Source organism: Equus przewalskii, chromosome 1, assembly GCF_037783145.1.
Source record: "Equus przewalskii isolate Varuska chromosome 1, EquPr2, whole genome shotgun sequence".
Taxonomy (NCBI): Eukaryota; Metazoa; Chordata; class Mammalia; order Perissodactyla; family Equidae; genus Equus; species Equus przewalskii.
The window spans coordinates 130,209,154-130,497,511 of record NC_091831.1 but is presented as its reverse complement, the minus strand read 5'-3'; the positions used below and the strand labels follow the sequence as shown (position 1 = coordinate 130,497,511).

The 288,358-nt window shown below is 38.1% G+C and overlaps 2 protein-coding genes, 1 long non-coding RNA gene and 1 pseudogene across 9 annotated transcripts; 2 read left to right on the top strand and 2 right to left on the bottom strand.

The window, feature by feature from the left end:
* Nucleotides 1-97,025: 97,025 nt before the first annotated feature.
* VPS13C (vacuolar protein sorting 13 homolog C) lies at nucleotides 97,026-268,076 on the bottom strand. Of its 6 annotated transcripts, none has more exons than XR_011540992.1 (86): nucleotides 267,855-268,075; nucleotides 255,609-255,652; nucleotides 253,063-253,105; nucleotides 249,713-249,808; nucleotides 247,936-248,037; nucleotides 237,160-237,222; nucleotides 232,404-232,469; nucleotides 232,035-232,144; nucleotides 228,858-228,917; nucleotides 226,340-226,399; nucleotides 225,432-225,512; nucleotides 224,523-224,580; nucleotides 222,883-223,010; nucleotides 221,564-221,670; nucleotides 220,574-220,745; nucleotides 219,328-219,390; nucleotides 211,155-211,284; nucleotides 210,502-210,596; nucleotides 208,641-208,783; nucleotides 207,583-207,775; nucleotides 206,208-206,322; nucleotides 205,425-205,561; nucleotides 204,361-204,484; nucleotides 202,879-202,996; nucleotides 199,551-199,680; nucleotides 198,656-198,734; nucleotides 197,862-198,001; nucleotides 194,694-194,847; nucleotides 190,303-190,382; nucleotides 189,051-189,110; nucleotides 187,639-187,801; nucleotides 186,535-186,651; nucleotides 185,222-185,325; nucleotides 184,848-185,015; nucleotides 183,805-184,109; nucleotides 182,103-182,250; nucleotides 181,272-181,380; nucleotides 177,753-177,889; nucleotides 175,691-175,847; nucleotides 174,551-174,630; nucleotides 173,997-174,056; nucleotides 173,133-173,295; nucleotides 171,231-171,347; nucleotides 169,819-169,922; nucleotides 169,249-169,416; nucleotides 167,663-167,967; nucleotides 166,558-166,705; nucleotides 162,934-163,084; nucleotides 161,403-161,515; nucleotides 158,464-158,633; nucleotides 156,961-157,208; nucleotides 155,018-155,247; nucleotides 153,454-153,546; nucleotides 150,315-150,680; nucleotides 149,920-150,006; nucleotides 148,236-148,391; nucleotides 147,809-148,073; nucleotides 147,024-147,184; nucleotides 145,946-146,067; nucleotides 145,155-145,449; nucleotides 143,202-143,591; nucleotides 141,541-141,645; nucleotides 140,661-140,825; nucleotides 138,972-139,100; nucleotides 138,569-138,702; nucleotides 137,059-137,185; nucleotides 133,459-133,694; nucleotides 126,243-126,384; nucleotides 124,839-124,979; nucleotides 123,965-124,046; nucleotides 123,770-123,839; nucleotides 123,040-123,151; nucleotides 122,811-122,924; nucleotides 120,722-120,861; nucleotides 118,968-119,049; nucleotides 118,068-118,181; nucleotides 116,921-116,996; nucleotides 116,363-116,526; nucleotides 115,029-115,074; nucleotides 113,240-113,363; nucleotides 112,617-112,731; nucleotides 108,730-111,894; nucleotides 107,676-107,764; nucleotides 100,751-100,874; nucleotides 99,313-99,396; nucleotides 98,314-98,992 (listed from the first exon to the last, which is right to left on the bottom strand). XR_011540992.1 is itself a non-coding variant. In XM_070623496.1 (85 exons), exons 1-85 carry the CDS (start codon nucleotides 267,952-267,954, stop codon nucleotides 98,903-98,905), a joined length of 11,256 nt encoding a protein of 3,751 aa, XP_070479597.1. In that variant the 5' UTR covers nucleotides 267,955-268,075; the 3' UTR covers nucleotides 97,026-98,902. The 6 variants fall into 6 exon arrangements, 3 of the variants coding, with proteins under 3 accessions (XP_070479597.1, XP_070479602.1, XP_070479607.1); XR_011540995.1 differs by having other exon boundaries at nucleotides 98,537-98,992; nucleotides 110,513-111,894; XM_070623496.1 differs by lacking the exon at nucleotides 108,730-111,894 and having other exon boundaries at nucleotides 97,026-98,992.
* Nucleotides 190,664-193,073, bottom strand: LOC103567194 (DNA-directed RNA polymerase III subunit RPC5 pseudogene; annotated as a pseudogene).
* LOC103564262 (uncharacterized) lies at nucleotides 267,227-273,139 on the top strand. The gene is made up of 3 exons (XR_548025.2): nucleotides 267,227-267,384; nucleotides 271,415-271,569; nucleotides 273,024-273,139. It is a non-coding gene; the product is annotated as an uncharacterized lncRNA (long non-coding RNA).
* Nucleotides 273,140-275,510: 2,371 nt separating this feature from the next.
* On the top strand, nucleotides 275,511-278,971 carry C2CD4A (C2 calcium dependent domain containing 4A). 2 transcript variants are annotated; one of them, XM_070623469.1, is made up of 3 exons: nucleotides 275,511-275,642; nucleotides 275,773-276,008; nucleotides 276,138-278,971. In XM_070623469.1, the coding sequence occupies exon 3, from the start codon at nucleotides 276,184-276,186 to the stop codon at nucleotides 277,264-277,266; it is 1,083 nt and encodes a 360-aa protein (XP_070479570.1). In that variant the 5' UTR covers nucleotides 275,511-275,642; nucleotides 275,773-276,008; nucleotides 276,138-276,183; the 3' UTR covers nucleotides 277,267-278,971. The 2 variants fall into 2 exon arrangements, with proteins under 2 accessions (XP_070479570.1, XP_070479576.1); XM_070623475.1 differs by having other exon boundaries at nucleotides 275,523-275,642; nucleotides 275,779-276,008.
* Nucleotides 278,972-288,358: the final 9,387 nt, after the last annotated feature.

The following is a 288,358-nucleotide window of genomic DNA, read 5'->3' as shown; positions in this document are numbered from 1 at the left end:
CCCTGTTTTGGACCTCAATATTCCTTCCACACACTGGCTGCTGATATGATCTTCCTAAAGCATGAACCCAGACAGGCCCTTTCCTGTTTAAGAGCTTTAACTGATTCCCATCCCTCGTTGCCATCCTTCTCTCTAGATCAGATCCAAACTCCCAAACCAAGCTTTCCCAAAGGCCCTTTATAACGTGGTCACCAAACTGCCATTCCAGCCTCAACCCCTCACCCCTTTCCACAGGTCCTCTTCTCCTTGTCATTCTCTGATCACACTGCCACTACTTGGCACATAGTGTTCTCTCTGCCTAGAATGATTCTTGCACCTTCTCCATCTGATGAAATCCCCTATCCTCCAAAGCCCAGTTTAAATGTTACATAATTTATGAAACATTCTGCAGACGTCATGCTGATATAATCATTCTCCCTCCTGGCTCCCAGAGTACACATTGTACCTGCCTCTATTATTGCCCTTTGCCACAGCATCATGGTTGTTTGCTTGTTGTGAGCTCTTCACAAACAAGAGCCAAGTCTCATACATCTTTGTGTAGTCCAGACTCTAGCCCATAACAGCGCAATGAATGAGTGGCTGAATTAATGAAAGGTTGCTTTCCTACCCAGTTTTCTGTTTAATTCCATGCTTTCTGACCCAAGGAAGAGCCTGTTGTCCCCACCTTAGGACTGAGGGACCATTAACCATTCACTGTCTCTCCCGGGTGAAAATTCTCCCCTTAGCCCAGGGGAAAACCATGAACCAAAACTTTACAGGAGGCCTTGGTTCTGCTTTCACGTGTCTCTTACATCAGTCCAACTGGTGACACTACTCATTTCCAGCCGTGGGATGGGGATAGAGGGGAAAGATATATTTCTGGGCAAGAATTCAACATAGAAAAATTGGATGTCTCCAACCTCCCTAAAATCAAGTTTTTATAATTTGGAAATGTTATGAATGAATTCACAGGACATGAAAGCATCAAAGAACTAGAAGTCCAAGTGCGTGTGAATAGGCTTGTCTGTGCTAGGACACATCACATCTCTAATACTTATGTCAACACGATCCAGGGCTGTCTTGAAGTGAAATGTGGTGTTTCTGATATATGTCATGTCTTCCTAACCAAACTGTAAGCTCCTTGTGAGCATAAACTATGTTTTTACCTACACTGGGTTAATTTTCTGGGCCTAATGCTGTCCTTGAAATATAGGAAAATTCTAATAAATACTTAATGGTCAAGGGTTGGCTGTATACATGCGTATCTATATATACTAAGCAATATTTTTTTCTTATACTTTGCCTACAGGTTTCACTTAAAAAAATGGAAAGAGATGGAACCAATCAGGTTTTGCAAACAAAACAGACATATAGGCCTGTGCTGATACCTAAATGGGTTTTGCTTTTGGTCCTGCCGGAGGCAGGGGGCTGGATTAGTTAACTCCTCCAGGGGTCTTCCAGCCCTGTGGTTTCACTCTGCATTTTCCTCCTGAGAGAGTCTATGCAGTCAACTCTATAACCAAACGCTGAAGCATCTCTGTGGATTGGATCTGGCACCTAGAAACCGCACTGGTGAATCTTAAGTATGTTAATACGGATAATTTAAACCTTATAAATGGTTTTCCATAATGTGTTTCTTGCCTGAGGGGGTCCTTGGTTGGAGTGCAGTACAATCAGGCTTGAGTTTGCAACTTAAAAAGGAAAACAGGATATGAGAAGTATAAAATTTTATGTAGCTTTTTCTTTCACAACTTCATGTTTATTGAAAAAGCTGGTGGTAAGTCAAGGGAAAATGGAGTTGTAAAGGAGACAATCTGAGGTCGCTTAAGCTCTCTGTGGGTTCTTCCTTATTAAATTGATGTGGTTTCGAAATGAAAAGCTAATTATTCCAAATACTCTCACCTGAGATGGGCGGACTGCCTGTGCTGTGATGGTTCACGCTGAATCTTCGGTGATTAGCAAGCAGGTAAAATGTGGGTGATGACACCTAGAGAGAGAATAAAGCAGGAAAAAATACATAACTTTACTACCCTATTCCTAACTTAGAAACACACAAATGAAAGTGTAAGTTGGGCCTTAAGAACTAGCTTAATAATTATTTCCACACTGCTTGTTATTGTTTTAAGTATATATATCTTCAGATCTTCTAAAACAAGTGTCCAGATTATAAAAGAGGTTCTTATACAGATTGCTCCTTATATGTGTTTAGAGTTTTCTTTAGAGGTACCGAATTTGCTAGGGAAGTCCTTCTACAAGATGTTTGCAAGTGGTCAGCACCCTTGGAGTGTCCTCTTGAACTAACTCAGGAGGGCATCTGTCCTGGCATTACCTGGTTACCAAATTCAGATGTCCTTAGCAGAAAATATTGAGCAATGTATTATATTGTTAATTTATAGTTCACTTCATAGCTATTGGAAACGTAAGAAGTATATGAAATTCTTTTTGAAATGACTAAGTTAACCGAATAGCAATGTTTGAAAATGCAGGTTCTAGAGTGAGACCATGTTGACTTAAATCAAAACTCCACCATTTAGAGAAGGAGCAGCCTCAGCCTCCTTGTCTGTACGATGAGATCCTACCAGTGTCAGCTTCACAGGGCGCTGGAGAGAATTAAACCGGGAAAACGTCATCAAAGTGTTTGGATATGGCAAGTTCTCTCTCCGTAATTGTTATTGTTATTTTAAATATGCGAGATTTGTGGTTCCAACAGCCTTACCAACAAAGAAAATAGTTTACGATCTTAACTTCCAGTGAATTTACAAAGTATTACACAAACCTCAATACAAAAGGGTTGAAAGAAAAGAATATTGCTACATCTAGAATTAATTCAAATATTTTGATAATAAATTGTTTCTCTAAACCCCATGCTTTTAGACAAACTGTAATTATATAGTGATTTAGTTTGTATACACAATCACTGTGAGAGGGACCCGAGGTCTCCCTGGGAAGGCTTCTATGCCCACCCATGAGGTTGGGTGGTCAGGTTCACATCACTGAGACGACACCATGGTGAACGCGCCCTAGACTGACAGGCAGCGGACCTGAGTCTGCCATCAAATAGCACAAGACCTTGATGGAGTCACTTCGGTCCCCTGGGCCTTGATTTCCTCATCTTTAAAATGAAAAGACTCAACCAGATGGCTCTATTGTCCCTGTCATCGCTCAAGTTTTATACTCCCCCCCACTAACAACACAATACTTGCTGTTCTGAATAACTGAATGTTCTATTTACTTCACAAATAAGTTCCATATATAAATTATAAATGTTTAAGAAAGAGATGTTGTTCACCAGCGGTGGCTTGGTGTTACAATCAAAACCATAGTGCACAATGTATTCTTGATTTGATGACTCAGAGGGCACCTCAGGATTTGGTAGTGCCAGAGGTTTGTCACTAGAGACACAAACCATAAAACTATCCCACAAACCATAAAAGCGCACCTTCTTATGTGAGCTTTGCTGTTGGGCATAAGGAGGTCTACATAGGTTTAAGTTTGCTGCCCTTTTTGTTGGTTTTTAAAAAGTTCAAATAGCACATCTTTCAAGGTATGTGTGAAATGAAAATGCTTCACTAGACCAGGAGTCAGGACATCCATCATATAACTCCGGTTCTGCTACTAACTAGTTCCGTAACCTCAGACGAGTCAGATGAACCACTCTGAATCTCCTTTTTCCAAATATAAAATGGGAAAGTTATACCTGACCTACCTCTCTCACATCTGACAGGGTTGATGTGAGGATCAAAAGATAATAGATTTGAAAACACGTTGAAAAATAAAAACCACCATACGGATGCCATAAGCTGTTATTCTGCTCTGTCAAAGAAATGGGATGATCAGTAACACAAGCAGGATGGATTCCGCGTGCCAATTCTGAGAGGTGAAAGAGACCTGCCAAATGGACAGATTGTCAGAATTTTTCATCCAGATGCTAGCTGCCTTGTGAATTCAGCCTAAGTCAACTTGAAGGCATCGTTTATGCTACATACACTCTCCTTAACAATTAAGCTCTCATTTAGATACTTAGGTTTTAATTACACACCAAATCTTGGCCTGCTCCAAAGCAAAAACGAGGAAGAGAGAGAGAGAAAGCAATCCATCTTTAAAATCCACATGCTTAACATCCAGAACAAATGGAATAAATGGAAAGGTAGGTCAGCCTTCTCAACCAGTTTTCACCTATCAACAGTTACATGCATGAGTCTCTCTTAGGTAGATTCTAGATCACAACTAAGAGAGGATCTCATTCATTTCACTGCAAAGCTTACTACAACGACAGCTGAGTCCCTTCTTTCTGACCAGCCTGTTGCTACAACTTTATCGCATGAATGCTTCACTTTCTTGGTTTTCAACTGAAGGTGAGAAACAATGTTTTGAGAGCATTTTACACTTTCAATAAAAAGATGACAACATGAACATGTGCTGAGGGATTTTTCTCTAATCCAGGGAGCCAAAATAAAATTATAAAACCAAACACCACTGAAACAGTTGCAGTAATTAGGAAAGTCAATAGCATTTGACTAGTTATCACCTACAATCCACGAGACTGCCCTCTTAGGAACATGGGCCCCTCTTGCTCTCTTCTTAAGTTCATCGCCAGTTTCTGTGATCATTGTTAAACGTTTAACTGGATTGATTCAATTGACTGGCTATATTTTGACAGCTCGAAGTACCAAGTTATTTAATTAACTCATTTTCAATTAGCACAGTTGCTGCTAACCTGGTGTAAATTAAGTCTCCTCAGACTCAAGAAAAAGAGAGAAAGGAGGCCAATGGGACTGAGATTTCCGTTGCATATCTCATTCTGTCGGAAGTTTCCAGTTCAGGTCAGACCCATAAAATAATGTGTTTTTTGTGGTTAAGTGTTAACTGGCAGCCAGGTGCTGTGAGAGTGCTGAATCAGCCCAGAAGAAGGCGTGGAAGGAAGAAGAAAGTTTGGTTTATAGGCTGAGGTGAGCAAAGGAAACAGAACCTGGCAAGAGTTATGTATTGCTCAAGGCAGGCACAGGTGGATGGAACTGCAGGCCAGGTCAGAAAAAGAGAAAGATTTATGTTCTGTGCAAACAAAAGGGCAGAAGAAAAATCACCAATCCGGTTGGGCAGCACTGAAGTGAAGGAAACAGCTGTTCATACAGTGAGGGAATGGTCAGGTAAGACGGGCTGGAAATAGTAATCAGAAGGCCATCTGCTGACCTGGGACGGCATGCCCTCGAGGCACGGAACAAATCCTGTCCTCCAGGAGGCCACGCAGAGGGGCCAGTACCAGCCAGGCCAGCAAACAATGCCAGGACGAAGCATTAAAGTTACATGAGCCTCATGGAAGAAGTTGCCCAGCGAGTTTACTTCCGAATGTGAAGTCGAGTGGAAACACAGTGTTTTCTTATTTGAGAACTTGGCAAACCCACTCCACTGGGCCTCTCTGTGAAGCAAGAATGCGAAGAGGTAGTTCGTCAAATGTCAGTGCCCATTACCCATCACCTTATCCGGAAGCTGTTGCTCCACCTCTCCTGGCAGGTGATGGGGTAGCCATCAGACTTGCACTTGGGGAGCTACTGGCTTGAGCATATTACCATAGGACCCCAAGAACTTGCAGCCCAAGTGAGAAGAGTGGGTGGGATATGGCCTTTGACCATGGAAGGCAGCCCACTGAGCAATAGGATGGGCAAGCCAGAAGGGGCACAGAGAGGAAGGGGGAAAAAAGACTAGGAACTGGCAATGACCTTGCATTAATAGGCAGCACACCCCACTGAAATAAAGGCCCGCGTGAGTGGGGCTTTGCTCTGAGGAAGCCGGCAGCAGCTGGGTCCTACCAATACTAATGAACGTCATTATATTCCTTGTACAAATGAGCCAAATTTCAGACAAAAGGTGGAAGAGAGAAAGATTTATGTCATAACACAAAATACAAAATGTACGACCAAATGTCACTAAAGAACCAATTGATAATTGGTGGGACAGCAAAGGCAATCAGAAGAAAGCATTGACTGTCTAAAGTACTAAGATTAATAAGGGTCAGTGACTGCCACGACATTATTAGTTAGTGACCAAAATACAAAGCGAAGTCACATCCCTTGCCCACCCTCCCTTCTCTTTCCCTTACCCCATATTTCAATATCTCTGTCCTCATGATGTTGTAATTTAAAACACATGCACATGTGCACACACACATGTATATACATATATGTGGAAAGAGTGAAAGTAGTAACATTTATTGAATTCTTATTGTATGCCAGACACTCTTCTATATTCTTTATAGATTTTAATTCATTTAACCCTCACAGCATGCCTATGAGATATATAGTATTTCTATCCCCATTTCACAGATGAGGAAAATGAAGCACAGAGAGCATATGAAAGATAACACAGCTGATACGTGCCTGAGCTGACATTTGAACCAGGCATTCTGGGTCCCAAGCTAGCATCTTCAACCATAGCACTCTTTCTTCCTTTGACATAATGAAATGTCAGAGCAGGCACTTTGGTGATAAGGAGTTAATTTTCCATTCCGAGCTCCTCACAGCCAGCCCTCTCCTCTTGTTCTCCATACTCCTGTCCTCGTGCCTGCTGCTACCTGAGACATCATCCCCTCATCTCTGTGCACCCAGATCCTTCTTTTCCTTCATGCCCCAGCTAAAGACTCAAGAGGTTTGCTAGCTGTGTGCCGAACCATTTCCTCTTCTTCTTTGGTCCACAACTCAAGTACACTTCCCGACCTCTCTTGCATTTAGGGATGGCCATGTGACTACACTCCAGCCAACAAACATGAATGGGAGTGTTATGTGCCACTTCCAGGCCTGGCTTATAAAACTCTGCATGTGGAATCCTCTTTCTAGTTTGATGCAGATAAGTATGGAAACCTGGGAAGTCACATGTTGAAGACAGTGAAGCCATATGATAGAAGCGTCCTGACAGGAGGGCCACTCACTAATCAGGAATTCCCACGTGAGTCTTTACGTAAGTGGGAAACAGACTTCCAGCCATCATGTCTGAGTCTTTGTCATTGGGAGTTTGTTTACTACCACAGCCATTAACGCCCTAACTAATATGAACTTTAACGGATCCATCTCTACACTAGGCTCTATGCTTATAGTTGGTTCCTGACCTTAAAGAATTCACAAAGAAGATGGAAAAGAAAGAGAGAGAGATAAATAACATAAATAGAATACAAAACTTTTGCAGTAAAAGAATGTCTAATATTTTATTGGAACACAGTTGAAAGCACGCAGTTAGGAAAAGCCACTAGAAACACAGTGACAGTTGAGGAAGAGGGGGAATTGGCCCTCTCTCTGATAAGCCCTTGCCAGTTATTCCATCCCAGCCCTGGATTTCCACTCCCCTTCCCCCACCATACCTTGCTGGCTTGTGCCTTACTTTACGTTACATCATGAAAACTGTACTAGAAAAGTCAGTCATGGTGCCTACCACACTTACTATCCTCGTCCACAGGACATGCCCCCTTTGTGCCCCATGCTAAGGGAAGATGACCCAAGCTCTGCCTTGAGCATGTCTTTGCCCCTAATTAGACCAAAAGTGGCCCAATCTCCAGGTTGATTAGAGCCCACTGGGGTGGTCTGATGTCACATTCTGCCCAGTGGTGATTAACTAAGCTATTTGGATCCTCCCACTAGGGAGTATGAATGGAGGAACCCTGAAAGAATTAGCCTGTGGAGCAGGATGAAAAGAAGAAAGCAGACAGAGAGTACCAGAGACACAGGCTGTGCCACAGCCTCAGAATGCAGATCCTGCCACTGAGGGGCACACTGATCAGCTTCTTAGAGGCAGGCAACAGATGGACGCTGGCTGACTGAAGCAGAAAAGGGATTTATTAAAAGGATGACAGGAAGCTTACAGAAGCCCTGTGTCTTAGTCATCTCAGGCTGCTGTAACAAAATACCATAGGTTGGGTGGCTTAAACAACTGGCATTTATTTCTCAGTTCTAGAGACTAGAAAGTCCAAGACCAAGGTGCCAAGAGATTTGATTCCTGGTGAGAGCACTATCCTGGCTTGTGGACAGCTATCTTCTTGCTGTGTTCTTACATGAGAAAGAGAGAGATAGAGCAGGGGAGAGAGAGCACTCTTGTCTCTTTCTCTTCTTATAAGGGCACTGATGCCATCAGAGGGGCCTCATCCTCATGACCTCATCTAAACCTAATCACCTCCCAAAGACCCTACCTCCAAGTACTGTCACATTGGGGGTTAGGGCTTCAACACATGAATTTGGGGGTCAGAACACAAACATTCAGTCCATAACACCCCAAAAAGAAAGCTAGGCTTGGGGGCTGTCCTGCCAGGAACCATAGCCAAAATCACTCTGTAGCTCTGTCCCCCGTCCTCTGCCATTAACTACTTGATGAAGGGGCTTGTTCGCTTAGCACCACTGCACCAGACATTGTCCTCTTCATCTTCTGTGGCACTGCCTTGTGCCATGATCATTTCTGACCATGCCTGATCCTCCTACAAAAACAGCGGATTTGTCTCTCCATGCCTCTCAGGGCCTCATCAGGAGTCTTGAGCATAGTGGTTAAGTGAACCCATCAATATTTGATGAAGAAAAAAGAATTTCCCTTTAATGTGATAGCTGCCTAAAGTAATAAGCTGGAGTAATAGTAGCTACAATGTATTGGGTATTTACTAAGTGCCAGTAACTTCTTAAGTGCTTTACATGCAAGCTCTCATTTAATCTTTATGATAATCTTATAAGGAAGGCATTATTATTATCTCATTTTACAGAGGCAGAAGCATGGATTAGAGAGGTAAAAAACTTGCCTAATTTCATCCACCAAGCACACTAGGAACAGCATTCAAGCTGTTGATCATTTCTCCAAAGCTCATGCTCATTACACTTTTAGATAATCTAAAATAGACTCCACCCCCCACCACAAGCTGATGTTAAATGCCACCAAGATAAGAAAATATTCCCATAGTCCACTTCCTCCCCTGCTCAGCCTTCCCTCCTCCCCAAAAAGTTAATAATGAAAAGACACATGACACATCCACCACAGATTACTGTGTCAGTCCATTCAGCTCGTTTCAAAAAAGATGATGCTAATTATTAGAGATAATGAAAACTTGCTCTTCAACCACAACCCAAAGGGAATAGTCCAATTGATTAACAGGGATTTCAACCCACGCCTTCAATTTCTCGGCTCGTTTTGTAATGGATGGGAAAAATTGGTTTGTAGGTAGAGATTGTCGGGAGCTAAGTGTCTAAGACACTGATGGGAGCCACCTCATTATGTCCTAGGCCTGGTTAGGCAGGCTCTCGAAACCAGAGGCAAAGCCAAGGGCAGGGAAACTCACTACAGGCATTATTTAATGAAAGCTTGCACTTTATCAGAGCATTCTTCCGGAGTCCTAGATTTTGTGTGTGAGTGTGTGTGTGTGTGTGTGTGTGTGTTTTTCTCTTTCTTTCATAACTGTTCATTAGTCTTTAAAAAAAAAATGCAGCAGTGAAGCAGTTAAAAATAAATCTAGGATTTGCAGAATAGTAAGAACTTAATCATGGCAGCAAACTAAACCCCAGAGACCATTTTAGTCTCAAAGTTAAAATATGGTGTATCTGACTCCAAGTAAATTGACTTTTCACCGAATACCCTAACATAATGCAGAATAGTCACTCACTCCAAAAGAAGCTCCCGGGTATTGGTCCAGAGCCCACAACCAGCGGGAAGATCATAGTGTATGTTGAATAAAATTACGCATTCTAAAGGTCCTCAGCTATCTTGAATATTTTATTAAAAACCTTTTTGTGGTGGAGACCCACTGGGACCTCCTTCTCCGAGGGGTGAGCTGTCAATGGTGGTAGAATTGAAAACCAGACAGTCAAGCTTAATTAGATCCTCCTCCACCTCCAACCTCACATTTCTGGTATGTTCTTTCCTGACCATGAAACTCGATAAATAATAATACAGTGGGATTCGTTTCCCCCAAACCTTTCAAAAAAGAAAAGCACAACTGTGAACAGGTGGAGAAAGAAATTTAAAATGTGCCAACAGATTTCAAGACTCTAGACCAAATACTAGCTGAATGCTACTAATAATGTAATCACAATAATGTCATCAGAAAACTCACAGAGATGCCTCGAGGGTGGCACTTGGCAAAGAGCAGGTCACAATCCAGATCCATGAGGAAGCAGTTTCTAAGTCTCTCTTTCTTTTTTTTTTACTGAGGAAGACTGGCCCTGAGCTAACATCCGTGCCCATCTTCCTCTATTTTATATGTGGGATGCCTACCACAGCATGGCTTGCCAAGCTGTGCCATGTCCACACCCAGGATCCAAACCAGGGAACTCCAGGCCGCCGAAGCAGAACGTGCGCACTTAACCACTGTCTGAGTCTGTCTTTTAAGGCCAGCACTTTGCTAGGCAACACAGGAATAGTGGCCATACATTCCAGATTTTATGAGAAAACCTCGACGTCCAAGTCCCCTTCCCTCATTCCTGCACATCTACATGTTCCCACTAAAGAACATGTCCCAACTCTGGGTTCAGATAACATGGCTGCTGAAAGGAAGGCAGACCTAGCACACTGTTCGCGAGGAGTTTGTGGTTGAATTCCCATAGTCAAGGAGTGAAATCAAGGATGCAGCGTGGTTGCCAGAGTTGGGAAATCACCCTTCTTTATACCAAGCCCACTTTTACAGACTGTTATTTTCCGTTTTGTGGCTTTAAATTTTTCTAAGTCCTTAAGTATGATAACGTCCCTTCTTTCTAATTTGGCGAAGTGCAAGAGTTCATATAACATTTTGCTGGCCTCCGATTTTCAGGTGACTTTCTATTAATACATTATTTGTAAGGTAGACTCATTTTGAGGACACCCCTTCAGTGAGTCTACCCCATGCAATAATTTTTACAGTGTTGCATTTCACAAATAATTTAATATGAGTCTGGTTTCTTTTGAAAAATGTGTGCATATCCAATTTCCCCTTAGTTTCACAATACACAACACATCTGTTATTTCAATGATAACAGATGTTATACTGAAATTGTAATAACTTGTGAGTTAACTGTATTCAAAACTTTATAGTTACACTCGTTCCAATAACTTAATCTTCTACCATTATCTCTTCAAATTGATTTAGCCCTGCAGAAGTTGGGGAAAATCAAATATTCATTGTGTTTGCTTTGTGCATATATACAAAAATCACATCATGATTTATCTCTCTTGGTATTAATCCTGTCTTCTTCGGACAGATGGGGTAAAAATCATAACAGGATCAACAAGCCCTCCTCTCTTTACTCATGAAGATAAATTTCATAGCCAATTCGGGATTATTATGCATGCATCTGTGTGCAAGCTTTTTTTATGGATTTGTAGGCGCCGTATAAATCTGATCTGCATTTCTAGCCATTTACTGCTTAAATAAACAACCTTTCCTCTTATCTTGGGGGCACAAGCCTATCCCCATTTGGTCATTTTATCTTTTATTAGGGAAGCATCTCTCTTCTCCCAAAGCAAACCACCTTTTTGCTCTCAAGTTTCTCTTTTGTCTTTTTTTTTTTTTCCCCCAAATCCAGAGATTGCAAACCCCGTGCTGAAATGTGTAGATTATAATGAAACCTCCACCAGTAGACAGTGGGCCGGAAAAGTGGGGGGAGGTCTGGGGAGCATGTTAAAATCAGGACGTGGTCTCCATCTTCTAATACTGTCCGTATCGGCCCAGAACAGAAGACATGTGCAACAACGGTGAGTAAAGCTATTCCTGGGAGCTCTGTGTTTCTGACCACACGCTCAGGAGCTCGGGGATGGGCAAGGTGGGGTGGACTGGGGCACCAGGAGCGCATCATAGAGGAGCACAGCCTTGAGATGGGCCTTGGGAAATGGGTGGGATTATGGTAGGACGAAATGCAGGGAGAGGGCCCCACCAATAGTGCCAAGGCTGGAGGGGGCTGGGGAAGCCTGAGTGGGAGGGGGCATGGTGGGATGTGCATAGAGAGGACACTGGCCTCTCTTTTGGCTGCTCTGCCTCAACAAGAGAACTATATTCTTTTCAGTTTCCAATTTTTTCCTTTCACTTCTCTCTGAATAAAATGTAAGGAAACACTGGTATTTTCACATTTACGTTTCACCAAACCCACAGCCCCCAAAATCATCAGCTGGACAGGCCCAGGTGGGAGAACACTTCTGAGGGGCGGGGCTTAAGTGTCCACTATCCACTGGGTCCTGAATTTTGTTTTGGACTGTGGGCTCTGCTGATCTCAGAAAATTAGTTCTATTATGGTCGGATCATTCCCAGGCCAACTCCCCATGTCTGCCACGCATCCTCTGAGGATTTCCCCCTAACCTCAGACCAGCGAGTACTCAAACAACGCAAACTGGCATCTAGCCTTCAAAGAGCGTCACTGGATATATTTATTTATAAGTGAGAATAAGGAGCTGCTTGAAATGAGAACAGAAAATGAACTCCCAAGTCAAAAATTAAAGGCTTCAATCTCACCCTCTGTGTAGGGAGGCAATAGTACACAGCAGGCTTTGCCACCAGACTGCCTGGGTTCAAATCCCAGCTCAGCCCCTTTTAGCTGGGTAAGTCACTTGACTTCTCTGTGCCTCAGTTCCCTTCATCTATAAAATGGATATGATAATAATACGTACCTCATTGGGTTATTGTAGGGATTACAGGAAATAAAATTGGAAAGTTCTTAGGATGGTACAGAGTGTATAGCATTTATTAGGGCTTATTATTGGGGCCATATACCTATTATTGGGGCCATGTCCCTTCATTAGTGCTGGTATTAAAGGGCTCGAGTTTTGCAGCCCACTGATGGGTGAAATTGTATCTAGCTCAGCAATCCCTTCTACCCTCAACCTGAGGTTGCTCCCTAGCCTTTACCCCGATATTCCCGCTTCAATATCCTTTGATGTGAGTGATGTGTTAGGTGACAGCTTCCATTTTGCAGATTTAGTCCCTTTTACCATCTTTTGTATATTTCTCACTTCTCCAGAAAATATAACCCTTTTCCTACAAATTCAGTGCTGGGCCCAGGAAGCACGCGATGAAGGCCTGGCGAATTGAGGTCGACTGCTCTGTGTTTTCACTAGAGGGCTCTTCTCAGCCTACATCACGTCACCATTAATGACTGGCCAGTAAACATTCCCTCACTTGTTATAAAACTCCTTCACTTATTACAAAGTCTTCATGGAGTATGATCGATTTCATGCTATTCTTTTTTTTTTTTAAGATTGGCACCTGAGCTAACAACTGTTGCCAATCTTTTTTTTCCCCTGCTTTATCTCCCCAAATCCCCCCAGTACATATTTGTATATCTTAGTTGCAGGTCCCTCTAGTTGTGGGATGTGGGACACCACCTCAACGTGGCCTGAGTGGTATGAGCGGTGCCATATCCGTGCCCAGGATCCGAACCAGCGAAACTCTGTGCCGCCGGAGCGGAGTGCACGAACTTAACCACTCGGCCACAGAGCTGGCCCCCATGCTATTCTTAAAGACAGTAGAAAATAATATGAGCGGCAAGTGTTACATGACAAACAAAATATTAGGTATTTTTTTAAAAATCAGGAACAAGGGAAAACAATTATTCGATACATATTTGTAAAGAAATTCTCCTGGGGACAGAAAGTCTTAAAGAATACTAAGTTTAATTCCAAATTCAGCAGTGTTCGAAAGTGTGACTTGCTTGACTATACATGGACAAAGCGTTTATGGAGCGTGTGCCTCATCTGTGCATGCCCACCATGGTGTTCTGCTTCATCTTCGTGCCCCTGTGAAGGATGACTCATCGTTATTGATAAGAAATAACAGGGCTAAGTATGAAGGCCCAGAGAGTACCGGGGAGCGGGGTCAGGGTCACTCGAGGGAAGTTTCATTCCATAAAATGAAAATAGAGATAAAGTAATGGAACCATCTGGTAGCATGGTGTGATTGGCATTTAGAGGGGAGGAGGGCAAAGCCTGGCTGTGGAGGAGATTGGAAAGCTGACTGCAAAGGCCACCGTGGCTCCACTGAGGCAAAAGGGAGACAAGAGACAGGTTTCTCTATTGTGCTTGCAAATCTTAGAAGACTCTAACTCATCATTTGGGTGCCAGTTGCTTGGATTCAGCAGGAAGACATGGATTCTAAAGCCTTAGGCCATCTTAACCCTCAGACAAGACCAGTAAATAAGCCTGCACCATCTGCCAGGGATTCTTTTTTTTTTTTTTTAATTTTTAATTTTTATTTTTTTCGGATGTATATCATATTTCGAATTCTGATTCTGAGTAAGCTCTAGTGACAGCTAGACTTTCACATGAAGTTCCAAGGAGAGATTTTAGAAAACTTTCACCTGAGCAAACTGTCCTTTCTGTTTTTTTGGTCCACATAAACTACTTGATAAATTTCTCCTCCAATAAAGTCCAGTTTTGACTCTCCTACTTTATCAACTCTTCACTCAATCTGTGCATCGTATGGATCTGTCACCAATTTGAACCATTTCTGTTAATCTGTGGCAGAAACCAGGGACTTCCTCACACCAAAGGATCTTATGTGTGCTGATGATTCTTGGTGCTGCTCCTCCCACGGGGTGGCCGAGCCAGGACGACAGCTCTGCTCCTCCTTCATCCTGAGCCGGGCTCTGCCTCCCCTTCTCTGTCTGCTTAGAACCCAAAGTCTAATCTACTGCAACGTGAAGGGTCTTGGGGTACATTCTATACAGGCAAGGTGTTCACAGCTGCCTGTGTGGTTCAGAGCCAGCTTTCTCCAACTCAGCACCGTTGCATTGTTTGGCTCCACCTTGCCTCTCCCTCAGGTCAGCTAAGTTCTCTCTGTGTTAAAGAAAGGAAGCTTCATCCTGACTCTGTGCTGACAAAGCTCCTGTCTTAGGCCTTTGCTACTCAAGCTGGTGTTCTCTCTTCCAGGGCGTTTGCCCAGAATCTGTTTAGCTAGGTGGTCCCCCAGGCCCAGCTCATGCCTTTTGAGCTTCTATCTCTGCTCTTGCTCTAGACTTCTGGCTTCATCGCATACACACTGTTTGCCTGGTTTACACCTCCAGACCCAGAGCCTTGTCTAACCCAAGTTGTCTCTCTCACCATCATCTCTATCTCCTGCCGTCAATCCCTGGTTCTCACCACAGTATTCTCAAAGCCCACAGGCATGGATTATTTCTTCTGACTAGCAGAGAGGCAGATGATAGCACACACAGTCCTCCATGGAGAGCCTAATATATGTCAGGAACTTTTCCAAAGATGGAAAGGGCAATCATCACCCTCAAGGGGCTACAATCTAGTGGGAGAGATAGAAGATTAACAGGAAGTTATAACTCAGTGGTGAAAAATACTAAAATGGCAGTAGAAATAGAGTGCGATATTTGCATAGAGAAGGCCAGGCAAGCCAGCACTGAGGAAGTGAGGGAGATTTCTGTGAGAAGGAAGGAAGAAAGTTCTTAAGGAAGTGGGGAGTTAGCTGGGCAAAGAAAGGGGGGAAAGGAGAAGGGATTGTTCTAAGAAAATGGGTTAGCATGTGCAAGGGGCAGGGAAGGAAGAGAGCAGGCAGCATCCTGTGACCTGGAGGTATCGCAGTTAAGAACGGAGCAAAGATGACAACTGGGAGTGGCCTAAACTGAGCCCACAGACACTAGACCATGAAAAGTCTCATAACCCCTCAGGGCCTGTGCTTTCTAGATTACATTGACGGGGAGAAGAACGGTTAAAGTTTCATACTATTATGGGCTAGACCTAAAAGCGGGAAGCAGTCTCATGGCCCCACTGGACCACAAGAGGGCCAGGAATTTCAGTCTTTCAAGTGATTGGACTGAGAGGAGAGCCAGATATTGGTGAGCAGCATTAATGACCACCAAATCTACAATCCCTGGCAAATCCAAGGATTAGCCTGGTATTGGAAACCTACTATCTCCTGGGATAACCCATTTCGTTTTTGCTCCTCCTTGACGGGTGAACAATCCATCTTTACAATGAGAAACTCCCTCTGCAGCATCTGTACCTTGTTCGACACCCTTACAGAACAATGTTTTTCATCTTTCCCATGACAGACTTTCAACTATTTGAAGATAATTATCATGCCCTCCCAGGTCATCATTTTTACAAATTGAATCAAAATTTCAATTAGTAATTCAAAATTTCAAGTATCTGAAAATAGAATGACATTGAATTGCAAGTTTGGAAAAATACAGGAATTTGGATTAGCTTCAGAGAAAGAGAACCAGGCTGACATGTTGGATCAGACAAAAAGATAATAGATGGGAAAGCAAGTTCCTATCTGAAACTGAGGACAGAGAACCAAATAACATAAGATGTCTTTTCTTCCTGTGACTCAAATTAACTGTGAAATTCTCCTTCCTTGGTAGCACTTCACTTCCAGCCTGACAAAGATATTTCTGAATTTATCTTACTTAACTGCTGGGGGGTAGCACCAGTGAAAACATACAAAGAAAGCTTGATATCCCTCCAGTTCTGCTAATTGACTCATCTTGTGTTTAGACAAGTGTTATCTGAAGCTGAATTAGAGAGTCTTAATTCAGATAGAGACTCTTAGAATCTAGGACTAATGAATCTTTCTTTTTCAGAAGTGTTTCTTAATACAGACACTTAACTAAAAAGCCAGAAGAGATGGCAAATACGACTTCCCTTCTTTCTTGGATGTGCTAGTGAATTGTGGGTTAATTGCACAACAAGGCAGCCAGTTAACACCTGCCTGTGGATTTACATACTTCCAGCCATATATCATCTCCCACCTGATACAGACTTTGTCGAAACCAGAGTGTTTTACCAGGACTGGAAGGTCAGTCCCATTTGTCAAAGCAGAAACAGTCCCTTTGTCTCAGACAGCCTTATCTGGGTTATGGAGTCGCTCAAGGACATCATCTGCCATCCGATCAGCAGAGCCTTGAGAAGGTTGAGCTGTGGGAAGAGTGGGTCTTCTTACTCATTTATTTCTAGTATCTACTTTTGTCCTTGTTAGGAAGCCAGAGTCTACAGACCGATAAGACAAAGACACCTATCATTTGCAGGGACCTAAGAGTGTAGTTTTGTAAGATATTTGCTAACTGTACCAAAAACGAATTTCAATAGGTTTTCATCATGCTTATTTCCTGGAAGAGCCTTGGGAGGTCAGTGAATGGGATGTACCATCATGGATAAAGGAGAATAGTTGCTAATGTCCAAAAGGGAATAACAAATAGCAAATTCATTTATTTGGCAAGTATTTATTGGGTGCTTACTATATGGCAGGCACTGATAGGAACTAGGAACTATAATAAGGGGACAAAACTTGGCCTGTTCCCTGCTTTCCTAGGGCTCACATCCTGGAGGAGGAGCCAGGCATAAATCACATAACCACATCAATCATAACATTTAGGATGTGCTTACTATGTGCCTGATTCTGTTCCACATTCTTTACATATATTCATCAATTTAATCCTTACCACAATCCTATGTAACGATTACTATCCTTACCCCCATTTTACAGATAAGAAAACTGAGTTACCAAGAGATGAAGAAACTTGCCTTAGGTCATGCAGGCAGCAAGTGGCAGAGCTGGGAATGGAACTCAGGCGGTCTGAGTTCTAATGCCACACTGCCCCTCAGCTGACCCAAAGGCCTTTTGAAAGACTTTCCACCACACTCTTCCAGGCAGAGTAACTGTCCTTCCCTCTGGTGCCTCCCCCAGCCCATGTTCTACCAATTACTGCACTATATTCAATGGCTATGTTGCATCATCCAGAGGTGCAACATTATTACCTTCTTTTCGTAACATTTCTGAAATCAAGATGCATCCCACAATTCATTAGCCAAAGTTTAATAGGTAGAACTGTTGTGTGTTTTTTCTTAGTGGTGTGTAACATAATGGTGCAGCCTGCAATCGAAGGTGAGTTAGACTCAATGGAAGATGGTGCTTGTTGCCGATCTGCCTATCCCACTGGGAGGGCACGGGGCCAGATCAGAGCAGGGCTCGGGTGTTGGGTGAAAGAAGTTACTCTCGTGTTGGCTAGTGACAAAAGGAGAAACATGGAAAACTACAGGCACAGAGTCATTCTCTTAGAGCCAGAGGGAGCCCTGAGAAGCACCCATTATAAGAGAAGAAACTGAGGTCTGAGAGCAGAAGCTTTTGCTCACGGTCACACCCGAAAGTCCGTTCTTGGCAGAGACAAACCAGACCCAGGTCTCCTGACCTCCACCCATGTCAGGGCTCCTGCTGCCCTTTGCTATTCTAGCCAGAACTCTCCTTATAAAAAGCCAAACCACAAGAAACCCAAACCTGGGAGCAGCCAGTGAGGAATGTCCTGTTTATATTTTTGTTGTTTAAGTAGAATCCTTTGTTCTAATAAAAAAAATCTCTTGCCTTCAACAAAGGCATTCATAACAATAAATGCATTATTTCCTCCAAGAAAGGTTTGAATTTCCTTTATTTACAAGGACTCAAGTTCACTCAGCATTTTCTTTAGTTACCCTCCTAGTTAAAATTTGATGTCTCCCAATACAGCCTTCCAGAAGTGGTCATTCCTGACCAACCAACCACCACCACTAAGCCAGAGATTTGCAAATGGCTTTTTTTTTTTCCCTCCATGGAACTTAGCAGTGTTTGAACCATGCGCAATATGCACAGACACACAAAATCTTTGAACTAAGGACAATGTGATTGTAAAACTGGCCTTCTCTCCAGTCTAGGCTGGACAAAGAGCAGAGGCATTTAGGGTACTTCTGTTGTGCCTTTCATTAGAATGCTGCCTGCCAGCATTCTCCCTAAAAATAGTTGTCACGCCAGCGGAGTCCTCACTCTGGCAAACAGACTGTTCTGCACCAAGATCCTTTTTAGCTGGTTCTTAAGTTACAGGAATTTTAACTAAATTAGAAAGTTTGCCACTTTGTTCCTTGGAGAACAAAAGCTTTTCGAGCCAGAGGTCCTGAATCACAGGTTCAGCTCAGCTATGAAAAACAGGAAAATGTCGCCGTCACTTCTGGGCGTAAAAAATGTTGAAGCTTGAGGGGGTTTAGAACAAATGGAACCTCCTACTTATTAATGCTTGTGTAGTCGATTTCTTCACACAGCTATTTCCTTCACCGTGTGCCTCTCTGCTAATGTTTTATCAGCGCTGGACCACAGAATGATAAATGCTATCTTGTATAAAAAGGTAAAGATGCCTTAAAAACTCATTCGCGTGCTTCAAAGCACAGCTCCGCTTTCTAACGTGCTTTTATTTTTCCACATAGAAGGCTCTAATGCTTCTAGAACAGACAGTTGGAATGCCAAGTAAATAAACAACTCAAAATCTGCTCAGTCAGATCTGAAAAGGGTTTCCTCAGCATCGGTTCCAAGTTCCTCATCTTATTTTTAAGCTTCTCCCCTTAGCCATTAACAGAGTCTTTGATTTCCAAGAATCTAGCATCAGCTGCTGGACAGCTTTAAAGACAAATTCTGTTTGCAGCTTTTTTCAAGGGCCTTTGTGGATGGGGCTCTCTTTGTGTCCCCAGCTATGGTACCCACAATTAATTTTCCCTAACAACTGCTGTCACCATGATACCGCCTTACTCAAAAAATGTCATTTCACTCTTACAATAAAAACGATTTTAAGATATAGATATGTGTATGTAAGCACATCTTACTTTGAAAGTATATTGCCATATTCTAAAACAGTAACAAAAATATTAATTAGAAAAAGGAGGCTTACAAGTCTGAACAGAAGTTTTAATATTTTGCTGTACCTGAGTGGATTACCTAGCATACTCCTGGATGGAGTGGGTCCTATTCTGGAGATCTCAGTTTGAGAAGATCGAGCCCCAACTGTTGAGTGGCATTCAAGGCTCTCCACAAGCGAGTCCCAAACTTCCTCTCCAGAGCAGCCTACCACCGTTCCCTCATTCAGACTGAACCATTGACTGCCTGGAGGCTCCACGCTGCCCAGTAGGCTTTGGGGACAGGCTGTGAGTCCAGGCTATTCCTGGGACTAGCCGTTAGATCACAGACAAGTCGCTCATTCTCCTTCAGCTCCTTTGTCTGTGGAATAAGAAAAATAAAGACATCTATGTCAACATTCTTGCTGTGAAATCAAGTGAAAATGATCACATTTGGTAAAATGGTAAAGTATGACAGAGTCTTGTGAAGGTATTAATCCTATAAAATACAGGTACATTTACAGTCCTAAGTACAGATAAGAAAGACTAGGGGGATTGTCTTACAAATGTAAAACATCATCTTCCATCAGATCTTTTATTTAAATATTATTGAGTCCTTATTAGCTATTTATCAGTCTCATTAACACATCAAAAATCTAAGTCTCACACAGAAATAATCTACTGAATGCATAAAGTATGGCCTTAGTAAAAAATGAATTAGATTTAGGAGAAGAGAAAAGCCCTGACCAACTGGAAGAATAAAGTTCCTTCAACTGAGATGAGTAAGACCAAGCAACAAACCAGTTTGCGCTGGTAAAATCAAAAGTCTAATTATGGACACTTCAAGCATGAGATGCCTGTTTGATATCCGCGTGAGAATGTTGCCCAGGCAGTTGGGCATGAGTCAGTCCCTGGAGTCATGGTGAAAGATCCAGATAGAACTGGTCCTGTGAAGAACTGAGTGGAGCCTACTGTCCTCCCAACCTGCCAAACCCAGTTGCCCAGTGCCCACTGAATTCCCCAGGACTCTTCATCAGGGAATCCCAGTTAGGTTCACCTTCCCCAATCCTGTGCATTCTAGCCTTTCATTTCCTTCCTTGACCAATAAAAATGTGCCAGTCAAGCCGCTGCCACCTTAGAAGTCAGACTGCAAGGTGACAGCAGGCCATTTGGACCAACCAATTCATGCTGACGTGATCATGAAGCCTCCTGCCTAGATGTCTTTCCCCTCCCACACCACTGAGTTGCACTTTAATAATGGCCTTGAGAGACCCAATGCCTTAGAGCAAAAGTGATTTTAGGGCACGATATACCTGTCTTTACTGAGCCCTCAACAAGCCAGGCTTTCTTCTTCTGTCCAATCTCAACAGAAGTCCTGAAGAATGATGAAGAGGAAGCAGCTTGTTGGGAACATGGATAGTCAGCTCTGCCCTCGGAGGCTGCTCTTCTACGCAGGACGCCCGGCTCTGGCTCTGATACCAGGCAGCCCTTTGACCCTTGGCAGGTCCCTAGCTCCCTGGGTCTAAGTCACTGTGTATGAAAACCAAGACCATTGGGCTGGACTTCACAGATCCCTTCCAGTTCCATAGTTCAATCAGAAACAAAACTTAATGTTCAAAATTTCAAAGTCTCTCTATTCATTTATCAAACTGTCCTCATTTTTACGTTCCATCACATCCTTGTGTAATATAGTTACAGACCTCTATTGCTTCCTCTCCACAATGGTGATAATAATAATGCTGCTTGCCTGCCAGGGTTGTTGCAAGGATTGTATTAGAAAGACCTTTGTAAATTCTGACATGCTGTACTAAAATTAGTTATTATTTTATTATTAAAGAGTCTCCTTCTCTCTTTCTTTGCATGTGGGAAGTTAAAGATTGCTACCAATTACAGGTTGGGAATTTTTAAAAAGACTAGATAGCCTTTTGTCTGAGGCAAGAGTCCTAACAAAGCTCCACAGTAGAAAAGGGAGGCAGGGTGTATGAATACAGGAGGATTCAGGCAAATCTCAACTCCCTGTGTGATGCCAGGTCATTATGAGATCTCCAAAGGGCAAACGGGTCTGATAGGCCATATATTCCTAACTGTGGAAAATTAGAGGAATTCTCTAGTCCACCCATTCCACTGTTTTCCATACAAAGCTGTTACCAAGAGGATATCCCAGGACAGTGAATTAAGAGCACCATAAGAAAGATGGAGGCCTGAGCTTCCCATATTTGTGGATTACTCATGCCAGGGATTAGAAAACATTAAGTTCTAAAAGCAAATAAAATAAACACATTACATCAGTAGATCCTGAACATTACCTAAGAGCATTTTTTAAAGTTAATATAGCAACGTTTCTCCCCAGCTACTTTTACCAGAGAAAAAAAGCTGAGGTTGATTGAGACACTCTATTTCTTAGGCCTAAGAAATACCTGATGTTAGATGAGTGGCCAGTAAGAGGCTGAGGAAGGAGTCCTTGGCCCTGGCCAAAGGAGACTGCCCTTTGGGAGAAACAAGGTAGAACCAGAGAGCACACATAAGGATACCGGTAAGCTTTTCTGCTTCTGTTGTCTTTGGGCTCGGGCTGTCTTCAGCTCAGCTCTTGCTCCACTCAGTCGGTGCACTAATGGGAAGCCAAGCAATGCGGTTAACTCTTCAGAGCCATGTTCTGTAGCATATTGAACCTTGAATCCCTCCACGTGTCAGGGTGACCTGGCGAAAATGAGAAGGGGAGTTCTTTGCTTCCTGAAAATTCTTTGCCTCTGCTAAGAAGAAAGAACTATCTCAGGAAGATTAACTTCTGCTAGCACGTGCCTAAAGAACAACAAATCACAAATTACAGGAATCTGAATGGTCACAAAATTAACCACCTGAAGCAGGGTCTACAAAATAATAGACCCCTCTCCTCTACTTCACTCACAACGGTTAAATTTTAAAACAAAACAAGACCAAATAACCCATCACAATGTTCAGGACAACACTGTAATCAATCAATGACTCTGAGGCCTGAATCAAGATGTTCAGAGATGATAAAAAATGAAATGCAGTGGACTTGCCATCCTAAGGCAGCCATGTCAATCAGTGCCTCACATAAAAACCCATGCAGGCAAGAAATCAATGCTTCCAAATGGAGGAAAATAAAGATCTTCCAATATTCAATCTATAGAGAGCTGTGGGTTTACCTTTAAAATGCTTCCTTGGAAGAGTTTTAAAAAATTATCACGCCAAACTCAAAATTCAAGCTTAAATGCCAACTGAAGCTTTCACAGCAGCATTTATTAGCGCCGTAGTATTAATTGCATGTATTTCATGATCTTAGCCCTCGAAATTTTATTTGCTCACATATGCTATTGACTTGTTTTAAGGCAAGTGAGATGGAACAGCAGTTGGATTTAGTTAACCCCCTTTAAATAATAAGTTGAACTTACTCAAAAACAAGTAAGTGAGACTTCTGCTTCTATTCATGAGGCAGCACTTGGGACCAGACTAACCCTGCTATTGTAAACAATTCTCAAACTAGACAGAATACATAAATAAGTTATTTTCAGTCATTGTAAAACAGTCAGCACAGGACTGCCATCCCTGAAAGAAGGAAAATAAATGTAATGATGTTCACCTCCACCCTACATTTCTGCTCAAAGTTAGAGCAAAGTAGGGAGGGGCTTCCCAAGCAGAGCTCTGAGGTCTTGATGAGCTGAAGAGGTGTAGACTGGAATTCAGGGCTGATGGAGTAGTTTGAATTATAAGACAGGGTACCAGAGAAGAAGAACTTGCACAGAGAAGGCATTCCAAAAATCCATGTAGGCACCCCCTTAATTCCCTGGCAGAGTACTGAGTTGCATATGCTCAGAACATGTACTAAGCTATACGTACATGATCAGGCAGTATGAGCTAAATGGAGATTCCAGAAGTCTGATAGTGCTGCAAAACAACGGAATTTTAAACAGTCAGATTTTAGAGACCGTGCTGAATACCCCCAATCATTCAGTTGTAGTAAGGGCTCATCTAGACTCATTCTACAAGCCTTATTAATGAAGCTCAAAGGTATCAAACCAATCTGACCATAAATTCACTGCCCATCGAAACAAAATGCAATGAAACCCAATGTCTCGATATCCAAGACACAACCAAAAAATATTAGATGTGTAAAGAAGGGAAATTTAACTCATAACTTGGGAGAAAAAACTTGATAGAAATAGACCCAGCAGATGACAAAGATTTTAAAATTAGAAAAGAATGCAAAATTCAAAATAGCTATTATGTTTAATGTTTATAACTTAGAAAGATGGACATAATGAGCAAACCTACTGGGAATCTCAGTAAATTAATGGAAACTATTTTTTAAAAAACTCGAAATTCTAGACCTGAAAAATCTAATAACAGAAGGAAAAAATTCACTGGATGAGCTTACAAATAAACTTGGAATGGCAGGAGAATGTGAACTTGAAGACAGAGTAATAGAAACCATCATAACTAAAACAGAGAAATAGAAGGCTGAAAAAAAAAGAACAAAATTTCAGTGACATGTGGGAAAACATCAAGCCAAAATACATATTATTTGAGTCCCAAAAGTAGAGGAGAGAAAAATTAGGGCAAAAAAATGTTTTAGAAATAATGGCTAAAATTCATCTAAATTTGATGAAAAATATCCAACCAATCTATACAAGAAGTTCAACAAACCCAAATAGGAAAAATACAAGAAAACCCACACCTATGTATGTGAGAGTCAAATAGGTAAAACTGGAGATGGAGAAACAATTCTAAAAGCAGCCAAAGAAAACCACACATTGTTTACAGAGAATAATGATAAAAATAACTACTGAATTCCATTACAACTAGTGTAAAACAGAAGACAATGAAATTATATCTTTAAAATGCTAAAATAAAACATCTATCAACCTAGAATACCATATCCAGTAAAAGGGTATCCTTCAAAAATAAAAGTGAGAGAATTCATCACCAGCAGATCTAACTGTTAAAAGAAGTCCTTTAGATTAACAGAAAACTATGCCAGATGGAAATATGGATCTACACAAATAAATAAAAAGCAACAGAAATGTAAGCCACTGGGTAAAATAGAAAATATTTTTTAATTTATTTAAAATATAGTTGACTTTTTGAAAAGATAATAAAAATGTATTATCAGTTTATAATATAGAAGTAAAATGTGACAACAATAGCACAAAGAATGGAATGCAGTAAAAGGGAGCATAAGTTTATTACATCATAGATGAAGTGGTATAATATTAATTCATGACAGATTGCAATAGTTTAAGAATGGTGTATGGTAATCCCTAAACCAACCATGAAAAAAATAAAACAAAGCATGGTATTGATAAAAAGCCAATAGAGGAAGTCAAATGGAATACTGAAACATAGTCAAGTAATAGAAAACAAATAGCCAAATGGTAGACTTAAAGTCAATCATGTTAATAATTTATTAACTGAAAGTGGATTAAGATTCTAATTCAGAGTTAGAGAATGTCAGATGAGATAAAAAATAAAGATCAAACTATATGTTGCTTAAAAGAGATATGCTTTAAATACAAAGACACATAAAAGTTCAAAGTAAAAGATAGAAAAATATTATACATGCTAAAACCACTCATAAGTGGCTTTACAGATAACAAAATAGTCCTTAAAACAAGGACCAGAGATAAAAAGGGACATTTTATAATGATGAAGAGGTCAATTCTGGGAGAAGACACAACAGTTCTAAATATACATACATCCAATAACAGAGGTTCAAGATACATGAAGCAAAAACTAACAGAACTGATGGGGAAAATATACCAATTCGAATTCATAGTGACAGGTTTTAACACACCCCTCCAGTAATCAATAGAAGAAGTAGATAAAAATTAGTAACAATAGAAATTTGAGAAACGTCATCAAGTAATTTAATCTAATTCATATTTATAGGACACTGCACCTACCCAGCACAGAACATGCATTCTTTACAGGTCAATGTGTAAACAATTCACTGAAGTAGACTACATGCTGAGTCACAAAACGTGGCTCAATAAATTTAAGAAAATTGAAATTATACAGAGTACTGTCTCTGACCCAATGGACTTAAACTAGAAAACAATAGTAAGATATATGGTAAATTCCCAAGTACTTGGAAATTAAGCCAAAAACTGCTAAATAACCCATAGGTCAAAGAAGAAATCATGAAGGAAATTAGAAAATATTTAAAACTGAGTGATAATGGAAATACATCAGTTGAAAATTTATGAGGTATAAGTAAAGCAGTGCTTAGAGGTAAATTTATTGCTCTAAATGCTTCTATAAGGAAGGGGAAAAAAGTATAAAATCAATTATCTGAACTTCCTCCTTAAGAAGCTAAGCAAAGTAGAGCAATATGAAACCAACATAAGTAAAATGATGAAAAAGAAGTCAATGAAATAGAAAAAGACAAACAATATAACAAATAAATGTAAACAAATATTAGTTTTTTAAAATATCAAAAACGTTAAACCCCTTTAACTAGAATGATGAAAAATATAAGGATAAAGCATACATTACCAATATCTGGAATGAAAAAGACATCACTAGAGATACTACATTAAAAAAAAATAGTAATGAATATTATAACCAACTTTATGCCAATAAATCAGATGAAATGGGCAAATTCCCTGAAAGATACAAATTAGCACAACTGACACAAACAGATACAGATAATCTGAATAGCCTTTGATTTAGGAAACCAGTAATTAGAAATCCTTCCATAATGAAAAGCCCAGTCCTAGATAGCTTCTCAGGTTAATTTTATTAAACACTTAAAGAATAAATAATACCATACACAAATTCTTTTGGCAAATAGAGAAGGATTGAACATTTCCCAAACCATTTTATGAGGTTACCATAACCCCGATATCAAAATATGTTTTATATGTAAAACACAAACCAACATCCTCACAAGCATAAAGACAAAAATTCTTAGTAAAATTTTAAGAAATCTAATTAAAAAGTATATGAAAAGGTTAAAACTTCATGACTATGGGGATTTCACAAAAGGAATGCAAGGTTGGTTCAACCTTTGAAAATCAAAATGAACATACTGTAACACCTTTCTTTTTTTTATCAATTTGCTTTAATTGTTCTCAGCAATCTTTTGGAGTTTTTACTGTGGAGGTCTTTCACATTTTTCCTTAAAGTTACTCTTAGGTATCTGTTGTTTTTGATGCTCTTGTAAATTATACTGATTCTTTTAAATTTTCATTCTCCAATTGGTCATTGCCAATATTTAAAAATATGATTGGTTTTTGTATGTTGATCATGTAGCCACCTCGCTAAATTCATTAATTAGCTCTAGTATTTTTTTTAGATTTCATAAGTTTCTGTGAAGACAATTATGTTATCTGTTAATAGCAACAGTTTTGCTTGTTCTTTTCCAATTTTATCCTTTTTATTTTTTCTTTGCCTTTTGCACTGGAAATAAACAATGAAAAGGCTACCTGGAAGGTTCCAAACTTATCATCATAGTTGGGCCCGAAATTTAACTCACAGTTTCCTGGCAACCAAAATGACAGGGGAAATATGCAGTGATATGTTATATTTTTTTTCACTGTCTTTAAGCAATAACATACCAATTCCTCAAGGAAAGGAAAGCTTTCCCCTACATGTAACCAGTGGTTTGACTTAATGTTTATAAATATCTTTGAACAACAAATATGTTATCCAAAGCTCATTTTTCATATTGTCCCATAGGTTTCTGAGGCTGTTTGTCTTTTCAATTTTTTTCTCTCTGTTGTTCAGACTGAATAATTTCTATTGATCTATCACCAAGTTCACTGGCTTTTTTCTCTATCGTATCCATTCTGCTGTTGAACCCATCTAGTGAATTTTTCTTTTTAATTTTGGATATTGTATTTTTCAGTTCTTCATTTCCTTTTGGTTCCTCTTTATATCTTTTATTTCTCTGCTGAGACTTTCTTTCTATTGATTTCAAGAATGTTTGACCTTATTTCTCAAAGCATGAGTATAATGCTTTAAAGTCTGTGTCTGATATTCCCAGTATCTGTGCTTTCTTAGGTTTGGAGTCTGTTGATTATCTTTTCTCTTGAACATTGACTTTTTCCTGGTTCCTCACATGCTAAGTTTGGATTGTATCCTCGACATCTTGAACATTATGTTATGAGACTCTAGGTCTTGTACAAATCCTAAGAAGAATGATGAGTTTTGTCTGCTGTAGTAGGCAATCACCTAGGCTGCAAATTCAAATCTGCCTTCTGTGGATTATGGTTACAATATCCGTTCAAGTTGAAAGTATTTGTTGTGCTATTTTGATCTGTCCTCCACATGTGCTAGAGTAGCCAGCCTGGGAACTTGGCGATGACTAACCCTGTAACTCAGTTCTCAAAGCTGATGGTATGCTGTTTAGGGTCAGATTCATGTATGTGCAGTTCAGAAATGAACCCAGAAATTCATACACAACTTTGAGATCATTCCTCGACCTCCATTCTCCCTAAGATCTCCCCAACACTTTCTTGCTCTCCAGGGTCTCTCTTTCCAGTCCTCCAACAGGAAAGCTGGGGCTTCAGTTTCCCAGCTCCGCCATGCATTCCCACAATTGTGTCTACACGCAGGGCCAAGCAATGGTAGCACAGATAGAGAAAAGAACCAATGAGGGTTCACTCCTCACTCTTGGAACCACAGACATTCCGGTCAGAAAGGATTCCCTCCCCTGGAATTTTAGGCACCTGACTAGGAACCACTGTTTTCACTGTGCTGCTTGGGGATAGAACATGGAAGAAGGGGGAAAGCTCTGAAGATCTCTAGCACTTTCTCTGACATGAAGGAGCCCTTTTCCTGCGCCTCAGACCAGAAAACGAGGAGTCCTCTTGGGCTTTTGTTTCCACACCCAGCGTGCACTTTCAGGTTTGGGGCTGCCTTTGAGTCCAAACCAGGTGATGTTAGTGGAAAACACAAAGGGCAAGTCCCTCACTACTCATTTGGTAGAACTTCAAATTCTGGTCTCCTTTCCTAATCTGCCTGCTCCCATTTACTGTTCAGGATCTTCAGACGCTGCTTCGTGTCTTCTCTCCAAGATTTCTCTTGGAGTAGAACGTGTTTAGTCCACATTCTGTAGAACCAGAACTCTCAAATCTCATTTTTTTTAAATATTTTTATTTATCAAACTGTTGTAAAGCCCGTTGACATGCAAATGTGCCATATCCCACATTTTAATACAAAGGAAGACACCAATGTGTTCACTGGAGCTTCCAGGTAACTCCATTTTTATTCAGTGTTCAGAACAAAGCTTCTCCAGCCTTTTCTTTTAATTGAAGAGTATCCTGAGATTGTAAGGTAAGTTATTAGAAAACGTACAACTTACAATTATTGACCTATGTGAATCTGGCTTTTCTTGATACTGTGCAACCTAAATATTAAAAAAAATACAAATAAAGCAAATGCTGAAACTGATAAAAGATTGCAATTGTCACCAATCACCGGCAGCTTCAAATTTCTGTGTTCCTCAAACACTTCCCTGCTGTTATTAACTGTATATCATGTATTGAACTTATAAAAGACACTTTGCTACTAAAATACCTACCAATTTATCTGTTAAATATATTGGTTTCTTATGAGATTTTGACAACAGGTTTCTGCTACTTAAAAAAAAAGTTTGGAAAGCCATGACCCTAGAACGGGACACGGTTTTGTTCAGGCTGAGGGTGGCCATCCTCTCCTCAAGGGCACACAGTCTCTCACACAAATGCAGACAGACACACAGAGAGCGAAGATTTCTGTCAACAAAATACTTTTGCCAGTCACTAACTCTCTCTCTAAAAATCACCACCTCTGAATGGAAACCAAATAGCTGTAAGTGTTCTTCTGGAGCTGAACGGAACTCATCGCTCCTTTTGGCCAGGACCTCGGCTCCACCAACACGCCCCCCGGGGAATTCAGGGTTCACGGGATTGACAATGTTGTAAACAAACTCCCTTCAAACCTAGGTGAACAGGTCTATAAAAGATTAATCGTGTGCTTCCTACAGGAACTCCTAAGATAGGAACTTGATAGAAACTACCAGGTAGTATAGTGGGGAGAAAAATTAAAAGAAAAATGACAGTCAAGTCGCATTACCCAAAAATGTCATGAGATGCGGGTGTTGTACTTGACACAGATGAAGGTCACGGAACTGGATTTCCTTAATGCATCTCCGTTCAGGTTGTTTCCTCATCTCTGTCTAAATGCAGGGCAGTGTGCTCTGGAAATGCACTCCTGTGGATTTAGACTTGAAATATGCCTGGTAGCTCTCAGAAGGACAGGGTCAAATATCTGGGAGGTAAATGCAGGCTCTTTCTTCACGTGTCACATGGCCATGTCCCCTTTGCTGGAAAATAAACAGGTTGACTATCACTCTATTCACCTGTGTGAAGTATAGACACAGAGGGAGCATTTATCTTCCCAATCGACCTTTATCCAGGACGAAGCCCTGTTCTTGCCCAGCATCAAAGTCACCTACTTACACACACGTTTCCTCGGGAGTCTGAGCCTTTCGCCTAATAGGGGAGAAGTGAGTTGACTGAGGAAGAGAAATCTAGGATGTTACCATGCAGGGTACTCAGTTAGCATTTCCTGAAGATGTAGACACACACATTCCTGGCTGTACGCCTCTCCTTCAGGAGGGCACACAATCCCTGAAAACGTTAATGGAGGTTGCTCACAGGCAATAAGTGCTGAAAATAGACCCCTTTCTCTGCTACCTTTCAAGTTAAAATTTGGTGTTGGGCAGGCAGATAGTGAAAACTACTTTATATTTTGAATGGAATCAAATTGTTCACCACCTTCCTATCCTTCTCTGTTAAAACTTCCTGTCTATTGGGTTATTTTTCTAATAATCCTCTTCAAGGAACTTTTCACAAATGCAACAGTTCACTCCATAATTTACGGACCATTGGCCATGAAATAACTTGAGTCATAGAAAACCGCTGTGGGCCTGGCTGTAGGCAATGGTTTGAGGGTTGCTTGATAGAATAGGACTACTAGGTGGCAGAGGTGGGGAGTAGGGTTCTGGGAGCCTGTGGGAGGGGGGAGAAGTACCAAGGCCAGGGAATCTATAACTTCATGTAAGGCCCTCTCCCTCATCCTTAACAACTCCATTTCAGGACGGTTGCTTTGTGCTGTTTGTCCAGGAATTCTGTCTAGTGGACATTTCTACTGAACACTTGCCCAACAAAAATTTGGTTCAACTATGAAACAAAAAGTATTTTGAGTTCTTGGCATAAGTAAATGGCAAATATATTAGACCTGCATTCAGTAAGTTTAGGCTTACAATATACAATGCAAAGAGTTCTGTGTTCAAGGCATGCATGGGGTGCCATGGGGATACACAGAAGGGTATGTTGCCCAAATAGCGATTTCAGGAAAGCCCTTTCAGAGTGATGTCTGCTTGAATAGAATCTCTAAGGATGACAGTGTTGGCCGAATGAAGAGTGGAGTAAGGGAATTCCTGACATAGTGAAGAGCTTCTGTATAACTCATTCTGGGAACCACACATTCTTCCTGCAAGCTGAAGAAGTACTGTGAGGTTAGAATGTGCAGGGTGTTTATGGGAAGGTGATGGTAAACAGGAATGAAACAGTAAGCAAGGGGCAGATCACGAAGAGGGAGTGGTGTTAATCCTACATACAATGACTGGGGAATAGTGAACAGGTCTAAGCAGGAGAATGCCATGAGGAAGTGTGCATTTCCCATAGATCCACTCGGCAGCAGTGAAAGGGGCAGTGACAGCATCAGAGAGGCCCATCAGGGCTGTCACAACAACTCAGGCGAGCAGAGATAACAGCGTAGGCAAAAGAGAAACGGTGGGGAGGCAGAGGTGAAGAGAGATTGAGGAGTTTTAAAGGAGGAACAATCTGTTTGACTTTGCAACTGCTTATTTTTGGTATTACAGAAGAGAAAGGAGTCAATTACAACAAAGATATCAGGGTTGGGGACCTAGATGGAAGGTGGTACCAGTTCCTGAGGTAGAGAATATATTGGAGGAGAAGCCATTTAGGGGAGAGGGGGCTTGAAAAACTTTGTTTTAACTTTTAATGTGAGGTTTATTGAGGTATAATTCACATGGAGTAAATTCATCCATTTTAGGTGTACAGTTCTGAGGTCTGACCAACATATATAGTCATGTACCTTCCTCCACGTCAAGATATAGAATATTCCCATCACGCTATAAAGTTCCTTCATCTTTCTTTGAAGTCAGTCCCTTCCCTTTATCCCAGACTTGGAAAACACTAATCTGATTTCTGTCCTTAAAGTTTTTTACATTTCCAGAGTTTCACACAAACGGAATCATACAGTATGTAGCCTTTTGTGTGACCTTTTCCAACTCAACATAATGCTTTTTAGATTCACCCATGTTGTTGCTTGTATCAATGGTTTACTCCTTTTATTGCTGGGTAGCAAGGCGTTGGATGTATCATAAGCTGTTTATCCACTCACTGGTTGATGGACATTTGGATTGGTCCTAGTTTGGGGCTATTATAAATAAAGCTGCTATGAACATTCAAGTACAAACCTCTGAGTGAATATTTGTTTTCATTTCTCATGAGTAAAGCCCTAGGAGTGGGATTTCTCAGTTGTGTGGGAAGTGTACATTTAACGTTACAAGAAATTGCCAAACTTTTCCACCATGGCTGTGCCATTGCGTCATCACCAGCAATGTAAGAGAGCTCCAGTTATGCTGGATCTTCACCAGCACTTAGTATTGTCGGGTGTTTTTCATTTTAACTATTCTAATAGGTGTATAGTGATGTTTCATTGTACCTTTGGTTTGCATTTCTCTAATGAATAATGATGTTTAACATCTTTTCCTGTGCTTATAATATCACATCTCTAATAAAATGTCTATTCAAATTAATGGTCCATTTTTTATTGGGTTGTTCATCCTATTAGTGAGTTGTGAGAGTTCTTTATATATTCTGAACACACATCCTTTGTCACATATGTAATTTGCAAATACTTTCTCCCAGTCTGTGGTTTGCCTTCTTATATTTATATTGATGCTTTTAAACAGTAGAAGTACTTGGTTTTGATGAAGTCCAATTTATCAAACTACTTTTCTTTTATAGTTAGTGCTTCTTGTGTCTTAAGAAATCATTGCCTTGTCCAGGGTAATGATTTTTCATCAAAAACTTTATCCTATGTTTTCTTCTAAAAGTTTCAAAGATTTAGGTTTAATATTTTAGGTCTATGATCCACTTTGAGTTAATTTTTGTATATGGTGTGAAGTATATGTTCATTTATTTACCTATGTACGCCCCACTGCCCCAGCACCATTTGTTGAGAAGTTAAGAAGCTAGTTTTAAGAGGAACAAGATGGGTTCTTTTTGTTCATGCTAAGTTTGAGATGCCCTGGTCCATCTATCCAGGCGGTAACATGCAGTAGGCAGGGAGTGTGCAACTAAGAAAGAGGTAGATATAAAGATGTGGGACTCAAATCTTTGTGGTGTTTGAACCTGTTGAGCTCGGGCAATCCTCCAATTAAAAAGAGTCTGACCAGCAAAGGGAGAAACTAGAGATGAGCGTGGAGGAGCAGGACAGACCTGCTTTGAGTAAAAAAGGGTCAACTGAAGTGTAAGGATTTGGAATAGGATTTTAGCGTCTAAATCCTATTATCCATACCTTCTAAGAGATACACTCGTTGGAGAACAAGACATGGGAGGCAGAACTTCTATTCTTTATGATAGCCTATAGTCCACACATAAAGTTGTCACCAGCCTGCTGCATCTAACAACAGCTAACACACTTACATACAAATGTTCCAGACCTGTTTTCCCTCTCTCCTATTGTTTGGAATCTTTGGTCTCCTTACCTGCAAGATTTGATGAGAAGGGAAGAAGGATGGTGCAAGCAGAAGTGTTGGAGTGTCCTGCATTGAGTCAACTCTGTCATTTGCTAACTGTGTGACCAAGCTTATTTCCTCTGTAAAATGAAGACGCCAATGTCCACTTTTCAAGTATTAAGCAAGATAATATATGAAGAAAGCCTGGATTCTAGTAGGTGCTCAAAAATGTTTGACGAGCAAAACTGAATTGAAATAATTAAAATACCGTGACTGTGACACAGGCATAAAGTGTGTGGTGAAGTAACACAGCACTGGGAGGGAGAGAAGAGAAAACCTCCAGCTATCCTCCATTGCCCCCTCCACATTCACCCTTCCCTCTCCTCCATCGCACTGTCTGTCCTGTCATAGAGGGTGACCTCTATGAAGGTACCACAAGTCTCCCTTAACCCTGGCTTCTGGAAGGTTCTGAGAATAAGGGACTTCAACAAAGGATCAAGGGAGGAGGGGTTCAGTAGTTATTTATTCCCTGACTGGCTCCCTCCCAGAGGACACAACTTTGGTTGATATTGCATTTAGAACAAGGCTTCTTAACCTTTTATGCCCCTTGGTCCTCTTTGGCAATCTAGTGAAGTATATGGACACATTTCCAGATTAATTTTTTTAAGTGCATAAAAACACAACACATAAGACTACACAGAAACCAATCATATTAAAATATAGTTTTGTACATGTATTTAGTCGTATATATTGTGATTTATGTGTATATATATTTATATATTTGTAATATAGCAATATATGTGCTTTTTTATTAACACATTAAATTCCGAGGCAATATAATACAGGCAAGTTGAGGTTAAGTTTGTTTTTTAAAAGACACATCAACGCAAAGTCTCTTGTTGTTTGGCGTGAAAAATAACAAACTCTGAGAAGATCATTGACTGGCAACTCAGACAAAGTTGGACATCCAATTAATTTTGACTTTTTGTTTTAATGACTACAAATGTTAAAAATTCCTGTTCACAAAGACTCGATGTTAAAAGCAGAATTAAAGTTTCCATAGCTTACTTCATAAGCTCAAGATGGCCTTCACTCCAGGAACATCAAAATTTTTCAAGGTTGTTTGAAACTCCAATTGTAGTAAGTGTTTTTGTCTCAAGATCAACATGCTCCTCTTCGGCTCAGCCCACGTCTTCCATATGGTTTATATCAGGGAGAGAGAGTGATTGTGGACCCATAATTCAACTTCAGTGCCATCAAGATAGAGATAAATTTTGAAAAAGCTTTGAAGAGTTTCCAGGTGTTTTCTGATTTATCTTTTCAAAGAAATTGACAGAGAACTTTGTGTTTCAACTCCATCTTGGAAAAGCAACCCCTCCAGCAGTTGCAAGCCTGTAAGGATGGCGGCCTCTACTTTATTTTTTCTGTATCAGTAGCTAAGGCAAGAATATTCTTTAATCTTTCAGTAACATCCTTAATGGTAAGTTCAAGATCCTGAATTGAAAGATTTATCTTATTCTTATGGTTAAAAATATCTGCAAGGTAGGCCAACTCATGGATAAAATTTTTTCTTTCAGAAAGATTCAAGAGTGGGTTTCCTTTTTCTTTGAGAAAAGGTGAAATTCTGCCCTTAGTTTGCTAGCAGTAGCTAGCAGGTACTCTTGCCAGAGGCCCTCGGCGTGGTAGAAAAGCCTCTCATACTCTGCTCCTATTTCTTGACAAAATCTTTTTCAAATACTGTGACTCAGAGACATGCTCCTGATAAAGCTGATGACTTTGTGGCTATTTACCAAACTTCTTTCAGGTATGTTGAAAGAATCTAGACATGATGCGAATGCATGTCTGTGTGAAAAGAGATAAGTGACACAAATGTAAGGAGCTTCCAGTTTCACTGCCAAAAGCAGATGTATCATCCAGTATTGTAGAAGTGCCATCTCTACTGTTTGAAGCCTTTATTTCCAGGCAAAGTTTTGTTTGGGGGGAAGAGAAAACTTTTTACCATCTCCGAAATACTACAGGACTTTGTAGTTTTAAGAGGGACTCACAAAATAAGAATCCTTTAGATGTACCAGCATGCACATAAGGAGCAAAAGCAAGGAGCAGACCACAGTGAGAATTGTCTGCTTGCATCCAGCTGTATATTGACAGGGAATGGCATAGGTGCCAATTCTCAACCACAGACTTCAGACTGTTTTTTAATACTCAACCATTCCTGACCAGATCTTACCATTTAACAAGGGTGTTGCTGGTGGCTTTTTTCTTCTTCTCCAGTCCACAAACAGCCCATGTTTGTCTACTGCATGTGGCTTTACTAGCATCTCTCTAACAGCATGGGGCTTCTTTCATTTGGCAAATCCAAATTTGGAAGTATCCTATACAAAGTTAAGAATTTTCATTTGAATCATCCAGTTTTTCAAACCCTCATTAAACTCTGAAAACTACTAAACTCTGTTAATAAATTTGTCAACAAACAATTGTAGACAGGGAACAGGGAACACTGAAAGGCATCATAGGCATCTGCATTACCAAAGGGAAAACAAGGAGCGCTGCCTTCAGGGGCGCAGCTGCATTAGCACATGCATATAGGAAGACCACAGGGGCGTTTCTTCCAGCAACCTGTCTAAGAACTGCTGTATTTTCAAAGTAGTGATGCATAGATGGTATTTCAAGATATCCACAGACAATGTACTGTGTTATTAAAGATCGTGTGATTTCTATTCTATTCTATGACACTGCTGCAGGTACTACTAACACTAACGTGTTTTGTTAACTACATTCGTAATTGAGAGAAATTCCAAATTTCAGTTAGAAGTTATTGACAACAGAGATTTAATTTTTCCCATCCAAGTTTATGGACTCCCTGAAATCTATCCATATGCCAAGGTTAAGAAATGGAATCTGTAGAAAGAGAAATGGTCTGAGGTTCTACTCTGTCTTATGGTAGGTTGGCTGGTCAGAACCAAATTAGGAAACTGGGAACAGAAAGATTGAAAAAGACGGAAAGGACAAATCTCTCAGAATGGGCAAAAAATGTGAAGATCCTTGTCCATTTAAATGCCCACCTGAGGCATCCACAGGGGAGGCGGCTCTCAATAATCAGGTGGACAAGAGGATCAATCCTGTGGATGTGAGGCAGCCCCTTTCCGCATCGTCTGATACCTGCTCAATGGGTACAAAGTCTGCTCATGCACAAAGTGGCTATATTTGCATGGATGAAGGCTGTGCCTATTTTGAACAGCATTGTCTTATCTTCATCAAGGCTGTATGGTTACTTCCAATATTGAGTATCCAGTATGCTATCTGCCAGAGACCAATGCTGAGTGGCACCAGTCCCAGGGGGAACCAGCCAGCTATCAGGTGGTAGGTTGATTATACTAGATCCCTGATCATGGAGTGATTAGTGCTTTCTTATCACAAGATTAGACACACATTTCAGGTATATATTTGCCGTTCCTACCCAAACTGCTTCAGGTAAGGCAACTATTGATGGGTTTACAGAATGTCTTATCCGAGACTGCAGCATGCCATACAGTGTTGCCTCCAACCAAGGGACACATTTTATAACAAAGGAGGGACAGACATGGGCTCACACTGAAGAATTAATTGGTCTTATACTCAGAAGCAGCTAGCTTGACAGAATAGTGGAATAGCTTGCTAAGGGTTTAGTTACAGTAACAGCTGGAGAAATACCTTGTGAGGTTAGGCTACTCTCCTACAAGAAGCAGAACATACCTCGAACCAGCAGCCTCTATGTGGTTTCATCTTTCCCACAGTCAGGATGCTTAGATTGAAGAAACTAGTAGCAGAGGTAGGAGGGGTTCTCCTGACTATTATTCCTAATAACTCACTTAAAGAATTTTTCTTCCCATTCCCCTAGCTTTGGGCTCAGTGTGTTTGGAAGTCATGGTTCCAAGGAACAGGAAGATGAGATTTCCCCTGATCATGCTGAGTTTCTCACACCATTGAACAGAAAGGAACTGAAGGAAGCCATTCTAATGGCTGGTATGCATGTGCATGATCCAAATTACCAGGTGGAAAATGGATTGCTGATACCCAATAGAAATAAGAAGGATTAGGTTTGAAATCCAAAATACTCACTGGAGTGCCTTTTAGTACTCTCTTGCCCAATGGCCTTGATCAATAGAACTCAATAAAGTCAAGACTTCCAAGCCTTCTGCTCTTACAGGAATAAAGGTTTCAGTATCCTCAGCAATAAGGTAAGTTAAAGAATCCCATCCAACCCATGGGTCTAGTAAAGGGTAAGGGGAACGTGGAATTTGCGGTGAAAGAAAATAGCTGTGACTATCAAGGTGGGCCTCAAGACTAGCTACAGAAGTGAGGACTATAACAGCTATGTTTCATGTTACTTAATTATTTACTCTCCCTCCCTGCCTGCCACAACAACTACCTCACATAGAGAACATCAGTAGTGGTTATTGGGTTAGGTTTCCCATACGAGTAAAATTGAATTGATGGAATGTTTTCATTTGCTATTTGGAGAATATGAATTTTCCACACAGACAAAGGACAAGAATGGATTCTGCAGGACAAAAGAGGCAAACTGTGCTGAATATTTTCCATTTCTCCTCCAGATACACCCTACTTCCTTCTCCACCTGCCCTGTTCTTTGCCCTCAGGCTGATCCATTTGGACCTCCAACAAGACTCACATGACCTCTGGCTGCTGGTTGGATGTGGCTAATGGGGAGCACCATCAGGAGATTAGAGGAAGGGAAGAGAAGGCATCCAGAGTATTTATTTGATCAGCTGGGACTGATTTCTCTCAAGATGGCCTTTTATGCATAACTTCATCCTTCTGAGTTTGGGATTCTGGTAACTCCTTCCTTTTCTCATCCCTTTGGACTTAGGGTGTTGATGGCTCTACACCCTGTCTTCTACCTCTATTGTTTCTACAGGTAACTCGATTAAACTCGCCTGGAATTACGTTAATGTGAGTGCATCGTCTGTTTCCTTTGGAGTTTTTTCTGATACAGAGATTCCCTGAGGGGATGAATATCAAGTTGGATCTTGCAGGACACGTGAAAGATCATGAAGGCATATGACAGAGAAAAGCACCTATTTCATCAACATTTCAGGACCTGGGGGACTGAGAGAGAACAGATTGTGTTCTGGAAACTACTAGGTTAGGTGGGGCATGATCATGGCAGAAACACAATGGAAGATGAAGCTGGAAAATGCACACATCACAAAGAGCCTTCATAGCATGCCAAAGTGTGGGACAACATCCTAGGGGGTGACAGGAAACAGAATTCAAAACTGTGTACTTATTTTTGTCACTGGGAGTTATTACCTTTCCCTTCTGAAAACCGATGCCTTATCAGAAACAAATCCACATAATGATTTTGCCTCCACTGGGTAAAAAAAATAGTCACTTTAAAAAAGGCAATGATATCCCCTCTACATTTGGCTCAGAAACAACTCTCATCCCGTTAGATGCCAACATGGTACTGGGAATCACCTCAGCTCGCTCCACTCTGCACCAAAAGAACAATTTCCCCTCTTTCATTTTCCCTTCTCCATTGAGCAGCTGAGTAGGCCCCTGAGAGAGTCCCAACTCTCTCAACTTGGCAGCATCTGCGGACGTGTGTAGAATAGCTTTTTCGCTTTGTTCAGAAACATCTGTGGGAAATCGTGGGCATCAAGATGGCATATATGGCAAGAGCTGGGGTTTCTGATACAAAGCCCTCTCTTTGAGCTGAGTGGCAGCCCCTGTAATCCTCAGGATTCCTCTGGTAGATTGCTGACTATCTCCAATACCAGCTTGCTTCAAAGCGCCCAGCTGGCTTTTGCAGAGTTCCTGGGCTGATATGTCTCAAGTTCCTATTGTTCTTTCCATGTCAAGCATTCCTGGACTTTTGAAGGTCACCAATATCCTTCAAAGTATGTGGATTGTTTAGGAGACAGTCCACAAAATTGTACTAACTAAATAATCCCATCCCTTGGTAAAATATTGTTTGTTTTTCCAAATAAATAAATGACCATCTGCATTCCACTACCTTAGGCAAATCTGCAGAATCGGGGCCCACCATATCACTCACATTACTAATTAGCACAATTATTCTCTTTGAGATGCTGGACCACAGGATCGGTGTGGCTTCCACAGACATCAGAAGCCAAGGCTCTAATCGCTAATGCATCTTCAGCCTCCTCTGCTGCAGAGCGGGCTTCAGCACATTAACGGCCCTGTTCTCAGCTGTCCAAGGACTTGATTTAATTACGCTGCAAGTCTCTGTCTTCATTGGAAGTCTCCACGCATGCTGCTGGCTCCATTATTATGGATTGCATTTCCTCTCTGCTGCAATGTCTCATTCTTGTCCTTCCTTGGGCTTTAGTGGCTAATAGACATTTGCATTAATTTTCATTTCTCCTGGTGCTTAATAAACATCCTCTTAGGCCCTCATTGGAAGTAGAAAATAATTTAGCTCAACCGAAAAGCTGAACTCCAGACCCTTCCTAGGACTAGAACTTGTCTTTCTATTGATATCGCCTCCCTACTTCCCACAGCCTCCAAGTGACCACTCCAGGGACCGAGCAGAGACCTGGCTCTTGCCCAAGTTGCTTACACTTATCTGAAGTTTCCTGGTTGTCATTCTTCAGTGCATCTCATAAAAGTCACCTACACATTCGCATGTGTGCACACGTGCACATCTTACGAATAAAGTTCACCACTGCATCCAGTGATCCAGGCACGGTTAAGTAAACTATAACACTCGTTCAACAGAAGAGCGTGCAGTCACTAACATGATGTATATAAAGACCATATAAAACACTGTGAGGAAGTATTTACATTGTGCTGTTATCAGGAAACAAATTGTACACATAGCATTATCACAAATATGTTTTAAAATATACGTATTCACATGCCCATACATAAGAAAAAGACAGAAAGGAGATATACCAAGATATTTACAATGGTTAGGGTTGGGGTTAGTATGTCTTGAAGAGATTCTTTCTTTTTCTTTAATTTCAAAAAGAGAGTATTTATTTTCAGAACAGAAAATAATAACCTAAAACAATAAAAGAGAAATAACAAACATATTCTCTCATCATTGGAGACCCCAAATCATGAAGCTCAATTGAGGCAGAGGATCAAAAACAGAAAGAGAGAAATTGGGATCACTAGACAGATAGCCAGAAAATTCAGGAGCAGAATCTTGGAGTCAGCGGGATTCTAAGAACTTGAACCATCGGGTCTGTCTCTTTTGCAGACACAGCATGACTGCTGTACAACTACTGGTGGAGTTCACTGGGAGCTTCCTGACCTCATCATTTTGTAGAGGAGAATGGAGGTGAACCTACGGAGAAAACAGTCCCTTTCATAGCCACCAGGCCAGGAGAGATAGAAAGAATGGGACAGGAAACCAAAATGTGTAACAGATACCCCCTCTGTGCCTGGCTCTGGTTACAAGGTTAAGAATACAAATATAAGGGGGCTGGCCCCGTGGCCGAGTGGTTAAGTTCCCGCGCTCCACTGCAGGCGGCCCAGTGTTTCACTGGTTCGAATCCTGGGCGCGGACATGGCACTGCTCATCAAACCACGCTGAGGCAGCGTCCCACATGCCACAACTAGAAGGACCCACAACGAAGAGTATACACCTCTGTACTGGGGGGCTTTGGGGAGAAACAGGAAAAAAATAAAATCTTTAAAAAAAAAAAAAAAAAAAAGAATACAAATATAAGTACAAAAAGGAATATTTATATAAAATAAGAGAAATCACCACAAATTACAAATACTATATAAGAAGTTGACATATACAAAATCCAGAAAAATAAGAATGTTTTTCTGACTTAATTGCTCTACACACCTCTATAATACTGTTTTTCCTACATTTTTGACTGCAGGTGCTGTCATTACCACTTTATGTGGCAATTATTTTATAACATTTTCTATCTAAATATTGGAAAGATAATTCAGTTTTTCCTCCGGTGTGGTTAATTGAAAATGCACAAATTTTTATTTTGAGATAATTTTAGACTTACAGAAGAAAAACAGTGCAAAGAGTTCACCCGGGTAGGTTCCCCTAATGATAACATTTTATGTAGCTATTGCACAACCATCAATGTAAGAAACTAACTTTGATACAATACTATGAACTAACCCATGGACTTTATTTGGATTTCACTAGTTTCTCCACTTACATCCTTTCTCTGTCACAGGATTCGATCCACACTGCATTTAGCTGTTGTGTCCCTTAGTCTCCTCCAATCTGTGACAGTTCCTCAGCCTTTCCTTGTCTTTCATGATCTTGACCCTTGTGAAGAGCACTGGTCAGGTGCCTTGTAGAAGGTCCCTCAATTTGAGTTCTCTGGTGTTTTCTCATGATTATATTAAGCTTATGCATTACTAGAAAGAATTCCACAGAGGTGACGTGCCCCAGTGCATCATATCAGGGGACATGTTGTTGCTATGTCTTATTACTAGCAATGCTCACCTTGATCATTTGGTTAAGGTGGCATCTGCCAGATTTCTCCACTGTAAAGTTACTATTTTCCCCTTTCTATTCAATAAATATTTAGGAGGAGATATTTTGAGACTACTCAAAAATCCTGGTTCTCCTTACGTTTTCATCTACTGATTTTATTATCCATTAGTGGAGCTTTCTTATAGCGATTATTGTTGTAGTAATACTGTGGTTTTAATGGTGATTTTCTATTTTATTTATGGGAGAGTTGTGCTTCTCCCACATTTATTTGTTTTTCAGTTACGCTTCAGATGAGTATAGATTCGTGGCTATTTATTTTATTCTTTGGATGATAATCAAATACTAATCTAATTTACTTTGTTGCTCAAATTCTTCTAGTTTTGACCATTGGGAGTTTTTTCAGATTGGTTTCTGCACTCTTTGACATGCTCCCATCTTTTCTTTCCTTTTCTTTTTTTCACGCACTTCTTTACTTTCTGGCACCACACGATGCTCTAGGCTCATCTTGTCTTTTCCCTACCCCGGCCCAGGAATCAGCCATTTCTCCAAGAACTCTGACTCCTTTTAATGCAGAATGGTATTTAGAAACCAACATGTGGGTGCTAGGTTCGTTCATTACTCCTGGGATGTCACTGCTTCCAGCCCTTGCAGTGGACAGATGTAGAACGTATACGAATATACATTAACTCATGTATATATGCACATCTATATTTATTTCTGATCTGTGTACGTGGCATATATGTGTGTGTATATGTGCATATTATATATACACTAAGAGTTCCTACTAATTCTCTGAGTCCAGTCTAGCACTGCAAGATTCATTCTACACTTTCCTCTTTCCTTGTTTGTAACTTCTTTCTCTCACAGTGAGAAACCTGGCTCTCATTGTCTACAATACAGTTCAACCCTGCTATACATAGAAAGCAGTTTCAGAATTGCTAACCCATATCCCCATAGGAAAAGTGTGTGCACACTTCTTTTTGTCTTTAGCCTCACAATATACAGTCAAACCACAGATTTCCAAAAGTACTTAAGTCAGCTCCTTTCTTCTCCACCCACTTTAGTGTAGTTACATCACTGGTTCTCAAAAGGGGCTATTTTGCCCCCAGGGCACATGTGGCAATGTCTGGAGACATTTTAGGTTGTCATAACTGGGGAGGTAGTACTGATGTCTAGTGAGTAGAGGCTAAGGATACTGTTAACCATTCTACAATGCCCAGGATAGCTACAGAAAAGAATTACCTGGCCCTAAATGTTAGTAAATTCCAGAATGTATCTCTTTTTCTTATAGACTTTCTCCTTTTAATAGAATCTGATTTTTTTTGGTTACAATTATGATATCAAGAAGTGAAGAATTATATTGATTTAATCATTTCTCTTATTGCTTTCATTTCACAGCCTATTAATCTTTGTGAATTTTCTCTGAGTTCTTTAATAAAGATGACAAGAGTAGGTACTCTTCATATAGGTCCAAAGCAGGAATCTATAAATTCTTACTTGTTTTATTGATATGTTCCAAGTGATCTTTGCAAATTTCAGTCAAATTGGCAAATTCCCAATCAACTTCCCTTGGCCAGAATCCCCAAAATGTTTATGGCCACACCACGCCACCTGGACACAAAAAGAAATGCGATTGAGGAGAAGCTGGACTGGAAAGAGACTGTGGGCTTATCTGATTGTTGGTAAAATCTCTCACTTTTGTGAATCTTACAAAAACACGTGAACACATTGCTAGGGCTCTCCTAGGGCCTTAGATCGGATGTGAGATGAAAGAGCCTAAAAGTTGAAACTCTATTAGCTTCAGAGAATTCTTTTCCACCCAGAGGACAGAGATGTTTGCACAAAACCCAGGCGCGCCAGGAGCTTGTGTTTCAGGATAGAAGGCAAATCTGTGTTCAGAGGTATCTCAGGAGACAGCGACAGCCAGACATTTAGACTAGAACCTTGTATGGCTCCATGGACGTACACCAGGAGATGAAACACCCAGGAAGTCTTTCCACCCCTCCCCTCTCCATCCCTCCTCCTCACTGCCCGTCAGCCAACGGCCTCCTCACAATGGCCCCCAGGCGGCTCTGGAGGCCAAGGCAAGGCTGACATCTGAATTTTTCTCTGCCCTTTCATTTCTTACACAGGAGTGGGGAGTAGAGAAAGAGCTTGAAGAGGATAGAGTACATCAAAAATATCGTCATCCTAAATACTGTGATTTGAAGTCATTTTTCACTGCCAAGAAAGAAAAAAAATAGTAGTCAAGCCTCTCAAGGCAATGTTTACTCTTCTAGGGAGAGGACATATGGGAGAGCTTCTGACAAGACTGTCAAAAGTGTGTTCAGCAATTTAACTAGTAATAATAGTGAAAAACAACAAATAAAGCTTTGAATTAATCCAGCATCTTTCATCTTCATATATCAAAGAGCATTGCCAACGTTCCTGATAAAAACACATCAGCGAAACATGGACTTGGCAGGCATTGTCATTCCTCAGTGACAAATGAAAGAACAGAGAAGCTAAGAAACTCTCCTCCAGTGAATCAGCCAAGGACCTGCAAAGGCAGACGGGCCTCTCTCCAAGATATTATCACCTCCCTGGGGCAGCTGCAGCACTTGCTCTAAGGGATTTGGGTTTAAGGAGGGACTGTATGTGAGCAACACACGGCATCTGTGGAAGGCATCCAGCCTCTGTTCTCTGGAAATTTGGCGGTAAAATGCATCCGCCAAGAAAGCTCTGCGTCTATGCAGGTAAACCAGCAAGACGCTTTCTAAAGTCGGCTGTTCATAGACCCTGCAGGATGTGCTCTGGGAAAGTATTGGCCCACAGAGCCTACCTTTAAGGAGTTCACAATACATGGGGGGTAAAAAGGAAAGATACATACACGCCTCTCAAACCCCGCACTCCAACCACAGTGAGCTGCACGCATTCTACCCAAACACAAATACATGGGCCTTTCTGTGCCTTCGGCCATTCTATTCCCTCTCCTTTACTTGTCCCCTTTCATGACACTATGGAAGCAGCATCATCTACTCTACCAAGCCTCACACACATACACACACAGATTCTATATAGATTTCTGTCACAGGCCCTATAACTTTGTTGCACGTAATTGTTTATGTGTTTGTCTTCCCTACCAAACTCTGCGCCCTTTGTCAGGGGGAACATATTATAGTTATCTTTGTATGTGTAAGGCCCAGCACAGTGTCAAGCTCATATCAGATGTTCAGTAATTGTTTCTAGAAAGAAGGAGGAAGGAAGGAAGGAAGGAAGAGGTATTCCGATCTCCTGTGCAGCTGCCATTTGCCAGGTACTGTGCTGGGCACATTCCTATTGAGCAGTTAGTATGTGCTTCTCATCTGAAAGCTGTGTCTTTTCTCAATTTCAGAATCTTCTCAGCTTGTACCTTTTTGAAAACTGCTTTTCTCACACGCCTTCAATTCTCTATTTCTGGAAGCCCATGTGTTGGACACACTCAGTCTGTCCTCCACGTCTCTTAACTTTTCTTCCATGTTTTCCACCTCTTTATCTCTGTGTAACATTTGAGGTGAACTTACCAGTATTATATCCCAAACCACTGGTGTTCTCTCAGGCATATCCAGTGTGGAGTTGATGTGTCTTCTGAACACACTTTTATCCCAGTTACTTAATGTTTCATTTCCAGTGTCTAATTAGTTCATTTTCAGATACACCTGTTCTTGATTTCTACCTGTCTGTTTTTGCTTCATAATTTCTTGCTCTTTCTATGTTTTATTCCTTCCTTTATACCTTTGAGAATCTCAAACGTACTCATCTTAAGTCATTTTCAGATTGTTTTATTATTCATTTTCAATGGAATGAATTCTGCTGGGTTTTGAGCTTATTGGCACTAGTTTTCTTCATGAACTTTGGAACCTGCATTAGCGGGTTCATCAGGGGTGCTTCCTTTCTCTTTCCCTCTCGTCCCTCTCTCCGTCCTCTCACCCCTCCCCTTCTGGGAGTAGTTCAGTTTCCTCCCTTAGGACTCCCAGCCCAGAGTCAGGTCTGACAATGGTGCCTCAGGTTTCCTGTTCCAAGGTGATCTTGGGGACATCGCAGATCTAGTCACTGAGCAAGAAGGTCCTGGTGGTATGGCTTCCTCTATTCCTTCCCCTTACCTGGGCATTCAGCTCTACAACATGCTGCAGTTCCAAGCAGTGACTGAAGTTTCTTCCAGCCCTTTTGAAGAGCTGACAGTGAGCTTGGGTCCAGATCCCAATCAGGAGCTCAGAGCTTCTGGTCCCTGTCATCTCACGGCAGCCATATTTCAAGCTCCCTGCCTATTCCTGAGTCCCAGGGCCCACCAACTCTATGGCCTCAACTGCCAACTTCTACTCTGTTGTTTCTGGCCCACAAATGCGTTCATTGTCTTGAATGTAGCTGTGTTTGAATTCTCTTTGGAACATTTAATATATCATTGCAATGTATTTGAAATCAAGGGATCTTTCAAAGCAGTAACTCCTAACACCATCTATAAAGTCCCAGTCTAGGCATTTTCACAGCATCAGTCAGTCTGTGTACAAGAGTCCCCAGCTACCCAGAATATGCCCTGTCACCTGCAGGCTCAGCTCTCCAGGCCAAGATCCTGGGCCAACAAGAGCCAGACCTGGGAACATGCAGAGCCCCGGGCGTAAGCTACTAGGTCTGCAAACGTCTCTAGCTCCGATGCCTGTGCACTTCAGGGTGGAGCCAGCCCCTGAGCTCCCACAGGGTACTGGGCTGCAGTTCCCTATAAAGCAACCAGCCACCACTGGAGCCCACACTGCCCAAGTCTGCCTAGAAGTCTCACTCTTCTGGCCCTCTTAACCAAGCCTTGTCTGGATTTATTTTTTCAGACTCTCACTGAAAAAAAAGACGCAGACTCCCTCCTAATACTATCACTTCAGTCTCAAAGTATTAGCACAGAGACTCCACCTGCATTGAACTTGAATCTACCACCCTCAAACTTGGGCCAGACTCCAGGCCTCTCTCAAGCCCACGCCACAATCCTCCTGGCCTGGTCCCAGCTCACACCTTCTCCCTGGCGGAAGCTCTCACCCCCACTCAGGGTTCTGCTCCCCATTACAATGTGCATCTATGGGGGAATTCCCACACATCCAAGCACTGCTCCAGCATCAGCTGGGTGTCCTACAATTTCACTCAATTCTGACACTGTCTACCTGGAGACAGCATCAGATCCCACAGGATAGGGGCTCTGGCCTACAGGAATCCCCCTCCCACACCCCCTGCCAGCTTCAGAGGCGAGTTGTCACCTGTGCCTCTGACCAACTGGCTATAGATCAGAGGTTCCAATGACCCCTCCTCAGGTTCAATTAATTTGCTAGAGCAGTTCACAGAACTCAGAGAAGCATTTTACTTACTAGACTTCTAGTTTATTATAAAAGAATATAAGTCAGGAACAGCCAGATGGAAGAGATGCACAGGGCAGGGTACAGGAAAGGGCTCAGAGCTTCCATGTCCTCTCCAGGGGTGTCATTCTCCCCGAATCCCCACTGTTCACCAGCCCAGAAGCTCTTTGAACCCAATCCTTTGGGTTTTTATGGAGGCATCATAACATAAGCAAAGTTGATTAAATTATTGGCCTTCGGTGATTGAGCTCAATCTCTAGTCTCTCTCTCCTCCCAGAGATCAGGGGTTGGGACTGAAAGTTTCGACCCTCTAATCACTTGGCTGGTTCCCCTGGCAACCAGCCCCCCTCCTTAGGTGCTTTCCAAAAGTCACCTCATTAACATAACAAAAGACACATTTACGATTTTCATCGCTTATGAAATTCCAAGGATTTTAGGAGCTCTGTACCAGAAATGGAAAGAAGACCAAATATATATTTCTTATTATAAATCACAATATCACACCCACCCATCTGTGACTGGACAAGAGATATAGCATTCGTGCACGTTCTTATCTCATTCTTACCACAGTTTTGTAAGTAGATAGTTACCATTTTTATCTATCATAACTATAACAGTAGCACCTGTTCAGTGTGCCAGGATCTGTGCTAAGTACTTCACCTGCAATAATTCACCTAATCCTTGCAACAATCCTATGAAGCGGCTGCTATTATCATTTCCCCATTTTATAGATGCAGAAGCTGTGGTTCAGGTTAAGTGACATCACAAAGACCCAAGAGAAACTAAGTGCTGGAACCAGGTTCATCTTAACTCAAAGCCCATGCCCTTGGCCTAATGCTACATTGCCAAATCCATCTTAGCATTGACCTTGCTGAACCTCTTTGTGGCATATGACACTATCACCAGTACTTTCTTCGTAGGAAGTGCCTCCTCCTAGGCTTCCAGGAAACTGACTAGAGTGAATTCCCTCTCACCTCTGTCTCTCCTACACATTCTCCTCATTCTGCCCACGAATCCTGGTGTTACCTGGGACTTGATCCTGGGCCCTTTTCTCTCACACCATTCTCTCTGGACAACTTAACATACACCTCTACACTCAACTATCACCAAAGGCAGGTGACTGTCAAACTTATTTCTATCTTCAGCCCACATCGTTCTCCCCCAAACTCACTCCTTCCTGGATGTATCACAGACTCCTCAATTTCAACATGTTCAATCCTGAACTCGTTACTTCCTTTCTTTCAGTTCCTGGCAACACCATACACCCAGGTTTCCAAACCAGAAGCCAGAGTCATCCCTACACTACCCTGTCATTTATCCCACAGTCCATCAATAGATATAGGCAGCCGATTCTCCCTTCTGATCACTCTAACTGGAGCTGTTCCACCTTTACGTTCCCATCACCTACAGAATAAGCCCAAAATCTTCTATCAGGCTCCCAGCACCCACTTTTTCACCCTCATCAATCACTTCCACCATCCACGCCCGGAGCCCTAGGGCCCAGCCTTCACTTCCCACATGTCAGGCTCTCTGTGGCACCAGGCCTGTGCCTTGCTGTCCCCTCCGCCTAGAGCATGCTCATCCCTTGTCCACCCACTTTCAGCCCAAATATCTCCTACACTGTGAAGCCATCCACAAAGCCTTTCTCTTGGGTTCTGAGCAAGAACAAGGTGCTGACATCCTTGCCCTCCGCTCACCCTGAGACTCAACACCACGGCCTGGTTTGACTTTTCTCTGACCATCCTGCCCCAACAGCACACTGCAGGCATCAGGAACTCTCCAGGTGGCGAGTAAGCACATGGATTCCCCCTCCCTTTCCACCTCCAGCTCCAGCCCCACTCCTAGCCTTCATCAAACATTTAGGTAATTAACTGGCAACTGGAAACAGATGCAAAAAAGCAATTTCTCACCCCAACAGGGGCGTGTAATGTTCAATTCTATTTTTCCAAGGGAAGTGATCAGAAGCCTGTGCACACATAAGAGACGTTTTGACAGAGTCGCCAACATCTGAAGTCAGCAAGGAGGCTTAAATGAAAGAATTAAGAGAAACAGATCCCAGCCACAGCTCTATGTGGAAGGCTATGATGCTAAAATTTGCATGGCAGATTTACGCCACATGGCATAAATGTTCTATCATGACTTATAGCGCCACTGAATGAATTCAGTGGTGAGTCTCCAGGTCTCTTAGCTGTTCTACAGCTACTAACAAACACACACCCCCACACCTCACACCCCAACACCCACGTAACCCACAGTGAGCCAGTTCCAAACTTTTGACTGATCAGCCCCCAACAAGCTGTTAAATTGCATCTCCTGCTAATCACCAGTCTATTTCTTATCAGTTCAGATCCAAATGTTGAAAAAAGAGAAGTACAAATGGCTGATCAACATATGAAAAAAAAATTCAATCGTAGCAGTAAGGAAAGAAATACAAATCAAGACAAGATACCATTTCTTTCTTCATCTGTCAAACTGGCAAAATTAAAAGCAAGGATAAAACTTCTCCCTGCTGGAGAGGGCGCTGGCCACCTAGCTGTGCCAGGCATGGGTGTGAAGTGAGCACCCACATCCCAAGGCAGAAGAAATCTCCGCAGCCCTTCAGTGGTCTTCAAGAGTCAACTCTCCTGCATCCTTAAACATTTTACTGTTAGCAAAGCCTTATTGAGCACGAGGCAGGGTATGTGTGTGCTTGGGGAGGGTGGGGGAGGAGTGCAGGGAAATCTGACCACACACACACACACACACACACACACACACACACACACAGATCCACACTGTCCGAACATGAATGGGGCCATGCTTTATCCAGCCCTGCCATACTGATATGTCAAGGAGGGCACGGCGAAATCCTGTCTTTATAGGCTTACAGTTCAGAAGTGGAGTCAAGACTCATACCCAAATCTGTAGAAAACAGGCAAACAGAATTAGATGCTGTCAGAGAAGAAAAAGTGCTGGGTGCATTCAGAAAAGAGAAGATTACTTCCAACTAGGCCAACAGGGTGGGTAGAATTTTGTCAGAGGTGTAGGGAGAAAAGTATTCTAGGAGCAGAGGAAAGATTAAGGCCACAGACAATGACATTTCAATATGCATTAATTTAATCACTGACATCCTTTCCAGCTTTTACACTTTTCTAGTCTAATACTTCCCCTCCTGTTGGTTAGGTGAGTTCCAATGCCCCCAGGACATGAATGGATGCTGGAGAAATGTGCCAGGCACTGTCTCTACAGCCTGCACAGGTAATCTCGTTTAATCCCCAAAACACCGTTACAGTGAGGATCCTTAGGCCTGTTTTACAGATGAGGGATCCGAGGCTCAAAGAAGACTTGAGTTGCCCAAGATCAGAGCAAGTTAGTGCTAGGAGGTCAGACATGAACAGCTGTCACCTGACTCAGAAGCCTCTGTCCATCTTTCTTCTACACCATACTCCCTCACTTTAAGAACACTTTCTTCTACAAAAGTGAAGCTCCCAAATGAATCTGCAGATCTGATGCAATCCCTATCAAAATCCCAGTATGCTTTTTTCGTGAAATCGACAAGTCAATCCTAAAATTCATATAATACATCAAGGGATCTAGAAGAGCCAAAATAATCCTTAAAAAGAAAAAAGTTGGGGCCAGCCCTGTGGCTGAGTGGTTAAGTTCGCGCGCCCCACTGCGGCGGCCTAGGGTTTTGCTGGTTCGGATCCTGGGCGAGGACATGGCATCACTCGTCAGGCCACGTTGAGGCAGTGTCCCACATGCCACAACTAGAAGGACCTGCAACTAAAAAAAACATACAGTTACGTAACCATGGGGGATTTGAGGAGATAAAGCAGAAAAAAAAAAAAAGATTGGTCACAATTGTTAGCTCAGGTGCGAATCTTAAAAAAAAAAGTTAAGAACAAAATTGAAGGACTCACACTTCACACTTCAAAACTTACTACAAAGCTATAGTAATCAAAACTATGGCATAAAGTACTGGCATAAGGACAGACACATAGATCAATGGAATAGCATTGAGAGTCCTGAAATAAATCCATACCTTTAAGCACAACTGATTTTTGACAAAGGTGCCAAGACCCTTCAACAGGGAAAAGAATAGTCTTTTCAACAAATGGTGCTGGGACAACTGGATACCCCCATGCAAAAGAATGTAGTTGAAACCTTAACCTCTACCACATATCAAAATTAACTCAAAACAAATCAGAGACATAAATGTAAGAGCTGAAACTATACACTGTTCGAAGAAAACATGGGGTAAATCTTTGTGACCCTGGGTTAGGCCAAGGTTTCTTAGTACCTAAAGAACAAGCAATCAAAGAAAAATAGATAAATTGGACTCCATAAAAATTAAAAACATTTGTTCTTCAAAGGACACTGTCAAGAAGGTGAAAAGACAACCCATAGAATGTGAGAAAATATTTGCAAATCATTTTTTTTTTGAGGAAGATTAGCTCTGAGCTAACTGCTGCCAATCTCCCCTTTTTGCAGAGGAAGACTGGCCCTGAGCTAATATCTGTGCCCATCTGCCTCTACTTTATACATGGGATGCCTACCACAGCACGGCATGCCAAGCGGTGCCATGTCCGTACCTGGAATCCAAACCAGCGAACCCCAGGCCACCGAAGCAGAACGTGCAAACCTAACCACTGCACCACTCGGCTGGCCCCTGCAAATCATTTTTCTGATAAGGGTATCGTCTCCAGAATATATAAAGAACTCTTATAAGTCAACAATAGTGAGACTGATAATAAACTTTAAAAATTGGCAAAGGATTTGAATAGATGTTTCTCCAGAGAAGATACACAATGACTAATAAGCACATGAAAGGGTATTCAACATCATTAGCCATTAGGGAATTGCAAATTGAAACCACACTGAGATACCACTTCACACCCACCAGGATGGCTAGAATAAAAAAGATGCTAAGTGTAGAAAAGGATAGGGAGAAATTGGTCCCTCATCCATTGCTGGTTGGAATGTAAAGTGGTGGAGCTGCTTTGGAAAACAGTCTGGCAGTTCCTCAAAAAGTTAAACATAGTTACCATATGACCCCAGCAATTCCATTAGTAGGTATATACATCCAAGAAAATTGAAAATGTATGTTCACAAATAAACTTGTACATGAATGTTCGTAGAAGTATTATTCATAACATCCAGAATGTAGAAACAACCCAAATGTCCATCAACTAATGATGGATAAACAAATGTGGTATATCCACACCATGGAACATTACTCAGCCATAAAAAGGGATGAAGTACGAATAAATGCTATAATATGGATAAACTTTGAAAATGTGGGGGATCAGAATTGGCCACTCTGAAATGTGTCTCTTTGCCTTGATTATTTTTAAGAATGAAAGAGTCTGAAAGAAACTTTGACCTCCTCCTCTAACTGCCTAAAAGGACTTAAAATAAAAGGCCTGTCTCCAGGACAGGCCACCACCACAGAGAACTCTGGGTGTCTGGTAGACTGGGAGGATGCTTGCTAAGCCCATTCTTATCAAAGTTGTATCCACCAAACATTTGTTTTTCCATTTCCATGTGAATTGCCTTCCTCCCTTTTGAAGCCCCAAACCACTACCCCAACACCCTCCTTTGTCTTTAGCTGAAGATGGTATTTAAGGTGACAACCTCAGCCATTCTGACGAGTTGCTCAGTTTTCCTGGGTTTCTCCCATGTATACATGTTACAAAGCTTTGTTTGATTTTCTCCTGTTATTCTGTCTCATGTCAATTTAATTTGTAGACCAACCAGAAGGACCTAGAGGGTAGAGGATTTGTCTTCCTCTCCTACAAATACACAATTTCAAGAAAGAAAAGCCAGTTACAAAACATCATGTATTGTATGATTCCATTTTTATGGAATGTCCAGAATAGACAAATTTCTGGAGACAGAAAGTAGCAGTTGGGATGAATGGGAAAATGGGGAATGACTGGTAATAGGTACAGGGCTTCTTTTTAGGGTAATGAAAAATGTTCTAAAATTGTAATGATGATTGTACAACTCTGTGAATATACTAAAAAACTGATTTGTACACTTGAAGTGGGTGAACTGTATGGTAATATGAGTTATATCTCAATAAAGCTGTTTAAAAATAGACCAAAAACAAAAAGTAAATTAGCTTCAAAGATTATTTTTATCATTGAGATTATACGTTATATGTAGACTCTATTTTATTTGAATTCACCTCTTGCCTTCAAATAACTCCTGGTGCTACAGTCCCTGGACACCCGACCCACCCTTGGTCCTCACCTCCCACCATCCTCCCCTCTCACTCTCTGCCCCATCCAGTTCCAGAGGACGTGTGCCCCCACATGGATGGTGTCCTCCGACTGGAACACCCCTCCCTGATTGCCTGGCTGGAAAACCCCCGCTTTCTCCCTCAGCGTCTGCCCGGATGTGCCCTCCTCAGTGAAGCTTCCCCAGAGACTTCAGCAGTTGCTTCTACTGATGCTTCTCTCACCCATCACCTTCTGTCCCTGTGACTGGCTCCCGCTCCCAAACTGGGCTCCTTAGGTACCCATTTTGTACAGTACTTATTCCCCTTTAGCAGGAAGGGGGTGGGGGCAAGGAGAACATTTTGGGGTGGGTATGCAGTAGGGAGGTTGAAACTCCTCTCCTCAAGTGCCTGTCCTTCCTCCTGGCTGAAGTCCCTTTGGGCACATGTGAGGGTGCAGTAGCCTTAGCCTAGGACCTCCCTTTCCACCCACTAGCTCTCCCTGGACTTCTTTCCCCCACTCGCACCCCACTCCACCAGGGCGTTGCAGCCATTGGCTGACAGCCCCTCCTCCCAGTTGGCCTCCTCCTTGCCTTTACCCTCTCTCTAGGACCCTCTCTAGATGCCCACCACTGATCCCTGGTGAGGACTGGTTTGGGGGGCCTAGGAAGACCCGGGGCCCTAGGCTTGGGAACCCCACAGATCTCTCAGATTCTAGGAAAGTGTCCAGGTCAGTCTGAGATCCCTCGTGTGTCCACTTGACCACAAATCTGGGTACAGTGTCTTACGACTAACACAAAAAGATCAGTCTCTCTCTCTCTCAAAAGAGATGGACTTGTTCTCAGATTGCAGAACTCAGGAAAAGGAGTCCATCTCCTTGTTATCAATGTAAAAACTGAGCTGAGCTATTTGTGATCTAAATCAAAATAGAACTGCGTCTGGCAAAGTCATTTTTCTCAGGCCCCAGCAGCTCCCCAAGATACATTGTCTATTGATGGGGGGAATCTGGGGGGAGGAGAGAGACAATGGCAACTGCCAGGAGCCATTGATCACTTGTTATATGTGCAGAATGAATCCTTAATCACTGTCGCTTCAGAAAGAAAGGGGAAATTGAGATGGATTCTCCAGTGCCAAAGGCAGAGAGCTTGGTTATTGTAGCTCTTTCATTAAAACTTTGGAGCGTAGTAAGTTAGCCCGTGGTTGTTCATCTCCGCCGTGGCGCCCACAGATCCATCTTGGCTCATCACTAAGGGGGAGCAATGAGGAGTCCTGAGAGATAGGAGTAATCCCCTCTCAGTGTGAGCTGGGGGCTGAGGAATCCCATACACTGCCTGGAACTTGACATCTCAGACTGGCACTTGAGGACCCACCAACTGGACCCAGCTTACCCCTCCAACCCTATCACTTACTGCTCTCGCAGCCTCAGTTTCCTTATTCGTAAATGGGAGCAAAACCCTGTGCTGCCTCATTCATCTGTGCTATTTTATTCATCTGCCTTATTTTTTGCACAAGTTCTGTCTACCTGTAGCGACATTTACTTATGTATTCATTCATTTTGCAAATAATTATTAACAGCTTATTATGTGCTCAATGGTTAGTAAAAAGAGTCATGGTTTCTAACCATCCCCCACCCCACCCCCAGGAGTTTTAGCCTGGAGCATGCATTCTCAACAAGGGACAATACACATCCCTTCCTCCAAGAAACCTTCCCCAACCCCCCACTCCTCTTTGGCCTTCCTCTTTGCTCCCATGATGACCTCTACACAGTAGTTCACAGCACGAATCTTTAAGCTCCCATCCATGGCTGTCTCCCACACTGGTCTATAGGATGCTCTTAGGCAAGCCTCTTGTCTTAGTCAATTTTAAACCATTAGGGCCTAGCAGGGTAGCCAACACATAGTAGGTGTTCAATAGATATTCAGTGAATGAATGAATGAGTGGCAATACATATTTCGCTTTGCTGTTCTCAGGGTGCAGAAAGGAGGAGTGAAAGGAAGCAACATTTACTAAGACCCTCCTGTGTGCTAGGCACCATGAGAATGCATGGTGTGGCCTCCCTCACTTCCATATTTATAACAGCTCTGGAGACACCAGGGCAGAAATTATTACCTCTGGGGAAATGAGCATTAAACAGGGTTCCATGCAGTGGTGTGCTGAAGCCATTTCTTGTGGATCCCAGAGCCTACTAAATTTTCAGGAATTTTTCACGCCAGTTGTTAAACTATTGACAGCTTGAAATCAGCCATGATGGGAGTATTTACACCACGGGAACCGGCAAACATCACAAATAAGGGCTTTTTCTTCCCCCTTCTGAGAGCCAGTTTACCAGCCTATCACTGGCTCCATGCCTGGCAAGTGAGAGGGTTTTTCCATTGTACCATACTGCCTGGGGATGGAAGGTTTGCATCATAAGACTTCATCTGGGATCTCACCCGATACTGCTTTTCTTTCATTGGAATGCCTCTCCTTACCCTTTAGTTAATTATTGTGAGAAAGTGAACAAGGACGACCCTTGAAATTCACCCTCATGGAAACTTGGAGGCAGAGGTCAGAGGCAGGAGTTCAGGAACCTGCCTTATAAGTGACCCTCCAAAGCCACAGTCCAATAGGCCTTCTAGTTACTCTCACATGGAGTCTTCCAGAAGCATTACCTAGACATTGCAATCATTTCTTTACCCATCTCTCTTGAGAGTATAGGTTCATCAGGGCAGGGACCCAGGGTGTTTGACCTCTGCATCCATCTCTAGAAGTCTGCCCAGTGCCTAGCACATAGTTGGCACTCAGTTTTCAACGTTTCAATGGGATAACACTCAACAAACCCAGATGTAGCTCATCGGGGAACCGGTGCCGTACCAAACCCAGGTGTTCTGAGCAACACCCCCAGTGGATTTTAATAGCATCAACCTTGAAGCTCAAACGACTCTCCGACTTCCTTGACCCTCTTGCCCTTCCCATAAGACTCAGCTAAAATTTTAAATGCCTTGAGGATACTCTGGCTGTATGTTCTAAATGTTAAACGTCTTATTAGACAAAGAAGTTTGGGTCTGACTCGTCTAGAATACAGATCTGCTCAGAGTCGCATGAGCAATAGCTGGCGTTTCGCCACATCATAGCATCATTAGCAACCAGACAGAGGTATTCAGCACATACCTTTTAATGGTGAGTCTCCGTTTTCTGACTGCTTGACAAGCCAGGGGGGATAAATAAAGCAGGCTACTGGTGCATCTGGTTTTCTCTCCCATTAGGTTCTGTGATGGGATCTCTGATTTAAGACCAGGACCCAATTGAGAAGCTGTGCTGGTAGCACAATAAATAATAGAGAAAACATCAAGCCTGAATTGGTGTGCTGTGTTAGTCCAGGACCATGGACTGTGTCATTATTTATCATCAAGCAAATCCTTATTTTGGTTTTTAGAAAAGGGCATCATGGAGAGAACTAATTTTGAAAATGGAAACAAAAAAGGCATTCATGGGAAGAAGAGTGTTTGTCCTTGTTGGGGAATAAGAGGCAACAGGTAAAGATATTTTCAGTGGACGTGTTCAAAATAGTTAGAAGGGACAGGAAACGTTGCGTTTTTCCTGGCTGCTTTGGTTATGATCTCCACCAACCTCCTCCTGCAATTGACATTAGGCAAAAAGAGTAGAAAGGATTCTTTATCGACAGTGATCAAATAGCCTCGATTTTTTTTTTAAGCAGAATTTCAAAGTGCTGTGAGTCTTTGAAACAAAGATTATTCATTAAATTATACTAAAATAGTTTAATTCTGTCCATTTGGAAGACTTCTCATGTCAATAAATTCACAAATCAGAAAAAATATTCCATGTTAAATTAGCAACTCAAATTTTTAGAAACTATATGGCTTCAATATTTTTATTTCCCCTTCAGCCTCCTGTCCTTTATAAATCTGTAATAGTAACTGTGGGGTACACTGAGAGGCACGGATGCAGGACGCATGTGCAGAGAGGTTGAGTAAATTCCACAGTCTCACAGCCAGCAAGTCCTGGGGCTGGACTTCGATCCCAGATCCCTCCCGCTGCTGGCTGTCTCCCAGACTGGGGCTTCCGCCATCCTCATCTCCACCCCCACCCCAAGCCCCTGAGGCCTTTCAGCCCCACTTCCTGCTAACATTAGAGCTGCCCCCTCAAAAGCAGGGCCAAAGGATGCCCTGGAGAGGCCTCTCCCCTCTTTCTCCCACATGGGACTTGTTACTTCCACAAAAGCCTGGATGGAGCCCATGTTCCCTTGGGTCTCAGCCACTCCTGGCAGCCAAGGCCTGCTCTGCGGGGTCAGCCACGGGCCTCGGTGGGTAGGACAACCCCCAGGTTGGAAGCACGGTTCCAGCTGGCAAGGGGAGATGAGCTCAGCTAGTCCACCCCCGCCCCACCTTTCAAAAACTCACCACCACTGATGAGAGTGACAAGGATTAGCCTGTGTGTAGTCCCAGTGCTTCCTCACGACACATTTGTACAGTAAGTGGAATCACCTTCACTTTACTAGATGAGGCAAATGAAGCACACAGGTGTGAAGCCACTTGCCCAACGTCACACAGTAAACGGCCGAGCCACGACTCAAACCCACATCTTGGATGCCAAGCATCCTTGATTTTTCCGCAATAATAAAAAGTCCCAGTGTGGGTGACTCGTGGTGTCCGGGGGCTGATTCTCTACACCCCTGTGGCTAGAAAGACGAAGGATTCGAGTCAAAGAGCCCTAGTGTGAACGCTGGCTCAGAGACTGGGCACGTTCCTCGGCCTCTCTGGGCCTGATTCCCTCACGTCCCAAGGGAAGCAGCCCCGGTTGTCGTGAGGCGCTTCGACAGCATCGCTGACACCCCACCAGGGCGCATGGGGGCAGAAGTGAGGTGCTCACACTGAGTCCCCTCCTCCTCCAGGGATTTGGGGTCTGTTTAAAGCAGCAGCGGGTGAGCCTCAACCTGTCAGAGGCAGGAGTAGACACACTGCCCCCTTGCCCGCACAGGGCTCTTGCCGAGGGGAACCTTGTCAGCTCTGATGAGGGCCGTCCCGGCACGAAGATCACAGGCAGCAGCCCCTTCTATAATCCAGGAGAGGAAACGAGGGAGCTAGAGCCAAGATGACACGAGACAGAGGGGCTGGAGATGTCACTTGGGGCCTAATTATCCAGCAATCAAAGCCCTGGTGACATCTGAGATCCCCATCACCCTGAACTACCCCCGGAATGCTTCCAGGTCTGAGTTATCTATCCAGGTATCTGAATTCAGCAAAACACGAGGTGCCTACGGCGGCCTCCAGGGGCCATTTCTAGCAAGCGCCCAGTAAATCTCTGGCTCCTGAAGAAGCTGCGGGTTTGGGCCTGCGACAGAGAGGTACTTTAAGCGGGAAAGACCCATAAACATAAAACAGGGTTCCAGAGCACATCCAGTTAAACTTCCTAAATTAACAGGTGAAGAAACGAGGGCCGGAAGAGGGAAGTGCCTAATAAATATCCCAAGAGTCAGAGCTGGTGCCTGAGGCCTCAGCCCAGCCTTCCCACTAGGACTCCTTCCCTCCCCCACTTAGATCCTTCCTTGGTGCTTAGATTCTTCCCTTGGCAGAGGCTATCCCCCTCCACCCACCTGCAAGCCATTGCCAGATCTGCTGTCACAAAGACTCCCTTTTACCCTGTTGTCCTCTGCCCGACACTTCCAACAGCTCTTCCATGCACTGCTCAGTAAAGAACAAAATTCCTAGGCAGCGTTCAGGGATCTCCTTTAGTGCAGATTGATACAGATTTCTAGCCTTCTTCATCCTTCCTATTCATTCATTCATTCATTCCACAAATATTTATTGAGTACTGAATTGAAGCAGGCCCGAAGATAAAGCAATCAAGAAGAAAACTGTTTCTGTCCTTTAAAGCTCCAAATTTAGCACAAGAAACAGCCACATAAACAGAAAATTATCATAGAATGTATTAAGGGCAGGGAAACAGACATTCACAGATATGCAAAGCTAGAGAAGGAATCCAATCTGGAGAGCGAGGTTACACTTAGAGTCTTTCAGGAAGAAAGATGCCCAGGTTGAATTCTAAAGTGGACGATGGCCAGCTGACAGGGAAGGACCAGAGGGACACCAGCAGAAAGGTACTGAGAATGTAAAGCCCATGTCATGTTCTTTCTCACCTCTGTACTTTTGGTAACTCAGAATCTGAAGAAATAGGTTCCTAATAAATGGTCCCTGGATGCATGGATGACCCATGTGAGGAACTTCAGGACGTCCCATGTTGCTGTGACATCAAAGAGTGAGACAGATGGACATGATTACAGGCAAGGCCGGGAGAGGGGTCACAGGTCAAGCCATGTGTATCCTTCAAAAGGGCTTAACCTTGACCGTGCAGGTCAAGAATTCTCTGAAGTCTGGCCTTCAGAGTCCAGTGTCCTCTCCCCTGAAGTTGTAAGTAAAGTTTTGTACATGCATTGAGCTTTTATCAGATTCTAAAAGGAAGCTATGACCCAAAACATACAAAAGATAACTGGGATAAAGGTTGAACTGTGTTGGAAGGTAGTAAGCCAGAGAGGACGAGTGTAAGATTTATTATTTATGTGGATCACACCGAGGTGTGAGAATAGGGTCTCTGTCTTTCTCACTGCTGTATCTCTAGTACATACCACGATGCTTGGTACAAGATGGGTGTTCAATAGGGAAAAAAATGACAGCTGGGTGGAGGATGGGCTTGAGGGGACAAGGCTGGAGGCAAAAAATCTGTTAGGAGGCTGTTGGAGTAAACCTAAGTGGGGGATGGGGGAAGGGGGTGGCTGTTGGTATAGAATGAAAGTGACATATTTAGGAAATGTTTTGGAAGTAGAATTAATAGGACTTGGTGGTTTCCTGAATATAGGAGGTGAGGGAAAAAGAGAAGTCAAGGATGATTCCCACTTTGCCAGCTTGACAGACTAGCTAAATGGTGGTACCATCAAAGGAACTAAAGGAAACAGGAGGCAGAGCACGTGAGGAGTGGTTGGTGGTTAGTTCTGTTGGGAGGCGGCCAGCATGAGGAGCCTGGATGACATCAAGAGGAGATGCGAAGTAGGCAGCACACCTGAGGCTGAGTCTTAGAGGTGAGATGTGAGCTGGAGACAGAGATGTGGGGAGCAGGAATACAAAACCCTGAGAGTAAGTGAGGCCGCCTGGAGAGAGTGTGGAAGAAGCAGGGAGCAGCCCAAGGACAAATCCTCAGGAAGAACCAGCATTTGGGAAGTATGCAGAGGAATGTGGACCTGCAAAAGAAACAATTCCACAAGGAGATACAACGACATCAAGGGAAGCCAGCCCTTGATGAAGGAGGAAGCGTCCACTGCCAGCAGATGTGGCTGAGGGCTCAATAGGCTGAGGACCAAGAGCTAGTCACTGATTTGGCAATGGAGAGGTTATCACCGGTTTTAAGGAGAAGGACTTCAATGGAGCACAAGAAGCGAAAGTCACACGATATGGGATTAGATGGGCAGTGAAGAACTGGGTGCAATAAAGGGAGCCATCCTTTCACAAAGTTCCTGTGACCAGAGTTGGAAGGAATGAGATGATATCAAGAGTGGCTTCAGAAGAGAAAGGATGAACCTTTTTCAGACGAGAAAGGCTTGAGTACCGCTTCTCGCTGCCTTTCTCACTCGGGATTATAACTTCTTTGAAAGCAGGGATTATAGTTTATGCTTTTTTAAATCCCCCCCTAGTATCTAGTATAATTTGCACAGAAAATGTGAGCACTCATTCATTCATTCAAGATTTACTGAGCATCTACTACCTGCCAAATGCCAGGTGCTATTCTAGGCATTTGGACTAAATCAGAAAACGAAATAGATAGTCCTCATGGAGCTTAATTCTAAGGGAATTAGCGTGGTCTTGGTAGGAAGCAGTGGGCCTCTTTGAGGAAGCAAGATTTGAGCAAAGGCCTGATGGGAATGAAGGGGGTTGCCTGGTTGGAATGTTGGAGAAGAATGTTCCAGAGAAATGTGGGGTCATCAGCTGCCTGTTTGCCCAGGATCAAGGGGGTTCTCAGGATGTAAGACTTTCAGTACTAAAACCCCACGAGAGAGACCAGCTAAAGGTCCTGAGGCAGGAGCATGGCTGGTGTGTGCAAGGAGGCCAGTGTGGCTGAAGGAGCGTGATTAAGAGGGTGAAAAGGCAACACAGACTGCTCCACAAGCCCCAAAGTCATTCATGTGCCCAGTGCGTAGTAAGCGTGTTTGTGTGTATCAGGTATGTCTGCTGAGCACAGGGAACATATCCATTAATAAAAGAGGGAAAGAACACAAGTTCCCCAGAGCAGTGAAGGGCTGTAATGACTCTCAGGCAAACACACTCAGCTTTCACAGCCACTTCCAGTCATGGCGTCCCCCCTCGGTAGCCAGTAGCAACCCCATTCCACCCGCATGGGCTCCACACGCCAGCCACTGCCCCTTTAGTGAGACTGCTGTCCATCCTCTCATCAACTCCTTGGGGAGAAAGTCCTGAGCAGAAAGGCCAGTCCGACCCAGAGACACAGTGGGCTACTCTGTCACATACTCCTCTCCTCCCCTCCCCATCCCGCCCTGAGAGACCCCATTCTGCCATGCTACTTGGCCCTTGGGGAGAGACAATGGCTTCCTCCAAGGGATCTTCAGACACTTGGTGACCCCTTAAGATGGCAATGAGGAGCAGTTCTTCTGAGGTTTTCAAGATTTCAAGTAAGCCACAGAAATAACTTCCACGAATTCTCTTCCATTGTATAAAATAGAAAGATGCATATATGGAACGGATTCCTCATTAATTAATGAAGTTTTCTTCTTTCAGAAACACCTCATAGAACGTGGGGCTGGTAAGGAGAAAGACAGCGAGCGGGATCCCACGTGTCAGCAGATGAGTTTCTGAGTTAAAACTTCAGTGAAAATGACAGCGTGTTATCTGAGAAAAGCAAAGCACTAGGCTATCATCATTTATTAACATCTGAGTGTAAATTAGCTGGTGAGATTAGCTGTTCACAAATCAAAGATCTGAGTAGCACCGGGAAGGGAGAGGGAAGGTGTTGGGAGTCTGGGAAGAGCCAGGACAAGCCCAAGGAGGGAGCTGGACGGGGCATGGACCTAGGGGTCAGCAAACCTGAGGTCAAAACACCCTAAAAATGATCCCACAGGCCACAAAGCAGCTTTGCATTCTCTACTTCATTTGCCCCCCACCGCCCAGGACTGTGAGAATTATGATTATCCTCCAAGAGGCAGCCCAACACAGCAGACCCAGATTCCCTGGGTTCAAAGCCCAACTCTGCCACTCAACTAGCTGTGTGATTTGGGCAACTTACTTAACCTCCCTGTGTCTCCTACACCTCATCCTAAAAAATGCAGATAACTATAGTGCCAACCTGGTGGGGCTGCTGTGAGGATTAGATGAGCTAATTCATGGGACTCTCTAGAACCTGCTTGACACATGGTAAACACTCAATGAACATTAGCTGTTATCTTATAAATGAGGGTACAAGGCATAATGAGGTGCAGATATTTGGCCAAGTTAACCCATAACAAAATAGCAAAGCCTGGATTGGGAGAAAAGGAATTACCGAGAACCTAGTTACAAAAATACAAATTCCCAGGCCCCACCCCAATGTTCTGATTGGGCGGGGCAGGTGGGGCAGGTCAACTTGCCACAGGAGGGCAAGAACTGGCCCTTGGAACAGTCACTGCCGGGGGGAATCTGACAGAGGGCACAGGCAGAGGACAGTTTGGGGGACCCTGGCTTGACTTAGAGATTCCTCCCGCTGCACATGCCACCGTCCGGGAGACCAGGTGGACTTCCTCTACCCAAACCCTTGACCAACAGCCAGCCCCACTGCTCCTGACTTACTGTGCGTTTTTCTTTCTCCAGTTTCCAAGGGGAAAAGTGCCACACATCCATTGTCAGAGAGAGAGTTTTCTCCAAGACCAAGAGCTTGAAAACCAAGCTCCACTTCAGACTGGATTTTACCACCAGGTTCTGTAATGGAAATGCTGACATAATCTTAATTATGAGAGAGAATTTCTCTCGGATGGAAATGCGGTGACCTAGAAGACTCCATTTGCAAGTCCTCCTGACCTGTAAGAGAAGATGCCTGGTGGAATATTTGGGGTAATATATTATGCATCTACTTATCCTATGATTCCCATCTGTGGGCTTAGCGAGGCAGTATTTTGAAGAAAGGGAGAAAAAAATGTGAACACCAGGCTTGAGAACACTCGCCTGGATCAGAGACCGGGGTGAGCTTTCTACTCTGTGGTGTTTTGCATTTCATATGAAGTGAAATCTATTTCAGGTGCTGCTGAAAATGCAGGAAAAGTACCAGGGACTAGAGTCCTAGGAATTAAACTGGCCTCAGTTCAGAGACACCGAGTGGTCCCGCACCATCTTTTCTGCATATTCATAATTCGACAATGTGAAGAGGTCTTTGTTACCAAAAAAAAAGAAAAGAAAGGGGAAAGTTCCTCGGGAAGTATCCTCTCATACGAATGAGGTAGTTCCTTTCACCCCAGCCCCGGGAGGCGCGCGTGTCTTATCGGCGTCCGTCCTCCAGCATTTGACTTTGTGTTAATCCTGCCAGTCCCTCCCCTGCTGCCATAGGATGGTGGGGGCTCCAGGCTGAATATATCACTCAGAAAGCAAGCTTGCTTAGGCAGGTAGCCCATGGCTGGGATAAAAGGGCAGACCCCGAAGAAAGAATGAAAGCCGCTGAGACTCTATTTCTTAATAGAAAGAGTAAACCCATGAGGCAGTGCCCTCTCGGGAGAGCTGAGCGCATGTCTGGGGTGGGCTGTCATTGGCCGTCAGCCTTGATCTACATCATTCATTCTGGTAGCATTAAGTCAGCACCATTTTTGGGTTTTTTTGGAGGAAGATTAGCTTTGAGCTAACATCCACTGCCAAGCCTCCTCTTTCTTTTCTTTTCTTTTCTTTTCTTTTTTTTTTTTTTTTGCTGAGGAAGATTGGCCCTGAGCTAACATCCATGCCCATCTTCCTCTATTTTATATGTGGGATGCCTGCCACAGTATGGCTTGATAAGCAGTAGATAGGTCCACACCTGGCGTCGGAGCCAGCAAACCTGGGCCACAGACCAGAGCTCATGAACTTAACCACTGCACCACCGCCAGCCCCACCACCATGTTTTTTTTAAGCGTACAGTTCAATGAATTTTGGAAAATCTGTACATTCATGTAACAACACCCTAACCAGAATAAAGAACATTTCCATCACCCCAGAATGTTCCCTCAGGCCCCTTCTCAGTCAGTCTCCTCCTCTCCAGAGGCACCACTGTTCTGACATCTACCACTGTGGACGTGTTTTGCTTATTCTAGAACAGCGCTATCGATGGAATCATATAGCATGTGCCCTTTTGTGTTTGGCTTCTTTCACTCAACATAACCTTCTGGAGATTCACCATGCCTTTGTGTGTCTCAGTGATTCATTCCGGACTGCTTTTTAAATGTTGGGAGCTTGTTCAGTAGTCCCACTGCCCCCAGCAGCGTCATGTCCCTGAGCAAACGAACCCGTGCGGCTTCCCTGTAGCTCCAGAATCTGAGCAGCTCTTCTGGTCACAGAGCTCATAGCAGTCCGAGGGACCCTGGCTTTCAGAGAGCCCTGGGGTTAACTTGTTGCCTCTTCTCCATCCTTCCTCTCAGCTGTCCCACAGTTCTTATGGAGAGCAGGGGTTTCCTGGCAGCCCCTTCCAACCCCCAAATAGCTCATGATCTTGACCAGTGCACCGCGAGTGAGGTGGGCAGAAGTGTCTGGAGGTCCTGACAGTGACAGGTTTGATTAGCTGTGGCGAGAAGGCAGCAGAGGGGACGAGGGAGGGCACGTTTCCCGAGGCCTCTGGAGTCTGGGCTAATTTATCCTTCCTCTCAAATTGCCTCCAACTTCGGTAATAAGCATGCTCGTGGCTCGCTGATGAAATATATTCTTCCAAAGCAATTTTAAAATAATCGTAGTGTACGCTAAACCTTAAAAAAAGAAAAAGAAAAAGAAAAAGAAAAGCCTGCAGCCAAGTCATCCTAGACGGAGTGGCAACGACAGAATTTCATAATTAGGAAATGCGGTGTCATTTCTGAACATTACTGCACCTTTGAAAAACGGTATCAAACTGAGGACGGCACATTTGATACCCGATGGATTTCAGATTTCAAGTCAGCTGCAGCAAAATAATGAGCTGCCTGTGTCGTGAGCGGCTGAGCTCCAGCTCGGAGGGTCTGCGAGGGGAGGCGTGGAAGGGTACAGAGCCCCGAGGCCTCTGACATGAAGCCGAGGGGTCAGTGGGCTGGTGTGCGCGAAGGATCCCCCACTGCCTCCTGTGTTAATGTTTTTGCCTGAGGGGCTGATTTCGAGCTGAGGCTTTATTTTAAGCGCCCTTCAACTTTGCTCACCAACGCTGATGTTGGGGATCAGGAGCATCAGAGCTCTGGACTGGAATCAGCTTGCAGTTCACCCACCGCTCATGCACGGCTGACCCCAGCCCAGGGTGCACGGGAACAGCATGCACCATGTGAGTTAAAGGACCTTCAGTCTTCACCATCAGCAGCAAGCTCCTTCACCCACTCCCTGGTGCTCAAGAGTCCGTTAGAATTTCATTCATATAACTGGAGCATCTCGGACCTGGAAAGGACAGCATGTCATTCTTTTCAACATTCCCCTCAAAGCCAGAATGCCTCCACAGCGTTTCCATGATCTGGCCCTGGCTCCGCTTGTCGGGGGCACGCTGCCTTGTGAAGCCACCAATTCCTGGAGCTAGAACTATGTAAAAGGCTTCTTTCCCTTCACCGCAAATTTGCTTCCTGTAATTCTCACCCATGTCACAGCTCTTCAGCTATCTGAGGACAGCTCCGATGCCCTAGCATGTGTGCTGGGATCATGCCATGGAGCCTTCCCATCGCCAGTGTCCCATCTCTGAGTCTGGGGGCTCTCTGAAGCCTTGAATAGAGCCCTGGGCACAGCCTTCAATCAAGGGCATACAAATGCCCCAGATCCCTCCCCCCTTGGGTGGGATCACTGAAATACGCGCCCTACACGCTTTCCCAGAGTTCTTAACAGGACTGAGCCCAGTTGCCCACAGTGGGAGCTGCCTGGATAACACACCCTTTACTGGCTGCCTTCCCTTCCCTGTCTACCCTGCCCGGCCCCCTTCCAGTGTTTTTGGTGCTTCCCAAATAAAACACATGCACCCAATCCTTGTCTCAGGGCATGTTCCAGGGAACTCAATTAAGACAATGCCCTATTTCAGTTCTCTTCCCCAAGCCCGAGATTCCTGGTGCCTTCTCCTATTCTTCATATGATATTGTTCCCAGACCTATAACCCACCCCAGCCAAGCCTCTCCCTGGTCGTCTCCCTCACAAAGGTCTCTCCTAGGACGGGAGCCTGGGACAGGACATGATGCTCCCAGCACATCTATCTAATGCAGTGCAAGTCCTGTGGTTTCTCTTGATTTGAGAACACACTTCTCTTCTTAGTCTTAAGACTGCAATTACTTTTTCATGATATCACACTCTTGGTTTATAATCTCCTCGTTAATGTGAAACTCGCAGTCTTCTGACTTGAACTGCTACTGCGCCCAGCCTTATTTTACTTTGGATTGGATAAGCATGCTCTCTGTGTCTTTATGCAAACGTTTGATGTAAATGCTAGATGGGACAGGCTCAAAGACATGGCCCCACCACATATTACTAGAGGCCTCAGCTTGGGAGCAATTCATTAATGAAATCCTGCAGGTAGAGTTGCTCAGTCCACAATGCATACAGCTAATTGTTATCATCAAGTCCACGTTTTCTCTATTAGATCCACAGGCCACCACGAGAGAATTTGCAAATACCCTATGGAAAGCCAGGCCTACAGTCTAAAAGACAGAATGGGATTAAAGTAAATTCCAGAATCTTTCCCACGCTGCCTTGTCCTGTATCCACTTCACTTCCCAGCTTCTGTGGTATCACCTCAGTCAAGCTAGGCCAATATGAAAAACGGTTCTCATCTTTTTGGTTCCCAGGTTCTGACATGTTTCCATAAGCTTTCTCTGGTAGGACAGTAACAGTTAACATAGGAGCCCTAGAAGAACTAGCCAAGAAGCTGAAGAACGGGCGTCAGCAAACTTTTTCTGTAAAGGGCCAGCTAATAAATATTTTAAGTTTGCAGGTCAGACAGTCTCTGTCACAACTGTTCAATTCTGCCATTCTAGTGCAAAAGCAGCCATGTACCGAGTATAAACAAGGGGCATGGCTGTGTTCCAACGAGACTTTATTTATGGGCATCAAAATTTAAATTTCATATCATTTTCACATGTTGCAAAATATAGTTCTTGTTTTTTTTCCCAACTATTAAAAAAATCCATTCTTAGCTCACAGAATATACAAAAACAGCTGGGGGGCTGATTCAGCCCACAGGAGTGTTTGCCGGCCCTGCTGTAGAGGAGAGAAAGAGCACAGCTCTGCTAATGCCCTGAGTCCCATATTTCCAGCTGTGGGATCTTGGGCAAAGCCCTTGCCCTCAGACTCTGCTCAGTTCCCAGAAGGGATGCTATGGGGGAAGAATGACGGCGAGCCTGTGCCCAGGGCTGTGGCAAAGAGTGCATATGCACAGGTGTGCGGTGCCAGTGAGGAGTGCATATGCACAGACGCACCGTACCAAGCAGAGCGCACATGCACAGATGTTTGGTACCATGCAGGAGTGCATATGCACAAGTGCATGGTACCAGGGAGGAGCACATATGCACAGGTGCACCGTACCAGGGAGGAGTGCATATGCACAGGTGCACGGTACCAGGGAGGAGTGCATATGCACAGGTGCACGGCATCAGGGCAGAGTGCATATGCACAGGTGCGTGGTACCAGGCAGGAGTGCATATGCACAGATGCACTGTACCAAGGAGAGAGCACATGCACAGATGCTCAGTACCAGGCAGGAGTGCATATGCACGGGTGCGTGGTACCAGGCAGGAGGGCATATGCACAGGTGCGCAGTACGGGTTGTCTCAAACGTGTTCCCCCAGGCTGGCTCTCTCTCTGCCACCCTTTATTTCTAAATGCTCAGACTACTGGAATGTGATTTGTTTTAGAAATTGGCCAGCGATTTATATCCAATATGTTCCTCGTATGAAGAGCCCTCTGATTCCCTCTGGCTCTCTGTGATCTCTCTAAAAACGCAACACAAGTTCACCGATTGCACCTCCAGGAAGTCCCAGCACCCTGAGCTGCAACCGGTCTCAGCCTAGAGGCTTGTAGATTTAAAGGTGCTGGGTCTCTTCTTGTCGTCTGCCTCCGAGCTCTTTTAGACACTTAGGTTTCACCTACTCCCGGTTAGAGATATTCCTTCTTGGCATTGAGAGAAGACGAGTGATCAGTGCCCTGGTATAGTCGGTGCCCCATCCTCCTGCTGCACAGTAATCTTCAGGCTCCCCACCAGTCTCTAGATGGCTCTTCAGCCATTTCCCACCTTAGCCTTCCTGAGATTCACCTGACAGCATGGTGGTGTTCTTGCATTTGCCCTTGGCCGTATGCTCTTGTGATAGTTATTTATGTGTCAACTTGGCTAAGATGTGGGGCCCAGTTGTTTGGTCAAACACCAGTCTCAATGTTGCTGGGCAGGTATTTTTTAGACAAGATTAACATTGAAATCAGTCAACTCTGAGTAAAGCAAATTCCCCACAATAATGTACGTGGGCCTCACCTGATCAGTCGAAGGCCTTCAGGGCAAAGACTGAGGTTCCCCAAGGTAGAAGGAATTCTCCTCAAGACATAAGAGAACATCTCAACATAGGGACCCCGCCTGAGTTTCCAACCTGCTGCCCTGCAGAATTTGGACTCAAGACTACAAATCAGCTCTTACCTGGACTTCCAATCTGCCAGCCTACCCCATAGATTTTGGACTTTCCAGCCCCCAAAATCACGTGACCCAATTCCTTATAAGAGTTAGGGGGGTGTGTGTGTGTGTGTTGTCATCTCATTGGTTCTGTTTCTTTGGAGAACCCTGACTAATGCACTCCCCTTCTCTCTTGTATGGCTCTACTGGTTTCTTTTTTCTTCTCCCCAAAGCCACAGTACATGGTTGTATATCCTAGTTGTAAGTCCTTCTAGTTCTTCTATGTGAGCTGCTGCCACAGCATGGCTACTGAGACTGGTGGTGTGGTTCTGCAGCCAGGAAGTGAACCCGGGCCACTCAAGTGGTGAACACCAAACTTTAACCACTAGGCCATCAGGGCTGGCTCCATACTGTTTTCTTTACAAGCCCTCTCCACCTCTTTCTTTTTGGGTCACTTTTGATTGCGTAGGCAGAATGGCATTGTAGAGCCTCCTGTCCTGGTAACCAGCACCACCCTTTAAGGCTTTGGGAGTAAGAACCACTCCTCTTCTCTCTGACCCGTTGGACTTGGTCCTGCTCACATGTGGATGATGTGCCCACTCAACTTCTCTTCCCTCCTAGACAGATCCCAAGACTGGGGCCACCGTCTTCTGGGGTTCTTGTCATCTCCTACCCCAAATTCTGGTCCCAATTACCAGTTTTCCTCTTTGCTTTCTCTCCCTTTAGAGATGAAATTGTCAGCAAGGCAAGACAAGACGTTATCTGTTTTTAGCCGCCTGAGACTTCACTGACGCCCAGATGGTTGAGACTTCTTCACTCCTGGATCTTGCCTCCATGCCAGCTTTGTGTTAGGCCTTTAAAAAGTATTATCCATACGCTCCCAAAATAGAGCTCCTGTTGCCTTCTCCACCAGCACCCTCCCTCCAGGTTGAGATCTGCACTCCAGTGAAAGCTCGCTATACTCCTCTTCCCCTCCGATGACTTCCGGCTCTATTACTGTTAAAAGCATTGCCTGATATTCCTTCCCACTAACATATTCCGTGGCTGAGTCCCAGAATCAGACAACCTCGGGGTTAGAAGCAGGCTGACGGTCATCAGATCCTGGGACCCATCGTGTCTATAAAAACTCCATCAAGAGGTTCAAACACTCTTCAGTGACTAGAAACTCACTTTCTCCCCACTAAGTGGCCCATTCCATCCCTTTTTGACAGCTTTATCTTCCCAGGGTGTGGCAGCAGTGCACAGCTGGGGAAGGCAGCTGGTGGAGGGCAGGCTGGGTGTTCTCAGCCGGAACAGTCAAGCCATGTTTTGCAAAATTAGCCTTTTCAAACCCAAAGATGAATAGAGAAGGGAAGAAAAAAATGGAGGATTTTGTGTGCTAACTTCCCCCAGAACAGAATCCAGCCAGGCTTCCCCTTGGCAACAACTATGAAATTTATGTTCCTCCTGTGTTAAATTTTTCTCTCTTTGTCACTCAATCCCTATTTCCTGGTATCTCTGAGGTCCTACAGATTTTTCCTGGCCCTCTGCACCATTAATTTAAATGTAAGAATAAGGGCAAAGAATTTAACAAGGATGATATCATCATAAAAAGTCTAAGGAAGAGAGAGAAAACTGAAATGAATGACTAGACTTTACTAAATCAAAATTAAAACCTTATTTGAAAAGAAAAAATATATAGTAAAATAGGGTATAATGCTCAAAGTGATATGTTTACACAAAAAGAACTGTAATAAACTTATAAGAAAAATACAAATACTTTATAGAAAAACTAGGTAGAGGATATGAACAGAAGAGGAAATTTAAATGGCCAATAAACAAATGAGAAGATGCTCAAATTCATATCAAAAAGGTGATTAGTGAAATGCATATTCAACAAAATATCACTTTTCACTCATAGGTCCTGCAAATTTTTTTGAAAATAACATCCAATAATGGCAGGGCTGTGGAGAAATGGAGTTGGAAATAGAAATTGGTGCCATGCTTTTGGATGTTAATTTTGCAGTATGTATGCAGATCAAAATGTAGATGAATTCTGGTCCAGACACCCTCACTTCTAAGAATGTGTTCAAGAGAAAGATTTGTACATGTATGTAAAAATATCTAAAAAATGGCTCATGAGGCATTGTAACAGCAAAATGACAATAATAATAGTGCCTGAAACAAGTAGATTATTACCAATAAAGGAGAGTTGGAAAAATTCTGTTGCGTTCATACGCTGGAATGCTCTGCAGAAGTTCAAAGAACAAAGAAGATCAATATCCACAGATCTGGAAAGAAAGATGTCTATATATGCTGAAAACAAAACAAAAACAGTCGCAGACCAAACATACAGGTTGATTCCATTGTAAAGACATATCTGCATAGACATAGACACATTTGCATTATGTGGGAGGAAGTCGAGGACACGCCCCAAACTGCTGCCTGTGGTCCCCTTGGACCATGAGCCCGGGGGGTCCAGGTGAAGCCGGAGGATCTCTTCCATCTGACTTCATTTCATCATCTGACTTCATTTCATCACACCCGCCACCCTAGAACAGCAGTAGCATTATAGGGCATTTTAATTTTTTGCTTTTATGTATTTTTCAAATAAATGTTTTAAAAAAACTTCTTACCACAGCAGCTGGCACAAAATAAGTGTGCAAAAGAGAGTAGCCGTTCTTTTGACCACTATTATGTGCTGTGCCCAGTACAATCTCCTTCTTCTGTATCATTTGTTTTCCAAACTCTAGCAGCAGAGGGGAATTTCTCACCTGTCCCTGACGTCTCTCGGTGTCTGCCTTAAGACTTCGCATCCCCTCTCCCTCTCCCATCACCTATATAGTTGGTGGCATTTATTGTCCATGTATCAGAAGAAATAGGAAACAATTGGTGGGATCAACGGCTTTGGGCGGGTCTTCATGCCACCTCAGAGACACCCTTTAGGAAGACAGTCTCCCTCCACACGGTCTGTGCCAACACCATCCATGGCAGCTCTGGAGACTCAGAGCAACCAACCTCCCACCACTTTGGGCTTTTGCTCCTAAGGTTTCAGTGGGCACTAAGGTGACCAACACATCCTGGTTTGCCCAAGACTTTCCCCATTTGAGCACGGAAAGTTCCACATCCTGGGCACTCCTTCAGTCCTGTGCAAACTGGGACTGTTGGTCATCCTTCTGGACACCTATTATATCTGGTTCTGTGCTAAGCACGGGAGGTGGGTACAAAGATGAACAAGACGCACTGTCAAGTCACCAGGTCCCCTCACAAGGCAAATTAGGACAGACCGGTGAACAACCAACCCTGTCCTGAGGGGATGCATCCAGTGGAGGCCCACGAGACATGCCCTGCGAGGGAAACCACAGAGGGACTAACTCTGCCTTCCCAGATCTGGACCTAATGTTCTCCACGCTAGGGGAAGATTCTCGGGCTGGTGGCACAGTTCCAAAGGTTCAGTCTTTTTCCCTGGTGTCTCCTGTGCCATGCTCTTGGCCCCCTCCCACCACTATCTCTTCCTCTTCCTGGCTAAGTTCCCAGGGCCTCCTCCCACGGCACCTCAAGCCTCTTGGACAGCAGCTCCTCCAGTCAAGCCAGCCCCTGCCTGGTGGGGAGAAACACAAGGGTCAGGGCTTGGGGACCACTGGAATAGTCCCAAATTTCTGGGTCTCTCCCTGAACTAGATCCCTCTGAGAGCTACCCTAAGGATGATGGCTTAGTAAATTCATCTCTGGGCTCCAGAATTTCACCTGGCCCAGCCACAGCCTACCCGTTGTCTGGAAGCACAAATAACTTATTTGCATCACCTCCCAGGGCTAGAGACCAGCTCCTTTAGTAAGCGCTGGCACCACTCTGAGTCTCACTCCTCCCCTCTGTTCGCCGCCCCTCTCTGGCCTTACTCACCAGCAGGTTCTCAACCCTGGGTACCCACTGCAGTCACATGATGAGTGTTTTAATACCAATGCTGCTGCCCCTCCCCACCCCAAGACCAATTAAATGCAAATCTCAGGAGAGGGGCCCAGGCATCGGTATGGTTCGCAAGCCCCCCAGGTGATTCTCCCGTTCAGCCAGGGTTGAACCCACTGGTGAAAGCTGTTCTGCTCTGTGGAAGGGTGAACAGTCCCAGGTGTGGCACATGTAACGCTACAGGGTGGCTCCTCCTACCTCTTGACTAGAGGATTTTGAATGCCATGTCCCCTCGTCTGTAACGTGTAGGGCTCATGATGTCATTTGCCACAAAGGGTGGTCAGGAGTATTCAATGAAATAAAGGTGGTAAAAATACCCAGCACAGTGCTTGACACATGCTAAGCACCATAACATTACCTATCAGTCACTTACTCTTTAGTATGAACGAGTGTATCATTGTTTCCTGGCAGGTGGTCTTGAAAAGCGAAGGATAATGAGGAGGCTGTGTGTCTTCAGGAGGCAGCATCCCAGCCAGGGAGAAGGGAAGGGAAGGACTGAAGCCCAGCTTCGCTGATGTCATAGATTTGGCTCAAGGATGTCATTTGTACTGATTTGCTTTGTCACCTCTTCAGGTCACCTTGCCTCTCTGGCTGTCTCATTCTTGAGGGTGACAGTATTACTGTCCCCTCTTTAACCTGAGGTGGGGAAAATGATGAGAATCATTGCCTTTTCTAAGGAGAATCATCAGCAGGCCTATGTTGGTGGGGGCTTATCATTCCTGATTTGTGAGGTCATTCTTGGGGACAAATAGAAGAAACCAGAACTTGGCCTGCCAGAAACCTGGAGGCAGCAGGCCAGTTCTGAGCTCAGTTTAATTTTACCAGCCACCAATCTTTCTCAATGTCGTCCAACACATTACAGGCACTTGATGAATATTAAACAATAACAATAACAAGTCATTGTCTTCAACCTGCAGAGCCCCCTTTCAGCACCAGAGCCTGAGCCTGAGACTGAGCCTGAGCCCGAGCCGGTGGGGCACTTTTGGAAGGAAATCCTGCTTATCTCCGTGTCCTCCCAGCACTCCTCCCAGGGGTAGAGAGTTCCCCGGCTTCACTGAGGAGCGACCACAGCCTCAGGCCACGGTAGACAGGGTCCATGCCCTTGCAAAAGTGGTGGGGGCTCAAGAGGCAGGAGAAAGAGGCAGCAATGGCCCAGGGGCTGCTCCCTGTGACCAGAGCCTCTCACTCCTGCAGTCAGTCCTCCAACCCCACCACCATCAGCCAGAGCGCCTCCTTCTGCCCAGCCGCCATTTGGCCCTGGTTTCCCCACCACCCAGGACGGCCAGCTCGTTTCATCTCAGCTGTCAGTTCTGATCCATCAGTCGTGGCTGCCTGGAAAACTGAATCAAGAAAGACTGGAAGAAGTTGTTGGTGGTGATTTCCTTGCAGAAAGGAGCGAGGTGACTTGGGAAGCCAGGAGAGAGAAAGACCCTCTTCCTGGCATGCCCTTTTGTATCTTGTTGGACTTTGGGTCACATGTACGTATTATCTACCCAAAAAGCTAAATTTCAAACACTTTAAAGGAAGGATTGGGAATCCACCTTCAGGGAAGATGGCGCAGAGGACCATGTTCTATAAGCAAAATCAGCCATTGCAGGGGTCGCGGTGTGAGTGCAGATGTTTGCCGAATTTTGTTTTCTTTTTAAGGGTTAACGTGAAACAATCTTGGTTGAGCTGCAGATGGCAACGTGTTTTATCTTAGATCCTGCTCCTCCTGTGAGGATGTTCCAATCAAGCAGAATCGTCACCCATCAATCATGAAAGTGCCCACCTCCACTCTGTTTCTACTTCTCCCTCTGTGCTCAGGGGGATAATGGATGGAAGAAACAATCCAAGAAGGGATATTAAAAAATAAAAGGTTCAGAAGAGGCAGGAAGTGAGAGAAACCAACGTTCAGAGGATGGAAAATAGAAGAACATGTCACAAAGAAGCAGGGGAGGGGAAAAGCCCCATGCCCTAAGGCATCCGCTGTGTAGTGAATTCGCTTCTCTCTTCTGCATCTGGAATGGTCCTAGTTATGAACCATCCTTGGCAGAGCTGAGAAAATTGTCACTCAGACCATTTTCTGTGTTGTATGGGTCCCATGAGGGCTGCATAAGAACATTCAAATGAGCAAATGGGTCTCATCCACGGGAGACAAGTCTAAACTTCCCAGGGAGCAGTGGCACCCCCGTGAGCCACGGACAGAGCAAGGATAGCACTTACGAGGCTATCACCACGTGGGATATAATCAGTTATGTAGTTTTAGGTTTCCTCTCTTTCTCCATTACACCAGGAGTCCACGGGGAAAATGGCCTCATTCACGGTAAATTCCTCCAGCCCCCAGGCCAGTCCTGGGGACACAGGAAGCATTCTGCAAATACTTGTCGATGGGGAGGAACGATGGTCCAGCATCAGCAGATCTGAGGAACACCCAGGATGGTTGGTGTTGCTCAGCTGAGGGACTCAGAGAAACCCATTGTATAGATGCGAGAACGAGGCCAACAGCTAAAGCCAGTCTGTCTCCCCCAGCGAGCCTATGAGTGCTGTAAAGATGGTGATTATCTCAGTCACTCCTGGACCCCCTAAACTCAGCTAGGACCCCAGAGCAGGAGGCATCTGTCTGTGTGAGAGGGACCTGCAGGGAGGTGGGCAGCATGCGTGCTGAGGGCATGGGAGGGGGCAGAAGGCCAGGGAGAGGGGACACTGTGAGTGTCCTCACCATGAGCTCAAATGAAGGTGGCTGCAGGGGACCATGAGCAGCAAAGCCAACGCCAGGGCAAAGCCTCCTGCATAGTCCGAGGGGCTGGGAGGCATTTCTGGCCCCCTGGGCCCTGCTGTGAGACCCAAATATTCCCCTTTATTCAAACCTTAAGTTTAAGGCACTGTAGAAACGCTCTTTGGGTTGGAAGTCAGTGGGGAGAGGTACCATGTTAAGGTGTTTCTATCCGTGATGCCTACGTTGCCCGGTCAGCTGGATGGAGGGCTCGTGGAACTTGTGAGTTTGGGTGATGGGAAGGGTGTCAGGAAAGGTGAGGCATCCCACAGGGACCCCAGGGTGAGGGAGCCCTTTGGCCCCCACAGGGAGCAGGAGACACAGCGGGGAGACTGAAGAAGGGAGAAGTTTGCTGAGCTCAGAGCCCACGACTCCAAAACTGTCCTGGAGTTGGCTCCTGAAAGGCACGTCTTGGCCAAGTGATGCAGACGGACAACCTGTGGACACTGCCAGGCGCTCCTCACATGGAGAGAGACCCAGAGCCGGAGGCCAGCAAGGGACACCATGGGAACGCCTGGGCCGGCACTGTGGACTGGCGAGCCCCCGCAGAGACGCCTCTCTTCAGGGATCACAGCAGCCTGGACACACCAGCTGGGCTCACTCACATTGGCTGAGCCCAGTGAGGGAGGCAGCAACATAGTTTTTCTCCCTGTTTTACAGATTTGAAAACTGAGGCTCCACAGGGTGAAATAATCTGCTCAAGGTCACCTGTCTAACAAAGAGGGACCAAGAACTCAAGTCTCAGGTGCCCCGACCCACCCCTCCTGCGGCATCATATGGTCCTTCTGGGGCTGTGTGGTCGGGCCTCACCCTCTCTCTCCCCCTCTCTCCATCTCTCTCCCAGCAGACACCTACAGAGCACCCCCTCCTGCCTGGCACCCAGCTGCCCACAAAGTCACCCACCCGCTCGTTAACCACCATGAGCCTGAGCTTAGAGCAGCAGAAGTGCCCGATGGATCTCAGCTCACAGCCTTTCAGAGCGGCCCTTGATGGGAGCTATGCCACCCTCCACTGAGAGCTTGGGGTCACTCATTCTCAGCCCGGGGAGCTCAAGGCTTGAAGCTCCTCCTCGCACACCTGCCGCAGTAAAGTTGTTGGAATGTGGGTAAGGCCCAGCTCCAGGAAGCCCCAGCTAACACGGCAGACAGAACCTTGTCAGGGGCATCTCTGCCCCACAGGTGCCCGCATGGACCTGTGTCCTGACTGCCGGCCCTGAAAGGGCCTCCATGACCAGGGACTCTCCCAGAAACGGGAGCTTAGACCAGCTCTAAAGGAATCCGCCCATGCCTTAGAGGCGTCTTGACAGAAGCGGGGTCCTTCTGTGCTTCTGAAGGTCACACTCTCCTTGAAGGATTGCTGTTCCTGAAAAGACACAAGATGATGCCTCGAGAGGACGGCGGCTCTCAGTCAGACAGCCCACTCAGAGTCGGGGCCACAGACGCATCCCTCATCTTCCCCTCAGGCCCAGCTGGCCAGAGTGACAGGTTCATCTCTGAGCTGGTTCTCTCATCACCTTCCCCCTCCCTGGTGACGGTGAAGACACATCTCCTCTGCTTCCTGAACAGAAACAACTTTGTCCAGTTCATCTTTCGTCCCCACCCTAGCTGATCCACAAGCACGTGAGAGATGTCTGTTAAAAGAGGATTGCGGGAAGTTTCAGTTCACAAAGAGAAAGGAAGAATCATAATGGCAATGTGTTATTCTCTCCGTGTGCCTGGTGAAAAGCCCTTTATTTGAGTTCATTTGGTCCTGACAACAGTGTATTGATGTGGGTACCACTATCATCCTCGTATTGGGATGAGGAACCTGAACCAGCGACACACAGGTAGAAGAGCCGGGCCGGGATTCACCCCCAGGCAGCCTAACCAAGCCCACCCCCTCAGTCACACTGCGCAGCGCTGCGTTCCGCTCCCACATAAAGGAGCCATTCCCCGGGGTCTGTCTCTTTCTAAAAATAAGCATGACTCTCTTTCATTTTAATCTGCCTGGCACACAGTAGGTGTTGTATGAATATTTATAAAAGATTAATAAATGAATGACACAAATGTTGACACAGAAGCAAATATTGAGGGAGGGAAACGCTAGCAGCCTCTGTTCTGCAGCTTTAGCAGCAATACGGCCCCTGCTCCATGGTGTGCGTGTCTCATACACAAACACATGCAAGCGTACACACACACACACGTCTACGATCCCAAATTTGAGAAAAGGAATGTTAACCACTTCTACAAAAAGATGTTAGAGGCTCCTCTGTCTCTCAGGATATGCCTGAAAACTGTTCCCAGGTTGAAACTCAACGTTGCCTTGGCTGCTCTTGCTAAGACGACTCGAGCCAATGGCGCTAACCCACTGCTGTCTTCCGTGGCCACATCCGGGGCTGGGGCAGAACTGCAGGAGGTGAGAGCCCGGGGCTTCCCTGCGGGCATCAGTGGGGTGGGATCTGGCGGGCCTCTGCCCTCTCCACCTGCCTGAGAGAGCTCCGGGAGAGCCTGAGCTTTCCCACAGCCCCTGGCTCCCGCCTGCGCTGTGACGCAGACAGACACGAGTACCGCGCTCTCAAGCCTACGTGTGTCCAGGGTCCTGCCGTGTGTGGGTGCGGTGCCTGCACATCCCAGAGGGTCCAAATTAGTCCCCTGTGAAATATTCTCTCACCATTCCCCTAAATACAGCCACGCATGTCAGAAACATATGTCCAAATGTGGGGTCCAGAAATGGGTTGTTGCCCATTGGACTGTGCATTGTTTCCCCCCAAATTTGTACAATACTTAAACCATCCCTTCAAGAAACGAGTATAAAAATGTGGACAATCTATAAAAGTGGGGCTCCAGGAAGGAAAGTTCCGATGGGGGTGTGGGGACAACAGTTTTGAAATTTCCACAAGACGGAGCTCACTCAGCATCTGCCGGTTAAGGGGCCATGCCGGTGGATTTGACTTGGCCGCTCACAGCTCCTACCAAGAGTCTCCTCCTCTTCTTCAGAATCAAGCAGCCCCGCTCCTCACGGCCTCCCAACACTGGCGTTATGAGAACAGAGATCTTTCTGCTCCCTTTTTAAGAAGTTCCTAAATGTGAAGTACAGAGCACTCGGAGCAAACTCGCAGTTGCTCCATTTTGCTCACTTTTGACTCCAGCTGAGCTTCGGGTCCTGAGACTGAAAGGCCGCTGAGAAGCTTAAGTCACTCCGCCACCCTGTGGCCACGGAGAGAACTGCATTCTTCACGCAGGACAGAAGCCGTGCTCCGGAACAATGAGGTCTCAAGTCGGATACAATTTTTTAATCTATAATAGAGATGAGCACCTCCTAAAAGGATCCACAGTAGCTATTAATTAGGCCGGAAATTGCCTGTTTTTATACAATTATCCACAGATGTTCTTGTGTTAAAAGGTTCATCTATTTCTATTCATCTATTAGATTCATCTAATTGATAAATCGGTTCATCTACTTCTGGGTGCTTTGTTCTATAGAACAGTGCGCTTAGAAGCCACCTCCAGGGTTTGTCCAGTTCATCCTCCTGCCTCAAGGAAGGACGCCCTTCAGCCTGTCCAAGGAAAATACATCGCTGCCATTTTCTGAAGAGTATCTGGAGGGAATGTCACAATCTCCTGATAACACACACCCATGTGAAGGTCAGGGAGTCAGAAGGTTTTCTCTGCAGTCAAACCCGAATGCCTAGTGCTGCAAAGGCCTGGAAGGATATGAGCCATCCCTTTTGAATCAGATTGTGTGAGTTCAAGCCCTCACATCAGCACTTACTTGCTGTCAGCCTTGTTCCTCTCATCTGTGAAGTGGGAGGGATAAGGGTCATGCTTTGTGGTTGTGGAAGTATCACATGACATCAGGTGTGCAAAAGCATGTTGTAAGGCATCAGGTGCAGTGGAAAGGTGGCTCCTGGTCATTCCATTAAATCTGTCAGTGTGGCAGAAGAAATTCATGCAGGGGTAGGTCGCTTAAAATTATGTCCTCAGACACAGAGCCAGGAGAAACAAAGGGAGGGCGGGGGGGGGGGCACGGAATGGGCAGACATGCATCACATCCTCCTGCTTACAGAGCTTGCTGAGAGGGCACCCACCTGCTAAGTAGAATCTTAAGTCAGGAGGAATCCTCCTCACCCATAAAATGCCAGTGTGAGAGCAACACTGGCAGGGGGCAGGGAGACCAGGGGCTCTGTGACAGAGAGCTTGCCCTGATAGAGAATGCAGCTGGTCTGGGTTTTATGGAGTTCTGGTTTCAAATATTCCATTCTATTGCTCTATAAGGACATATGTGTTTGAGGGGCCTGAAAATTGGGGTTCAGAAATATAGTCCCCAAAGCCCTGGGATCCACCATAATTCATCTATGCAGCGCCCTTTTGAAACAAAGAAAGAGAAGATGGAAAATGAAAAACTCTGACTGGGGTTTCTGAAATCCCCGTCTCCCAAGCGTAGGGCTCTCACAGTCCCCACCCTCTGCAGGGAGTCGGAGGGTCACCTGTGGAGGGAACCCTGGACCCCAGAGTGGACCCAAATCCTCCCCGGTGTGCAGCTGGCCCCAACTGTCTCCTGGGACCTGAAGGAGGAAAGACCCCTTCGTGGAGCCCCGGCACAGCTGGTAGCCGGGCGCCCTCTAGTGGAAGACGAGGAAAAGACAGTCTGGAGAGAGGCAAAATGAAACCGAAGCCGACAAGCCAAATGAGTTTTTCTCCCACATTTTCTTTCCTGTGCTACAGAATTGCCAACGCACATCTGCTTCCACGTTGACTGGCGGGCGGACTCCGGTGCCTCCTACGATCCCGTCCAGGGAACGACCTTCAATTCATAACAAATCACAGAAACCTTGGAAATTTTTCTGAACAGCAGCGCTCTCCACTTCCAAGAAAAACAACAAAGTTGGGTTTTTGGGAAGGCTTACTTCCTTGATGTGTTTTGCACATGGTTCTCTGGTTCAGGGAACTTTCAAGTCTGGGCATCAAATCCAGGAACAGCCCTTTCAAATAGGAGGTCTGAAAACTGAGACAAATAGTGGCTGTTCTTTTTAAAACACACGACTTCATTTGCAGAGCATTTTGGTCTTTTTATTGGTCCCTTTAAAGTATAAAATCCATTCTGCAGCGCACACCCATGCGTATGAACTAGATTCCAGTAATGCTTCAAGCAGACGCGCTCTCCTATTTTGTGGGCATGCACGGAGGTGGGCCTGCATTTTCATTTAAATTAAAAGTTGTCCTTAAAACAGCATTACTTAAGCACTGTAGAAGGGTTATTAATATTTGTAATATACTTTTTGCAATTAATTTCTGCATGGTTTTAGATACTGATACAACCTATTAAATAGAATAACAGTATTTGAATACAGATATTTATCAGGAATATTGGGTCAAAATGATAAAATCAAAGGCCACCAGGATTTACTTATTAGCTATCTGTTACTCAGTTCCTCTGAGCAGTGAACACCATGCCAGACACTTTACACACATGATCTCCCCAACACCTCCACGGAGCAGATATTATCTTCATTTTATCGTTAGGGAAACCAAACACTGTGCGGAGGTTCACTGGCTGTTGGAGAAGCTTGTGATCGTTCCACTCTGCTTTACTGCCTCCTGAATGAATGCTACGAATGCTTACAAGAATAACCCACTTCTCAAGCGCCCCAAACCAGAGGATGCTGACTGCATGAAAAAATTTTTTTTAAGACAAATAGAGTTTCAAATCAGAAAGGTCAAATTAAAGTAAATGCTTAATAAACAGGCAGCGAAAGTTTTCATACGAAGATGTCTTCAGAAAAGAAATGTGGTCCCGAACGGTGTGTCCATCCAAATGACATGAATACACTTGGAACCTTGAAGACCAAAATGAAACTGAGCACAAAACAGTAGTGATTTCTCCCAGGAAGGCACAACATCCAAACTTACCCACAGCACAGCTTTAAAAACACGATGGAGGCTCCCTGCCAAAAGACATAGGCTCTTCTTTGGCTCCCTTACTAAAACATTATAAATAATGTAAGAAATAGCTTAAAATGATTAATTAATCTTGAACTTCACCTTTCCTAAAATTAAATGCCTCCAGTTCAAGGGCCTGGCTGCTTGGTCTGGAAGGAATTTAGTTAGCATTTATAAACTGTCAGTGTAAATATCTTTTCAAGAGACACATATGACTATTTTAATTCAAGAAGCCAATTCAGCGTTTATAAAAGGTAACTGAATCCATCAGCATGCCCATCCATTTTCTTTTTGCATTAATAAGCCTGTGCTTTGTAATTTAATTCGGAAGTGGACCACTCATGTGTGTTTAGATTAATTATAATTATGCACATATTAATATATGTTTACCCTATTGCAAGAGAATTTAAATAAGGAAACTTTATTCTCAAAATTTCAAGAGCAATGAAAATTACAAAGTTTCGTTAGACCTGATTATTTCTTCCTTGTCTTGGTGCCTCGCTAGACCAAATGGCCCAGATAAGCGGAGACTGTTATTTCTGTGTCCCCAGCTAGTGCAGCATATGGCACATGGGAGGTACTCACGAAGTGTTTCTTTAATTGACCTGTGCTAACAACTTCTGGACTGTGGCTTTGATCTCTGGAAAGGTTTCTACATTTCACCGAGGACAAACTGCCATTCTTTCAAAGAACTCCAAGCTCATTGCAACCAGGGCTTTTTACTCATGGGTCAAACTACTCAACCCACTAACGGGCTAGGAGGGCTTTCAGAACCAATCTGCTCAGTTCCCATCAAGGAGACCAGCTCAGAAAGGTGACGGCAGCCCTGAGACCCCTACGTAGCCCTTCCCACAGCGAACTGGCGCTCCTCTCTTAGACTTGTGCAGCTGGGGTTCAGGGGGTGCCCGGATCACAGAGAAGTAGCATCTTCAAGACAAATAGCAACATCTCTTCTCTGCCCACAATGGCTGGCCAGCTGTCACATTCTCGGAGCAGGGCAGTCCAGGGAAGCAACATGCAGGGCGATGGGCTTGCTTGATGCCACGGTAGGTGAGCTCAGAGTCTCTCCTACCCAGCAGCTGGCAATTAGGAAAGGGGGCAGATAAAAAAGGGAATTTGGGGGAACAGAAGGGAAAACCAAAAAGCGAAATCAAATGCAGGTGGTGGGAGATTTGTCGGAACGACTCCTTAATCACGCATCCAATATGGCCCTGTGCCGTAGCGCATCTCCCACTTAGATGATCAGCCCCGTGAAGACAGGAGCCATTCCCGAAGGAGACATTCAGTATTTCTTTCTGCTAAGGCATTCCATGGTTTTCTGACACAAAAAGGATAAAACAAATGGCAAGCTTCCTCAGAGAGCAAATGAGTGGAAGGTTATCGTTCTCTAGGAGGCCACATTATCCCTGTTTATCTTTGTTTTGACAAAGACATTGAATCAAAAGCGAATGTTTCTAGAAGCAACAAGCTAACTACCCAAAGCCCTGGTTTCTTAATTAATTAATCGGATCAACCCTAAGACATGTTTCTTTCAACTATGTGGAGTCTGCTTTAGAAGAGAGAGATTTCTAACGGAAATGTTTAATGAATGGCTAGACAAGATAGGCCTAGGGCTGGACTGTCACTATATAAATGCGAAATGAGTGCCCACAGAAGGCCAAAAGCTTTCTGAATCTGAACCAGATTCCTATCAGGCCATACTAGATCCAGAAACATTTTCTTACCCAGAAAATCTCATTAGCGTGGATTGCCAAAGTAATTCAAACCAGGCCTCTGCTCTATCAATGAAATAAAAAAGTTAGGTAGAGCTAATTAATACTGTAAAGTATCACTTAAATTACCTCTCAAGCATTCTCAATTACCTTAGAAGCAGCAATTGACAATCATTTGGCGTAAGAGATATGAATCAACTTTATCCAATTCATTAAAGCGGGTCCCCCAGAGGCCTGGCCAGACCAGACTTTGGCAGCCTAGTTTAAGTTACTGAACCATTTGTACCTGAAAGTAATAGAATTGACTTTCCTTAGAAATTCTCTTCCGCATAGTCAGACTTTGTCTATTTTCCTATACTTTATAGCGTTTCTATCTTCAAGGGAAAAATACCTGCGTTATATGAAGTCTGACTCGTGTTCGGTGGTCTCCTGGGCAGTCCTCTTCCTTCCCTGGGGGTCAGTGATTGCTCTGTAAAATGAGGGGCCTCGTCTCTCAAGTTGACCCCCACTCTGAGAGTCCGTGCTTCTCCGTTGCTGCAGCAGCCATTGCAGGTGGCAATCAAACGTGGCTACTTTGTTGGGAGACCCTCAAATGCCAAAAATCTCCAATGTCAAAAATCTCTTGTGCAAATCAGTTTCTCCAGAGGGAAAAAAATAACCATTTTCCTGTCTGGGATTCTGAGCCTAACTCAGTGTTTTGGGAGTGTGAGGGAAGAAGGGGAGCCTAGGGGCCTGCTTAATCAAAATGTTTGTTTTTTTCCTTAACTTCTCCCCATCTTCAGTGTAGTGCCGCAGACTGGCCCTTGCTGGGCCTGGTACCTCAGCGCGCAGAAACTTTCAGGGTCCACTTCTCCAGGGTTCAGACTGCCTCCCCCTAGCACACCCCCCTAGCACACTCCTGTCTCCTTTGAAGTCCAGGGAAGGGCTGTTAGCTGGCTGTGGGAGGCTGGAGAGGAGAAGTGGGGATCTAATTACTCATTTTAAGACTTTCAGTGAATCCTCCTGGTTTCACTGCCACCCAGAACACGGCCTTCTTTCTGAGGCCTGCCAGTGTTCCTCAGCATGATCAGCAGCTCACTGCTTCTTGGCATCCCCCTGTCCTCCCCAAACCCTCTATGTGTCAGCTCCGTCCCATTAGCTAAGTCAATTACAATCAAATTTGTGACACCTCTCCTCTGCTGGCCTCCCCTTGCTGGTCCTTTCCTTTGCTGTCATCTGGGTGGGGTGTGGGAAGACAGCAGATGGTGCCCGGCTTCCATCCTGCTTTGTGTAAGCAGATGTCCTCAGGGGGTCTCGGGGTGTACCGGAATCCTCCCCCGTCCCCTGTTTTCCCTCCTTGTCTTTTGCCAAGACCCGGAGTTACTTCAACATCCGCTCTCTCGGCTCTCACCAGGAGGCCCCTTATAGGTCAGTCCTTTCTTTAGAGAGTGTCCTGGGCTCTGGCCTGAGGGAAATGCAGCTCAACTCCCACAGCTGTGCTAACACAGTTCCCAGTCCCAAGAGGGTCAGGACCATGGGGTTGTGCTTTTCTTCTCTCTTTCTCTCTCTCTTTCTTTCTTTATTTCTAATACGAAATGTTTTGTGTACATAAAGTATGAAAAACATTCTTATAAACACTCATGTACTTACCACCTGGATTTAACAGATGTCAACATTTTGCCATTTTTGCTAACAATCACTCTCTTTTATTTAATTAATTATTTTTTTGAGGAAGATTAGCCCTGAGCTAACATCTGCTGCCAATCCTCCTCTTTTTGCTGAGGAAGACTGGCCCTGAGCTAACATCCGTGCCCATCTTCCTCTACTTTATATGTGGGATGCCTGCCACAGCATGGCTTGCCAAGCGGTGCCGTGTCTGCATCCGGGATCTGAACCAGCAAACCCCAGGCCTCTGAAGCGAAGTGTGTGAACTTAACCACTGTGCCACCGGGCTGGCCCTTCTCTCTTTTCTTCTTACAGCTGCTATTTTAGTATTCTTTTTGCCTGTTTTTTAAATCCACTACTGATAGTTGTTTCCATATTTTCATGTTTACTGAAAGTATTGCAGTGTACAACCTTGTATATTTACTTAATCCCTCATTGCTTGTTGGAGAGTTTCTCCGCGTTGGATGTGTAGAGTGGAGCCGCCGTTTTGTGTGCACGAGTTTGGCCGCGGCAGGCATTGCCAAACTGCTCTCTGAAGCGAGTTCGCATCCCATTGGCAGTGTTTCACTGTGCGCGTGTCTCCACATCCCGTGAAGCATCGGCTGCGTTTTGCCAACCTGGCAGACGTAAAGGGCATCTCATTGTCTCCATTTGCATGTCCCTGATTACTTTTCGTAATTCCCTTTCCTGTGAATTGTCTGGTCCCAACCTTCGCTCATTTTTCTGTTGGGTTGTTGTCTTGTTCTTACTGAGATGAGGGAGTTCACTGTATATTCTCAATAATAGTCCGTTGTCAGTTCTACTGGTTGCAAACATGCCCTCTTGGTTTGTGTCTTGTCATTTGATTTTTTGTTGGTCTTTTCTCTCACAGAAAATTCTAGCTTCTCAAGACCATAAAGGGGGCCAGCCCAGTGGCCAAATGGTTAAGTTTGCACATTCCACTTTGGCGGCCCAGGGTTTTGCCAGTTCAGATCCTGGGTGCAGACATGGCACCGCTCATCAGGCCATGCTGAGGCAGCGTCCCACACAGCACAACCAGAAGGACCCACAACTAGAATATACAACTATGTACCGGGGGGCTTTGGGGAGAAGAAGAAAAAATAAATAAGAAGAAGATTGGCAACAGATGTTAGCTCAGGTGCCAATCTTTAAAAAAAAAACAAAGATCATAAAGATATTCTTCTATATTTTCTTCCATAAGTTTTAAAGAACTGCTTCGTATTTAGGTCTTTAATATACCTGGTATTTATTTTAGTGTGTGGTGTGAAGAAGAAATCTCATTTCATTTTTTGCCATATGAATAAGTCAATTTGCCAAGCAATAGTTATTGGGTGGTCTATTTTTGCTGAGAGAAATGTTTTTATTGAAGTGAAATTCACATTAACAGACAATTAACCATTTTGAGGTGCACAATTCGTGGCATTTAGTGCATTCACGATATCGTGCAACCACAATCTCTCTCTAGCTTCACACCTCTTTCATCACCCTACAAGAACACCCCATCTGCTCTAAGTAATCACTCCCCATTTCCCCCTCCCTCAGCCCCTAGCAACCACTGATCTGCTTTCTGTCTCTGTGGATTTGCCTATTCTGGATATTTAATATAAAAAGAATCAGACAAAATGTGACCTTTTGTGTCTGGCTTCTTTCACTTATTGTAAGGCTTTTGAGGTTCATTCATCTTGTAGCATGTACAGGTATAGCCTCATTTTATTGTGCTTCATTTTATTGCACTTCACAGATATTGCCCCTTTTTCTTTTCCTGAGGAAGATTGGCCCTGAGCTAACATCTGTTCCAATCTTCCTCCACTTTGTTTGTGGGATGCTGCCACAGCATGGCTGATGAGTAGTGTAAGTCCATGCCCAGGATCCAAATCCAAGAACCTGGGCTGCTGAAGTGGAGCACCCCGAAATTAACCATAGGCCATGGGGCTGGCAGCCACAGATACTGCCTTTTTTACAAATTGAAGGTTTGCAGCAACGTTGCATTGAGCAAGTCTATTGGTGCCATTTTTCCAACAGCATTTGCTGGCTGTGTGTCTCTGTGTCACATTTTAGTAATTCTCACAATATTTCAAACTTTACCATTATTATTATTATTATATTTATTATGGTGATCTGTGATCAGTGATCTTTGATGTTACTATTGTAATTGATGGGGCACCACAAACTGCGCCTATATAATATGGCAAACTTAATCAATAAATTTTGTGTGTGTTCTGACTGCTCCACCAACCAGCCCATCCCCCCATCTCTCTCCCCCTCCTCAAGCCTCTCTGTTCCCTGAGAGACAACAATATTGGAATTAGGCCAGTTAATAACCCTACAACGGCCTCTAAGTGTTCAAGTGAAAGGAAGAGACACATGTCTCTCACTTTAAATCAAAAGCTAGAAATGATTAAGTTTAGTGAGGAAGGCATGTCGAAAGTCGAGACAGGCTGAAAGCTAGGCCTCTTGTGCCAAGTGGTTAGCCAAGTTGTGAATGCACAGGAAAAGTTCTTGAAGGAAATCAAAAGTGCTACTCCGGTGAACAGACGAATGATAGAAAAAGCGAAACTGCCTTAATACTGATATGGAGAAAGTGTCAGTGGTCTGGATAGAAGATCAAACCAGCCACAACATTCCCTTAAGCCAAAGCCTAATCCAGAGCAAGGCCCTAAGTCTCCTCAATTCTGTGAAGGCTGAGAGAGGCGAGGAAGTCACAGAAGAGAAGTTTGAAGCTAGCAGAAATTGGTTCATGAGGTTTAAGGAAACAAGCCGTCTCCATAACACAAAAGTACAAGGGGAAGCAGCAAGTGCTGATGCAGAAGCTGCAGCAAGTTCTCCAGAAGATCTAGTTCAGATAATTAATGAAGGGGGCTACACTGAACAACAGATTTTCAACGTAGACAAAACAGCCCTATTTTGGAAGAAGATGCCATCTAGGGCTTGCGTGGCTAGAGAGGAGAAGTCAATGCCTGGCTTCAAAGCTTCAAAGGACAGGCTGACTCTCTTGTTAGGGGCTCATGCAGCTGTTGACTTTAAGTTGAAGCCAATGCTAATTTAACAATCCAAAAATCCTAGGGTCCTTAAGAATTATACTAAATCTACTCTGCCTGTGCTCTATAAGTGGAACAGCAAAGCCTGGATGACAACACATCTGTTTACAACATGGTTTACTAAATATTTCAAGCCCACTGTTGAGACCTACTGCTCAGAAAAAAAGATTCCTTTCAAAATATTACTGCTCATTGACAATGCAGCTGGTCACCTGAGAGCTCTGATGGAGATGGACAACATGAATGCTGTCTTCATGCCTGCTAACACAACATCTGCTCTGCAGCCCAAGGACCAAGGACTAATTTTGACTTTCAAGTTTTATTATTAGGAAATACATTTTGTAAGTCTATAGCTGCCATAAATAGATTCCTCCGATGGACCTGGGTGAAGAAAAGTAAAACCTTCTGGGAAGGATTCACCATTCTAGATGCCAGTAAGAACTTTTGTGATTTATGGGAAGAGGTCAAAATATCAAGATTAATAGGAGTTTGGAAGAAGTCGATTCCCACACTCGTAGATGACTGAGGGCTTTAAGACTTCAGTGGAGGAAGTAACTGCAGATGTGGTAGGAACAGCAAGAGAACTAGAATTAAAAGAAGAGCCTGAAGATGTGACTGAATTGTTGCATTCTTATGATAAAACTCTAATGAATGAGGAGTTCCTTCTTATGGATGAGCAAAGAAAGTGGTTTCTTGAGATGGAATCTGCTGCTGGTGAAGATACTGTGAAGACTGCTGAAATGACAATAAAGGTTTCGCATATTACATAAATTTAGTTGATAAACAAGTGGCAGGGTTTGAGAGGATTGACTCTGATTTTGAAAGAAGTTTTACTGTGGGTAAAATGCTATCAAACTGCATCACATGCTACAGAGAAATTGTTCATGAAAGGAAAAGTCAATCGATGAAGTAAACTTCAAGTAGTCTTATTTTAAGAAATGGGCACAGCTGCCCCAGCCTTCAGCAACCACAACCCTGCTCAGTCAGCAGCCATCAACGTCAAGGCAGGACCCTCCACCAGCAAAAAGACTATGATTTGCTGAAGGCTCAGATGACGATTAGCATTTTTAGCAATAAAGTGGTTTTTTATTAGGTATGTATATTGTTTTTTGAGACATAACACTATTGCACAATTAGTAGATTACAGTGTAGGGTAAACATAACTTGCATATGCTTTGGGGAACCAAAACATCCGTGTGACTTGCATTATTGCAATATTCCTCTTATTGTGCTGGTCTGAAACCAAACCTACAATCTCTCTCTATCGGTACGCCTATAACAGTACTTCATTTCTCTTCATGGCTGAACAATATGCCACTCTATGTGTATGCCACTATTTGTTTATCTATTCATTCCTTAATAGACGTTTGGGTTGTTTCTACCTTTTGGCTATTATGAGTAAAGCTTCCGTGCTTGACTGAAATTTAATGTCACCTGTGAGGATAAATGTTAGAATACGTAGAACTCCTAGAACAGTGCCTGGGACTCATATATTAAGAATCATATAAATTTTATTTACTCTTATTATTCTTATCATTATATCACATATTTCCATATATATATATATTTGTTTGTTATTAGTCTCTTTATTTTGTTCCGTTTATCAACCTATTTCTCTGAATATGTTACATTGTTTTAACTACTACTTTTTTTTTAGTAAGCCTTAAAATTGAAAGAACAGGGCCGGCCCGGTGGTCCAGCAGTTAAGTGTGCACATTCCACTTCGGTGACTTGGGATTTGCTGGTTTGGATCCCCAGTGCAGACATGGCACTGCTTGGCACTCCATGCTGTGGCAGGCGTCCCACATATAAAGTAGAGGAAGATGGGTATGGATGTTAGCTCAGGGCCAGTCTTCCTCAGCAAAAAGAGGATGATTGGCAGCAGTTAGCTCAGGGCTAATCTTCCTCAAAAAAATAAAAAAAATAAATAAATAAATAAATAAATAAATTTAAAAAATTGAAAGAACAAAGCATGCCCTCCACTTGATCTTATTATTCAAGTTGATTTGCTAGTTCTTGGCCTTTCACTCTTCCACGTGAATTTTTGGAACAGCCTTTCCAGTTACACACGCACAAGAAGTTAATGGAATGCTGATTAAAATTGCATTAATTTTATAGATGAGTTTGAATATAACTACTCTTTAATAAGTCTTCCCACCCATGAACATTATATAACTTTCCATTTAAGAAAATTTAAATTTTATTTCAATAGGATCTTATAATTTTCTCCTTAATGTCTTGCAAAGTTTTGATAAACTACTTCTTATGCACCTTTGTTGCTATTTAAAGCTTAAAGCGGTATTTTAAAGTTTACCAATTTCTTTGTTCCCAGTGCTTCTTATATTTTATTCCTTCTTTTTTGGGTTCAATTTTCTTTTTCCTGAAGGTCATCCTTTAGTAATTTTTTAACAAAGGATCTGAAAGTAGAAAACTGTCTTTTTTTTTTTTTTAAAGAAAAGAATTATTTAATCCTCACTCTTCAATGATAATTTAGCTGGTTAAAGATAACTAGGTAGACAGTTGGTTTTCTCTCAACAACGTCTAGGCATCGGACTGTCTCCAGGAGGCTATATTGTTGAGAATTCTGCTGTCAAGCTAATTGTTTATCCTTTGTTAGTACTCTCTCTGCTTTTTCTAGTTGTTTTCCCATTTTTCTCTTTATGTTTGCACTGCTATGGTTTCAATCCAATGTATGTTTAGGTTTGGATTTGTTTTTATTTATCCTGCTCTGGGCTCACCTTGTTTCCTAATTTACCAAATCGTATCTCTCATAAATTCTGGAACATATCAACCATTTTTCTATTCTTTCCTTCTAGGACTTGGATTAGAAGTATGCTGGATACTCTCACTCTATCCTCTATGTTGTTTACCTTCTCTTTTATATTTTCCATCTGTTTATCTCTGCTGCATTCCAGGAAATGTATTGAGTCAGTTCTATTTTCCAGTTCACTAATTCTTACTTTAGATGTTTAATTTACCATTGTGGCAGTCCCTTGACTTTTTATTTCAACCATATTTTTCATTTCTAGAAGGTCTATTTAGTTCTTATTCAAATTTGCCACTTTTTAAAAATAATATCTTGTTTTAAATCTTTCTTTTAAAGCATATCTATTTAATAATTTTTATTGGACATTTCTTTCTCTAACTTCTTGGAAATCTAATCCTGGCAGTGACCTACCTATTCCTGATTTGGTAAATTAACCCATGCAAATTAATCCACATTTGCAACCATTTATCCAAAGCAAGGACTCCAACAAAATTTCAGATGACAGGGCTGGCCTGGCTAGCAGGGGAGTCTTCTGAGTGGGCGATTGTCTTAGTCCATTTGGGCTGCCATAACAAAAATACCATAAACTGGGTGGCTTACAAGCAACAAACATTTATTTCTCATAGTTCTGGAGTCTAGGAAGTCCAAGACAATGGCAGGGGCAGATTTGGTGTCCAGTGAGAGCCCACTTCATAGACAAGATGGCGCCTTCTCCCTGTGTCCTCACATGGTGGAAGGGGGTGAGGGATCTCTTGGGGTCTCTTTTATGAGGCCACTAATCTCATTCATGGGGGCCCCACCCTCATAACCTAATCATCTCCTAAAGGTCCCATCTCCTAGGATCATCACCTGGGGGGTTACAATTTCAACATAAGAATTTTAGGGGGACATAAACACTCAGTCCACTGTAGTGATATCTTATTGAGAGCCTAGCTTGGCCTGGTGTGAGCTGTGACTACATCACACAGCCTGCATCCTCAGACAACTAAAAGGCACCGCTGAGGGTGTGCCTCTGAGAAAGAAGAGCAGGATTCAAATTTCACAGCAGTAGCCTGGCTCCAGACTTGGCCATTCCTCTTCACAGGTCACCCAGGGGCTCCCTTTTGGCACCTGCACTCTCCACATCCAGACCATTTTCACGTGCAAGGACTAGCAACAATATCTCACTTCCTCTTCTTTTTCTACTAAAGGCTTTGTGGCTTTTCAAAAAACAACCTCATTGATTATTAAAAATATATATTTAATGTCTATGGGGATATTGTGAGAAAGAAAGAATAAGAACTTCTTCAAGGAACACATCTCACACTACAAAATAACCATTATAAAACTCATCATTTTGTCAATATCTGTAAAATCCAGAGGGATCACAAAAAGGCAGATCTGGTGCAAAGGTCTAATTTTCAAATGAAGAAACTAAGGCTGAGAGAGGTAAAGGGATTTTTTTTCAGAGTCTTTTGATTTTTAAATTTACAGTACCACACAAATTCACTTAGTAAAAGTGATAAAAGGGATAACTCAACAATATTCTTGCGCACACAAAAGTTACAAGAATAATAAATTATAATAATGGGTAAAGCATTATAATAATGGGGAAATTTTATTTTATATAATTACTTCAATAGGTTGGGATACTTATTACTATTAGAAAAATAGTAGAAAAATATGAAATTACCCAAGTACCACTCTGCCTCAGTTTGGTCCCTGCAACACTCATGCAGATCAGTGCACCACATCTGAGAGGGACATGGATGAACCATTGTATTTAGGGGACAGCCATTGAGATTATGGAGTGACTTGAAGCTATGTCTAAGTGGGGATGTTTCAGGTAGAAAAAGATGAGAAATTAAGACTTAAATGCTTTATAATGGTAGGGTATGAGGCCAGCCATGAACTCTAACGTAGTGCTCCCATATACAGGCTTCCACATAAAGAAAAAGTCATTCTTATTCTGATGGCCCCAAGGATTTTAGACTGAGCTCAATGGATGGAAGCCACAGGAAAAACAGATTCATGTTGGATATAAGGACCTTCCAACCATGGACTATTATAATTCTATGAATTTAAGTACAACTAAAACAAAGGCCCCCAAGTGAATTATTTTCTCCAAAAAATGAGTGCTATTAATTAAAATTAATCCATTTGACATAAAAATAAGCATGATTGGTGCTTCAAAAGAGCTGTATTATAATTCAACATTAATTGATTGAGTCATTAATTTTAGGTAGAATGAGCAATACCTTCTTATTCACCAGTCTGAGTCATGAGTAATTAGTCTTTATGGCCCTTACAAAACAGAGCTTTTCATAGTATCCATTCGCCATCTGGATTGTAATAATAAGTCATGCAAGATTTCCACTCTGTTCATCTGGGGTCAAGAGGAGCATTTTCTAGATCTCTAAACTTTAACCATAGGAATCTTTTACAGGGGCAAGCAGTTGCTTCCTGCAATGTATTTGTGGCCAATAATCCAGATATATTAAAATGTCTCATAGACAGAACTCTTCCCAAATCTCTCAGGACTGTGACTCCCTTATCTCGACTTAAAGAAAAAAAAAATCCACTACTTCCATAGCACAGTTACTGATATTCAAATGACTTCAGAGTCAGTCCGGGAAATCTTTATTGAAAAAGTTAAGAACTCTGTTACTCCTTTAATTCATGCCCGCCCCCCTCACTTTTAAACTATTTTTGAAAGTGTGAATCACCCTGAATTGAATGAAGTAGGGAAGACTTGAAGTGTCAAAGTAGGTTAAGAATCTCTAACAGCACTCCACAGGGAAGGGAAATGGGCTCTGTTCAAGTGTGGCTTCTTAATTTAAACCTTCAATAAATGCTTGCTTAACTGATTCGCAGCAGCATCCTCTAGTGAAGCTAAAATGGTATAGCTTCCATTCAAACTGCAACCTTTGAACATCTGTTCATTTGTTATATTATTACTCTACAATATGAGGTACTGTGCTTAAAAATATCATTTCCTCCTTGGTGAGCTCCTAGCTGGTTGTGACAAAGTATGTATCTTGGGCATTTTTTTTCTTCTTCTGACATCAGTAGTATTCTCTAATGGTTTGATTATGGTAGAATACCATGCATTTGATTCTTCATTCTGACAGTGCTTTAGAAATAAAAACTAAGTTTTATGTCCTATATCCGAAGTTTTAATTTCCTAATTGTTACACCTCAAAAGCTATGTTTGCTAGTAAACTGCCACAGTAATATTAGACTATATGTAAGAATTCTCTGGGGAAAAAAAAAATTTAGACGAAGGGCTGGTTTCAGATTTCAAGGGTTACAATGGGAAATGCCTGCGTCACTGTTAGGCCTAAAACACAGATGAGGAGAAAATATATAGATGATTTGGGGATAAAGGTATAAGGGTCTAAAAAAAATCCAAGAAGCCAACATCAGCCATGTTCATTCAAAACTGACACAAGTATTCCTGTTTCTAGGAAGAAAGAAAAGGAAGAGGTGGAGATAAGAGAGGGAGGTTGGTAGGTGTTGGATCCTAATTTCAGCTCCTATCTCACCATAGGGCCTTGGGTAAATCATTTGGTGACTTGTTTCTGTTCCATCTGTAAGATTAACTGTATAGTACAATGATATAGAGATTGATGAATTTTTTCTGTCAAGGGTCAGATAGTAACTATTTTACATTTTGCCGGCCAGCTTGTTGCAACTACCCAACTCTGCCATCATAGTGCAGGAAGAGCCATAACCAATGCAAATGAATGAGTGTGGCTGTGTTTAAATAAAACTTTATTTACCAGAACAGATTACCTGGTCCATGGTCTGTAGTATGCCAATCACTAGTGTAAAACCTACATAATACAGATAATTTAAATAGAGAGATACCATAAAAAGAGAAGAAATAAAATTATGTATAAAGGACAGCTTAAAAGAAGATGACAGACAAAAGAGAAAAGTGGTTTGTCTAAGAGAAAAACATACTATAAGGTAAAGGTTTCCTACAAAAATGAACAAATCCAAAGACCAAGAACTGATCCCTATTTTTGATAAAAATTATTTACCATGGAATTTAAACCACAACTGGGGAACATTACAGTCAATCTCTGGGGAAGTCACTTGGTTGTTCTCTAGGGTAAAAAGAATATTAAAGAACTAAATCCTCTTTGCGAAGTGTTCACTATTATCCTAGTGGATACTCAACCTAGAGGATCACGCTTGCTTATTGCATTACTATTCTAATAATTTTCCCTCTAGAGGTCAGTTCTAAAAACTTCTCACCCACCAAATGTTTACTTAACTAATATACAAGTGGGATAGAAAGCATGACTACGTTCTTCTGCTTTGTATTTTTGCTCGAGTTCTCATACATCTTTATGATGCACCATCATACGGCAACATTTCAGCCTCCTGTATGTCAACAGCAAATACTGTGAACCCTTTATCAAAACAATTTGCCAGCATAACTGTAAAATGGAACAATGGCATGGTCTGAAGTGGGAAGAAAATTCTGTTGTTCTTCGTGGTTTTTCCTATAGTTTATGATTTTTCTAAAATTTGGGAAGCAACTTTAATAACTTGATAATTTTGAGGATACACAGACCTGCAGTCTCTTATCTCAAACCCCTGGGCTCAGATGTGTTTCAGAATGCAGAACTTCTCAAGTTTTAGAAAGGCAATATGCTCCAGATACCATATAAATTGTACACTTCCAGTGAAGTCTGGAGCAGCACCCCCTGATCAAACATTAATTTTGTTACAGCCTAACTCATTTACACCAAAAAGAATAAAGACCATGAATAATCTCAGTCAGTTCAGTTCAGATTTTGCTGTCAAATGTCTTTGCTTCAAGCTTACGAAAAAGCTTTTGGTTTTCAGAGTTTTTTGAAATTTGGTAAGGGACTGTGGGTCTGTAATATGTAAAAACAAATTAAAAAAACAACCTCTCTGAAGCCTCTTTCAGTTCAAAGAGACCCACAATGTTGAGTATTTGAATGGTATAGCCTTATAACTGAAGATACTTTCAAGCATGAATTCAAGAATAAACCTAAATTCTTCCACTATAGGCACAAATTACCAAGAGAAATGTGTTCCCTCTGCTCCAGTGAGTTTCAATTTCTTTTGAGAGCCAACATACACATGGCACAGAACCCACTTCCATCAGTATTAGCAGACATTCTGGCAATGATTCTCAACCAAAAGGGCTTATCCCTTGAGGACAGATGATTCTGATATGAGTAATCTCCTATCCTTTAAAAGAATATTTGGTTTTCTCCTTGATAAAAAGATGGTTGTTTTGGCTCTGGCAGTAATTGAAACACTATATTTTAACTGGCATTGGTATTTGTAGAGCTCTTCAAGAGTTTAAGTCCAGAGCATTAATTTTTAGTCCTAGCTGTATTTTAGAAATACACATGGAGCACTGTTAAAAATACATATATAGGCAGCACCAGATCAATACACTTAGAGGCCCAAAGCACCTAAAAGATGATAGTGTCCTCCCTCATACATAACTCAAAACAAAAACAATACTAAATCATGAAGCACACGTAAGGAAATCCATCCTAAATCAGACATTTCTTATGAAGATTTGGTGTACCCTTCTTCCAATTTTTTTGTTATTTTGTGATTTTGATGTCCTCACAGTCCTCAGTGTATGCCTGTTCTTCCAGTTCTGGGAAAGCCTTCAAACCTGAAGTTTGATCTCCCAGTGAAGGGAAGGAGGAGAGAGACAAAGACAGAGGGATACGTTGGACGGAAGCTCCCAGACTGGCATGCAGTCTAAGAAAGGTTCTGCACGGCCACTGAAGAGCCTTCAGGACAAGGTCAGCTGTCAGAGGAGCTCCATGTCTCCCAGGAATGGGCCTGCCCTAGTATCCTTGCCATACACAGTCAGTGACTGATAGAAACCATGGAAGGTATGGCCTCAACGCAAATGCAGCCATGAGTGTGGCAGCCAGGCCCTTGGTCAAATATGTTCTCTGAATTCTCCCTCTGTGCCACTGATCTCCAATATGGTAAAGGAGTTCAGTATCCCCAGAAAAAAGCTTTCCTTGATTGACATCTTTTAAAACCCTCCATAACTATTAACCTAACTTCTCACTATTATAGGATTGGAAGAGGAAAAGGGAAAGACATAAAAATTAAAGGAAATGTTACTTGAATATTTAACAAAAACCCACAGTTTGCACACTGGTAAAGAATGCACTAAATGTTTTATTTCTCTTAGTAGTTCATACGCAAGTAATTGACTCTCAAAGAATTTTACAAAACACAAAAGACATTATTACACTTTACCAATGAACTATTTCTGTCCCAGGAGATTAAATCCAATTAAAATGCTACAACTATTTGAAAGTTTATTTTGAAGCCAACTGAGATGATGAATGTATAGGTTTCTATAAACTTCTCTTAGTTCAGTGTTTTGTACATGCAATCAGTACAATATAATTTCTTAATTATTTAGGACATAGTCAACAGCTATAATTCATATGAAAAATATAATCAAATATCTCAAATTCCTGATTAAGTCAGTTTTAAAGACACAAAGTATAGCACACTTGCTATGAAATTGTGTTTATAATGCTCCTTTTAATAAACTGCAATTAATCACTGGTATAAAAATTCTGTTTAAAGCAAGAAGTTTTATATATGATGCTTTTCTTCACAGAAAAAGAATGATGTTGAACCGGCCAAGACCAACATACTGTATCAGAGATCAAATATTCAGGGCATTAGTTATATACTATTTCCTCCTTTTGAAGCCTACAGTAAATAACGACTAGGAAAAATTTTTAAAGTTTTAAGGCTGGTCTTATAAAGCATGAATAAAGATAGTAGAAACATTACGACATGTCACACGGAGCAAACCAAGTATCTTCATTTCATCATTAATCAGTGATTTGAAATAATGCCATGTTATAAACCACGAGCATTTAAAGATTTATCTAAGGAAATTAAGCACTTTTGAGTATTTTTTTAAAAAACTTTAATGAGCAGTATATCTCTGATCAGCATAAGCGAGATGCAGAAAGGACAAAAATAATACTGTATGGAACTGATTCTCATAGGCTTGCTCCCTCAAAGACTACACCTACCAACTATCTTCCACAGTGTTGCTACTCATGCCTTATTTTACTTACATATAAAGCAACTAGAGATTTTTCATTCTTCCCAGTAAGTACTTAAAAAACATTTCTAGGTGTGCATTATGTGTTAACTTATGATGCCCTTAAAAATCTTTCAAGTGGTAAAAAACAATTTCCGGAAATATGAAAATATTTAATTTTTCATATTTTTGAGGCTTAAAAAACTTAAAGTGTAATATTTTCATGTATCAGCAAATTATAATTGTGCCATATAAGTTCATCTTGAAAGAGCATATAATTTCCAAAACTTTGTGAACGCTACATTACAGAGTACAAATATTTTAAGGTTTGCTTCTCTATGTCTTTATATTATAATGCAAGGAGGAAAAATAATCATCAAGGTAAAACAGATTTTTATTAGGAGAACAACAATGTTTTCATGAAAAGAAAATAGGAAACCTATCATTTCTCCTTTTAGTGGCTTTTCTTCAGTTAATTACCTGGTTTACCAAAAATGTTATCTCAGCTCAATTATTGAGCAAATTACCCTTAGACAAAATATTCAACATTTGTCCAAAGGTTTGTGCAAAACCTCTCAAAGAACACTAGAGATTCTAAGTTTCTTTCTTAATCTTTAGTAAGAACTTTAATTAAAAACAAGCACATTGCCTTTGCTTCACAATTTTAACATTAATGGAAATTTCACTCTGAGTTTAAAGTGATATTTCTCTGAGAGTCTGACCCATTCAGGTGGCAGTGTAGAATTAGATTGCCAACATACACATGGTTACAAAATAAAAGTCAAAACTAAAGGGAAAAAAATAGAAAATCCAATACTAGCTATTCTAGAAAAAAATTCTAAAACTAATAGATTGCTCAAAAAATTCTCTTTATCAAGATAAAGAAGAGTGACTTATTGACAGGACCGAGGGGTTTGGTCTTTCTCCCAGTAGCAGCCCCCTGTGATCTGTGATTAAAATGGTATTTAGGGCACAAGAAGTTTCAGTGATGACTGCTTCACCAATTTTTGCTGGTGTCTCACTGACTGTGCATCCTCGATGGCCTTACATGCTCTCTGTAAAATAAAAGAGTTATTATGAATGGTAAAGACAAGTACAGGCTCATTTGGTGGAGAAGAAAGATATAAAGCAGGAGTCAGAGCTCCCCACACAGGTCCCCAGCTAAAGACAAGAATAAACAGTCCACACATGTAATGTAAAAGAAGACCCTCTGCCCCGTTGAGCCCAGGGTATATGATTTCATGCTTATATATGCATCCAAAGTTGTAACTGGAAGATCTTTTGGGAGAAATAATGGGTATTGCTAATTATAACAGATTTTTTTAATCTTTGAGCTAGAAAACGGAGACGATGTCCTTTAAAATAAATTGTTTACCTCTGCTGTGGTAGTATCCAGCAGATAAATTTTCCGGAGATAGCCTTGATTGGCACTGTCTTTTTTGTGGAACAGTCCCTGCTCCTGTTTCAAAAGAAACAATAACAGAAAAGAAATAATTCTGGAGAAGAAAAAAATCATAACCTTTAATTGGATGCTTAAATGTCAACTCTATTTTATAACCAGTGGACTAACCAATACACATATTCAGGTATGATAAGAAATCAATCATTTTGGTACAAGGATGGTGGTTCCATATGTGAGTTGTTAGAATTTATGAAATTGGATGAATATACATCAACCGTATAAAATAACAACTTTCTGCAGGCTATGATAAATAGCCTATAGAAACACCACTTGATAACTCATCACATCTGACAAATCAAAAAACCCTTCCCTCATTTCCTTGGCTGATAGACAAAATTCTTATATAATGTAAAATACATTGAGTCAATTCTCACTACTGATGTGAAAGAAAAGTGATAACCAAAGAAACTTTAATATATATGCATAGTGACACAGTCTTTCCTAGTTTGAAAACTACAGTTCATATACTAAGGCACTCTTTACATTTTGACAGTCTACAACGAGGTAAGGCTGAAATGCAAAACAGTATGGTTTCATGGTAGCTGCTTTCATTTGTAAACTTCTATGAAAAGAAAAGTAAACATAAATTAAAGGATAATAGTACTTGCATCGTTATTAAATTTTACGATAAACGTTTTCCAGATAGTCTCAGTAATAGAGATAATACCAATATTGTTTAGGAAAAAATACACTACAAAAATTACCATCTTTAGAATGACAATGTGTAGGTTTTTTTAAAGAGGTAAAAATAAATTTATAATATACATAACAAAAATTATACATTTTAAAGTACAGGGAGTCTGAGAACTAAGCAAAAGATGAGGTATAATTTTTGCTAATTATTTGCTATGTAATTAAAGTTCTTCCTTAGAAAATGATGGAGAGGAAATACATGAAAGTATTATTATATACTCAAATTTTACTAGCATTTTATAAATGCCAAATATTATAAAACATGAGTGTTTTAGCTACAATATTTATAATAATCTCCTAAAAGCCTAAAAAAGGGAATCTTTCAGGAAGTATCTAAGATTATAGCAAAATAGGTATCCATATGAAGTAAAAACTCCCCTCTATTTACTAATGCTTCACTCTACCAAAAAGAAAATATCAGCATCCTAATTCTTTCAGTGGACAGACTTGATATTTCACTCAGTGCAATCAAGGACTGTGAGAAAATAAAAAATAGTACACAAATAGATTACATCTTTCTTTATATTTTCAGCATATAACAACAAGAATAATCTTTCAAACATTTTGTCTAGTTAACTGTAAAACAGAGTCAGAAAGCTTTGGTTTCCATTCATTTAGCAAATTCTTGGCTCTAAAGGTGTGATTCATGTTTTCTTACCTTAACCGAAATTTGTAGCAGATTTCCACTGACACTAGGAGGAACTACAAAATCTTCAAATGGACACTGCCAGTCTATGGACATACAGCCTAGGATTTCAACTTCCTTTATACACAACACTCGCCTATTTTGTAAAAGGAAACAAAAACACAAAGGTAGTGATAAAGACGGTTAATTATTCTAATATTTCACTCTGCAGGAAGGCACAGGTAGTTCACACTCAGTAAACAATGTAACCTGGCACTAAAAAAGAGTATGCTTCACATAAAAAAGGTCTAGATAACTGTCCAATAAAGAGCAAATATGGACAACCAACTAACAAAGCAGACTTTGAAAAATTCCCCATCTATTCACTTTGTAGAATTCGGAAAAGTGTCATTCTTTTTTTCTGAAACTGACCAAAAATCTCAAATCATCTTTGAAACACATAAGGAACAGGCTCTCCTCTCATGTGGGAAGCAATAAAGACAGAAGCCCCTGAAAAGGTTTTACCTGGAAAATTATTAATTGCTCTTTACTGTCAATCATTTATGCCTTCCAGTCAAGAAACAATGTGCAAGAAATGTCACAAACCTCAAATGTCAGCAAAGATTCACATTAGAACTACTACTCATAAATATCAGGTTTAAACACTTTAACACTAATGTATTATATCAGAGTGAGTATCCCATTTTACTCAATAGCAACAAGAAAAAAATCACGCAATTCTTAAAGGGCATCCACATTGATTTCCCAGGATGTGATTCAGATTAATTACTGATATAACTGTACTTGATTCTAAAGTTTCTATTACAGAAAGCAAAACTAGTAAAGTAGAAGAACTGGTAATTCTACAAATATCTAGGGTGCTGGAGAAACAAAGAAGATAGGGTTTCTCATAGGCTAGAAAGGCAAATAAACATGCAGATAAATACTACAGCACAGTTAGATAAGTGCAATAGCAGAGTGTGCAGGAAATTCTTTTGGAGCACAGGAGAGAGGGACCTATTATGTTGGTAAAGTAGGTGGCATAAGAGCTGATTCTTCAAAGGAAGGAATTCTCTAGATGAGAAAGGGAAGTGATAGTTCAGACAAAGGGAACAGTGCATTGACATACACAGGGGTACAAAGAAGGGAAGACTTATTTGAGGAATGTGAAGGTATGTAGCAGGAATACCAGACATATACAGAAGTAAGAAAACTAGCATAGTGCCACATCTTGAAGGGCTTTTTTTTGTGTGTGCCATTTGAAGAAACTTTTGATTTTAATCTACTGGCAATGGAAATGACATGATAACATTTCTTATTTTAGAGTCACAGCTCTGGTGGCCAAGGGAGGAGAGGTGGGGTAGACAATCAAGGTAGGAAGTTATTGTAATAGTCCAATCAGGAAACAGAGCCTCAACTAAGGCAGTGGCTGTGAGAACAAAGAGCTAGATTCCAGATATTTAGAAGGTAGAGTTGAATGAACTTGGTGACCAATGGAATGTGGGGACTGAAAGAGACTCCTGGCACTATATTTCTCAGCAGAGGTGCTACTGAAATTTGGGGCTTGTTTGGGACTGTCCTGTGCACTGTAGGAAGTTCAGTGACCCTAGCCCCAGCCTACCAAGTGCCAATAGTGCCCTCCAATCACTGTGACAACCTCCAACATCCCTACATATTCCAAGTAATCTCTAAGAAGCGAATTCCACTCCCCACACCTCCTGTCCCAGTAGAGAATCAGATGATAGAGCCAAGAGTTAAAAGTAACTATTACAAATCACTGTGTCAAATGCAATTCACCATTCTGATTTTCTAAAAACTCTGTCTTCTCTTGACCGCTCTAATAATAATGTTCTCCTCCCATCTTAAATTTCCTTCATTCTCTTCCTCTTGCTCTATGTTTACCAGAGGTCAAATCTTGGTCTTCTTCTATTCAACACACTCTCTCAGGGCAGTCTCCAGGATCTCAACCCCAGATCTTTATCCAAACTCCAATTATCTATATCTGTCTCCCTGACTACAGAGGCATCTCTACTTGGATATCTCAAAGCTATGTCAAACTCAGTAGGTTCAAAAACCAAAAAATCATCATCTTTTTCCTCGAATTACTGTAAATGGTAATAGCAACCCCTTGGTACTCAAGTCAAAAACCAGAAAGTCATCTTGTATTCCCTTCTCTCCCACATTCAGTCACCAACCCCTGGTCTCTTAAGGCTACACCCTTATATCTCATTCTCTTAGTTTATCTTCATTATCTTATATCCTCATTCTTTTAGTTTAGGATCTCACCACTTCCTATCAAGATAACTGTCACAGTCTTTGCAGCAGACAGAATTCTAAGATATTCCCCAAGATTCCTCATCCCCTGGTATATAGCCCTGTATAATCCAGGACTATGAATATGAAGGATTTCTCCTATATGGTTAGGTTTTATTATAAGGCATATGTGACTTTAAGAAAAAAGTTTATCTGAGTGGGCCTGACCTAATTGCATAGGCCGTTTAAATCTGGGTCAGAGACAGAAAAATCAGAGATTCAGAGTGCTGCTGATAGTTTGAAGAAAGAGAGACACATGGCCAGGAACGCGGGGCAGACTCTAGGAGTTGAGGGCAGCCTCCTGGCTGACAGAGATCAAGAAAAGAGGGATCTTGGTCCTACAACTGCAAGAAACTGAATTCTGCCAATAACATTAAATGAGCTTGGAAGGAAGTCCTTCTAAAGAGCTTCCAGAAAGGAAGCTAAACACCTCGACATCTGCCTTGTGAGACCTGTTCAGAGAACTCAGCCATGCCATATCTGACTCCAGACCCACAGAAACTGTGAGATAATAAGCTGCTAATTTTATGATAATTTGTTGTGCAGCAACAAAAAACTAATATAGTCTCTAACTGGTCTCCCTGCCCCCATTCTGATCCTCCTCCAATCCAGCATCCAAACTGCTGCCAGACATCTTCCTAAACTGCAAACCTCATCCCATCACTGCTTGTTTACAAGCCTTCAGTGGGAAAGAAAAAAAGAGAGAGACTTATGTGTGTACTACGCGCATACACCTTTGGTGAAAAGCTGCAATACTGAACAATAAAATAACAGTCTATACTTTAAAAAAAAATAGTGATCTTCCATCACTATGATGCCTATGTATGACAGCTCCATACTCTATAAGACTCAGCTCAAGTACCTCCTGATCCAGAAAACCTCCCTAACACCTTTCCAATGACACCTTGGTTCCCACCTCACTAGACCAAGAGTTTTTTACCTCTGTCTTCAGAGTCTCTGAACATCACTTTATCCTAGCACCTATCACACTGTGATGTCACTGATAATTTGTAGGTCTCCCCTTTAGATGGGGAGGGGACAGAAGATGTAACTTTCATCTCTGTGTCCCTGTATCTGTCATACATTGATGGTGCAATGGACTGAATGCTTACATCTCCCTAAAATCCACATTTTGAGTCCTAATCCCCAATATGATGGTATTCGGAGGTGGGGCCTTTGGGAGGTGATTAAGTCACGAGGGTAGAACCCTCATAAATGGGATTAGTGCCCTCATAAACGAGGCCTGAGAGAGCTCCCTCGCCCCTTCTGCCACGTGAAGACACAGCAAGAAGACAGCTATTTATAAACCAGGAAGTGGGCCCTCACCAGAAACACAATCTGATGGCACTTGATCCCAGATTTCCCAGCTCCAGAACTGTGAAAAATACATGTTTGTTTTTAAGCCACCCATCTATGGTATTTTTCTTATAGCAGCCCAAAGAGACTAAGACAGATGGTTAAAAAAAAAAATCTGTTCTTGGGGCCAGCCTGGTGGCGCAGCAGTTAAGTGTGCACATTCCGCTTTGGTGGCCCAGGGTTCGCAGGTTCGGATCCTGGATGCAGACATGGCACTACTTGGCAAAAGTCATGCTGCGGTAGGCGTCTCACATATAAAGTAGAGGAAGATGGGCATGGATGTTAGCTCGGGGCCAGTCTTCCTCAGCAAAAAGAGGAGGATTGGCAGCAGTTAGCTCAGGGCTAATCTTCCTCAAAAAAAAAAAAAAATCTGTTCAGAGAACAATTTCCTAACGAAGATTACTAAAATAAAATACTATGTAGGAGGAGTTAGGACTAAGTAGTGGAGCTGCAGCCTAATAAATTTAGGTCATGAGACCTCGTATTTTGCTTCTAAAAACTGGTAAGAAAAAATATTGAGACCAAATTTTTGATGAATTTCAATGTGGAAAAATTAAAAGTCCTATATATTGGAAAACTCAATAAATAATCACTAAAATGTTAATAATACATTGGGTAAAAAAGGCTAATATCATTAATTTACAAAATGCTCTTTAAGTTCAGTAAGAAAAAGACTAACATGAAAAATGAGCAAAGGATATGAACAAGCAAATTATAGACTACAAACTATAAATGGATGATGAATATATTAAAATATACTCATCAGAAATCAAATAAATGTGAATGAAAGCAGAAATTATTTTCTACCTAGTAAGTGAGCAAAAACAAAAAGTTTCAATGACAATACTTAGCAAAACACAGGAAAAAGGACACTCTCATGTACTGTTAGTGTATGTAAAAAACTGATACTACCTTTCTGACAAAACAATTTGGCAACACATAGAAAGGGCCTCAGAAATCTTCACAACTTTTAAATCAGCAATCTCCCTAATAAGAATTTATCCTAAGGAAATAATTATAGGAAAGAAAGACTTAGCTTCAAAGACATGTTTGTAATAGTACAATATTGGGAAGGAGAAAACTGAATGTCAAATAATAAGGCAAAATTTAAATAAATTATAGTGCATCCATAAATACAATATTATGGAGTCATTAAAAATCAAGTCAAAGAATATTTAATAGTTTGGGAAGATGATCACGATACATCCTTAGGTGAAAAACCTTGGTCAGTTAAATGTACATAATGCATTTTTTATACACAGTTTTTATAAAATACATATACAGTCATGAGCCACAAACTTCATTTAGGTCAACGAGACTACATATATGATGGTGGTCCCATAAAATTAGCACCATTTAGCCTAGGTATGTAGTAGGCTATATCATCTAGGTTTGTCTAAGCACACTTTATGATATTCACACAACAAAGAAATTGCCTAATGACACATTTCTCGAACATATTCCCATTATTAGGCGATGCATGACTGTACTGCAAAAATCTGATATACCAGCTAATTATCTCTGGATGGTGGGACTGGTGGTAAAGGCTATTTTTAAGGGTTACTATACAATTTGTCATTCAAACCAGGACATTTACAAGAATGAACAGGACAGCTACTAATAATTACGTTGGGATAAAAAGGGCAAACCAGCTCTATCCTATGCAAACCACAATTTATGGTTACTTTAGTTATTTTCATCTTTCTAATTATTATCTATATATTATCTATATCTGTATGTATACTATGGCGTTTGAGCCAAATCCAACCCATGGCCTGTTTTAGTAAATAAAATTTTCACTGGAACACAGCCACTCCCATTCATTTACATATTGCTCATGGCTGTTTTCCCACTACAAAGGCAGAGTTGAGTAGCTGGAAAACGCAGCATGGCCCTGGAAGCCTAAATATTTACTGTTCCTTTAAAGACATTTTGTTGACTACTAACCTATATCATCTACAGTGAATAAGCATAACTTTAGCAACAAAAGAGTTAGTTTTTAAAATGCTGATTTTGGAAGACATGCTATTTTTATGTAATCATCAGAGGTCAGACAGATCAGCATAATGATGACCACCTCAGTCAAAGAAATTCCTGTTAGAAATGCCGTCTACTAAACCTACAAGGAGAATAAGCGATTGTACTGGTCAGGAACATTATTTTACTAATTGCCTTCTGAAAAGCTCTGAAAGTGACTAGATTTAAAATTACTATGATAAAGAAAAACCAGACGTATAACGTATACAGTAATAGTCCCACAAAATGCTTAAATCAAACAAGTACTAAAGTATTAAGTATTGCCAAAAAAACCCCAAAACCCTAACTGATTTCCATTGCCTAGTATTGAATTACTTAAAGGTATACAGTTTTTAAATGAATTAACACATTGCCATTACAGCTAAGTACAATACACAACACAAATAAACATTGGTTTTAGTCTAATCTAATGGATACGATATAAAATTATGGGCATAAAAATAAATGATTACTTGTCAAATCTGTAAAAATTGCTTTTTAGATTGTTTTGTGAATATTTTTACTTCTTAATTAATGGGCAGATCAGATGACTGGTTAACTCTTTGAAAAAGATTGTAGGTTTAAGTCTGAATCGTGTAATTTTAGCTTTCCTTTTTCTCACCCAAATATATTTAAATGCATTAGTAAGGAATCTAATGCAGATTTTACCTATTTTAAGTACTTTTCCTTAATCCTACAAAATATATAACTTAGAAAGTTTTGAAAAACATTCATTTATAACTGTCATTTGGAATAAGTAATGTAGGGTACTCTCAAAAAAATAAACTCAGTAGTTTAGTCCAAGTTCTTTTATTTGGAAAAATTATCTACCACTCCCAAAATACTTAGAAAAAGCTGGAAAAAATACGAAGAAATAATACCATCCTTTAAGAAAGGTACGCTAGTCATCCAAAATAAAACCTAGAAAGCAAAAGTGATTCAGGAATTTATCCTCCATCCTGGGATTTATAATTCACTTATACAGGTATCACCACTGCACTTAAGGAGTCTATTCCAGACTCTGTCTCTCAGCAGTTGTGTAACTTGGATAAGCCCCTAAATCACGCTGCATCTCAGTTTCAGCATCTCCAAAATCAGAGGGTCAGGATAGATGATCTCAAAGGACCTGTCTAGATCTGTGTTTTTGTGATTCTACGACAATGGACATTCTGCAGCTGAAGTATAGTTCTCCAAAGCCTCTGCAACCTTGGGATTTATAATTCTTATGATCTACATAACTTGCATTTGAAAAGAAGTCACTTAAAGTTAATACCTGTTAGTAACCATAAGGATTGTCTTCTTGTTTCCAGGAATAGCACAGTGGTATCGGTAGATCTCTCCTTCTAACTTTTTGATATGATTCTGAAAAGAAAACAAAACTCAAGGTTTGGGTAGTACATGCCTCCAAATAGTATTTCCAATACTGTATATTAGCTAATTATAATAACAGTGCTAGTTAGGAAAAACATTATTAGAAACAAAAGCACAATTCTACATACTGGCACATGAAACTGAAAAAATCTTCACAGCATGTTCATACATTAACTCCCGCTCTGCCCTAAAGGCAGACATATCAAATGATTACTAAGTGACCTTCTGGTAAAAGGCATTTCATTCTGTGAGAACTCAGAAATTTAAAAGTATCTACCAGAAACAATCACACGTTTTCACTAATGGAATATGAATACATGCTAATACAAAACTGCAACATTAACATTACAGGGGTTCTTAACCTGGGGTCCAGGGAAGGACTTTGGGAGGTCTATGAACCACCTAACATAGAATATAAAATTTAGAAAATGTGGCTTTTCAACTTTTTTCAGAGGACGGTTCATATTATTCATCAGATTTTTTGAAGGGGTCTGTGATCCTTCTCAAAGGTTAAGAACCACTGATTTACACAGAGGTAGATATACACATAATAACATTCCAAGATAACTGATATTTAATGTTTTTGAATATTTGGTCTTACAGATAAAACATACATGAGAAAAACATGTATGTATCAAATTTAAATTCCTGAGAGGAAAAAAATGTAATGACAATATTAATACAAACACGAACAATTTCTAAAATTTAAAATTAACGGCACAATTTATTGCTAAAGGCAATTACAAGCATAAAATAATTCAAGTATAAATAGTAGTACATTAAAATACATTTCTTTTCTTTCTCAACTATCTCAAAACTATTGTGACTTGAATTAATCAACATACATTAAAAACCCAAAGTTATTTTTTATAATGAATGCTTATGAATATTATTATTGACATTATAATGCACGATTAAAGATGAGTTATATACGACAATACGGAACATAAACATACCTAATAAATAATACATTAACATTTTATAATCAGGAACACAACACCACTATTATGAAAAAGATAATATAATCAATAATCACAAGCAGAGAAAGCACACTTCTTATTATCTCAATGCTTAAATACACATTTTTTAAAGATCCTTAGTTCCCAGTCATTCCTTGACAATTACAAAAAGACATGAATAAGAAAGATGAATCCCCAAAGAACTGGGGTCTCATCTTCAGAATGGGTCTCAGAGAGGTGGAGTTTAATAGTCACTTGCTTCACATCTTGCCTATGTGAATTAGCTAAAATCTTTTAACATTTATACCTTAATTTCTTTAAAGAGAAAACAGGAAATGAATATAATAGCCTAGTACGTTTATTTTCATCTTTGAAATTTAAATATGGTAAAATATTTAGATCTGAGATGCAATGTACAAGACATACTACCCACTTTCCATCTTGTACGCATTTTCATTAGTTATCAGGCTATGGCGGTTTAAACCATTAAAAGCTCTTAAAGTAAAATTCATCATCATAATACACTATAGAAACCTTATTTCTATAGAAATCCACTATACTCTGAGATTTGGATTAAGATATTCAGTCACTGATGGCAGCAGGAAACGAGATTAGTTAAAATATTCACTCTCCCTTCCCAAAATACACCTTGAAGAATTTACAATATTTAGCAAAAGCATTAAATTTTTTCAAGTAGATTCTAAGAAAATAACACAAGATACAAAAAAGCAACATGTATAATGATATTTATCACAGCATTATTACTGCTAGTAAAATAACAGAAATACCTTTAATGTCAAGAACTGGGAATGGCCAAATACGTGATATAAGGTTATCTCAAAGGATGGTAATGCAAGAATTAAGAATAAAGCATTTCTATGAAAATGTAAAAATATAATTAAAATGAAAAAGCAAGGAACACCATTTCAAATACTATGATTATAATTACATGAACCAAGATGAATATTAAATAAAAACTGGCTATATATCATATACATGTGTGTTTATACACATATATATGTGTGTGTAACCTGTAATTATCCTAGGAGAATAAAGGATAAGCAGAAGAGTATATCCTATGAAAATACAGTATTTGATTTAGTAACTTTCAAAGCTTAGTGTTGAAGAATACAGAGCAATACTCAGGAAAAAAAGAAAATGGGGTAAATCAAAAGATTTCCAAATAAATTATTTAGAATACACCAATATTACAATAAGGGCTAGCAGGACATAATTTTAAACCCTAGTTCTCTTTAATATTTACATGTTTTTGTTATACTTGGTCCCTTAAGGACAGAAGTCTTATTTCTTGGGCATGTCCAGCATTATCTGGATAAGCAAAAAACATTTCAGACCCAACTGACTGATTACAGTTAAGATGGGCAAGGGACGAAAAGGCCTAAGTTTCTTAATTATCCATGCCTACCCCTGCCACACACAGAAAAAAATTACCAAGTTCTCTCATTAATGTGCAATCATTCTATTTCTTCCAGTAACTGTGATAACACATTAAAGTTTAAAGGGCTGTCTCATATCTTAACAAAAACGAATAAATCAGATAAGGTACCTATATTTAACCAAAATAAAGTTTCTTGAAGTTCTGTGCTTATGAACATGCAGTTGTAAAAAGGGAAATCACAAGAAAAAGGTTTATAACATAAAAAGCTAAAAAAAAAGTAAACAATAAGGAAAAAATTTTAACAAGTTATACGATTTCCCAAAAGTGAAGTTTCATTAAAATTGCAATATATCCAGGAAAATTAAAAATCATTACTTTTACCTAAGAAGGAAGGGTAATTATTAGTGATGATTTAAGACAGCATCTTGAATTAGGTATTGTGCTTGATTTTCACAGAAACTGTACGTGCGGTGGCATTTTTGCCAACCCTCAATTATCTAGGCACAAGAAAAGTTTGTCAGCTACAGTTTTAGGCTGGTCTTTGGATGTCCTTCTTTCTTCTTTAAAGTGCTTGTTTTAAATATGAAGCATTCAATTTATTTTTTGATAACTATAGTTTAAAAATATATATAATCCAATTGAATAGTTTGTTAACAGTTTCATCCTCTTCAAATGGATAACACATTAAATCTAAGTTTATACTTTGCTTTCAATTTTGGGGAAAAAAAGAAAGTTGCTAGATAGGACGCTGCTAAATCAAATTGAACATCTCTATCATTTATTAAAAAAGAGAAGTCAAAACATAACTTATTTTGAAATTGACTATGGGAATATTAATTTCAAAATAATTTATATTTATTTTTGTTCTCATTAAGATAATGAATCCTCTTTAAGGAATTAAAAGCAAAAAGTTTGGTCTTTAAAAATAAAGATATCTATAAATTAAGTGCCACATAAGTAATGTGCCTAAATACATGTTCAACTTCTATTTATATTAATTAAAGCTACTAATTGTGAAATAAGCATATCAACAAGAAGATTCAATTTTTGAAAAGCATAAATGCTAAAGGCTGAGAAGGTACATAATTATAAAACAACTGCCAATTATCTACCAAGAGTACTAAGAGGTTAAAAAAGGAAAAAAGAAATTAAGGAACATATTCTCAAAATTCATGTGCCAATTCTTATTTGAGGTCTAAGGACAGACCAAGAGCAACTGATACTTCAATTATTAAAACATATGCCCAAGTTAATTGTTCCAGTCTCATAACTTGAATAAATTTAGGGTGATTTGTGAAACATAGCTACGTAATTCCATCATTAGGACTCAGAAACATAAAGAACACACAATAGATAGGACATAATTGTCCTTTTCTTTTTTCAACTTTTTGTGAAATGCACATGAATACTATAAGAAAAGAGAAAATTTTCAAAGTGATAGCAAAAGTGTGTCCTTCTGAGCTCAATAAAGTCTTTCTCAACCAAATGGAGAAGAGAGTTGATTTCCTGCATCCTTTAATTTTTTATATTGATCGTTTATTCCTGTACAGTATTAACGGGAATACCACCATTTTTATTTGTCATCAAGCCACTATGATAAAAAGTTCAGACAGAGGTGAGAGTTGTAAAGAAAATTTCATTAAAATGACTCTCAATCTAAATAAATCAAAGACAGTCAATTAATACCACAGTTTGTTTTGATTTTTAAGGATGAAATCAAGTAGCAGTTTAGGAAACATTTATTCCTGTATTTCCAGTTCTTGCTGTGTAGGCAGAAAAAGAAAGAAAATAAAGTTAGAAGCATGCAGAAAGATAAAATGTAATCATATACAATAAAAACCAAAGGCTAAGAACAATGAAGAGTCTTTTTATTTTAAAGTCAAAGTAGGAAAATATTAATAAATTTATTTTGAAGGAAAGGTAGTTATGGGAGAACAGCAATTTATATATGTACATATTATTTAAATATAGTAAAGTTAAACTAAAATAAAAGCCAAAAAAAACCTTAAAACTTTTTAAGGTTTAAAAAGATTCTAATTGTACATAATCTTTTTCTCTCCTCCAGCTTCTGTTTACCTGAATAAATCTAGATTTACAGAATCGTCCAAATAAATTAATTTGGTTGGGAGAAAAGGAAACAGTAAAATTCCAATAATTAGCTACAAAGCAGGAGACCAAAGTTAACAGTATTAACTAAATGAGCTACCACACAAATAGTAATAAAGCCTATGACTTCTTTTAATATTACCCTTTCTGCACAAAAAAGCTTTGCTCCTGTGCAGAAAAAAATTACCAGTTATTCTCATTTTACATATTACACTAAAATAAAAAACAAATAATCAAGTTCTACTCTACAAACCATGTTCCCTGTGCAATCATTAAAGAAGTCCATGAATCAAGAACTTTAAGAACCACCCATGAGATCCTGTTCCTAGAAATCTTTAAAATGAAATTGCACTTAGATCATGAAAAATAGAATTTATACCTCAAATAAATCACAGCCTTCGGATTCCTGTCTGTCATATGGGCGAATGATGCCGTCTTCATGGATCAGGCGAGGCGGGCGGAGGCTGGACACTTCCTCAGTAGATTCTGCTGCTCTGTATAAGGGAGCAGAATAAGTATGAGAAAATAGGTGAGAATATTTCAAAATAATACAAATATATGTTGATTAACGACTGTACTACATTCCATATTATATCAATATTTGATAAAAACAGAGTAATTTTAAATAACTTGCCCAAAATAATGTGACAAATATTAAAACCAAGTCTGTCTCACTCCAAGCTCCTCCACCTTTTCTTAAAGAAAAGAAAATGTCAAAATAATAATAGGAGGGACTAGGTCGTCCACTCTTTGTCCCTGGTGGCTAGCACAGTGCCTCACATATTGCAGGTACCAATAAACAGTTGTGGAAAAAAAAGAGAAACGGAGTCCCCAAGTCTCTTCTTGCTCCTTTCTGGGGGCACTCTACTTTGTGAACCTCTCAGAGCTTTTAATTAGACTGTGATATCCTTAAGAGCAGGCAAAGTATTTAACCTATTTATGGATTCCCAGCCACAATCAGCACACAGATACATACTTTGCACATGATATGCTTTTAATTACCTCTGAATTCCTTGGAAGGTGCTGCTGGCCATATCTATGATTCCACCAGTTGGACGAGCCACAGCACCCACAAGTCCTTTTCCAATTCCTTTAAAGAATCCAGCAGCTCCTTCCTTTTTGGCACCTTTATAAAACCAAAGACAATGAATGCATAAAGATATTTTAAAATAAGCAAGTTTAAACTCAACAAAAGCCTGAGCCAAATATTGAACTTTTTTATTCAGGAAGCTTCTAGAATTCAGCTTTCTAAAAAAGTTAAATGTAATCCTAATGTGATAAAACAGCAGTTCTCAAAGTGCATTAACTGCACTAATGCAATTATTTGGCCCCACTCTAGACCTAGTGAATTAGAAACTCTCAGTGTTTCAACAAGTCCTCCAGATACTCCTGAGGCATGCTCAAGGTTTACAACTACTGATCCAGGAGTTCAGTCAGTACCTGCGACTGAAAGGTCTGAGAACTGACCAGAAAATACTCTTTTTTTATGCTGACCATCGGGAGATTTTTCAGTGTACTTTTTTTTTAACATAAAAATTTTATCAAAATATAATTTACATACCATATAATTCACCCATTAAAGTGTACAAATTAAATGGTTTTTAGTACATTCAGAGTTGTGCAACCATCACCACTGTCAATTTTAGAATATTCATATCATCTCGAGAAGAAGCCCCATGCCCATTAGCAATCATTCCCCATTTCCCCCTACTCCATCCCCACACAATCCTATGCAACTTACCTCCTTCCTGTCTGCCCCCCAGACCTAGGCAACAATTAACTACTTTCTATCTCTATGGATTTCCCTATTCTGGACATTTCCTACAAATGGAATCATACAATACGTGCTCTTTTGTGACTGGCTGTTTTCACTTGACATGTTTCCAAAGTTCATTCATCTTGTACTTAGATAAGTACTTGATTTCTTTTTAAAGCTGAGTAATATCCCATTGTATGAATACACCATATTTTGTTTATCCATACACTTGTTGATAGACATGTGGGTTGCTATTACATTCTGGCTATTATGAATAATGTGTCTGAATACTTATGTACAAGTTTTTGAGTGGACTTGGGTTTTCAATTCTTTTGGGTATATAACCAGGACTGGAATTGCTGGGTCATATATATAAACTCCATGCTTATATCTGGTTGTCCTAGCACCATTTGTTGAAAAGCCTACTCTTTCTTTATGGAGTTATCTTGGCACCCTTGTTGAAGACTGACCATAAACGTAAGGGATTATTTCTGGAATTTCAATTTTATTCCACGGATCTGTATATCTAACCGTATGCCAGTATCACACTGTCTTAGTTATTGTAACTTTATAGTAAGGTTTTAAATTGGATAGTGTAAGTCTGCCAACTTTCTTCTTTTTCAAGAATGTTTTGGCTATTTGGGGGTCCCTTGAATTCCCACACAAATTTTACAATCAGTTTGTCAGTTTCTGCAAAGAAGCCAACTGGGATTTTGATAGGGATTGCACTGAATAAACTAATGTGGCTCTTTTAATAAGACAAAAAAATATGAATCAATTCCTATTGAGGGCCCAAAGGAATCTAGTTTAACTATTGCCCTGCTGAAAATAGCATTCAAAGTCTGAATCACAGTCTACTACTTAACAACTCTACTTTTTGAGGAAAGTACATTCACTGAACAACAATTTAAGACTATGAACATAAAATTAGACAGAAAGTCTCTCAATCAAATACTTAGCAGCAATAACATCTATTATGTTTCCTATGTATCGACTCTTCAGACTTTGTTCAGGAAGGAGACATTCTCAACCTACCTTCTACAGGTTTTGTTATTATTCCAGTCACTCCACCAACAACACCCTGAAAGAGAAATCAATCATGAAGTCAAGCCTGAATGGAAGGTGCTTAATTTTAAACCAGCCGCCAGAGGTCTCTATAGACATACTAGAAATAACTTTTGTTTTTAATGAGGACTTATTTGATGTCAACATGCACACACAAGTGAGCACTACAATTTCTTAGACATTATTTCATATTTTAAATTTTAAATGAAAATACTTATAGAAGTAAAATTTTATAATGGAAAGAAGAGTAAAGCAGGTGAAAAGATTCTTCATCTGGTTCTGGCACCAATCAGCTATGTAACTGAGCAGTTGATTCAATCTCTTTAAGCCTCAATTTCCTTATCAGTGAAATGAGTGAGTTAAACCAAATAATCCCTAAGATCTAATTATAAATTTTAATGAGATTACTTTGCAACTTAATGAGAGTGTAGAAAATTGAAAATGAAAGGACCTTCAAATTGAAAATGAAGGATAGCAAATCACCTGACAAACAAAGCACTTTAGAGGAGAAAACACTTATTACAAATCACTGCCACAAATACAGAAATAATTATAGTTTCCTGAAATTATTTCCAAAATTAAAACAGTAAAATGTTTATACAACATTCTTATTAACTCTCAAGTAATGGCAGTAACTAAAACTACTTGTATATTATATAAATGCATAGAAAGAGAACTGAAGGATATACACTATATTGAAAAGATTAGATACCTCTGGGAGGAGGTGAGGGGTGATCAAAGAGTACTTTATAGACTTCCCTATAATGTTTTCATTACTTATTAAAAGGAGAACTTATAAGTTCTTATAATTACTTATACAGAGAATATTCATATATTGCCTGTATAAACAGTATTCATATATTATTTGTATAATTTTTAAAGTACTGAAAAGTAGGGAAAGGCAGTTCCTGGTTTATAACACTTACTTCCACACCTCCCTTCTGCAGAAAGGGTCATTGATGATGACCTGAAGAACTCCACCTCCCTCTAGTTACCCTCAGTTACCATGTTTCTCTGCTTTCCTTCCTGCCCCTTCCACAGCAGTGCTAACCTGCCATCATTATAGAGTTTTCACTCCAGCCCAAGTGCCAAACTAAGTTTGTGATTTGGGGGATAGATCTGATGTTGATAATGGGGAAGGAGAGCTAAAAAGGAAACAGAAAAGTCCACAATTTATCACTATTGCTACTCTGACAGACCCTTACTCAAGGTAGGATTCCAAGTTTCAAACAAGCAGCTAGAGTACATCTTCTAAAGTGCATATAAAAGCGGAGGATTTCTTGAAGATTCAGCAGGAGACCTACAAGCAGGAAGCCCTTTCCTCCTCTGGCCAGGCTGTCTCCAAAATCTTTAGGCTGTCGACCCATCTCTTCCCTTCTTTTTTGCTGATATTCCTTGTCCATTGTAATTGCTGCCAAACCTTTTCCAACAGAACCAGTGATTCGAGATACCACTCCTGCTGCACCACCTATCAAAAGGCCCAGAGAAATAAGTCACAATGTTTATTTAAAGAGGATCACTACCACAATACACAGCATGCAACTGCTTTAAACTAACAGGTGCGTAAAATTCTGTCTCATATACAAAAATGTAGAAATTTATTTTTCCCATTTCCCATTTATCAAGAACAGAAATAAAACTATCTAAAGTACATTGATTCAACACTTACAATAACAAAAAAAACCCAGCAAGACAGTGTAAAATCATTTTACATTTAAGAACAAGGGAAACACATCTCTTTTTTAAAAGGGATTAGTAGAGAAGTGATACTTCTTTAAAAAAATAATTGGTTTTTCATAAAAAATGCATTTCATAATAACTATAATAAAATATACACATATACACAAATATGTGATACATACCTACTGTGTGTCCAAAGAGACTTCTCACTCCAATCACTAACCCCTCAGCAAATTCTTCAGGGCCTTGAACAGCACCCTAGGCAAAAAGAAAGTATGCTATTTAAATAAGTTTAAGACTTTTAATCTAGACCCAGCTCTCATGGCCTAGTGGTTAAAGTTTGGTGCTCTCACCGCTTTGGCAGCCAGGATTCGGTTCCCAGTCATGGAACCACACCACTCATCTGTCAGTAGCCATGCTGTGGTGGTGGCTCACATAGGAGAACTAGAGGAACCTACAACTAGAATATACACCCATGTACTGGGGCTTTGGGGAGGGAAAAAAAAAGAGGAAGATTGGCAAGAGATGGTAGCTCAGGGCAAATCTTCCCAGCAAAAAAAGAGAAATTTCCTTTAAAAAAAATAAGACCTTTAATCTAGTATTTCAGGGTTTCCATGAAGAGAGAGAATCTATAAAGGTTCACAAACACTGTGATGACACAGTTTTCACCCTCTAACCCAAATACTGATGCAACACCTACTATGTTTGAAATACTTTCAACGCACATGATCTCAGAAAACCCTTGAAGATGACAAAAATTGGATTGGAGTAAATCACTGGCTTCAATCACAATGTGACATTGGCCTCCCAATACCAACTGCCATCAGATGCTAAAGCAAGCACTGGCAACAAGACTAAAAGCCCACATAGTTTTGGTTCTCTTGTTCCCTCATTTATTCTCTCTGCTTTATCCTTCTAAAACACTCACTACCTTGGGCTCCTGGATCCTTTCAAGGGAGGTGAACAGGTTGGAGGAGAGCTTGAATATGAAACGAAGTCAGCTTTTGATGCCCCATTAGTTCTTTCCACAGTGGTGAAACAGCCTTGAAACAGTCTTAATCCACCTAGCCCTCTTCCTTACAACTACATTAAATCTTGAAAAATGTGGGCACGTTTTATTGCCCAGATACTGGAAATGTCAATTAATTCTAAAATAATCCTTTAATGTCATTTCAAGGAATTTTAAATAAAAACAAAAAATTGACATATTTTTGGTATTTGATCATTATTCAGTTCCCTGATACAATTAAAATACAAATTATTTGTCAATAAAAATATAGAACATCTATTTTTCTATATCTATAGTTAAAATAAATAAAAGATCAATACCTGGAAGGGTTCATAGAATAAAGCTTCAACTCCTTCAGACAGGCCTCTAATTAATCCAAATGGGTTTCCAAGAACATCTAAGCCCAATACAAGGACATACATCTGTTTCAAGAACTAAAGGGAAAAAAAGTAAATGAAATTCTTTACAAGTGTTGTAAGAAACATCATGGTGCAACAAGAAAAGGCTGAGGGGGAAGGTGCTGATTAAATTAGGTTGTTAAAGAAAAGCTATGCAAAACTGGATATATACTTCAGTAATTGTTACTTATTTTTATTATTATGTTATTATCATTATTACTATGAAACTAGATGGGGAATAATTAGTAACCAAAACAAGAAATAAATGAAAATATATCCTTATTTGGACATGTAATAACCATAATGTCTAGACACACGATAGGAGAAAGGACTTTCCAGGAAAGGAAGGAAAAGAAGATGTCACTCTGGAGTTCCACGGTATAGCAATGGTACTCTAGTGCCCTGAAACAACCAGTATGTCTCTGTCCATACAATTCGAACCATGGAGTAACTGAGGCATGAGGAGGAACCTGGCTTAGAATTCCTCTTGAAATTCTATTAGACTATGCCTAGAAACTGTAGTCAGTGAAGAAATAAAGTGTTATGACTCCTAAATCACTATTCTTTCCCAAAGTGGTAAATATATCATTGCAAAGGTAAAAAGGCACTGGAGGAAAGTTTTAAAGCGGATATATATATATATATATATATATATAGGGGAGAGAGAGAAATTAATAATTCAAGAAAACTACTAGGTAATGAGATGGCAAATTTAGGTAAATTAGGTAAACATTATCATACACTGTACAATCACATACAAATGTATTGTTTTGATTATTTTATGAAGTATATTCTTAATGAACTACTATGATAGGAAATTACCTGTTCAGTGTAGTGTCTAAAAACACTCCACATGAGCTGATCTCTCTTGTAAAACTGATACTTAATTTCATAATAAGCAAGTCTGGGAGGAGAAAGAAAGATTCAAACCACTAAGATTATATTTTGAAAGACACAAAATTTCATTAACAAAATAATCATTGCAAATTCTTTGACAATTAGATTTGTACATCTGCCACATATAATTTATGTCTGAGATCTTAATATTTTGGTAACAAAATTATCATAAAAGACGGTGCATTCTCGTACAAGTCTTTCATAAATACATAAAGAGTAAAATGTTTAAAAAACTCAATCATAATCCCACCACACAGCAGACTTTCTTCTCTTCTTGTCATTTCCCACTTTGAATTCTTTCTTTTCTATGCAATTTAAAAATATTTAAAACATTTTGTATTCATTTTTTACACTCAACATTGTGGATAAGCATTTCTCTATGCTAGTCAAAATTCTATGTAACCACTTTTAATGGGTGCACAGCATTCCATCATGTGGAAGTTATCATAACAAATACTTCTTCCACTGTCACACATTTGCAAATTTTTGCATAATAATTAACGTTGCTATATGTATCTTGAATATAACTCACTGGATGCATTTCAAGATTACTTTTTGGACTGAAATTCCAAAGAAAGAATTACTGAGTGAAAGACTACAAAAACATTTAACACTTTTGATATATATCCCTTTCCACTCAAACAAATAGTAAAAAAAAAAAAGAAAAAACTGCCCATTTTTTGGGCCCATCCCTCTCTAGTATTAGGATTGCCCATATTTTGAAATTTTTGATAATTTGTTTTAATTTTCACATATTCTTTGATAAATAATAAAGTTGACCATTTTAAATATCTATCAGCCACCATATCTTCCCTTTTGCAAATTAACTCATTGTGTTCTGGCAATTATGGCATTAGAATCCTTAGTTTTTCTTACCAATGTTTAATATTGACTATTAATCCTCTCTCTATCATACTTGTCATTATATTTTCCCTGTTCTTTTTAAATTATTTGCATTGATTTTGTTGAAAAGTATTTAATTTTTATATAGTCAAATCTATTTTATATTTTCCATTGGGATTTACTTTTTCCATTGCTCTTAAACTTAGAAAGACTTCCTTCATTCAGAAATTTGATAGCAATTAACTTCTATTTTTTCTTAGTCTTTTCTATTTGAATTTTATATTTAATCCTTTAATTCCTATGAAATTTGATATTGTACAAGTGAGGTAGAAATGATATAAATGGACTTTTTCCCTCCAAAGTAACTACTTGTTCCAATACAATTGTTGAATATTCAATTCAATAAACATTCAATGAATTTATATGTATCTGGCACAGATAAATATCCTCATATTAAATGTAGCAAGGAGTTATTATCTAGACTTTGCCATATGATTATACTGAAATCTTATCCTACTGCTAACATATTTCTAAATATAATTCTGTTTTAAAATGTGTTCAATTTCTAACATACTACTAAAACAATTTATTTTTATTCTATATTCATGTATTATATAGATATGAACAACTGAAGAAAATATAAGACTCTATCTTACCTTTATGAGTAAAATAAGCATACCTAAAGAGCATAATTAGAAAGGGACCAAACTCTTCAAGTATAAGGAGTTAGATTATCATTTCTCTAAGCTAATGTTCTGGTGCAAATGGAGAGAATTAACATCCAAAAACATAACCTTGGTAAAAAGCCTCCCAATGTTCTTCAACATAAATCTTACTTGAATATAAGGTCATCCACGTCAGTCAGGGTAGCACCTATGCTTTTCAATAGCAGATTGACAGAATGAATTGCAATCATTTCCTGTTTTTCTTTGTCTGACTCTTCACCTCCGGAACTCAAAGACAGACTTAAATGCAACTAAAATAAAAATAATGTTCAATAAATGAAAGCTAAACACAAAAACAAAAAAATTACATACAAAGGAACTAGATCTTTTAGATACAAACAAATGTTCTATCTTTCAATTACGAGTCCTAAAGAAAGCTATTATTTTTTGCTCTACACATAACATAGAATAGCTCATTCAAATCTGATTCTATTTACTTTTTGATAAAACAAAAATTAGTCTATCCCAAAAACAGAGCCATAATGTTATTCAAAGTATACAAATACCATTGTGTTTATGTAAGGGGCCCAAAACACTTTACAAAAATAGCATAATCGTTTTAAGAAGAAAAACATGTCGACTGGCACACAAGTAGTCTACAAGTCAAAATAATGAATAGTCAATTATGTTCATTCAATTAAGGTAAATAACTTACGGCAACAATTAACAATAACAATTATATTATAATTATACAATAACAACAACAATAACATAACAATCATGGAACAATTAGCAAGTTATTAAATTAATTTCTTTAAAAGTAATCAAGTTTTTGGCTTCCACAGACACCTTCAACTCAGTACTTACACATGAGATTTTCACATTCCCATTTAGCTTCTTCTACTTTGTGTTGTATCATCATTAGTGCAATAGTGCCAGAAGACACAAGCAAAAGGTAATGTGACATATAAATAAAGCAGATGACTCTTCTTTCTCATTCTGCTATTCCCTAGGTATTTTACCTAACCAATTAAGAGCTCAAAAGAGCAGACTTGAGTTAAGGTCAGGAAAGCCTGGTTGCTGGGTTTTTTCTTTGATGTGGACTTCTGCCCATCTGTAGAGTCAGAGGGTGTTGGGATTGAGGAAAGGCAAGCTTAGGTGGACAGAGACGCAGCCCTTCTCTAGAGCACAGTTACCACGGAAAAAGAAAATAACTACAGTTCATGATCTTAATTATTCAACTCCATAGCACAATTCTCAATGAGCCTAAAAACATGAACAAGTAAATTATCAATCTTTAGTAACCCCCTACATTATAAACTCCATGAAGTCATTTTATATCTCCCACAGCAACTTTGATAGTAGGCATTCAATAAATATTTGTTGAAGGTATTATTCAATCTCATAAATAACTGATTTTAATAATGAAAAAGAAATTGTGTAAAACCTACCATATAAAACAATACCAATTTCAAACCTAACACTATGAATATGTCTGATCCCACCAAACTAATACCTCAATTTAAAATAATAATTCCATTCTATAAATGCATTCATTTAGCTGAATGGATTGGCGAATGCAATTGAAAATAATGTGCTGTAAACAGTTCTTGAGAATGTAAAGGATCATCAATATTTTAAAGAGCTACTTAATTGTAAATCTGGCCCATTACACAAGTTTAGAACACTATGGTTGATATCATTTGTGAACTTACTAAGCAGTCACCTCTCCCTATAAAACCTAAAAAGAACAACAAAAGGAGAAAAGGAAATGGGTTCATAAAGTACAAAATCAGGCAAGTGAAAGGTATCCAATTTTCCACTCCCTTAGTTACGATCAAATTTTGGAAGGGTGAAAAACACCACATCAACAGTATAATACCTACTTCAGCGTTTTCACGTTCTGGTTAGGGCACCCATTATAGCTTTCTGTTTAGACAGTGAACACAGTTACAAAGTGCAACCAAAACATTAAACACTGGTGAGCACTTCTTTGCTTAATTAAGAAACGCTTTTGTCAGCTTCTTCCTTAAATAAAGGGGTTATTAATTCAAGACTAGAGAACAAGCTCTGGTGGTTTCTCTGCGGGAATTACGGTTGTACACATGTTACAGAGAACTGTCTTCACTATTTCAATTAATCAAATTAAAATTCTCATCAAATATTTAACGCAACAAATTAAAGCCCATGCATGTAAACTGAATCTTTAAAAGTTCTACAACAATTATGCCAAATTTTCAAAATAATAATTACAACAAACCTTAACAGGAGAAATATGGAAATGTTCAAAGAAACTAAGAACTGACATATCAGTCATTGAGGTCTCCATTAATTCTGTGTTTAGAGCATCAACATCTTGCTGGATTAACTTTGTCTGAAAAAAATTAAGTCAAGAATTTCTATTTTAATTTTTTTCTCTACTACAGTTAGTTCAAAGAATGGTTAGTTTTTTAAATTTTATAATTTTCCCAAGAGATAAAAATTGTTACCCGTTTGCTTTCAGCTTCAGGGTCTGTTGCGGGGGTAAACAGTGCAGTAATAGCTCCTAGAAATCCCTGATCAACTTTTAAGGCCATTTCTTGAATGAGGACCATAAAATACCTAAGAAAAAAAATTCTTTTAAAAGATGGAAAAGGATTTCTATCAAATCTTATTATTTTCAAGGTTAAAACTTTGATTCTGGCCAAAAGCCACAGAAAGATCTTGTTCCTTCATCTCTTAAAAACTGTCATTTAACAAGAACAAAGTCTACTTAGACTGAGATTTTTTCTCATCAGAGTGAAGGTTTCAGAAGAGGTAGTAGTGCCGTATTAACACTTTGCATTTAAAGTCCCAAATCCCACATTTATTATGTTACAGAAGAGACAAAAACAACTAGATGATGTAGCATGTATTATTCAATTTTTAAAGTCCAGAGCAACTGCTTTAAAGGACACACCTCAAAAATACATACATTATTTATATTTCACTGACTATTTTATATTCTAATTGAAGTTACAAAGGGGAGATGGCAGTTGAAGAAATGTTATACTTTAAAATATACAGAGGCTTTTATTAAAATAAGTTCCAACATAGAAAATTACTTGACCAAAAGTGGATTACTATTTTCAAATGGAAAATAATCTTTATATAGAAGTCACATTCAAAATAGTAAAATTTATTTTCGAAGTAGATTCTCATTTTAAATTCCTTTAGATAAATAAGGGAATCTTTACTTACTTGAACTGTAAGACTTTACTGTACTCATTAAATCTTGTAATGACACTCACATCAATGAAAGGTTTGGGCTCTAAGAGGAAGAAAGAAAGCAAGAAAAACAGCAATCAAGCTTTATACATACTATGTCAAAATAATATCACAACTTTTATAAATAGGACATTTCTCAACTTAATTTTTGGTGTTTTTTTTTTTTACCTGAATCCAAAGCAATAGATTTTGGAGGGGCCACAGGATGAAATAAAACAGGGAACATTGTACCTGGTAACTGATTATCAACCTGGAAAAAAAAAAAAGAAAATGAACTTAGCAACATTTAAAATAAATTTAAACTTTTAGTTTCAGAGACAACATTACAGAAGATTCCACTAATTTCATCATAATTATCTGGATGTAGACATGATGCTATTAGAAGTTTCACTTTAAATCGAAAATTCTCATGTATCTCAGCAAGGGCAAGCTTTTATATAAAGGAATATATAAATATCTTCATAATTGCATTAACATTGTACAGCATGTACACCATTAGTGAAAATAACTGTACCTGTGGATCATGTGAGACTTCAACTCCCTATAAGTTAAATAAAATGTAAGTGGAGACTGGATATGAAATTAGAGTATAGGTAGAAAGAAGAAAATATAATAAAAATGTCCTAAATAGTATTTAACAGTTAAAAGGAAGAGAGGGAGGGAGGCAGAAAAGGAGCAAGCAAGTAAGCAGTCAAAAACATCACCCAATAAAGCCCTGCTCATTCCCATAAAGGATGACAAAAGAAAATCTTATTTTGGGATTCCATGACAAATTCAAGGAATATTTAAAAACAACAATTTCAGCGCAAAAAAACACTCTTGCAGGCTAACTGGTCAAATTAAATAGTTTCAACAGTCAGAAGGTCTTTAGACTTGGATGGTAAGTGTGTTGAATCCACAGGATACGTGGGAAAAGGGAAATACACAAACAAACAGAAAGATACCAATTACCATGTATGCTAGAACCTTGTAAGAACAACTTCATCCCCAAGATTCTCAAAGTGATTAGACAGATTTACCGAATTGAGGATGACAATGTTACCTGAAGCCAATACAATCTGGCCCTTAAACTTCTCTGGTGAGGAGACTGCTTAAACTCAATCTGAATTCCTGATAAAAAATCTCGCTTTATAGGGCACTGAAAAGGGAGGCGCATTTCCATTGGAACTTTATCAAAATTGACCTGGAAAAAAAGCACGTGTGTTTGTGATGAACTAGTATTAGCAGTGTAGCTCATTTTAAATATCCATTTACTCATAAATTAAAAGGGAAAAATATCTTAATCACCATGTCTTACAGAAGATCTTCCTTAAGATGATCTACAGTTGGATCTTTGAAGCACAATCATTACTTTTGTACCAAATTTATGACAAAAACAAGAAAACATTTGGAGAACTTTTCAATTATATAAACTGTACTTAAAGAAACCAAACTTTGTATTTTTTAAAAACCTCAACAGTAATGGATGATTCTAGGTAATTCTTAAATTTTGTTTTAATAAAGTTAATAAATAGTTAACAGCTTATTTATGTCTGACACTAATTGTATAGTTTGCTGCTTTTTTTCCATTTGAGCATGGCCAACATTTATAGGGGTAGGATTGAGGGTGGGGAGCATATCTGGAGAGCAATGTAAACTCAGCCATCAGATATCAAAGACAAAAAGTAAACAATACTATATGCCTGAACCAGAGCAAGCTGGAAACTGCAGTCAGGCTTCTAGGGTCTTCTTGGAGCAAAAGTGACTTTCAGTTCCAACACTGTAAGGACCTGGGTAGAGTACACCTTTGTTTGCTGACATCTACTCATGTCCAACAATCATTCACATTTAATGAATTTAACTGAGTAGGTTTTCTAAATAGGTTTCTCATCACTGAAATATGTAATTTTGCACAGCCTTTAGTTAGCAATATATATTGGTATCATTCAAAACGGGAGAAAAAGTTTCAATGAGCAATCTTAATTTCTCTATAATCTTACTGAAAACAAAACAACTTCCATGAAACTATCTGTCTATAAAAATACAGAAGAGAAACATATTTAAATCGTGTTTCATTATATAAGATTTAATAACAACATATTTTAATTAAAAATGTAGTAATAAATATTATCAGTCATGCCAATCCTACTAAGAGTTTATTTACTAATAAATAAGTTAGTTCCTGCACACACTTTTTTTTTTCTTCATCTTCTCCCCAAAGCCCCCCAGTACATAGTTATCTATTCTAGTCATGAGTGTCTCTGGTTGTGCCATGTGGGAGGCTGCCTCAGCATGGCCTAATGAGCGGTGCCATGTCTGCACCAGGATCCGAACAGGTGAACAGGGGCCACAGGGCCGGCCCCCTTACACACACATTTTTACCTGGACAGTAAATTTTACTTATTTACTGCTACCACCACCACCAAAATACATATATAAAAACCAAAACAAAAAAATTTTGGTATACCTCAAAATTATTGTCTAGTTTAATCCAGCCATGGCCTCTTGATTCTTGATATTTCTTATAGGACTGTTCCAACAAGATTATCTGCTTTTGACTAAAAGGCTTCCATTTCCGTTTTGGCTTCATTTCCCAAATAACACCAGAACTAAAATAATTCACAAAGAAAATTAAATTAGGAATATGTACTTAGGTTTGTGGAACTGTAATTCAACTCCAGATTATTGCAACTATCAATCTCCTATGAAAATTATATTTATAAGGTATAAGAGATTTTTTAAACCCAAAATATACCTGTGTTACAAAAGTACATAAGGGAAAGGAGCAGGGAAAATGTTTTTCTATCACACATTGACATCAATTAATTAAGGGATTGGCAAACATTTTTAGTGAGGGGCCATTTTGTAAATATTTTAGGCTTTGTGGGCTGAGACAAAATCGAGGTTATTATGTAGGTACTTAAAGAATAAGAGAAAAAAAGACTTTCACGGATTTTTTTTAACTGATGAAATTCAAAATACAAAAACGACAATAGAGTATAATTTTTAAAAACACAAGTTCATTAATGAGAAAAATATACTTTTTAAATTTTTTATTATGTTTTTATTGAGGTATAACTGACATTCCTTTCAGGCATACAACGTGATTTAATATTTATATATATTGTAAAATGATCACCACAATAAGTCTAGTTAAGATCTGTCACTATACATAATTACAAAAAGAAATTTTTTTTACACTTCTTTTGTGGGGGTGACAACTTTTCACTTAATTAGGGCTTAAAGTTAGTGTTCTGTATTATCAAAATCTATTGCAAATGTTCATTTGTTAATGCTGATCTGTAATGAGTATCTTTAAAAATGTCCTTTCACATAGATAGGTACTGCCAAATACTGATATCGATCTATGAGAATATTATTTTAATTGAGCATACGTATTGCTTGAAATGCATTTATAAAATTCTATTTTCTATTAGAAAGCTCTAAATTTAAAATTTGATTTCCTACTCTTTTAGATTCTTCTCTTGATAGTTGCCTATTAGCAAGTCAATGCATTAAGATCAATCACTCCCAAATTGAAGTTTAGGCAGAAGCTCTTCCATTAAGCAGTCAAATGGATTTTGAAATGTGGAAATTTCCTTTGCATTTGCATTGAGGATAGAAAAACTATCGCTGGAACTGTAGCTGTGGGTCATAAAATATATGTGCTCCAAACTTGTGTGGGGATGGAGCTCTTACTTCTTGTTTTGACTTTGGACAGTACAGAAGTATACAAAACAGCCTGACATTACTTGTGATTCAAACGTTAGTTGTCGAAATGACTTTACTGCAGTATATGTTTCACAATTAAGCACTATTTTTGTCTTCTACTTTTAGGTTGAATTCATTATCAATTCTACAGCAAAAGCAAATTTCCAAAGCCATTCAGTGTTCAATAATAGTGGTTGAGGGTGGTTCTTTTCATTCAGAAGAATTTTCATCTTGGCCAGAAACTCAAAACGAGTACAATGAAGAGTATCACTGTTTAAGTCATCAAACGGGTGTATGGTAAGACAAGTCAGGACACTGTTTCCATTTCTGACAAAAATTCACAGAACTAATGATGGTTAAGTCCGCAAGAGTGAATGAAGGTCACTATTTGACACTACTGGTTTGATAACAAACGATTGATCCAAATATTTTCCACAAAGTATCTGCTGAGAACAATAAAATGAATAACTGCAGGCTTTAAACATTACATTACGACGAGCTTTGTGAATTTGTCCAATTACGTCTTTTTCTGCTCCACACATCTTCTTCCCGTCATCAGCTGTAATGTATCTTAGAAGATTCCACTTGAGGTTGTACTGAATTAGTATTTCTTCAACTTGTTTGAAAATATTCTCACCGTAGTTGTTCTATGCCATTCATAGAGGTTAATTCTTTAGTAACTTCAAACTCAGCAGCGGCTTCTCAAATGTACAACAACTTAGTATTGGTAACATTTGTTGACTCATCAAGAGCCAAAGAAAACCACTCAAAATCATTTGCCTTGTTTTTTAATTGACTACTGATGTTGCTCTGAATGTCCTCAATTCTTCAAGCAACTGTTCTCACCAAAAGGCTAATGGTCCCAAGTTTATTATCTCTGGATACCTTTCTTTAGCTGCTACAATCAGGCATGATTCAATTAACTCACCATTGGTAAAAGACTCTCCTTGCTTGGCTAACAAATGATTCACTCAGAAACTAACTTTGGTTGAAGCTTCATTTTTGGTTTTTTATTTTTGTAAAGGCATTCTTCTGTGATGAGATATTTTGTCTTAAATTTTTTAATTTTTCTGCCCATTGCTGTCCTGTGAGTTGGGCATACTGTGATGTGTGCTTAGTTTGGAAATGTCAATATACATCTTATTCGGGGCTGGCCCTGTGGCCGAGTGGTTAAGTTGGTGCGCTCCGCTGCAGGCGGCCCAGTGTTTCGTTGGTTCGGATCCTGGGCGCGGACATGGCACTGCTCATCAAACCACGCTGAGGCAGCGTCCCACATGCCACAACTAGAAGGACCCACAACGAACAATATACAACTATGTACCGGGGGGGCTTTGGGGAGAAAAAGGAAAGAATAAAATCTTTAAAAGAAAAAAAATACATCTTATTCTTTTAGCATAGGAATAGTGTCCTTACATAATAAAATAATGCTTTGCCATTTCATTTGATAACTGTGCCCTATAAGAGACACATTCAAAGTCCACTTTTCTCTTCTTGTTTTGACAAGTATGCATTAGTAATAAAAACTAAAAGTTGCAGTATAGCTATACGTGTGGCACTCAAAGACTCTCAAGTTACAACTACATCACTGTCATCTGTTGTTCACTAAGCAATGGTGCAAAAGCAGCCACGGACATCTAAAAGAAATAGCAAGGCTGTGTTCTAATAAAACTTTACTTATGGGCAATAAACTTCGAATTTCATATAGTTTTCATGTTTTACAAAGCACTATTTTTCTTTTGATTTTTTTCAACCATTTAAAAATGTGAAAAATCATTCTTAGATCAAGGGCTGTAGAAAAACAGGCAATGGCCTAGATTTGACTCATGGGCTATACTCTGCTGATCCCTGATTAGAGAATACCGTTTCATAAGGATAGAATGTAACTCCGTAATATTTTAATTTACACAGCTTTTTGATATTAGTCAATGACCATGTTACCAATGTCCTCACTACATAATTGTTTATGTGACATCAGTCAATGAAGGTAATGAATAACATGTCTACTATAAATTATATAAATCCAACACCAATTCATGATAAAAACTCTTCAGCAAACTAGGAAGAGAGGGGAACTTCCTCAACCTGATAAAGAACATCTACAAAAAACCTATAGTTAATATCATACTTAATGGTGAGAAGCTAGATGCTTTCTTGCTAAGATCAGGAACAAAGCAAGGACGTCCACTCTTACCACTCCTATTCAACATTGTACAGGAAATATTAGATAATGCAATAAGAAAATAAAATAAAAGGTACACAGACTGGAAAAAAGAAATAAAGTTGTGTTCTCAGATAATATGAATGTCTATGTAGAAAATCCCAAAGAATCAACCAAAAAAATCCTGCAACTGGTAAGTTTCACGACACAAGGTTAATATAGAAAAGTCAATTGCTTTCTTATATACCAACCATGAACAACTGGAATTTAACATTAAAAACACAATGGGGCCGGCCCAGTGGTATAGTGATTAAGCTCACATACTCCACTTCGGCAGCCTGGGGTTCACAGGTTCAGATCCTGAGTGCAGACCTAGCACTGCTCATCAAGCCACACTGTGGCAGCACCCCACATAATAGAGGAAGACTGGCACAGATGTTAGCTCAGTGACAATCTTCCTTAAGCAAAAAGAGGAAGACTGGCAACAGATGTTAGCTCTGGGCCGAGCTTCCTCACAAAAAAACACCCAATAATATTTACATTAGCACCAAAGAAATGAAATACTTAGGTATAAACAAAACCTAACAAATTTGTACAAGATCTATATGAGGAAAACTACAAAAGTTGGATGAAAGAGATCAAAGATCTAAATAAACAGAAATATGCACGCACATAGATATGAAGACCAAACACTGTCAAGACAGCAGTTCTTCCCACGTTGATCTATACATCTGACGCAATCTCAAGTAAAATCTCAGCTAACTATTTTGTGGATATTGACAAACTGATTCTAAAGTTTATACGGAAAGGAAAAAGACTCAAAATAGCCAACACAACATTGAAGGAGAAAGAAGTTGGAGGACTGGCACTACTTTAAGATTACTATAAAACTACAGAAATCAAGATAATGTGGTATTGGTGAAAGAACAACAAACAGATCAAGAGAACAGAATTGAGAGTTCGGAAATAGACCCAAACAAATATAGTCAACTGACCTTTGAAAGGAGCAAAGGCAGTCAATGGAGAAAGGACAGTCTTTTCAACAAATGGTAATGGAACAGCTAGACAGTCACAAACAAACAAAAAAAAAAGAATCTAGACACAGAGCTTACACATTTCACAAAAATTAACTCAAAAGGGATTATAGACCTAAATATCAAACACAAAACTATAAAATCCTCAAAGATAACATAGGAGAAAATCTAAGTGACTTTGAGTTTGGTGATGACTTTTAAGATACAACCTCAAAAGCACAATACATGAAAGAAAAAATTGATACTGGACTTCATTAAAATTAAAAACTTCTCTGAGAAAGACACTGCTAAAAGAATGAAAAGACGAGTCACAGACTGGAAGAAAATATTTGCAAAGCACATATTTGACAAAAGACTGGTATTCAAAAATACACAAATAACTCTTAAAATTCAACTATAAGAAAATGAAAAATTAAAAATGGGAAAAGATCTGAACCTCACCAAAGAAGATATTCAGATGGCAAATAAACGTAAGAAAAGATGCTCAACATCATAAGTAATTAGGGAATTGCAAACTAAAACAACGATCTAACTACTACATGCCTATTAGAGTAGGCAAAATCTTGAACACTGACAACACCAAATGCTGGCAAGGATGTGGAACAGCAGGAACTCTCATTCCTTCCTGTTGGGAATACAAAACGGTGCAGCCACTTTGAAAGATAACTTGGCAGTTTCTTACAAAACTAAACAAACTCTTACCATATGATCCAATAATCACATTCCTTGATGTTTACCCAAATGAACTGAAAACTTATGTCTATACAAACCTTGTACATGGATGTTTATAGCAGCTTTATTCATAACTGCCCAAACTTGGAAGCAACCAAGATGTCCTTCAATAGGTGAACAGATAAATAAACTGTGTTACATCCAGAACATAGAATATTATTCAGTGAAAAAAAGAAGTAAGTTATCAAGCCACAAAAAGACATGAGGGACCTTAAAAGGACATTGCTAAGTGAAAGAAATCTATTTGAAAAGGCTATACGCTGCGTAATTCCAATGATATGACATGCTGGAAAAGGCAAAACTTTGGAGACAGTAAAAAGATCAATGGTGTTCAAGGGAAGGGAGGGAGGGATGAATAGGCAGAACATAGGTGATTTTTAGGGTAGTAAACTATTCTGTATGACACTGTAATGGTGGATATATGTTACTATACATTTGTCAAAAGCCATAGAATTTACAAAGAGTGAACTCTAATGTAAAGAACATAAACAATGGAGTTTAGAAAATAATAACATATCAATATTTGCTCATCAGTAGTAACAAACGTGCCACACTATTGAAAGATGCTAATAACAGGGGAAACATGGGAGGGGTATATGGAAACTGTACTTTACACTCAATTTTTCTGTAGACCTAAAACTGCTCAAAAAAATTAAAGCCTATTTTAAAAAACTATGTAACTGACTTATTTTCCTTGGGACACGTCCTTACTGAATGAGTACTGATTGTGTAGTGTGTCAGAAAAAAGGTAATCATGTTCTTTTAGATGAATTTTTTAACGTCCTAATAAATAAACGCCAATCTGATAAAATATATCATATATAATATTAAAGTAAAAATAAGTTATATCAAAGAACAAGAGAGTGGAGAAACCCGGATTTATATGACTTAAAAATGATCTTCATATTTAGTTTCAAAAATACTATACGATACTGAAATGTATAACCAAAAGAATATATTATTCATATATACATAAATGTATTAACATTATATTAATGGAATGTATAATATCATTTATAGAACCTGTAATCTGTTAGGTGTTATGCAAAGGGCATTACATACCTGATCTTTTTCTTTACTTAACTTTTTATTTTACTAAACACATGCTTATGGATAGATCTATGCTAGCTGTACATGGTAACAACCATTCCACCCATCAGCCTTCAAAAAAGAATGAGTCTTTTACCCGTTAGTGTGATTAAAAAAAACAAAATAGGGGCAAGCCTGTGGCCGAGTGGTTAAAGCTCTGCATGCTCCACTTTGGCCTCCAGGGTTTGTGGGTTCGGATCCCAGGCTTGGACCTACTCCACTCATCAGCCATGCTGTGGAGGCATCCCACATACAAAAAACAGAGGAAGACTGGAACAGATGTTAGCTCAGGGCTAAACTTCCTCAAGCAAAAAAAGAGGAAGATTGGCAATGGACGTTAGCTCAGGGAGAATCTTCTTCACCAAAAAAACCCAAAAAACAAAAATAAATAAATTCAAATATTTTTCTTACACAGATATAAGCAGAACCAGAGAAAATAACTGGTCCCATCACTATTAAAAAGTTCTAAATAAACACCCACTAAAGATTATGTAGCCATGTCAAATATTGCCTCCTCGATGAAAATTTTTTTCCCATTTATCTGACTCATTGTCAGCTTCCCGAGCCACGCCAGCTCCTCCAGTCTCTGCTGCACAGAACAGATAGCTGCTTCTACCTTTGTCTTTCCACTCACATGTAAATACTTTGTATCATTTCTCAGTGTTTTTATTACTCATTTTAAAAAATACATACAAACAACAAAGAAAGAACCAAACCTCTTTCTTCCCCACTGACTGAAAATGAGAATTGTAAGAGCAAAGACATTATATTATCTTAGTCATCTTTCTATTTTAGGGGCTTTTCAACTAGCAGTGAAAACAACTATTCAGTAAGTTGTGCTGAAAGAATGTACAGTATATCAAAATCAGAACAGCTATCTGTTTACTCTCATCAAATCTGATATTATGAACTCAACGTCTTTTAAAGATTTCTGATGCCTTATCTTCCTTCTTCCATACCTGGTTATGCCAATATATGAAACTTCCTGCTTGTTTTCATTGTTAACCAGTGAAAGTCCCAGACTGTGAAGAGAAAAGGTTATCTCATGATTGGCCTGCTCCATTTCTTCTGCTTGCAGTGCTTTGGAAACCAGGGCCACATCATCAGTGAAAAGCAAAACTCTCTGGCGCCCATCCAGGAATGATACCCAGTGTATCTGGATGTTTGCGTCATATGCAAACTGTCCACATTCATCCTGGGGAAAAGAGAGACTTTATATTAAACTCACAATCAGTAAGTTTTTATTACATAAAGTTGAACTACACCGAGAACATTTAAAAAGCATGACTATAAATTAGAAAACTCTAGCCATCAAAATGATATAAATTAAAGTTATAATCTATTTTAAAACATACTCACCAATTTTTTCAAGCAAGAACAAAGATTAATAGTGCTTAATTTTTTTTTTTTTTACCTTAGTTTGAGTTACCTAGTTAGTGCTCAAAGGGCACCCAGCAAGAACAAGAGTATCCTTTAACCACACCAATGCCATAAAATGCCTACTTGTCCAAAATGGAGAACAGAATGCTTTAGAAGTTTATTAGAAGAGTAACGTCAAGCAAAACTAACATAGTTTATTTTTATGTTCTAATAATTTATAACATTGCAAATATTTACATAAATCACATCGTTAAATAATGAAAGTATGGTGATCAGTTTGTACTAAGTTTCACTAAGAATAGCCTTTGCGGCTGAAGGTCTCAAATAGCACTTAAAAATATGAGGCTTGATTTGGTGTTTTCAGAGATGAAAATGATGATTCCTCGTTGTTCTGGGCTTAAGATAAATATAACAACAGTTCATTCCAACAGGCAGTACAAGTACCTACTATGTGCTTTTCATCTTACGCTTTCTTGAAAAAACCCCAAAAAACAAATAAAGGATTTACCATGAGCATAGGAATAGTTGAGTTTTGTCGTTGTTTAAAATTTACCTATTGCTTTTCCTTAATCTGTTGCTTTTAACATGTGTCAAAGTAGCCTATCCTTCTTTTTTTTACTCTATTAAGTGATCAAATTTAGTAAATAGTTCAGATACCTATTAACAAGGTGAATTCTCTCTTTGTAAAGCACAAAATTTGATACGTATCTTGGTTCTATCTTAGTTATTATTCAAATACTCTCTAATCCTATTTATTTTTTATCTATTTGATCTGTTAAAAATTAAATGAGGTGTGTTAAAATATCCTGAGGTAACTGTGTTTCAACTGACCTCGAGCCTTTTAAACTACATATTTTGACACAGTGTTACTCGTTGCATGAAAGTTTATGGCTATCATGCCTTCTTTGTCATATTACCATACTCTATTTAATGGTTTTTGCTTTGAATTACAGTTGTTCAGAAATTAAAATCAACAACTTTGCTTTCTTTTTACTTCTGTTTGCCTGTTAAATCTTTACCATCTCTTCATGCTTGTAACTTTCTGTGTTAGTTTGGTTAAGATAGATCTCTTGTAAGTAGCATATAGTTAGATGGTATTTTTTAAGTTAATCTGAGTGTTTTTTGTCCTTTAATTGGAGAATTTAAACCATTTTCATTTACTGACATAACTGGTGGGAAGCATGGTCCATGGACGGTAAAGTCAGACAGACCCGTTTTTGAATTCTAACGAGCAGTTCTAAGTTCAATCATAAGAACTAGTGATAATATATGAAAAGCATTAACACATGACATACACTCAATGAAAGGTACTTGTCACTTATTATATACTTCATTAGGTTTCCTTCTTTTACTGTAAGGTCAAGATTTTCTTTATTTTCATTTTCTCAATTCTTTTAAAATTCTTTTATCACTGATTTTAGTTCTACTAATTAACAGCTTTTTAAAAAATCATAATCTTTAATCTATATTTCTCTAATTAAAACTTAAGATTAAATGGTGTAAGTATCATATACAAAGAATATATCGTTCCCCCACTCCCCTGTCACTTTGTTCTCTCTTTAACCACGCTTTCTCCTATTTCATAGTTGTCACATCTTTATAACTTAGGTGAGGATGCCAGGCATACATTTTGAAAATTTTCTTCTGGTCCACCTATAGTATAAAATTTTTCAGAGGTATAATCACCCTTCTGAATCTACAGGATAAGGCTACATTTTTCTCCTGAAGTATTTTTTTCAGATACCCCATGTTGTTTTTTTCCTGTTTATTCAAACTTAATGAGGAAAGATCTGTTCAGACCTAGTGTTTGTTAGTAATATATGGATTTTCTTTGAACTCCCTTGTCAAGTCCACCTGGGTTGAGCAGAACTCCCTTCTCAGATCAACTTAGTCAACAAGGAAATGGGCAACTGCCTTACTTCTAGCTCAGTTTTCATAACCTGGCAGATCATCCCGCTGACTGAGGTGCAATTACCTACTCACCCTACTGCCTGGTTCTCTAACACTAAATGGAAGAAAAACATTAAAACCTGCAAGTCCCTGCATACACTATTAACATGATTCTTTCTGAATCTGCCTCAATATACAGACCTTAATTGCCTCCTCCAGGATGTCATTCCCACTCTCTCTCTCTCGTGTCTGTGTACTACTTTCTGGGAGCTGTGGTTGCTGAGTAGGATTAAATGTGAGGAGAGGGGAAATAATACCAGCATAGTGCAGGGACCCCCAGTAGAACTCCTGTTGCTCTGTGCCAGGGAGCTAATAGCGACAGGGAATGTAAGCCTCTTACAAACTCTGAGGGTTTCTCTATTGCAAAAAGTAAAGCACAAGTAAGCCAACAGAGCTCCATCGAATTATTATGGTGAAAATCACTCCAAGAATCTCATAACAGAGAACTATCAATCTGGTGTTTCAAAAGTGGTTAAGTCTTTATCTCTTTTATGGGTATTTCAGAGGGAATATAGGAAATGATAATTAAGTCACCGTTGGCCAATTACCATTTTAAGGCAAAAGTCAAGAAAGCTTTTTTAACAACTGGCATTATCAGACAATTGAATATCATACTGTATGAACTTCTCATGACAGAATATATTTCTATAGAAATTAGATGATCTATCACAATGCAGGAGCAATTCCTATATTAGAGGGAGGCTAGTAGATGAATTCTTAAGCCCTTCCCAAAGTCTAAGAAATAATATATCTGATTAATTTAGCTACCTAAATATTGTTTAAATAAATATTTCATTAAATTTCTTAAACTGGATAATTTGCATACTGCCAGACTCCTTTAATTAACAAAACACATGGCCTTGATGGGGAAAATGTCTAAAAACCTCACAGCCAACAGTGGTATACATATGTCCAAAATAAAGTTGTTTTTCACTTAGCCTTAAAATTCCTTCCTTTTAAAAAAAGGTAAATAAAAAAGTACTTTACTGGTCTTTATGGTCAATATGAAGCAGGTCTATATTTCACATTGTAAATATATTATTCTGACTGATCTACGATAAAATATTGGTATGAACTACCTGCAATCTAAAGGCCAAAAGTAATTTATTTTGAAAATACTTCCAATTCATTGTTAGTTCAGTGAGGACAAAGACGTCTGTGTGAAGCTGGCCTGTCTACTTCCTTTGCCATCAGGCCATCATACAACACTCATTCACATCAAATAATACCTTTAACAGATCGTGTTCCCCAACATTTGCTGCATATTTCCATGTCAATTTTCTGGTACCAGTAGGATCTGCCCAGGCAAAAAGTCGAGCTTGTCTTGGCTGCAATTCTACTTCTTCCTGTGACCCACTGAAACACAACCGACAGAGGGAAGATGAAAATATCTTGGCCTTGAGAAACCCAGACCTGTGGTTTACTGAGGAGGAGACGGGTATAAAAATATTGTAAAATTGCATTTGTTAATAAAACACAACTCTACCTAAAAATAAATACCCTAAAATGTCCAATAAGCTAATGGTTTTGAAGCTTGAGGGAACAGAATATTGTCCTTTCTGAAGTTGCAGTGTACTCTGAATTGATCCAGACAAGATCAGACCAGTGAAATTAATTAAGGGTCCACTTAATTACCACTTAAGGCTGGTAAGAGTGCACTGTAGAAACGGTTGTGAACAGTAAATTCTTTAGTAGCAGAAGAACTTCACTCAGTGCTTAAATTTAAGCTTTTTAATCAAATACAATACATAAGAAATATGAGTCTCAGAAAAAAACACCAAAAATTGGATCCATATCATTGCTACTCAAAGTGCGGTCTGTGGACCAGCAACATCAGCATTACTTAGGGGCTTGCTGGAAATGCAAAATCCTGGGCCCCACCTAAAATCTACTCAATCAGAATCTGCATTTTAACAAGATTTCCAGGAGATCTTAAAATAGATCATTAAAGTTTAAGAAGTATTGGTCCATATAATACAAAACACTTTCCAGAGAACTTAAAAAAAAAAGTAACCCAATTAGGTTTCAATCCCAATCTGTACTTTTAAAGTTATTTATATATATAGAATTATTTATTTAAAATAACATCTTACAGATTTATAATAATTCTTTGAAATATACAATATTACATATTTTAAGGGTCTAAAATTATCTGTTATATCATTAAATAATGGCATCATCCAAGCCAAATGACAGCACAGGCAAACACAACGAAATTCCTATCATCCTGTCCTATACATTCAACACCACCATCTACTCCGTGTCCTCTCATTTAATCTTCTACTATCCCTACCAAAAAAAAAAACTAGATATAGATTTATAGGAAGAGGTTCACCAAGCATTATCAGATTACAAAAGAAAGACAATGCTTAAACAGGTTCACAATTCCATATATGCAATACTGAAATTTAAAAGCTCCAAAAGTCTAAACATTTTTCTGTAAGTCTGGTGTCAAAGGTCATTTGGCAGCAAAACCTGATCTGAACTGATGTGAGACTACTAATAATTTTTATTTATCCCACCTACTATGAATATTCATGTTTTGCTACAAAAATATTAACGTGTTTGACTAGAGTATTATCTCAAAACCTGCTGAGGGTATTAGTAATAACAGCATGTGTTCCATATTATCTTTCTGAAATTGGAACGTGAAACACTTCTAGCCCCAAGTGTTTCCTAGAAGGGATTGTGGGTCAGTAAAAGCAAATCAGACTTTCCATGAACACTTTTTTTTCATACCTCTGTTTATATGTGAGGATGCCGCATGGTGTGTGGTTCATTATCAGAGCAGGTGCAGATCCCTCATGGTAATCAGAAAAGGTTATGACAGTGGAATGTTCAGCAGTGTTTACATCCACCAAGATACCCCCGTTCTATTGTAGGGGAAAAAAAGCATGTTTGAGGTACTGGTTTAACCTGACCTTACATTTGGAATTTCAATAAATTATGTAGACAGAAAAAGTTCGTTTTCTTACGTTCTTACTGAAAAGCACATGGGCTCTGATCTCTTACAAATATATACATGGCACTATATATTGATATATTAGCACCTTCAAATAAGTACCAGTAGATTTTATAGCATGTTTTAATAAAGCAAATTTTAAAAATCAAAGACATTTTATTTTAAAACATGAAAACTTACCAGATCTTCTAAGCTCAGTAAAGTGCCATTATCCTGTCGGTTATAAAAGAATGGTTTGGAAGATCCCTCACAGCCCACCACTCGCACACAAAGTTTGCCTGACAAATTTTCAGGCCAAAATGGAAGGCACTGAAAATAGAAAAGTTAACAATCAGTCTTAAAACAATACTGTAGTATAAATAAGACAGTGGCTAATTAAGTTTTCAATTCTAAAACTGATCATGAGCCATTTATTACTAGGTTTCTTAAAATATTCCCTCCACATCTCATACTAAGTTTACTGACATTATAATGACTATTTATGAAATCAAAGAAACTCAATCAGAAGAATATAGATATTAGTCTATATGTACTTATGGAATAATTACAGTGTGAGAAACTGAAGAACTTATTACGAAAGCCTCAAATATCTTGAATGTTTAAAGACTATAATCTTAATAACATTTGCTTTTATGCACATCCCATTTTAATTCCTTAATACACTATGAATTATTTCACATAGTATCTTATCCTAGGTAACCAGAAAGACAATTGAAGGCAGAGGAGAGAACACCACAGATCTTGCTGGAAGTCCTGACGCTATCTTCCTAAGCTGTTTAATCTTCAATCATATATCTCTTTGAGCCTCAGTTTTCTTATCTGTAAAACTGAGATTTTAGTTCTTAATAAAATATAAAATGTCCCTCTGTTATAGAATATTGGGTAAATTCCATTTCTGAACAAAAATACTAGTGTTATCAGACCCACATCAAAGACAAGAAGATAATGAGCATTTATTTGTTGTCAAGTCTACAGAGATCATTCTAAATGCCTTGGAAAGCCCATGACTCTTAGAACTTTAAATTTGTCTGTATTGTAATTGGAATCCTTCCTCTTAAGCATCTTGCTAAGTATTTTTAGAAATAATTTTAGAATCTTTTTTTTTTTGAGACATATAGAAGAATGATTCTATCCTTAAGGTCAGCTGGTTTGGTTGAAAACTCATGCAAAGGCAACCACTAACGCTATTTGCCTTTGCACATGTCCTCTCCCCTCCTTTCCTTCATTCTCTTCATCTTCTCAAATCTTACTGAAGTTTAGTTCAAATCCCACCACTTCTACGAAACTTTCCCTTTTAATCTAGACCACAATGATCTCAACTTCCAAGACTTTACCGACCTTAGAAAAGTATGAGATTCAATTTTCTTCTCCATAAAGTGAAGGGCTGAATTTTAATCAATTATCAAGAAAACTTCCAGCTCATCTATTCAGAAAGTCTACAACTACCTATAACGGCACACATTATCTTTTTCTCCATGTGTTAATTTATCCAAGTCTTAAGCCCTCCAAGATTATATGCTCCTTGAATACAGAGATATTATCTTGCCTACTCAGACAATACATAGCATATTATCTTTATGTACTTTTCACAGTACATATCCACATTCTATACATATATGAAGAACCAGAAAATGAGTGTTAACTGTCTAGACTGGGCTAGTGGTAAATATTTATCAACAATTTTGTTCTTTTTTTAACACATGCTTACAATGCAAAAGAAAAGTCCTTCAAAGTTGGCTGTCATATTTTAACACACAAATATGGTTGCAAAGGAAGTAGGACAAAGAGATAAGTACGTGCAACTCTTATTTATATGTCTATATTTATTTGTACATTTTAGGAGCCAGTTGTAGGAAAGGAAAATTTTACCTCTGAGGAAGCAATATAGTTCCACTTATTAGTTGGCATTGAACCATCAGATGCAATTTCACCAACTTCTAGTTCTAACGATGACTTGTTTGCAATGGTACAAAAGGGAGTCAGAGTAACTATTCGAGTAAGATTGAAACTGCTCATTTTGATGCTAACACCAACCTTTGGAAAGGAAACAAACTTATCATTTCCTAGTACTTTACACAGGCTCTCTGAAATATACACACACATACCCCATTCATAAACAGATTTCTTAAAATATTTTAAAATAAGATTTCTTAAATAAATTACTATAAGCCATATTTCACTAGTGATGATCTTCTAAGAAAAAAGTTTTGGTTATTTAGTTTGGCTGCACCAGAAATCAATTCAAGAATTATCAATCAGTAATTTAACTAATGATAACTTATAATAACAGGTTTAATTTATTTGTATTCTTTACTTTTTAACATTTCAAACATAGATTGTTTTATAATTAGTACAGAGGTTCAGGTTTTGCTGCTTTCCTATTCTCTGCTGTTAACAAAATAAGATAAAAATTTCAAAGTGGTAATAAAACAGGCAAACTGGCATCAGATTATTCACATTTTCACCATCAGATTTAAGAAACATTTGGCAGAGTCGTACGGAATGAGGATTCTAGTATACACTAATATTTATCAAGTTGCTTACTTGGATGGATTTACCTCACCATCTTAAACTTTGACAGATTCATGTTTCACTTTGCTACTAATGGCCATAGAAATTTGTAAAGAGATAACAGTCGTTCACATAATACTTTGAATTCAAATTTCTGTACCCCTTAGGATCTAGCTAGTTTACTGAACTGAAAAAAATATGAATGAAGTCAAATGTAAAGAAGCAAGCAGAATCTTACCAGGTATTCCATATTGTTGGCAGGACACTTCACACACCCATAACTTCCCACTGTATCCAATGAAAAACTACTGGACCAGGCACTAGTTGAAATTTTTAATTGTACCTACACCAGAGAACACATACCATCATATAAGAAACCTAAAAGGCTATATTAATTTTATTTGATGGAAAGTTGCTAGACAACTAGAAGTTTATTTAGTATCATGGGACAAAGAAAAATACAATCAAAGTCATATTGCAAATGGGTAACAGAACCACAGAAACTCTAGGGCCAATACAATCAAAGCAGAACTCTGATGTTTCCATTCACCCATACAATGAATACAGTGATTTTAAAGATCTATACCAATAAGATCCTCTGCTGTTTTAAAAAGATTTATATTATAAAATGATATTTTCCAGTGTTAGACTTATGATATTAAGCTAACAAATTCTTAAAGTTTTAGCATATAAATTTATGCCTTTACAATTATTCAGCAAATGTTAAATGAAAGGCATTGTGATAAGCAGAATGGAAGACAACAGAACACAGTTCCTGTCTTCAATGAGCTTCCAACTAAACACAGAGAAAGGAAATACATACTAATAATTATGATGCAAGACTCAATGTGATCTGAGCCATAGAACAGGTACAAAATGCTATGAAGGTGAGAGAGTAAAAAGTTTACTTCTGGCTATGGGATTTAGATAAAGTTTTAGAGCAGAGACCTAACTGTGCTCCTGTATTAACCTCCGCCCACCCAACTACATTATAAAAAAGCCTTAGGATAACCAGAGGTCAGACACATAAACAGGTAATTACAATACCATGTATTAATCAACACTCTAAGACAGTGGTTCTCAAAGTGTGGTTCCTGGACCAGTACCATCAGCCTCACCAGGAAAACTGTTAGAAATGCAAATTCTCAGACTCTACCCAGACCTATTGAATCAAACTATAGGGGTACAACCAACAATCTGTTTTAAAAGCCCTCTAGGTGATTCCAATGCACACTGAAATTTGAGAACCACTGCTCTAAGAGAACATGGATGTGATATCTAGCCCTACTTTAGAGGGTTGAAAATCCTTCACACGTCAGGCCTAAGCAGAATGCCAAAGGATGAACAGCAGATAACCAGAAACAATGTGGCAGACAGGGAAAGAGTAGGGGAAGAGGATGCACCATATACAAAGGCCTAGAGGTGAGTACTTGGGAAAGCGCATGGCAAGTAGTATCAAGACATGAGTCTGAAAAGGAAAGAAGGTACCAGAGTATCAAGGACTAGGCCCAAGCTTTAGGTTTCTCTCTCAAAGGCCTGGCTTAGAGCTTCAGACACAGGCGGGTTCAGTTAACATAAGCCAAATTCAACTGTTCCCTCTTTTGAAATGCCATTTAGTCACTGGCAAACCACATAAAATCAAGCTTTCAACCTAACAGTACTTCAAGAACAGAATTAATTCTAGGGGCACTGGAGGAAAGAGTAACTCAGCCTCAAGAAACTGTTGTTAGTTCCTAAGATCCCACTTGATTACATATGCCTTAAAAGTCTTCTTGGACCTAATTTATACCAATGGCACTCAGCAAATAGGTAAGCATGGTTTTAGGGAAGGCTAATGACTCTAGAGTTTCCAGATTATGAATTTCTCTACTTTAACTAGTTATATCAACAAAAACATACCTTATTTTTACTAAAAATGTTCTTCTTCTTGAAAGAGAATAAAATAATATCCCTGAAATCAGCTGGATGTTTCACATGAATATCTTCTGAACGATACTGGAGAACCCGAGAAGTCTTGTTGATTAGCCAATAGGGACTAAAGACAGACAGCACCATCCGGCTGCCAATTCGCCTGACATGTACTGACAGGTCGAGTGTCATTACTTCTGTAGAGTCAGAAGAAAAACACACAAGAAAGAACTCGGGAAGTGTGTCACATATACGGAAATGTCCATTCCAATTTTTACCCTGATATTTCATCAGAACTAATTCCATTATTTCTCCACTGATTCTCGAATGCAGAACATCAGCAGCACTGCCTTCCGCTAGCTCATGAGTTTCTGCTGTTCCCTAAAAACAAACAAACAGAAACTAAATTTGCTTAGTGATTTTTTAAAAACATCTGCAATAGCAATATGGATATTTCATATAAATGTTAAATAACCTACCAGATTCAGATTAATTGATAAGTCTTCAATGAAGTACTATGAAGCATACTACATATTATGAATGTCCAATAATCACTAAGGACTAAAAAGAAAACACTGTATCACAGCCACAGGCAGAAATTGCCTTTTGGCCATTAGTAGGCCCATGGCTGTAAGTTTTGAGAAAAAGTCAGATCTGTGCCAAGAATCAAAGGGCTGCATTCAGGGACCCTGGCTGTTGTCTATTAACAGCTATGTCATTAAATGAGCCACATAATTACCTGGGCTTCAGCTTCATCCTCTATTCACATACTATGCCTAATGGTGCCCATATATAGAATAAGGAAGTGATATTAAACTATTCCGATACACTATCTAAGTAAGTGGAATTATTTTTAAAATAAATAATAGCAACATAATAAATCAAACTTCCTTACTGAAAGCTTCCTTACATAAATACTATTTAATTCATTTAATTAATTTTCATCTCCACAAATCAGGGATGGCTCAGTGTCAGATAAAGAAAAGAATGAATTTAGGTTCCAAATGCTTTCCAGACTTTTGTATTTTAAAAGGTTGTGGCATGTGGAAATTTAAAAATATTGATTATACTTGATACTAGAAAATGTTTCCCATTATTTCTTTTTTGTTATGGATATGATTTCTTTTTTTTTTTTTTTTTGAGGAAGATTAGCCCTGAGCTAACTACTGCCAGTCCTCCTCTTTTTTTTGCTGAGGAAGCCTGGCCCTGAGCTACCATCCGTGCCCATCTTCCTCTACTTTATATGGGGGATGCCTACCACAGCTTGGCGTGCCAAGCAGTGCCATGTCCGCACCCAGGATCTGAACTGGCGAACCCCCAGCCGCTGAGAAGCGGAACGTGCGAACTTAACTGCTGCACCACTGGGCCGGCACCCCATTATTTCTTAAGATAAATAGTAATTAGTTTTAAGTTCAATAGAAACCTGGACCAAATAATAATGTTGAATTTAAAATTAACATTAGAATAAATTAAGATGAAATATTTTCTCACTGGCTTTTTTCTATCCTTTAGCTAATGGAGTTTTACTTAATTAAGAAATTATTATAGTTCTTAATCTATAGCAGATACAGCAGAGTTTGGTGGTACAGAGCAAGGAGCAAAACTGTCTCGGTTCAAAGTCCAGCTCTACAACTTATCATCTGTGTGATCTTGGATCTGTCACTTAACCCCTCTGTTACTCAGTTTCCTCATCTGTAAAATGGGTCTAACAATAGTATCTACTTCATCAGTAGGTTATTGCAAGAATTAAATGTGTTAATACATTAAAGCACAGGGTACAGTGGTTGGCACATAAATGCTGTATCAGTTTTTGCTATTATTAATATTATTAAAGCATTACAAGTATGCTACATAAAACACTGACCTCAACTAAACAGACCATTTAAAAAAACTAGAATTCACTCCATGCAGTAATAAAAGTCAAACAAAATACAACAGACATACCTCAAGTAAATATCTTAGAGAATATGGGAGAAGATTCCTCAAAGTGAGAGTAGGATAAAGATGAATAACGTAAGCTGGATCCCAGTCTTCCCCATGTGTACTTATATAGGTTAATTCATCAGGCAGAGCAACCGTATTGACCATGAGAGGTAAGAAGTTGATTTCTACTGATGGACACTGCAGCATGCATCTGACTTCTCTGCTCCTGTGAAGTTCTTCCTTCCAGGAAATATAAGTGGTGGATTCTTTGTACTGATTCTCTAAGATGCCAGCCGGCTGAATAAACAGTTGACATCTACAGAAAAAGAAAACAGAGTGGGGAAAAAAGTTTGTATTGAGAACTTAAGAAAAAGAATCTCATTAAATCTTCTTGATAATTCTACAAGGTAAGTACTACTATTACTATTTTTACAGATGAGGAAATCAAGGCCAAGAAAGGTTAAGAAAATTGTCCAAAGTCATGTAGCTAACTCATGGAGGAACTTACCGGAAAAAAACACTCTGTAAACAATGATAACTTAAAAAAGTCATTTCAAATACAAAGGCAATTTAATAAAAACAGGTCTCGGACAATTCTAAAACATTAAATATACAACAAGAAATTTTCATCTGGTAAATTTAGTAATAATATAAATGTATTTCTCTATAAATACATGTCTTAAAACTGTCTTTTACATATCTTTAGATAATAAAAATATAAGGTTATTTTTTTCTAGAATATAGGCAATCATAGAATTAAAAATATATATTATGAACTTTTTAAAGCTTAGTATATTCAAGGAAGTACCTACCTATATGAATCTAAAGGAACATGGAACTCCTCTTCAGGTCTGGCTACTCCAATGCGCTCCAACAGCTTAACATTCTTAACAAATTTATAAATGATGAATGCAACAGAGAAATGGTTTTTAATCTGTTGTATAAAAAGACGTACAAGTTGTTTAAAAAGACAGAAGGTCAAAAGGAAAATGTGAGCTGTACACATTTACTTTTAGATCTAGAAATTTTCAAGCCCAATATTGGAAGATGTTTATATTGTTTATTGAAAATTTTAAGTGGCAGTTGAAAATTATTAGGATATTCACATGCTCTACATATTAGAAGCTGATGTTTACTGTTAGGACATAATGTTATCTTTCAAATATGTATTAATCTTTGAAGATTTCAGCATAGTATTTTCTCCATTACAACCTTTTCTCAATGCACCAATGATTAAACAGAAAAGAATAGCAAAGGAAACGTGAGGAAAAGCAGTACAACGCTCGTTCTTGACTACAATGTGATATAGGCTGGAACTAATAGAAAACTGAGATAACAATGGCCAAAATTTGAAATCCTTTCATTTCTATCTGATGTTATAGGTATGTTCTTTTGCTGACCATATACTGAAACCTGTAATAATGCACAGAAAAAGAAAAATGGATAGGGGCTTAAAGGTAGAAAAGAAAATATTTATACAGATTAAGATGCTTAAACTTTTTGGGAGGGCGGTCATTCCAATATCCCTTCACTCATACTTGAAAAATACAATCCCAAGTGATACACAAAGAGAGTGGACTGTAATCCTATTTGACAACCAGCTATAATTATAATATTCCTCAATTTTGAATCTTTAAAGGTATAGACAAACATTAAGTTTAAACCCAGGAGACTAAAAAAATGGGCTTTAAACTAACGAGATTGCTTTATCAGACATTTAAAATGAAGAATAGTACAAAAGCAAAGTGGACAGGAAATAGCAGCCAGTTCAATCTTAGTATTTATTTCTGAATAATCAGTACTGACCTAACAAAGTTTTACTATATTCAGCTAAATGATTTAATATTTCTTGATATACTTAAAGGGATACAATTCACTTTAATGCATTACCTGAAGAGGAGAGCGGATGGTGATTACTTTATTCCCTTCAGTTGCATCAATTTGTACCAAGACTGAGTCAGAATGAGTAGCATTGGGATTCCGGACATTATACAATTGCCGCCCAGGTCTGGCAACAGGGATTTTCCCAACTTCTGTATATCCATGAGGTACTAAGGCAAAGCATAAGTGAGAAGCACTCCATATATTAGTTCACCTATATTTCTGTAATATAGAATAATCATCAGTGCCTTGAAATAATAACAAGAGTTCTTATTTATTTCCTTCATGGCTAGAAATGATGACTACACAAAATGCTTTTCTAAAGCACAGAAACTAACAAAGAAAGGGAACCAGTTATTACAAATTTTTTTCACCCCAAACAATTTCTCTTGGGGTTTTGAATGTATTAAAACAAACAAGATCCAACTTGTTCCTATTCTTCAACTATATAGCAATCAGCACCTTCTTTGTAATGGTGATGATAACAGTCAATATTTTAGGACTTCTGAATATAGTTATTTTCTCTCCTCATTGAACTTCCACCCTTTTTGAAGCATACTACATATTGCATTATTTCAGGGCATAGAAATAATCTAGTTTTCTAAGGTAATTCTTAATCAAGCTTAATTTTCTCAAGTTTAGAGGGTGAAAACCAGAGACAAGAGTTTATCAACTATTTAGAAATTTTATCTCCCAAGGTATCTGCAGCAAAATATCCTTTTCATATTTTATCAAAAATAAGCCCATGCCAACAATTCCAAAGATGCCCTTAAACTAAAATAAATATAGCATACCAATGGTCAGAGTGAAGAAGGAGCTTTCTTGACGGTTCAATATAGATAGTTTTCCTTGACGTGAAGGTTCCACGCTGGCATATTCCAATTCCAAATTCTGACCAGCATCAACATCATAAATACCACTTTTCTCAGGGGAGCCCATTACTCTGAGATTATGATTGGGCTGTACCTTAACGGGAACACCTAGAGCATTTTTTACTGTAAAAGGAGCCCTGTCTTTTAAAGAGTAGTCAAAAGTAGAAGCAGTGCCCTCTGAAAAACCCTGAAAAGGAACACAATATTATAATAAAATTTTTGCAAAATGCACATTTTTCAAAAGTTAAACTATAACTACACATTTTTTAGAAACTAATTTTGATTAGTTTCCATATATGTTTCAATTTAAAATTCCATTTGAAATATTCCAAGCAAAAGCCAAACATACCTTTGCTAAATTGTTGAAAACATTAAGACAACTTTTGGATATTGTTATATTCATTGTATCTCCTGAAGAAATATGAACTGCTGTTTGTGGCTCAGGAATAAAACCAAAATCATCTCCTGGCATCAAACTTTTATCCTGGACTGGGTTCTTCTTTACCTATGAGGATAAATAACGTAACAAATTTAAGTTACTAGCCAATTAAAATAGTCTCAATAGAGTTAAATTCTCCTAAACTCATCACTTTATATTAAGGATACTCAAAAAGCCTCATTTTCAAAAATATTCAGGGCTTCACTTTGATTTAGCACAGATCAGCATTCTTTCTTCCAGTGTGTAGTCAATGCCTGGGGTAACGTTTAGAATGGTGCCATGAAAGCATTCAAAGTGAGCTACAGTATTTGTCTCTGGTATCTTCCCCAGAGCAAGCTATTTACCCACTACATCGTCATTATGTGTTGATGAACAAGAAATCTAAGATGACTCCGAGGTCTACATTGATACTTATTGGAGGTAATGTGGAATTTCTTCTACTTTTTACCCAGTAACATCTATAAATAAGTAATATGATAAGCTTTCAACCAGCCATCAGATTCCATCACAGTTTTTCTTCCAAAAGTATTTCAAAAGCCTTGTAAAATATTCTTTGTTAGCCTGCCAATGCCAGAGACAGGTAGGTCAGAAACATTACTTCTACTTTACTGAGAGGAAATTGGGACAAAGGGTATATGACTTCTCATCTTTAAAATAAGAATCTGCTGAGTCAACTTCTGTGCCTCACACTTCAGTCAGGCTGCCCAAGAGAGGAGTACTGTGATACTTTGTTAAGGGTATATAATTCAGGTTCCTGTTAACCTAGAAAACTCTGCTTTGGTACCAAGGATTTTGAAGTGTTCTCAACAAGTACCATAAAGAGATAGGACAAAAGAATTCACAAACTAGAATAGGAGTTCTCAAACTTTTTGGTCTCTTAAAAACATTAAGGGGGCCAGCCCGCTGGCGCAGTGGTTAAGCGCACACTTTCCACTTTGGCGGCCTGGGGTTCGCTGGTTCAGATCCCAGGTGCGGACATGGCACCGCTTGGCAAGCCATGCTGTGGTAGGCGTCCCACATATAAAGTAGAGGAAGACAAGCACGGATGTTAGCTCAGGGTCAGTCTTCCTCAGCAAAAGTGGAGGATTGGCAGCAGTTAGCTCAGGGCTTATCTTCCTCAAAAAAAAAAAATTGAGGATCCCACATAGCTTCATTTAGGTAGATTATATTTATCAATACGTACTCTGTTAGAAACTAAAACTGAGAAAACTTAAAATATTCATTTAAAAATAACAATTACATGTTAATATAAATTTTTAATGAATAATAACTTATATAGTGAGAAGAGAAGCATTTACAAATTTCTTTAGTGCCTGTCTTAAAAGAAGACAGGTAGATTCTCATTTCTGCTTCTGCATTCAATCTGTTGCAATATCATGTAGTCTCTGGAAAATTCCACTGTATGCTCATGAGAAAAGGAGAATAAAAATGATATATTACGTCTGAGCATTACTAAGGGAAGAATTTTTATCCCATGGATCCCCTCAAAGGGCCTCAAGGATCCTAGACCACATCTTAAGAATCACTGAACCAAAAAATATAAACGAATGTGCTTTGTGTCCCTGTACACAAAGATATGTGATGGTTTCCTTACATCAAGCCTTAAATTCCATTGTTTCTTCCCCTCCACTCTCTCGATCAGTGGCTCCCAAACAGCATGGACCTCATTGTAATAGTGAACCTGCAAAGGCACAGAATTTACATAAAAGAGTCTGTCAACTTTAACTCATATTTCTATAACCAGGAAACTATTTCTATTTTCCTTTACTCACTTACTTTATCACCATAAACAAATTATTTAGCAAAAGAATCTTTAAAAAATAATGACCAAATAAATACTATAGATCAACAAATTAAATGTTAGATTGTATTATCTTTTCACATAACTATTTGCTGTGACCATGAACAAACAAGAAAAGCTCACAACTTAATTTTGCAATTGTACTTTTGAGAAGTTGGCTCTGGAAGTACCAAATGATACGGTCATACCTCTAGTGTCATGTCAGCAGCAGCACTCATCAGAGAAGTCCAATTTTTAATATTTCCTGAAAATTTAGATTCTGCCAATAATAAAGGTACAGTTCGATGCCCAAGGCCACATTCTAAGGTAACTTGAACTGACTCTACAACAACAGCACAATTTTCTTCTATGAATGGACGGTCAATGTCTTTGAAATTTTCTGTTATTTCTGTTGCCGTATCGACACCAAGAAACCAAGAATTATAATCACTAATAGATTTTACACCCCAAAGATTTTCTGTTTCCTTAGATGTATCTTTGGATTCATCTTCTTTTGTCTTTGGAGACAGAGCAGCCATGATTGTCATCACAGTATTAAGAATTATGGGTGAAATCTTTAAAAAAGAAAGCAGAAAGTTTTTAGAATAAACTCTTTCCAAGATGAGAAGAATACATAACACTAAAGTTTAAAAGTAACTAATTAAAATTTTAAATACATTAAATTCATAACTAAGGAAAACAAGAGAGAACACCCAAAATCATGTGTCAAGTCAACTAACTTCATAACAATGATTTCTGTCCAGGTTACTCTGGAATTAAGTAACTAAGGTTACATGTCAGTTGTCAAACCTAAAGTTAAACTGATCAATTCAGAGTAGATTGTATTATGTAAACAGAAAAAATGCAGAAGTGTAACTGAATTTCTCATTTTTAACCAGCTGCATTTAATTAAACCAAAGTGTGTGATGATCATCAAGATATACATCATAGTTTTCATTTGTCGTATTGAAACAGGAAGCTTAGGAATCATCATGGATCCCCGTTCACTTACCCCAAGATCTGAAAGTTCTCCTCTTATTGTCTTTGGATAGTATCTATGCTCATCTCCCGATTCCTATCACTGTGCCTTAGTTCTACACTGATGGTATCTTCAGTGTCCAGTCAGCACCCTCTCAGCCTACCCTCCACTCTTCTACCAGCACGATTTTTCTAAAACCCAAATCTGGGCATGTCATTCTTATGCTTAAAATCTTCAATAACCTACCATAACTTTCAGGATAAAATTCAAAGTCTCTTTAGCTTAGGACACAAAGCTCTTTGTGATCTGAGGCCTCATTAGTTAGCTGGCCAGGGCTTCCCAAAGTCTGAGAAATACTGGGTTAAATAAGTTAAGTGGATTCCTTTATGGTTCACTTCTCATAAACCTTACTTGTTTAGTATGCTAAAGAGATACGATTATATCAGCAAAAGAACAATCTAGTATGCATTGCTTCCCAAACTTAACTGTCAACTGAATCTTTTTTTTTAGTCCTTGCCTTATTAATGTTACCCATAATTAGTGCTCTCAATCCTACAACTCCACCACATCATTCTCTCTAGCCATATTAGATTACCCTTCTAAGTCCTTAAAGGATTTTTCACACCTCTGCCTTTGTGCATACTGTCTGTTGTGTTGGAGTAACTCTTCCCCTCTGTCTCCATCAAACCTCCATCAGATTTTCAAAATTCAGTTAAAGTAGCCCCACTTCCAGACAGCCTTCCTGGACACCTGGTCTGAGTTAGAGGCCCCTTGCCTGTGCTCTTGCACTGAAAGCTGGAATCAATGATTTTCTTCCTTCTCTCACATACATCAAGTTTTTTGAAGGCTGAGATCATGTATCCCCAATGCCTTGTACAGGACATTTTTCATATCTAGTAAGACCTCAAAAATGTTTGTTGACTAAATAAATAAACTGATATAAAAAGAAAAGGAAAGACATTCCCCTCAGCATCTTAACCTAGTGTCTTAGACAAAGCGCATGCAAACACAAGCACTTTCTCCCCCATTTACTACTTTGTCTTTAAAAAATCAAATCTATTAACAAAATACAAGCTAAGGCTCTCTTCTAAAATATTGAGAAAAAAATACATTGTTATTTACATGGTAATTCAAATGAGATTAGTTTAAGCCTTGGTTTAAAATACTGGTTATTTACCTATATTGTAAAGCTACTATCAGAAGTGGTATTAACCACCTCAATTTTGTGTCCTTTGGACAGAGAGAGAAATAGATTTTGGAGATGATTCTATCTTTCATTTCTAACTGGTCCTGAGGTCATATTTAAAGAATATGAATGCCACTGGAGAAGAAGGACTGCTTTTTCAATGCTTCAAATGTAAGATAAAAAGAAGTAAATCTTGGGGCCAGCCCCACGGCCGAGTGGTTAAGTTTGTGCATTCCGTTTCAGTGGCCCAGGGTTTCACTGGTTTGGATCCTGGGCACAGACATGGCATCACTCATCAAGCCATACTGAGGCAGGATCCCACATAGCACAATCAGAAGGACCTAAAACTAGAATATACAATTATGTACTGGGGGACTTTGCAGAGAAGAAGAAGGGGGAAAAAAAAGAGGATTGGCAACAGATGTTAGCTCAGGTGCCAATCTTAAAAAAAAAAAAAGTAAATCTTAATTTATTTCTAGCATACATCTGTCATTACAAATATTTTATAAGCCACATAAAATATTTAATCACATAATTATTAAATTCAAATTTACACCTCAAATAAAAGCCTAAAAATAACTTACTACAAATAAAATAACAGTCACCTCCTTTTTTCATCCTTCCTTCCCTTCTCTTCCTACTCCATCTCTACTCTCCCCTTAAACCCAATCTCCACAACACACATGTGCAAATATAATAGATAAAAACTATTCAGATCATTTGTAGATATTTAAAAGCACTCCTTCAAAAGAAAAGAGAAACATTTGCATTAAAGATGGTGTTGTATTTTTGGTTTTTTTTTTTTGTAAGGAAGATTGGCCCTGAGCTAACATCTGTTGCCAATCTTCCTCATTTTGCTTGAGGAAGACTGTCACTGAGCTAACACCTGTGCCAATCGTCTTCTATTTTGTATGTGGGATGCTGTCACAGCACAGCTTGATGAATGGTGTGTAGGTCCATGCCCAGGATCTGAACGTGCAAACCCCGGGCTGCTGAAGTGGAGAGCGCAGACTTAACCACTATGCCACCAGGCCAGTCCCAGAAAAATGTATTTTAATGTTAGAGGTATGTATTGATTACTGAATATGTGACTAGCATAATGTTCTAGATATGAAAGACATCAAAAGATATCACTAGAAAAATAAGAATTAATTTTCACCCAAATATTATGATAGGCACTAACCTTAATTATAAATTCTTCAACAATAATATTTATATTTTGTTTTCCTGAAGCCCATGTACATTTTTCCATAAATAAAGAACAGGGCTGTAAGACCTAGAAACAAATAAATGAAATTCACATTTTCTTAGTAATAGATCTGTTATATATATGTAATACACACTTACCAGAACATGTCTTCCTCAATCTGAGATCTTTAACTACAGCCTACCACTAAAATCAAAAAGGCAAATTAAATTAGCTGAGACCCTCTTGTGAGGGCTCTTTTTAACTAAGTCTGTGAACATTGTGAAAGGACTTTAAGCAGTTCTGATCAATTCCTTTATGCCAAATTCTTAAGTAATGATGCACATTTACTATTAGAAGTTTAAAATGTTTCCTTTGCTAAAATATCTTTTAAAGGATGCCCTCTTAAAACATACTTCTAAGATATGTATAAAAATGAAATGAAGAATATGGTTAAGGTCTTACATTTGCAAACAGGTACACAAGAAAACGAAATTGGTATTTATTATAATTTTTATGACAGCTAAATCACTTATTGTTTATTTTAAACAAACAGTTCTGTTAACACTTTAAAAAAAGACTATGGTAAGGTAGGAAAATGAACAGTTTCCAGATGACTAAACAAGTCAGTCTTGAATATCATATAAGGTCCTTATCAGAATAAATTTCAAATCTTCAAACTCAATGATTTCTTCTATGAAGCCTACATTCTTATATATTATGAAAGAAATAAAATAATCTTGCACCTGAATTGAATGGGGGAATTAGTACTGCATAACTTTTTTCAAAAATTAGGATGAGCTTTTAACAAAGTGATTAACACAAGCTTTCTGCGGCACGTCAAAAGAAGATGATCCCACTAAAGAACGCTTCATGATAAAGTACACATTAAGCCTAGCACTGCATTTCTTTATGAAAGTCATTTTGCCCACAAATTTTTTTTAATTTAAAATAACACTGCAAATGAGTCACATAAGAAAATGATCCTCTTTAAATAAACAAATATAAAATAAAATAAATGATAAAGTTATCAATTTAATATTAAAAAATAACTGGTATGTAATTAAATTAATTAAAATCATATTTTTCAACTATAATGTGGAAACATAATTGAAGTTAACTTTTAATACAGTAAAACACAATCTCTCTTGGTCACATGACTCTAACTGAATTTTTTCATTCTAAGCTTAAAGATTTTAATACTCATTCATTCATTCATTGGATATATTGTGGTGAACAAAAGAAACAGCTGAAAAGGAATGTTTATTTGTACTAAAATTCAAATACTATTCAACAGAAGATGATACAATGAAAAGAAAACCAGTCTGGAGGTAGTCCCCAGTTCTGTCTCTAACAGCAATGGCTAAATCATTTAACATCTTTGGAACTCAATATCCTTATCTGTAAAATCTCAAGTTTGTAGTAAATAATTTCTAAAGTCCTACAGAGTTCTCACATTCCAATTGCTAAAGCCCTACAGAGCTCTCACATTCTAGGATTCAATGAACAAACCATTTCTGCCATTCTTCAATCCATGCTTAGGATTTAACGTAATTCTTACTGTGGTAATGTTTTTTCCCCTCTTTTCTCTGAGAAAAGGGCAAGCGAGCACTTTAAGATCTCTCACAGAAGCTTCCATCATCTGTTCAAGTTTGGATGTTGACAGAGAGAGGTCACACTGGAATGAGGCTGTCAGAGCAGGAGCATCAGCCTTTGTCAGGCTGGCAACAAACACCACTTCCGGATCTGTAATCATGGCCTTTAAAGTCATATTTGGCTTTAAAGAGTCATCTGAAGAAACAAAAATAGGAACAAAAAAAGTTGTAGTAAAGTAAATCTTGGCACCTGAGTACATGTTATCTACACATTGCTAAGTTGTTTCTAATATTCTGCTCCAATGGACATGGTGACATTAACAATATCAATATATGACTGACATTAATGATAATTGATTATTAAACAAATGCTGATTGTGCAGGATAATGCAATCCAATCCCTGTCATAAGAAGATCATTCCCACTTTGACCTACCAGGAATAAGCTTGTTTTGAAGTTTTTTGTCAGAATTAAGGTGTGAGCACACATATACACATGAGTGTGTATTATGTTATGCTGTAGGGGCAAAGAGGGGAAACAGGAGAGTGGAATATCAGGAAGAGGATAAGAGACCCTGATAAAGAAGACAAAGCATTATCATTTGCTTACTTTTGATAAACAGATGGCAAGCAATAGGATATACTGGCGTATATGAGGAAGCCATTTAGTGTAAAACTAATTTGACCTAACCTTGTTTTTTCCAAAAGGACCTGATGTGGCCGCTGAGCATGCATTGTACATCTGCTTTAAGCATTTGCTATGTCCCAAAGACAAGGACAAATGTCCTTAAGATAAAGGTGCAACTTCCCCCACATTGGCATTTCCTTAAGGATAAGCATCTCTCCCTAGACTAGGAATTGATTGCTGTGCTCACCCTGTAACCACCCAGTGCAAGGCAACAGATCTGCTACCTGCTGTGTCCATCAATTGCTGTGCCGACAGGGTAATCTTGTGACTATCGTAAAAGGGACATTTCAATCATATGTGATACATGCTCTTTAACTGTATGTAAGTACTCTGTACACCCCCACTTCTTTAGAGTGCTCCATTCCTTTGTGGAAGGACTCTCCTGGGGTATGTTGTCCTCAAATCTGGCTCATAATAAACTCACCCCAGTTTTGATTTATAGATTGGTTATGGACTATTTTCGCCGACATTTTGATTTCACATAAAGTACACAGTCAATGTCATACAATCTGCAGTATAAATACATTAAATGTATATATGAATACAGAGATATCATATATGATTACTGTTTAAGAAAGGTAAATGGAAAAATAAAATTCTGACCTTGCCAGTAAATTGTAGTTTTCCAATCTTGCTGAGTCATACATTAGATAGAAAAATGGCCCTGGACCATTATGACTTAAAGAAAATCACTGACCTATTTGGTAATGCTTGAATAAACAATTTACAGAGCAGGGAAGTGGCTTCAGCATACACCAAGACCAAACATTTGCAAACCGTCCACTGAGTTTAATGAGTCCAAAGCAATGTTCAGGGATGTCATGCTGGGTCCTGCAATACCCTTATATTCTGCTTTTATCTGTTCAATTCTTCTTCAATATGCCATAATTCTTAAAAATATTTTCTTTGAATTAAAGATTCCCCTTCTATAAAACAGGCTGCCAACCACAGACCCAGATTAACTCTCTCTATTGCTGGATGAGTAAAGAAATGTTAATGGCAGAGTTGGAACAAGAGCAGAGGCTTCCTGGCCCCTAATTCAATATATATTTCTACTCTACTCCTTTCTTAAAAATCTATGCTTACTAAAGTTTTTCTACAGAATATGTTTAAACTTCAAAGAGTAATTTTACATTCTTCATTCTCCATTTCTCTTATTTCTTGTTTGCAATTTTTGTTAAAATGTATAAGTCGTCATCTATGACAGATAAATTCTGCTAACCTTTGTCTATCCTGAGTTTTGCTGTGGCAGTCTGTCGTAGTGGAATCTGTGCTTCTTTTGCCATATTTTCTGGACTCTGAGACACAGCTTTGATAAAGAAATCTGCCACAGTCATCAGAAATTCCACACTGGCACATATATACAGCTTGTCAAGAACAGCATCAATATGACTTCCATTTTTGCCTTGTTTGTAACTTATATCGATCATAGAACTGTTGTTATCTTGGTCATTCTTCCTATCAATCATTCTGAAAAAAATATACGCATTCATTATTTTATTCCTGCTAAAATAATTTTTAAAAATGAAAAATTTCCTATACATGTTAATAACCTTTCTTTCACCTTTCAGTTTCTAATCTGAATAGAAAACAGGTCAATGTTAACTGGAGTCTAATTAGCTATGGTCTCCTAATCTCCACAGCAAATATATATTATTAAACAATTACAGAATATTTTATAATTATAATGCAATACAAAAAAAATCAAGGACAGCTGAAAGGAATTTCAGCAATTAAAACAACACATTAATGTGGTCCTGTAAAATTTAGAAGACAACCTCTTTACGTTATTTTATGATATAAAACCTCTCTGAGAATATATCTCCAAAGATCATCTTATATAATTTGAGTCCAAAAGTATTTAATGCGATTCAAATCAGCCACTGTTTATTAAGTGTCTGCAATGATAGTTCTGACACATCATCACATGTGCTGGAAAGAGCAGGCTACCAAACATGGCCCTTATCACCCCTGCCTAGAGAGCTGTGGAGGACTACCTCAAGCACAGATTTGCAAACCAGAAAAACCGGTTGCATCATAGCACTCTTTCCTCATTTTTCATCTCTTAGAAAAACAAAAGGCTCAGAAGCATTCAGTATGTATTCAATAGAGTTCAAGTTTAGGTAGCAGCATAGTTTTTCTCCAAAAAAAAAATCAAGGATGGAAATATTACGTGTCTCATTATTTGAGAAAGGAATAAAAATACAATTAGGCTTTTGAAGTTACAGATTTCCCACTTTATAGTAGGTTGATCTAGGTTAATCTTTCCAAAAGGGGTTGATAATGTGAAAATGCTAGGGATTCCATTTCCATTAAAACTTTGAAAGAAATTTCACAGAACGTTTTAAAATATACAGACAAAATAAATAAGACAAAGGAAAGACCTACAACTTTCAGGCTATTTTTTTAAAAAATTCTGCCTATTGGGGACAATTTAGAAAAATATATTACCAACAAACCACCCCATATGGATTTAACTATTAACATTCTTACATTCTCTTAGTTCCTGCTTTTAAGAGTATTCCATTTTATTATGAAACTTCCCTTTAATTCAAACTTCAAAGTAATTGAATCTGAAATTAGCACTTCTTCTTGATGCACTGCAAACTGAAATATGACCAAAGACCTCTTTTGATAATCCCAAGCCCAGCAATCAACACCTGGCAGCAATGCCAGGTGCAATGTCGATCTTGAACAATGTACAGCAAGTTCAGAGATGACAAACCTTGATGTTGCTCTCTCAATGCCTTCTCTGAGATCATCAAGGGTGCATGTCTTAAGTTTAATGCTAACATTCATTGAGCCATCCTTAAACATCTTCCCTGCGGAGGCCATAAGATGTAGTCTGAGTTCTCCAAGCCGGAAGTTGTCATTATGAAATGCAAGTTTGGATTCCTGTGGTACATTTTTCAAGCAAAAGAATCAAGTATCTTTAAATATTAATTACTTCTAAACATACTTCTTAGCTCAGAAATTAAAGGCAAATTGCTAACACAAATTTTAAAAGCATGAGTGCTAAAACACAAAAATGAAACAGAGAATAATACATATATCTGTGAGTGTATATATACATACATATAAATACATATGTGTATGTGCTGATATTCAACAATGGTTAGTATACAAAAATTTATGTGAGGGCTGGCCCAGTGGCACAGTGGTTAAGTTTGCACATTCCGCTTCAGCGGCCTGGAGTTCGCCAGTTTGGATCCTGGATGTGGACATGGCACTGCTTGGCAAAAGACATGCTGTGGTATGGTAGGCGTCCCACATATAAAGTAGAGGAAGATGGGCACGGATGTTAGCTCAGGGCCAGTCTTCCTCAGCAAAAAGAGGAGGATTGGCAGCAGATGGTAGCTCAGGGCTAATCTTCCTCAAAAAAATAAAAATTATGTGATTTACAGTTCAATGTAAATAAAAATAATCAGGAAATATTTTTGTCAAACAATAAATATTTAATGAGCTCTTCTGTAAAAAACGCTGTGATAGGAACTACGGGGTTTATGAGAAAGGACAAGGCATGGCAGGTGATCTCAGTGAGCTTATACCCCAATTGAGAAAATAAAACAGAAATACATTACAAGGAACATCACAAGGAGATGCTATAAGTTGTAAATAATCAAAAACGACATAGTCATTTATTTATAATTCATACTTATATCCTTCCATATTCCACAAAGGATATTAGGTGATTAGGTAAAGAATATAAATAGCAAAAGCTCAGAGGGTCAGAGAGATCATTGTGCATTGGGAAAATTCATGAAGAAGGTGAGAACTTAATTCAGCCTTGGAAACTAAGTGAGATAAGATAGGCTAAGAGGCGGCAGAAAATATTATAGATGGGGAAAAACACAAGCAGACAATTCAAGATGCTCTGAGGGCTAGAGGTACAGGCTGCTTAGGCCTGAATATTCCAATTAAAGAATGGTAGGGAATGAGGGCTAGAAAGTAATAGAGAGGCCTAATCAAGGTCTCAAATTCTAAACTAAAAATTTAAACTTTTATTTATAGGAAAAAGGACGTCAATCTTTATTCCATCATAATACATAGCTCCAAATTCTATAGGTATGCCTAGACTTTAATAGAACAAACCTCAACCAATCAACAAAAAAACAAATCTTCAGGGAAGTAAAGAACATCAATCCTAATTGCTCCCCACAGACCTTAGCATTGATATAAGGGGTACTAGTGATGTGTAATTCTTGGCACACTGGTTATAACTCCACATCTTCTCTCACTCAAGAGAGTACATCACATTCCAGTGGGTCAGAATGACATTATTACTGGCAAACTTGGAATGCCTTTAATTTATAAAAATGTAAATAATTCACAAACTTATGACCTGAACTATTAATTGAAATAACCTGTGACACATCTACTGACCACAATATACTAGTGTTGGTGATATAACTACTGATATAGACTATTTGGGGCCACTAAACACTTTTTTTTAATAAGGTAAAACTCACAGAACACAATGTTCTTTAATTAGAATGGGAAGTTGCAAATGGCTACGTAAGATTCATTTAGGAAACACAACTCATGCCAATGTCTAGGACGGATGAAAGGGAAAAGAGCAACAAACAAGGAAGTCATTGCAGTACCATAAGTGTGAACTAAGAAGTTTCAAATAAAGCGGCAGTGAGAATCGACAGGAAAAACAAATGTTCACTCCAAGAAAAAACTGACAGTATTCAGCGTCTAAACGAATAAAGAAAGCCAACAAAGAAGGAAGTAAAGAAGACACTGAGATTCTAAGGCTAGGGAGAATGATGATACCTTAAGAGAAATGAACAAAACACTTAACTGTTCATTTTCCATAAGGTCATTTTCTGATCTTTTTCATTAACATGAAACATTAAAAATTAAGACAGTTCATTACATAAACGACAGATACTAGCCCAAGGCTCAACAGTAACAACGTATGAATATTGTATAATTTTTAGAAAACAATATGAAATGTAAGATAACATATAAATGGACATTAACAACAGATATAATACCCATAGTCTTCATTGATTATGGGTATTATCATATGACATGTATTATGAGTACTATGATACGACAATTAATTGATATAATCAAAAATATTTATTAAAAGATACTATCTACATAATAAAAAATGGCTTTCTAAAATAGCAGATGCATTATTTAGTTCAAATTATTATGGCACTAGACTTTGGTTCTTCAATTTATTCATCAGTATATTTAACACTTATCTACTACATATCAAATTATTCAGTAGAAACATAATTAATGCTTCTACATAATGGATAATCATGAATTTTAAAATAGTCCTCTAAGGTTCCAAAGCCACTACTAAATTATTCTCCTTAAAAAGTTCTATATGCATATATATCTAGTATGTAATAAAACTGTACATATAATTATTCATATATATAATTCTTCTAGTAGAAATGGATCTAAGTGCTCCAGTGCTGATGTTACTTGAAAAAAAGTAAAAACTTTTCCTTAGCATAGTAAGATTAGAAACACTAACAAAGTAAAGACAGAGAGCAAAGACCAATGCATATTCTGTAGGCCAAATAATTTAATAGACAAATTATTTTTTTAATGAATAGTCACATCAAAAAATGCCACTATTCTAAAACTGAATATCAAGAGCTAAGGCTTTATTTCTAAATACAGAAATTTACTACATACCTGGTTGACATCATTGTTATAAAGGACAATGGAAAGAGATTCAAAGTGAAAGTCAAATTGCAGAGTAACATTCTGGTCTACAGAAAGCTCTGAGTCTGGCAAATCTTCTTGTGCTGATGGTTCAAGCATAAATATGAAAATTAAAAAGCTTTTAAGTAGGCATATAATTTTACACATATTTAAAAAGCTGGGATAATAATTTATCATTCTAATTTATCATGCTTTCTAGGGTTCTTTAAATCATTATGAGGCAATTAATAAAAATGGCAATGATTTATTCTATATATTTAGTACAGGGCAAAGTGACAGAGGTAGACCATCTACATTTCTAAAAAGAAAAAAAAAAGAAGAGGAGGCCTTGCAACGACTATCAAGACAACTTTTTTTTTTAAAAAAAAAAAAGCCCCTTCTCCGGCCTGGTGGCACAGCGGTTAAGTTCACACGTTCCGCTTCTCGGTGGCACGGGGTTCACCGATTCGAATCCCGGGTGCGGACATGGCACCGCTTGGCAAACGCCATGCTGTGGCAGGCATCCCACATATAAAGTAGAGGAAGACGGGCATGGATGTTAGCTCAGGGCCAGTCTTCCTCAGCAAAAAGAGGAGGATTGGCAGCAGTTAGCTTAGGGCTAATCTTCCTCAAAAAGGCCATTCAGAGCAAGATTATAAAGTAGTTTATAATTATCAAGGCATTTCACCCAAATGGTTACAAGCCATTCTCAAGAGATTATGAAATTTGAGCCACAGAAATGTAGCACTTATAAAAGCACAGCAGCCTGGGGCCATTTATTGTAAGGGGAAGGAGGACTTCATCTCTTTTGAGCCATGGAAATATTAACCTATTTACAGTCTAATAAAATATATGATATTCACATCAACGACTTTGATGAAAAAGAGTGAAATTATATTCTATATAACTGTTTAGAAAAGTAAGAAGGAACCTTATATTTTAGAAAAATTATGTTTTAAAAGGCTGAATTTAAAAGGTTCAGTGCTTAACTCAATTCTAATAATCTGGAAAATTCCTTTATGTATCTGACTACATCATTGTCCAATAAGGCCAGATAAGTAAAGCTGTTACTATACAAGAATACCCTCCTTTCTCATGGGCCAGTCATCTAACCATGATACCAACGTCTTTTCTCTCTTAATTATTTTGGGACCTTAAATAATTTAATTAATTAATTAGGGACCTTAAGCTGCACGCCTAGTTTGCTTTTTCACTCAAAGTATACCACCTCAGTGCCCCCAAAATTCAGCAAATTCAGCTTTCACAAGTAAAGGGCAAACACGCAGCATGCAGGCAACAATAACCGGCCCCTCCCCTTGCAGCAGACAATGAGCATACCTCCTTCCCTGGGAGCTTCAAGCACCTCCAGCCCCAGCCCCAGCTAATTTTCTACAGTAAATAAAACAATATCCAACCAGTTCATACCGCCTTATGCTGGGAACTAAAAAAACACTAAATATAAATACAGAATTAACACTAACTTTTCTCCATAATCAAAGCAAAAATCTTCATTGATTTATACCTTTGAGGTGGTCAGGTCCACTCGAAACATCTTTTCTTACTCTTACAGCCTCCTGGGTAGACTGCGTAGGGCTTGGCTGTGAAGAAGCTTCTCCAAGATTTTCTAGCAAAATTTTCATTAAAACTGTTAAGTCATCTTCACTGAGAGCAACCTAGAAACCAACAATAAGTTGTTGTTAATATAAAGTAATAAAAAAATGCAGAATACCATATCTATGTCTTAATTTATGGTTCCTCAAATCAACTAAATGTTCATCTAACTAAAAAAAAAAAAAGAGTTGGGACCCATAAATACCAGGAGAGAAGTAGTTCGTCTTGTATATTATGAGACATTTCTCCCATGTGTAAACACTTCTGCCTCCACCCATATGCAAGCCCCTGCCGCTGCTGCTCTGTCACTGTTCCTGCCTTATCTGTTACTATCTCACTCTCTTCCTGGACCTGTGCCTCTCTCCCCTCTCCCTATCTCCTCATCTCCATTCTGCCTCTCTCTCTCCTCACTCAGTACCAGCTCTTTCCTCTACATTATTTACTCCCCTCTAAACTCAATATAGGAAGAGCGCTATTCATTTTCTGGTCTCTACCAAGAAGTAAAAAGATGCTTTCCTGCAATGCAGCTCTTATTCTCAGTACATATGCATCTGGACATAAACAAAATATTTGTTTAACTTATCAAGAAAAATGACTCTTAGAACAATAACAAATGCATCTACAAAGACTTTTTAGAAACCAAAACAAACCAGGAAAGTAATATCTTGTTCATCTCCTACCTTTATACAAGGGGATATGTGGCAAAAAGAAAAAAAAAAGCAAGAGCTTTTAAGTCAGGCAGATCTGGATCAACTCTACCACTTTTGAGCTGTGTTCAAGCTGTGTCTTAGCTTCCTTAACTCAACTTTCTTGAGTTCTAAAATAGGAATAGTATCATCTTCCTCATAGGTGGCTGCAGAACAACATGCAGCAGCTAGAACAAACAAGGCTGTTACTGCCTGCTAAGATTCATTAACTCTTTAAATCCTTCTATCTTTGTACATTTCTCCCACACATACAGTGGTCCGAAAGGCCTGCTTCAAGTACTTAAACAGAGTCACACAAGCATGCAAGCATTCACAGCACCTTCTCCTCTAAACACCACAGAACCCTTTGTCCCCCATATTAGGCCCCTACTACCAGAGAAATTGCCTGACTGCCAGCCTACAGGGAAACAGAGAGATATTTTAGCATGAGATAATGACCAGGCATTTCTTGTTTCCCCCGTCCCCAGTCCTCAGAGAACAGATATCACTTTAACTCCCTAGAATTCCTTGTGTGTTCATTCCCATTTGTGATAGCAACCAAGTATCACAGCTGCCCTAAGAGCAGCTAACTTCATCACCTCCTGGTTTGCTGCCGGAGGAAAGAGCAACTGCAGCATATACTTAGACTGAACTTCAGTAAGTCTGGAGGACAATTTGAGAGGCCACCCAACAGTTTGTTACAAACTGCCAAGCCGATCTACCCAAACAACTTGTTGATGTCACCTGCCTGATACCCTTTCTTAGCTGCACTCCAGACTCAGACAAACTATACAGACTCTGACCAATGAGGGGGTGTTTAGAGGGGCCTGGATCACTGACAAATTAGGCCGTGGAGACCGAACCCACCATGGCTGCATTCTTGATTTAACAGGGGTGCTTTTAGCTAAAGTGATGATCATGCGTTGTGCTAAACTCATGGATCTGTTATTTTTTCTTTTTTCTTTTGCAATACTTCAAGCATAAAGAAAAAGCATAGAGAATACTATAATCCTCCCGTGAATCCAGTGTCTAGCTTTGTCAAATCTTAATAAGCAGCTATATTTCCTTCAGATCCTTTCATAGATATGGTTGATGTTCCACATTTATTTCTATGAGGCCCCATTCCCTTCTTTCCAGCCCAGAGAAATACACTATGCTGAATTAGAGAATTATTCTTCATGTCAGAGAATTATTCTTCCCATGAATGCTTTCTTATGTTTACCACTACTGAATTCCCCCATAAACAATATTATCCATTCTCTTGCTTATTGTAAAATTTGAAATCATACAGATCTGTACTATCACTTTGCAACTCGTTTTTTCCATTTTTATGTTTAAGATAGGCTCATTTTGTTTTGTATAGTTCTAACTCATTCACTTTATCTGCTTTATAATGTCCAGTGTACGAATATACCATAATTTGATCCACACTCTCCTACTGATAGACATTTAGGTTTTACTTTTGCTTTCAGCAAACCTATAACCACACAATCTTTGAAAGGAAGGGGAAAGGGTCAAATATTAGTCCTGGGATCTAATCTCTCAACAGCAAGGGAGAAATTAAGAGAAGAGTCCCATACTATGGAATAGAGAAGTCTCACAAATACCCTAAACACACACTCTTCTTCATATACACACAGGAACCTTACATTCCTACAACAAACTGCAATTTTAATGTGTTCTCTTGTAGAACACTGCTCCTTTCATTCCTCCTGTTTTATCTTAGAATTAACTCTGAAATAACCAGAGTTAAATATCAAAAAGCACTAAACTACTAATTCACACACTCTATTGGGGTTTTGTTTTGTTTTGTTTTGTTTGCTGAGGAAGATTCACCCTGAGCTAACATCTGTTGCCAATTTTCCTCTTTATGTATGTGAGTCACCACATCATGGCCACTGATGAGTGGTATAGGTCTGCACCCAGGGACCAAACCTGGGCTGCCGAAGCAGAGTGTGCCAAACTTAACCACTAGGCCACAGAGGCTGGCCCCACACACTCTATCATTTAGTCACTCCTTCCCTGCCCCTATCCCTTACTGTTTGGCTTCAACAGTTTCATATACCGGCATAAGAATCATAGGATCCCTACACTTCCATGACCATTTTTGACCAGTATCATCTCTTCCCATGAGCCTACAGATGACCTGCTAATCACACTACTAAAAATACTGCTGTATTTATATGCTTACCAAATAAACATATTCACCTATTTAAAATGTCCATTTTTCATTTTTTTTTGGTGAAGAAGATTCACCCTGACCTAACATCCGTTGCCATTCTTCCTCTTTTTTTGCTTGAGGAAGATTAGCCCTGAGCGAACATCCATGTCAATCTTACTCTATTTTGTATGTGAGATGCCTCCACAGCATGGCTGATGAGTGGAGTGGGTCTGCACCAAGATCTGAACCTGCGAACCCGGGCTGCTAAAGTAAAGTGCGTAGAACTTTAACCACTCTGCCATGGGGCCAGGCCCTAAAATGTCCACTTTTTCTAATTAAAAGAGTACTTCTATACATTAAAAATACTAAGGTGTCTGAATGCAATATCTAAATATCACTTTATACTTTCATAATTACACTGCCTTAAAACTTTAATAAAATTTTCTAAAATTACTAATAATATTTTCAATAGACTCCAATAGGTTTTATCTCAGATTTTCTGATGGCTTTACCAAATATCTGACTAAAATGAAACAAAGAAAAGTGTGGGAGACTAGGATAATCTCATTTTCAGCTAGCAAAGTATTCCCTTTAACGCATCATCACTTCTGATGTACACTAGAACTGTACTGTGATCAATGATAAAAGCCTATATAACAATTTTCATATACTTTGTACATATTCTTACCTGCATAGGTTTTAGTTTTCCTTTGATCTCCATCCCTGGAATTTGCGTATACCATGTTGCTGCTAAATTTCGCTGAATGGACAAAAGCATATTGACTGGTTTTAAAATTTCAATGTCATGCTGTGGCAAGCCAGCCTGCAAAATAGTTCTGAAAGATAAACAAGAACTTATTTTACATTTTTGAAATTTACATTTTAAAATGAACACTATCATATTCTGTAATAGTTTCCACATACCATTTTCCTAAACCCTGAAAGCTGCTATCAGAATTCTTTCAGAACATGCTTCTTTTCACAAATCAACTCAAATCAGAATAAAGAAGTTTATATGTGGAGCTATCTGAAACAAAGCCTATGTAGTCCTGACTTCAAAGACAAATATTTCTTAACGTATGACTACTGCACTATTTACTATCTTTCACAAAGACGATTTAATATTAGCAACTAGTACAAGCCATACAAACAAATGTTACCTCCTCCTAAAATTGGAGGACAAAGAGAGTGATGGTCTACTTAGTCCTTAGTTTTAGGTTATTGGTACTTCTCCAAACTCAAAGGGGAAAACTCACCAAACCTAGAAGTTAAACAAACATGGTAATAGTCATTTCCAGCTTGCCTGCCAACAACCATTTGCACAGCCAAATGGTACTCTTGTCATTCAACAGAGCCAACACGTTCCCATTTGGATTGAATAATCCTTTAGATAACTCAGTGAAAATTCCCAAATATGACAAGGTTTGGAAATGAGAAATAAATCTCAAATTTTATCACATTTTAAGTTTTCTCTAATCTACAAAAGACAGCTATGTGCAAAGTAAAAAACAAATAAATAAATCTAAATGAAGTATTATTGAGCAAACTATAATTTTATCACAGGGAATTTTTAGAGAATGGAAAAAAATCACATTTAAATTTAGTAAGACAAATGCAGATTCTATGAGGTGCGTTACTATTAACCACTGACCACAAACCAAAGGTCAAGTTTTCATAACTAGAAGAATTAAGGAATGAGAACCACAAATCACTAGAGTATTTTACCCCTGGCAAAGATTCTATGAAAATTCTATTTCTAGTAAGTAATACACAATTGGATTATGTATTTATACCTGGACAGCTTCAACTGAGTGAGCTGGATGTTCATTTTGTCAATGACTGGGGGAAGAGAATAATGTCCTACAGAAACTAAGCTAAATTTGTTTTCAACTCTGATTAAACCCAGATCTGCTATAACAGCATTAGGTGACACTGAAGACTGAGGAATGATAATAACTGGTGCTTTCAAATTGATATCCATCAAAAGGCGGAAACTCTTTTGAGCCAAGTCTTTCATGCTGGAAGCAGCTCTTTCTGCAGCCTGGACTGTGGCTGCGCTCAAAGCTTCTTTGGCAGTTTGGAAATTGTTGAGGAAGTTCTGTTGAAAGAGACTGATATTCAGAATTCCAAAAAAACAAGATTTATTTAAAAAAGGAGAAACTTTTAAAAGCATTTACTTTAAAATGAAAAACTAAATAAAACAGGTAATATAAAAGAGATGTGATTTATGATTGTGTACATGGAGAGAGTAAAGTCTAGAAAGATACACTTTGAGAAATTAACAATAGTTCCCTCTAGGAAGGAAGAGTCCTTTAATTTTCATTTATATATTTCAGAATTACTTGGTTTTTATGACAAATATTGGTAACAATTCTTTTTTATACCTCCTTTTTGCTCATGAATGTTGGTTATTTTTAATTCGAATTTAAGTAAAAGAGATGGTGGAGAGCACTTTACTTCTCCAGAAGTGGGTTCAATTCTGTACCTCTAGGTCACAGGAAAAAAGTTTATTCTTAGAAACTAAGATTTTGTCAGGTTATTTCTGAAGATTCTTTTTTGTGTGTACTCAAGCATAAGAAAGATGCTTAAAGCATCTACAATCTTGCAATCATTAATAAGAATCAAAACTTCTTTAGTTAGAGTAAGATGCATTTCATCTCAATTTCAACTAAAAACAGAAAAGACTTTTCCCCAATGAAGATCGTTCTTAGAAGCAATATTCTTGATGTTCATCTGTTAATAATACAAAGCGACTTAAACTTCCCCCCTCCAAATAAGATGCTTTCCAGAAAAATGAAACATGATGGTTTAGGTAGAAATCCATGACCTGTAAGCTTTGATTAACAGCTCTGCTAAGAGGCATAGGCATATTTAAACTCTTCAGTTGGATACTTACGTGGGAAAAAAACCTTAAGTTTTACACTTACATGGAAATAAATAATTAGAAGAAAAGAATTTTTTGGCCTTGCTGATCACAATTATAATCAGAAGCTGTGTAAGTTCCAGTATTAGTCTTTCAAATGCCTGATGAGCTCCTTAAAAATTTCTTTTAGCTAAATACCTTTAAGAGTATTTCATAGAACACATAACACTGAAAAGCCCTAACTTAAAACATCAAAAAGTACTTTTAAAATACATAACTATGGAAGTGTTAAAGAATGATAGTTTATATGTTCAAAATAATTATAACCAAATGAAAAAATTCATTTGGTTACCCATCATGTAAAGGATTTCCTTAACAATATATAATATTCTGTTTAGCATTTGGGTATTTATCACACAGCCCTGTTAGTAAAGAGTTAGACTATCTAGATTAGATGTATAGGCAAAGATATTTAGGCCTCAGTGAGAAATAAATATATTTTAAAAATAAACTTACCAAAAGAGACATGAAGAATTTATGAACATAAACAATTTGAATACAACCCACTTTGAGACTAAGTTTGCCATCTACTTTAGACATATCAGCATAGGCCTTTCCTTCTGTAGCGTCTGGAAAAAGAGTCATTTGGAACCTAAAGACTTCATCTCCCAAAATAGAGACAGCCTAAAAGTATGAAATTAGCTGGTTGTTACATCAGAAGAACTGTATCCATGTATTATAAATAAGTTTCCTAATTACAGAAACCTTTCTATATAAAGAAGTACCATTTAATTCAATCTTCAACAAATTATTAAAAACATTTTACTTGACAATAACTTTTTCCTATTTCTATAAAAATCATTTTACCATGGAAATATCAATTACCTAATTGGTCAGAAATAACTTTTACAAATCACCTAGTGTACATACAATGTGAAAGCAGACAATGACCACATTCATGCCCAATCCCTAACAAAGTGCCTGACGCACAACAATTAATAAACACATACTGAACAAATGAATAAAGGCATCTCAAACCCAAAGAACAAAAATAAATTTCAATATAGAAGCCTATCTTTTAATTACCTTTTTGTGAATAGACAGCAAATCAACATTTGTAACTATGATATCCTTAAGTCTGGCAAACATGTCAGTCTGCTTTGGCTTCACAGAAATAGAGGCATCCATTCCTATGGGAAACATAAAAGTTACAAACTTTCTACCCAATGCAAGTGAACAAATTCAGTGGTATTTAAGTTCAATAATACACTACCAAGATATAGAATGAATAAAAATTCTATTAGACATATTAAAGATATCAATCTCTCTGTATGAGATATCTAAGAAAGATTACAATATCTTTAAGTGCTACTGGCATCTTATACATGAAAGCTGTAAAAACTGTCAAACAAAAGAAACCGGATTTCAAAGGAAATTAATCACAAGTCTGTAAACACAAATATCCTGTGCGCTGGCAAGATCAGAAGTGGTCGTTTAGGAAGACAGATAATGTTTGTTAAACAGCCATCTACAAACAGTTATTATATTATGAAAACTACTGCTCCAATAACTAAGCATAAATGAATATAATCTGATGAATAAGTACTATTCTTTCTACAATAAATTGTATCTAAAATACAATCTTATAAGATTTCCCTCCAAAACACTTTTTGGCATTCCCATGATTTCTAAAGGCCGGGTGATTTCTAAAACTGTTCTCAGTAGAGAGAATGCCTGTGGCTAAGACCCGGTAATAAGCCCAAACCATTATCATGCCACCCATAAAATAGATACTTAGTAAAATTTGTTGAATGAAACTGATTTCTTAACCTTTTTAAACTGATTACTATGTACCAGGCACTTTTCTAAATATATGTAAATGTGTAAACTTAATCCTCACAACAACCCTATGAATAATTATCATAACTATCTCCATTTTACAGACCGGGAACTAAGGCACAGAAGAGTAAATTAATTTGCTCAAGCTTAGCCAGTAAGTATTAGAGCCAAAACCTGAACCTTGGCAGGCTGGGTCCAGAACCCACAGTATAATCTGAACTCATCCTTATATTGACTAATGATGAGTAAAACATAAAAATTTCTCTTAGAAACTTCTTTTCCTGATGCTATGTATACACAAAAGACAAGGGAAATAAGGATAATGACATTTTCTTTACCCAGTGAGATGGTATCATGATATTCATTTCTCAGTTTCAATTAAAGTTATATTATTCTGAAAACGCAAACAGAATGTAAGATATTAAGCCTTAGACTTATTCTGAAAATTTTTAAATACATAAGGAATGTCTCATGTCAGTCATGAACCATAACAAATTTACTTCTACCATTTCAAAATACATCTCTGAAAAGTTTTCAGGAGACTTTAAAATAAGTAAACCAAAAGATGACTCATGAGAAATCTACCATGCACAAGCTCATTCTTCCTGGAGGTCTATGTAAAAAACCAGAAATACCTACACTAAGGAATAACTACTTACCGTGTATTCTAATATCTGCAATGTTACACTTCTGATCACAGACAAAGACATTAAATGCATTCAATTCAGCTATGATCTTTAAATCAAACACATCATCTTGAGAAGTGCTGCTGGATACTAAAACGTAATAGAAACCTTGTGATTAGCAAAGTGCAAAAATGACACAACACAAAATAATCTCAAATTCACTAAAATAAAAGTACATTATGAACTATGAAGAACCAAAAAGGCTTCCATTAAGATTACATACAATTAATACGGATTTTGAATCAATTTTCAAATGCCAATCGGACAGAAACTAGTATATTCCCCTCCAAATTAAGAATAAAGGCAACTTTTAATAGCACCTTGAAAGCACAATTTGCTAGATGGAAAGTTTATTATAATTTTTCTTCTGGGAAAAAAGAAAATCCTCCGTATTAGAATTCTAGAATTCTATTGGTCCCAAATTTTAATTCTGAACTCCTTTTCATATCATATATTAGATCACAAAGAATATTTCATGAAAAACTGGAATAGTGATGAATAGTTAATAAAGTAGATAGTTAATTATGATACATAATACATTAGTAGAACCAATTTCTATAGATTGTACTCTGTTTCTGCATGAAAAATTCTAAAATAAATTCTATGAGACATAAACATAAAGGGCTAAAGTTAAAAAAGTACAAAAAAATCTTTTTGTGTGTTTGTGTGCGTGTGCACGTGTATAAGCATCATAATCAAGTGATTCCCTTAATCTACTTTAGTCCATTTCCTGATTGATACATTTAGGAGATTTTTCTTGTGTGAGGGAAACAGACCTTTTCCTATTAAACTGTAAAAACATGGGAACGCCAGTCCTTAATCACTAAGATGATAATAGGATTTTTTCCCTTAAGATTTAAAGTAGCATAATGAAACCATAAAAACCAAGTATACAGCATAACTAGAAGACTGTTTCTTTGGATTAATATTTTTTGTAGTTTATCATGAGCTTCAACATTGCTTCTTCATTTATTCAATTGTGTGTGTGTATGTATGTATGTATATGGTATATAGAAAAGAATGTCCATGGATATTAATGTAACAAGTACATTAAAGACAAAGAAGGTAAAACTCCTTTACTCTAGTTTATAGCAAAAGTATTGCTCTGCTCTTTGGTTAAAAAAAAAATCTGATCCTTGTATCAGATCTAATATTACTATCAGTTTTACATTTTAAAGATGCCAGTAATAAGATATAACTCAAACAGGTAATGGTCTGAAAATTAAATTACTAGATGTTAGTAATTTTACATCATATGATATGAAAGAAAAATAATTAAAATGATATTTGACTTAAACACAAGCCCATGTTCACTCAGGATACATCATATCTAATATTTCACAGCACAAGTCATATACTTGAGGCACATGTGCCCATATATGTATGTGATTTAAATTCAATTGTGGTTAGAAACCAAAGTGAGTCTGTCTCTTCCATGAGATTCTTCCTTGTGTGTCCTGCACTTAAAATTGCTGAGCACCAGGTAGGTTTACTTGACTTATTTTATTGAAATGGGCCTTTGTTACGCATGATCATATTCATATTTTAATTTCTTCTTCTCTCACTTTCATTGGCGTGAAGGCTGCAGAGACATTGATGCAAAGTATATACAAGTTAATTTTATGTAAAAGCTAGACAGTGAAATCAAATATAAATACATGATTAATATTAAACATTTATTTTAAATGCTTCACTAAATTACTCTATAATACCATAGGGATAAATTTTGCTTTCTTTTGAAACTAATCTAATCTTTCAGAGCAGCTGTAGCATTAAGGTGCTAAAAAATATTTACCTTAGCTTGAAAATACAAGTTATTATATAATTATTAAAGTTCAGAGAGAAAGTATTAGACCATGACTTAAAAGTTAATACCACCTTTGACAACAATACTTCTGGACTCCCCCATAAGTGGTTTCAGCTCAGATTCCTTCTCAGAATAGGAAGGTTCAGAGGATGGAATAGCAGATGATACAAAATCCATGAAGGAGAGTAAAGCTTCCAAATGAAGTACTAAGTCTAAGGATGAAAATGAAACCTAAGATAATGAACAATTAGAGAAGCAGATTTCAGATATGCTGACATTTTTATATTAAGTTTCAACATTTAGAAGTAGCACAAGAATAGTTCAATTAAGTCCTTTTTTTATTTTTTAAGAATGAATAATTACAATTCACTATTACAATGTCAGTCCTTACACTCTGCCCTCTCCCACACCCAATCGTAATTTTAACTGCAACAGAACATGATGGGTTTTAAGTAAAGAGATAGGAAGTATTATCAGGCCTTAGGTCAATCACATTTCAGAGGGTTCCAAGGCAGACTATACAAGCTCAAATGGACTACGAGTAATGTCTGTACTGAGCTGTGCTTTCAGCTTTGTCCTTAATTTTATTCTTATCCTAAAGTCAGTATATAATTCAAACATTTAATGTTTCCATCAACATTAGGCCAAATAACCATAGTGAATAAAATTCCCTAAAAACTGTATTATTTGTGTACTCATCAAGGAATCATTAATTCATATCTGGGAAATAATCTCTTAGGAAATCAAACCAATTTTTCTAAGAATTTTATTTCAACTCCATATCCATTTCTTTTATCAACAAGATTAGATCTATTATTATGGCCACCCTTATTCTAATTTTAGAACTCACAATCTCAAAACTGAAGATGGCTATGAAGCTAGATTTAATAATTAATATACGCTAGCCTTATAATGAATTAGAAAAGATTTACCTTTAGTCTCTGTTTGGTATTTTCATGAATGGTTTTAAATTCTGGTCCATCACTGTCTGCCTAAAAATAGTGAAGGATTAAACCACTGCGTTGCAAATATTAAAAATTCACATATTGAAAAAAAAATATATATATATACTTTACTTTTCAAAGTACGCTATGAAAACACTATAAACATATTTCTTAAAGGCAAAGAAGAACACGCCAGAAAAACTGACCATATAAGCATTTCTCACATTTATAGAAGCAAAAACTCAAATTCCTTATCCTACTTAATGCTAACAGTAGCGAAAAATGCTAGTATATCTAGATCACAACGAACTTTGCTTCGGATACAATGGAACTTTGTATACTCCCACTTATTCAACAACTTAGGGTTAACTCAGAAGGTTACTGAAATTATCCAGGATTTTCAGACGCTTGCATAATTCACTATAATCAACCAGTTTTAGAATGAAAAACTTTAGGGGAGAAAACTGAAATATTAAATATGGAGAAATTACGTAATTTCACATATTCAAATATTAAAGAGTTCTAGATATACAACCAGGTACCTTTGTCAACAGCATTTTCAGAAGGGGTTCGTCAGTTACATTAGAAGAGTTAATAATGTGAAGAGGTTCTCCTTTAGAGTCTAAAAGAGAAAAAGACAGGGTAGCTCCAGTAAGTCTTTTAAACATTTCAAATGTATTTTAAAATAGACTAGTTACACAAATGCATGTTTGTCAAAACTCCCAGAATTGTATACTAAAAAGGGTGAATTTGACTGTATATAAATCATACCTCAATAAAACTGGCTTTGAAAAAAAAAGAAGGAAAGAACTCTATAAAAAAAAAAAACAAAAAACCAGCACCAGCCAATTACAACTCTTGTAACATTTCGTACTACTGGTATCAGTCATTTAAACAAATCAGAATACATTAAAGAATAATGTCATAAAATACATAAACTAGGGATTACTCTCAATACAAGTCTGCTTTACTTTAAAGTTACCTCATAGAGTTCCTGTAAACTTTAAACATCCATAGCAACTTTAAAAGTTAGCTTGATGCAGTTTTTAGAAAGTGCATTTGAAAGGTTGAGGATACCTGCTAAAGAATAACTCAATAACTTAGTGTTGATTTGGGGGTAAGGGAGTGTGACTACAAGGCGATGTTAAATTTTTTCTCTATATATTTCTGTATTGTATAACTTTTCTTTTTCATAAGGACATATTAATGTCATTAAAAACAAATAATAAAACACTGATGTAATTTAAAAATAAATAAAAACCACATAAAAAGTTACTTCCTAGTAAATTAACTCATCTTTTCAAAAAGGGTCCTTGGGTTCTACACCTGGGTATTGTACTTGGGTTCTGATTTCCTAATATACCAGTTCTCGTAGAATAGTTATAATGAAATGTTACCTTTTACAAGTACTGAAGTGTTATGTATGGACATTGGAGATAGAGGCTTCATTTTTCTTTAAGATACATTTTACTTCACACTAAATATAGATATATATTTAGATATATTCTTACTTTGTGATAAATAACTACATAAATAATAAATTTTAAAATATAAAATTCCTTTGTATCGATGTAAGAAATTTAAATAATTATGGTGACTAATAAATATGCTTAATGTTGATAAAAAGGTAGGGACCATCTGTCTATTACACAGATAATTTACAGACTATACTTCACACTTACCAGCAAACTCAAAGCATCGCATGCTAATTTTTTTTAGATAAGCTTGAGCAGTCAGGTCATAAGTTTTAACTCTAGCTTCCATTCCAAGCTGCAGGACATTTAGTTCATGTATAGGCCTTCCTTTCTTTTCTGCTTTTTTCATCAAAGTAATCACAACCTAGACAAAAGTACCAGTATTACCACAAACTATTTCCCTAATATACAATGAGGATAAGTCAACAATTTAATAACCACTCAGGGTGATATAACCAAAGAACTTGTACAATGTAAAGATATTTACTTCTATTTGTGTCTGGAAATTGCCTAGTGTTATTTACTTTGGAAGACACATTTACTTGTTCAGGCTTTTGAAACACTGCCACTATATTCTAGTAGTTTTCAAGGTAAAGTTTAAAAAAAAAAAAAAGTAGTTCTGCCTAATTCCCAGAAGTCCTAGTCTGATGGATGGCTTTTCATCTGAAAATCTGTGAGATAAATGGTCAATTTTTATACTATAGTCATGTGTTGCTTAATAACATGGGTATGTTTTGAGAAATGTATCATTAGGAGATTTTGTCATAGTGTGAACATCACAGAGTGTACTTACACAAACATAGATGGTATAGCCTACCACACACTCAAGCTATATGGTACTAATCTGCTGGGACCACTCTTGTATATGCAGTCCGTCGTTGACTAAAATATCATTATGCAATGCATAACTGTACTCCTAAAGCAAGATTTCTCAACCTTGGCACCACTGACATTTTGGGCGGGATAATTATTTGTGCTGATGAGCAGTCCTGTGTACTGCAGGATGTTTAGTAGCATTACTGGTCTCTACCCACTGGTTGCCAGTGGCCCCCTCTCCCCAGATAGTGACAACCAAAAATGTCTTCAGACAGTGCCAAATGTTGGCCTGAGGGAAGGAGGCAAATTGTTTCCCCCCATTCCAATCACTGTTTTAACGGAAGGGAACTTTAATAATATGTATTGCAAATGATATTATAAGAACTTATGAGTTTTCTATGTACATATGTTAATGAAGCCCATTAGCAAATAGAAAAATTCATCTATTAACGTTTCATTTATCAAAGCTTAAAAATGTTCAATAACTCTAATATTAACCAGAAAAATAGCAGAGGTTTAACACGAAAGAAGTTAGTTTCAAAGTACGTATTTCAGATCAAAAAATAGAATTCATTTATTTAAAAATTTATTATTTTTAACTCAGAGAAAGAACATAACTTCTATACAACTAGTTAATGATGAAGAGATTCTGAAGGCAGTCCTGCAAGTCCCTGTATCTACTACGCTTTCTCACATATTCACATCTTTATGCCTGTTCCTCTTTCTACCTTGCCCCAGCCCCTTTCCTGATCTCCTTTTCTCAGACTACATCTCACTCTTCTTTAAAACTCAACTCAAATGTCACTTCCTCCAAGAAATCTTCCCTGTCCCTCTCAGGTGGCTTAGACTTACCCCCGCCCCCCATCACTGCCACAAGCACCCTGGGCACGTTTTAACGGGAGCACTTACAAAAATTTTGTTTGATTCCTTGTTTGAGTTCAGAGTCTATGCCTTTTACTTCTGTATCCTCAGCACTTAGCACATGCAATGAATATTTGCTGAATGTGTGAATACAGAAGAGGAAAATCCATTTAACCTTTCCTCAAGAATCTACAGATGGAAAGCAGATAGTGGTAACATGACATTTAAAAAATGCAGACATATTGTGTTTTATTCTATAAGGGTTTCTAAAGTTTGCAAAGGATTTCTCTGTCACTGTTTCCCTTTCCACCCTTTCCTACATGAAATCCAAAGCAAGCCACATTCCAACTGTCCTAAAATCATTTGAAAAGCATGTCATAGGACATGCTACCATTTTCTCTGTGAAGTATCAGATCCCTCAAATATAACTCATACTCTCAAATTTTAAAACATTACTGCTACATACAAATCATAGTCTATGTAAGATTTCTTTTCATCCATATCAATAATCTACAAGTTTATTCTAGTAGAGATAATTCCAAATATCCATTATTTATTCATCTCTTTATAAAAATAGATGAAAATTACACACCTCTTTGATTTCAAAATTGAGCACCATATTAATGATGTCTACAGATTTAATTTCTTCCACTCCAGCTGTTAAAGTACTTTGTAAAGCACGTACATCTTGTTGTGACACAGAGGTTTCAAGTGGCTCTTTAGGTTCACCTAAAGACATTTAAAAGAAATTCATTCACTTCTATTCACACATTTCTCCACAAATACTCATTGAGGACTTAAATACCAGTACTCTAGACCTGGTACCAGCACTGAAAGTCCACAAATCTGTAATACGCAGCTCCAGCCCTTAGAAAACTCAGAGTTTAGCAGAAGAGACATACACATTTAAAATACAAGGAACCAAAATAAGGAGGCTACACCTAGTCAGATTAAGTCGACAAATGCTAATAGATTCTATATAAAATGTTCAAAAAGCACAGAACTAGGCATGACATTGTTATGGGAGGTCAAGAAAGGCTTAATAGGGGAATTATCATTCAAGTAGAGCTGAAGGACTCCCTCACACAGCGGCGACTTCAAGAATAAGTTAAGAGATTGTGGAAAACCACATATAGATAACACACCATGATAGGTTTTGGAAACAGAATGGAGTTTAATCTAACTAAATCATGAGGAGGATAATAAGAATTAAGGCTAGAAAAGAAAAAAAGGCGGGGGGGGAAATGTTTAGAGCCTCTTATGCCATACCAAGAAGCAAATGTAAAGCTATATGAGTATGATGATGATGTGCTGAAATTCACACTCTGAAATGCAATAAAATCGCTTTCCAAGCTGTAATAAACAAAACCAGTAACAGCTATCGCTGCTAAGTGCTTACCTCTGTGCAGACACTGTGCTAAGGGCTGTACATGGATTGTCTCGTTTAATTCTTACAACAACCTTTTGGGATAAAAACTTTACTGTGCTCATTTCACAGATGAGAAAATTAAGGTTCAGACAGATTCAGTACATTTCTCAGAGTCACAGAGATGGCAAATGGTAGAGCCCAAACTCATCAGTCTGACTTTATAGCCTTTACCCTCAACTAACCCTCAATATCATTACATTATTTATTAATATTATTCCAGTTAACATTATCTATGATCACTAACATAACACAAAGGAATTCTGTAGCATGAACTATATCAGAAACCCATAAGGAAAACCACTCCTGTCAATTATTTTTGAGAAAGCAAAAATAGGGCCAGACTTCTTAACTATCCCCTTATTCCAGCACTATTGCAAACATAATGTGATCCAGGGGAAGTAATTCTAGCAAATATTTTGCTTTTACAAAACAATTCTTGGAATAGGTGAAGATTTCTTTAATAAAAAGCACTGATCATTTTAAAAGATGGTAAATTGGAATTCATTACAGTTAACTATTTCTATTCACAAAGACCAATTAAGATAGAGAAAAGGTAAATCAAAGACAGGGAGAAGACATTTCTCCACACATACCAACACATATAACACATATAACCAGAAAGGGCTCATATCCAGAATAAATAAAGAATTCCTATACATCAATAAGAAAAAAGACAAACATCTCAATAAAAATAATGCTCAATAGACTTGAATAGTCATGTCAAAAAAGTGGATATTCAAATGGCCAATAATCATACGAAAAGGTTTCCAATTTCATTAGTAATCAGGGTACATATAAAAACCATGGAGGTACCACTGCATATTCGCCAGGATGGCTAAATTTAAAAATACTGACAATACCAAGTACTAGTGAAAATGTGACACAACTGGAACTCTCATACATTGCTGATAGGAAAGTAAATTGGTACAACCACTTGGAAAACTATTTGGTATAACTTGGCATGAGTTTCTGAAAGTAAACATGCGCCTAACACATGATGCAGTAATTCTACGTCTGGCTATATAACCAAAAGAAAACAGTATGTAAGCATGCAAAAGACACATACAGTAACATTCACAGCAACTTTATGCATGAAAGTCAAAAAGAGGAAACAACCCAAAGGATCATCAAAGATAGAATGGATCAAATAAATACTGATACATTCAAATAATGAATACCACACAGAAACAAAAAGAACAAAATACTGCTGCATACAACAACATGGATGAATCTCACAAACAATGATGAATGAAAGAAGCCAAAAATCAAAGAGTAAATTCTGTATTACTCTATTTACATGAAATTCAAGAAGAAGCAAAACTAATCTATCTATGGTATTACAAAATGGAATGGCAGTTCATTCTAGGTGGATCTGTGGGCAGAGCAGGCATTTGGTACTGACTGGGAAGGGCATAGGGAGGCCTCCTGGGGCACTGTGCTAGAATGTTCTGTATCTTATCACGGTGATAACACAGGTGTAGCCAGATGTAAAAATTCACTGAATTATACACTTAAGATTTGTGCACTTTACTACATATACTAACATATGGTAAAAAAAATTTCTTCAGTGATAAAATAGAGTGAGACACCATTTTTCACTTAGCAAAGTGGCAAAAATTTAAAAGTCTGATGATCTGCTGTGTTAGAAAAGGTATAGAAAAACAATCTGATGGGAGCGCAAAATTAACACAAGTTCTATGGGAGGCAAATGGCAAGATCTGTCAAAATTGTCAATGAAATCAATTTTAATTAATTATTAATTTGAATTAAATTAGTAAAAGTTAAATACTCTTTAATCCAGTAGTCCTGGTATTTCTCCTACAGATACACATGCACTTGTAAAAGTATATGTACAAGAATATTTAATGCAACATGGTAAGAGTGAAAGATTGAAAACAACCTGAAATGTCCATCAATAGAGACTTCCTAAATAAATTATGATACTTCAACAGAATTTAATACCAGGCAGCTATTAAAAAGAAAGAGGCAGATCTATACATAGTATAGATATAGATATGGAATGAACACCAAGATAAACTGTTAATTAAAAAAAAAAGTAAAGTGCAGAAATACACACATACACACATATAGGATGGTACCATTTGAATAAAGATTATATATGTCTGTATGTGTATATATACACATTTAAAATAGCTTAAAAAAATAAATCTGGTAGTTATTTTACCTTTAACTCGAAAGGACCATTGTAGATAATAATTCAAATTCTCTTTGCATTTTTACTGCAGTACAATTTTTTCAGTATTTTTGCTGAGTAGTAATTTTTCAGATGTTTCTTACAGATATTTCACTACTAAGCCTTATTTAAAACCAGATGAAGTATGCTACCATAGCCTAGTGCCAACTTTAAACATTTTTTTCCATACGTGCAAATTCAGTAATTATTCCAGGAATCCACCACTGGTTTGAAACTCTTCTTTATGGCTTCCTCCTAACTTAACGCAACTTAGAAAAAAGTCTGCACCTATAACTGACTGTTTGCTTAACCAAAAAGAGTCAATCATCTCAAACTATGGTTTTATTCAACAGCATCTTTCTTGTTTTCTTGGTAATACAAATCACAACTTGTAAAAATATATTTGTTTACTTCATATTTACTGTCTCCCCTACTAAATTGTAAAATAAATAGACACATGTATTATGCCACTACTGTCAGTCTCTTACCTGTCTTTTGTATTCCTGGTTTCACTTTATTCAAGTCTTCAGTAGCCTCACCAAGATTTTCTGCTAGTATTCTAAACAAAAGGTTAAGATCTTCTTGATTTAGACTAACCTGTAAAAGATTATATTAAAAGAAAAGACAGATACTTCATTTTAAAGTGAAACAATTTTAATATAGAAAATAAATTCCTAGTAACAAAATACAAAGGACAAAATAATCTTAACATTGACTGAAAAATTATATAATCACTACATATTCAATTATTTTACTACTTATTTCATGTTAAAATTTTTATTTTCAAAGATGAGAAAGTGGAGAAAAATAATGAGATTTATGAGTGTATCTACTTAACTTATACTATCTTTAGTGAAAGTTAATAATGATTAAAGAAATATGATCACTTAAAAAAAAGTGAGAAATTCAAAGAACACATAAATTCCACTTTTTAAACAATAACATTCCAATGAAATTAAAAAGCTATCTTCAGATAAAAAAATAGGTATTTCCCTCAGTGCTATAATTATCTTAGGGGTACTTAGACATGCCTAAAAATAAGAGTAGGTGTATATAATATACAGAAGATGTAATATAATATGCTAATAAGCAATGTACATACAGATCTCCGCTAATGTGTACATGTAGCACATTTAAAAGTTAAGCAATGCTTAATTAAAGATTAAATTCTACTAAAAATAATATAGATCTTGTTGGACATCTTACTGAATTTTTTCTTACTCTCATTAGTAAAAAATTCCACGTTATATGGATTTATATTGAGAAAGTCTTCAGACTCTAAAATTTCAGTAACAAGTTCTTTTCACTCATATACTTACATTCATTGACTCAAGATGTCCTTTAATTTCCACAACAGGTACCTTGTGGTACCAAGAGGAAGCTAGATTCCGATTTACAGAAAACTCCAAGTTAATTGGGTACAATAGCTGAATATCAGGATGGGAGATGCCTGGCTGGATCACTGTCCTAATGAAAAATATAATTGATATATATGCACAAATATAAGGGGAAATGCAACATATCATTAAAAGAACACAAAGTCAAAAGTTGCTGCTCTAAACTCTGATTTGAAATAGTGCAGTTTGAGTGTTTTCTAATCTCAATCTGTAATTAATTTAATCTATAATACACTAGCAGGGACAGATTAAAATATATGATATACAATCAGCCATTAAGAAAACTTTTTCTTTAAACAGTAGACAGGTGAAAAATTGAACACAATTTGAAAAGAAACTCATATTGTTGAAGACATGGGGAAATCATTCAATACTGTTGTTCAAGGTCTGATAATGTACATTGGTACAGAGAATCAAAGAAATAGCAAGAAGGACAGTTATCATTTTCTAAGGAATTTCATAAAACTCTTCTCCAGGATTATTTTCTGGACTTGACTTATAATGATCCCTTTTTTATTCAGGATAATTAAATGTCCTTGGATGGAGGGTAAAATGATTTTAAAATGAATTATGTACAGACTTTCATGTGTTATCTGACGTGGGCCCAACAGATACATCATGACTTACAAGGTATTCCTGCCAAAAATGTCTAAGCTCAATTAAATCATGAGGAATCACTCACACAAAACCAAACAGAGAGACGTTCCATGGAACAATTAGACTGTACTCTCCAAAACTGTCATCATCAAGAAAGGAAGGCTAAAGAACTATTCCAGAATAAGTATCTACCAGTACAGAAATCCTCCTCAATAGTATAGGATATAATTAAATGCCTTACGTAATCCTGGACCGAGGAAAAAATCACTATAATGGACATTATTGAAACAACTGGTAAAATCTGAATATTGACTGCAAGTTAGATAATAGTATTATATCAGTGTCAAATTTCCAGAATTTGATAATTGCATTGTGGTTATATAAAAGAACAAACATTCTTGCTCTTAGGAGACACGTGCCAGAGTATTTAGGGGTGGGGTTAAGACGTCTATTCTCAAATGGTTTAGGAAGAAGTGTTTTAACTTCCAGTTATACAATAAGTCAGTCCTGGGATGTGATGCACAGCACGGTGACCACAGTCAACAATACTGTATTGTATATTTGAAAGTTGCTAAGAGAGTAGATCTTAAAGCTTCTCATCACAAGAAAAAAAATTTTGTAACTATGTACGCTGATGGATGTTAACTAGACTTATTGTGGTGATCATTTCACAATACAGACATATATCGAATCATTATGTTGTACACCTGAAACTAATATAATGTTATACGTCAATTATACCTCAATTAAAATTAAATTAAAAAGATGTCTTAAATGATAATATGCATATACATAAAGTTTAAGCAAATGTAAACAATTGGTGAATCCAGGTGAAAGATTATAAGCACATTCATGGTACTATTTTTGCAATTTTTCTGTAGGTTTGAAATTTTTCAAAATAGAAAGTTGATTAAAAAATAAACTGTTTTGTGCAACAGAAATATGTTGGGTATGAATTCCAGTGGACATAAAATTTCATCAAAAACATTAACTAATACTTAGATCCATAATTACTGAAAGAGCATACCTAGAAAGCTTAAGCTTTGTTAGCTGCACATCCATTCTATCAATTACTGGAGGGTTTAAGTAGTCTTCACCAGACACCAGACTGAACTGATTTTGAACTCTGATTAATCCAAGATCTACCACGACTGCATTGGTGGAAATGGAAGACTGCGGGATGACTATAACTGGTGCTTTCAAATCAATATTGATAGAAACACGAAAACTCCTCTGGGCAAGATCTTTCACACTTGTGGCAGCCTTTTCTGCAGCCTGGGCAGTGGCAGCACTCAGAGCCTCTTTGGCTGTCTGGAAATTGTTCAGGAAGTTCTGTGGACACAAAGTATAAAAGGCGACACTCAAGCAGAGAACAAATACATCATTAATAACACCATTTTCTTTTTATGTATGTGCTAATTTTTTCCCAATAGATAATTTTCAGTTGAGTCCTATTTTTCTAGAGTTAAGAATGAATTACTGATTATCCATCCATAATTATGAGCTACCTAATAAAGGCCTCAGGTTATATGACTGAGGAACAGAGACAAAAAACCATTTTCAATAGTTTTTGTACTTGAGAATTTGGTTTCATTATGTTCCAGCAAAAATAATTTTAGACAAAAATCATTCAATGATTCAGTTTTCAACTGTTAAAGAAAGGTTCTGATCTCTACATTAATACATAAATACCATCTACAATCAAAACAATGCACACCCTAAAATCCAATATTTGTAAGATTTGCAATCATAATTATCAGACTTATTGAAGAATTTCTAAGTTGAAAAATTAATATATAGGGGCTGGCCCAGTGGGGGAGCAGTTAAGTTCGTGCGCTCCACTTGAGTGGCCCAGGGTTCGCCAATTCCTGGCAAACCCAGGGGCAGACCTACGCACTGCCCATCAAGCCATCCTGTGGCAGGTGTCCCACATACAAAATAAGAGGAAGATGGGCACAGATGTTAGCTCAGGACCAATTTTCCTTAGCAAGAAGAGGAGGATTGGTGGTGGATGTCAGCTCAGGGCCAATCTTCCTCAAAAAAAAAATTAATTATAAATAGTGATTTTACCAGAAGTGACATGAGGAATTTATGAAGATAGACAATCTGAATGCAGCCAACGTTCAGTGATACCACACCATCCACTTTGGACATGTCAGTATAGGCATCCCCCTCAGTAGCATGTGGATACAAATCCAAGTTAAAACGAAAAACTTCATTTCCCATTATTGACACGGCCTGAAAAGCAGAGATTTGAATGTACTCCATCCATGAGGGTAACAACAAAATTAAGTCCCATTTAAATGGGGCTTATATTTATAATCATTATAGAAACAAACATTTTCTATAAAAATATATTTCATTAATAATATAAAATATATTTAATAATAAAATCTCATATTCAATCATCAAAAAATATTAGTGATCTATTTACCACCACCTACTTTTTTATGAACTGTATTAGGATCAATATCTGTGACAACAATATTTTCCAGTCTGGCAAATAGTGACTGTTTTCTCGACTGAAGAGAAAGAGAGGAATCGAGGCCTGAAAAAAAATTATATTATAATTTCTATAGATTACCATAATAAGATCTTTTTTCCATTTCAGACAGACTTTTATTATTTTTTTACAGATGTACATCATTATATTTCCATTTCTATGTAGACTACATCATGTTTGCCACCCAAAGACTAATTACCATCTGTCACGTACATATGTGCCCTATTACCCCTTTCACTCTCCTCCCCTTTGGTAACCACTAATCTAATCTCTGTATCTATGTGTGTGTTTGTTGTTGTTGTTTTCCTGTTCCACTTATGAGTGAAATCACAGGGTATTTGACTTTCTCCATCTGACCTATTTCGCTTAGCATAATTTCTATAGATCTACAATAATAAGATCTTAAGATGTTTCTTTCCATTTGATAATTTTATTTGGGGGATGATATTTTTAAAAATTTAGCAATGCTTGAACTCCCAATTGATAAATAAGTTGTGATATTAGATATTTTTAGTTTTATAAACAATGAAATCTATAAATTCATTAAAAAATAATTACCTGAACTTTCAACCTTCTGAAAAAACTACACCTGGTGCAAACAGATTATCCTGGGATTTTAGTAAATCCTTTATACCTTATATCCAGTCATTTACATAGAAGCTATAAAAGTTTCATGAATCAAATTCAGACTAATAGATGAAATGCCAGTTTGGAAAGAACAAAGAAAAAACTTAGTTTTCTAGTTTTTAAGTTCTTCAAGAATTTCATTAAACATATTCTTTACCTTTACCAGAAATGAGCTGGTAAAGATGGAGTCAGAAAAAAACTAGATCGGTTTTAGCAGCTTTTGCCTAAAAGAACATAATGGGCTTATAGGTTTTGTTCTTCATGATAAGGGTGCTTTGCACTTGTACTAAGACAAAGCATATTCATAAACCTTAATCTGAATTCTGGATTGACACTTATCCCAGCCCATCAACAAGATCCCTATATTGACATTATTATCACTTTTCACCTCCGGGATAATTCTCAAAATGGTCCAAAACACCAGCATGAATGGTTCAATTTGACGATCAGATTCTGACCAACATCTACATCCCAAAGAGTTAAGAAAGCATGCAGTCCAAGTATGTCATAAAATAAAATTATCCAGTTTTCACAGCTCAGAGCCCTCCATTTGTATATTCTTTAGCATTGCAGAAAAAATAAAAAGCTAATCTGTCAAACAACTTTTAATACTGTGAGAAATTTTACCTTGAATCTTGATTTCAGCAATATTGTTCTTCTCATCGCAAATGATGACACAGAAAGCATTCAACTTGGCAAATAGCCTGAAGTCAATAATGTCACTATCTTTAGAGGATACAATCACTACAAATAAAACAAAGCATTCTATCACAGTGGGATTCTAGTAATCTAGACTCTACTAAGGTTTCTTCCCTATATTAAGTGAACCACAGTTCTGTTAAAAAAAAATTATAAAAGTCTCAAGTTCTTAAAGATTTCAATTACTTTTCTTTTGCTTTATATATTCTGTAGAGTTTGCATTTTTCATAGTGAGATGTGTTACTTGTATAATTTAAAAGCAAGAAAAAATGTAAAATAAATAAGATAAGGACACTGAAACTCAGAGAAGTTAATGTGTCTACAGTGACATAGTTTAAGATGAAAAATCAGGATCTGAAGAGTTCTTTCTGAAAATCTGGGCTCTTGACCAATTAGATGCTACCCCTGTACCCCTAGCCTCATGTCTTTGTGTCTTGCTTTCCTTATTTGTAAAATGAAAGGGCAGACTAACCCTCTATGGAGCCCCTCAAGAGGCACTGAGAGCGAAGAGCTCAGAGTAAATACAGGTCTTCTTCCCCTATCACTCACCTAAAGGCATCCCCTCACCACCACCAAAACAAGAACAAAAACAGACGATTTTTAAAACAACAGTATTTATTACATTTGCCTTAGATATCTGGCACCTGCGTATGATTTAGTTTAAAGAAAAGGACAGAACTGGGGGAAATGGCAGGTAAATGACTGAACTAGATAATCTCTAAGATTCTCCATTTAGCTCTAGAATCCTAAAACCTTTGCTAACAAGAAACAAAAAGTGTTTTTTGTTTTTTTTTTTAAAGATTTTATTTTTTCCTTTTTCTCCCCAAAGCCCCCCGATACATAGTTGTGTATTCTTCGTTGTGGGTTCTTCTAGTTGTGGCATGTGGGACGCTGCCTCAGTGTGGTCTGATGAGCAGTGCCATGTCCGCGCCCAGGATCTGAACCAACGAAACACTGGGCCGCCTGCAGCGGAGCGCGCGAACTTAACCACTCGGCCACGCGGCCAGCCCCAACAAAAAGTGTTTTTCATACCTTTCTGCAGAGCCGAATTTTTTTGTTGATTTTCAGTTGAAATTTGTACTTCCTTAGTATCACCTATGTTTTGGCCATCTGATGGAATAATGGTTGTCAGGTAATTAATAGAAGAGAGAAGAGCTTGTGTCTGCATCAACAGATTTAAAGATGAAAAAGCCACCTAGAAACGTTTAAAAAGGAAAATCAGTTTCTCAGGCCTACTACACTAGTAGTCCCCATGATGGACCCAAAAGCCTCCCAGCTAGGCTTACATCACTGCCTTCCACAGCTTGGAAGGAAAAGAGAAGGGAGGAAGATTCACAACCCAGACTCCTTAAACAGGTCATAAATGGAGAGTAAATTACACTTACACACTTCAGCGGTTCATTTGAGTATCAAAGTAACCTAATTACTCCATTTCCCAAGCATAATTATCGTGGAGCCTCTAACCTGCTTGTCATGGCCATCCTGATATTCAATATATATATGGTTTTTTGGATGTTCAATGGACTATTTATCATGATATATAAGTTAGAACATGAAACTTCAGAATCACTATGTGTTACGACTATGTCAAGAAATGATTTCAAAAGTGACATTCATGAGATTTAAATGTAAAAACTACAATTACGAGCGAGTTCTTAGTTACTAAATAATCTTCAAAACCACAATAATGGTCCTATCATTTAAAAACAAAGAATATAAAACTTACAGGAAAAAAGTATTACATTTTTTAAAACAATGACTGCAGAAAGCTAAAATAGAAACACAAGTTGCTTTCAAGAATATGTGGTTTTCTAATAGTGAATTAAAATTTTAAAAAGATCTTTCTTTATAGAAAAGAATTTCTTTTCATTGCCTGAAAACACTAAGTGGACACAAAATTACAAAAAGGAAGGGTCACAATATTCAACAGATTCTCCCATCTCTCAAAGTCTAACCTAAAACTCATTTCTCTCTCTCTTTTTTTTTTAATGTAACCCACAACGACATTTTGCCTCTTCTTCCTCTACACGACTACCTTAGTACGGCTCCAGAAGAAATCAACATCTCTCCTCACATTTCATATACTTTTCATATACATTTTTTCATATACATTTCATAGACTTTCTCAGTCCTGCATTCAACCACAGCATTGAGTTTGGTTTGTTTAGAAATCTGTTGGTTCTTTGTAAATCAAGGTTCTCTCATCTATAGCATTCTTTTCTTTAGAAATAAATTGGACGTGCTACACTAAGTCAAAACAACAGCTTTATGATGTCAAATCATAAACATAGAACATGGCAGGGATCTGTGAGGGTCATTTATAACTTTCATTGGTTCTTGATTATTTCATCAAATTACTCAGTCAATATTCCTCAAAGGATACTGGAGACTTCCAGAGTAGGTTATTTTCACATATGAGATATTCTTTTAATAGAATTTCTTACCTTAAATGTTTGTTCAGTTTTTTCAAAAGTAGTTTGGAAACTAGGTCCATTCTTATCAGCCTAAAAAAAAGAAACAAAAGTTCTAAAGAAAGAATTAAGACCAAAGTAAATAAATCACTTATTTATGATCTCATTAATTTATTTATATTGTTAGAATTCTATTGTATATACATCATATATTAAATTTTATTATCTTATTTTAAAGTTACATTCAAATTATTTATTTATCATAATAGTGCAAATTTGTTCTTCTCTTCAAATACAGGAGACCATGGCAACATTCATTTCTGGGAAACTGCAGCTAGAGATCAGAACTATAAGCTCTGATGGGAAATTTTAAAGATTGGAAAATTTAAAGGTCATCTAGCCCTAACCTTGAATCTGTTTATAAAGTCTTTGATAAGTCTATTTTAAGATATCCCCAGTGAAAGAAACCACATTTTCTTACAAATTCAATCTTTAGAGAACTTTGATTTAATGAGTTCTTCACACTGAGTCAAAAATCTCTCTCTCATCATAATTACCCATTGGTTCAAGTTCTGTTCCTTGGGAATGTACAGAATAAATTCAGTTTTACCTCTTGTGAGAAGATTTCTAGCTAGGCTAGTTTCCCTGCCTCCCTGATCCCATAATGTTGTGCTCTTCTTTATTAGAGAATCAATCACATTAAATTTTAATTGTTGTTTACTTGCCTATCTTCCTACTAGTCTATAATTTCCTTGAAAAAAAGGGAATATTTTTCATCTCTGTATCCCAAGTGCCTAACAGAACCTTACAATAAATAGTTTTTGAATGATTAAACAAATCAACTAGTCTTGAATCAAGCTAAACACCATCAGTTCCCTCAGAGTTTCTCATATGATATATTTTTCAGTCCCTTCCCAATCCTGGCAGTTCTCCTCTGAACCCAATCCAATTTGACTTTATCCCTTTTGATGTATATGTATCCCTTCTGACTCATAAACAATGAGTGTAGGTAGGTGCATATGCCCCAGAAGATAGGAGTAGGTCTTACTTCATCCCAGACTTCCATCTTTGGGGACAAGAAGCTTGGTGGCTTTGTAATAGTCCTAGTCCTGTACTTAAGTCAAAGGAAAAGAAGGTGTACAAATGGAAAGAGAAACAGTAGACATCACTAAGATTAAGACCTATGATACACATCCAGAGCCTTTAGTAATCTACTATCATCTTTTTCCTTCAAGAGGATAGTCCAGAGTATACAATACGTATATAAACATTCTATGGCCCTTACCTTAATATACTCCACTTTTAAGAGATCTAATCCAGGTTTGTCAGAAGAGCTAATCAAGTGAAGGGGCTTCTTTTTGGATCCTAGATTAAATAAAAAGAAAAAAAGTATTTCAAATACATTGCTCTTTTTTTAAGTTTGGAATCTTCTGGATGTCTTTTTCTTTTTATTTATTTATTTTTTTTATTTTTATTTTTTTTCAGTATACACTCTATTATGAGAATGAAACCAAATAGTAAGCAAAATACAGCAGGAATTTTCAAATTGTATTGAAAGAAGGTCCCAGCTGGTCTCTTCTGAGAGCAATGTAACTTAAGGTGATCCTGTCACTGGCTGAGTATGATCCCCTCTGTCCACTGGACAGTGCAATGCCCCGGGCCACGAGACTGTCAGTTCCTCTTGCTCCATATCTTCTGAAGCAATCACGAATTTAGTTCCACCTCTGCTGCCTCTGCCTTCTTTCCTTGGGCTTGGATTTGTTGGGTTAGTGGTTTGCAACTATTGTCAAGACTGCACCGTCCCTTTAAGGTACCACATGCCACCACAGCTTACACAGCAGCCCTGTAGCACTTTATCCACCTCCTGTTTACTTAGATCTTCTCCACACTCTTGAGTCAACCAAGACTGGATCATGTTCCGGAGTACCCGGTAGTTTTTGGAAAAAATTTCAAGCAAAACCTGTCGATGCTGACCACTCACGTCTCCAGACTCCCAGAGGGCGAACACCTTCTGCTCATCCGAAGAAGCAGCAGTCTGTGGGGGAAAAGGCAACAGTATCTGCTTGCAACCGGCGGCCAGCATCGTATCCTGCAGCATGCCGTCCAAGATGCCACTGAAGACCATGTGGCCATGGGGCAGGCTGACCAAGTGCAGGTTGAAGAGACGCTTGAGTTTGCTCAGTGTGAGCACAAACTATCTCTGAAAGGTGGCCTCCACGAAGGCCCTCAGTTCCTGGGCCACAGGGGTGTTGGCACAGCCTGGGGGCGGGTGCCCGCTGAAGCTGTCCCCGCCTGCTGCCTGCCCGCAGGCAGCCCACTGGCCAGCCTATTGTGGAGGCCATGACTGGGTGAGGTGTCCATGGGCTCCTCGTCTTCCTCCACTTCCCGCTCTTCCTCTTCCTCTCCTTCCTCGCTCATGGGCTCCTCCTTGATCCGAATACCAGGCAGGACCGTGGATGCCTGGATCTGTTCCTTCCTCCGCTGCAGCTCCTGTTCCAGCAATGCGTGGTTCTGCTGGGCCTTGCTCTTGGCTACTTGGACCCGCTGGTCCCCAGAGAACAGCCCAGCAGGCCCTGATTGTCCATCTGGTTTCTTTGGCATAGTTTCCTTCACAAAATTATAAACTTTTTCTGGCTTGGCCTGGATGCCCATCCACAGCATGTGCTGCCACTGGACCACATCCGGATGCTTCTTGACGAACTCTCCATCGTAAGGCAGTATGAACTCCCAGCCTTTGCTGATCCTCACTACCGCCACGTGCTCCAGAAAGTCCTTCACATCCTCTGCACTGAGTTTAGTCACCATTGCCACCTCTTTCCTTACCACCCACCAGCTCTGCGTGAACTTCCACATAACAAAGTCTCGGCCCCTGCAGAGCACCTCGGCAGGCACGCCACTGTGAGGGCTGGAGGAGTCCTTGGGGTACAGGATGCCACTCTTCACCACCCAGTTTCCTTGGACTAACATAGCCACCTTCTGGATGCCACGCAGAACAGCCACAGAGTCGAGGGAGGGGCCTAGGAGATTCATCAAGTTGGCAAAAGGCATGACCTTCACATTCTTCATCAGGACCTTGATCTGATCAGCCAGAGGCAGGGTGCATAGCTGGGCCCTGGACAGGACATTGCTGGGGGCCACAGGTTTGTCTTTCTCCTGCTCCTGGCTGGGGGGGCATCAGCATTATGAGGTACTCACTCGGTAACTTGACGAGCTCCATGTTCTCAACCCCGCTGGAGCCCTGGCACAGCAGGTACTGGCGCTCGTGCTCAGAGCGGTTGTCCCTCAGGCCATAGTAGTGCAGGTGGACCCAGGGTTCTCTGACATGCTTCTTCTGCAGGAACTTGTAGGACTGCACACGACGCTGGCAGGCCTGTTCCGACTCGGGCAGGGAGAACCGGACCGTGATCTGCTTCACATCTTCTTCTGCCTTGGCCTGTGAAGAGTCTCTCGCCTCACTGGCTGCCTCCCTCTCTCGGTGCTTGGCATCTGCCTTGTCCAGGTAGGAGAAGCTGGGCTGCAGCTGCAGGATGCCATGTAAAGGTGTCAGGTGGAGCTCACCTTGCCTGTAGAGCGCAGCAGCGTAACAGGACGTGTTACTGGTGGTCTGGGAGGAGCCGAACGTCTGCTGTCCATCAGCTTCTAGGAACATGTGCTGGTCTCATTGGCACAGGCGCCACCCACATTCAGTGCAATCTGCTCCCCTTTGCTGCGACAATAGTTGTGATTCAGGATGTCGACGGCCATCTCAAGCTCTACCTTCTGCTGCTTGGGCTTGATCTTGGCTGAGAGGTACAGAATGTCATCTTAGGTCATCAAGGCTGGGTGCACAGGGTACTGAAACAGATAGAGCTTCTCTGCCAGACTTTTGGCCAAGTACACGTCGATCTCCTGTACGACTGGGTCATCCTCTTCATTTGCCATCCTAGGGGGGAGCCAGCCGCACAGTTCTCGGACCTGATCTCTCTGCAAGGCCTGCGAGGAGGCGGCAGCAACGACCCAGGTAGCTGCGGGCTGCAGAGGCGGCGGCAGCCCGGTTCTCCTCTCAGGCAGCGGCCATGTTGCTGGTGGAGAAACTCAGGCGGACATGTCGGGGGAGTGTCTTTTTCTTTTTAAAAAATTTTGTTATTTAAGCTTTAAAAGACTACCGGAATATATTTCCATGGCTATTAAATACTAAGGGCATCACTGGTGAAGAAACAAACCAATCCAAATCCTTAACTTACCTTTGGCATCCAAGTTATTTAAAAACATGCATATTTATTTTCATTTGATTTTATATCTGTGTTCAAAAATAATCAAAACTTCTCTAGATACTTTTAAGGCCATATGTGCATTTGTAGGACAGCAGACAGCTACAGGTGTAAGAATTAGGAAATATGAATTCTAGCTTATCTCTACCCTTACCAAAAGCTATTTAACTTCAGCTTTCTCAACTATATAACAAGGAGACTGGACCATAAAAATATGAAATATCTTGCTGAGCCATAAAATTCTATGAACAAATCTTTCATTCACATTAAAGAAATTTAAATAATTTTCCTTTGTGTAGACTAACAGAGAAGGCTTACACGGAAGAGGAAAGATTTTTCTTAAAAGAGGGAGAACTAATTTCTTTTTAATTTAAAACCAACAGCTCCTACCAGAAGTCCTCTATATCCTTATGTAGAGGTACCAAGGAACTGCTTTGAGAAGCTGTGGAGACAGAAGCGATTTACCCACCGTTTTATCCATAGTTTATTATTTGCTGTTCTCTAACTCCTGCTTCTGAGACATCTCAGAATTTTCCCTTCACCTTCAAGGTCAAAACCTTCCCCACAGGAAAAAAAAAAGCCTAGCAAATTTATTATTTATTTTTCCCCCTCAATACACTGATGTAAATTCCATCTTAACCCAGTACTTACAGAAACTTACTAACACAAAATATTTTTGTTCTAAACTGAAGTTTATTTTAGTTTCAACTATTAAAAAAAAACCCAAAAACTAGATCTTTATATTTGACTAAAATATTAGGCAATTTTAATTACTGTAGATTTACTCATTCCTTCATTCCTCAAATATCTAATGAGCACACAAGATGTACACTGAAACAAATAAACTATAAGAGCTCTAAAAGAATGAATTTTATGTCCCACTATTTTTATTTTTACAAGCTGGTGCTGCTTCTGATATATGAACACTATTCAATAGAAAGAACAAGAACTTCAACATTATAAGACCAGAGATAAATTCTAGGTTTTGCCACTCCTAAGATGAATGGTCTTGAGTAAGTCACTTAATCTTTCTTATTTAACCTTTCTCTGTTTGTAAAATGAGAATAATACTCCCTATGTAAAGGAGATTTATATGGATTCTCCGAGGCAGCAGATCACAGTAGTTAAGAATGCAGACCCTACGACCACACTTCCAGTGTTAATCATGGTTCGGCCACTAACCAGCAGTGTGACCTTGGGTAAGTTACATACCAATTCATGCCTTAGTTTCTTCATATGTAAACTGGAGACAAGAACATGGCCCATTTCATATCATTGTGATAAGGATTAAAAGAGTTATTTGTAAAATGCTTAGTACAGTGCTATTATTTATTATAAACATTATTACACAAATGAAAGTGTTTCTGATACTCAAAGTAATATTATATTTATTATTAGCTATTATTTCTATTTTTATGGCTATTACCTTGAATTTCATGGTAATCCAAGCTGATTTTCTTTAAATAAGATACAGCAGTTAAATCAAATGTTCTCACTGTAGCCTCTGTTCCTAACTGAGTAACATTAAACACTAGAATTGTATTTTCTTCTTTCTCTTGTTTCGTAAATTCCAAAACCACCTAAAAGAATTAGAACAGCCAATGAAAGGTTGATAAGTAGTTTGAATCATACTCACTATTAAAAAAAATCTTCATACACATCATCATGAGAATAGTACAAATTTTGCTCATACTTCTCTACTATCATTAAGTTATTTACTATGATTGGAAAGTATCTCAAATTCTATTATTGAGAACATTACATCTAAATAAAAATCACAATGAAATTTTACAACTTTATTGATTTACTTTTTTTAATTTAGTAAAAACAGGAATGTATGGATTCTTCCTTAATATGATTTTCTTAAACCTATATCTCAAAACAAAAATCACGTTTGGTGATAAAAGAAGCATTCTCATGAAAGTAAAAAGTAAGACAAGGACGTTCACTATTATACTACTATTTAAATTTATTGTGGAAATGATAACCAGTATATTTAGCCAATGAAAAATAAAACACATACGTGGCAATTTTTTAAACATGCAAGTTCTTTGATACTGCATCAAGAGATGGAGGTCTTTGCCTCCTCCCTTTGAATTTGGACAGGTTTGTGACTACTTCAATCAATAGACTACAGAGGAAGTGATCTTATAATGACTTCTAATGCCAAAGAAGGCCATAAAACTTCCACCTGGGAATGCTCACTCTCGGGCAAGCTAGTTGCCATGTAGAAAGCTCAACTACCCTGAGACTGCCATGCTCAGGAAGCCATGAGCAGGTATTTCAGTCAACAGTCCCAACTGAGCTTCCAGCCATCAGCAAGAATCAACTGTCAGCCTTAAGAGTGAGTCACTTCTAAGCCCCTCTGAGACTTCAGGTCACTGTAGCTCCAGTCAAACCTGACTGCAACCACGTGAAAGACTATACACAAAAATTACCAAGTTGGGCCCTTCCAGAAATCCCAACCTACAAAACTCCAAGCAAAATAAAATTGTTGTTTTGAGCTACTACATTTTGGGGTAACCTCTTAGGCAGCAGTAGTAACCAGAACAATATAAATGCTGGAAAAAAAACAAAAATTAATATTATTAGCAGTGACATAATTATGTAATTCAGAAACCAGGAGTGTCAACTGGAAAACAGAAACAATAAAAGAGTGCAGCAAGATACTCAGTACAGAATTGATAGACAAAAAAATTTCAGATGAATAATGATTTAAGTGAAAGCAATGAAATCATAAAATAATATATAAACTTGTGTATAAATAGCTTTGTAATGGAGGAGAATTTTCTAAACATACACTAAAATTAGGATAAAGAAAAACTGATAAATTTCACTACAAAAGCATTTAAAATTTCACTGCAAAAACACTTAAAACTTTGGAATGACAAAAAGTCAAATTAGGAAAAATATTTCAAACAGTACTACTATTTTTTTTCTCAGATGATTCTGATTATCACTTTAGTTCATTCTTTCAATATTTAATAAAATATTTATTGGGCATCATCTACCTTGTATGAAGCTCTGCCAGCCACTAAGGACATCAAAGTGACCAGGACAAAGTCCTCGCCTTCATAGAACTTACATTCTAGGAAGAGTGGGGGAAAGTGAAAGTTGCTATCTTGTAATAAGATGGCATTTGAGCAAACATCTGAAGGAAGTAAAGAATCAAGTCATGCGGGAAGAGTGCTCAAGGCAAAGGAAACAGCAAGCACAAAGACTGTGCTTTGGTACATACAAGGAAGAACAAAAGGTAAGTGAAAACTCCGTGAGGCAAGAACTGTGCTCACTGCTGTGGCTCCAGTATCTAAAAGAACGCCTGGTGCACAATGGCACTTGATAAATATTTACTGAAGAAATCAATGAAATATGGCTAGAACAGAATGAGCAACATTGAGAAGTGAATTGAAGATGAAAGATGAATTGAATTGAACTGAAGATAAAGCCAAAGAAGTCACATGGGGTGACCTGTAGGCCATGGGAAGGACTCAGCCTTTTATCCTGAGTGAGATGGGATGCCAGTGGAGGGTTGTGAACAGAGCAACAACATGATCTGACTTTGACTTTAAAAAGATCACCCTGGCTACTATGTGAATAACAGAGTACCTCATGGAAGCAGAGAGACAGTTAAGAGGATACTGCAATAGTCCAGGCAAGAGATGATGGTGACTTAGTGCAGTAGCAGTGGAAGGGAAGAGCAACCATTTGAATATATTTTGAAGTTAGAGTCAAGGTATTTTCTGATATTTTAGAGGAGTGTGTGAGAGAAAGAGAGAACTCAAAGCAGACTAAATGTAGAGAACCTATCTGTTTTAAAACAAACACCAACAATACCTAGATCTGTACACACAACTAAAATCTGGTATTTCTGACATTGTATTTTAGGACATGATCTCACATTGGGATCTGCAGTAGTCAATAAGAAACATCTCCCTTTTATACCTTTTGTGCTTTATTATCAAAGCAATGCATATTCATTATCAAAAAATTTACAATATATGGAAAAGCAAACAAGCAAAAATAAAAAACTTTATAATCCCACTAGAGATGAACACTGTCAGTTATCAAAGAAAAAAAATAAGTGTGTGTTTAATTTTAAATGGACTCATAATGTTCTTGATATTGTAATCTTTTTTTCCAAATAATGATATATTGTGAACATCTTTCCATGTCAATTTTTCCTTTTATTACATTTTAATGACCACAAACACATGTTGGAAATTTAGTTGCCTATATTTTTCCAAATTATAAACATGACAATGAGCAATATTATTTAGCTTAAAAGTAAAAAACAACAAAACATTAAAGTAAACACATCATAGAAATTTTCTACAGAAAAGAAAATTCTAATTAAGAGTCTTGAGCTTTTCCAGAATAGATTAGATATGCTATAGATCACTCATGTCAATTTTTACAAAATAAAGTTTCATTTTCTTGGAACTGATATGTGTCTGTATGTGTGTATACTGGGCAGTAGGGAAGATAAGAGTACGATATTTTTAATGTATTTAAAGTTTGGGTCTAGCATGAGATAGTTTACAAAGATAGTGGTAACAAGAATATATTTACTTACCTGCAAAACAAGTACACATACCTCTTTAATTTCAAACTTTAGTAGAAGATTAATGAGCTCCTCATTTGGTGCCTCTGCAGCTTTTTTTAGTTCAGATCCTTTCTTACTTTTACCGGGCTGGGTGTCTCCATCTTCAGCATCAAAATATTCATCATCAGACTCTAAAGAAATTCATTTGACATGAGACAACATCCAATGAAAACTGCATAACCACTCAAATCTCTCAAAAGTAAACTTCATTTATTAGATATAATGTTCATATTTATAATCAGAATATAGTTTCAATGTTTTTCTAAGTCCACAGTGACTCAACCTGGTACGTGATGATCATATACAAAATCAAACCACCTACTATTTTTTTTAATAGCTCTGATTGTTTTTCACTTTAGTTCATTCATTCAGTATTCAATAAAATACTTATTGAGCATCATCTATCATATATCAGTCTGTACCAGCCACTAAGGACACCAGAGTGACCAGGACAGATGTGATCCTTGTCCTCATGAAGCTTACATTCTAGTTCAAAATTAAAAGAGATCAGTTAGGCCAGAACTAGAAAAAAAAGATCAGATAGACATAGTAGCTTATTTACAATCTTAAGCACTGTCAATCACAAAAATCTTTTCATTCAAATGAAGAAACTAAGCTCAAAAAAAATAAGTGACTCAAAGTCACACTACTGGTTAGTAGCACAATTAGAACTAAAATCAGTATATTACTAAAATATTTTAAAAATTCCTTTATATTCTGAAAATTTTATCTCTATATACCAATTTATAGGCTTTGTTTAATAAAGAACATTTTACTTTCCTTACCTGATTCCACTCCATCTAGCAACAGTGAAGTGCCAAGTAGGCCTTTAGTCCTATCTGAAATAATAGGAATTGAGGACACCTAGCGAAGAATACAAAAGTTTGCTTAACATACTGATTTACCAGGATTAAATGTACATAATTGAGAGAAATAAAGTAACAGAGGATACAGACAGACAGAAAGACACATATACACACAACAGACAAATCTTCCATCGAAGCACATTATGTAATCAGTTAACCAATGGTTGGTTGTAGTTTACTAATTATTACGACTACCACCTGCATTTACAAGGGCAGAAATATGTACTACTCTAGTAGGTAAGTCTATTTATCATTGTGTGTCATTTGGTTGCTATCTCTGACAACATTAACTGTGCATCTTTATTACAGGTTCCTGAAAAACGGTAACAGCATTAGTTGGCTCTCTCAAATTTCATTTCAAAGTAAGTGGAAATCTAACATTTATTTTATGTTCTAAAGATCAATTTCAATTAAAGTGATCTAGAACTTTTAAGTCTAACGTACAAGAAAATTTTATACCATTTTATTTTGCAACATTTTAAAGATTTCGATACCAAATTTTATTTAAAATACATTTCATAAATTTGAAAGACATTTTTTCCTTTCATTTATGTATTTTTGTTCCCTTCGTTCCCTGAAACTGACTTTCTACCACCACTCTAAAACAGTAGTGAAAATAGGCTACAATCCTTATTTACTCAATGCCATATGCAGTTTTGTACAGAATCAACAACATTAAACTTCAAAAGTGTATCAAATAAATGAAACTGGCCCTTAAAAATACTGAAAAACAAAACAGCTCAAAAAAAGATGAAAAAGAACTCACTATACATACAAATGTACAGAGATTTAGCATTTTATTATACTCATTTACCTGTCTCTCTGGAGACGGTGCTGATGATATCTGTGGCAAGGGTATGCTGTTAATCAAACATAGCACATCTCTCATCTTCTTGTCAGAAATTCTCACATGCATCAAAGGAAGCCCTCCTGATACTTTAAATCTAAAAATACAATTCACTGTAAGGTTTTAAGGTCCAACTTCTCTATATTAAGGGAGGGGGAATGCATGGATTGGAGAAGAGACTACACTGAAGAGTCAAAGTTACTCTGGACATGTTTTAATCTAATTACATTAATGCCTCATTTAGTCAACACTATCAGGGAATGGGAAGTTCTATGTAAGCCAAGTTTCCAGATAACTTAAATATATCCTTCTTAGGCCGCAAAACCTTTTAAAGTTAAGCAACTTTTATGAAAATATTTTCAAACATAATTGTTTACTTTTTAAAATCAAAAACACTACATATACCTTAACTATTTCCTGGTATCAAAGATTTCTGATCATAAACATCAGAGACTATCTACCCCATTACTCTCTATCCTCTCCCCTTGCTTTGTTTCCTTTTACAGCACTTTGTCAGCACCTGATACATCATATGTATATTTGTTTCCTTTATGTCTCCTCTGATGAAAATACAAGCTCCACGAGGACATTTGTTTTACTGCTGAATCACTGTTGTGCTTTCATTGCTGCTTGCTTTTCGGCAGCTGCTTCCATTCTGCTTCCCTACTCAATATAACTGCCTAGGTTTGCTTGTCTTTTTTTTTTTTTTTTAAAAGATTGGCACCTGGGCTAACAACTGTTGCCAATCTTTTTTTTTCTGCTTTATCTCCCCAAACCCCCCATGTACATAGTTGTATATCCTAGTTGCAGGTCCTTCTAGTTGTGGGATGTGGGACGCCACCTCAACGTGGCCTGACGAGCGGTGCCATGTCCGCGCCCAGGGAACCCTGGGCCCTCGCAGTGGAGTGCCAGAACTTAACCACTAGGCCATGGAGCCGGCCCCGGTTTGCTTGTCTTAACAGCTTTGTGACAGCTGTTTGCTGCTCATAAAGCTCTTTTAGGTTGTTGTTTATCTTTGACTTCCTAAGTTGTGAAGAACTCCAAGTTGACAGATCCTAACAACGAGATGAAGAATGGTTTCTGTATAATGCACAAACCACTAATATCCAAAAGAGGCCAACTGGCTTTTCGTACCTCAAAAGATTGAACTTTCTATAAAAGTACTTTGTAAATTGAAAAGCACCATAAAAATCTAAGATGCTTCCTTACTACTTCTGAAATGTTACATAAAACTAAAAGCATCACAGAGGGACTAGATTAACCCTGCCACTCGAAATAACTAAAAAAACCAGACAAAATACATGAAAAAATGATTTCAAAGACACTAGATATCAGTCAACTAAGGTGAGTTGAAAGATAAGAAACAAATGAGGAAAATCCCACAAATACAAATAAGCTTATTGCCTTAATAGTTTCAAAATGTGTGGGGTATGGTAAAGCAGTATTTCAAGGGAAATTTATAACACTAAATGCCTATACAGAAAAGAAGAAAGGTCTCAAAATCAATGGTCTCAGCTTCCACCTTAAGAAACTGGGAAAGAGGGGCTGGCCCGGCGGCATAGTGGCTAAGTTCACATGCTCTGCTTCCATGGCCCAGGGTCTGCAGGTTTGGATCCTGGGCACAAACCTATACACCACTCATCAAGCCATGCTGTGGGGGTGACCCACATACAAAATAGAGGAACTCTAGTACAGATGTTAGTTCAGTGACAATCTTCCTCAAGGAGAAGAGGAAGATTGGCAACAGATGTTAGTTCAGAGCTAATCTTCCTCACAAAAAAAAAGAAAGAAACTAGGAAAGTAAAGCAAGAAAAACCCAAAGTAAGTAGAAGAAAAAAAGCAGTGATAAACATGAGAGTGGAAATCATTGAAATAAAAAATGGAAAACAATAGAGAAAATAATTGAAATCAAAAGCTGATTGTTTCAGAAAAAGACTGATAAAATGGATAAGTCTCTAGCCAGACTGATCAGAAAAGGCATAAATTTCAAATATCAAGAGTGAGAGAGAGAGCATCATTACAGATTCTATATGTATTAGAAAGGTAATATGGAGATATTATGAACAATTTTATGACAATAAACTCAACAACTAAGATGGACAAATTCCTTCCTTGAAAGACAAACTACCAAAGATCACTCAAAAAAACCAGATAATCTGAATAGCCCCATATCTATTTAAGAAATTAAATTTAAGTTAAAGAAATTGAATTTGTAGTTAAAAACTCTTCCCCCAAAAAACTCCAGGCTCAGATGGCTTCACTGGTGAATTCTACTAAACATATAAAGAAGCAATGATACCAATTCTATACAACTTCCTCCAGAAAACTCATTCCATGAGGTGAACACTACCCTGATACTCTGATAACAAAACACGAAAATAAAAGCACAAATATCCCCCATAAATTACAGAGATATAAAACTTCAGAATAAAATTTTAGCAAACCAAATACAACAATAATTTTAAAAAATAAAACATCATTACCAAATGAGGTTTACCCAGTAATGCAAAGTTGGGTTAACATCCATCTGACAAAGAGTATCAATGAACTACTGATATACACAACATGAATAAATCTCAAATTAATTATGCTAAATCAAAGAAGCCAAATAAAAAAGAGTTGAAACTATCTGATTCTATTTATAGAAAATTCTAACAAATCTCTAGAGTTAGAAAGAAGATCAATGTTGTCCAGGGACTGAGGGGACAGAAGTTAGCAAGCAGGGATGGGAAGGAGAGAAGACAAAAGGACTTTCGGGGATGATTCATTTAGGGATGTGTTCATTATCTTGACTATGGTGATGGTTTCATATATATACACATATAGCAAAAGTTATCAAGTTGTGCGCTTTAAATAGATGTAGCTTACTGAATGTCAATAATACTTCCATAAGGCTGTTTCTAAGAATGCAGTATATTTCATAATTATCTACTTAAATTTAAAATTCAGTTTCTACATTTCATTCCTTTAGATTATTCTCAAGACTTTATATTGTTTCATAATCAAAAGAGCCTCTAATTTTTGAAGATTTTATTTTACCAACATTGAACTTTAGATTTGATCCATTCAAAAACACAGATAATCAACTCTACAGAATGTAAAAGTTTAAATACTTCTGAAATAAGAGAGGTAATATAATTCAAATAAATATTTTCTTAAAAATGTGTTTCCACTATCAGATACTCATTTTTTTCTGTCCTTCAGAAATATAGCTTTGCTTACTCAAAATCCAGTAACTGGTACAGATATATTTTACTTTGTTGATTTTATAATATAAAGGAAACTCATACATTACCTGGCCATTCTAATGTCTTTTTCTACCATTGCCTTGGACAACTCAACATGAATATCCATGGGTTGCAATATATGCATAGTTGATGGATGCTGAAATCGACACTTTTTCCAGTTTTCCTCTGAAAAAAAATGTTTTTAATTAAATGACTAGTTTTATTTATTAAATAATCTTTTTTAGATTATCAGATGTTCTGTGGAAAACTACTCAGAAAATAGTTAAACATATTCAATGAATACCAATTTTTACTTCTTTCAGCATACAAGTTAAATGATCAACATCTTTTTAATACAGATTGACAGAAGTCAATGACTGTGATATAAAAGTAATTCTAAATATTTGGAGGATGTTTATATAATATCTTGCACTTTAAAGTAAACAGAAAAAACCTAGCAATTTATTGCCTTGATTCCAGAATTAACAACCGAGGTGGGTGGTTGCAGTGAAAAAAGGAAAAAAATGACAGAGGGAAAAAAGAGGTTTCTGGGGTTCCAGATGCAATTACACTAGTTTAACACATAATTCTAAAGCAAAAATGAGTTTTATCATGGAAGATTTTATGACAAAAAAGTATAATAATAACTGTCCTCCAAATAAAAAGGTCCCAAAGACAGACTTTCCAATGACTAAAAGAATCCTACACAGATCTTAATGGATGACAATGAATAAACATCTTTTACCACTTATAATTCAAACTATTATTAAGTATATAGAAAAGAAAAAGCAGTTTTAATGATCTGTGTAAGTACTTCCCTTCAAGGAATTAATAGGCTCCTAATATATGAAAACTAAATAGAGCATTACATATTTACATTTTAATAAATCTCATCACTCCTACTAGAGTATACACTCTGCAGACAGAGATTACGTCTTTCCTTAACGAACTACCACAAAGTGATATACTCAAGGATATTTAGCAAATATTTATTGCTTCTGGAAACCAAAATATAGAGAACTACCGATCTTTACTTAAGCAGTAGAAAACAACAATGCTTTTGGAAAAAAATTAATTACCTTTAGGGCTTTAAGACTATATTTATACTTCTCAGATATCTATAAAAGTAGAAGACGTAATACTACTGAAATAAAGATTATGCTAATACAGTAAAATATTTAAAAATAAAGGCAGCAATGGAAAACAACAGTGAGACATCCCAAAAGTATTAGGAGAGAGGAACTTGAGCCAACTGCAACTTCTATTTTATGTTCTGAGCAGTTTGACAGTCACCTTAAAAAAATATAGACAACGACTGGACTTAGATTCAAATGGTGCTAAGTACCCTAAGATAAATAGCGAAATTTTTCTCTCTATTTTTACCTGTAGCAACGATCTGCACTGATAGGCTCCTATTTGGCTGTATTAAGTGACCAACAGGATATGTGTTCAAAATGTTGTCTGCACTGATATACATACACACATACACATTTATTTACCAAAGCTAGTCAACGTAATTTCAGGATCCTAAAAATTGAGCAACAGTTTACCTGCTCTTGCAAAAAGTAGTTGCACACTTTTTATTTCAACATCAAACTTGTCATATGCTTTATCCATTATTTCTTCCAGAGATGAATTACTAGTCTTCTGCAAACCTTGATCTTTACTATTAAGCTAAAGTAGAGAAAAAAATTTCAATTTTTTAAACAGAAAGTATATACCTCAACTACTTCAGTTGTGTTTTCTTAAAATCTAAATAAAATGAGAACATTGCCCTTAATGAATTCACATCTTGCTTAATTTTCTGATAATTATTTGCAAATATTTTATTAGGAATATAGTATTTCAGCATACATCTCTAATATGTTTGGGTAATAGGTGCTCAGTACATTTGCATTAATTAGGAAATCAGTTACACAGCCTTTTACCTCAAATAAACTGTCTACACACGCAACTCTTCCTGACTCTCAAGAGTTACCACCATTTATGGCTCAGATCCCCTACTACTATCCTAAACTCTCCCGGCTACATCACCAGAATAATTAGACCATTAGAATTCAGCTTCTACTTCCTTTTCCCTCTTCACAAAGAAAGCAAGGATCAACTCAGAACCATATTTTTTGATATCTTCACTTTTTCTCAGAGGCTTGGATTTCTAAGAGGTACAACACCCAAAACTTTAAAGTTCTCTTAGTCTACTTAGTTGCTGACAGTGGTTTAACAAACATATATTCACATGTGTATAATTTCCTATTGTCAAAATATATAAATTAACAAATAACACTGTAGTTAAAGTCTGGAAACTTCATAGTACTTGAAAACAAGGAGTCCTTCTTTCCAATTAGGAAAATACAGCAGTAATCCAGTCCTCAACATCAAATTATCTACTATTACAGAAAATTTCAGGGTTTTGTTTGTTTTTTCAATAGCCATAAAATACATATAAAATACTCAATCTAGGCTAGGTTTGACCAAATACTTAATTCTTAATATTTCTTAAGAAGAAATAAGTCTAGGTTTAGTTTAAGTGAACTCTGAGGGAAAAACAGCAAACTATCAGATAACTAGCCCAAGCTGAGCAAAATTTTGCAGACAAAAGTGCATATATACCTACCTGAAATGTACCAAAATCTAAAATGAGAAGATTTGACTTTTTGTGGTGAAAACCTGTCTGTGGAACTATTAGATAAGAAGGCTTCAGATTTATCCTTAAATCAAGGACTTTTCGTGTTTCAATAATATGTGTAAGTCCTAAAGAAGAAAGAAATAATCAAACATTCAACAGTCAAGTTGAAATATGTAACCATATCATTAACAACGAGAGTAAGAATATCACTTGAGAAGTATTATGGAGGAGCGCCAGTTCTTCTCACAGATTAGATTCTCAATTCTGCATGTAAAGTGAAGTTGCACACAGTCAATGGGAAACAATCATATCATCACACAGTACATTAAACTCGACATAGCTAGTATTTTATCCAAAGAGAGAATCCATTATTTCTTTAGTTAAGAAATGAGATAAAGTAGTTGGCTTGAGTTCAGAGGCCACGTTGAACAAAAGTATATATCTTAAAACTAGATTCACATGCAGTATGGTGAACAGTTTCTTAAGATCTGAGACAGAGGGATGTTTTCCATCTCAAGCTCACCCTGAGGCACAGGTTCTTGAAGGTAATGGCAAAAAGAATCAATTGTGCCCCCATATAATTCTCTCACCAAGTCTAGCAGGTATATTTGATATCAGGTAACCCATGTACACACAATGCAACTCCACTGTATAATAGAGTCTGAATTTAAAACAATGGAAAAAAGAGATCTATACTATTTTAAATACAATATTTACTTTAGAATAGACAAAATTTTGAGAGTTTAGTTGATGCTTATGCAAATTATTTACCTGTAGCTGTTCTCTCTTTAATTTCTTCCAGCTTCATCAATGTAGCTGATTTTATTTGCTCAAGATCTAATCCCTTATCTGACTGAAAGAATTCAACCACTGCATTGATGGTTTTCTGTAAAATAATTTAAAATATAAGCAAGTTATACACAGTACTGTCTATATTATAAATTTTAAAGTTTTAGTCAAGTTCTAAATAACTATGGCTTTGAACTGAGGAGATACCTCCAAAAGTATTCTGCCCTACTGCATCTCCGGCTGGAGTGAAAGAGAACCTGAAAAAAGGAATAGTCCAAGGAAGCTTACTGGAGAGGGAACAAACGTGTGCAGATCATTAAGATGAACTTAATACGTTCTATGGTATCACGTTCATGTATGGATGCTACTTCTAGTTTTAGCCTGATTACCCAGAAGTGGTACTCGACTTCTCTATACTCCAATTGGATTCCCCTGCACTTTGAGGTTTAGAGAGGAAAGAGGAAAGCTCTTCAGCTTTTACCTACATCCAAAACTTAGACTCAAAAAACCAGACATTTTGCAAGATGGGATGAGTTCTGGAGAATGGACGTACAACAGTGTGAATGTACCTGATACTACTGAACTATACACTTAAAAATGGCTAAGATGGTAAATTATGTTATACGTATTTCCACAACTTAAAATTTTTTAACAATCAGAATACAATGAGCTCTGGAATCTATATAATGCCTCCCACCCACACTGTGAATCCAGTTCTAAACTGCAAAGCAAAAATAAATCACAGATCTCAACAACAAGGTAGGCCAACCCAAGAGTGATTCAATAAGTAGTGAACCTGGCCCACCCTGCTGGCCAGCTTGAGATGAGTTAAGAGAATCTGAATAAAAGACAGAACCATAGATACAGAACTTCAGCCAGCATTTTCAATAACACCCTAATGCCAATACTTTTTTCTCATGTAAACAGTATTTAAAATTATTTTAATTACTCCTAAAGCTCTTTACGTTTGGAATTCCAACGTTTGGAATTGGTTCCAAACAGTAAGGGGAAAAAGGAGAATAAGCAAAAAAGAACAGAAGCAAGAGGTCAGTGTGTAACTATTTGGGAGTAGTTGGTACAATAAACACAGACTTTTTTAATAGTATATTAGATTATTTTTTAATTTAGCATAAGCACAGATAAATACGCTTTAACTTTACAGTAGAAAAAAATTGGTAGCATATGAAAAATCGAAATTGACTGCTAAACATGTACTGTTTTTAAAACAAGAAAAAAGTATTAGTAAACTTAGCTTCTAAGCAAATAAATATTAAATATGAAAGAGGAAAAATAAGAAAACCCTATGTCGACAGTCTAAAATGGGTTTAATAAAGATTCACTTTCTCCTTGCACTTACAGCATCATAGATGACTTCCACAGGCTGAGACTGAACAATCAGAGTCTGGTCAGCAGTACTATTCTCTGGATTGGTTTCAAATTCAATTTTAAGCAAGGATGATGCAGTATCACCAATTGAAGCCACAAGTGATGGTACAATATCCTGCTGTCTCAGACCTGTTATATACCAGTGTTCTAATTTTGCTTCTACCCTACAATCCAATGAGGAAAAAAGAAGTTATATAACTAAGATCTTCTGTAATGGAATGCGTTAAAATACAAGTTTTCCTTTTAAAAAACTCCTTTGAGAGTGAGGACCATGCCCATTACCCTGAGCTGAAGCCCAAACTCCTTACCCCAGGATTCAATTACCTGCACAATCTGGTGTTTTCCATTTTGTTTTGTTCTTTTATTCTTAACTCCTCCTCATCTACATGAAAAACCCACTTTGGCCAACTCCAGAACACTGCAGAAGTCCTGATCATTGTGGCATGAATACAAGCTATACTTAACTCATGGAACTCATCTCCCTATTTCATGCCACCCTGAACACTCTCCTAGCTCATCCCTGCTTCTCCTAGTCCTTTCCATTCAGCTAGCCTAAGCCCCCATTCTCCCAGCCCAAGTCATTCTCTTCCACAACTGAGCTTGTGTAGCATTAACCATAGGGATTTAACTTACAGGACCTTCTCACCCATGAGCTCTCTAACATGTTATACAGTTCTTAAATTACTAACTTTTTGTGTGTCCTCTTATCAACTACAGCATAAACTTTTTGAAAATAGAAACTTATTGTTCCTATGTACAGCCTTCATAGTATCAAATTTATCAATGAAACAGTATCCAGTAAGTATTTGTGATGGAAAGAAGGGAGGGTAGAACAAATGATGAGCTCCTCATACAGCTCCATAACAAAACAAATTCAAATATAAAAAGATTATCTTGACACACATAAGAAAAAGAAATCAGAAAAGGACTACTATTAATCAGTTATTTTATCCCAAATAACACTACTTTTTTTGGCCTAAAGTTATATCTAGAAATAAAAATTAAAATAATAAGTGTTTTAAAACTTACTTAAGTGCTTGTGCTCCTGGTCGCTGAGATACTTGGGTGCCCAGGCCAATTATCTGAATTTTTAGTATTTCTGGAATATTTTTGTTCTCTCTTATTGTAACAGAGGTGCTTACTAACTTCAGTGTCATTATATGTGCAACATACTGAACAAAAAGAATAAATGAAAAATTTTAACATAATTAATACTTTCTTTAATAATTTCTTATTTAAATTTCTTGAATTATAAAGTGATCCAAAAAACAATATGGTAGGTTTTGACATCAATATGCTCACTGTAAAAAAGAAGATTAGAAAATTCAATATAAAATTTGTTGCTCAAATAGAACATTTACAAAGCATTGAAAATTCATTTTTCTTTGTTATAAAGGTAATAAAAATGAAACAATAAAATATTTTGTGGCATAAAGATTCAAGTCAGCCACTTTCACTAATGCAAACTAATTGAGACCAATTCTCTGGCTCAAAAAATGGACAAAATACAAAGAACATCCGCTTGATGACCTTGGAGAGTTAACAAGACACTGAGAAAAAAAATCTTGACCCAAAAATTGATAGGTCAAGACTGGAGGTAGGACAGAGTACGAGGGAGATGATTCTTATCAAACCACACAGGAAGACAGCAGGAGAGGAAGCAAGAAACAAAGGATCTAGAAAACAACGAAATGGCAATAGTAAGTCCTTATTTATCATTAATTACTTTAAATGTGAATGGATTAAACTCTCCAATCAAAAGACACAGAATGGCAAAATGGATTAAAAAAAATAAGGTCCAATGATATGCTGCCTACAAGAGACTCACTTTAGCTTTAAAGACACACATAGACTGAGAGTGAAGGAATGGAAAAAGATATTTCAAGCAAACAGTAACCAAAAAAACAGAGGTAGCGATATCTATATCAGACAAAAATAAACTTTAAGTTAAAAATGGTCAAAAGAGGCAAATACAATCTTTAAAAAAAAATAACTCCTATCCTATGACACAGCACCACCACTCCTGAGAATATACTGAGCAGAAAATCTTACATATGCACACTAAAAGACATTTACAAGAAGTTAACTGCAATGTAACAACCAAAAAACAGAAACAATCCAAATGCCCATCAACAAAGTATGAATAAATAAGTTGTGGTATTTTCAAATGATCAAATCCTACACAGCCATGAAAATGAGCAAAACACATCCAGTGAAAGAACAGGATGGATCTCACAACAATGCCATATCTATAGCAAGGTCTATATTTTAACCTTGATAGTAATTATATCGCTGTTCACTTTGTGAGAAATCAAATTAGCAATACATTTTCGTTTTGTTCACTCTTTTATATAAGTTACATTTCACAATAAAAACACTTATTTTAAAGATAAAATTTTTAGAGATTTAATTTAATTCTATTATAAGCAGTTTTTATCAGGTTATTCCAGCACTCACTAAAGTGACTAAATCTAAAGTTGAAGAGAGTTTTTTTAACTGGTAAGCTCTAACTGGAAACACATAAGAAATAGTAAAGCAGAAATAAATGATAACATATTTTTATTAGCCCACTCTAAAAATCAATAAGTTGCTTAACCCAGTTCAAGATAATACAGTACAGTCATGCGTCACTTAACGACGGGGATAGGTTCTGAGAAATGCGTCACTAGGCGATTTTATCATTGTGTGAATATCACAGAGTACACTTACACCAACCTAGATGGTATAGCCTACTAGGCTAGGCTATATGATATATACACACCTAGGCTATATGATATAATTCTTATGGGACCACCGTCAGATGTGCAGTCCATCACTGACCAAAATGTTGTTAGGCGGTACATGACTGTAAAATGAAACAAAATACCTCTTAGACCACCTAAATAATTACCTGCTTGGGTAAAGTTAGGTCGTGGGTGCTCTCACTATAACCAATAGCAGTGAAGAGCTTATCTTTTTCCTCTGGAGTCATAAGGTCATCAATAGCTACAAAGAAAAGACAATATTTTAATAAATCAATTCCTCCAGTTTTACAGATACAATCAAAAAATCAAAGCAAACTAGCAAGTGCCCTAAAATCAATAGACACAAATGCGAAAGCAAAAGCAGCTAGGGAATTTTCACTAATAATCTACTTTGACTAGTTAAAAAAAACATCGTGTATTTGCTTGCTTAGGTCAAGAAAAGGCAAGGAGACACCATCAAGGAAATTAGGTCTCTATAAGGATTTCAGAATTCCCTACGTATTTTAAAAATTAAGTGACGTGTAATTAAATATCCGTGTAAAAATAACAGTAAGGAGTGTTAAATGTTGAGACTTCCAACTTTTTAAATTTCACACAAATAATTTTTCTCAAAAATATCAGTTTTATTTTACTTAGACAAACACAGAAATATCCCAGCCTGATGTATTTGCTTACGTATATGTTTACTACTCTGAGCCACTTTTATTTCAAAAGTATTATGAAATAAAATCCAACTAACTGGCTGAAATACAATTTATATATTTTTTCTTATCAATAAATTATCTGACTTGGAACTTACTTTCAGGGATCAAAGATTCTTCATCCTTTTTCCTAGATTCCTTCTTACCCCAAAACCCACTAAACCAGCCTCCACGTTTCTCGCCTGTGTCAGCAGACTTTTTCCTTAATTTTTGCCCTGATCGAATCACCTAAAAAATAAAAATTTAAAAATTTAATTAAAGAATAAATGCGCTCTTCATTTTCAGGTGTAACCAGGTAAGAATACTGGTTAAATTTTTTTAACACTGCATTAGGTCAGAAACAGTCAAGAAAGCCAGTTCCTTCTGAAATGATGCTCAGCATGATTTGGTTAATGTAGTCCCACCATAAAATTACTTTCCACACTTACTGGAAAATTTATTTCCATTTTGATGGGGCTCCATTCTGTTAGGAATATAGTAAAGGTTTCAAGTAACATTTTTCTGAGCAATATGTCTTGCAAATTTTTAAGTTAGGAGCCACTGGACCTACAGACGTATAAAATGAAAAGTTCCCTGAAAGGAAGATGCTTCCACCACTCAAAAGTATTAGTTTAAAACAATCATATTTCAGAATTCATATACATTGCTGGCTTGCTAAGAGTGGACGTCGGGAGCGGGTAGAACATAAGTAAAAATAGATAGTCCTCGAATCTCATTTCATCCTCTTTTCTCAACAAATCCTGACTTGATTTTCTCCTGTCCCTTGTATTTGTCCAATTTTCAGTGAAATATAGATAAATAACCAAAAAGCAGAAAACAGAAGGACAAATAGAATAAAGGGGATAAGTAATTTAGTTTCTATCTTCTCACTCCGTGAATAAGTAAACTTTAATAGTTTTCCCACTTAAAATTTAAAATATTGTGAATTGGTAGTAAATACTGTAAGCCTCTCAGCATAACAAAAACTGAAATAATCTAAAAGAGAAATTAAAAGAGTTGAATTTTATAGTAAAAAGAACTGGTTTGATTAACAACAACTCAGTTCAAACTAAGTTATATAAGTTCCCTTTAACAACTAGATATTAAATAAACAGTAAGGGAATAGGTCTACATTTGCCCACAAAACTATCAAAGGTCTCAGTTATACCTCAGCCATAACTATCTTTTATCAAGCTTACCAATCCATTTTTAGCAGGTGGAAATGTAATGGGTAAAAAATACATACATGATTACTTAATATTCTACATAAAATAACATTTAACTTCTTTATTCTCTTGGCAAAGACAATTAATGTGCTTTTTTTATTTTTCATGATAAGTAGAACTCAGACAATTTATTTAACCTGTCTATGCCTCAATTTCCTGACATAAATTGAAGATAATAGTATTTTCCTCAGAACTGACAGTACCCAGCAAACCATATCAAGAAAATGTTAGATACTATTTTCATTTTATCACTGAACTTTCTACTTTAAAATTTTCATGACTACAAAGCTTCAGCAAAAGCAAATCAATTCTTAGCCACCAATATTCTGAGTTCATTTCAGACTCAGGCATAATATTGTTAATTCAAGTGCTTGTTGTGTTCGTCTTTAGTTTTGAGATATTTTTTTAAATGGAACTAACCCCATTGTGTCCTATGGAAGTTGTAAGAGTTGAAATGTTAGTGAGAAGAGGTACTCAAAATAAGAAATAAGAAAAAATTTAAAAGTGTTTTCAAAAAAAAGTCAAATGTTGCATTTGGATACAGGCTACATAGTTCAACAGAAGATATGAATCTTTAAGACAAAGAAATCAGGCAACCTGTGAAAAAGACTATCTTTCAAAAAAAGTAGTGACAAAAGAGCACTATTACACTATCTGTAGGTAATTCAGGAGGAGATTAGGGGAGCGTTAGACAATGTAAAGACTAAGCATGGGGAAAACATAAAATTTCTGTCACAAGCCATAGATGAGTGCATACATTCAGGCCCTGTTTGAATTTGCAAAGTGAAAGTGAATGACAAATCAAGTACTGTGGATACCATAGCTCAGTGGTATTCAATCCTTGCTGCCCTTAAGAATCATCAGGAAGCTTTACCATACATTAACAATGAACTAGCAAAAGAGAAATTAAGAATACAACCCCGTTTACAATCACAACAAAAAGAATAAAATATCTAGGAATAAACTTAACCAAAGAGGTGAAAGATCCATACACTGAAAACTGTAAGACATTATTGAAAGAAATTGAAGAAGATATAAAGAAATGGAAAGATATTCCATGTTCATGGGTCAGAACAATAAACATAGTCAAAATGTCCATTCTACCTAAAGCAATCTACAGATTCAATGCAATCCAAATCAGAATCCCAATGACATTCTTCACAGAAATAGAACCAAGAATCCAAAAATTCATATGGAACAACAAAAGACCCCGAATAGCCAAAGCAATCCTGAGAAAAAAGAACAAAGCTGGAGGAATCACAATCTCCAACTTCAAAACACACTACAAAGCTATAGTAATCAAAACAGTATGGTACTGGCACAAAAACAGATACACAGATCAATGGAACAGAATTGAAAGCCCAGAGATAAAACATACATCTATGGACAGTTAATCTTTGATAAACAAGCCAAGAACATACAATGCAGAAAGAAAAGTCTCCTCAATAAATGGTGTTGGGAAAACTGGACAGCTACATGCAAAAGAATCAAAGTAGACCATTATCTTACACCATACACAAAAATTAACTCTAAATGGATTTGAATGTAAGATTTGAATGTAAGAACTGAAATCATAAAAACCCTAGAAGAAAATATAGGCAGTACACTCTTTGACACTGATCTTAGCCACATCTTTTCAAATACCATGTCTACTTGGGTAAGGGAAACAAAAGAAAAAGTTAACAAATGGAACTACATCAGACTAAAAAGCTGCAAAGCAAAGGAAACCATCAACAAAATAGAAAGACAACCACCAACTGGGAGAAAATATGTGCAAATCATTTATCAGACAAGGGGTTGATCTCTAAAGTATATAAAGAACTCACACAACTCAACAACAACAAAAAAACCACCCAATCAAAAAATGGGCAGAGGAGGCGCCCGCCAGGTGGCACAGTGGTTAAGTTTGCACCTTCCCCTTCAGCGGCCCAGGGTTCACCAGTTCAGATCCCGGGTTCGCACCCACGCGGTGCTGGTCAAGCCATGCTGTGGCAGGCCTCGCACATATAAATTAGAGGAAGATGGGCATGGATGTTAGCTCAGGGCCAGTCCTCCTCAGCAAAAAGAGGAGGATTGGTGGCAGATGTTAGTTCAGGGCTAATCTTCCTCAAAACAAAAACTGGGTAGAGGATATGAACAGATCTTTTTCCAGGGAAGATACACAGATGGCCAACAAATACATGAAAAGATGCTCAACATCACTAATGATTAGAGAAATGCAAATCAAAACTACAATGAGATATCACCTTACACCAGTCAGAATGGCTATAATTACCAAAACAAAAAACAACAAATGTTGGAGAGGATGTGGAGTAAAGGGAACCCTCATACACTGCTGGTGGGAATGCAAACTGATGCAGCCACTATGGAAAACAGTATGGAGATTCCTCAAAAAACTAAAAATAGAAATACCATATGACCTAGCTATCCCACTGCTGGGTATCTACCCAAACAACTTGAAATCAACAATCCAAAGTAACATATGCACCCCTATGTTCACTGCAGCATTATTCACAATAGCCAAGACATGGAAACAATCCAAGTGCCCATAGACCAATGATTGGATAAAGAAGACGTGGTATATATATACAACAGAATACCACTCAGCTATAAAAAAAGACAAAAATTATCCGATTTGCAACAATATGGATAGACCTGGAGGGTATTATGCTAAGTGAAATAAGCCAGACTGAGAAAGACAAACACCATATGATTTCACTCATATGTGGAATATAAGCAAACAAATGGACAAAGAAAACAGTTCAATGCTTACCAGGGGAAGGGGGGTGGGGGATGAGCACAGGGGGTAAAGGGGAGCACTTATCTGGTGACAGACAAGAGATAATGTACAACTGAAATTTCACAATGATGTAAACTATTATCAATCTCAATTAAAAAAAGAGAAAAAAAGAATCATCAGGGAGCTTTAATAGAAAAAATTTTTAAAAAACAATGCCCTAACCCACCACACACCAATTAAATCAAATCTTGAGGGAGTGGACTCCAGGCATCATCAGTATTTTTTTTAATTCCATAGGTGATTCTAAGGTGCAGCCAGGATTCAGAACCACTGAGAGTTTCTCAACAATAGCAGAGTGTGGGCATGACTTGTGACTTGTTTCTAACCAACAGAAAATGGCAAAAGTGATGAGATGTACATGATTATGTGCATAAAACTGTAGCAGCTGTCTTGCTGGAGTTTCTCTCTCCCTTTGCAGAAGCAAGCTGCCATGTTGTGGGCTGTCTATGTTGGAAGGCCCATTTGGCAAAACACTGAGCTGAGGGCAGCCTCTAGCCAACAGCCAGCAAGAAACTAAAGTCCTCCGTTCCACAGCCACAAGGAGCTAAATTCTGCCAAGAGCCTACCTCAGTTATGCCTCAGAGACACCACAGTCCCAGTCAATATCTTAACTACAATATTTTGAGACCCTAAGCAGAGGATTCAGATAAGTCATGCCTGGACTCCTGAACCACAGAAACTCTGACATAATAAATGTATGTTGTTTTAAGCCATTAAGTTTGTTATGCATCCATTGAAAACCACTTCACACGGCTCTGTCCCGAGGGAGAGCCTCAATCATGGAGCAAAGCAGAGGCACAAGCAGCTAAACCCCTGAGAGAAACTCCAGTCTGGCCAAAGAATGAGAAAAGGGAGTCCATGAAAGCTAGAGTGTACAGGGGGAAATCCCAGAGCGGGAAGAGCCAGAGGATGGGATTTCTCTTAATTCTGTGGATGAACCTGTACATATTTCAGTCTAACTCAAGCTTCACCTGTATGAAACTGACCTAAATGAAAGTAGCAAAGGTTCAGAAGCTGAAGTGAGATATGAACCATCTGCATAAGTCTCAAACTAACTCCTGTACTATTCATGTGCAAAATAGACCCAAACCAACATACCAAAGATTCAAAGAACTGAACTGAGATTCAAAACATTATCCACAGAAGGCAAAATACAACTTAAGATCAGAACCTAACCAGGTTGTGTGCTAAGACAAAATATTGACATTTTCCAGAAGAGGACCCAGAGACTACAAAATATAATATACGCAATGTCCAGGATACAATCCAAAATTACTTGATGTGAAAAAAAAAACCCAGCAAAATGTGACCAATTCTCAAGGGAAAAGAAAATTACCAGATGCCAATGGTCAGATAAGCTAGATGTTGAAACTATCAGAGAGCCACTGTAACCTATGTTACAGAGATAAAAGGAAATAGAGTTGAAATTATGAAGGAGATCGAAATTTTCAGCAGAGAAATGGAACCTATAGAAAGAAACTCAATAGGAATTAGACCTGAAAAACACAATATCTGAAATAAAAAACTCCTAGGATGGGCTCAATAGTAAATGGAGATGATTGAGGACAGAGTAAAGTTAAAGATAGATCAATAGAAATTATCCAAACTAAAGAACAGAGAGAAAAAAGATTTGATGAAAACAAATGAACAAAGCCTCAGGGACTTGTGGTATAATATCAAAAGGTCATATATATGCACATGTATATGTACATATTTACAGAGGTCAGTGTATGTGTGTGTGTAGATATATACACATATATATTTAAGAAATGAAATTGGAGTCTAAGAAGGAGAGAAGAAAACAACTGGGACCAAAAAATTATTTGAAGAAAGAATGACTGACACATCCCATGTTTGGTAAATCTAATGGTTAATTCTCAGTCCTCAGCTCAGGAGACCAATCAGTTGATCACTCCCTCTTCCTTGAAATTCTTCCTTCACTCGGCTTTGAGGATATTACACTCACAGAGCTTCCCACCTACATCTCTGGCAACTCCTCCATGGTCACCTTTGCTGGTTCTCATCTCTCCGACCTATAAACAACAAAATGCTTTGGGTCTTTGGAACTCTCCTCTTCTCTAGCATCTCTAATTTCATAGATGATCTCACCCAATGTCATGGCTTTAAATAGCATCTATGTGCTGACCCCTCTTCAATTTATATATCCAACACAGACTTCTCTTCTAAACTCCACATTCACGTATCCAATTGCCTATTCCATATCTCCACGTTAATGTCTAAAAGTTAGCTCAAACTTAACAGGTCCCAAACTGAACTCCTAATCTTCTCCCATCCCACCCAAGCTTGTTCCATCCAGTCTTCCCCATCTCATTTCACGGCAACTCCATCCTTCTAATTGCTCCAAGCCAAAACCCTCAAAGTCGTCTCCGACTTCTCTCTTTTACAATTCATATCTAATCAGTTGGGAAATACTGGCTCTACCTTCAAAATACTATATCCAGAATCTGAGCTTTTCTTATCACCTCCATTGCAACCATTCTCAGCCAAGCTACCAGTATCTCTCACCTCAAATATTTCAATAGCATCCTAACGGGTCTCCCTGTTTTCCCCCTGCCCTCCTTTTTACAGTCTGTTTTCAAAATAGCAGCTAGAATGAGTTTTAAAATATAAGTCAGATTATATCATGCTGTTCTCAAAATTACTCCCCAATTCAGAGTAAAAGGCAAAACTCACACAATTGCTTATAAGACCCTACAAAATCTGGTATCCTCACCAACTTCCACAAGCATCCCTCCCACTCCTCCACTATCTTCTCTGATCTCATTAACCACCACTCATTCAACTCTCTCACCACTTTACTTAGTCAGATATGCCCTGAATGAGCCAGATATGCTCCCATCCCCAAACCTTTCAGCTTGCTATGGTCTTTCTGCCTAGCACGCTTTTCCCTCAGGTATCTTTCTGGTTGACTCCCTCACCTTCTTCAGGTCTTTGCTCAAATGTTTCCTCCTTAGTGAGGCTTTTCCTGACCACCCTATCTAAAATTGTAACCCCCATCATCACCACTGCCTAGCCCAGCACTCTCTATAACCCTTTCCCCTTTACTTTTATTTATGTTTTTGTTTATTATCCTTCTTCCTACTAGAATGTAAGTAAGCAATTTTTGTCCGTATTGTTCACTCATGTATGCTAATGCAAATGATAATAACAAAGAAAAAAAATCACTTATTCAGTAATTACTATGTGCCAGGCACATAGTAGTCTAAGTGCTTTACATGGACTATCTGTACTCCTCACAATAACCCTATGAATTAATCCTATTTTACAAGTGAGGAAACTGAGGCACAGAGAGGTTAAATAGCTAGCCCAAGGTCACACAAGTAGTAGGCGGCAAAGCTGGGATTAGAATCCAGACTATCTAACTCCCGAGTCCACATTCTTAACCATAATGTTAGTACAACAGGCAGGCACTAAATAATTGCTAAGTAAATGAATGAACAAGTGCACATGTTTTAATCACATTTAAAAATATGCATATGTGTACAGAGATCCATGAATAAAAAAAGACTAAAAGAATATACAGAAAGGTACTAACAGTAGTTATCTTTAGTGTATGAGATAATGGCTGTTTCAATTTTCTGTAGATCTATACTTTCTAACTTTTCTATAATGAGTAGTACTTGTAACTTATTTTTTTAATTACCAAAGAAGTCATGTTCCAGAATTATAGAAAGGACATGGAACAATGAGGATAAGGTACCAAGTGGGATAAATCAGCAATTATGAAACATTATAAATAGACTGATTTTGGAAAATTTTGGAAGAAAAAGAAAAGAAGAAAGGAAGGAAGAGGAGAGGCAGAGAAGGAGGGAGGAAGGAAAGAAAGTAGATAGGTGAAGGGAAGAAGGAAGGGAGGGAAGAAGAAACAAAGTAAAGATAAAGTGAAAGAAATAGGGGATAAAAAGCATAAAAAAGTAGATACATACACATGGGAGTAAAACCAGAAGCCTATATGTCAAAATGTTAACAGCAGCATTCTATATCGTTAGCATTATGGATGACTTTTACTTTCTTCTGGAGGATTTTCAAATTTTTGGTTATAAAATTTTTGCCTTCACATTAGTGCTATTTTTTCCAATATTCCAATTTTTTCCTGCTGAGACTAAATTAGTCCATGAAAACTCAACTTTTATTCTTACTTGAATAAATCTCAACAACTTCCCAAACTTAGATTTCTTGATCCTAGGGTTAAAGGAGTAGTATTAACATGTTTAAAACATAAAATCAGCTAACAAAAATGATTACCTCAACTTGTGCTTGTTGCCTTGCTAAAATTATGTTAAAAACATCTAAAGTCTTCTCTAAATCCTATAAAAGAAAGAGAAACTTGTAAACAAGAAAAATAGTCATTAGATTAAAAAAATTTTTTTCTTCTATCATTTCTAGGTCTAGTCCATAAACAAACAGTACTTGTGATATAATGAAAGTATAAATTTAAAGGTACACTTGGCTTTTATATTTTTAATTTTTGCAATAAGGGCAATAAGTTTTCCAAGAAAGTAAAACCTCATTAAATATAATATGAAAATAAGAATTTTAATGAGATCATTACAATACACAGATAGCCATATATGCAAATGAAATCAAGAATATTTAGGAGGAAGACTTGTTTTAGGTATTATCCTTACGGTTCTTACTTCTAACTCTGTTCTTCATTATTTTACAACCATTGTACTAAAGCCACAATTATAAAACACAAAATTTAAGAATGTAAAATTCTGCAAATCAACAAGTAGGCTAAAGCACAAACTGATCTGGGGAACTTATAACATAAAAGTATGTAAGAGGAATCTAATATGTACTGGGTGTGTGTCAGGTCTTACCTCATGCAATTCTCACAACTCAGTGAGACAGATATTGTTTCCATTTTATACATGAGAACACCAGACATGAGATATTAAGAAGCTTGATGCTTTTTCTACTATATAATACTAGTGATTCTCATATATTTCAGAATAATAGGAATTCAATTAATTCTTTACATTATGAATTTGTGGCAGAAATAGTTATATGATCAAGATCATGAGATATTAAGCAAATTATGTATTCAGTGTGGTAGTTTTCTATATTTCAAAAGGGGGTAAATAAGACTCCTCCTATCTTAAGGATTAAGAGTTGTTTTTGAGAAATAATACTTTGAACTCTTTAAAAAAAGCCACTGACAAAACCAATAATATACATCTACCTAATAATAAATATATTTGAGCAGCTCTGATATTGATTTTCTAAACATTATTATAAAAACCAAACACATTTCTCCAAATAGCTCACAGTAACCTCATTTTATCTGATACTAGGACGGGAAGCTTTTTTTTTTTTTAAGAAGAAAAACACTGGGAAAAAATACTCTGCATTTTCCCATAAAATTCTCTCAAAAAAGCAACCAGTTCTATTCTTTCTAAAATTGTATTTTAATTCAAATTAAATTTAGAATTAACATTAAAAGATGATTTAACAAATAATACCTTTCACCAATATATGCAAGATATACCTGAATTTGTTTCTGTATTTCTTCGGAGATTTTAGTCTGGGTTAGCTTGTTTTTGTAGGCATTTTTATAACTCTTGAGCAACTGTCTGTGTTTTTTTATGTTACTCCATGACCACATCTGTGTATACCTTCTTATATGAACTTCAAGGACAGAATCAATTGCATACTTCCACCTGCAAATCAAATTTTATCAATGCATATTTGAATATAAAGGTTTAAGAAAAAGCAGGAAAAAGACTAACTTTTTAGATCTACACTGTTACATTTTTTATTCTTATAAACTGTCTTCCTATGAAACTCAGCAATAACATTTCAATTCTCCAGTACAATTCTCTGACTTAAACAGACTGCAAAATGAGCAAACCAGGAAGAGGGTATGCCAAAGCAAAATTACAAAGGCACAGAATGACATGTTATACAAAACTAATAGCATCCCAATTTGATTATAACATTGAGTCCTTATGGGTGACTAGAGGGCAGTAAGATAAAAAACACTGAAAGTCTTGAATGCTAAGTTAAGAATTAGGGAATAATCTAGAAGCAGGAGTACAAGAGAATGCTTTTATGAAAAAAGTAACAAGGACATAAGATAAAAGATATTCATGTTGGGACCAGCTTGGTGATGTAGTGGTTAAGTTCACGCACTCTGCTTCAGCAGCCCAGGCTTCCCAGGTTTGGATACCTGGAGTGGACCTACACACGGGTCATCAAGGCATGCTTTGGCAGTGTCCCACATACAAAACAGAGGAGGACTGGCACAGATGTTAGCTCAGTGAAAATCTTCCTCAAGCAAAAGCAGGAAGATGGGCAATAGATATTAGCTCAGAGCCAATCTTCCTCACCAAAAAAAAAGAAAGAAAGAAAGAAAGAAAGAAAGACAGACATTCCTGTCATTAAAAAAAAAAGCAGCTTCGTTACATGGCTTCAAAGGTGTCTTAACTCTGAGAGTCCCTAACTTCATGATTATATGTTAAAAAAAATTCTAACTTACCATTGTCGACCATTGGTATGAAGCGGTAAATAAGGTTTATATTTCCTGTAAGGAGCATTTCTAACCATATAATCCACTGACTCCAAAAGGTCAATCATACTTAAGTACTATTAAAACAAAACAATGCTACGTTTATTACATTGCACACATGAAGAAACACCAAATTTTATTATATTTTCAGTGTAGTGAGACTCCAAATTCCCTATCAATGAGCATTATAGTTGCCAGGTAACTCAGTAATGTATTTCATCGAATTTAAAACACTTTCAATTATAAGTTGTAACATAATTTTTAAGTTCCGCTACAAAAGAAAACTGCCACTGATTAAACTGTAATATCACCAATAATTATATATATCCTATTTTAAAATATGCTAAAGTGTGAAATAAATGCACATCTTAGAAACAATGGTATCTTTAATATAGAAATATGGCATCTGTAACCAGTGACATAGAACACGCTTGTTCCTAAAACTACACATTTTCCTCTGGTCCATCACTTCAGCAGTAGCTACGTACAAGCTGATTTTCAAACTGGTCAAAAAATTATTGCATAAATAATTTCATTTAAAATGTAAATAGCTGAACTTTAATGTATTATAAATGTAAAATATACCCCAGACTTTGAAAACTTAAGGAAAAAGAAAAGGATGTAAAATATCTTAACTTTTTATATTGATTACATGTTGAAATGATAATGTTCTGGATATGTTAGGTTGAATAAAATGTTACTAATTTTATTAATTAGTTTCATTGTTTCTTTCTGCTTCGTTAGTATAACTATTAGAAAATTTAAAATTACATATACAACTTGCATTATATTTTTATAGTACTGCACTGGGCTAAAAGTTCAATTAGCGAAAGCCCCTGGCCTCCTTTTGCTTCCAGTTCTCCAGCTCTGTTATCCCCTGGGCAAATAACCAAACTTAGGAAACAACAGAAGCTGCCAACATAGCTGTTTTAAACATTAAGTAAACAGTGTTTAATATAAGAGTGTCTTCTATTAAAATCTGAGGAAGAAAAAGCACATTAAAATCCTCATCAAGAACCGGGAATTAAGTGGGAATAATGTCATTAACTATAATTTGGTAAGATTCTCTACCAATAAGGAAAAGATCAGATAAAATGAAGGAAAGTATTTCTTAAATTTGATATTTATTTTCTTTTAAAAACATATATATATATCTGTTTTTAGGAGTCAAATTTCATCATAACATACCAAAAGAACCACCAGAGCACTGGAGAAGGAATAATCAAAAAGGACAAAAGCAGTCAAGATTCAATGCTAATTAAAGCTAGAAATGTCCAACTGAATCTTACCTGAGGTTTAGTCAGTTCAATGGCAATATTTTGTACTTCTATGTTCCAATCAAGTTTGGGTGTTTTGAGCTCTGTTTCTGCATAAGGATTCATGTAGAGTTTTGCAGAGGCTGATATTGGCTGGAAAACTTATATCACATAGGAAGACATAAGATATGTTTATATTACATGTAAATAATTATGAAAACACTGTTACTCTGAAAGTGAAGAAAAATGATCAAAAGTATGTAAAAAAAAAAAGTTAAAAAATCACTACCAAAAAATATTTAAGCATCTACTACTTACCTGCATAATACCAACTGTCAAGCTCTGTGGTTAAAATGGAATCACCAAGAAGGAAACTGTACTTGTATGCTTCTAAGTAAGAAATGTACAAAATATAGCCAATCTACTCTTAGTTATTCACAGTATGTGTAAAATTAGGCTTCTCTTCCTTGCTACAAAATAGTTAATGATTTTATTATTCATTAAAAATACTAATACAAGATAGGAAACAAAATTTGGTTAATTTGTGTCATTTAATCACTGGCAGAATTTAGGAACAGAATTACATATATAATTCTTATTACCCAGGAAAAAACTGCTTACTACTTTACTGTTTTCAAAATGATTGTTATATAATCTTAGAATCAACTAAAGAAAATATTTTTGAAGTTGAGAAGTAGTATGAAAAGGTATATTAGGGAAGATGAAAGGGCAAAGAAAGTCATAAATTTTAACTGTGAATAATATTAAAATTACATAAATTTTGATATCTTATATTTACAATTTGCATAAGACTGTATAAAAATTTTAATTTATTTAGAGGTTATTTATGAGTGGAATTGCCTAGGACCAAAGTTGTAGATTTTTCTGAACTAGTTCTTTCACAATTGAAACTAAATGCTTTCACAAACTAGCAGCATTTGAAAACTTTATCACCATTAGATCTTAGAGAGGTCTATGAACATAAAGAGAAAATGCCAACTCTCATACAATGGTAATTAGTTATAAAAGAATATGAAAAACACAAGAGTGAACCAGAGTAATATGGAATATGGCAGAACATGGACATGAAGGCTGAGAACAAACATAAAGAAGGATACTAAATAAAAATAAACCAATAGCTTCTTTAGAATAAAACTGAAATGGAGGAAGTGGGATAAATAAACAAGCAGGCAGCTTTGTTAGAGATCTATTTAAAAATAAATAAAGGTGAGGCTGCCAAGAAATAGAAAAGCTCACTTAAAAAATTCTCTAGAGTGGTTAGTGTCTTACTCAGGCAAGAGTGACATGCTAGGGGTGACCTGAATACCAAGATATCAGAGACTCAGTTATTAAACAAAGAAAAGAAAAGGAAAACCTAATTTCTAAAACAAAGAAGATGGTAACAAGGTACGAAAAAGACATGGAGGTCAAGTGGGGTTAGCAGTAGGGAGTGAACTACAGTCACACTGCCCTTCTCTCTCTTACTCTCCAGCAGTGTTATGCATTATAACCCATTCCTAAATAATTCCTTATAATCCAAATATGCCATATCATAAAACTAAGGTATACAACTAATACTTCCTCTTTGTCAAAGTAACTTATCAGAAAAAGTAAATTAAAATATTTAATTCCATGCCTCCTGTAACATGAAATAAACTTTTGTCATTACTTACTATATTGATGGTTTGGGGGTATTTTGCTACTTGTAAGAATTTCACTTTTCAGCTGATCCTAAACAAAAAATGTGAATTATATAAGAATGAAAAACAAAATGCACACATATTCAGCCACATATACAAAAAAACACTTGGTTCTTAAATCACCGTCTTTATTCCCCTCTTTGTAATTGGGAGTCCACAAGAAAAACACACTGAGCATTATTTACAGATATATTTCTTTAGAAGGAAATATAGAAATAGATAATTTTTTAAAATTCTAAACATCTATAAACAACATTATAACACTGTGTTCCCCTGACTTAAAAAAAATATGTATAAACATCCATGAATTGGGATCTCAAACACTTTCTCAGCTAAGGCAAATCATGTTATAGTATCTTTCTGAGAAATAAGAGAGAGAATCCTGGAATTAATTCAGTTCAGAAAATTCAACTGCTCTTCCTCTGTCCTCTAACTAAATAAACACGACTAAGACTGGCTTAGTACACTGAAATTTTAAATTAATCTTTGATTGTTCAGGAAATCATCATCACAAACACTTAAACCATTCACCAAGGATATACTTTTCAGATCTGAAAGGTATTATCTTTCTTTACAATACTCTTCAAGTAATCATTCTCATATGAAACACCACAGTGTAACCAGAAAGCCATCAAAATGAGAGTGTAAAAGACGATAAACGCAGTTTTAATTTAACAGTATAGATTCTCATCTCACTGTCTAGTGAATGATTTCACAAAGATCTTCAAAAACAAAAGTGCTTCCAAAAACTGTGTTTCACACTTCTGATTTAGCTATATACAACTTAAACAAAAGGCTGATATCCTGTCCTCATTAAGGACCTCTTATGTTAAACAAATTTAGGCAGTGTGATGAGCTCTTCCAGGCATAAACTGAAATTACCAAGATCTGTTCCCTTGATCTCCGGTAAGACACGCTGCAGTTCACGTTCCAGTAGGCACTGAGACTGTCAAGTCGTATAAGCTGCGAAAGAAAATGAAAGAGGTCAAGCAACCAACACATTGAAATTATGAGTCAATATTAAAAGAGTATTCTCATATTTACTAGGCCAAAATTATCCAATTGCCATTTTGAACTTTTAAAGGAAAGAAAATAATGCAAAAATGGGGGGAAATAAATGCATGTTATTCAGAGACTTTATTATTAATCTAGCATTTGCTAAATGGTGCTTCCAGGAACACTATTTCCAAGGAGATTCATTCATTCAATTATCAAATATTTATTGAGAACTTAGTATTAAACAGACCCTGTAAATGTTTTGCTGAGTAAGAAAGACATGATTCCTCCAGTGAATAGGAATGGCTGTTTCAAGGGAGGGTTGAGGGGATAGGATCCTCTGACCAATGAGGTGGGGAAAGCCATATACTAAACATCCCTCTTGAAGATTCACAAGTTTATTAGCATATTTAAAGTATTGTGAAGTCCTGTGGTTTAAAAAGAAATGAAACATACCTGTTTATGAACAGCTTAGTACTTTACTCAGTAACTTACCTGACTAGAGAATATTTTTTCTACAAATCTAATAATATCTCAGTTACCTAATGCTCCATAAAATATCATTTGGGAAATATTAATTTTATCCAGTTTCTTTATATGCTAGGTGAAGAACCTAAACTTCAAAATAAGTGATTATAGAAGGTCACATAATAAGTAGCAGAGCCAAAACTAGACCCTAAACTTTTAACTCACATTCCAATGGCCCATTCTGCTCCATCAAAGTTTGTTCAAGAAAATACATTAAGTGTTTGTACCTAGGAAAATAATAAGAAGATTTTAATCTAGTCTAATACCTTGTATATAATTTTTTCTGCTTCATTTAATATGCACGGAGTCCACTGTTTATTTGCAGTCTAAAAGAAAAAGAGAATATCTATGAAATGAAGAATATATAATCTATATCACAAAATAGTGCTCTTATATTTGTAAACTGTAACAAAATAACTTAGGAAGAAAAGGTTTCTAGCTAATGTTAGCTATCTGTTTCTTTACATATCTATAAGACAAAATCAAAGAACACTGAAAATAGAATTGAGGGGGTTCTAATTTCACTGAGCTCATTCATCCAGAAAATAATTACTGAGCTCCTATGTGCCTGAACTGTAGTAGGAACTGGGTACGAATAAAACCAGAGAGCTGGACTAGAAGCTACTGAAGAACGTCCATACACTTTGAAAAAAAAAAAACTGTTAATGCAAAATAGGAAGTAAACCAGGAGAATATGGAAATCACAGCATGACCGTATTTCTAGAAAACCCGCATGATCAGCAGTGCCAAATGCTGACATGAGATAAACTACAATAAACTTATTCAGCAGCCAGGGCATTATTGATGAACTTGTTGACAACAGTTTCAGTGGAGCAGTAGAGTCAGAGTACAGTGGGTGGACAGTCACTAGGAGATGGGGAAACAAAGATAGTAAAGGAAGAAAATTCTCTCAAAAAGTTTAGTTAGAAAGAAGAGAAAGAGACAGCAGTTAAATTGGGCCTGGGTAGGCGGGAGAAGGTTAAGGAGAGGCCTTTTAACTTTGTTGTAAAGGAGAGACTTGAAGGTGTTTAAATGCTTGTAAGAAGAAGTGGGGGCGGGGGAAGGAAGGGGAGTTGAAGATTTAGGAAAGAGAAAGAAATTGATAGCAAGAAGGAAGAAAGGCAGGGAGAGAGGGAAGGAAAAAAGGCTGCTGAGGACATAGGGGAGGATGGGATCCACATCAGAGGCAGGAAGATTACCTTAGTAGTAAGAGTTAGATGGAAACTGGAAAGATAGAAGAGAGGAGTGGTATGGATACAGAAAGAGGTAAGTTTGCTGTTATTCTTGTTGTAATAGTCAATGCAGCAGGTGAAGCAAGAAATAATTGAGCCAGACAATGTTTCAAATGGTTTACACAAACTATCTCATTGAATCACCATGAAAACACTAAAATATAGATACTATTGTATCAGTGAATGAATGAAGGTTAGATAGAAGGAGAGCAACATGGTAACCACTACAACAATATGTTACAAGTGCTTTGAAAATATTTAACTGGGGAGCACAAAAGAAGAAATGGTAAATTCTAAGAGGGAACTAAAAAAGGAGAGAGAAAGACAAGATAATACCTCACATAAGTATAAAAACTTGAGTAGAATCTCCAGGGAGACAAAGGGAAGAGAGTAATACAGGCAAAGAAAACAGTATGAAGAGCCTGAGCAAAAAGATACAGAGACTCAAACAGCGCACACTAAGGAAACTATGCATTATTCTTATGCATGAGTATGCCTGTTATCAGTCAATGGGAGGTATATGACTACTTTGAATTTTTTGTTTTGTCTGCTAGAAGCTCAAAGTTAAAAACTGTGATCGCTTCTGACTAATATCGCTAGTCTAATTTTTCTGGAAAAATTATCTCTCTACCTTTCAGAACACAGATTCTGGTCTCTTTACAGGTGTTATTGTATATTTCTTTTTTTTATCAAAAGCTACTTTAAATTCATTTTGGAAAGGAGGCAAAGGATAAACAATATGTTAAACACTGACTTCCCTGACTCCCTTTCCTTTGTCTCTCCATTTCTTTTTCTTTAATATTTCTGCCTTGGTCTTCAACTCAACGTGTATCTCTACTTCTCCGTATGCCTGTATCATTCTTAAGGCCCCCATGCAACCATGTCCTTTTTCTGTTTCTCTGGCAGTCTACTTCTTTTTCATGTTTCTTCTTTCCCTACTAAGGTCCTCTCCATATAACTAATGATAAGGCAAACATGTATTTAGTATGATTTACTGCTCATTGTCCCTAACTTTAAAACACATTTCTTACCACATAGTTATCCGTAATAGAAATAAAAATGTCCAACATAAATAGACACACTCCCTATTCTTAAAGGCCTTTAAGAGAAAAACCAAATTGCCTTATAAAATACTTAAATTATCTTATATACATCTCAATATAATATATACACACACACATACATATAAACATGCACACACGTATAAGCTATTTGGAAATTCCACCTACCTATACCAAGAATGACAACATGACTCTATAGAAATTTATCCTCCCCTACTTTCCCATATGTTTAAGAATATAGCTTTTAATTCTTTCAAAACATTTGATATTGACATTTTGATGTTTGTCAAATTCAAAGACAAACTAAAATAATTAGAGAATGTAATAAAAGCATCACTAAAAGTTTTGAACTTCTAAAACAGCTCTAGAAAGATTATACACAAAAATAAAATAGCTATTTGTAGTAATAGTTGATTTTAGGCAATTCATCCTGTGACTTAGAAATAATATTTTACAGGTTCCACAGAAATTTTAAATAAGACCAACATTACCAATAGGCTAAGTTCTCCCAGTGTGACACCAAATGAAAGAGGCTGCTTTGGATCAGTGACCTATCAAACGAGAAAAGGTGACATTAAAATATACTGATGGTGAGAGTGAATCCATGCTCTACTCTTTATAGGAGGCAACATAGGGCAACTGGTTTATAAGAAAGTCACACAACACAAATGGACTTATGGAAAAGAAAGAGGAGGAAGGCAATAACATGGCTGGGATTACCCATATTTTGTAGGCATGACACTGATATGATACTTTCCCAGTAGAACTCTTTTCTTACTAGAAGAAGACTCACTATGACTCGACAGATTCTTGTCTAGAGAGTTACAAAGAGACAGTCTTACATCTATCATTAAAGATGCTCTTCATAGACAAATAAAACAAGGTGTCTCAGATAACACTAAATTATTTTTAAAACATTTAAGATTTTCACACTTAGAAATATGATCTGTCTTTTTAAATCTTTAGTTTCCTTGACACTTAAAAAATACTTTGATAGGAAATGTTCAAGATTCTTAATATTTAATTTCCTCAGTCTCTTAACCCAAAATCTGCCAATGTCAAACTTCTGTTCTATTTCTGATCTTCAATATCTAAGTTATATTTATACACAATGCTTAAACTGTACCACAATGTGTATGATGTCATTGTTTTAGACATCTTAAAGATGTCCAAAAGTCATAGAGATTTTTGGTGATGACAGAAAGTAAGGAAACTAGAAAGTGAAGAAAAAACATAACATGTTAAATCATCCAATAGGGACTCCAGAGTCTAGTCACATAGAGCCTCTCAAACAGGAGAAATGCATGCTCTGGTAAAGCTAAAAAGCACAAATAGCTTTGCAAGCTTTGTGTTTTTTTCAATTTTTGGTGAGAAAGACTGGCCCTGAGCCAACATCTGTTGCCAATCTTCCTCTTTTTGCTTGAGGAAGATCGTCCCTGAGCTACCACCTGTGCCAGTTCTCCTCTATTTTGTATGTGGGTCACTGCTATAGCATGGCTTGATGAGTAGTGTAGGTCCACACCCAGAATCCGAACCCACGAACCTGGGCTCCCAAAGCAGAGCATGCTGAACTTAACCGCTATGCCACCAGGCCAGCCCCATGAGCTTTGTTTTTAATATAAAATATATTATGATTTGTGGCAAAACATATTTTCCTTTATTCCCACCCTTATCTTTTTTATACCTACAGGTAAATAGCTCAAAATAACTTGCAGCTATTTCAGAAGGAACTATAATAAAACACAACTCCTCAGTTGCTAATGCACTACTCACAAACTACTACTATCATCCACAAGCATCTATGGGATAAATTGTTGTACTTTCCCTACCCCCACTTCCTACATTCTATATTTTTCATTATTCTTCTAGATACAATAATTCAGGTAATCACATTGAAAGAGAAATGATACAAGACCCCTTTACACTTTTTAATTCTTTTCCTTTTAGATCTTATTTTGTCACTGACATCAATTTAAACATAAATGATGTACTTATCCCACTCCTGTGTATCTCAGTAATTTTGGGGGGTTGGAGGGAGCAGGAGAAGATTTGCCCTAAGCTAAAATCTGTTGCCAATCTTCCTCCTTTTTTTCATTTTCCCCTTCCTTTTCCCTCCTCAAAGCCCCAGTACATAGTTGTGTATAGTAAGTTCATTTAGTCCTTCTACGTGAGTCACTGTCACAGCATGGCTACTGACACATGAGAGGTGTGGTTCTGTACCCAGGAACCCAGGAACTGAACCCGGGTCATCACAGTGGAACACACTGAACCTTAACAGCTAGGCCATCAGGGCTGGCTCTGTATTCTTTTATTAGAGAGAAATAATGTACCTTTCTAACTTTACTTGCCCAGTAAAAAAGCTTAGCTTAAGTTCAAACTGAGGTTCTCATTTATCAATATGCCATTAGTTTTAAAGTAATTCTTTCACTTCCATGATGTGTTGAGTACATTTTATTTTTCTAAGTTTTTTATAAACAAGGGTATTGATGAGTTAGTTTTTTAAACATTTATTTGTTTAAAAAATTCAGTTTAGGGGCTGGCCCCATGACACAGTGGTTGAGTCCGGCATGCTCTGCTTCACCAGCCTGGGTTTGTGGGTTCAGATCCCAGGTGTGGACCTACACCACTCATCAAGCCATGCTGTGGTGGTGACCCACATACCAAATAGAGGAAGACTGGCACAGATGTTAACTCAGGGCTAATCTTCCTCAAGCAAAAAAAAAGGAAGATTGGCAAATCTCAGAGCAAATCTTCATCACAAAAAAGAAAAAAATTCAGTCTAATGACTATATAAAAGCAAAAGATAAAGTCAAAAGATAAAATAGAAATGGCATATTTTGAAAAACTACAAGTATGTCTTACTGGATATTAAGTTACATAAGGAACAAATCAGGAAAGGAAAATAAATTCTATACATGTCTGTATTGCTTTAATTCAATCCAAATGTAAAGTAAATTAAAAACAAAAAATGCAACTCAATTTTGAAAGAAACGGAATAACATTTCTAATTTCTTAGGTAAATAAAAAAATTCAAGGTTTCTTACATATGTTGCAAACTTTGAAATAAAGCAAAGCATATTAAGTTCAAAATATTTGTTAACACTTTAAAACTCAACAGTAAAACAATTGTTAATGAAATAATGTTAAATTTTTGGTTATAGGCCAAGTTGGGCTTCTAAATATATTGTTGCACATGGATTTGAGTAGTTGTGGGTGTTCAGTTCAACTTGGTGGAACATAAAAAGAATGGGACTAGCAGTCAAGGGACCAGGTTTGAGTTTCCTCTCTACCGACTACCACTAAATTGATTATTTCTTCACCTCCTAGAACTAACCTTTTTGTCGGTATAAAACAAATTAGTGCCTTAAAGTTATACTAGTATAAGTCTTACAGCATTAAACAAATTTCACAATAAATAACACAGGACAGTCTGGAAATCTCTTATTTTAGCTCTAGAAAAGGAGTCTATGGTGGTTTTACGATATATTTACAGACAGAACAAAAAAGCCTGACAGAGGAAAGGAGATATGGTAGTGTACTTATCAGAAAAAAAATCAATCTTGGATTTAAAACCAGGTAATGATAATCCATATACAGACAAATCAAGGATCAGTATCATAAAATACACACTTAATTACTAATTTATAGAGTAAACTAAAATTACTTACATCATCTTCATATTTAATGTGAATGTCTGTGATTTTTACTTGTATATTTTTAATTACTTGAGTTGCCAATTTTTCCAAAAATGTATCCTTTTTGGCTTCTTTCGGTTTATCTATAAAAAATAGAAAAATACAAGCTCAAGAGTGGAAATTCTCAGATACCACATAACCAATGACCAAAGGACTGCTAAAGCACTACTCAATGGAAATCACAGCCTATCCTAGCATCCTTGTTTTATTTTAATCAGCATTTCCAACTTAAAACTTACTTTGAAGTTACACTGTAATCTAACATTCATTTTACCTTCAAAGACAGAAATCAAGTGGCAATGTGTATAAATAACACATGGCATAAAAACTACTTTTACCTACCTTTTGAGCGATCGAGACCTTTAAAAGGTTTCTTAAAATGTTTTTTGTGCTTTTTACGTTTACGTCCTTCTCAGTGGAAGCATTTTAGTGAGAAAAGGATAAAATGCAAGTTAGCAGACCAGAGGACAGAAAAGAAAACAAGAGAATTCTTCCTGTCAGCAAATTTTGGTACAATTCACCTTTATTCTAAACTGACTTATTTCGTTTCAAATGGAAATTCACAAACCTTCTTTAGTCTAGAATAACCTTCTTTAATCTAGAAAATAACTTGGCAGGTACAATTATACAGAAATTGGGTAAAATATCCACAACACCCTTTACAATATTTATGACTTCTCACAGTACAAAGTTTAATTTTAATTTCAATTTTACCAAAATATTGGAAATGTAATAATGACAGAATATAAAACTTTCAGAGAAAAGTTTTGATAAATGTGTGGTAGGGACATAGGAACACAAATGAAATGAATGAGTAGGTTGCCGACAGATGACTTCCTCTGGATGACACACCTCACAAGCAGGATCCTTTAATGACTTAAGGATATAAAGAATACAAAAAAAGGGCTTAAAATGTACATTTAACTGTGCATTGAAACTGGTTTAATAATTCCTTTAAAATCTCATCCTCTTTTATTTGGCACTGCCTCACTTCATGGCATTAACCAACACCTATCTTGCCCAGCTTATAAATCTTTCCATTCAACCGCCTACTATACATCAACTCCAGTCTACACTCTTGAAGCAGTCTCTGGATGGTCTCCCCTGCCTCTAGTCTCCACTCTACTTCCTCTTAAACATCCTTCTATACCACTACCAGACAGATATCTTCTAAATTATTATTTACAGCCTGTTAATCCCCTGCTCAAAATTCTTTTAAAGGGTCTCTGCAGCCTACCAGATAAAATGAAAAAGTGTCTGCATGACACAAAGGTCCTTTCAAGATCTGATCGCTATCTCCTTGTCCTGTTCTATCTCCTGCCAGTCATCCTTGCACTGGATACTTCAGAAATACTATTCATACTTTCCAAAACAAGCCACAACTTTCCAATACCTAAGGCTTCTACATGCGTCATGCCCCAAACTTGGGCTGCCTTCCCTGAAGTTCTTCACCAGGCAAACTCCTAGGAGACTTCCAAATGGCAGGTCCAGCACTACTGCCTGTGTGAAGCCTTCTTCAACTATTCCAAGCAGCTCCAGGGCCATCTATCCTTGCACCTTATATAAACTTCCACTAAGCAGTGACTACACTTTATTCAAAATGTTCGCACAACTTCTTACCACCAGGCAAGAGTCTTCATTAGGACAGGAATTATCCTAATATCTTGCACAAAGCACATGAAACATGTCTGTTCAAGTGATCAAAAAACCCACAGCTGAACATTATAATAAAATAGATAAACTCAGTTAACATTATGTATATTTGAGAAAATATACATGAAATTTAGCTTGAAATTTTAAATTTGTTCTTCTTTGATATTTTAAAGCAAATTTTCCTGCCACTACAAAAACTAAGAACCAAATTCCAGATTACAAGATTACAAACCTTGAGTTTTAAGAAGTAAATATTTAATAAATATATAACAGAATCTAGACTTTGCTATTACCAGTATTTCTTGTCACAGTGATGGTCTCTGAATCTTTTTCATTCATAAATTAAACATCAAGAAAAAGACTGAGTTCTGAAAGAAATACCATTTGAAAAGAAACAAGTAAGAAAGCCAGAGTAGCCCTGAAAACCATCCCACTTGGCGGGAACAGCTTTCAGAGACAGAGGTTCAGCTGCCTGGGTTTAGAGCCTACCATAACTCGCTCTTCTTACCCGACCTCCTATTATCTTTCCGGCTTCACATCTGTTCTAGTACCTTGTTCCATCTTTGATCCAATGCTAGATGCACGTTTAAACCTCTCCAAATAGTTTCAAAATCTAATCTGAGTGCTATATAGTTCTTAGGGAAAATTTCTATTTAATCTGGTGAATAATAAATTTATGATTCTCAATCATCTCTAAAGGAGTTCTCAAATACTTTGGTCTCAGGGCTCCTTTAACACATTTAAATTTTGAAATCCTTGAAGAGCTTTTTATTGGTATGAGTTACAACTACTGCTATTTACCCTATTGAAAATCAAAACTGAGAACTTTTTTCAATATTTATTTGTGAACTCAATTTAAAAAAAACATTATGTTATAGCATAGATAACATAGAATTATGAAAAATAACTATTTTCCAAACTGCAGTTGTAGTGAGAAGAGTGGCATGGTTTTACATTCCTACAAATATCTTTAATATCTGGCTTAGCAGAAGACAGCTAGATTGGCATAACTACTTCTGCCTTTGATCTGTTGAGATATGTGGTTCAGACTGAAGCATGTGAAGAAAATCTGATCTAACTACAGGTATGTCACAGGAAAAGGGAGGAACATCTTCATGGCCGTTTTATGTAATTTTCAGTTTGGCCTTTCACCAAACTCATACAAGTGGTAGTTTCTTAAAGGTTAGTTGCATCTTGGAATCTGAAACTCTATCAATGAATTTCTCATCCAAATTAAACCAACTGTTCAACCTCGTACTTTAAATACACCTTTTACACATGCCTGATTTTTTATCATGGATTGGTAATATGGAAATATTGCTTCATTGAATTATGCAGATCTTCTAAATGTTGAGTCATTTCATTATTCAATATCAAAAATCACATTTGTTAATATCACCACCAATCTCATCAGAAAAGTCTAAGTATTGGGAAGCTGTCAAACTCAAGGTGGTAAACACAAGTTTTTGAAAATTCTAGTTTTTGCTCAAAAGTTCAAATCTTCCTATTAGCAACAAACATTGTCAGTTGTTTATTCTTGAAGCTGTTTTGCTGAAATGTCTACTAAACACTCAAATCTGAATAATAGGAGTCTGTCAGTAATTTTCCCCAGTAAAATGGCTTTTCATGAAAAAAGTAAGTAGTTCAGCTGACAACTCAAACAACTGCATAGGTACTTTTCCTTGAGACAATTATCCTACTTCAGTCTGCCTAAGTGCTTTATGCATACTTCCTCAAAAGTCACATGAAATATTAAAGATACATACTGAAGAGCTGAAAGTTTATTAAAATTAAAATTTTCCTATCTCATCAAGGACATTCTTAAATAAAATTGGTGCTTTGTGGCTTTTTTTTACTGTGAGCGCATGGTGCAATAGCTATTAACACAGTTTGATACCACTGCCTTGATTCATGCTAAGGCGGCCAGCAATTTTATATAACATTGCTTTTGCATCATTGGCACCAATGTCAACACAGTGAAAAATCAAACAATATTTCAGTATGATTATGAATTTTGACTTTTTGAGAACCATTGCTCTAGACTAATTTAAAAAAATGACACCAAATGAGGAAGGAATACACACTCAGAAACTGCAAAGACGAAAGGATCCTAAAGTACACACAAAGTCCTACCCAATTGAATGAAGATATCATAGACAAAATGAACTATTCTCATTTCAGAATCATCCATATTCTAGGCCTCGTTTTGTATCTAGGCTAATGTATCTTTTTTGGAAAAAAGTAAACTGAATCAATTAGGCTTTCCTTTATAGTGACTTCTGTCTGTCTGGTTTTTTTTAACAATGCTGCCCAATGATTTTGTTATATATTTGAATGGGTCACTGAAATTCACTTGCATCCTGGAGACAGGTTACTCCTAGTATGGTCAGAAAACATTATCCCTGGCAGACACAGCAAGCTGATTCAGTATAACCTACAAAATTGGACAGTGAGCATGAGCATCTCATGCTCTCTCTCATATTAAACAAAGGAACTTTAAGTCATATTAACACAGTCAGCCACACTTACTGAAGGTGCAGATTTGTTAAAAGAGAAACTCTTTCAGGGTAATTCCTTTCAATGCTGTGAAATTTGCCATGCAAATTCCCCCATTTGTCCTAATGAACCTAAACACTAAAGAAGTTTCTAGCTACAGAAGTAATTCTATCACAATGCTTGCTGCTTACATTTCCAGATGCAGACCCCACTTGTCATTTAATCAAAACAAATTTTAAGTGTGACTAAGTTAATATAATAAGCTCCTGAAAAGTTAAATCAAAATATTATTTAATATATTAGAAGTCATTATTTTAACGTACTTGATAAATTTCCTAGGCTATCAAAGAATCCTATTGTAAATCCTAAATGCAGTCAGCCTTCAAATCTGCCTTTTGTGAAGTTTCAAATTTCAAAGTGCACGGGACAGTCATCTATCTAGAGGTGCCTCTGGAGCTACGACAAAGGGGAGCAAATCAGAGAGGTACGAGAAGAAAGTCAGAGCAGCACCTCTTACCAAGGTTCCAAATGAAGTCTGACCCAAAAAAAGTTTCCATTTTGTTGCTTTTTACAAGTCTGAAAACCACTGCGATAGGAGAGGAACTGCCTAACTGAGAAACTACTACATATACTATAGAAGTAAAAGGCGGTCTGGATTTGAAAGTTATCTACAGATCAAATTGTCAGCTTCACAGGGGCAGTGGATTGTGATTGCTTTATCCCATGAACATTCATTCAGTGCAGCACTCGCCACAGGAAGACACTAAATGGTTAGTGAATGAATAAATGGCTGCAGAAGGTAGGGAAAAGGAAATGATGGTAAAGAGGAAAAACATGAATTACATTTCCATATTTTCTAAAAGGATGGCATGTCATAATGGACAAGCACAAGCACAGGTAAGAATATGATTTTTTATGTAGCTGAATTTAATTAACCATGCATACCCACCAGGCTTGACGTCCTTGTAAACAAAGTTTTCCAAGCCATATATGAATTCCCCTGAATGTGCGCCTGCATCCGCATGGCAGCAATAACCAAAACGCAAAGCATTAAGCACCCTTAATTTCACAGATGAAATATGTCTAAACTTAATTCAAAGAATTAGAAATCATAGAACAGGTAAAATTTGGTGACACAAAATGATTTATTTCTAAGGAAATATCCACAGTGACACCATTTTCATCATTTCCACATATAAGCTTTATTTTCATAATATTAAAACAAAATTTCTTAATAATTAAAATTATAGCTATTAATAATTTCAAATTAAGCAAGACAGACAAATATCAATTACGGCTAATGTCTCACTGAATTACTTAAATTTTCAAACAGAGAAAAAGTCTGCTGTTTTGGCTCCCTTTTTGCCTACCATTTTGCCCATTTTAAAGTCAGCTGAAATGCTCTCATCTTACTTTAGTCTGATCTGTTCTCTTTAGATACACTGCCGGAATCCTTTCTAACCATTTGTGTTAACAATAGCTAGATAGCACCATCTTTCATTTCCCTCCCCAAATACAGAGTAGACACCAGAGCAAGTTTAACCTTCCTAAAACAGCTCTGATCATGTCACTCCCTGGATTTTAAAGAAAGAAAAAAGAAACTTACTGACTCTCCCATTGGCTACAGATTAAAGCCCATTACAATACAGAGTTAAAAATATAGGCTCTAGAGCTAAACTGGGTTCAAATTCTAGCTCTATTACTTTCTAGCGGCGTGATCTAGAACAAGTTATTTAACTTTCAGCTTTCTCAACTGTAAAATTGGAACAATAATAGCCCTATATCATATACTTATATCAGCACTTACATCAATAGTTATAACTATTAAATGAGTCAATTCATGTAAAGCATTTTGAAGAGTGACTGGAAAATAGTATATGCTCAATACTCAATAAATGTTAGCTGCTATCACTGTTGTTAGCATCATCATGGCACTCAAATCTCTTAAAACTGGCCTAAACTTAGCTTTCCAACTTACATCGAACTACACTCTATCAAACTCCCAAATCCTTAGCCGTTCCCCAAACATGCTCTATACCTTTCCACCTTCACTGTCCCCTCTACCTAGAATGTCCTCTCTCCTTTCTGCAGACTCATCCTTCTAGACCCAGCTGAAATACATATCTTCACAGTGTCTACTCTGATCTCTTTGGCTGAACAAGATATGTCCATTCTGAACACCCTTAACACTCTATCTATACCTCCTTGATGGAACTCAACACTTTCTCCTGTTTATTATTATGCATACATCTTATTTTCCCAACTAAAATGTAAGTCTTCGACAGTAGGGTCCAGGTATTTTCTAATTTTTGTGTTTACAACAATGTGTCAAGCAGATTGGCATCAGACTTCTCAAAAGTACCTGGAAGGTAGAAGATATTGCCTTCAAAATTCTAATTTAAAACCTAGCATTCCATCCCTAGCCAAATCAAACATGTGTAGAAGTAAAACACAATGACTTTCAGACTTGGAAGGATTTTAACAATTATAAGGAGTGCACCCTTTCTGAAAGGCTACTTGATATGCTCTGGCAAAACAAACTAACAAAGATCAAAAGGGAAGGGACCCAGAAAACAGTGAATTAAACACAGAAGAGTGATGAAGACCAGTCCCAGGATGACAACTGTGTAGCAAGACTAAAAACATAAGCAGTTCACAAGGAGATCTCCAGAAGAAAATGGGGGACGGGGAGGGGACTAATAGCTGGGTTTGGGCAATTGGAAAATAACATTGACAGTCGTAACATTTCATGCAGCACATGAAAAGAATTAAAAGTAAATTTACATAAAAGACTAAGCAAATAAAAAAGAAGCATTTACAAATTCAAGAAAAACAAAAGATTAGATAAGAAATTAAATACAATCATAATGCATCACTTGACCTATGCAGTGAACAATAATTATACTGTCATAGAAATGTAAATTTTAACTAGTAATTGGCCAAAAATTATGATATAACCATATAATGAGAAGATAGGGAGGTGAATTTAGAGGGAAAGCAGATGGTAAGAGAGATAAACTCCTTGATTACCATAACAGGAAATCCTACATAATGCCTTACATTATTAACTTAGATAATAGCAGAATGTTAGTATTTCTAAAACAATGGTTCTCTCCAAGGAGTGGGTCTAAAGCATAAAGAAGGGTGGAACAGGGGACTGACATTTTTCATGATAAGTCTTTCTGGCAAAACTATTGGATTTTTAAAGTGTGTGTATATACTACTTGATAAAATTAACATTTTAAATACAGAATCTACAGTATTCTGAAATCTTTTGACCTCACTGGGAATTCAATCTTTCTCTTTACTTTATAATAGCCTTTTCAGGAAAATAAACTCACTACAATAAAACGAAAGGAGAAAAACATCAAGGAGTTTATTTTTACAGTTAAGCAAACTCTAGCAATAAACTCATAGTTATATGTCAATTTTCTTTTTTCCCCCACATGACAGTAGGCAGCACTCTATTTTATCAAATAAAACAAATTAGGTAACATGTTTTTTTAAAGCAGATCAGCATAAAGACTTCTTCATTTTTGTCATCTGCTGCTTAGAGTTGAATCACTTCTTCATCTTATCTCTCTGAGTCTCTAGACACGTGATGGTGCTTTTGTGCTTTTTAAATCAAGAAACAGAGAGGAAGTCAGCATCATGGTGGAGTGAACTTGCCCGAGACTCTCTCCCCTCCAACATACAACAAAAAGGGACATCCATACTCCAACAGAGGACACCCTAACATAGTAAAAAAAAACCTCGGAGAGACACATAGCCACACGATGGAGGGCAAAGAGGCTGGAGCCCCCCTCAGAGGAGCTAGAATGGGGTAAGAGAGATTTTCACTCCCTCTCCTAAAAACTGCCATTGAGACTCCAGGAGGATCTGTGAAAGAAGGAGCCAGGGAGGGGACGCTGGTTCACAGGATCACCAAGGACTCCCGAGGGCCCTTGCAGCCTAGAGAGAAGCCCTCTAATGGGGCAAAAGCTTTCGTGAGGGGTGACCGCATCAAGCCAACACCCCAGGAGACCAGAAAGTGAGAGCTGATTGAGAAAGCTTGGAGTGCACACAGGAGAAAGCACCCCTTCTCCCACCCACCCTGTGCCATACCACTGCCTGGGATATCAGCTAAAAGCAAAGGGCTCAGAATATGTGGCTCTTGACCCCCCACCCCACCCAGTGGCGATAGGTGGTAACTGCAACCGAATAATATCAGAATGAGAAAGACCCGATCCTCCAACATCAGACACTACCTCAAATCTCCAGACCAAAGAGAAAATGACAAGCACCCAGAACTCAGTCCTGAGGACAGAGAAATATGTAAGCTAAATGACAATGAACTCAAAATAGCTATCATCAAAAAACTCAACAAGGTAAAAGAGAATATAGAGAAACAATTCAACGAGTTCAGGAGCTACTTCACAAAAGAGATTGAAACTATAAAGAAGAATCAATCGGAATATTAGAGATGAAAGACACAATGGAAGAGATAAAACAAAATATGGATTCCCTGAACACTCAAGTGGACATATAGAGAAGGGTAGCAGCATAATTGAAGATAGATATGTTGAAATGCTCCAGACAGAGGAGGAGAGAGAACTAAGACTAAAAAGAGATGAAGAAAGTCTCTGAGAAATATCCGACTCAATGAGGAAATGCAACATAAGAATTACAGGTATTCAAGAAGATGAAGAGAAGAATGGAGCAGATACCATGTTCAAAGAAATAATAGCAGAGAACTTCCCAAATCTAGGGAAAGAGAGAGAAATACGTGTGGAAGAAGTTTCCAGATCTCCTAGACTTATCAATGTAAAAAGACCTACTGCAAGGCATATAGTAATAAAACTGGCAAAAACGAATGGCAAAGAAAGAATACTAAGGGCAGCAAGGCAGAAGAAAATAACCTACACAGGAACCCCTATCAGGCTTTCAGCAGATTTCTCTGCAAGAAACCTTACAAGCTAGGAGAGAATGGAACGACATATTCAAATCTTTAAAAAACAAGAATCTTCAGCCAAGAATACTCTATCCAGCAAAAACATCCTTCAGATATGGGGAAGAAATTAAATCTTTCCCAGACAAACAAAAGCTAAGGGACTCCATAGCCACGAGACGCCCCCCGCCCCCCCCCCCACACACACACACAAGAAAACCTCAAGGACCTCATACCTGAAAAAAGAAAAAAAGGGAGAAAGGAGTCACAAAACACAGAGTAAGGAGATAAATAGAATCAGAACAGGATAGTAAATATTCAACTACAGTATTAGGCTAAAGGGAAGGAAAACAGCAAAAACAAAGACAACCTTGTCACATTAACCACAAACTCCCAACACAAGTTGGAACAAGATATGAGAAAAACAACTTAGGAGGGGAGGAGGAAAGGGACTGAACTGGTTTAGACTAAGGAAATAAGAGGCTATCAGAAAATGGACTATCTTATAACAAGAGTCTGAATACAAACCTCAGGGTAACCACTAAACAAAAAAGCAGAACAGAGACACAAAAAATAAATAAGGAAAAAACAAAGAAAAACATCATTAAAAACTACATAATTCAATGGGTAGACCAAAACACACAGGACAAGAAACAAAGGAAATGCAGGAAAACTGGAAAATGAGTGATAAAATGACAGCATTAAGCCCTCATACATCAATAATCACCCTAAACATAAATGGATTGAATTCTCCAATAAAAAGACAAAGTGGCAAGATGGATTAAAGAACAGGACCCAACAATTTTCTGCCTCCAGGAAACACATCTCAGCTCCAATGACAAACACAGGCTCAGAGTGAAGGGGTGGAAGACAATACTCCAAGCTAATGGCAAACAAAAGAAAGCAGGTGTTGCAATACTTATATCAGACAAAGTAGACTTCAAGATAAGACAGGTAAAGAAAGACAAAGAGGGGCAGTACATAATGATCAAAGGGACACTCCATCAAGAAGAAATAATGCTTATAAACATCTATGCACCCAACACAGGAGCACCAAAGTTCATAAAGCAACTATTAACAAACCTAAAAGAAGATATTAATAATAACACAATAATAGCAGGGGACCTCAACACCTCACTCACATCAATAGATAGATTATCCAGACAGAAAATCAACAAGGAAACAGTGGAATTAAATGAAAAGCTAAACCAGTTGGACTTAACAGACATACATAGAACACTCCATCCCAAAACAACAGAATACACATTCTTCTCAAGTGCACATGGAACATTTCTAGCTTTATAGCATAGAAATTAATTACAAAATAAAAGCTGAGAAAGGGAGAAAGATGTGGAGACTAAACATTATGCTATTGAACAAGCAATGGATCAGTGAATAAATTAAAGAAGAAATCAAAAAATATCTGGAGACAAATGAAAATGATAACATACCATACCAACTCATATGGGATGCGGCAAAAGCTGTATTAAGAGAGAAATTCATCGCAATACAGGCACACCTTAACAAACAAGAAAATTCCCAAATAAGCAATCTCAAATTACACCTAACTGAATTAGAAAAAGAAGAACAAACAAAGGCCAAAGTCAGCAGAAGGAGAGAAATAATAGAAATCAGAGCAGAAATAAATGCTATTGCAACAAAAAAGGCAGTAGAAAGGATCAATGAAACAAAGAGCTGGATGTTTGAGAAGATAAATAAAGTTGACAAATCCCTAGCTTGACTTAGAAAGTAAAAAGAGAGAAAGGTCAGATAAATAAAATCAGAAATGAAAGAGGAGAAATAACAAGACTCCACAGAAATACAACAGATTATAAGAGAATACTATGAAAAACTATATGCCAACAAAATGGATAATCTAGAGGAAATGGATAAATTCTTAGACTCTTACAACCTCCCAAAGATGAGTCAAGAATAAACAGACAATCTGAATAGACGAATCACAAGGAAAGAGATTGAAAGAGTAATCAAAAGCATCCCAAAGAATAAAACCCCAGGACCAGACAGCTTTCCTGGGGAATTTTGCCAAACTTTCAGAGAGGATTTAATATCTATCCTTCTCAAGCTATTCCAAAAACTTAGGGAAGATGGAACACTTCCTAACACATTCTATAAAGCCAACATCACTCTGATACCACAGCCTGACAAGGACAGCACAAAAAAGGAAAACTACAGGCCAATATCGCTAATGAACATAGATGCAAAAATCCTCAACAAAATTTTGGCAACCCAAATTCAGCAATACATCAAAAGGATCAGACATCATGATCAAGTGGGATTCATACCAGGGACACAGGGATGGTTCAACATCCACAAATCAATCAACATGATACACCACATCAACAAATTGAGGAATAAAAACACATGATCATCTCAATAGATGCAGAGAAAGCATTTAACAAGATCCAACAGCCATTTATGATAAAAACTCTTAACAAAAAGGGGATAGAAGGAAATTACCTCAACATAATAAAACCCACAGCCAACATCATACTCAATGGGCAAAAACTGAACGCTGTCCCCCTGAGGACAGGAACAGGAAAAGGATAACCACGCTTATTCAACATAGTACTGGAGATTTCAGCCAGAACAATTAGGCAAGAGAAAGGAATAAAAGGAATCCAAACAGGAGGTGCAGAAGTGAAACTCTTGCTGTTTGCAGACGACATGATCTTATATACAGAAAACCCAAAAAAATCCATCAGAAAACTAATAGAAATAATTAACAACTACAATAAACTTGCAGGGTACAGAATCAACTTACAAAACTCAGTTGCTTTTCTATACTCTAATAACGAACTTACAGAAAGAGAACTCAAGAATACAATTCTATTTGCAATCACAACTAAAAGAATAAAGCACCTAGGAATAATTTTAACCAAGGAGGTGAAGGACTTATATAATGAAAACTATAAGACATTACTGAAAGAAATTGATAACGACCTAAAGAGATGGAAAGAGATTCCTTGCTCATGGATCGGAAGAATAAATATAGTTAAAATGTCCATACTACCCAAAGCAATCTACAGATTCAATGCAATCCCAATCAGAATCCCAATGACATTCTTCACAGAAATAGAGCAAAGAATTCTAAAATTCATTTGGGGCAACCAAAGACCCCAAATTGCTAAAGCAATACTGAGAAAAAAGAACAAAGCTGGAGGCATCACAATCCCTGACTTCAAAATGTACTACAAAGCCATAATGATAAAAACAGCATAGTACCAGCACAAAAACAGGCACACAGATCAATGGAACAGAACTGAAAGCCCAGAAACAAAACCACACATCTAAGGGCAGCTAATCTTCGACAAAGGTGCCAAGAATGTACAATGGAGAAAAGACAGTCTCTTCAGTAAATAGTGTTGGGAAAACTGGACAACCACTTGCAAAAGAATGAAGGTAGACCACTATCCAATGTCATATACAAAAATAAACTCAAAATGGATCAAAGACTTGAAGATAAGTCCTGAAACCGTAAAACTCCTGGAATATAATATAGGTAGTACACTCTTTGATATCGAACTTAAAAGGATCTTTTCAAGTACCATGTCTTCTCAGACAAGGGAAAGAAAAGAAAAAATAAATAAGTGGGAGTTCATCAGACTAAAGAGCTTCTGCAAGGCAAAAGAAACTAGAATCAAAACAAAGAGACATCTCACCAATTAGGAGAAAATATTTGCAAATCATGTATCTGACAAGGGGTTAATCTCCATAATATATAAGGAACTCACACAACTGAACAATAAAAACACAAACAACTTGATCAAAAAATGGGCAGAGGATATGAACAGACAGTTTTCCAAAGAAGATATACAGATGGCCAATAAACACATGAAAAGATGTTCAACATCACTAATCATCAGGGAAATGCAAATCAAAACTACACTAAGATACCACCTTATGCCTGTTAAAATGTCTATAATCACTAAGACTAAAAATAACAAATGTTGTAGAGGGTGTGGAGAAAAGGGAATCCTCATACGCTGCTGGTGGGAATGCAAACTGGTGCAGCCAGAATGGAAAACAGTATTGAGATTCCTCAAAAATCTAAAAATAGAACTGCCATATGACCCAGCTATCCCACTACTGGGTACCTACCCAAACAATTTGAAATCAACAATACAAAGTAGCCTATGCACCCCTATGTTCGTTGCAGCACTATACATAATAGCTAACACATGGAAATAATCCAAGTGCCTATCAACTGATGATTGGATAAAGAAGATGTGGTATATATATATATATATATATATATATATACGATGGAATACTATTCAGCCAGAAAAAAAGACTATTCATCCCATTTGCAATAACAAGGAAGAACCTGGAGGGAATTATGCTAAGCGAAATAAGCCAGTCTGAGAAAGACAAACACCAGGGGATTTCACTCATATATGTAATATAAACAAATACATGGACAAAGAAAACAGTGCAGTGGTTACAGGGCAACAGGGGTAGGGGGTGGACACAGAGGGTGAAGGGGAGCACTTACGTAGTGACAGTCAAGAAATAACGTACAACTGTAATCTCACATTGATGTAAACTATTATGAACTTAAAAAAAAGAAAAAATAAATAAGTGAAAAAATAATGTCTGAAAAACAAAGTATAGTAATTAGTCACAACTATTAATTAATATGGTGAAATGCAAAGTATCTAAAGGTCTGGATTGTCTTCTATCATTCACATAAAAAATAATATATGAAGATGGGATCCATAGTCACAGAAACTAGAAAAAAATTTATATGCAGTTAAGATAATTAAATATATTTCTTGACAATTAAGGAAAAACAATCTCTATCAACACATTTCCCAATTCCTGAATTTATTCTCTTTTATACTCAGAACTTTTTTCTGACAAATCTAACAATGTTAAAAGTGAGTTTCACTTTCTGAATTTTAGTTCTATCCCAACAAAACCTAAATTTTATCAACCAAGAAACCACAATATAATTATTATTATATAAACCTAACAGTCCTATTTACACAAACTTAATACTACAGAAGTTCATCTCCTATAAATACATCAAATCATCCTTAATAGCCTCTCTGCCAGACCCAAACACAGAATTTTCATAAGCACTGAAAACTCAGGAGACAAAATTTCCTAGGTACGCAATACAAAATGTATAGCAGGTTATTGTTTTGCCAATTAAGTTGTCAATGACTAAAAGAGGAGTGGCTTTTTCTCACAGTTCACTAGAAACACTAAAATATTTTTTAAGCAATCCCAGTTATTTCTATCCAAAAGAAAAAAAAGGAGGAGTTGGGGTTTGTTCCTTAAAAGGGAAAATATAACAATTATATATTATAGATTATAAATGTATATTTACATGTTATATCAATATATCTAAGTATATGTCAATATACTTACTGATGAATATATATAATTCTAAGTGGGTGTTAAGAAAATATATTTAATCTGAACTGTTTCAAGAAAGAAATGAAATTCTAGTGTTCTCTAAGTCTTTCTTTTCATTTTTATAGTACTAGTTCCATAATACTAATTAACCAAAAGTGAATAAAAACAAATCATCACACTGGATTGTCATAAAACAAAACGATTATCACCTTGCTTTATTTGGCACATAAAATAGAAAAAAAGAAACTTTTCATAAAAATATAGATTCTTAATCTTCAGCAGAAAGACAAAATGTGCTTAAGTATAAAAAACAAAGGGAAAAAATGTTTAGGCTTTTTTTATTTCTTCCATTAAGATATCTTTTGTATTTTAAGTATTTTAGTAATTTTTTGTAAAAGAATCAGTAATTCTGTAAAAGAGAAAACACTTGGGGCAAAAAAAATTAAAATCATTGATAAACAATTTTAATGGGCAAACTATTTTTAAGAGAGACTTCTTATTGATTCAATTAAATGTCAGTAGCTTAGGCCAGGAAAAGAAATATTATATCTAAATATAAGTTCCATCATTTCTCACTCACTATTTGCCACATCTTTTTAGATAGACCAAAGAGAAATGCCTTAGCATTTCTGGTATCATCTTCTTTCATAACAGAAATATATAAATATGCCACCATATGGCACGATATGATGCAAAATATGACACGAAAATGATATAAAATGCCAGTAACCCTATAACGCAGTCAGCAATCAGGGTGTGATTTGACTTGAAAGAGAAAAACAAACTGCAGGTTTGGAAAAGTCTTCCAGCTCATCACTCTATAGATTACTCTTTTTTTATCTTATCCTATTCTTGCTCCATAAACCAAGTCAAAATAGTCACCAGATTTATTTTTAGATAAAAACAAAATATTAAAACAAGGCAAGATTTTAAAATGCTGAAATCTGAAGAATCATGTTTTCAAAAATCTCCTATACAACATCAAGAAATACATCTGGGAATAGAATTACAGCACCATTTCGTCTAAACATTATCTCACTATATTAATATACTGAACTTTATTATCTTCCAAGAACACAGGTAAAAATGCAGGCAAAGAAACTGTTAACCTGTGGCAAAAACAAACAGGTCTGCAAGAACACAGAGAATTCGGGAAGTCTCCATAAAGTATTTCTGTATAAGAAAAGTGGGAAAATTAAACTGGCAGTGAGATAAAACAATCACAGAAAAAGGCAATGATTCCTAAATGCTAGTCATTAAAATATTTATAATCAATATTTTGAGACATGACTTTAATAGATTCTTTCTTTGCAACTACAGCTATGACAGCTTATGAAAGTATCCTCTTTAAAGTGTATTAAACATATCTAAAATATAGGTATATCTAAGTTTATCTAAAACATAAGCTTACTATACCTTTCTCTGCTGCTTTTTGAAGGGCTTCTTCAATTCGGGATAGCTCTTTCTGTTTAATATCTTGCAAGGATTTTTCTTCTTTTTCAGCATCATATTTAATACCTAAAAATACATAGTTAATTCACACATAAAGAAAGGCAATTAATAAATAAACATTAGGAAAACAGCCTCATTACGATTGTGTATGTGTGTGTAATATGTCTTTTTTTGTAAGGCAAAGAAGGGTTGCATTCTTTAGATTAGTTTTACAAAAAGCTTAAACATAAATGATTCCTATTTATTTACAAAGTTTATATCAAAAAGTAAAGGAGGGAAGGAAATGAATTAAAGGAAGAGAGGAAGATAGGAGAAAGGGTAAGAGGGAAAAAGAGTGAGTAGATAGGTAAAAGGGAGGAACAGAGGGAAGGCAGAAAGTACATTAGAAATTTTTTAGTTATTATATCTGAGTGCAAAAATTGTGAGAAATTACAGAAAACATGCAATAGCTAATACCAGATGGTATTAATGTAGATTGATAAAAAGACTTTCAGAAAGAAATTCAAGAATATGTATCAACAATTATCAGATATATATATCCTTTTTATTAGTAATTTCATTTCCGATAATGTATCCTAAGGAAATAACACAAAAGAATAAAAATGATATCTATAAGAAGGTGTTATAACGTTCACTGTAACAGTAAAAAACAGTAGGCAGTCCACAACGAAATATCATACAGCTTTTCAAAATTGTCACTATCACCACGAAAACTGTGAAACATATTAAAAACATGTATATTAAGTGAAAAAGCCAAATCCATGTTGTAAACATAGTATGATAAATACTACATCAAATCAAGGATGTATATAGTAAAGACTGGAAAGAAAAATATAAAAATAAAAATGGTGGGGCCCGGCCCCACAACCAAGTGGTTAAGTTCGCACGCTCCACTTCAGTGGCCCAGGGTTTCGCCGGTTCCGATCCTGCGTGCAGAGGTGGCACTGCTCATCAGGCCATTCTGAGGCAGCGTCTCACATAGCACAGACAGAGGCACTCACAACTAGAATACACAACTGTGTACTGGGGGGCTTTGAGGAGAAGAAGAAGAAGAGAAAAAAAAAAAAGATTGGCAACAGTTGTTAGCTCAGGCAGCAAGCTTGAAAAAAAATATAAAAATTGTGTTTGTTTTGTGGTTGAGAAAAAAAGTAATTTCTCCTAAGATATCCAAACTTTTCTTAACACTATATTGTTCTTATAACTGAGAAAACATTAATAACAAAAGATAATACTGAAAGATCACTGCCTTAAAACATTAATTAAAAATTAAAATACTATAATTTATAAAGAAAAAAGTCCCCATTTACACACATTTTTGAGAGAACATTCATTCAAAATTAGAAGCAACAAAATGTGAAAAAAATTTTCCAATCCTGAAATCTGTAGATTAAAACATCAGTACATTTTTTAAAACTTATTTCATTTCATTCTCCAAAAGTAAATGTCTAATGCATCTCAACTTAATAGAAAGCCTTAGTTGCAAAATAATTATTCACAGAGAACAGAATGAACCTAATGGTTGAAATCATTCTTTCCAACAATAAAATAAAACTATTTTATATACAAATGTGGTAATACATATGTGTGTATATGTAAAATGTACACTTTAAGTGCATATATGTATATGATTAGTTTATTTAAATTATCTTCTATTTTACTAAACATATTAAAAGACTTAACCCAGGCAACAATTTAATTTCATTGCAATGTTACTGAATGGTTATAACCTAAAGTGACATACTTGCTCCAGGGACAACAAGCAGGTATAATCCCTCTAGGGTCGCAACAACTGCTTCTCCATAAAGGTTCTTCCAAGGAATCTTCAAAGTTAGTTTATCTAAAGAAACATAATATCAACCTTAAATTCTTATTTGGCTGCTCAAGAAGATATACGTTTCTCACTTTCCATTAAGAAAAAAAGTATAACAAAATCTTTCACACATATAGTATGTATATCACTCAGAATAAACAGAAAACTCCAACACTGAAGTTTGCAAAGATCTTTTCCATGTTATATTACTATCTGAAGTGATTATTTACATTGTGCTTTATATTTTTCCAACTTTTTGATAACTATTATTTCACTTAATATTCTCAAACTGTGAGAAGAATGAAGCAGCTATTATTTCAATTTTCAAAAAAAGGAAACAGTCTCAGAGAAGTTAAATTAATTGCTGAGTCCACCCAAGTCACCAGTGAGGATGCTGGAACCAGAACTGGTGCTCTTCCTCATCCAACAGTTGATGGTCTTAATACTGTACATGCTGTTCTGTGCATACCTACGACTACATCTCTACAACACAATTAGAAAATAATATCTGTACAAGATCCCAGGCACTGAAGCAGCAACACAGAGAAGAGTACCTAAGGAACAGACCTTTGACAGTAGACCAAATTGCTACAGTTGGAAGAGGCCGGTCCTAAAGGAAAGGTATACTGCTTTATAATTATGAGTTACAGGCAGTTCAGACCAGTTATATTCCAAATATCTACTTATAAATTACTTGAAAGGTAGAACACACTTCTCTCTTGGAAACAATGGTATTAATCTCAGGTTTTTCAGAGACTGAGAAACTTTTTCACTCATAATATAGATGAACTATGGCCCTGAGCATCACTAAGCCAAGTTTGGAGTTTGATGGGAAAAGGCTACATAGAGCAGGAGAGAAGCCACAAAGGGCACACTCTTGGCTAAATTTTGAAATAGTTAAAACCTCTTTTCTATCTTTCCATATTTATTTCTTTACTCTTTTCCTAATCTCCAGTATGCCCTCTCTCCAGGTTCCTAGGCAGCCAATGTCCCAATCGGCCCTCAACAATACTAGAGAACTTCTATCCCAACCTTGTGTATCTCCAAAGCTTTTCATGTTCCAAAATAAAATACCTTCTCTCACCACAATTCAAAAAATAATAACCCTATAAAAACTATAATTCTCTCAGCGCTGCTGATCAAGACTCTGAAGAGAAAAGAATCAGGTTCAACTAAGTCATACTATTATGTGAATGACTAAGCTACTTACACCACCAGAATCACTGGCACTTTTAAATAAAGATGCTCAAAGTTCAAAGAATTGTTAAACAGGATAACACACTGAAGAGGAAATAAAATAATGCAATATAAAAAAGGATATTTTGATTCACCTGGATGGCTATGTAGGCAAGCCAGTTTTACCTGGAAATCTATTCCCAGGGTTAAAAATCTCAAATTATTTAAATTTTTTTTCTTCAGCTTGTAACCCTCCTGAGTTTCTTAAATGGCTCCCATGCAAGGGGAGTCTAGAGACAATGCCATATACTTCTGGGTCATTTCTAAGTCTGACAATTTTATACTGACCCACACCTATATTTATAATAGATACTGTTATATTTGTAATTACCTCATAAACTCCTAAAAAATTTATTTGATTGCCTTCTTGGTGAGCATGATACTGAAAAAGTGGGAAATGCACCTTTAACTAGCATACCAAAAAGCGACTGTCTGTTCCCTAAACCTTTTCTTCTCTCCATTTACCTTACTTCAGTATCCTGAATTCCACTGGAATTCGGTTATAGTCTGTCTCCCTTTTATAGATAAGAAATTTTTTAAGTAAAAGGATAACCCAGGAGCACCCACAAATATGTCTAGCTCTTAGAACACCAAAACATTCTAGAGCTTACTTAGCCACAGTGACTCTACAGGCTAGGTGTAATATTTCAACCTAACAGAAATTTAATAACTAATACAAATACTCCATAAACCAAAAACAAGGGATAAATACAAAGAAAATATGCTTCGCATCCTTATATGTTGAGTCTCTCATAATTCAGTGAACAACTATGAAGGAAGCCATTCAATTCTTATATACTTTAAAAGCAAAAAGAACAAATTCTGAACCACTAGAAAACCTCTTCCAAAATATAAATCTAGTTATAATAATATAATGAATAATGTAAAAGTTCTTTAGTCAAATATAACTCATCCAACACCCTGGAAATGTGATTGCAATAGTATGTCCTAATTTTAGATCTCTATAACTTCCTTGAGAAGAAAGATATCATATTCATCCTTGCCTCTCCCATAGTATCATATGTAGCATGTGTGCATAAATATCTCAAATGTAAAAGAATGAATGAATGCCTATAACTTCTCTCTAGGACTCCAATTAAGCACGTAGGGCCAAAACAATAATTCTAGAACGCTGCTAAACATCACCACCTCACACAGCACAAGGCTCTGTATAAAAGACAAACAAAAAAGACAGTGCGCGCCCCAGGGATGCTTTCATCTAAGGGAGTGTCTCCTGTTTCAAGGGACAAAGCTTGAAAATGTTACTTTATATTAAAAGGAACATATAAAGCGGACTCAAGCAGAAATATTCAAGTAATTGTTAAGAGATGATAGAATAGTGACGAAGTAGCAGGGTGATGCAGATGGAAGGAAGGACAGTGGCCTAAGCGAAAATTCTAAAGAAAGAGTAAGTCATCAAGGGTTGTAATTTATATTTTTTAAAAAGTAAAAATCAAGTAGTATGGACTAGCTGAGAGGACTTCATAGATTAAACTTTCTACTGAAAAATTTCTTAACAAAGATGTATGCTTAGTTATGGATGATCTTAGCGTGAGAGTTCAGCTCACAGAAAGATTTCCCACTTACCAAACATACTCTCCACACCACACTGCTGCATAATATATCAAGTGAAATGGATGAACATAACAGGAGGGAAAGAAGCTACACTTAAATTTTATTGACTAGAGTTTGCAAATTATACTACTTTCACATATAAAGAAAAAGCCTACAAAATTTCAACATCAATTTTGAAAATTAAGATATATTCTGTGTGGTGGAACTAAAGCCTGAAAAGTATCCTTGCAGTTCAAATGTTCTTCAATTTTAGAGAGTAATTTTGTACCCTTTTGTCAAAAACTTTGAAGTATTTATGTATTATACATAATATACACCAAGTTCAGAACTTCAAAAGCTGTAATCCACATAAGCCAAAACACCTCACATTTTTTGTTCAAGCTAAAAAAGATGTCTTAGATTAAACAACACAGGAAAAATAAAAAACTAAAAGAACTGAGAATAACTCAAATGAAGAGTGAAGTACTTACCAATTTGGCCAGCCTTGACTTTAAAAGGAACATCCAATTCACTCTTCAGCAGGAAAAAAAAAATTTAAAGGACATCTTAAGTTATTAAGCACTGCAAAAATCATCTTTGTATCATCATTTAAATATACAATCACAGCTAAGGAAAAACAGAAAACAAATTTTCTTATTTGAGTAAGTCATAAAGAGTATGTTTTATGGCTGAAAAAAAGTTTTTATTAAGTTAAACCTTTACTTTGAAGAAAGAATTTACAAAAGAAGCAAAATTATAAATAGGAACAATACAAAAGGAGTTTGTAGTTGAAAATAATTGAGTAAACTGGTTATTTGTTTCAATAAACCAAACCAAGCCAGGTGTAAATCCCATGAACTTTTATACTAACAGATGGACATTGCTTATCTGAAATATTAGAATAGGAAAAGAAAGAGTCCTTTCACACAAATATGTTGAAAACAATAACTGAACAATTCTCTCTCAAATATTTAATAAATGAATAAACAAAACAATCTTAAAAGAAAAGGCATTATTTACCAAACCAGCATTTACTTTAGGTAAGTTACTGACAAGTACCAATCAATAATAATAAACTTTCACTTATCTAGATTCCAAACCACTAGAAAATGCAAATAACTTTTTACTCACAGAGGACTAAACAATAACTGATATTCACAATGAGACTTGAGTCTTTAGAATTATTAAAAATTAAACCAATCAGATTCAGATTGTTAAGTGTACCTCAGCATATAGTAATACTATCAAAATCTGGCAACGGAAGTACAGCACTTTAGGTAATAATTAACTAAAGTAATCGGTTTAGTCAATCATCTGATTACTCAACTATTCTAGGTGAACAGGAAACAAACAAAATACTAACAGCTTTTGATAAAAAGTCTTTTTTTTAGGCCCCAAAAAACCGTCCTCACTGGTGATAAGAGAACAACTCTACCCTCCTGGGGCAGCAGGGGCATGAGGGACTGCGGGAGAGAAATTCAGCGGTCTTCATATCATACAGGATACAAACCGTAAACTATGCACTTCTAAAAGTGTGGTCTCAAGCTCGTTTTGATCCTCCTGAAATAGTTTTTCACACAAAATAAATGTAAAGAACCCATATCAAAGTAAACCTCACCAATCCACTTTAATTGGAGAAAGGAGGCTAGTTTGAATTAATGGAGAATACAGACTATAAATATAAACTACAAAACTACAATTACAAAATTGAATTAATGGCGAATACAAACCACAAAATAACTTTAATTATAACCAAAACTCAAATTAGGCTAACAAAGAATTCAAAGAATTTGTCTTCTAAGTATGTTAGTGTATGTTAGATACACATCTTGTCACCACAATTCTATTTATACTTATTTCTTTCTAAAATATTTTCATACATAGAGGAAAAATAATTTTCATTCCAATATCTAGCAACAGAATCTTAAGTTCTACATTTTCAGATAAAATTTTAAAAGTTGTAGTATCCTATATAAAAGGAGGGAAAGAAAATTTGAATGTTTTGAGTGTCCACTACTTACTGGGCTCTACTTTTCATCTCATTCAAGCCACAAAGGCACAGAGATACTATATTGTTTTGTATTATTAACTCAACTTTAAAGATACTAAACTGATGCTCAAAGAAATCAAGAAACTTGCCAAAATTCACACAGGTGGGAAAAGGCAGAGCTCGCACTCAAACCAGTTCTGCCAGACCGTAAGGTCTATGCTCTTTCCACTATGCTAAGCTGTTTTCACTATAACAAAATAAACTGTTACTCTCGTGACAAAGTTCTACCCCTAGGATCTTCAATATCCAAAATTCGCTTCTCTGAGACCAGTCGTGGGAGAGTTTGTGTATGTCTAAGTCTCCTCTAATTACACTGTTCATAATGTAGAAATCCAACCAGAGGTAAAAGCCAGGATTACAAAACACACTGTAGGTTAATTAGAAATCTGACCTATTAATTAAAGAATAAATTCATACTTAAGTGCCTTCATAAACTCAAATTAAGTCCAATCAGCTAAAGCCTAACGAGGGGTGGGGGGTAGAGGATAGGGAGAGTATTGCTTTGTTTGTTTTTAGCTCAATAGTAAATGATATAAATCACTTTCTAGAGCTAGACTCCAAAAAAATCTATTTTACCTCTTAATATTACCATAATATTATAAGGCTGGAGTGTCAATGTATTTCCAAAAATACAATTATTCATTATATAAATTGTTAAAATCAAGGGCTTATTTAGCTGAAAAATATGTACGAATAATTCTGAAGAAAACTACTTCAGTAAGACAATTGTCTGCTATAAAGCTACACAGTCAAATTAGGTCAAGGAAACACATTCCATTTTCCAAGAGATATTATTTTGATCACCAGGAAAAAAAAATTCTAAATCTTTAATCTCAGATTTTCTTACAGCAAATAGTTAAACCACTAATCCTTCTGTGAATGACTCAGTCACTTTATCTGGTACCTGGTACCAGATACCCTGTAACCAAAGGTTTCTAAGAGCTTACCAAATTAACTGAGTAATCAACATAGTTAAAAAAAACTTACCAGAGCATTTTCTTTTATCTGTAGATTATCTAAAGCCACATCACCTTTAAAAAAGAAAAAGAGGAAAAATATAAAGTTAATATACCAATTAGTATAACCTGTCATAATGCAGTGCCAATCACTATGTCACTATGCTAAGTGCTAAGAAGACAACGGTGAGCAAAGCATACTTCAAGAACTAATGAAGCTACAGGCACAAGAGTTGCTATATATGAACAAGAATTATTAACTGTAGTACACTTTAGGTTAGCCCATTGCAAAAGAAATTACAAAATATTTAAACTGACTAATGTTTAAACAGACAATGAAAAAGGATTTAGAGACTTTCAGACTGAAGAACTTCACAACCAAAGAAAGTATCCATCATTTTGAATGATTAAGCCAAAATCTCAAGAGAAGGATATAAAGAGATGACTGCTAGAAGAGATCAATTTTCCTGTAACCCAGGATTCTTTCCTTAATTATGGTGTCAATGAATATTTTCTATAGGGATATGGTGTTAGTCTTTTAAAACGCCAAACATCCTACTATCCCAATGATTATTGCTAATGGTTCTAATATTTTTTAATTAGTCCAACATTTCTTAAATTTATTCAGATGTTAAGTTATAAGAACTAAAGCCATGATGACACTATAACATGACTCAAATTTTAAACACTCTACCTATATTTGTTGATATATAATACTTAAATATTCTTGCTTACATAAAAATTTTAGCAATAGAAAAAAGTTTTCATTTCACTTAAATTCTGTAAAGATTAATAAAACTATAGTTTCAACATTAAATGCAAGCATAAATTATCCAGTTATACATTTTCTTAATTACTTATGATTTTTTTTTTTTAAATACTACTCTTCCTATGCTCTCCATAAATATTTTTCAATCAAGTAACTTTTTCCTCATAGTATTCTGGAGTAAATTAAAAAGGTTAAAAAGTATATTTAATTATGATGCTATTATTAAAGATTTGCTTTTCCCCAAATTTCAGATTTATTCAAACATTTATTAAGCACCTACTATGAGTCAGTGCCATCAATTCCCAAATCACAACACACAGCCGCCACAAAATGACAATCAACAGATGAGTGGTGTGGTTCCCTCACCAGGAAACGAACCCAAGCACTGGCACTGAGAGCCATTCAATCACTAGACCACCATGGCAGGCTTACTTAAGCGCTGAAAAGAGAGAGATGACTAGGACAACCTCCCTGCTATTGGAGAGCTCACAGCCTGACAGAGGAAACTAAATTTCCAAAATTTTGGAAATACTCTATTGGCATTCCAACAGTAGAACGCATAAGATGCAAATGAGGAACCACCTAACTCTGCCTAGGAAGATCAAGAACTTCACAGGAAAGTTAGGCTACAAGGCCAAAGAAACATTCTTTTTTTTTTTTTTTTTTTTTTTTTTTAAAGATTTTATTATTTCCTTTTTCTCCCCAAAGCCCCCCGGTACATAGCTGTATATTCTTCGTTGTGGGTTCTTCTAGTTGTGGGTTCTTCTAGTTGTGGCATGTGGGACGCTGCCTCAGCGTGGTCTGATGAGCAGTGCCATGTCCGCGCCCAGGATTCAAACCAACGAAACACTGGGTCGCCTGCAGCGGAGCGCACGAACCTAACCACTCGGCCACGGGGCCAGCCCCCCAAGAAACATTCTTATCTACACTGAGTAGATAAGAAAAGAGGGCAAACAGACATCCATGAGTAAGACACATTTTAGAAAGCACATGTGGTTTGGTGTAACTGGAGGGTGTGAGAAAAGGATAGGAAATAAAGTCAGAAAGGTTGGCAGGGGCCAGACTAAAAAGGGTTTTTAGGATAGAAAGTTCAGACTGGTCACAACAGAGAGAAATATATACAATAGGGATGACAAAATCAGAGCTATATTTCAGAACAATTACAATACTTTCCTAAGAAATAATCATGGATCTGTGCAAACAATTCGGCTACAAGGATATTGCAAAATTAGTTATAATAGCAGAAAGGATGCCTGGATGGGAGGGAGGACCTAAAGAACTAAATATCCAGGAAGAAGGCATAAATCATAATACATCTACAATTTAGAGCAAAAAAAATGTGCACAATCATGGGAAAATGTTTACAAAATATTGTTTTAAAAAATGTTAAAGAATACCCAGGTTGATCAAATTTAAAAATTATATATGCACACATTCACAGAAAACAAACAACTGTGTTGTTTGTCTAGACATCATAATGACCACAGCAGTTATTTCCATATAATAAAATTCATTTTCTGTGTATACGTATTTTTTAAATTTTCTAAAATAAATTACTGAAAACTGCAATAAAGGAGAGAAGGAGGTAAGAACCTCACAAATGGAAAGAAAATACTCCAGCACGGTAATAGGAGGAAAGGGAAAGAACACAGGCAATCAGGCAGCTTCTACAATACACTGAAGAACAATTTAAACCTGAAATAGGAAGTAACTTCGGGGTTGAAGAGGTGGAGTCAGAGCAAAAAGTTATTTTGGAGGTAGAATTGACAAGATGCCATCGCTGACCAAAGGTAGGGATAATAAAGTACTCATGAAAAACTACGTGTATTCGGGAATTGGAAAAAAAAATCCTTAAATACTGTATGTACAAAAAGTACATAAAATGGAAAAACATTCCTGGATTCAATTCTCTCAGATGATGACTTACCAAAAATTACAATGTTCAACTACTCAAGCCAAAAGAAGTGATCTGCACAAATGCTAGTGCATATGAGAAGCAATCCTAACTAGTTTAACAAGATCTAAGGCCCAACCTGCAAACTTGCTCATGAATTTTGACTGTTTTACCCAGTCACTCTCAACTAGTGGGTCAAGTGTCATCAGCAGTGCTCAGAAGTAATCTGCATTAGATATGAAGTATAAATGTCCCCATAAAAAGTGGGCTGTTTCGGTGTAGTGGCCCTCCGGTTCTTTAATGAATAGATGGTGTTTAAGACGTGAAATACTGAAAACTACCAATATGGCTAACAGAGTTAAACAAGCATATTTAGAAAGACAGACAAAAGAGGTAATAGTGATTATTGCTAGGAAGTATTACAGATTTTTTTAGTTAATGTTTTTCAGCATTTTCTAGTTTTTATAATAATCAGATATTACTTTTATGTTAAAATTATTATACAAACTGTCATAAGAAACAGAGAAACAAAAGTAAATTCTAATGTCAATATGACCTCAATGTTTTATATAAGTTCCTCCTATATCTAACGTCTCCCTTACCAACAGACACATGAAACAAGATCTATTTCTGCTACTTAGAGTCTATCAAACAAATGCATACTTCCTCTCTGAAAAATGTGAATGCTATCTAACAAACTGTAAATGTAACAATGAAATAAGAATGATACACTCTATAAATTATTTGCACTGAAGGAGGAGCCGCTAGTCCCAATACAAAGAAAAGGGGAGGAATAGCAGCATATTGCAGATTAACACCTGGGTAAAAGTGCATTCATTCATTCAACCAGTAATGAGTGCCTTATCGAGGCAACCCACTGTGCTAACAAGTCCTCTTCAACTAAACTGCATGCTTTTCTGCAGATATATATACAGGAGTTTCATTGTCTATCCTACGAATATCAGAAATTCTGTGTAAAAAAAAACAATTTATAAAACTAAGATTGGGGCCGGCCCAGTGGCGCAGCAGTTAAGTTCACACGTCCTGCTTCTCGGCAGCCCAGGGTTTGCCGGTTCAGATCCCGGGTGCAGACATGGCACCGCTTGGCAAAAGCCATGCTCTGGTAGGGGTCCCACATATAAAGCAGAGGAAGATGGGCATGGATGTTAGCTCAAGGCCAGTCTTCCTCAGCAAAAAGTGGAGGATAGGCAGTAGTTAGCTTGGGGCTAATCTTCCTCAAAAAAAAAAAAACCAAAAAACTAAGATTAAGGCAGATCCCCTCCTAAATATCAACCATTTTACACTTAACTGAATACTGAGGGAAAAGTTAAGATTTAGTTTTCCATTTTTACTTCAGGATAACATAATAAATCCATACACAAGTAAATAACTTCACTGCTATAGCCAGATCACCTGGGCTAAGAACACAGAGAGGCCATAGGAAGTTCCCAAAAACCTGGAGGAAGGGTAAATATTTGTCCAATCTTTAAAAAAAAAAAAAGGGAAAGAATAACTAATAATTGGAGATGGATAAACTCAACTCTGGAGCAAGGAAGGCACTAAAGCCAATCCCACAATCAGGTGTCTCTGATCCCAGGAAATTCCAAAGGAAGTTCTACGAAGTGATTTCCTTCTACGACAGACTGACAGGCCTAAAGGATGAGAGTAAGCAATAAATGTCGTCCGGGCTCCAGAAGAGAAGGTGTCTGATTTTGACAGTATATAATTCTCAGTAATAAACTAGAAATATTTTGGATGAGCATACATGCTAGAGAGTCACACATAAAGTTTCCAAGCTAATTTTATGAAGTCCCTTAAAAGGGTAAATCCTGGATCAGAATTTACCTAATAATCTTTACTAATGAGCCAGAAGATGGAAATGAAAGTAAATCCATTAAATTAGCAAGTGACACTAAGGTAAGCAGAGTCGGAGTCATCTCAAAAAAAAAAAATAACAATAGAAAAAGAAATGGTTGCTAAATTATAGAAAACCACCAAGTTAGTATATTTATGAATAAAAATCAAATGGTAGTGGCATAACATGGAACAAGGCTGCCTGTCCAAGAATGCCTTTTAAAATACATAATAGCCTACAAAACAAACGTAAGAAATATAGTGTCGACGTCAGATATCTCCGGTCAAAAATAATCTGAACTTTCATAGAAAGTTTGACTCTACCTTTCTTATGGCACTTAACTATACAAATCCCCAAACTGATTATAAACTCCTTACTGCTTCTCCTCATAGTAGGTGCTCAATAAATATTGACTTAATTGATCTAGAATACATATTATGCTGGGGTAGAAACAACTACAATAATACGATAAACCTTTACATTTTAGAAAACACTCTCACATCTATTACATTACTTGATCCTCACAGCCTCCTGGTGAAGGAGGCAGGACATAGATATTATGCACAAGAAACTGACACATAGAGAGGATAAACAACTGACCTAAGAACACTGTCAACCTAGTGAGTGGTAGAGCCAGGGCTTAAATCTTCTGATGCCCAATGCTGGGTTCAGAACATCACACTATCTCCCAAAGAGAAGAGCAGAAAGGGTAGAGGATTTTAATTCAGAAGATAATTCTATCTCCATTGAAAAAAAAAATGCCATACAAGAATTAGACTCAGCATTAAGAGGCCTGCATAGTTGGTGGATCCACTTTTGGTCTTTGCATTTTAAGAGTGTGAAGAAATCCAAAATCAAATAGGGAAACCAAAATCAGTATAACTAACAAGGACAGAACGAGAAAGATAAGGCAGAATCAAGGTTTGTGTTAAGAGGATAAACAGAAGAAAGGAAAGTGCCACAACAGAAAACACAGAAGCAGGAGATGGCATTCCAAACTGGTCATTATAATACTTTTTAAAAATCTACATTTTTTCCAAAAACAAAAGACAGAAATTCACAAGTTATGATTTTGAATTATTCAGGACCATAAAGATCTTTCAACCTAATCCCCTCTCACTTTATACATGAGGATACTGAAACCTAAAGAGATTAGGTGATTTATCCAAGGTTATACAATTAATTTGCAAGAGTGCTAAGAATAGAACCTACGTCTCCTGACTCCCTGGTCAATGTTCTTAATATAAAACAAAGAGATTAATCCAAAACTGTCATTAAAAACAAAAAACCAACCAACCAACAAAAATGCCATGCCCTAATCCATGAAACTAGCTTTGCATACTGTAAAACAGTGTAAAAAGGAATATGTAATGCTATGTATTTACTTTTTATTTAAGATTTCCTTTATGTATGTATAACACAAACACTCATTATTTATTTGAAAACATATCAAAATATTCAAACACATTCATTTTCCAAAGAAGTGAGCTAAAGTAAATGGCTGAACAGTTTTTTAAAGGAAAAATCAAATTACTTTAATAACTAACGTTTCAGTAAAGAATATTGAAGAAAATATTGTAGTGATTCATTTCACTTGAAACTAGCTATTTAATGCAAATTAACCAAGATAGACTCCTTTTAAAAGGAGTTCACAGTGACTTTGTCTTGGGAGGGGAAAATGGAAGAGGGAAAGGAAACAAGTGATTTACTCTTTCCATTTCCCTGTTGAAATAAGAAGTCCTGGCAAAGAAAGATGGAAAGCTGCCACGTTACCACTGAACTTTCTCTCTTTCAAGTACACATCAGGGATCTCCTAATAGTGCGTAAAGTGGCAGAGCTTCCTAATAGAAAGGTTACCAAAGTATCAACTTACAATAATATTTCTAGAAAAGGGATAAATTTTTAATTTATGATGCTATTTAAATATGTTCAAAGGTGTTTTCAATTTAAATTTGTAAGCATTGCTTTAATTGTAATAACTGAGCCTAAATATATTACAACATTTAAGTTTGTGTGTGTGTGTGTGTGTGAGGAAGATTGGCCCTGAGTTAACGTCTGTGCCAATCTTCCTCTATTTTATGTGGGATGCCACCACAGTGTAGCTTGATGAGCAGTGCTAGGTCCACACCTGGGATCCAAACCTGTGAACCCCGGGCCACCAAAGCACAGCGAACTAAACCACTACACCACTGGGCCAGGCCCTAACACTCAACTTTTTGTTGTTTATTATACATGCGATAGGACAAGTTAACAAGAAATGTGGCCTTCACTACACCAAGAGTTGACTGGGAAGAAAGGACTAAAAAAATTCCTTTACAGGTTTAGAAATACCTAGATACTGCCACGTTTTACGTGTCAAGGTAAAAAGAAGCAGAGTCCCGCTTTTTCCTACATTCTCAAGCTACCTATGGCTACCTGTTAAGATAATGTAATATATCAGATTTGGATTTGCAAATATCACCATGAGGGTGAAACTTCATTTATCTTGTCCTATTTCATGACTATGACTCTTTGCTCACCAATATCAAGAGAAGAACAAAAAGGGAAGGAAACTAATACATTATTTGACTACCATTTCTCACCATGAAAGCAGAGCAAGTGGCAGGACCAGTTATCTCATGAAGGAGCTCACACTGCTCTGGCCTTGTTCGAATCACAGAAATTTAAAGCCAGAATAGACAACTTTGTCTAACCCTCTCATTTATAGATAAGAAACTAGTGGTCACTGGTCAGTGACTTGCCAAAAGCCACACCAACCAGGCAGTATCAGAGATGGAATTAGAACCCAGGTTTCCTCCTTCCTCACGCTTCTCTGCTCCAACAATACCCAGCAGCTGATGGAAAAGTGTTGGGTGGGGTGAAGGACAGTACAGGCATCAGCATGGGCTGAGCGTAGTTTGCAGAGCTACAAACTCTGAGAGCACTCTACCTGGTTCCTACCCCTGGTCACAATAGCCACCCCTTGTATCCAACACATCACAGCCTCTCTGTATATTCTACCTGTCAAACGGGAGTGAGAGCAGCAGAATTCTGAACGAAGGATTTTCCTGTTGACTTGCCACAGTAAATTACCCTGAAAAATCAAACTGACAAAGGTTCTACGTTGCAACAATACTTCTTAAACCAAATTGCACAAGATCTGGCACTTCAACATACCTCTTCAAATATGTTATTCTTAAAACAATTATATCCTGGACACACATCAAATAGCTAAGGGCTGTACAATTTATCTCCCGGTACTAGTCTGTGGGGAAAACAAAAACCTGGATAAACCTTCCTAACTGCATAGGCAGCAACATGCCCACCAGCACTTTTCTGAACCTTTGAAAATCTGACTTACAAACTAGCTGGCAGGTAATATAAGTTTGTAAGTGCAAATTCAAACGCAAATAGGTTTTTAAGAAATTTGTTTGGAAAATAAGAAATGTTTAGATATGTGGTGTTAGCTCTACGCAAAATTATTACACTATAGAATATGAAAACCCTAAAGGCTGAAGTTAAGAAGAAATACACTTAGGAAAATTTTTAAAAAGCAAGCTGTTTTCCATCAATCAGCTAGGTTTGGGCATCATCACTACTACTGTCAGTATTAACAATTTAACAATTATAATTACAAAGGAGTTTCACAAAATTTATCTCACAAACACAGAATGTTCCCCATTTTACAGATAAGGATGAGGCTTACATAATTAAAACGTTTCGCCCATGGGTCTCACAGCTAGTAAATAATTAGGGCCTCATTTTTCTACAACAGTAAGAATTTTTAAAAGATCATCCTGCTTAAAATCACTTTTAAAAATAGATAGGAATTGCTTGGCATGAAAAAATCTTTAAAGGAATAAAAACAGAAAGAAAATGACAGGTGTTTTATTTTGTTTTGCTTCTCCAATTTAAAGGTAATATACACAATATAATTCCTGATTCTAGACATTCAAATAATTTTCCTGGGCCAGCCCCAGTGGCCCAGTGGTTAAGTTCTGCATGCTCCACTTCCGGGCCCAGGTCAGTTCCTGCGTGCAGACCTACGCCATTCGTCTATCAGTGTCCATGCTGTGGCAGCCGCTCACATGGAGAAGGAGGAAGATTGGCAGCAGATGTTAGCTCAGGGCAAGTCTTCCTCAGCAAATAAGAAGAAGAAGAAGAAGAAGAAGAAGAATTTTCCCCATCCTTCTTACTCTACAACTTTTTGTTTATTGTGGATTTCATTGTGAATGCCCATATATGTACAAACGTATGCACGACATCATCTTTTCCAAATTATGTTAAGAAAACATTGTGATTCTTAAAACTACTTCCTGATATCATCCAAACAAAGATTATGCATTTTTACTGACATGATACCTTTCGGTCACTTTTTAAGACATCTGTTTCTCAAGTTATAAATTTCATGAGGCATATATCTACTCTAAGTCCTTTTCTACCTCTTACTACAATTTGTTCAGCACCCAGAGAATCTCCAATAAATGCAGACGACAATCTCAATACTCTCCTCAGACTAGGGTTTCTCAATAGACATTTTGGGCTGGATAATGCTTTGTTGTGGGGAGCTGTCCTGTGCATTGTAGGATGTAGCAGTATTCCTGGGGTCTACCCACTAGATCCCAGTAGCACACCTCTGCCCCTCAGGGTGACAATCAAAAATGTCTCATTGCCAAACATCCTCCTGGGGGCAAAGTCATCCCTGGTTGAAAATCACTGCCTTAGCCTACTCAAATACTCCAGTTAAGAGGAATCGCCTTAGTTTATCATCTGTTTCCAAAGAATAGTAAGACCAGTGTGTGAAATTTTTTACAGGTTAAATTCTTCCCTTCCTCAAGATATGAAAATTTTTTTAATTGCTTTTTGGTGAGGAAGAGTGGCCTTTAGCTAACATCTGTTGCCAACCTTCCTCCTTTTTTTTTTCCTTTCTCCCCAAAGCCCCAGTAATAATTGTATATCGAGTTCATCTATGTGAGATGCCACCATGGCATGGCTTGATGAGCAGTGTATAAGTCTGTGCCCAGGATCTGAACCAGCAAACCCCAGGCCACTGAAGTAGAGTGTGCAAACTTAACCAGTACACCACCAGGCCAGCCCTAAGGTGTGACAATTTAACAAGGAAAAAACTGGAAAAGTCCAACTCTATACACATAAACCTTATTTGCTAAAGTAAATAGTTTCCAAATAAGCTTATATAAAATTTTCAATTCTTTATAAAATTTGTCAACATCATGGATGTCATAAATATCAGCTATTTTATTAAATTAATATTCCCACTTGCTTACCATAAAGAGTTTAAGATAAATTTCTTCAGCATATTTTCAAAGAATAGAAATAGTCCACTCACATATTTTGCCTTTCTATTTTAATGGGGAACTGGTGTTATAAAGAAAACATATTGAGCAATGACTGTAAATGCTCATGACTTGGAGCTTCCCTTATAACCACCACAAAAACAAAAGGCAGCAAAACTTTACAGAAGCAGAGCTATGGGCTGATAAAGCTGAGGGCATCCCCGATGGGACTTCCACCGGATACAGTTGCTAAAAGAAATGAGTTCATTTGTACAGACCTATTATAAAATTGATTTTGGCCACTGGCAGAATGCTTTTTTCTAAAAGAAAAAAAAGTGAGATAAAAGAAAAGAAATTCTCTTTTCCTATATTTTGCTCAAAAAAAAGAGAGAAATAGATGACATAAAACCATAGCATTTTAATTTCAGTTGTGAAAAAGTTCAACATCCTCAGGCAGTGTACATCACAATTTCAAAGTAAAACCACTTACAATTAGAATCACAAAATATCGACACTGAAGGACCCTTAGATGTTACCCATTCCAAACCCTAATTTTAAAGAAAAAGAAACAGGAAAATTTGGTAGGGAAGGAATCGTCGACTGTATCCGTAAACTTTATTTCTTTTTTTTTTTTTTTTAAAAGTCTGAGTTAAAGAGGGCACAATGTTATAACTTGGGTAAGTCATTTTGAGTAGTGATTACATAGGAATATTATATTATTTGGTATGATTTTTTCTACTAAAGTTTAAATTAAGATGAAGAAACTAAGGCCTGGTAAGGTAAATGCTAGTCCATCACAACAAGCTAGAACAGCAGGTTTCCTAAATGCTAGCCCAGTACCTTTTCAGATTTTAAATAATGTTTACAAACTAGAAGGAATAATTTGTATTATGAGACAGCATTCTGAAGAAACACTCGATCCCTCCAGAAGGCACTGGACATCTAATTCCTTAAATGCCTCCTTCTTTACTTCTCTTTCTCTCACATTATACTTACTGTCCGGGGAAGACATGTAAACAAAGTGTATATTGTTCAGCAAACAAAAATGAACCAATCAAATGATCAGTAACCTATTAAAAGCAGGCTCCTCCACAATTTAGGGCAGCACTCATGGTTGTATAACAACATCACCCAATATAAAAATATGATTCACATATGTAACTATGAATTTTAGGAACCAGGTTTAAAAAAAAAAGCTAAAAGGGGGAATGAATTTTAATAATACGTCGTATATATTTAATCTATGTATTTATATACGATATATTTAACAATGCATATTATTACATACAATATATTACATATTTAATAATGTATTTAACCCAATATAATCAAATTATTCCAACACGTAATCAACATAAAAAAACAGATATTATACACTTTCTCCTATTGAGTATTTTCAAAACTGGGTGGGTATTTTATACTTACAGCACGTCTCAATTCACACTAATCACAATTCAACTGCTCAACAGCCACAGTGCTGAGCGTCGACCCTATCAGACAGCGCACATCTCTAACTATTTGTTGACTGAATTAAAACGAGTTCCACGCATTTAAGTAGTTCTTTGGATTTCCCTCCAAAACTGACAAAATTCCCAAAAGCCTTTTGTAGAGTGAGAAAGCATCCCCAATGTCCCCCAAGGTTAAGATGTAATTAGTGCAATTAACTCGGCTTTTTGAAAAGTGTGCAAGCCTACTACTTACTGTCTACTTCTTTACACTTAACCTCTAGGATAGAAACGTTGGGGTAAACTCGCGGGCACGCCCCTAACTGATGATGCCAGTCGTGGCCTCAATTTCTTTTTATTGCTCCAACAAAAAAACTGAAAGTCCTCTTCTTATTGAGGGAGAAGTAAACATTAAGGGAAGAAACCACTTTCTCAGAAGTTGAAAGTACTAAGAGGAAGATGCCCTACTGACATGCCTTTCGTGACGCTCTTCCCCTGCTGATCCCTTCCCAACCCTGCCATCCCAAAGAGGAGGAAGCCAGTTCCTGCTGGCTAGAAAATGCCGGAGAAGGTAACTGCGAAACGCGATCTCCTTGTTCTTTTTCCTTGATACCACTTTATTTGGGCGCGTGTGACTACACAGCCATCCGCATTCCACGCGGGGCGGGAGCAGAAAGGGTTTCTTCACGCTGTGGAGCCAAAGGGGGCAGGCGGAGGGCAGCTAGAGGATCCCCAAGGTGGGCAGAGCGGGACAGGGCAGAGGCTTCGGCCTCAGGGACGCGAAAGGTGGGAAGTCGGACAGCGCGAGCGCGACTCTGCCGCATCTCCCCACCCGGGCCCCCGCGGCGGCGCAGGCGGGCACAGGCCTCCCGGGGCCCCGCACCTGCCGCCCGGGGACGGGGCCCCGCCGAGCGCCCTCCCCGGAGGCGGAGTCTCGGGCGGCGCAGGGAGCAAGGCCCGGGCTGGAGCCCCGGCGGGAGGAGCCTGCGGCGTGGACCCCTCAGCAGCGCCCGCAGCCCCCGGCCGCGCCCCCTCGCTTACCGCCCCAGATCCCCAGCTTCAGCTGCGATTTGTTCAGGTTCTCCACATAGTCGCCCAGGAAGCGGTTCAGCAGGTCCGCGACCACCGACTCCAGCACCATGGTGGGGCTGAGGCGGCGGCCGAGGGTGGAGCCGGAACCGCCGGGCGCAGCTGAGGGCGGAGACCTGCGCCCCGCATGACAGCCCCTCGGGCGCCGACCCGCCCCCGCGCCGCGCCGCGCGTGACCCGGCCGTGCGCAGGCGCGCCGCCGCCGCCGCCGCCGCCGCCAGAGGCCGGGAGGACTGGGCCCCGGACGTCTAGGATGCTGCAGCCGCCGTCATCTGCGGGCGGGCAGACGAGCGGCGGGGAAGCCGGGTTTGGGCCTACGTGGGCAGTGGGTCCGAGGAGAAGGGAAGAAAAGGAGAGGGCAGGAGTTAGCACGGAGACATCTGTGTGGCCGCTAGGCTTCCCCGCCCCGTGTTGACCTCGGTGTGCAGAGCTCAACCGTCCCAGGTGAAAGCAGCTCCCGCGTCTGGCCCCAAGCGACCCGCCGGGCGCCCGGCGCTGCCCAGGCCTCGAGCCCACCCCGAGCGCTTCCTAAGCAGCCAGCCCTTCGCCTGTGGGTGAGGCGGGGAAAAGGAGACACTGCCCCCTTGTCCTGCTACAGATCAACTCGGCCTGGGGCAAGGTCTCCGCTTCGTCTTGCTTCGTGAAAACACACTTTAATGATCTAAGAGTGGGAGGAGAGAGAACAGAACTGCAACTTAAGATGGCAGATAAGATGGGAACTGAATTTGCGTTTTCCTCTCAACTCATTCTTTCTCGCCCTTCTGGGCTTGATTCGTTCTTAATTCCAAAGCTACTTGTTAGTTTTCTATCCTGTTAGGGAAATAAACGTAGTACTTTTTTTCCTTTAAGTATGGATTAGCTGTTATCTTTTTATCACTTTCTTCCATGCCATCATTGAACTGTTTCTGGTGTGGCGAGACGTTGCAAACAGGACTTTTCTAAAACAAAGACTTTGTACCTTAGTAGAATTTAACCACCCATTGCCAAACCAATTTGCTTTAGAGAACTGGACTTTTTTTCCAAAATACATTTCAAGAAGCTGTTGAGATGCAGAAACAAATAAACCTGAGAAATGCTAAGCTTATTTGTAATCACAAGCATTGATTAAATGCTTTGTTACTGGGAACGTCTGGAAAACTATGTGTAAGTTGCTCTTAAACAACTGCTATAGACTGAATTTGCTGCCCCCTCCCCAGGCCCCCAGCCCCAGTTCATATGTTGAAATCATTAACTAACTACCAATGTGATGGTATTAGGAGGTGGGGCCTTTGGGAGGTAATTAGGTCTTGAGGACAGAGCCTTCATGAGTGGGGATTAGTGCTCTTAAAAAAGAGATGCCAGAAATCTCCCTTGCCCCTTCTCATATGAGGACATAGCAAAGGCAACACCCATCTATGAACCAGGAAGTGGGCTCTCACCACACGCTGAATCTGCTTGATCTCGGATTTCCCAGCTTCCAGAACTGTGAGAAATAAATTTGTGTTGTTTTTAAACCACCTAGTCTACGATATTTTGTTATAGCAGCCTGAAAGGACTAAGACAACAGCTTAGCCTTGCAGAGGATCAAAAAGAAAAATCACTTCTTAAATTCAAAGTCCATTGGAGAAGGAAAAAATAGTCAAAACATCTTCAATTGGTGTTATGTAAAATGGATGTAAAACAAAGACAGAAGCAATGCTAACGAGTACTATCAATATCCGCCTCCATTCTCCACTCCTGCACACAGAAAATAAATCTTTAACTGCTTTTCCTGGTTCAGTCACTCTGACAGAATACCTACAAGGCATTAAGACTTCTTTCTTTCGCTATCCGCAACCAATTAACAGCCAACCCTGTCTGTTCTACTTTTGCTGTAGTCTCTAAGTTCTTAGGTCTCACCTAGACCATTGCAGTTCTGCCAGCTGGTCTCCTGGCCGCTCATTTTTCCCTTCTCCATCCATCTGCACACTGCCACCAGAGCCAGTTTCCCAAAGCACAGGTGAACTCCAGTTACTGTTAACAAAAATTCAACTGATTAAAGATCAAATTGTCCTTATTAAATGATTCATGAATTGGGCAGCATCCCATCTAGCAAATAGAAAGGAGCTCCCTCAAGCTGCAGAAAAGGAAAAAAATTTTAAGGCAGAGAAGAAGCAGGAAAAAAAAGGAAATTATTAGCCAAGAATGCTTTGTTTCAGGCAAGGTCACCCACCCAAGGAAAATGGAAGGGGTCTGTCAGTGCACTACCTCCTTATGCTGACCAGGAAATTCCAGGTTGGCTGGTTAAAGGTCACATTCCTGGGAAGGTTGCGACGGCAGTTAGGTTAGGTATTAAGTTTTGGTGGAGCTTAGCACAAGTGACTCCATTTTGGGCCTACTGTCTCCTTTTTAACTTAGTCACCTGCTCAGAAACATCCAGTAACTTTCCAGTGTTCACAAAGCCCTCCTTGGTCTGCCCCAAGGTTTTCCTAGAGCACCCCCCCTCCTCCAACGGTCCCTCTCCCTTTGTATACTCACACCAACTACGCACTGAGGAGGATGCCAAAAATGGCATGTTCTGTTTGGGATAAGGCATGCACCATAAAAAAGTTAAGAGACAATTCAAGGCTGAATGAATAACAGTGCGAGACCATATGAAAGATGCTATAGGCAGAAGATTGTGTTCAAGCAAACTGAACAGAAGGTGTAAATTGGTGGGACAAGTGGACAATACTAACCCTGTGTAATAATGATTCCTTGCACTTTCACGGTGCTTTACACTTTAGAAAGAAAGTGTAAAAGAAAGAAAGCACATATGTATGCTTTTACATGCATTATCCTATTTTATTAATAGCTCTTGTGTTATTCCTCTGTGAGCTATCATGCCATTATTATGCCAAGATGTTCATTTTCATATCATCCTCACAAAAGATCTGTGAGATAAGTAATGCACGTAATAGTGTTTCCATTTTAAGAGAAAATTAAGGTCAGGAATAGGAAGTGATTTCCCCAGAATTACACAGAAGGTATTAATTTCCTTCAGCTTCCTGAGCACTGCCATCTTTTCTCTTTCAGTAATGAGAAATGAAGGAGAAAGCTAGAGAATAGCATGACAACATGGACTGTCAGGAAAGTTAGGAGGGTTAACTGGGAGAAAGCTCTGGAGTGGATTGCAGAATGCTAGAGCCAGAGGCAAACACAGATCACCTGGTTAATCCAACCCCCCTCCTCATCTGACAGATGGAGACACTGAGTATGAAAGAGAATGAAGTGACTTGCCAAGGTCCCACAACAAGTTAGTGACTGTCGGATAAAACCTGAGAGTACTGACTCCCCGGTCTGAGTTCCTTCTGTTACTCCATACTCTAGTTGTGTTGAATGAGATGCACAAGGCAGAACACCAGTATTTTCTTGGGCTATAAACTCTCTTCTTTCTTTTCTTGACACTCAACCTCCTATATATTATATGTCTGCTTTACATTGCTCAGTTTTCTTCTACTCCGAGAGCACCTCTGACCTCAATGGTGTGTGATATATTTATGCTTACTTCACAGAATTATTTTCCAGCTCCATCACTGAATGTTCCCGTGGCTATAGCTGTGAGCTCAGAACGGCCGCATCTTCCTCTAGGTAGATTTGTGTGTTCCAGGCACAGGGCCTCATCCTGTTAGACCATCCTCCCAAGTACTGCATGGCTCATGCTCCTGAGGCAAGTAAAACATAAGGCTTAATGTGGTCACAGGGGACCAGCCACGCAAGGGAAGGTCTCTGCTGTTTTCAAGACATTTTATACAGGAATTGTCTAATCTCTGCTTCTAAAGTATTATTGAAGAAGGTGAATTGTTAATGAAAACAAAGCAAACCTGCTTTGCTTTGCCAAGAAGAAAACGTTTTTAAAGGAGTTCATGTGTGGCTCAGCTAATCCCTAGCCAAGCAAACCTCTATAATACTACTAACAGCTAACTGTTAGCCAGCACTTACTATGTGCCAGGCATTTCATGCATTTTTAACCCTCACACAATCTTGTGGAATAGGTGTTATTACCCCCATTTTACAACTTGGCTCAGAGAGGTTAATTCACTTGCCCACAGTACCACAGCTAAAAACTTGCACAGCAGATTTGGAGCTAGGACAGGTTCCCTCCAAAGTCTCTGTTTCTTCACTCCTAAATCATTTCTCATGCCCTGGTGCTCTTTCCCTTTCTCCCACCACAACATGGCTTTGCTTAACAACTGCTCAGATTGTGAGCCTCACCATTTTAACTGAGGCCTCTCTGGGCTCTCACTTGCAGAGCCAAGATCGTCTTGTCTCCTGAGAAAAGCCGAGTCAAAACACATGCACTTGAACCTTGAGTATATAATTTGGTAATCATTCTCCCATAGATTTAGCACTGGCCCAAGAATTTTGGCCACGAGTGGAGAGGATATAAAAAGACAAAGAAATAGCTGGTCAAGGGCATGGTAAACCCAGGGACCCACCAACTGTGCCCCCTAGACTAAATATATAAACTGTAGTCAATAGTCACTTCTCACTCCTGTTACCAGACCAGGCTCCTTTTGCCCACCACGTTTATGCCAATCACTGAGACAACAAACAGAGAAAGGGTTTAATTCACAAGGCAGCCAAGCGAGGAGATGGGAGAACAAATCTCAAATCTACCTCTCCGAAAAATGGGAGTTAGGAATATTTATGGGATAAAGGGATGGGGTGGTCTGAAGTGTGGGGATAGATGATTGGAGGTAAGAAAAGTGAGGAATTGATGATCTTACACAAGCGTAGTCAAGTTTCATGGCTCTTCACAGGACTCATGTTCACATAATGGCGGCATTACCGTGATCTGAGGGTAGAGTTTTGGGCTTCTTAACATCAAAGGGTCACTTATTGGTCATCTGAGAAGGCCCAGTTGATGAGTTGGTGGTCTTAACCAGCCTGAACTGGACAAGAAGTCGACTCTCAGTTCCTGAAAAAACTCAAGCCCTCATTACCATGGTGACCCACGCATCAGAGATGTTATCCGTAGGTGGGTTTCAGTAATGCATTATCTAACCGCTTTTGCAAATAGACAACTGAGTATAGTTAAAGCAGGTTGGTCCCCTGTTTCACTTCTGCCTCAGCCAGATGGAATTCAAATATTTCATCAGCATTTCATTTCTCTTCTGACAGATGCACATAACTGATGGGATCTTGTACAGCCTGGAAACAACTGCCTAGCCTGGTCGATGGAACCCAAGAAGCATTCTGTAAATATTGCTTTCAATGAATAAATGAACTAATGAACATTTGCTCTCTTCTGTAATAACAATAAATATAATATCTGACATTGTATATGTCAGGCTCTATGCAAAACTCTTCATATGCATTATCTTATTATGTGCTATCCTATAGGTAGATACTGTTATTATCAGAAGGAGCGAGGGAGCTCTCCTGGGTCTCTTTTATGAGGTCACCAATCCCATTACTTCCCAAAGGCCCCACCTCCTAATTTTATGTTTGATACTGTGGCTTAGAAAGGTTAAGTAACTTGCTCAAGGTCACATAGTGAGCAGCCATTCTGGAATCAAAACCAGATCTGATTTCAGACCCAATTTTCTTAACCATTACACTCTACAATTTCCCTTCTATCTTAATTAATAATAATAATAATCACTGCTTCAGTGTATTTAGCAATTATCATGATCCAGGCACAGTCCTAAATATTTTACATTTTTAGAGTTATTTAATCCCCCAAGCAATTCCTTTATGCCTGTTAGTATGTATTATTTCCTCCATTTCCCTGTGTGAACTTGGTAAGTTACTAGGAATAATCATAATTTGCAGGGTTTATGTGATAATTCTAGAAACTATATGTAAATCATCAAGCACAGTGCCTATGTAGGTATATCCTGGAAATGAAATGCATACACCCCATCCTAAAATCACCTTTGCATGAATTCAGTTTAATTTATTGAACATTATTTGGAGAAACAATTAATTTACAAGGCAGTATCTTAGGCAGAAACAGCATACACCCAAACGCTGAACAAAATGCCTGTTTTGTTTTGGGGGCCAAAAAATGCTCAAAGACAGGCTGTCTTTGCCAAGAGTTTAACACAGGTTCACTGTGGGATTAATAATAGTTTCACAAGCCAATAGGATACAGGATAATGTCTTTTAATAAGCCAATAAAGAAACAGCATAACATCCTCCAAACCAATGCTAGATTAATCACATTATTGTTCCAGGCAAGGGATGATAAAAAGAATAAAGCCCAAATTTAGTTCAAGGTGTACCTTTTTATATGAGTATGCACTTGGGAGAGGCGGCTCGGCAGCCAGCGCAAAAGTGAAAAGAGCCCTGTTGCTAGGGAGCGACAGCACTGGCGTTGACCAGCAGGATAGGCTGCTCCTAAAGTTGTCACTCCAAGGGCCATCAGATGGCCCTTCTCGTCCTGAGACTGCTGCACCGTTTAACACCACTGCCAACCAAAGAGTTGCTCTGGCCAAAACAGGAGCGAGTGTCTCAAGATCTTCGGATTTAGATCAGTAGAGTCTCCTTGCCCAGACACAACCCTCTCGAATAATTCTCACAAACTCTCAGTATTTATAGTCTAAATGTCCCCTTGCCGTACATAGTTGCTTCTCCACACATTCTCACTTGATAAGCCCCTAGCAGGGCCCCTCAGCAGCTCAGCTACTGAGGTCTTTATCTACAACAACACGTGAGATGACATCCTGACACAATTTACTTCATTCTTATATCAAAACAACAGCTTTTTTTGGTCTTGGTCATAAACAAGTGAATTAAAACAAGTGAAGGCATAAACAAGTGGATTTGAGATCACATTAAACCAGTGCACAACAATGCCTCAGACCCTTTCAACCTGAGCTAGCTGGAGGCAGCTCTATTACAGGGAACGTAGGTCAATTTTCAAAAGGACGGAACAGAGTCTCTCCCAGGCATAGCCTAGGAAGGCAGGGGTGCTCAGGGTGCCTCCAAAGGGTGGTTCCAGCAGCCCAGTTATACGCAGGAGTATATTTTCCCAATCAAAAATCAGCACACGTGGCTTCAGAAGTGGGTTGATTTTTTTTTAACTGAGGTATAAGATACATACAATCTTACAGGTAATCTTAAGTGTATGCTAAATGATTGTTTAACATATGGATACACCCCTGTAACCCCACCCAGATCAAGATACGGAATATTTCCAGCACCCCATAAGGTTCCCCATACCCAGAGTGGTTTATAATCAACAACGAAAAAACATTTAAAATTGGAACTGAAAACCAGAAAGCAGGTAAGGAACCTCAAACGCTGGGCAACCGAAAGCCTGGATCTGGGGGAGGGTATAGGTAAGAATAAGACAAACCGGACTTTTATCTTCCTTTAATGGTGGGTACAGAGTGTTTCTGTGCATTCCAGTTCATTATGTCGGTGGATCCCCACAATGCCTGCGATATAGTCAAGACAACCATCTTTTACACCGTGAGAAAACAGAAACTGGTTTAGGCTAACATCCCCACTCAAAGCAGGAAAGAGAGAGAAGGGGATCTCTTGGATGTGCGCAGCAGATCCAGCCACGTGGCAGAAGGAAAGGCCTGGCGTCAGGTTACCAAGCAGCGCAGCTCACGCCCGCCCACTGGCCGGCATCCCAGGCTCCAGGTATAAAGGCTCCCGCTGGTTGTCCTTGAACACTGGTACTGAACCCCGCCGCGCGCCCTTTGAACTTCCCAGAGGCTGCGCTCCTCTCCAGGCCGGTACCCCACGTTGAATGGTGCAGAGACCCATCTGGCCACCGGACCCCAGGTACCTTAGGAGGGACCCATAGCTTTGCTTAACTCCCCCTGGGGCTCTCTGAGGCGCTTTGCGCCTAAAGGGGAGAGCAAGCCCTGTGTCCTGGAAGGGGATAACAATTATTATTTTAATTCTCTCTGAGGACTAGCGTGCAAGAACCAAGGATTCAGGAAACGATTGCCCAAGCAAAGCGCCTCGTGGCATGGAGGATTGTGCGACCAAAGTTAGCGACCAACATTTTGAATCACCGCCTTAGACCAGGGAAGGGGGATCGAAGGTAAAGCAATAAGCCCCGAGGTATACGTAACTACGGAACAGAGACAGGACGAGAGAAGAACAATTGTTTTTCAATCACTGAAACATAATTTGCAATAGCAGGTAAGGGGCAGTCTGCCTTGGCCCCGGGGGAGGCAGGAGGAAGCACCCCAAAAATAGAAAAAAAGAGTTAGGAATTGCTGCGCCCTGCAGGGCTTGCTCTGACAATCGGTGTGCGCTCGTGCGTTACAGGCTGACCAGCTCCAGCAGAGGGTCGCCCGGATCCGGCACTTGCCGCATGATGTGGTGCCTGGAGCGGCTCTGTTGGGGTCCCGAGCGCCTCCTGCGGGGCGGGCATGGGTTTCTCCAGGGTCGGGCCCGCCGAGGCAGGACTGTCACACCCGCCGCGTGCGCAAACGTGCTCACTCCGGACCGCATCCCCGAGTTCTGCATCCCCCCGCGACTCGCGCCCTGCCCGGCCCTGGCTGCACTCCGGGACTCCTGGGGTCAAGAAGAAGGGACAGACGACAGCGCCGGGCGCACGGACTGGGACCCGCGCTCGCAGGCCGCGCTCTCGCTGCCGCACCTACCCCGCGCGCGCACCGCTTACGGCTTCTGCGCGCTGCTCGAGAGCCCGCACACCCGTCGCAAGGAGTCGCTCTTCCTCGGGGGCCCCCGTGCCCGCACCCTCGGCGGCGGCGACACCCACCTCGTCCCCCGGGCCGGAGCCCCCGCCACCACCCCCGCGGCCCCCTGCGGCCCCCGCCCGCCGCGGGACGCGCTCGCCCCGCGGCCCCGCGGCCGCTGTCTCCTGCGCGCCCCCGAAGGGCTGCTGAGACGCGCGCTGCGGGCCCGGAGGAGGGGCGGCCTGGCCCGCGCCCGCTCCGTGTCCAGCGGGGACGGCGACGAGGACGAGGAGCGCGCCGCCGGCTCCACGCCCCCCGCCCGGGCCGCGTCCGTCGCGCCGCCGCCCCCCATCCCGCGGCCCGAGCGCCTGGAGGCCGAGGGCACCGTGGCTCTGGGCCGCGCCGGCGGCGCCCTGCGCCTGGCCGCCCAGTACAGCCCGGCCAGCGGGCGCCTCCGCGTCCGGCTGCTCCGCGCCGAGGGCCTGGCCGCGGGGGCCGCCGAGCCCCGCGCCGTCGGCTGCCGCGTCAGCTTCATCCTGCAGCCGCCCGGCCCGACCCGGCCGCAGCGCGGCGCCGTGGTGCGGCGGAGCCACCGGGCCGCCTTCGAGCAGGACTTGTGCCTGGACGGGCTCTCGGAGGACGAGGTGCGCCGCCTGGCCGTGCGCGTCAAGGCCGAGCGCAAGGGCCGCGGCCTGGAGCGGGGCCGCCGGCTGGGCCAAGGCGAGCTGCTGCTGGGCCCCCTGCTGCTCCTCTGAGGGCGCGGGCGGCCCGGGCCTGCCCTCGGGCGCTGTCTGCCCGCCGGCTCGCGGACACGGGGACACGGACAGCCACCTTGTACAAAATAAACATGTATTTACCCTTTTAGTCAGACTTTTCAGTCCAGTATTGGCAGAGCTGATACTGAATTAATCATCACAGTAAAGGATGTAATATTTTCTGTAGATACCTTTCAAAAGTCTTTTCAGCAAATGGTATGGGGTTCTGCAGTAGTGTTTCCCAAGGTAGACAGCCAACTGCATTTCATTTGTTCCCCACAGTCCTATTGGGAGATGAGTCACATGACGGTTAAAACTAGAGGGTGTCTTGGCCATCTATTTGCTCCAATTTCCTCATTTTGAAGTTTGCTCATTGCACCACATCCATTAAGACCATCTTCGAAAATTTATTACTTATGGAGCGTTGGGTAAGCCCCAGACAAGAAAATGAGGCCAAGAGAGTCACCATTGACTTGTCCAAGGTCAACTGTGAATATTAGGAGGAATCCAATCTGATATTCTTGGCTACATTTTGCTGGAGAAGCATTGGAGAAATGGAAAAACATTTTAATGTTCTAAGGTTAAATAATAATTATAATAGTTTCATAAGTATTAACTTGTAATTCTTAAAACTACCCTTAAAAAGTGGGCATGGCGATTTCATTTTGCAGATGAGGATCTTGAGGCACAGAATAAAGAGCAGAGTCAGGATTTGCACCTAGGCAATCAGATTTTACTCGTTACTCTATGGAAGTAAGACAGTGTCTGAAGGGCTCATCTCACTACTGTTGTGAGACTGCAACTTATGTTCCAAATTGTTGACTCTGAGGTTGGGGTCTCCTCACAGTCCTTACCCTCTAGTGGAAAAGCTAATTGGTTGAAATGAGTAATTTATTATCTCATGCTAATGACTTCAGGCATTGAGATGAGCTGAGCCTAAGACTGTCTGAGGAGGAAGCTAACTGGCCTCAGAGTCGTAGAAAAAGGGGTGTCAGCCTTACTGGCACAAGGTGAGCTAATGTGCCAGGGCAGGGAGTCACGAGCATACCTGCAACATTGTTCTACCTCTGGCTTCTGACAATAATAATAGGTTTACTATGCTTTAAAGAGTAATTTCCTTTATCCCTCACGTTCACTGCCTACCAGGCATGTTTCTTCCTTTCTTATGCATACAGAAGGAAAACATGTCCTAAGTGAGGGTTGAAAATATTTAGCTATGTGGTATAGTGTTAAATAGGACTACATTATCAGTCTGGATTCAGCAATGGTTTCTGCTTTCACTAAACTGTTGACAGTTTTATCCATTGGTGCTCACGAAAAATGCTATTTAGGAAAGAGTTTCAGTTTTAGTCACAGCTCAGGCAAAAACTGAAAACGGGTTATTGTAGTGAGTATTTACAATGGCAGTCACTGAACAAATGTGAAGAATAACTGTGAATTCATTGTTTTTTGTCAAAATCCACCACATCTGGAAGCTGGAATGGTTGACCAAATGAATGATGATATAAAAGCAGTTCAGATTTGTAACATGCTCTTCTGTCTACTCTAAGGCACCATTTCCCTGGCCTGTAAGCCAACAATTATTTCTTTTAATGTATAACCTTCTTAATGACTTTAGAATTTGGGTAAAGTAACTAATACTGAGTTCACATATGTAGTACTTTAAAAGGAAAATAAACGGAGAGTGAAAACAGCTCGTATACAACATCATGTGGAATTTTCTTTTTCTTCCTTTTTTAAAAATAAAAACAGATTGCTTTGATGATTTAAATAGCAAAATCTTATTCCAGAAAACATTGCAATCATTATTGTCACTAGATTATATACAAATAATAGGTTGGGGGCAGAAGTGTCATTTTGTTAAGAAGGTAAATCAACATATTTCAGGGACCTAAATTTTCCATGAAATAATGGTGGGCATTTTCAAGCAGAATATCCACTAATATCGTTATGGTTGATCAAACCGAAGAGCCTAATCAACAAGATTTTTGAATGACTGAAATATAATCATAAATCATAAAACCATGGAATTTTAGAGTTTAAATAACTTTAATAATCATTTTGCGCAAATTCGTGTATCATATGAGAGGAACAGAAGGCAAATTGTAGATTGCCCCAAATCATATAATTAGTAAAGGCGCTAAGACTAGAATCAATTCTATTCTCATTTTGCTCTTCAACCTAATGAGTCGTTGGACTCCTACTTCCAAGAAAAGAGAAACATTTGTACATAAAGTATAAAGTATTTTACATCACTGAACTAATTTGAACTTTTTACATTTAAGACATGTTTGCAACAAGTTTTTTTATAACCGGCGTTTCTGGAGGCAAATTTAAATTTGGTTTGCACATTGCTGCCCCCTAGTGGACCGCTAGTGTGTTTTGTCAGTGGATCTACTTACTGTTAGACCAACTAAAGGCAGACCAATCTAATGTCAGAACCCAGTGACCTTGAAGATGTGTGCTAGTGAAGATTCGCATTGCACAGTAACTAAATACAGCTATCTGAGTGTAGAAGGTGCCAAAAAATATTTTAGATTAAAAAAGAAAAGAAAATTTTTTCCCAGTAATAATGAAGCTGGGGATATGTGGCAAATGGCATGCTGGTTGCAGAAAATTGCTTTAAGAGTTCTTATGTTTCCCATCGGGCTTTGGGTATGCACATCTTTTCCCCCAAATGATATGGCACAATCTTGCCTCTTTGTGGTTTAAATATACGAACATATTCAAAGAAAAACCCTATACAACAGATCAGCAATATGCCAGTTTAAAAAGCGTTAAGTACGAATTTAAGAATTAAACCAACAGCTTTGTCACTTGGTTTTACAAAGATAATGCATTCTATTCCTAAAATACTAGCTTTAATATGGCTCAAACATGCCCAGAAGATTATTTCTTTAGAATACAATTTTCTTTTACAGACACTTCAACAATTCACAAACGTTTTCCCCATATCCATTCCCAGGACTTAGGTCAGAATACTATTTTTTGTAAAGATGTTTAAGAGACAGAGCAAAAGGTGGATACCATGTAATCTCTATGATATTAAAACAAGAATATGTGGTATATGGTATAATATATGGTAAAAGTACACAAGCTTTCAGCTATAAGATGAATAAGTCTGAGGATCTAATGTCTAACATGGTGCCTGTAGTTGATAACACTATATTGTATAATTGATATTTGCTAAGCAAATAGAACTTAAATGTTCTCACCAAAAAAGGAAGAAGAAAAATATATGAGGTGATGGATGCGTTAGTTAACTAGATGGGAGGGAAAGCAATAAAAATATATAAGTGGATAAAAAGGCATTCAAAAGGCTCATTTAGAACATCTATCATGGGGCAAACACTGTTCAAGATTCTAGATTTACAGCTGTAAGTAAGACAAAAAAGGTTCTTACTCAATGGAATTAAGCATTCAAAGGTGGGAGAAGAAATAGGCAATAAACAAATAATTTCAGCAGTGTTTCAGAAAATAAAACACAATAATGAGAAAGAGTGTGACTAGGGTGAAAGGGCACCTTAGAGTGGACAGTTTCTTTCTTTTTCTTTTTTTTTTTTTTTTGCTGGGAAAGATTCACCCTTAGCTAACATCTGTTGCCAATCTTCCTCTCTTTTTTTTCCCCCTTCCCAATGCCCCAGTACATAGTTGTATATCCTAGGTGTAAGTCCTTGTAGTTCTTCTATGTGAGATGCTGCCACAGCATGGCTACTGACAGACGAGTCGTGTGGTTCTTGGCCAGGGAACCAAACTCAGGCAGCCACTAAGCCATCAGAGCTGGCTCTAGAGTGGACAGTTTAGAAAGGCCTGTATGAAACCTGACACTGAGCCTCTTTTCTATCTTCGTGCACATATTGCTATTGTAGCTCAATCCAGTGTACTGATCTCAGGACTCCTGGCCTCCCATGGTGACCTGATAAGTGCTTTCCTAGGAATTCTGCTTGTACCTTATCACTAGTGGGAAATACTTCCTGTGGGGTTCAGCCATGGTATGTAGAAGTTCTGCCTCCAGGGTTACGAGCTTGACAGATGGAATAGAGCTGAGGCAGCCCATGGTGTCTACAAACCCAGCTTTTACTGTTTTGCATGTTAACATAGCAAAATCCCATTGGCAAAGAATTTTATTATGGCGCTATAATGGCTCTGGCATTAATTTGAGAGGATTACAAACTCTGGTCAGATTAAGCCTCTGGTGTATTAGGAAGCAAATAGCAACATGTTTCAGGGATTTTTTTCTTTTTTGCATTTTATCGTTTTCACAGCAAATTTTTATCCTTTATGCCCTTTAACGATCTCAATGACTATTTGGTCTAGTTACTCTTACTATACCTGGGGTAGATGCTGTAGATTGGCTTTTTCAACACCTGATCTTACCCCTTATTGCTTTCTCTTCTGTGCTATAGAGGCTAGAGAATAAAAACTTGGCTTCCTAGACCCTGTTTCAGCTATGGGTAGCCACATAACTCAGCTATGGCCAATGAAACATAAGAAGTCAGCTGATGGTGCCATTTCCTCTTCTTCTTCCTGCTGGAACATTCAAGTTGCTTGAGGAATGGTAGTCATCATCAAGGAAAGTAGAAGGATCGCGGTTCCTCAGTGACGCCACTGATCCTCCATGCCAACTCAGGACAGCCTACATCACTTCTTTGTTTCAGCCATTGTCAAGTTTTCAGATATATATGAATACAATCCTAACCCAATACCCATTTTACAGAGAAGGACACTTTGATTCAGAAGAGTTAAATAAATTGCCTAAGATCATGCAGCAAGTAGTCGTGGATTTAATTCTGGACCCCTCAGACCTCCGTATTCACTGCTCTTTTCACATCTCACTGTCTTTCCTCATGTAAGCTTGTTTTTTTTTTTTTTTTGAGGAAGATTAGCCTCTTTTTGCTGAGGAAGACTGGCCCTGAGCTAACATCCAGGCCCATCTTCCTCTACTTTATACATGGGATGCCTACCACAGCATGGTGTGCCAAGCGGTGCCATGTCTGCACCCAGGATCTGAACTGGCGAACCCCGGGCTGCCGAAGCAGAACGTGTGCACTTAACTGCTGCACCACCGGGCCAGCCCCCATGTAAGCTATTTTTTAAGAATTTTTTTTGAGGTACGATTGACAGACAATAAATTGCACTTACTTAAAGCACTTACTTTCATGGGTTTGGGCATGCATACATACCCATGAAACCATCACCTCAATCACAATAATGAACACATCCATCACTCCCAACAGTTTCTTCACGCTCCTTTGTAATCCCTCTCTCCTGACCCAACTTACTCTCCCTCTCTGGTCCCCAGGGAACTACTCATCTGCTTTCTGTCACTATAGATAAGTTTGCACTTTATAGAATTTTATACAATTGGAAAAACATACATATTCTTTTTTTTTTTGGTCTGGCTTCTTTCAATCAGCATTATTATTCTGAGATGTATCCATACTGTTGCCCACGTCAATAGTTTGTTCCCTTATATTGCTGAATGGATGGCTATTGAATGGATAAGCCACAATTCTTTTACCCATTCACCTGTTTGTAACTGTTTTCTATTCCTTGCGCTTGTTACTTGATGCTTTTTTCCCTTTCTTCTCTTTTTCTGCCTTTCCTGGTTTTAACTGAGCATTTTATAGGATTCCATTTTCACTTCTTTCTTAACATATCAATTATACTTCTTTTAAAAATTTCTTTAGTGGTTGCCCTAGTGCTTGCAGTATACATTTACAACTAATCTAAACCCACTTTCAAATAAACCGTACTGTGTCATGAGTAGCGCAGGCATGTTATAAAAGAGTATTCTCAATTTCTCCCTCTCATCTCTTAGAACATTTTTTCATTCATCTAGCTTATCCATGTGCTATCATTATCCAATATATTGTTAAATACTATTGTTACTTTGAACAGTTATCCATCAAATCAGTTAAGAATAAGAAAACTAAAACATGTCATTTTGCCTTCATTTATTCCTTCTCTGACACCCTTCCTTTCTTTATTTAAATCCAAGTTTCTGACTTCTATCATTTTTCTTCTCCTTGAAGAACTTATTTTAACATTTCTTTCAGGGCAGATTTGCTAGCAATTAATTCTCTTAGTTTTTCTTTGCCTGAGAAAGTCTTTATTTCACTGGATATCTTAATGTTTCTTTTTTCTTTCAATACTTTAAATATTTCACTTCACTGTCTTTCTGCTTGCATAATTTCTGACAAGGAGTCCAATATAATTCTTATCCTTGTTCTTCTCTAGGTAAGGTATCTTCCTCTCTTTGGCTTCTTTCAAGATTCTCTCTTTGTTTTTGGTTTTCTGCTGTTTGAATGTGATATGCCTAAGTATAGATTCTTTTTTATATTTATCCTGCTTGGTGTTCCCTGAGTTTCTTGGATCTGTTCTTTGGTATCTGTCATTCATTTTGGAAACTTCTCATCCATTTTTATTTCAGATATTTCATTTGTTTCATTCTCTCTTCTCCTGGCATAACTCATATGTTACACCTTTTGAAATTATCACACAATTCTTGGATATTCTGTTCTGAGCTTTTTCTTCGTTATTTTTCCTCCTTGCATTTCAATTTGGGACATTTCTATGGACGTAATCATAAAGCTCACTGATTCTTTCCTTGGCTGTATCCAGTCTAAAGATGAACCCATCAGAGGCTTCCTTCCTTTCTGTTACAGTGTTTCAATTTCCAGCATTTCCTTTTGATTTTCTTTTAAGTTTCCATCTCTCTGTTTACATTACCCATCTGGGTTTTTTTGCATGTTGTCTACTTTTTCCATTACATCCCTTAACATATTAATTATAGTTATTTTGAATTCCCTGTCTGATGATTCCAAAATCTTTGTCATATCCTAATGTGGTTCTGAATGTTTGTTTTGTCTCTTCAGACTGTGTTTTCTATAATCCTATGATTAAATATCAGTCTCTTAGTGGGCATTTGTCCCTGGGCTGCGACTCTCACATTTTGTTTTTCCACTTTTTCCCCCCTAGATGAAATAGGAGGAATAGAAGGGTTAGAGTTAGGTAATTGCCATTTCCCCCAAGTCAGTAAGGCTCGGGTTAAGTCTTTTTCCCTGGAGAGTAGACTTTTGTTATAGAAAAGGTGCTGGGAGTATTTCAGAATTGTTACTACTAAGGTTTCTGCTTAGCTCTTCACCATGAGAACCTTGTGGGGTTCCTGGAGGTAAAATTTATGACAGTATGCCAGCCACAACCCCCACCTCCAAGACTGTGGATCCCAGGAGTATCTCACTCTCATATTAGTCCACACTCATGGGCCAACAATTTATCGAAATTACCGTATAAATATTCCTGTAAGTTTATGGCTCCAGCAGCTTCTGTTCAGATAGGCTGATCTTATCTGTGATTCTCTGTATTCTCCTGTCTGTCTCTCCAGATTTCAGGGTGGCGGTTTGCTCTATTACCTCAAATCTCTGATGAAAAACTCATTAAGTCATTAATTTTCAGTTTGTTCAGCTTTTTTCTTGTTGTAAGAATGGAAATGACAACTTCCAATCTCTTTACATACTGGAGCTCATTCCAAACCAAAGAAGAGAAACTGACCCCATTCAGTAAGCTAGACCTCCAGGCTCAGTATCCAGGGATGGATACTTAGATTGTTTCCAGGTTTTTACTATTATGAATAATGCTGCTATGAATATTCATGTACAAGACTTTGTGTGGGCACACACTTTCATTTCTCTTCTGTAAATACCCAGAGTGGAATGGCTGGATCATATGCAAGGGGTGTATATTTAACTTTGTGAGAAATTGACAAACTCTTTTCCAAAGTAGCATGCCATTTTACTTTTTCACTGACAATATATGAGAGCTCTCTTTGCTCTACATCCTTGCCAACACTTGCACATATAAGGACCTTTTGAAGCAAATATATATTCAAAGTTTTTTTTTAACCTATGTGTTATTACAACCGTGCACCCCAGTCCCCTCAAGAATTTTGACCACAGTTTTATTTTAATAATTAAAAAGTACCAATAATAGTTAGGTGAAGGCCACATTTAGGACAGAATTTCAAAGCAATGTAGTCATTATCCTTTTGATATAAGATATCCATAAAATATCTGGATCCATTAAGAAGTCCTAGAACATCAGAATTTTTAAATATTCAATGCTGATTCAACAGCTTTACACTTTAATAAGAGTAATTGAGTTTCTTTCCCAAAGGCATTAATTTAGTCATTTTAAACCAATATAGATAAAAGAGATCCATCATAGACCAGGATCAAATTTTGTGAGAATCAATGAAAAGAAATAACAATTGTATCATTAGAGAAAAGTCTGAATAGAGATGGGGCTTAGAGATGCTCCAGATTTTCTTCTAGGCGGGTTAATAGAGATCACCTTTGTCAAGGAGTTGACAACCCTTCCTTTCCTTTCTGTATCATCCTGCAGCTGGTGGAGCAGAAATATGAGCTATCTAATGACATCAGAACTAGAATACTGCTGCAGAGCCAGTTTCTAACGGTCATTAGTCAAAGGCATCACTCCATCTACAAATGCAGGGTTGATTGATGGACCTGGGTACTCTGTAGCAATTCTACAAGTGTCAGTTGATAGTAAATTCAGTTTTTAAGAAGAGTTTATATTCAAAATGAGAGGAATGTGGGTTCCAGATCTCACCTGTTGTTTACTAGCTGTATCTCTTGATCACATCAATTAGCATTTTTAAATGTCATTTCTTTGTTAGTAGAGAGGCAGTGGTATTACCCACCACATGGGATTTTTGTGAGGATTCAAGGAGATAATGTGTTCAAAGTCCTCAGCACGGTGCCTAGTATGTAGAACCACTCAATAAATATGAGCTCTATTTCTGGCTTCTTCATAATGGACGATGTTACTGGACTTTCTCCCAAGCTTCCAACATGTTCGATAGGTGCTTATCCTGTAGCTGGAACCCCACATCTAAGAGATTTAGTAGATAAATAACACTCCTGTGAGTCATTTGAGAAACAATACAAAGTGTAACAGGCAATAGTGCTATAGACAACCTTCTTAAAAGAGGGAATCAGGAAATGAGAAAGGTTCTGACATTTATTTAATATTCACCATGTTCCAGACACTATATTAGCAATGCATTATCGGATCTCTTTGTGCCACTGACATGTGAGCAAGGACTTTATAAATAGATCATGATGCTTAGAGAAGACACATGGTCATACAACTGGTAAAGAAGACAATGATTTGGCACCACATGCATATGACAACAAAGCCTCTGCTAGGCTTTCGGTACCCAAGAGATTGGCTGGATTTGGGTCTAAAGAGAAAAAGGAGAAGAGCAGCCTTAGAAAAGGAACTAAGTTTTGGATCCAAGATAAGTAAAATGTGTTCTAAAAACACTGCTTCTTAGGTCCCCAACAACCCCTGGGAGCCCATCTGGTGATCATGTTGCCACCTGCTGAGAATTTTGTCTTGCTGACTTCTTAGCACATCAGACTAAAATATAGATGTCACTGTGCCTTGCAACAATGAGAAGAGAGCAGCTTATCCTGCCAACAGTCGTGATTCATTCACTCATCATATGAGATTGCCCTTGGATCACACTATTTCTCCACCGTTCAAAGACATTTTACTGCTTTATTGATTATGACAAATAAAAATGGCAAGCAATAGGATATATTGGAGAATATGAGGAAGCCATTTGGTATAAACCTAATTCGGCCTGACCTTGTCTTTCCAAAAGGGCCTGACCGTGGCTGTTGAGCATGCATTGTATATCTGCTTTAGATATTCCCTATGGCAAGAACAAAGGCCCTTGAGATAAAGGTGCAACTTCCCTCCCCCCCCCAACGTTGACATCTCCTTAAGGATTAAGCATCTTTCCTTAGGCTGGAAACTGATTGCTGCGTTCACCTGTGACCGCCCAGCTTGAGACAATAGACTTGCCTCCTGCCATGCCCTCTGAGAGAGCAGACCCACTATCTGCTGTGTCCATCAAGCGCTGTGCTGACAGGGCAATCTTGTGACTATTGTGGGAGGGACATTTCAATCATATGTGAAACGTCCCGCTTGGGGGTATATAACCACTCTGTACACCTCAATTCTTTGGTGCCCTTTCTTCCTTTGGAAAGAAAGACCCCGGGCCATGGTCCTCAGATTTCAGCTCAGAATAAACTCACCCAAATTTTCATTTATAGATTGGTTATGGATTATTTTTGTCAACAACTATATAATCAGCAGCAGGTTGGAAATATGAGCTTTTCTAAAAAGCAGATAAATCAAAACTTTATGCTCAAGAAAAAATGACTAGTTTTGAGCCAAGACAGATATGTTACTTTTTATTTTATGTAACCCATTTCTCTAAGCTTGAGACTGAGGACTTAGAGTTTTTTTACTGGACCAAGGCCCTGAAACTTGACAAATAGTCATCATCCTTAAACATTTTAAAACTTTCAAACATCAACTTAAATAAAGGAGAAAGTAAGTCCATGAAAGAGAAGAGAATTTAAAACTACAAGTCAAAAGAAAGAGAAAAAAGTTGCTTAATGTCCTCATTTTATAGATGAAAAAAGTGGGATCAGAGAGTGAAAGGATTTTCCAGGGTCATATTGGCAGTTAGTGGCATTTCCTGACTCCCAAACTATACCCCCTTCTGCTTTCATATGCTGTAATACTAACTACACTGGTGAACGATTACTTTTTGGATTATTAAAGAACATTTTGAAAAATGATCACTATCAAAACACAGCCATTCTCTTGCCACTCTGATCTAAATTAGTTTTTGTCTTTGTCCACTACTTTCCAGTTTTTGTTCATAAATGTACCTATATTTATATGGTTCCAACATAGCATGTATACACATGTCAATTTTTTCTACTTTTTATTTATGATTATAATTTTAGAGTTGTTCATGTTAATATTAGTCTTTGGTATTATAACTCTTGAAGTAGATTTATAATAACTAACGTAACTATTTCCCTATTCTTGAACTTTTTTCACTCTTCCAAGTGAAAATATTTTTTTCTTCTTTCGATTTTTTTCTGAAAATAAATTCTAAGTGATAAGATTTCGGGATCAAAAGCTCTGAACCTTTATGAACTTATGAACCTTTATTATGGCTCCTAATACACATTGATAAATTCCC

Bases quoted from the DNA above. Each gene is read 5' to 3' on its own strand.
- VPS13C (XM_070623496.1), bottom strand. From the start codon at position 267,954: ATGGTGCTGGAGTCGGTGGTCGCGGACCTGCTGAACCGCTTCCTGGGC. The intron at 167,968-169,248 runs GTAAGTTTATTT...CTCTTTCAACAG, and splicing joins AATTCTTCATGTCTCTTTTG to AACTTCCTCAACAATTTCCA. The intron at 143,592-145,154 runs GTATGTCTGTTG...GTTTGTTTTTAG, and splicing joins CTCTAAGATATTTACTTGAG to GGAACAGCAGAAACTCATGA.
- C2CD4A (XM_070623469.1), top strand. From the start codon at position 276,184: ATGATGTGGTGCCTGGAGCGGCTCTGTTGGGGTCCCGAGCGCCTCCTG.